The sequence below is a fragment of the Salvelinus namaycush genome, chromosome 12, assembly GCF_016432855.1.
Source record: "Salvelinus namaycush isolate Seneca chromosome 12, SaNama_1.0, whole genome shotgun sequence".
Taxonomy (NCBI): Eukaryota; Metazoa; Chordata; class Actinopteri; order Salmoniformes; family Salmonidae; genus Salvelinus; species Salvelinus namaycush.
Window position 1 is genome coordinate 22,190,847 of NC_052318.1, and position 288,358 is coordinate 22,479,204.

Below are 288,358 nucleotides of genomic sequence, written 5' to 3' on the forward strand. Positions count from 1 at the left end.
TAACCTGCCTAAATGTCTACCGACCCGTAGCACTCACGTCTGTAACCATGAAGTGCTTTGAAAGGCTGGTCATGGCTCATATCAACACCATTATCCCAGAAACCCTAGACCCACTCCAATTTGCGTACCACACCAACAGATGGTGCAATCCCTATTGCACTCCACACTGTCCTTTCACACCTGGACAGGTCTAGGTCCAAGAGGCTTCTAAACAGCCTCTAACCCCAAGACATAAGACTCCTGAACAGCTAATCAAATGGCTACCCAGACTATTTGCATTGCCCCCCCCCCCCCCACCCTCTTCTATGCTGCTGCTACTCTCTGTTATTATCTATGCATAGTCACTTTAATAACTCTACCTACATGTACATATTACCTCAATTACCTTGACACCGGTGCCCCCGCACATTGACTCTGTATCGGTATCCCCTGCATATAACCCCGCTATTGTTATTTACTGCTGCTCTTTAATTATTTGTTTTTCCTATCTCCTACTTTTTTGGGGTATTTTCTTAAAACTGCATTGTTGGTTAAGGGCTTGTTAGTAAGCATTTCACTGTAAGGTCTACCTGTTGTATTCGGTGCATGTGACAAATACAATTTGATTTAGTTTGATTTGAAACTGTGCCCACAAACTGTTAGGGTCTACATAAAGCTGTCCCAACAGCAGGGTTTTCTTTTAGCGCCATGGAAGGAATCCTTACCACCGCTTCACCTGGCTATTAGTGGAGCCTTGTCTGGCAGCGAAACAGTTCATTCAGACTCATTTACCGCCTTTAAAAAAAACATAGCTGTTATTGCTGACCTGCTTAAACAAATGTGGTTTCTAAGGACAATTGAGATGTAAAAACTATGGCATAAGGGAACGATGAACGGATGAGAGGCAATCCGTCATTTCGATTAAGACATTAATAAGCGAGCTAAGACGGACGTAGTCAATATAATTATTTGTTCAGCACTTTTGAAATGTACAGCTACAGAATTCAGAACATGGGCCATTCTTACAGTATTCTCCCGGTACATCAAGTCAGAACCGTAGGATAAATAAAGGGTTCATATATGCAGACAATGAAAGCTCTTACAATATTCAATGATTACATTTCTCTAAAACAGGCTATAGGCTACATGTGCACCACCAAGTCAGAACAGCAGGCTAAGTTATGAGGGGGAAAGGGAAAGGGTGAGGCACATGGACTACTAACATACTGTACACTTAGTATTACTTTCTTAGCTACAATATACATATCTCCCTGGCATATTACATACGTTTTTGGACTCACTGTTGTGCTGTGCTCACTTGAATAGGAAGGTGGTGCGTCGGTCCTTCTTGTGGACAAATTTTGTCATAAAACTTTGTCATCAAAGTCTGGCATTTTCTGGATTTATGGGGCTTCCAAGACAACAGGGAACTCAGAAAAAACAAGGTTGAATCATGACGTCAGTGGTTTTTAAGGTCGGAGCTCTAGAAAGAAGCCCAACTTGGAATTCCGAGTTGGATGACCGTTAAAAACGTATTTTCACAGTCGGAAATCAATTTTTTCTGAGTTCCCAGTTGTCCTGAACTCATTGAAGTCTGAGATTTCCCAGTTCCGAGTTTCCAGATGTTTTGAAGGTGGCAGAAGTCATGCTGGATTGACAGCATGGCCAATGTATACAACCTTTTCTGGCCCATGGTGTTTCATGTGAATGTTTATCATTTTAAGCTCGGATAAAAGCCCCTTAAACCAGACTTGGACCACCCACCCTCTCCACCAAATAGCAGGGGAAGCAAAATAGTGATTGCTTTGCAACGTTTGCAGTTAGCCACTGATTCCTTTCCAAACCACTCATTGATGAATTTGCGATTTCCAACGTGTTTATGTTTATGTCCAATGCAATGGCCGATGAGCACCGATTTGTTTTATCTATAATTTATCTACTTTTATTTTTCACCTTAATTTAACCAGTTAGGCCAATTGAGAACAAGTTCTCATTTACAACTGCCACCTGGCCAAGATAAAGCAAAGCAGTGTGACACAAACAACACAGTTACACATGGAATAAACAAACGTACACTCAATAACACAATACAAAAGTTTATATACAGTGTGTGCAAATGAAGCAAAATTAGGGAGGTAAAGCAATAAATAGGCCATAGTGGCGAAATAATTGCAATTTAGCAATTAAACACTGGAGTGACAGATGTGCAGAAGACGAATGTGCAAGTAGAGATACTGGGGTGCAAAGGAGTAGAACAAAAATAACAATATGGGGATGAGGTAGTTGTGTGGGCTAATTACAGATGGGCTATGTACAGGTGCAATGATCTGTAAGCTGCTCTGACAGCTGATGCTTAAAGTTAGTGAGGGAGATATGAGTCTCCAGCTTCAGTGATTTTTGCAATACGTTCCAGTCATTGACAGCAGAGAACTGGAAGGAAAGGCGGCCAAAGGAGGAGTTGGCTTTGGGGGTGACCGGTGAAATATACCTGCTAGAGCGCGTGCTACGGGTGGGTGCTGCTATGGTGACCAGTGAGCTGAGATAAGGCTGGGCTTGACCTAGCAAAGACTTATAGATGACCTGGAGCCAGTGGGTTTGGCGACAAATATGAAGCGAGGGCCAGCCAACGAGACCATACAGGTCACAGTGGTGGGTAGTATATGGGGCTTTGGTGACAAAACGGATGGCGCTGTGATAGACTGCATCCAATTTGCTGAGTAGAGTGTTGGAGGCTATTTTGTAAATGACATCGCCGAAGTCAAGGATCGGTAGGATAGTCAGTTTTACGAGGGTATGTTTGGCAGCATGAGTGAAGGATGCTTAGTTGCGAAATAGGAAGCCAATTCTAGATGTAATTTTGGATTGGAGATGCTTAATGTGAGTCTGGAAGGAGAGTTTACAGTCTAACCAGACACCTAGGTATTTGTAGTTGCCACATATTCTTGTCACGTTCTGACCATAGTTCTTGTGTGTTTTACTTATTTTAGTGTTTGTCAGGATGTGAGCTGGGTGGGCATTCTATGTTGTGTGTCTAGTTTGTCTGTTTCTATGTTTGGCCTAATATGGTTCTCAATCAGAGGCAGGTGTTTTGTGTTGTCTCTGATTGGGAATCATATTTAGGTGGCTTGTTTTGTGTTGGGATTTTGTGGGTGGTTGTTTCCTGTCTTTGTGTTTTCTCTGCACCAGATAGGGCTGTATCGGTTTGCCACATTTTGTTATTTTGTATTGTTGTAAGTGTTCACGTTATTCGTAATTAAACATGTTGAGCACTGGCTACGCTGCGTGTTGGTCCGATCCCTGCTACACCTTCTCTTCTCTTGAAGAGGAGGAAGGCTGCCGTTACAATTCTAAGTCAGAACCGTCCAGAGTAGTAATGCTAGACGGGCGGGCAGGTGTGTGCAGCGATCGGTTGAAGAGCATGTATTTAGTTTTACTAAGAGCAGTTGGAGGCCAAGGAAGGAGAGTTGTATGGCATTGAAGCTCATCTGGAGGTTTGTTAACACAGTGTCTTAAGAAGGGCCAGAAGTATACAGAATGGTGTCTCTGTGTAGAGGTGGATCAGAGAATCCCCAGCAGCAAGAGCGACATCATTGATGTATAGAGAAAAGAGTAGGCCCGAGAATTGAACCCTGTGGCACCCCCATAGAGACTGCCAGAGGTCCGGACAACAGGCCCTCCGATTTGACACACTGAACTCTGTCTGAGAAGTAGTTGGTGAACCAGGCGAGGCAGTCATTTGAGAGATCTTCACATTACAAGGATTGAAAAGGATTTGCCAGTAGATTGTTGACGTGATTCATGAAGATGACTGCTTGTCTAGCTTGCTAGCCACTTCACATCCGTTACATTAGCTATCTAGTTAGCGGTGGTGCGTGCTAATAACCTTTCAATCAGTGACGTCACTTGCTCTGAGACCTTGAAGTAGTGGTTCCCCTTGCTCTGCAATGGCCGCAGGCCTTTGTGGAGCGATGGGTAACGATGCTTCGTGGGTGACTGTTGTTAATGTGTGCAGAGGGTCCCTGGTTCGCGCCCGGGGCGAGGGGACGGACGTAAAGTTTAAACTGATACATTGATGCTGTTGACCCGGATCACTGGTTGCTGCGGAAAAGGAGGAGGTCGAAAGGGGGGTGAATGTAACCGATGTGAAATGGCTAGCTAGTTAGCGGTGGTGCGCGCTAATAGCCTTTCAGTCGGTGACGTCACTTGCTCTGAGACCTTGAAGTAGTGGTTCCCCTTGCTCTGCAAGAGCTGTGGATTTTGTGGAGCGATGGGTAACGATGCTTCGTGGGAGACTGTTGTTGATGTGTGCAGAGGGTCCCTGGTTCGTGCCAGGCGAGGGGACGGACTAAAGTTAAAACTGTTACACTAAGATTTTGAAAGTATGATCAGTCCAATCAAAGCTACGGTAGATATAATGATTTGATGTCATCTTACCTGTGGCCAATGACCTTGAGCATTCTCGGATGGACACTTCTAATGTAAATTTATGGCAGCACCCAAGGGGGCTTAAACTTTATAGCTCTCGCTGTAGATTTTGCGGTGACGTAGTTCCCCATAAATGACAGAACACTGAGCCAATCACTGCACAACTAGAGAAGATTACTAACCCCTATGCTCTTTATTATCCACTGGCTGCCCCTCCACGACAGAAAGCACTGAGCTAAGCTGAAACACCTGCAATTTGGAGCTGCCTTACTCAAGAAAGCAATAAAAGAGACCATATTTGTATGCGGCTTTATTAACTCAATAAAAAATAATCTTGACATTGTTTGCAAACCGATATTGGACACGTATTAATGCCAAAATAACATGCAAAACAGGCAACAACAAAAAATAACAGGTCGCCACTGCGCCAGCGCATAGCTGGATGATGGCTGTAGATGGCTAGTTAGGCTATCTAACTGCTGATTGATTTACTAAACTTGAGTTTTTAATCATGATGCTGAGCTAGTGTGTAGCAGCTAATTAATTGCTGTATGACCTGTTGGTAGGCTGTTATGTCCCATGTTGACTGATGTAAATGAAGCTACAGCAGCCACGATGATAATGTCTGGAGTAATTTTTCTTGTTTTTGCTATTCTCCAAATAGCATTTTAGCGTTTTAAAATTGTGTAAAAATGCAATAAATGAGCTTCAGCTTTCAAAAAATATTTTGGGGAGGAAACCCTCACTCAATCCCCCCACCGTCCGGTCACTTTGCCATATCCTAGATTTAGCTGAAATGATGCCCCTGCAGTTTGCCTATAGGTGAACATACTTCATAACAGTTCATCCTTGTACTGATATACTGTATCAGACGTAACCGCGCGCACACACGTCGCTTGCACGCGCCCGTTTTTTGGACAGGCAAGGACACCACTCTTCTTTGCTTGTGTGTGGCTCTTTTGACAGATGGAGTTGGTTTGACTCCGAAGTAGGGCTGAAGGCATTTGTGGAAATAAACAAGAAATTCGGGTTTTGCTGCCATGAGAGTTGAACAACAGAGTGAACATGGGGAAAACTCAACGAATTCGGTGAGCACTAAGTAACAGAGTGGAATGACAAGTGACATTTCAAAAGCTCTAACCTTGCATGAGATTGTTAACAACTAACGCAACCAGAACACATAACGTTACAGCCTACATTTTCTGTGTGGACAGACACTATATTATATATCACGACACGACCTTATTCCTCAGTGAAACAGTCAATGACACGGTTGCTTCAATTACCTCGTGTGGGGAATTCTGTGTTTCTAAACTGTTGTCACTACGTATCCTGTCCTGCAAAGATGTTTGACATTTTGTCTCGTTCAACGTATCACGACAAACAGTTGGCAAAATAGTTGTGTTATTGTCTATCAATCTTTGCAATAACAACAGTAATCAGAGAAAGGTCATCTGTCAAAACCACTACAACAACATGCATACCCACAGTTTTCTGTCATATACACCAGTGTCTTAACTGGACACAAACCCATCAGCTTTTATTTTTTTAATAGTTAATCTTAAACAACATGTCTTGATCCCATTTTATAGCATGACGATAACTGTATTTTTGTCCACAATTAATGTCTATCTACATTCATCTGTGTCCAGGGTCTGTGGTGGCTTTTTGTGTATGTCAGAGCCACTGCCTTTGTCACTCAAACCCTGGTGGCATGGTGAGTGGAATGATAAACAGAGGTGCTAGCTATCCATGTCAGGGCCCAAAATAGAGGCTGACCAAGAGGCTAAGATAGACCCCAGCTCTCCATATAAGTCTGCATGGTCCCAGGTCTGTGTGTCTGGCTGCCTTCACACTGTTACCCTGACATGTCCACCTGCTGTTATGGGGGTGAGGGCTTTATATAGCCTCACTCCTCTTAGCTGGCCCATATTCTTTTAACTGTTTAGCCACTATTGATCTGGTGTATCACTTCAAAGCCTCAGCTACGGCTGGTTAGGAATACTTTTAGTTGCATTGTATTAGGTATACATGGATGATGACTCATGTACACTTTGAATGAGTGTGTAGAACATTAAGAACACCTTCCTAATATTGCATGTTTGGGGCAAGGACAGGGACGCTGGCCCATGTTGACTCCAATCCTTCCCACAGTTGTGTCAAGTTGACTGGATCTCTTTTGAGGGTGGACCATTCTTAATACCAATGGGAAACTGTTGAGTTTGAAAAACCCAGCAGCGTTGCAGTTCCTGACAGAAACTGGTGCGCCTGGCACGTACCACCGTGCACGTTCAAAGGACGTAAATCTTTTGTCTTGCCGATTCACCCTCTGAATGGCACACATACACAATCCATGTCTCAAGGCTTAAAAATCTTTCTTTAAACTGTCTCCTCCCCTTCATCTACACTGATTGAAGTGGATTTAACAAGTGACATCAGTAAGGGTTCATAGCTTTCACCTGGATTCACCTGGACAGTCTATATCATGGAAAGAGCAGATGTGCTTAATGTTTTGTACACTTAGGGTATTTACCAGTCTGCAGACTTAGGTGAGACTTAACTGATCTCGCAAATTGGCAGACAGGTAGCAATGGGCATAGCTTTGGGGGAATGTTTCAGTTGGTCCCATCCCATTAATGTGGCACGTTTGTAATTGGTTAAGGCAGTGTTTCCCAAACTGGTCCTTGTGACCCTCAGCCATTCCACATATTTTATTGCACACCTGATTCAACTAGACAACTAATCAGGTGTGTTAGAATAGATCAAATACAGGACTGGGACCAGTTCGGGAAACATTGGGTTAGAGTACCCACGTGGTGGTGGAACATATCGCCTCAGACTCATATGGCCTCACAGACGCTACTCCAGTTAAAAATGGACCTAGAAATGTGGACTGGAGGTGACATATGCACAAATAATTTTGGAATGCTCTCTCTCTCTCGTTCTCAACCCAACCTGCACTCGGGGGTAGACATAACATAGAAAACGTAAATCCGGGACACTCCAATTAGTATGATATGTAAAGTTTCATATGGTATGTGTTCATTTGTGGATGTCCATCATCGATTTCAAATGATATGTTACAAATTGCAATTTGTTCAATATGTTATGAATTTGAAAAACGTATAATATTTTAGGAATTTTAATTTACAGTGGCTAACGTTAGCTAGGCTAGCTAGGCGGCCCAAGTCGTTTGAGGTTTCTCTAAAGCGGAAAGGTGGAGTAAACGAGTCAGGAGCAGGTTCTTAATTGAATAAAGTTCTCTATTGAGGTATTTCTTTATTCCCAAACCCTCCAACACAATCAAAGATGACCTCACAATGAAAACACATCTTCTTTACAAGAACAAGGAACACACGGCGAGTATCTTCAAACTATAACATAAATCACAGGTGTGTCACAGCCTTAATGATCTGTCTGTGGAGAGCTCCCTTAGGGTAGTGGTCCGGATCCGTGGCGGCCATTCCCAAGAGGTGGTTTGTCCTCTTCTTCCCCCTTCCAAAAGGTACAGTTGAAGTCGGAAGTTTACATACACTTAGGTTGGAGGCATTAAAACTCGTTTTTCAACCACTTCACAAATTTCTTGTTAACAAACTATAGTTTTGGCAAGTCGGTTAGGACATCTTCTTTGTGCATGACAAGTAATTTTTCCAAAAATTGTTTACAGACAGATTATTTCACTTATAATTCACTGTATCACAATTCCAGTGGGTCAGAAGTTTACATACACTACACTAAGTTGACTATGCCTTTAAACAGCTTGGAATATTCCAGAAAATGATGTCATGGCTTTAGAAGCTTCTGATAGGCTAATTGACACAATTTGAGTCAATTGGAGGTGTACCTGTGGATGTATTTCAAGGCCTACCTTCAAACTCAGTGCCTCTTTGCTTGACATCATGGGAAAATCAAAAGAAATCAGTCAAGACCTCAGAAAAAAGAATTGTAGACCTCCACAAGTCTGGTTCATCCTTGGGAGCAATTTCCAAACACCTGAAGGTACCACATTCATCTGTACAAACAATAGTACGCAAGTATAATCACCATGGGACCACGCAGCTGTCATACCGCTCAGGAAGGAGACGCGTTCTGTCTCCTAGAGATGAACGTACTTTGGTGCGAAAAGTGCAAATCAATCCCAGAACAACAACAAAGGACCTTGTGAAGATGCTGGAGGAAACGGGTACAAAAGTATCTATTTCCACAGTAAAGCGAGTCCCATATCGACATAACCTGAAAGGCCGCTCCGTAAGGAAGAAGCCACTGCTCCAAAACCCCCATATAAAAAGCCAGACTAAGGTTTTCAACTGAACATTTGGACAAATATCATACTTTTTGGAGGAATATCCCCTGGTCTGATGAAACACAAATAGAACTGTTTGGCCATAATGACCATCGTTATGTTTGGAGGAAAAAGGGGGAGGCTTGCAAGCCGAAAAACACCATCCCAACCATGAAGCACGGGGGTGGCAGCATCATGTTGTGGGGGTGCTTTGCTGCAGGAGGGACTGGTGCACTTCACAAAATAGATAACATCATGAGGAGGAAAATTATGTGGATATATTGAAGCAACAGCTCAAGACGTCAGTCAGGAAGTTAAAGCTTGGTCGCAAATGGGTCTTCCAAATGGACAATGACCCCAAGCATACTTCCAAAGTTGTGGCAAAATGGCTTAAGGACAACAAAGTCAAGGTATTGGAGTGGCCATCACAAAGCCCTGACCTCAATCCCATATAATATTTGTGGGCAGAACTGAAAAACTGTGTGCGAGCAAGGAGGCCTACAAACCTGACTCCGTTACACCAGCTCTGTCAGGAGGAATGGGACAACATTCACCCAACTTATTGTGGGAAGCTTGTTAAACAATTTAAAGGCAATGCTACCAAATACTAATTGAGTGTATGTGAACTTCTGACCCACTGGGAATGTGATGAAAGAAATAGAAGCTGAAATATATCATTCTCTCTACTATTATTCTGACATTTCACATTCTTAAAATGAAGTGGTGATCCTAACTGACCTAAGACAGGGAATTTTTACTACGATTAAATGTCAGGAATTGTGAAAAACTGAGTTTAAATGTATTTGGCTAAGGTGTATGTAAACTTCCGACTTCCGACAACTTCTACTCCTTTGTAGAAGCAAACACTCTTTTCTTCCTCCAGTCTCTCCTACTGCCGGTTCCCTCCTCTCTCTTGTAGGGGAAAGAGAATAAGTCATTAGTGCCGTAAGCTTTGCTTAATTGCCTCTGATCACCTTGACTCACATGCCGGGCTGGGCTACTATCCGTGGGACCAGCCTGCCCTCTGGTGGTCCTTCCACATAGGTTAAAGGGTTAAAGTTAGGGGAAGGGTTAGCTAACATGCTAAGTAGTTGCGAAGTAGATATTTAGCTAAAATGCTAAAGTTGTCCATGATGAGATTCGAACACTCAACCTTTAGGTTGCTAGACGTTTGCGTTATACACCCGATCAACCACCCTGATTTTTGCTTTTGCCTTAAGTAACCTTCTGTCTTATGTAACCATACCAAACCTAACATATCATACTTATTTGAGTGTCCCGGATTTACTATTTTACGTCTAGTCTATGAGACTAGCCTGCTCAACCTAGCCCCGGAGAGAAAAAAGTCTAAATGTAATAAAAGGGCTCCAAAGCTCATCTAAGTAATTATTACTCAGCAATACTCTGTCACGCTAATCAGTTTAAAGTAAAGGACTGGAAAAATAACCTCTAGAACGTGTACTCTTTCCAATCTTGCCAGGAAGGTCATATGAATAATTGCATACCTTCGTTGTAGAGACTATTTTCACCCAAGCAACAGGTTAATGGAAAGCCTTGTTCTTCATTGACATTTTTCGCTCCTCAGAGCCTGATGCTGATCAACCAGCTGAGGGAGATCACTGGCATCCAAGACCCACAGATCCTCCTCAAGGCCCTGAATGTGAGTACCAAACACTGTGGACAGACAGGCAGATAGGCTTCGGTTCTGCCTGCTTAATCGGTATAACGTTGTCATATTGTGGATAGATAGACAGTAACTTAAGCCCTCTCAAAGTTTATTGATTCCTTCTTGGTGGTCCAGGCCTACCATATACCCAGAATCATAAAACACGGGACGAGATGTTAAAACTGTCCATTGTGCCAATAGATGTATGCACTCACATGAGATTTGCTGTGATATTGACAGTGGCATGGGAGATTTATTTCTTAGACTGGGTTAAGATGTCAATTTTGGGACACATCCTCAGTAGTGTGCCTTCGAATCAGTGGGTGTTTCGGCCTTTAATCACTAAACACCCTCATCAAAGGTGGCCAGCTAAAGGGTGATCAAGCCTTAGCTTGTGTCCCATGCCCAATTAAGATTTCCCACGGGACTATGCAAGGCAGGGGCGTCCTCTTCCCTGAGCCAGCCCTACAGCTGACCGCAAACCTCAGATCTGAATTGGGTTCTCAGGTGGGGGTGGGGGGTCATGAAGTTATAGCCCAGCAAGGGTCCTTCCGTTTGATCCAGATCCACTGGCTGCCTCTTTCAGCTGCTTGAGAAACTGCTCTGACGGTCTGCCGCAGAGCCTGTCCATGGATTCCAAGTTCTTTCACCAACCTGATGGTTGAAGAAGCCACGAATCCTCTGCATCCCACTTCAACTGGCCAGACTTTTGCATTCCAGCCACGCTGAGTTGCGTCTGCTGCCAACTCTGTGTAACGCAGTTTCTTACGCTCGTAGGCCTCTTCAACAGAGTTTTCCCACGGGACTGTGAGCTCTATGATGTACACAGCCTTTCGTGAAGGGGACCAGAGTACCATGTCTGGCCTAAGGTTGGTAGAAGCAATTTCTCAGCTAAATGATTGGACTGTCTCAATGACACTATGAGAGGACTTCAAGGTAGGTCCTGAAGACACTTAGGGAACAAATGTTTTTATTACCACATGTCTACTTGATTTGACATTTGATTAATTGTGTTGTGACATGACATTAGCTGTAGGCCATGTCAGAGACCAATGATGTAGTGTCTAAGAAGGAAACAGTGAGATGATGTCATGCCAACACCATTTGTCAATGAGCATGAACTAGATGGAGGGAAACCCTCATATTGTACATTTGAGCGATGAAGATTTCAGGTCGTTGTTGCAAAAGAGTTTTCAGCGACTTACGTACTTAAAAAGGCAAAATAAATTATATTGTTAGACATATTTGTCAGCCGGCTCTTTCATGGGCTTAGTCCCCGGGAACAAATCCATTAGAAGGACTCTATCACGTAGAGGTCAAACTTAAGGTTAGGGGTAGCCACTTGCCTCTGTGCCAGTTTATCTCTGCTTTAGCTGCTCTGTCCTTTGTCAGAGTTATCATCAAATTCAGAAACAGACTGGCACCGGGCCAGGGAGTTCTTGGAAAGGACACATTGTAATGCCTACTCTTATATCTCTGATACCAGGCCAGTCAGGGGGACATTAGCCATGCTGTTGGGCTGCTGACCACACAGCCGCCAGAGGAGGGCCAGGGGACTGAGGACACACCAGCCACAGAAGTCAACAGGGAGGCCTGGGGGGCCCAGAAAGGTAGGCCGGAAGTTGGGAAGGAAAGTCTAAGGAAAGGAGCAAAATACTGAGGGTCTTGTGATGAACATAAAATATAATTTGTTTCCCAATGTTTGTCCTCAGGTGCTCCTCCTAAAGATGACCTTCAGACAGCCATTGAGCTCAGCTTGCAAGAATCCCAGGCAGAGGAGAGAGAGCTCAACAGGTATAGTCATCCAGTACCTCACCATTTCCCCTTTGCTTGCTGTTTTCTTGCTGAAAGAAGTAACCAATTGAGAGTCATCTCTCAATTAAAAGGTTATAATATCTGAAGTGAACACAGAAGTACAGTATGAGAAATAGATAACATCAACAAAAAAGGAAAACCAGGGTCTTGTTCATAAGAGCAAGCAACAGAAAATGTTTTGAAACAGAAAACAAAAATTTGCATTTCTTATTGGATTCCCTCCCCATTTTTGTCAGTTTTCTTCCATTTGGTGCCTAATGAACACAACCCAGGTGAAACTATCAATCAGACCATTGTCTACAGTTGAGGAGTGGCATGTTTTGGTGTGTTCCAGGGCACTGGAGGCCAGTGTGGAGGACAGCGCTGCACGGGTGAAGAGGAAGCGCTGCGAGGCCCAAGGAGAGAGCTGCAGCCCTGCAGACTGGATCCGTAAGGAGGAGTGGCCCGTGGGCATCCGCAATGTGGGCAACACCTGCTGGTTCAGTGCTGTCATACAGGTGAGGTACACACAATATACACACTAATGCACAGTTATTAACAGTGTCTGCTCTGGAGCTTGATCTTTAAAATATAAAAAAGTATGCACAGAAAAAGAGAATTGTGCCAGTGAGATGAACAGGATAAAAAGATAAGTATAACATTTGCGGTTTGTACTGTGGACCTTGTTAATGCTTTGTCATTTAAGACCACCTGTTGTATCACCAGTCAGGTCCTGGCTGTTACTAAGGTTGATGTCGTACAGTAAAGGTTGTATTTGTATTGCAGAATCTGCAGAATCACTTGGACTCCTTTGGTCTCTATAATACGGCCTTGACTTTCTGCACCACCTCCTAATTTGTGTATATGTGATGACCATGTTTAGAACCTCTCCCAGTTTTCCAAAACCTTTCAAGACTTCTGGTGTGAATCGGTTCAAAATATTACCACTAGGCGAGAAGGCTCCAAACACATGTTTGTTTTTCCGTCCAATTTGCTGAACGATGTTGACTTCTGGCAAATAGAGGGAGAAGATTTATTTTCAACCTGTTACCACACAATCAAGCCATATTGTGTTAATTGAGTTGTCGGTAATACCAGGAGGATGGGGAAAGATGAGGGGCAGTGGTGGGATAAGGGTTTTTACTTTCCAAACGCAAAAGCTTCTTGGTGCAATAATTCTATTAAGAGTCCATTCCAGACTAAATTTAGCTGGGCCTATCAGGTGGCTCTGCTGAAATTCAAGCCTTCATTGATATTGATAGACTGCAAGGGTAATTAAATAGTGCAGTGTTGTGATGATAGAGCAAGCGATGAACTCTGCCGCCTGGACTGAAATGAGTTTATATCGGTAGATTAGGCCAAATGGGAATGCTCATTTGTCTTAATTTCGTTAAGATATGCGCCACATCGATTTAAAGCACTAAAACCCAAAGGAAATATCATCAGTGGATAGCAATGCATGCACACATTTTGAGTGGCTGAGAAGTCATTTGAAGTTGTTCCATTTTAAATCCATCATTTTATTTTACTCTTTCCATCACAATTTACCCATAGAAAGTAGTTATCTGATTGAGACTCACTGTATGAATGCATGTGGCTGTGTACTCATATTTCTATGGTATCTGGTGTGGTACGCTTTACAGTAAGATTGTGATCATCTGTAATTAAGTTTCAGGGAAACGAGAAAGTTGAGAAGACACATAGGCCTAATGCGATCAAAAACGTGGGTATATTGTTGTCTCTTCAAAACTGCACAAAAGGCTCCATTGTGTTGTATATGTTACAGAGTTAGCAATAAAACACACTATGGCTCACCAGCATCGATGAAGTGTCTTGTCACTAATATAAAGAGAAGATTATCTCATTTATTCGTCTTGTTATGAGAGGAAAATTACCATCACCCTTATCTCAATGGTATTTTCTTTTGTTTGCTTAACTGTGACTCTCGTGTGTTAAAACCTCCATAAGTATCCTCGACAATGACATTTTTACACACGAAAAGACAGGTCACCTTTCCGTCACTCTATCATCTTTGTCTCTTATTTCAGTCGCTGTTCCACCTGCCCGTGTTCCGCAGATTGGTACTTAACTACTGCCTGTCTGAGCGAATCCTGGAGAAGTGTAAGAGCCACTCGGTGAGTGTCCAATGGAGAGCCAGGAGCCCTGAGGAACAGAGACTGGACCTTTGTGTCCCAGAGGCTGAAGAGTCAGGGGATGTCTGGCTGATGTTAGAGGGGAAACTAGACTACAGAGTTATACATTGTGCATAAAGATAGTGGTTAACACTTAATAGTAACTTCCATGAAGAAGCATTGATAAACAATTTATAAACAGTGTAGGCTACATGTTATAATCAAATGTTATAAAAATGTATATACGTTTATAAGAAAGGCTCATGAATGTTATTATTAAGTGTAAGTACAAAGTTAAATGGACTCCTCTGCATATGAAGATATATTGTTGAAAACAGTAAAGTGTTGCCCAGGTTTTCCAGTGCAGCTCTGTGAAGTAAGAGAAGCCTAACGTATGCATGTGTTCTCAGGACAAGAGGAACATAGCCTTCATGCAGGAGCTGCGCTGTCTCTTTGCTCTCATGGTGGGCTCCACTCGCAGGTTTGTGGACCCGTCTGCTGCCGTAGAGCTTTTGAGAGATGCTTTCCGATCCAGTGAGGCCCAACAGGTACACACTGAGGTCCAACAGGTATACGCACATACACACTTGCCAATACACACACACACACACACACACACACACACACACACACACACACACACCAGGGTCATGGCCACCCCTTTACATCAACTGCTTTGCATACAAAGATGTTCATTTCAGATGTGTTCATTCTAGGATGTGAGTGAGTTCACCCACAAACTCCTTGACTGGCTTGAAGATGCCTTTCAGCTGGCTGCTAATGGAAAGTAAGTCAAGGATTTTATCCCAACAGTCAGTTCTGTACGAAAACACATTTATCGTCATAGCTAACCAGGGGCGCAAATTTCACTGGGGACAGGGGGGACATCACCCCCACATTCTGAAATTACATATTTGTCCCCCCCAGTTTAATAATTGGAATGTGATACAAAATGAGGCACCTGTGTGCTTTAGGACCATGTATGCGCCTCTGAGCGGTTGGGTAGGCTGTTTGGAGTGTTTATCAGACTGGATTTAAAATGGAAGAGTGTGGTAACATCTCACAGCAAGAACTGGCAAATCTGGTGCAGTCCATGAGGAGGAGATGCACTGCAGTACTTAATGCAGCTGGTGGCCACACCAGATACTGACTGTTACTTTTGATTTTGACCCCCCCTTTGTTCAGGGACACATTATTCCATTTCTGTCAGTCACATGCCTGTGGAACTTGTTCAGTTTATGTCTGTTGAATCTTGTTATGTTCATACAAATATTTACACATGTTAAGTTTGCTGAAAATAAGCGCAGTTGACAGTGCAAGGACGTTTCTTTTTTTGCTGAGTTTTATTTATATATATATCCATATGTGTGTCCAAACTTTTGACTGGTACTGTATGTATATACAGTACCATACAGTACCAGTCAAAAGTTTGGACACACCTACTCATTCATGGGTTTTTCTTTATTTTTACTGTTTTCTACATTGTAGAAATGAATGAAATTAAGTAACACATGCATTTCAATGAACAGGTGTGTTTTGTTAATTTGTGGAATTGCTTTCCTTCTTAATGCGTTTGAGGCAATCAGTTGTTTTGTGACAAGGTAGGGTTGGTATACAGAAGATAGCCCTATTTGGTAAAATACCATGTCCATATTATGGCAAGAACAGCTCAAATAAGCAAAGAGAAATGACGGTCCATCATTACTTTAACTTCTTATGGCTGGAGGCAGTATTGAGTAGCTTGGATGAATAAGGTGCCCAGAGTAAATTGCCTGCTACTCAGTCCCAGTTGCTAATATATGCATATTATTAGTATATTTGGATAGAAAACACTCAGAAGTTTCTAAAACTGTTTGAATGATGTCTGTGAGTATAGCAGAACTCATATGGCAGGCAAAAACCTGAGAAAAAAGCCAACCAGGAAGTGGGAAATCTGAGGTTGGTCGTTTTTCAACTCATTCCCTATTGAAGATACAGTGGGATATTTGTCATGTTGCACTTCCTAAGGCTTCCACTAGATGTCAACAGTCTTTAGAACCTTGTTTGATGCTTCTACTGTGAAGTGGGGCCAAATGAGAGGGGATTGAGTAAGGTCTGCCATGAGCTGAACATGCGCTGACCATGCGCGTTCACGTGAGAGCGAGCTCTGTTCCATCGCATTTCTGAAGACAAAGGAATTCTCCGGTTGGAACATTATTGAAGATTTATGTTAAAAACATCCTAAAGATTGATTCTATACTTCGTTTGACATGTTTCTACGGACTGTAATATGACTTTTCGTCTGAACTTTTGCCTGGACCTGCCCCCGCTTCGTGAGTTTAGATTGTGTACTGAACGCGTGAAGAAAACTGATTTATTTGGACATAAATGATGGACATTATCGAACAAAATAAACCTTTATTGTGGAACTGGGATTCTTGGGAGTGCATTCTGATGATCATCAAAGGTAAGTGAATGTTTATAATGTTATTTCTGACTTCTGTTGATTGCACAATATGGCGGATATTTTTTTTTATTGTTTGGGCTCTGAGCGCCGTACTCAGATTATTCCATGGTTTGCTTTTTCCGTAAAGCTTTTTTGAAATCTGACACAGCGGTTGCATTAAGGAGAAGTGTATCTAAAGTTCCATGCATAACACTTGCATTTTCATCAACATTTATGAGTATTTCTGTAAATTGATGTGGCTCTCTGCAAAATCACCGGATGTTTTTGGAACTACTGAACATAACGCACCAATGTATACTGAGATTTTTTTATATAAATACGAACTTTATCGAACAAAACATACATGTATTGTGTAACATGAAGTCCTATGAGTGTCATCTGATGAAGATCATCAAAGGTTAGTGATTAATTCTATCTCTATTTCTGCTTTTTGTGACTCCTCTTTTTGGCTGGAAAAATGGCTGTGTTTTTCTGTGACTTGGCTCTGACCTAACATAATCGTTTGTGGTGCATTCGCCGAAAAGCCTATTTGAAATCGGACACTGTGGTGGGATTAACAAGACGTGTATCTTTAAAATGGTGTGAAATACTTGTATGCTTGAGGAATTTTAATTATGAGATTTCTGTTTGAATTTGGCGCCCTGCACTTTCACTGGCTGTTGTCATATCGATCCCGTTAGCGGGATCTCAGCCATAAGAAGTTTAAGACATGAAGGTCAGTCAATCCGGACCATTTCAAGAACTTTGAACGTTTCTTCAAGTGCAGTCGCAAAAACCATCAAGCGCTATGATGAAACTGGCTCTCATGAGGACCGCCACAGGAAAGGAAGACCCAGAGTTACCTCTGCTACAGAGGATAATAGTTCACTAGAGTCGAATTGCAACCTAAAAAATTATTATTATTATTCACGGACAGACACATTTCAACATCTCAACTGTTCAGAGGAAGCTGTGTGAGTCAGGCCTTCATGGTCGACTTGCCGCAAAGAAACCACTACTAAAGGACACCAATAAGAAGAAGAGACTTGCTTGGGCCAAGAAACATGAGCAATGGACATTAGACTGGTGGAAATCTGTCCTTTGGTCAGATTTTTTTTATTTTTGGTTCCAACCGCCGTGTCTTTGTGAGTTGCAGAGTAGGTGAACGTGTAGATCCCACCTTGAAGCATGGAGGAGGTGTGATGGTGTGGGGGTGCTTTGCTGGTGACACTGTAGGTGATTTATTTAGAATTCAAGACACACTTAACTAGCATAGCTACCACAACATTCTGCAGCGATACGCCATCCTATCTGGTTTGCGCTTAGTGGGACTATCATTTGTTTTTCAGCAGGACAATGACCCAACACCTCCAGGCTGTGTAAGGGTTATTTGACCAAGAAGGAGAGTGATGGAGTGTTGCGTCAGATGACCTGGCCTCCACAATCACCCGACCTCAACCCAATTGAGATGGTTTGGGATGAGTTGGGTCACAGAGTGAAGGAAAAGCAGCCAACAAGTGCTCAGCATATGTGGGAACTACTTTAAGACTGTTGGAAAAGCTTTCCATGTGAAGCTGGTTGAGTGAATGCCAAGAGTGTGCAAAGCTGTCATCAAGGCAAAGGGTGGCTACTTTGAAAAATCTCATCTCAAATATATTTCGATTTAAAAAAAATAAAACTTTTTGGTTTACTACATTGTGTTATACATTGTTATTATTTCCATATGTGTTATTTCATAGTTTTGATGTCTTCACTGTTATTTTACAATGTAGAAAAAGCCTTGAATGAGTAGGTGTGTTCAAACTTTTGGCTGGTACTAAAACCAAAGTTGCTCCCCTGTTGCTAACTAAGATATCATAGCTATGGTAATTTGTTAAGCTATTTGACATTCCAGTACTGAACATATAATACGTATTCTTATTACTGTACCAGTATTATTTGTCTTGAAGTACAGGAAATCAGATATTGAATTGCTCGAGGTATAAATGTGATCTTATCTTTAGCAGCCCGGAAGATAAAAAAGAAAACCCAATGGTTCAGCTGTTCTATGGGACATTTGTGGCAGAGAGAACTCATGCGGGTAAGTATAGAATGGACATTTCATTTTGGTTATACATACTGTAGGGCCTCAAGTATTTCCTGATCACCTGACATGACCAAGAAAAGCTTGTTTTTAGGCTATGACCGTAGTCACTATCATATCATACTTGGCTATGACCCTATATGACTAGTCGTAATCTGATATAGCCTTTAAGTAGGCGCCATAGTTTTTCCTGCTGAGGTCACATGGTGAAGAAAAACTCCTGACCCTTATGCAATCCTTATTTTTTCTGTCAATTCACATCGATGTTTGACAATGTGTAGGCAAGACCTTATCCAACATCGAGCAGTTTGGCCAGTACCCCTTACAAGTGAACGGTTTCAACAACTTGGATGAATGTCTTGAAGGCGCCATGATAGAGGGGGAGATTGAAGCCCTACATTTGGATCAAACCATTTCGTCTGGCAGCGAGGTGAGCATACCAAACTCCTAGCTTTATGTTTACTCTGAAAGTTGATGTGAATGTTAAGCCAAATACATATGAATGTAAATGTAATATAGATAGAAATTGAAATGTTAATGTGAATTCTGTTGTGTTCCAGAGGTGGTTCTCAAAGTTACCACCAGTGTTGACCTTTGAACTGTCCAGGTTTGAGTTCAACCAGTCTTTAGGACGCCCAGAAAAGATTCATAAGAAACTGGAATTCCCACAAATCATATATATGGACAGGTGAGCTGTTTGATATTAATTTGAGAAAAAACAAAAACTAATATATATATATATATATATATATATATATATATATATATATATATGCCCCCTTTGAAATGTTCTCAACTTTTGCATATTTTTTTATACTGAACAAATAACACAACAATTACATACTTATTTCATTTATTACATTAACAACGTTATGCAACACCCAGTGCTCCTTTGTGAACAAGTAATTGCCCCCTTACTCTCAATAACTGCTTGTGCCACATTTAGCTGCAATGACTCCAACCAAACGCTTCCTGTAGTTGTTGATCAGTCTCTCAGGTCGCTGTGGAGGTAGTGTGATGGTTTATATTTAAGCAATAAGGCCCGAGGAGATGTGGTATATGGCCAAAATACCATGGCTAAGGGATGTTCTTATGCATGACACAATGTGGAATGCCTGGATACAGCCCTTAGCCGTGGTATATTGGCAATATACTGTACCAATACCCCCAGAGGTGCCTTATTGCTATTATAAACTGGTGACCATGGTAATTAGAGCAGCAAAAATAAATGTTTTGTTATATCCGTGGTATACGGTCTGATATACCATGGCTGTCAGCCAGTCAGTAATCAGGGCTTGAATCACCCAGTTTATAATCAATGAAAGTCAGAAGTTTACATACAACTTCTCAAAATAGATTTAAACTCAGTTTCTCACAATTCCTGACATTTAATCCTAGTAAAAAAAATCCCTGTCTTAGGTCAGTTAGGATCACCACTTTATTTTAAGAATGTGAAATGTCAGAATAAAAGTAGAGAGATTTATTTCAGCTTTTTATTTATTTCATCACATTCCCAGTGGGTCAGAAGTTTACATACACTCAATTAGTATATGGTAGCATTGCCTTAAACAATTTAAACTTGGGTCAAATGTTTCAGGTAGCCTTCCACAAGCTTCCCACAATAAGTTGGGTGAATTTTGTCCCATTCCTCCTGACAGAGCTGGTGTAACTGAGTCAGGTTTGTAGGCCTCCTTGCTCGCACCCACTTTTTCAGTTCTGCACACACATTTTCTATAGGATTGAGGTCAGGGCTTTGTGATGGCCACTCCAATACCTTGACTTTGTTGTCCTTAAGCCATGTTGCCGCAACTTTGAAAGTATGCTTGGGGTCATTGTCTATTTGGAAGACCCATTTGTGACCAAGCTTTAACTTCCTGACTGATGTCTTGAGATGTTGCTTCAATATATCCACATAATTTTCCTTCTCATGACGCCATCTATTTTGTGAAGTGCACCAGTCCCTCCTGCAGCAAAGCACCCCCACAACATGATGCTGCCACCCCCGTGCTTCACAGTTGGGATGGTGTTCTTCGGCTTGCAAGCCTCCCCCTTTTTCCTCCAAACATAACGATGATTATTATGGCTAAACAGTTCTATTTTTGTTTCATCAGACCAGAGGACATTTAAAAAATATATATATGATCTTTGTCCCCACGTGCAGTTGCAAACCGTAGTCTGGCTTTTTTGTGGCGATTTTGGAGCAGTGGCTTCTTCCTTGCTGAGCGGCCTTTCAGGTTATGTCGATATAGGACTTGTTTTACTGTGGATATAGATACTTTTGTGCCTGTTTTCTCCAGCATCTTCACAAGGTCCTTTGCTGTTGTTCTGGGATTGATTTGCACTTTTCGCACCAAAGTACGTTCATCACTAGGAGACAGAATGAGTCTCCTTCCTGAGCGGTATAACGACTGTCTGGTCCCATGGTGTTTATACTTGCGTACTATTATTTGTACAGATGAACGTGGTGCCTTCAGGCCTTTGGAAATTGCTCCCAAGGATGAACCAGACTTGTGGAGGTCTACAATTCTTTTTTCTGAGGTCTTGGCTGATTTCTTTTGATTTTCCCATGATGTCAAGCAAAGAGGCACTGAGTTTGAAGGTAGGCCTTGAAATACATCCACAGGTACACCTCCAATTGACTCAAATTATGTCAATTAGCCTATCAGAAGCTTCTAAAGCCATGACATAATTTTCTGGAATTTCCCAAGCTGTTAAAAGGCACAGTCAACTTAGTGTATGTAAACTTCTGACCCACTGGAATTGTGATACAGTGAATTATAAGTGAAATAATCTGTCTGTAAACAATTGTTAGAGAAATGTCATGCACAAAGTAGATTTCATAAACAACTTGCCAATACTATAGTTTGTTAACAAGAAATTTGTGAAGTGGTTGAAACACTTAGGTTGGAGTCATTAAAACTCGTTTTTGTAAACTTCCGACTTCAACTATCGGCATTCACTTAGACTGAGCATTGTATTGCATTGTAATGTTGATACTGTAAGTGGGGAACCAGAGTCAAATAAACTTTTGTTGTGGTAAACTAAGTTTACTGTATGCGAACAGATACCTTCACAAGAACAATGAGCAGACCCACAACAGGAGAGAAGAAGTGAAGAGACTGAAGGAGCAGCTCATAGTCCTGCAGCAGAAACTGGAGTGGTGAGTTTACTATTGAGGTTACTGTTTGTAAAGCAGTGTGACACATCAGGTTTGTTCACGTGTTATTTTAGTTAATACTTTTTCATTAAAAAAGTCAGTGATGACTGCAACAGGATGGATACCTCCAAATGTGTCCATTGAGAGTGAATTAATCATGAGTTAGTATAAAACTGTCATACACATAGTGGTCCCATAATATTAGTTGTTTGATTCAGGTAGGAAATGTCCTACTCATGAGTCATGACTGACAATGTTATTGATGAAACCTGCTTGTAATTGTTTGGGTACAGTCAGTTCAACCTCTGTCTCCTTCTGTTTCCAGCTACAGAAACTATGGCTCAGGGCCGACAAAGTATCCACTGGCGGACATGTTACAGTACGTGTTGGAGTTCGCCTGCACCAAGCCCACCAGTGTGTCCCCAGCTGAAGATGTGAGGCTGGCTGCCTCTTCCCCCACTCCCTCCGGGAGCAACACCAAGCACACAGAGGGCAACCCTGATGACACCAGGCAAGGACCTCTGGGACAACTGCGTCTCACTAGTCAAGGCTATGAGTGAATTTCTAGTTTCATGTGCTTACACAATATCTAGTCTTGCATTACTTACCGGTACTCCATGTTACTCAATATGACTGCAGTGCAGCTGCTGAAGAGAGCTGAACACTTTGATGTTTTCCTACCTAGAATGTCAATGTGAATCAGTCAATTCAGGAGATTATTGAAAATCAGTTCATACATTTGAAATGTAGTAAAAAATGATGGGTAATATGAAATACTGTAGATTTCTATTTATTCCATTTCATTTCTGAAATGAAATTGACCAAAACCCTATAATGTTTTACCTGTTAGCCTGTGTATAGCACATCAATCACTGTATTTACTGTATTTTTGTTGATATCCTGCTTTTCCTCTGTGGGTCTCCTCAGTCAGTGCCAGGAGCCAGGAGACACAGGCCTGTCCGACAGCCCCACCTGCCAGCAGCAGCCCCCCTCGGGCCAGAGGACACCTATCTACAAGCCCTTTACCCAGTGTAGAGCCCCCATGGACACCCCACCTCACCCAGCCCCCCACAGTGTGACCGAGGAGGAGCTGCGCTTTGTCAAGACCTGCCTGCAGCGCTGGAGGACAGAGGTGGAGATCAACATGAACGGTACAGTGACTTACACCTGGATTCACTAATGATAACCTCTCTGTATTTGGGTTCAAGTTTATTTATTTTTATTGTACATTAAAGACACACTGTAAGATATGCATAGCACCAACATTTTAACAATGGATACATCCCATGACAATTTGACATGCGAATAGCACTTGATTTATATGGTATATCTGTAGTGATTGAGAAATTACATTCACTGAGGCAAGTTAACTTTTTAAAGATGATTTGAAGCTATATTTGATCATGCTCATTTACTGTACATTTCATGAGCTGACAGCCTATCCTGGTCCCAGGTGCACTGCATTGATCTGTGTGTCTGTGTCTTGGTGCTCAGAGCTAAAGGCCAGCATCGACAGGGTCAGCCAAGCACTGGAGGGCATGTACTCGGATAACAGCCTGTGTCAGGTAAGATCCCTCGTACTCATCCATCTGACAGTCCCTGTCAGGTTAAAGCATGAGATGCACTAATATCACTTTGTCAGGTTGAACATGTGTAACAAACATTGCATAATGATTAATCTAGGAACCAAGTCCCAAATCTTGTCAGGTACTTGATTTGGCATTATGTTAATGTTCGGTCACAAGAGACTATACTGATTAACAGTATCCCACACACTGAAAAACGTTATTACATGTTACCTTTGGCAATGAGTTTGATATTGTTGCCTTAGTATTTGTACATTATCACAATGCAGCACAATTGTGGGTGGGAACAGAGAATACATGGGGGTTGAATGTCATGAGAAGTTAACAAGAATGGATTGAGTTCAGTATATGTAATGAGATGGATGTCATGGCATACTATGCTAGTAACAAAGCAGAAGTTATTAAAAGCTTTTGGTTGATGTGTGCAGAAGCAACTATAGAATGTTTGTGCCAAAACATTTTTTTGTCCTAATCCTTTGTTTAATGTGTAATGTGTCAATACCAAAGATTTCTGCTGAAAATTGAATTTTCGGGACCTAAAATTCTTGTTTGAATATGCACCGGCCAATACAGAAAGATTCTGCTGAAACTTTACTTTTCTGGTCCTAACCTTGTTTGACGTGTGAAGGTGCCGTATAGGCTTCACGCCGTCCTCGTCCACGAGGGACAAGCCTCGGCCGGCCACTACTGGGCTTATATCTACGACCACGCCAACCAGCGCTGGATGAAGTACAACGATGTCATCGTCAGCGAGTCCTCCTGGGAGGAGCTGGTCAGGGACTCGTACGGAGGCATGACCAACGCCAGTGCTTATTGTCTCATGTACATTGACGACAGGCTGCCTCACCTCATCACAGGTACCCATTTCCCTCCTCCCCATTCCACTGAGAAACTAGCTATGGTTCTTTACTGGTTCTAACAGCAGACCTATCAGCTTGCTGCCAGTATCTTGCTCTTCATTGTAATCAGAGGGCTAATATTAATACTATGCATGCCAGTCAGTCTGGCTAAGAGTTGAGGTAAGACTGACTGCATCTCTTTTTTTATAAGACACATTAATATGTTGGAAATTCCAAATTGTTTGCATAGTCAACATACACACAGCTCTGACACACACACTTACCCCACCAGACGCAGGGTCTTTTCACAGTCCCCAGGTCCAGAACAATTCAAGGAAACGTACAGTATTATACAGAGCCATGAGTGCATGGAACTCCCTTCCATCTCATAGAGTGCAAGTGAACAGCAAACCTAGTTTCAAAAAACAAATAAAGCAACACCTCGTGGCACGCCTCTCCCCCATGTGACATACTTGATGTGTGTATGTACTGACATGTATGTTTAACTGATAGATGCACACACACACACTACATGTTCATGTTTTTAAATGTATGTAAATTGTAAAGTATTTTGTTTGTAATGTCTTTTTCGTTATGTTGGACCCCGGTCGCTACTGGCGTCGGCTAATGGGGATCCTAATAAATCAAATCAAATGTGTTCCAGGGATCGAGCCCAGGCTCTGCCGCAGCCGGCCGTGACCGGGAGGCCCATGGGGCGGCGCACAATTGGCCCAGCGTCGTCTGGGTTAGGGAGGGTTTGGCCTGCAGGGATATCCTTGTCTCATCACGCACTAGCGACGCCTGTGGCGGGCCGGGCGCAGTGCACGCTGACCAGGTCGCTAGGTGTACGGTGTTTCCTCCGACACATTGGTGCGGCTGGCTTCCGGGTTGGATGTGCGTTGTGTCAAGAAGCAGTGCGGCTTGGTTGGGTTGTGTTTCGGAGGACGCATGGCTCTCGACCTTCGCCTCTCCCGAGTCCGTACGGGAGTTGCAGCGATGAGACAAGACAGTAGACACTACCAATTGGATACCACGAAATTGGGGAGAAAAAGGATAAACATTTTTTTTTATTCCATGGACCAAAAACACATCAGCTAAATTAATTTGGACTGCCTGCTGGCACTGTCCAGCGAGCAGAGCTCCATGTCTCTTTGAGCACACAGATGCCACCGCAGGTACTCTTGGCCCCTGGGCAAGTATCAAGCCCCAGCCCAGCGCCAATTAGAAGGCTCAAGTTGACATGTCACAGTGCTGTTTACATATACAGTATCTAACCATACCTATACTGTATGTACACTATATATACAAAAGTATGTGAACACTCCTTCAAATGAGTGGATTCGGCTATTTCAGCCACACCCGTTGCTGACAGGTGTATAAAATTGAGGCACACAGCCATGCAATCTCCATTGACAAACATTGGCAGTAGAATGGCCTTACTGAACAGCTCAGTGACTTTCAAAGTGGCACCGTCATAGGATGCCAACTTTCCAATAAGTCAGTTCGTCAAATGTATGCACTGCTAGAGCTGCCCCCGGTCAACTGTAAGTGCTGTTATGAAGAGGAAACATCTAGGAGAAAAAACGGCTCAGCTGAGAAGTGGTAGGCCACACAAGCTCACAGAACGGGACCGCCGAGTGCTGAAGTGCGTATCACGTATAAATAGTATGTCCTCGGTTGCGACACTCACTACCGAGTTCCAAACTGCCTCTGGAAACAACGTCAGCACAAGAACTGTTCGTCGGGAGCTTCATGAAATGGGTTTCCATGGCCGGGCAACCGCACACAAGCCTAAGATCACCATGCGCAATGCCAAGCATCAGCTGGAGTGGTGTAAAGCTCGCAGCCATTGGACTCTGGAGCAGTGGAAACGCATTCTCTGGAGTGAGGAATTACGCTTCACTATCTGGTAGTCCAACGGACGAATCTGGGTTTGGCGGATGCCAGGAGACCTCTACCTGTCCCAATGGATAGTGCCAACTGTAAAGTTTGGTGGAGGAGGTATAATGGTCTGGGGCTGTTTGTCATGGTTCTTGCTAGGCCCCTTAGGCATACAATGACATTCTAGACAATTCTGTACTTCCAACTTTCTGGAAACAGTTTGGGGAAGGCCCTTTCCTGTTTCAGGATGACAATCTCCCCGTGCACAAAGCGAGGTCCATACAGAAATGGTTTGTCAAGATCGGTGTGGAAGAACTTGACTGGCCTGCACAAAGCCATGACCTCAACCCCATCAAACACTTTGGGATGAATTGGAACGCCAACTGCGAGCCAGGCCTCATCGCCCAACATCAGTGCCTGACCTCACAAATGCTCTTGTGGCTGAATGGAAGCAAGTCCACGCAGCAATGTTCCAACATCTAGTGGAAAGCCTTCCCAGAAGAGTGGAGGCTGTTATAGTAGCAAAGGGGGGACCAACTCCATATTAATGCCCGTGATTTTGGAATGAGATGTTCGACGAGCAGGTGTCCACATACTTTTGGTCATATTGTGTATACCTGCTATATCTGTCAACACTGTAACTGCTTCTCTTGATCTATACATAAATAGATTAATATATTCATGGCCTGACCAGGTGTTAGTTTTTTTTAGACCTGACAGGTTTATCTACATAATGTTTTTCACTGTTTGCTGCTTAGCAGTTTAGGTTACTATTGACTGTTATCAGTTAGCGCATTGTGATTTGTTATATTTATGATATTTATGTCAACAGAGGACACAGATGACGAGACAGGCCAGGTCATGCGGGCCATGGACTCCCTGCCACCCATCCTCAGGCAATACGTGCGCGAGGACAACCGCTGGTTCCAGCAGGAGCTCAAGGAGTGGGAAGACCAGTTCTGCCAGCAGCCACAGGAGGAGCCGGTCTCTCCCACAGCAGCCGTCACCTCCACTCGTGCTCCCAGTAAAGACGACCCAGCAAAACCAGTCCCCCAATCTGGCGCAGCCCAGGAACCGACTGGAGAACAGGAACATGTGGCAGAATCGGTTGTTATACCAGCTGTGGAATCTGGAGGTTGGTCTGGACATGAATGTATATGTCGGGGTTACACCATTCTGGTCTTTGAGGGTGGCTGTGTATACTGGTTTTCATCCTTGTCTTTTAGTCGGATACTAAGTTATACGGTCACCACATTTGGCTAAGCACTATTGTCTCTGTCTGTCTGCCGATGGTGAGGAATCAGTTTCCCTCTCCATAAAATTGATCAAGTTAATTAAATTGTTAAATTAGCACTAGTGAAAAATGTTAACCAGCAGGACTGCAGGATCCTTAATGACTGGAGTTATACCACCTGCTCTATACAGTCTCTAAGATCTGAGTTCTGACTATAGTTGCTTGTTCAACTCATGGTCCTTGTCCTGTTTCAGAGCCAGTCCCAACAAGCCAGCCCCAGTCCCCAGTCCATGTGTCACCGGAGAGTGCTGGCAGCAGCCCAGAGGAGAGCGACCACCAGGCTGTCTCTGTCACGCCAGAGCCCTGCCAACATACCAGTGAGGACGAGGAGGAGCAACAACACTGTCAGGTGGGCAGGGTGAATAGAGGGGTCTGGGGTTGTCATATGAGCACCCATTGAATAAATGTAATATACTCTATCTAGGCCACATACACAAATATACCTAGGCCTATATCTCTTACTTCCCTGTTGCATAGTGATAGCTGCTGCTACTGAATGTTTTGGGTGTGACATTAGGGTGACCCATGGGTTCAGTGTGAGGTAAACAACATATAAAAAAGAAAAGGGTAGGCCTCCCGAGTGGAGCAGTGGTCTAAGACACTGCATCACAGTTGCTACAGTAGCTGTGCTACTAGAGATCCTGGTTTGAGTCCAGGCTCTGTTGCAGCCGTCCGCGACCGGGATACCCATTGGGCGACACACAATTGGCCCAGCATCGTCCGGGTTAGGGGAGGGTTTGGCCGGCAGGGATGTCCTTGTCCCATCGCACTCTAGCGACTCCTGTGGCGGGCCGGGTACATGCATGCTGACACGGTCACCAGGTGTACAGTGTTTCCTCCGACACATTGGTGTGGCTGACTTCCTGGGTTAAGCAGGCATTCTGTCAAGAAGCAGTGTGGCTTGGTTAGGGCATGTTTCGGAGGACGCACGGCTCTCGACCTTCGCCTCTCCTGAGTCCGTATGGGAGTTGCAGCGAAGAGACAAAACTGTAATTACCAATTGGATACCACGAAATTGGGGAGAAAAAGGGGTTTATTTGTTGTCTTTATTTTAGACAGTGGCTATGTGTAGTCCAAAGGCAACTGTGTTTACCACTCGGCCAACCAAGTTTTAACGTGAGATTTCACGTGTGAGCTTAATTTTTGTTTTAATATGTCATTTCATACTAGTTGTGTTTGGACAAAGCTACTCTTGTTAATATACTAGTATTTTTTGTATTTTTTCAACTATTTAGCCAAAGCCCCTTTCCCCACATACCACACCCCCCTCCCTGGAGGCGATAAGGCCCTAACAGCCAGTCACTGGACACCCTCCCCCCGCCATCCCAGCAGCATTCCGCATAGTCAGTCCTCAGCTAACTGGTTTATCACTGGGGGATGTTGGGGTGACTCTGTCAAGAGGTTCAGGAGCTGTGACCAGTGACAGGCCTGGTTTTAAATAGAACATGAGCTTTTTATATCCCTTACTGTACTTTATGGTTGGTTAGTTGGAGAGAGTTCTGGTGTGTTCCAGCGACAAGTCGTAGGTTAGTTGCTTGCTCGAACTGATGCTTGTTTTCAGGCCTGTGTAATGTTTTGACAATGCTTCTGTGAATGCTGATGACGTGGCTTTTGACAACATTGAGTGATGAAAGAATATTGTGAATGTGCATGAAACGTAGGCATATTACCTGTTGACAAGGTTCCGTTGTGATATATCAGTTACTCTTTGTTGTCAGTCTGATAGTAGTATCTGACTGTTAGGTCTAGATTTGACATGCCTTACTCTTAATTTAACTGTAATCGGGTTTGTGTCACATATTCCATTGCTTGCTGGACAGACTACCGTGCCTGGGGAAACGGCAAACTTTAATCATAAATGGTGTACATGCGACCTCTAGTGGTCAATGCATATAGTCCTGAATGAATCCCAATGTAGTGAATCGTTTTGTTTATGGACCTTCATGCACAGTAAATGTACATTTTACAACTCAGTTTATCAATTGAAAGAGGATCCAGTTAGATTTTTTTTTTTTTCAATTATACACTGCTCAAAAAAATAAAGGGAACACTTAAACAACACAATGTAACTCCAAGTCAATCACACTTCTGTGAAATCAAACTGTCCACTTAGGAAGCAACACTGATTGACAATAAATTTCACATGCTGTTGTGCAAATGGAATAGACAAAAGGTGGAAATTATAGGCAATTAGCAAGACACCCCCAAAAAAGGAGTGATTCTGCAGGTGGTGATCACAGACCACTTCTCAGTTCCTATGCTTCCTGGCTGATGTTTTGGTCACTTTTGAATGCTGGCGGTGCTCTAATTCTAGTGGTAGCATGAAACGGAGTATACAACCCACACAAGTGGCTCAGGTAGTGCAGTTCATCCAGGATGGCACATCAATGCGAGCTGTGGCAAAAAGGTTTGCTGTGTCTGTCAGCGTAGTGTCCAGAGCATGGAGGCGCTACCAGGAGACAGGCCAGTACATCAGGAGACGTGGAGGAGGCCGTAGGAGGGCAACAACCCAGCAGCAGGACCGCTACCTCCGCCTTTGTGCAAGGAGGAGCAGGCGGAGCACTGCCAGAGCCCTGCAAAATGACCTCCAGCAGGCCACAAATGTGCATGTGTCAGCATATGGTCTCACGCTACCACTAGAGTGAAAGCACCGCCAGCATTCAAAAGTGACCAAAACATCAGCCAGGAAGCATAGGAACTGAGAAGTGGTCTGTGGTCACCACCTGCAGAACCACTCCTTTATTGGGGGTGTCTTGCTAATTGCCTATAATTTCCACCTTTTGTCTATTCCATTTGCACAACAGCATGTGAAATTTATTGTCAATCAGTGTTGCTTCCTAAGTGGACAGTTTGATTTCACAGAAGTGTGATTGACTTGGAGTTACATTGTGTTGTTTAAGTGTTCCCTTTATTTTTTTGAGCAGTGTATATGCTGTAATTAAGAGTGTGCAACGCTGCCATCAAGGCAAAGGGTGGCTACTTTGAAGAATCTCAAATATAAAATATATTTTGATTTGTTTAACACTTTTTTGGTTACTACATGTTTCCATATGTGTTATTTCATAGTTATGATGTCTTCACTAGTATTCTACTGTACAATGTAGAAAATAGTAAAAATAAAGAAAAACCCATGAATGAGTCGGTGTTCTAAAACCTTTGACTGGTTGTGTGTGTGTGTGTGTGTGTGTGTGTGTGTATATATACTTTCCTGAACCAATACTTGCACTTGACTCCCCCCCCCCCCCCCCCCCCCCCCCCTTCTAGCTTTATTGACAAAAAATGCCCTTTCTATGCCTGTGATTGTTCCCTCCTAGCCATCTTAAGATTAATGCACTAACTGTAAATTGCTCTGGATAAGAGCGTCTGCTAAATGACTAAAACGTTCATGTCAACTTCATATCCCCAGCAGCTCCCCCCACCTCAGTCTCCGAGCCCTGCAGCAGAGATGAGTGGCCAGGCCCAGACTGCAGCTGTGACCCCTGACCCCTCCACAGACGTCACCACTGAGACAGACAGCGAGACTGGGTTCAGAGAGGCAGTGGCGGAAGCTGCAGCAACGCCTGACACCCAGGCAGACGACGAGGATGATCAGGACGCCCCGGCGGCGACCAGAAGCAGGCAGCAGCAACCAGAGAATGTGGTGTCGGAGGTGGAGATCCCCAACGTGGGCAGGATCCTGGTCCGGGCCGACACTGACGGCTACAATGAAGAGGTAGAGAGCCGCTACTAACTTTATTTAACTTACATGAATAAATACAAATTAATAATAATAAATTGAGAGCATGCTGTTCCATGTTACATGGACTTCTATTGGTTTTTGGTTAGAAAATCGTTTAGATACATTTTGGGCAATGACAGTCTTTGGCTGTTGCTTCAAATATGACTATTATAGCTTGCATATATTCAATGAATGGAGACCGCATACATGGATCGCTGAAAGGTGCGTTGCTGCTATAGGAGTTTGTTTGTGTGTGGACTTGCTCTAATTCTTTGTCCTTCTCTGTGGTGTTTAAGATGATGCTAACTCCTGCCATGCAGGGCATCATTATGGCCATAGCCAAAGCCAGACAGGTGTTCGACAAGGACGGCCCTGAGGCTGGCCTCATCAAGGTAAAGTAGGCTGTATCCTTAGTACTCGCTCATTATCATCTCGCTAGTCTATGTCCTTCTACAATGTTATACATGTAAACATTTTGTCTTTCTCCTCTTGTTGAGGTATATGCACATACATAAATGGGAGAGGTAGAGTCTTGGCAGACTTGCGCCATAGGTATTGTTTTCCATAACCGCTCACACTCAGCCGGCTACTTTTTTTCACTTCATAACTTAACTAGGCTTCTTTAATTTAAAAGTTTAAATTCGCTAGTCAGAAAAGTCTGTTTAGCCCTCTCCCTCTAGAAAGAACAATATGCATCTTCTAGTCATCTATTGAGTCACCCAAGTCATAGACTGTTCTCTCTGCTACCGCACGGGAAGCGGTACCCGGAGCGCCAAGTCTAGGACCAAAAGGCTCCTTAACAGCTTCTACCCCCAAGCCATAAGACTGCTGAACAATTAATCAAATGGCCACCAGGACTGAAACCCTACCAACTGTGTGACTCAAACATTCTGCCCCCTCCCCTGACAATCCCACCCACAGTGATTGATTGATTGACAGGCCAAACTGTTAAAGGGATAGTTCACCCATTACAAAATGACACATTGGTTTCCTTTCCCTAAGTGTCCACAGCATCGGAGTCAATAAAATACATAATTTGAAGAACAAACATCGTTGTGGCAATTCATATCTTGCAGTAAAGCTGTCAATCTCAAGAGAAGACCGGTTTAATGTTAAAGGGTATCTAACTTGGAAAATTGTCCTGATTATATAGGCCTAGGCCTAGACGATATCCACAACAAGTAGCAGCACACTGAATTCATACATTTTAAGTCATTTTTATTGTAAAGTCATAGAAAGCTACTCAGGTTGTTAAAGTAAATTCACGCGTGGCGTGCTCCCCCGGACTCCACCTGCCCGGAATTCCCTGGCTGGCTACTTTTTCTAATTGTCTGGCTACTCCATGTACTTATTAAAACCACTTGTTAGAAAAAGTATACTGTTGGGACCTCACACTCCAATCAAGGAGGAGGAAATTAAGATATCATTCACTCTTGTACAGTTTTTTGTAGGATGTTATTTGTACCACACACCTCAGTACCCGACAAAGAACACACAGACACACATACTTACACACACCTCTAACATCCCTCACACCCCTCTCCCCAGGCGTTCCAGGAGGAGTACTCCCGTCTGTTTGAGTTGTCTCAGGAGGAGACCACTCCCCAGCAGGACCCGCGCCTGCACCATGCCCTGGTCTACTTCTTCCAGAACCAGGCGCCCAGTCGCGTCATAGAGAGGACCCTGCTGGAGGGCTTCACCGACCGCAACCTCAGCTTCGACGACAGGTCAGTCAGCACAACTTTCTGACATACATTGAAATGTATATTTAAAAACTTCAAATGTGTTCATGTTTTGTCATTTCATTGTAAATGTACTTGCTGCTTTTCTTACAATGATTTGTTGAATAATTAAAAATAATTGATCATCAACATTGTCATCAAGTTGACAGTATTATTCATAGGTATATTGCTGTGGAGCAAATCATCCCTTCCTGTGTCATCACTTCCTGTGTAGGTCCATTAGTATCATGAGAGAGGCCCGTGCCAAACTACGCCTCATCAAGCCAGAGGATATGGATATGGAGGAATATATGGTATGTGTCAATAGTTACGTTTCCCTTAGCCAATCCAGAATCAACCGACAGCGGCATAACTAAGCTAGCTTGTACTGAAGGTTGATCTGATGGTCTAATGAAAGCATAGTAAACTTATTTTCAAACAACCTTTACTGCCAATCCTTTCTTTATTCTCGATTTGGAAGGCACCTGTGTCTTCTAAACGCCTGTTTCCAGTTGCAGGTGGAACTCGGATAACGACACTCTTAGAAATAAGGGTTCCAAAACGGTTCTTTGGCTGTCCCCAAAGGAGAACCCTTTTGGGTTCCATGCAGAACCCTTTTTGGTTCCATGCAGAACCCGTTTTGGTTCCATGCAGAACCCTTTTTTGGTTCCATGCAGAACCCTTTTTGGTTCCATGTAGAATCCTCTATAGAAAAGGCTCTGCATGGAACCCAAAAGGGTTCTACCTGGAACCAAAAGGGTTCTTCAAATGGTTCTCCTATGGGGACAGCCGAAGAACCCTTTTAGGTTCTATATAACAGCTTTTCTTCTAAGAGTGTAGAGGAATATATATTGTACCAAGTGAGAAATGCCTCTGGCATGTGTGTAGATCTTTGTTTGCGTTGTTGGAATCGCACTGTGTGGTGCGCTGTCATCTTCTATGGCCGCGGCGCTTAGAAATGACTACTTTCAGCAAAGATAATGGGAAATGTCGGTCAGCTAAAATGGCGAAGGAACTCCTCACTCTGTGCAAAAAGTGGATTTAATATTTTTTTTATCTGGTTATTGGAGTTCATAATTATTTGCCAATTGGCAGCCAGGCACCGATCATGTCACCAGCATACAAACTTTTACTCACATAAAAATTGTTGGATGGAAACATGGTTACAGAGTATGAATGATTATTACCTCTAAACTCTGATTTTCCACCATTTTGGCCTCACTGACAAGCAGTTTGTTCCACCAATCATAAAGAATCCAAGACAATCAGTGATTAATGGTGCCCTTGTGTCATTTCATATGAGGACAATTTGAGGAAAACTGAATAAAAATGCTTATTTATATTGAACACAAATATAAACGTAACATGTAAAGTGTTGGTCCCATATTTCATGAGCTGAAATAAACGATTCCAGAAATTGTCCATACACACAAAAAGCTTATTTCTCTCAAATTTTGAGCGCAAATGTGTTTAGATCACGGTTAGTGAGCATTTCTCCTTTGCCAAGATAATCCATCCACCTAACAGGTGTGGCATATCAAGAAGCTAATTAAACAGCATGAACATTACACAGGTGCACCTTGTCCTGGGAACAATAAAAGGCCACTCTAAAATGTGTAGTTTTGTCACACAACACAATACCACAGATGTGATGCTGACTGCAGGAATATCCACCAGAGCTGTTGCCAGATAATTTATTAATTTCTCTACCATAAGTCGCCTCCAACGTCATTTTAGAGAATTTGGCAGTACTTCCAACTCTTCACAACCACAGACCACTTGCAACCACGCCAGCCCAGGTTCTCCACATCCGGCTTCTTCACCTGAGGGGGTGCTGAGGCATATTTCTGTCTGTAATAAAGCCCTTTTGTGTGGAAAACCTCATTCTGATTGGCTGGGCCTAGCTCCCCCGTGGGTGGTCCTATGCCCTCCCAGGCCCACCCATGGCTGCACCCTTGCCCAATCATGTGAAATCCATAGATTAGGGACTAATTCATTTATTTCAATTGATCGATTTCCTTATATGAACTGTAACTCAGTAAAATCTTAGAATTTGTTGCATTACACAAGCATTGATGACTGATGGAAGGAGCCAGGTACTGTATATTATCTACACCGAAACTCTAGGTAGACATTTTTCTCCATTGGAAACCAGCCCAAACTTGAATTGAATGTGTCTGTGTGCTCTCCTCAGCAATGGCATGATGACTACAGCCTATTCCGGACAGTGTTTGTCTACCTGCTGACGGGCCTGGAACAGTACCAGCATGGAAAGTAAGTGTTGTCATGGCAACTGGGGCCCTGCCCCTACATGATCAGCCTATATGGTGGTTTGAGTGAGTGGGCTGACTGTCTTATGTGATGTCATCAGTGGGCTGACGTGTCATGACGTAATATCATCATTGTGTTCCACCAGGGTGCGCGAGGCGCTGAATTACCTCAACCACGCCTACAAAGACAACGCCATGCTACTGAGGAGAGGGGAGAAGAGAGGGATGGAGCAGTCGCTTATTGCATTTTACAGGAGGAGGTGTCTCAAAGTGAGTGCTACTGATGATACAGATGCTGACTTTGAAAGTTTAAAAAAGATTTTGGACATGAGACTGATGTTGTCAGTTGGGAATATAGAATTAAATGTATATTAAATGTTAATAATATAGGGAATAATAAGCTAAACTTCAGTGTGAGTAAAAAAATTCATAGGGCTGGAGTTAAATAGCCCTGCTATATAGTATAATAAAACTTTATGCGTGTATAGACTACTTATCTCTATCTCTTATCTCTCTAATTCACATTTCCTGTTCTGCAGGGTTATTTCCCTTCTGTAGCAAACTGGCTCAAATTAAGATCCTACATCTGTATGCAGATGACACCATCTATAGCACTGCTCCCACACTAGATGAGGCATTTCTCAAATTGCAGGAAGCGTTTGTTGTCCAACATAACCTCTTTCAGTTAAAATTGATCTTAAATGCAGAGAACTAATGGAATTCTCCAGATCAAGAAAGCAACCCCCTTCTCTGCCTCAGTCACTTTGCAAAAGGAACCAATAGAGGTGGTGTCATTATACAAGTACTTGGGATTTCACCTTGATGAAGCTCTGTATTTTAAGCCCCACATTCAACAGCTCACTAAAATTGTTTCATTTATTTAGGAACAAGTCTTGTTTTTCATTTCAAGCTAGAAAAGACCTGGTTGCAGCCACTTTTTTGTGTTTGTTATGGGGTTAATTTGTACATGAATTCCCCAGGATCTTAACCGGAAAACACAAACTATCCAAAGAGACTCCATAGTGACACCGCACCTGCATATCCCCTGTTCTCCCCCTTCTGCCCCCTTCCTAGGAGATGAATGACAACGCGGCCACCCTGTTCAGGAGCGGCGAGGTGAGCGACATGGAGGAGGGCATGATCATCATGAACGAGGCGGTCATCCCCTGCATGCACCTGATGAGCCGGCCGGACATGGTCAGCCAGGAAGACCTGGACACCATGGAGGCTGTACGCAGCCACTGGTGCTCTTACCTGGGAGTAGACCTGGATGGTGAGGACAGGTGAAGGGGAAGAGGTTTTTACTGGGCTTTATCCAAGCTGTGTTAAATATATGCAAAGGTATGTGGACATCCCTTCAAATTAGTGGATTCGGCTATTTCAGCCACACCCGTTGCTGACAGGTGTATAAAATCGAGCACAAAGCCATGCAATCGCCATAGACAAACATTGGCAGTAGAATGGCCTTACTGAAGAGCTCAATGACTTTCAACGTGGCACCATCATAGGATGCCATCTCTCCAACAAGTAAGTTTGTCACATTTCTGCCCTGCAAGAGCTGACCCAGTCAACTGTAAGTGCTGTTATTGGGAAATGGAAACGTCTAGGAGCAACAACGTCTCAGTCGCAAAGTGGTAGGCCACACAAGCTCACAGAACGGGACCGCCAAGTCCTGAAGAGGGTAGCGAGTGAAAGTCTGTCCTCGGTTACAACACTCACTACCGAGTTCAAAAACTGCCTCTGGAAGCAACGTCAGCACAAGAACTGTTCGTTGGGGGGTTCATGAAATGGGTTTCCATGGCCGAGCAGCCGCACACATGCCTAGATCACCATGCGCAATGGCCAGCATCGGCAGGAGTGGTGTTAAAGCTTGCCACCATTGGACTCTGGAGCAGTGGAAACACATTCTCTGGAGTGATGAATCGAGCTTCACAATCTGGCAGTCCGACAGACGAATCTGGGTTTCGCGGATGCCAGGAGAACTCTATCTGCCCCAATGCATAGTGCCAGTTTGGTGGTGGAAGAATAATGGTCTGGACCTGTTTTTGATGGTTCGGGCTAGGCCCCTTAGTTCCAGTGAAGGGAACTCTTAACACTATTGCATACAATGACATTCTAGACGATTCTGTGCTTCCAACTTTGTGGCAACAGTTTGGGGAAGGCCCTTGCCTGTTTCAGCATGCCAATGCCCTAGTGCACAATGAGGTCCATACAGAATTAGTTTGTCGAGATCGGTGTGGAAGAACTTGACTGGCCTGCACAGATCCCTGACCTAAACCAATGTGTTAGTATGTACAGTTGAAGTCGGAAGTTTACATACACTTAGGTTGGAGTCATTATAACTCGTTTTCAACCACCACACAAATTTCTTGTTAACAAACTATAGTTTTGGCAAGTCGGTTAGGACATCTACTTTGTGCATGACACAAGTAATTTTTCCAACAATTGTTTACAGACAGATTATTTCACTGATAATTCACTGTATCACAATTCCAGTGCGTCAGAAGTTTACATACACTAAGTTGACTGCCTTTAAACAGCTTGGAAAATTCCAGAAAATTATGTCATGGCTTTAAGAAGCTTCTGATAAGCTAATTGACATAATTTGAGTCAATTGGAGGTGGACCTGTGGATGTATTTCAAGGCTTACCTTCAAACTCATTGCCTCTTTGCTTGACATCATGGGAAAATCAAAAGAAATCAGCCAAGACCTCAGAAAAAAGAATTGTAGACCTCCACAAGTCTGGTTCATCCTTGGGAGCAATTTCCAAACACCTGAAGGTACCACATTCATCTGTACAAACAATAGTACGCAAGTATAAACACCATGGGACCATGCAGCCGTCATACCGCTCAGGAAGAAGACACGTTCTGTCTCCTAGAGATGAACGTACTTTGGTGCGAAAAGTGCAAATCAATCCCAGAACAACAGCAAAGGACCTTGTGAAGATGCTGGAGAAAACAGGTGCAAAAGTATCTATTTCCACAGTAAAACGAGTCCTATATCGACATAACCTGAAAGGCCGCTCAGCAAGGAAGAAGCCACTGCTCCAAAACCGCCATAAAAAAAGCCAAACTACAGTTTGCAACTGCACATGGGGACAAAGTTCGTACTTTTGGAGAAATGTCCTCTGGTCTGATGAAACAAAAATAGAACTGTTTGGCCATAATGACCATCGTTATGTTTGGAGGAAAAAGGGGGAGGCTCACAAGCGGAAGAACACCATACCAACCGTGAAGCAAGGGGGTGGCAGCATCATGTTGTGGGGGTGCTTTGCTGCAGGAGGGACTGGTGCACTTCACAAAATAGATGGCGTCATGAGGGAAGAAAATGATGTGGATATATTGAAACAACATCAGTCAGGAAGTTAAAGCTTGGTCGCAAATGGGTCTTCCAAATGGACAATGACCCCAAGCATACTTCCAAAGTTGTGGCAACATGGCTTAAGGACAACAAAGTCAAGGTATTGGAGTGGCCATCACAAAGCCCTGACCTCAATCCAATAGAATATTTGTGTGCAGAACTGAAAAGCGTGTGCGAGCAAGGGTGCCTAAACCTGACTCAGTTACACCAGCTCTGTCAGGAGGAATGTGCCAAAATTCACCCAACTTATTGTGGGAAGCTTGTGGAAGGCTACCTGAAACGTTTGACCCAAGTTAAACAATATAAAGGCAATGCTACCAAATACTAATTGAGTGTATGTAAACTTCTGACCCACTGGGAATGTGATGAAAGAAATAAAAGCTGAAATAAATCATTCTCTCTACTACTATTATTCTGACATTTCACATTCTTAAAATAAAGTGGTGATCCTAACTGACCTAAGACAGGGAATTTTTAATAGGATGAAATGTCAGGAATTGTGAACTGAGTTTAATGTATTTGGCTAAAGTGTATGTAAACGTTCGACTTCAACTGTATGTCTTGTTCACCTGGCAGTCTTAACTGTATTTTACTCCTCTCATGGAAGCTCTAAGTCTTTCTCTCCCTCTCACCCCTTCCACTCCTTTTCAGACTCCCTACAGGAGAAGCTGGGTGAGTTTCTGCCCAGGGTTCTGGACTGCTCAACAGAGATGGTGGTTCTAAAAGATCCACCAACAGTGCTCTCCAAAGTGCCCCATGACCTGTGCAGCCGCCTGGCCGCCATCATGGAGTCTATCACCAACACCTCTGTGGTCGCCGTCAAGTAAGGTCAAGGGGTCAGAGGTCAGCTTCTGAGAATAAGTGTCAAGGCCCGTACGCCAGCCAACGGCCGCTAACGTTTTTATCCTGATGTAGAGTTGACAAACACTGGATTTTTGCCTAGTATTGCAAAGCAGTTTTTTATATTACTTTTTAATGTGCTTTTACCATATTTTTCTAAACTGGAAAATGTTGTAGATTCTGAGTGACTTGAGGCAGAGCGTATACGCTCATATGATACTCACAGAGACATCAAGGAGAGTTGGAGAGATTTCTTTATTATGCATTATTAAGGTATTAGTGCTTTGAACCTATGCAGGTATGTTTTAAGAAAGTGAAAACACAGAAAGAGTATTTTTATAGTTTCTTAGATATTTTACATGTATCATGATGAATTAGGATTGCCGTGAGCGTAGAAATTCAGTTTCCTTTGTCCAAACCTATCTTGTTTTCTATTCTCTTGTTTATATATGTAAGCCTTTCCTTCCACTCCTCTGATTTCCACTTGTTGAAACCTGTATTGACGCTCAATAAACTTTCAAACTTTCTGTTATTTCTGTTGTTCTTTTCTCCTTGCTTTGCTCTCTAGTCTTCTTTTGTGTCTGTCCCCTTTTTTCAATCTATATTTCTGATATATTATGCAAACCTTTTTTCAATCTATATTTCTGATATATTATGCAAACCTTTTTTCAATCTATATTTCTGTCTTTCACCTTACAACACCCCTTGTCTCTCTCACACACACACACACACACACACACACACACACACACACACAGAGAAAACAATATTGATTGTCCAACGACCAACTTAACATTTCTGTACTGTGCATTGTGTTCGTTGTTTATTTGTCACTTCCCATGGTGCCGTACTACTTCCTATACAGCTCGCCAGCCCTGCTGACCCCATGAGAAGATAAACAGCTGACCTCCCTATGTGAGCAGACGGAGGTGAGGGGGGAGTGTGGGACAGCCCCCTCTGGTCCGCAGCTGGACAGCAGGCATCCTGCCAGTTCGCCTTGACATCACTGGGAGAGAAACCACAGCACCAGCTTTACCACAAAAAGCCATCCCGCTTGTATTTATTTTTGATAGCTGCTTGTTATCTCTCCAGTGGAAGATGATCCCAAACTGAGAACAACTACTGGCATCTCTATTCAGGTATGGTTTAGTTTGTTGTCTTTCTTTTGGCAGTTAGTTATGATGACTCTCCTTAATGTACAGACATACATACCTCCATCCCTTACTTTCCCTCTCTGTTTGTGTTTGTATAGTTTCCCAGGTTGTTCTAGCACATTTCTTCTGGTGTTGGTCTGGTTATAAGGATGTTGTTTTAAGGTTGCAACTGAAAAAAGCAAAGAGTGAATTGTTTTACAGTATTATGTAACTTTTAGGAATGGGCTACACATCTCAGAATTGGTGAAGCCCATCTGTGTAAAATCAACACATTTACAAAGAAGATGTTGTTCAATATTAGCTGCACATCAAACATGTATTATCACAACTATTCTACAGATAAGGTGTAATGAGATCTCAAATTTTTCCTGTACAGAAAAAAATTTGGAGTGCAATTAGTACTGTTGATTACAATGCCTTGGGCAGTTCATGGTCTGCTGCACTCTGGAGTCAGAGTCGATATTGATGTGGTCCTGAAATCCTGCACGCAGCGCAGCACGTCTGCCGCTACGAGCTGTTTTTGCGGTCCAGTAGGGGAGATAGTGAGTGACAACACGAACAGAAACAGTGACAACAAGAAATCGAGATTTGCCCGGGGTTTATTTGGCCACATCTGGGCAAATCAATTATCTAAGCCCTCGTAAGTAAGAGTAAAACCGTAATCTCCTCAAATCCATCACCATGCGCCTTGGTTGTTACCAGATTAATTTAGAGGATCAATCTTAATCCCTATAGTTTAATTATATCCAGCAGAGACCGATATCACACGACGTAAGTCAGATTGGTACGATCTGAAAGTTGTTGGGGGCAGGGGAGGAGAGGGGGAGGAATGATATAAGAATGTACCCTGAGGAGAGGGAACCATCTGTTGAAAGAACACCCTCAGCGTATCAGAGATCTGGCATACACCCACTGCTGGATTTAGCCTACTAACAATCCCTGAACTATGAAATATGACTGTCCATAATCAGAATATAAGGAGTTAAGTTCCACCAGTATTACTTGGTGGAAGAGTTTCATTTAGTCTCTTTCCTCTGTAGTGGTGGTTGATAATTGTGTGTCAACTCTCAATCGGATTCTATTGCTTCAACAGGAACAAGAAATGAACTTTCTGGGCCCTCGGTTGTTCAACTGCCACACAGAGCACAGGAATCTACAGTAGTCTTGTTGATGGCTTTCACCATGATGTGCAGCAGGGTGACATTACACGAGCCCCATAACGGTGACTACAGGAGTCCTACGAGAATTGACCCCCGCAGGAACTCAATTCCACCAGCACAGACTCTCACAGCCAAACACCTCCCTAGACCACCCCCAGAATCAACATGCTTCACCCCATATCCAAAGAGGGTACCTATTGCAGAGTCAATTTTGTTCATTTGTGTTTTGGGATATTGTTCAGTGGGTTGTGTTGACACTGGATACTGTTTCCAACACAAATACATTGTAGATCATGTATGTAATGTATGAGTCAGTCAATTAATTGTTCTAACATATTTTTTTCAGGTTGCAGCAAAAACCAACATGGCTTTGACAATGCTCCACTCCACAAGGATCTCTCTCATCCCCAGCTCAAATAACAACAACCATGACAACTTCCCAGTTCTCTCACCCCAGCCAGCCCCCTCTGCATCCCCCCAGCCACAACCCCAGAGCCCTGGCCCCCATCAGGTTGTTGCAGGATTGATCAGCCAGGAGGTAGACACCTGCCAGTACATCATCCCAACTGAGGAGCCAGAGGAGCCAGCCACTTCTCACCGTGGACGCCACCTCAAGCGTTTCAGCTCCAGGTGGTACTCAGGCGCTCCCTTTGGTGGCCCCTTTGGTAGCACCCGTAGCTCCGCCCATGGCACAAGTGGTGAGAACAAGCCCCACAAGCCACACTGCAAACTCCTAGGTGACGAGAGGCCAAGTTATGGCACAGCCAACAAGCAGCGTCAGCGCTACGTCACCAAAGACGGGAAGTGTCGGGTCAACCTGGGCCCTATCGAGGACAAGAGCCGTTTCCTCTTGGACATCTTCACCACTCTGGTGGACTTGAAGTACCGTTGGTTCCTCTTTGTTTTCACCATGTGCTACGTTGTCACATGGGTGGCCTTTGCCGAGATCTACTTCCTAGACGCCTGGCTGCGGGATGACGTGGCCCACGTCCACGACCCTCAATGGCAGCCGTGCTTCGAGAATGTGGACAGTTTCATCTCCGCCCTGCTTCTGTCGGTGGAGAGCCAGAGGACCATTGGCTATGGCTCCAGATTGGTGACGGCCAACTGCATGGAGGGTGTGGTTCTCCTCATGGCCCAGTCTATCATTGGCTCCATCATCGATGCCCTCATGGTTGGCTGCATGTTCGTCAAGATCTCCCGGCCTCAGAAAAGAGCCCAGACTCTGATCTTCAGCAAGCACTGTGTCATATCGGAGCGCGACGAGAAACTCTGCCTCCTCTTCCGCATTGGAGACCTGAGGGCGAGTCACATGGTGGACGCCAAGATACGAGCCAAGTTGATCAAGTCCAGACAGACCAAGGAAGGGGAGTTCATACCACTGGAGCAGTCAGAGATCAACTTGGGCTACGATACCGGAGGAGACAGGCTCCTGTTGGTCGAGCCACAGACCATCACACATGTCATCAACGAGAGCAGCCCCTTCTGGGAAATAGGGGCTGAGCGTCTGACAAGGGAGAGATTTGAGATCATCATCATTCTGGAGGGAATCGTGGAGGCGTCAGGTTGGTTAGCTTTGAATGTTAGAATGTGACCTCAAATTATATCTAAAATCATTAGAAAAAAATTTAATGCCATCATGTCTGTGACTGTAGCATAAGAGATAGATATGTAAAGATTAAATGTCTCATAAATGCTTTCCTGTGCAAAATGTGGGGGAAAATGTGGTCTCTTCTGTGTTGTAGGTATGATATGCCAAGCCAGAACCTCCTACACTGAGGACGAGATTCTGTGGGGCCACCGATTTGAATCCTGCATGTCTCTGGAAAAGGGGTCTTACCGGGTGGACCGTGGTGCATTTGACAAAACCTTCACAGTACAAACTCCCACCCTTAGTGCTAAAGAGAAAAGTGATGAAAAAGAAGAGGTCCTCTTTTAGATAATAGAACTGTACTATTCACACTGAGCAAACAGCCCTTGTATTAATAGAATTTAAAGGCCAAGTTCCCTGTGAATGCCCTTAGTTCCCTGCCCTCCCTGAGACAAACTTTCCTGTTGTCTCTAATATTGTGGACAAACATTCTTCAAAAGAGTAAGACTTATACATTCGCATGATAATCTACACCCTCAACCAGAATTTGAACTGTGTTTACAGGGACAGCATTCATGTGGGTGATTTACACAGAAGTTAGTGTAGTAATGAGTATGCAGCCATGACTCCGTGCTTTGTTAGATTACAATACTGTTTATGTGTCTGTGTCTAGTTTATAGTTCATAATGGATAGTTGTAGTTCATTATGCATACATTTGTAAACTGCTACCTCCCAAATCATAGAAATATGGAGCCAATCATTATAGGTGTTGAAACTGCTTCCCTCTTGTTTTTGTCAAGATTTTTGTTGTTTTGAAAGGTTAAATCTGTAGTCTGTTTTAAATCACAATGTCACATGTATTTCATAGTGATTGTGAATTCATGATGATGTAGTGATAAGGCCATAATGTTTCAAAATGTGATACATTTGAATGATGTCAGTGTTGTTCAGCTGTTACATTTACATCAGGGACAGAGTAAATATATTACACATATCCGTCCTCTACAGTGCCTTAAAGTGTCCTCCACCAGTTTTCTAATATGGTTGCCTTTTGACATATTAAACTTTGATTTTTTTTCCTGACAAGTCATGACATTTGTCCCTCAAAAAGGGAATAATTATTTATAGGTTCCCCCCCAGTCTATCCAATATTTTTGGGGGGAAATACATCAAACACTGATTTAATCACATAAATGGTCCTCTCATTGACAGACTACAACTCTACTGCTAATATATACTGCAGTTGCTGATTTGTTAATAGAATAGACGATAATAGATTATTTATTGTCCATTTGGTTCGAAGGTAAAGTCGTCTTCTGCCTATTCCCCAACACTCCCAGACATACACAGTTGAGAGGCTGTAGGGAGAAGGCAGACTGCAAGATATTTAGTCCTTTCAGTATTACTTATTTTTATTGCTTCTGTTTTGTTCAGTATTTCTCACTTTTAAATCGCAAATCTGGCCTAGGCGTGGACAGAGTCTTGGGCATAGTGGAACTTTGCTTTTGATTGGTTTATGTGAGTTGGCTTCTTCAGCCTGCACAGTGCCTGAAGGGTTTTGGTGCTGCTAGCTAGTTAGTCAGATGTTCTCAAAATCAAACATGGCGTCTTTCGTGACAGAAGTCCTTGCTAGTTCTGGTAAACTTGAAAAAGAAGACCTCAAAAGCTGCTAAAATTAGCAAGCGATCACGGAAAGTAGAGGAAACTAAGGTAAACAGGCGAGTTTAGCTAGCTCACACTAACTAGACAGCGAAATAACTAATGTAAACTAGCCCGCGAAATAAACAAAACAATTGGGCTAACTTTTATCACAAAGCAAACAAAATCTTGGGTTTTATCGTTCGAAACCGTCTTGCTAGGCTGACTAGCCCAATCTAACTAGCTAGCGAACAGAAACCCCGAGGATGACTGGACTAACTAGCTAAATTAGCGAGCGAACATTATCCCGATTATGACACGATTTGCTTTCTAGCTAGCTACACAGAACAGAAATATAAACGCAACATGTAAAGTGTTCGTCTCATGACCTGAAATAAAAGATCCCCTAAATTTTACATACGCACAAAAATCTTTCTCTCCAATTGAGTGCACAAATTTGTTTACATCCCTGTTGGTGAGTATTTGTCCTTTGCCAAGATAATCCATCCACCTGATAGGTGTTGTGTATGAAGAAGCTGATTCAACAGCATGGTCATTACACAGGTGCACCTTGTGCTGGGGACAATAAAAGACCTCTAAAATATGCAGTTTTGTCACAACACAATGCCACAGAGGGAGCAGGCAATTGGCATGCTGACTGCAAGAATATCCACCAGAGCTGTTGTCAGAGAATTTAATGTTAATTTCTCTACCATAAGCCACCTCCAATGTCGTTTTAGTGATTTTGGCAGTACGTCCACCTGGCCCCACAACTGCAGACCACGTGTAACCACGCCAGTTCAGGACCACCACATCCGGCGGCTTCACCTACAGGATTGTCTGAAACCAGCCACCAGGACAGCTGATGAAACTGAGGAGTATTTCTGTCTGTAATAAAGACCTTTTTTTTTTTTTACCACAATTTGGTGATATCCAATTGGTAGTTACAGTCTTGACCCATCGCTGCAACTCCCCTACAGACTCACTTAAGGTCGAGAGGCATGCATCCTCCGAAACACGACCCTGCCAAGCCACACTGCTTCTTGACACACTGCTCGCTTAACCTGGAAGCCAGACGCACCAATGTGTTGGAGGAAACACTGTACAGTTGGCGACCGAAGTCAGCTTGCAGGCGCCCAGCCCTCCACAAGTAGTTGCTAGAGCGCGATGGGACAAGGAAATCCCGGCCGGCCAAACCCTCTCCTAACCCATACAACGCTGGGCCTATTGTGCGCCCCCTCATTGGTCTCCCGGTCACGGCCGGCTGTCACACAGCCTGGGATCTAACCCAGGGCTGTAGTGACGCGATGCAGTGCCTTAGACTGCTGCACCACTCGGGAGGCTGTAATAATGCCCTTTTGTGGGGAAAATCTAATTCCGATAGGCAGGGCCTTGCTCCCCAGTGGGTGGGCCTATACCCTCCAAGGCCCACCCATGGCTACACCCCTGCCCAGTCTTGAAATCCATAGATTAGGGTCTAATGACTTGATTTAAATTGACTGATTTCCTTACATGAACTGTAACTCTGTCAAATTGTTGCATGTTGCGTTTATTTTTTTGTTTGGTATAAATATTAGCTGTAAATCTAATGTTAGCTTTCTAGCCACAAGGAGTCGCTGTTAGCCAATTGCTTGCTATCTAATGTTACCTTGGTGCCAATGCCACAGCTTTGTCTGTGGAAGCTTAGCAAGCTGACCACAGGCCAAGGATCATGCCAAAGTAGCTGTAGCAACCTAGCTTCTTGACAAGGTTATCTAGCAACGTGTTCTGAACAAGTTAGTAAGAAGCATGGTAGTTAGGTTACTCGTGGCCATTCCACACAGAAACAGCTGTTCAGTGTTGAATGATGTGTCATGGTTGTCTTACCTACTCTGCCCACATTGAAAAATAATATATCTTGCTTTTTTATCAGGGGTATTTATGCAATGTGGTATAGCTTTCAGACTCTTCTCATCATTGCCTTACACTTTGATTATTTCCCTCTGATTATTTGCCTCAATCTCACTATCTGTGTTTCTCTCTATCTCCCCATAGGAAGAGGTATGTGACATGATCAACAAGAGATACAATGAGTTTCTACCCAGCATGCAGGGGGCAGAGGTACTCATGGGACAGGCTGAAGAGGTTTCTAAAGAAATTGATGTCCTCAAAAGCTGCATTGAGACAGAGGTAAGCGTCATGAACTGTTCATGAGTCATTGGCAATCTCCTTGTGTTTTTGGGAGGTGTTACCGAACTGACACAGTTGGCAGAGACATACTATTAAAAATAAGTGTATGTGTGTTTACAGGTGCAGCAGAATCTACATACAGCCGTGACAGAATATGCCAAGCTAAAGCAGCAGCTGGAGAGAAACACTACTGTCATTGCCATGCTCAGGCACCTAGAAGAGGTAGCTCACAGCTGTAGCCCTACAGGCTCACAGTCATGTACAGTTAAATTCTGTCTTGGGGCATACCATTGGAGAGGCATGCAAGATACTTTTGTGTATATAAAGTGTATGTGAACACCCCTTCAAATTAGTGTATTCGGCTGTTTCAGCCACACCCGTTGCTCACAGGTGTATAAAATCGAGCACACAGCCATGCAATCTTCATAGACAAACATTGGCCTTACTGAAGAGCTCAGTGACTTTCAACGTGGCACCGTCATAGGATGCCACCTTTCCAACAATTCAGTTCGTCAAATTTATGCACTTCTAGAGCTGCCCCAGTCAACTGTAAGTGCTGTTATTGTGAAGTGGAAACACTTAGGAGAAACAACGGCTCAGACGCGAAGTGGTAGGCCACACAAGCTCACAGATCATGACCACCAAGTTATGAAGCGCGTACCGCGTAAAAGTCTGTCCTCGGTTACAACACTCACTACAACATTCAATACCGAGTTCCAAACTGCCTCTGGAAGCAACGTCAGCACAAGAACTGTTCATCGGGAACTTCATGTAATGGGTTTCCATGGCCAAGCAGCCGCACACAAGCCTAAGATCACCATGCGCAATGCCAAGCGTCGTCTGAAGTGGTGTAAAGTGGTGTTCCACTGCTCCACCATTGGACTCTGGAGCAGTGGAAACACGTCCTCTGGAGTGATGAATCACACTTCACCATCTGGCAGACCGACGGACGAATCTGGGTTTGGCGGATGCCAGGAGAACGCTACCTGTCCCAATGCATAGTGCCAACTGTAAAGTTGAGGAGGAATAATGGTCTGCACAGAGCTCTGACCTCAACCCCATCGAACACCTTTGGGATTAATTGAAATGCTGACTGTAAGCCAGGCCTAATCGCCTAACATCAGTGCCTGACCTCCCTAATGCTCTTGTGGCTGAATGGAAGCAAGTCCCTGCAGCCATGTTCCAACATCTAGTGGAAAGCCTTCCCAGAAGAGTAGCAGCAAAGGGGGGACCAACTCCATATGAATGCCCATGATGCTGGAGTGAGATGTTTGACAATCAGGTGTCCACATACTTTTGGTCATGTAGTGTATTTGTTTGGAGACGCTTTTCCCACGTCGGAGAGTATATCCGTGGTCGGTGGACGGCTTGGATGAGGAAATCATTGTTTGCATTGCCCAGGAATTAATTAAATTGTTAGATGCTACCACCCTCCCCTCCAAATCAAATGGATGTCAGTGTTTGCGCGCATACGTTAATTAACAATTGGATGTAATTCTTTTGTGGGTGACGCAAACAACGATTTCTTTATCAGTATCATCCACCGACTACGGATGGTACTCTTTGACTTGGGAAAAGCATCGCCAAACAGGCACAGGTACGGGTTGGCAAATATCTCGCAAGTTGGCTATATGTTATGGGCTACTCCCCACTGTAGCCCTAACCTGTTCCCCACTGATATCTACACATGGCCCTGTTAAACTGAATGGTGTTATTTATCATAATGCACAAATGTAAATGTCAATGCATTTTTACATGTCATACATTTTCTTGTTAATTTTTCTGTTCAATTTAGTTTCACATTGCAATGGAGGAGTTTCACAAAGCCCTACTGGAGAAGAAGTATGTAATTGCGGCCAAACAGTTAGAAAATGCCCGGCACAGTGCAGACTCTCTGAAGGCGTGGAAAGGCTCTGAGCTGCCTCTGCTGAGAGGACTCAGCTCAGAGCTCACTGTCCAGAGAGAGAACCTCATCTACCATCTGGGGGACGAGTGGAAGAGACTGGCCGTCTGGAAACTGCCTCCTTCCAAAGGTAAAAAGGCTACCAGGCATCATATAGATTAGGGTAGACCCTGGGCTGATGCTTGGCCTCATAAGTAGTGTCATTCTATGGCAATTGTGTTGAGGATAAGTAGGTTGCCTGAGGTGTGTCAGCTGCACTCCAAAGGGTACAACATGGAATCCTCCGATATAAATATATTATTTAAAATGTGTTTTGTACATTTTTATTTTAAAGGCGGTAAATTGCACTTCATTCATGCCACCACAGACACTGGTTGTGTGTGTCCATCCATCCTCTCAGAGCCGACGGGGATGAAGTCGTTCCTGAAGACTGAGCTCCAGCTGACCCTGGGCGGGACCAAGGAGCCCCAACAGAGCCCTCCGCCTCTGCTCTCCTGTGTCCTCCAGGCCCTGACCATCCAGGGGGAACTCCAACACAAGATCAAACTCTTCAGTAAGACCCAGTGTCCAGTCAGTCAATGTTTTTCTTACTGTAAAGCTGACAGAATCAAATTATTTGAATACAGATCATTTTCTGTTTGAATTAGTCTGACTATTGAGTTTTAATAATCTGGAATGCCTCTCTGTTCTGTACATACACTGTGAGGCTGCTTCCATAGCATCCTGTTAGTCCATCATGAGACAGCCAGCCTCTCCCCGCTCTAGGCCAGGTGCTGCTGAAGTACCTGCTGAAGCCGCTGATCACGTACCCCTCTTGAACGTGGAGGTATCGGAGCAGCAAGGTGAGGGCACCCTGCTCTCTCTCCAGTTTGCCGAGACCCCCGATGAGCACCCCAGCCCCTCACAGGTCTACACCAAGGTCCTGATGGTACTCAAGACCTTACACACACACCTGCTAGGTAGGCACCCTTGCTAATACTCCTAATTGTTGGTCATTTAGCGCTGGTCGAGATCCTTTAGTCATAGAAAATATGAAACCAGTTGCTATGCCAGCCACCATTTCAGAGCACTACCATTGGCCCTATAACGACATGTATCTTTTGCTTTGCAGACGTATCAGTTGGTGAGAGAAAAGTGTCTGTGATACTCGGAGACCTGGTATGGCAGGAGATGTCTCATTGCATCATCCATGAGTGCCTCCTGTACTCCATCCCAACCAATAGCTGCCAGCTTGAACAGTACAGTGCAGTATGTATCAAAGGCTAACCAAGTACTCCAAATACACCTCTATACACTCAATATGCACAAACAATTCATTTTAAAGGCAATACAGTCGGTTTTATCAAAGAGATACAAATCCCTATATTTTTGGAACTAGTGACTTGATATAGAACAAGGAGACTTCTTATTCTGTCATTCATTAATACCACTATGTTTGTTCTCACCCCTAGGTGATCAAAGAGACGGAGGAGTTTGAGAAGTCCTTGAAGGAGATGCAGTACCTCCGAGGAGACTCCACCGAGCTGCTCAAGTATGCCCAGGACGTCAACTGCCACTTTGCCAGCAAGAAATGCAAAGACGTGATCGTGGCGGCACGCAAGCTGATGACCTCCGAGATGCACAACACCGTCAAAGTGTGTTATGTTCTCCTGCAGTCTATCCATGGTCTTATCTTTGTGGTTTCTAATTATTAAGTACACTGACAATAGCCATGCAGCTGACACCTGATGTACACAGTATGTGGTTTGCTTGCCACTGCAACATGTGAATGCATGTTCTAAATCAGAACATACAGATACCCAGAGAAGAAAATAAATGCAGCTGGGACAGGTGAACTGCTTTGCATCTTGCACTGCAGGTAAATGCACAGAGGTTATACTCGAATGTACTTCTAACATAATTTCCTGCCAACAGATCGCCCCAGATTCTAAGCTTTCCGTCCCCATGCTGCCCAGCCCTGGCTCTGGAGACATCAAGGGCAAGCAGGGGGCCAAGAAGCTTGAGGCGTCCAGGTTGGAGAACGAGAAGCAGCTGGGTGCGCGGACGCTGTGCCTGCCTGTGTGTCGCATCAGTGAGTCGGTGCAGCAGCTGATGGAGCTGGCCTTGCACACACTGTCCGAGGCTGTGGGAAGCTCCAGCCAATGGTACGCTCTCATGTTACGCAGCACCATGTTACCCACTGTCACTGCACATGATGACATGATATTAACTCTTCAGATTTAGCCCAGTGTTTCACTAAAGTTGTTTGTGTTGCAAAAATTACAAATGATTTCCTTCTCTAATATTTGTCCCTCAAAGTGCTACCCAACTGTTCTTCACAGTGCGGAATATATTCCAGCTATTCTATGATGTTGTGCCTACATACCATAAGTGAGTATATTCAGTTTTCTTCTTCTTTTTTAATGCTGTTTATGTATAATCAATTTCAGAATGAGCATTTCCTCCTCTCTGTCTCACTGACTTCTCTCTGTCTCTCTGCTCTCCAGAGAGAACCTGCTCAAGTTCCCACATCTGGCGGCCATCCAGCACAACAACTGCATGTACATCGCCCACCACCTGCTCACCCTGGGCCACCAGTTCAGTCCACGCCTGCCTGACCCCCTCAGTGAGGGTGCTGCCACCTTTGTGGACCTGGTGCCCGGCTTCAGGAAACTGGGTAAGGGAAGGAGCGTGTCCCATGGCTCGCCCAGCATTAGCATGGCTACACACTTGATGGGCTTTTGTGGAGGTTGAGCTGTTTTTTTTATTTCCAAAAAGGATAATGAGACCAGGGAGATATGAGTCAATCATGTTCTAGCGACATCTCAACGCCAAAGTAGATGAAAAGCGAATGTACACTTCTAGCTCTGACTAGCAATATTCCCCAGGCGCTCATTGCTTCCTGGCCCATCTGAACGTCCAGAGAACAGAGATGCTGGAGCGTCTCTCCACCGCACGCAACTTCTCCAACCTGGATGACGAGGACAATTACTCTGCAGCCAGCAAGGCCGTCAGGCAGGTCAGTGTTCAAGTAAACCGGCAATATCGCTGGAAGAGATCTACAATTGTGAGTATGATAACTGTAGCCACAAATATGGAATTATATCTGCAGTATTTTAAAATAAGTTGTCTCAAAGGGCAACTATCAGCCAGACATTCTAAAATGGTGAGTTAAGCATCAGTTAAAGGCATTGTTCAACGAATTTTTTTAAGTAAGCATGATTAGCATAGCAGGAGGCCATTAATTTTTGGGACAATGCTAATTATGCTAACTCCTGGCTGTGGCAAAAGTAAACGAAAGATTATTGTGGATGCTGTCACTACTGGCCTACAGACACAACCCAAGGTAAGAGGAATTTGACAAAAACATAAATGTTGGCTGAACTATCCCTTTACGATTCAGATCAAAAGTTAGCAATGCTTGGCTTGTATCAAATGCACTAACAATTCTTATAGGAGGGGGTCACTGTTCCATTACTGAAAATTGATTGTTTCATTTGCAGGTCATCCATCAGCTGAAAAGGCTGGGCACCGTCTGGCAAGACGTTCTACCAGTCAACATATACTGTAAAGCCATGGGGATTCTCCTCAACACTGCCATCTCAGAGCTGATTGCCAAAATCATGATGCTGGAGGTGAGAGCAGGCTCTTATTTGACAATGTAGCTTGTGTTACTGCAATGATTTTACAGGGAGCAAATATAATTCATCTTGGTTGAATGAGTGGGCTTCCTCATCCCATGGTTTCTATCCTATTTGGCTCTTTAGGATATCTCCACTGAAGATGGGGAGCACCTACAAATCCTCTGTCAGACCATTATCGAGGAAGGACCCCTGGTGTTCATTCCACTGCCTGAGGAGAACAAGAACAAGAAGTACCAGGAGGAGGTACCCATTTACGTGAAGAAGTGGATCACCTTCAAGGAGCTGGTCATAGTGCTGCGAGCTAACCTGCAGGAGATAGTCGACAGGTACAAAAATGAACTTCTCAACTTGTCAAATCACCATTAAAGCTATTCATTTTCATAACAACAAATTATGACAACCACAATTCCAAAAGTGAACGCGGCTAATCTATATAATTTACTGTTTCTTATTTGGATTACTTGTGTGTACACTTTTAGAATTGTGGTTGATGTTTGATTGGTATACCACTGAGTCCTCTAATTGGTTGATTTGTCCTTGTTTCCTGTCTGAAGGTGGGCGGAGGGGAAAGGGCCACTGGCGCTGGAGTTCTCTAGTTCCGATATGAAGAGCCTAATCCGAGTTTTGTTCCAGAACACTGAGAGGCGGGCGGTGGCTCTCACCAAAATCAAATAGACTCCTTTGCTCTCTTGCAACAAACGACCCCAATAAGCTGTACCACTTTCCTTCACTGCTGTAGAAAACAGTGTTCATTAATGTCTTTGTTCAAGCCTAGTTGTGAATTTAAATGCAATATATGCCATTGTATATGATAAAACAGCATTTCAAATACAATGTTGTGTCCAGCTTCTTTTCAAAAATATTTTAAGGTGCAATATGCAGAAATCACTGCCATTCCTGGTTGCTAAAATTCTAATAGTTAACCTAATTTCAGTTTGAGACAAAAATATCAAGTATACTGTAAAGAATCATTGTACCATCTTACCCGCTGTGAAATATATCAACACCGTTATCCCAGAAACCCTAGACCCACTAATTTGCATACCACCCTAACAGATCCACATTTGCACTCCACACTGCCATTACACACCTGGACAAAAGGAACACCTTTGAGAGAATGCTATTTATTGACTACAGACCCTGGGACTAAACACCTCCCTCTGCTACTGGATGCTGGACTTCCTGATGGGCTGCCCCCAGGCAGTGAGGGTATGTAACAACATCCGCCACGCTGATCCTCAACACGGAGGCACCTCGGGTGCGTGTTCAGTCCCACCCTGTACTCCCTGTTCACTCATGACTGCACGGCCAGGCACGACTCCAATACCATCATTAAGTTTGCCAATGTCACAACAGTGGTAGGCCTGATCACTGACGAGACAGCCTATAGGGAGGTCAGAGACCTGGCCGTGTGGTGCCAGGACAACAACCTCTCCCTCAATGTGATCAAGACAAAGGAGATGATTGTGGACTACAGGAAAAGGAGGACTGAGCATGCCCCCATTCTCATTGATGGGGCTGTAGTGGAGCAGGTTGAGAGCTTCAAGTTCCTTGGTGTCCACATCACCAACAAACTAACATGGTCCAAGCACACCAAGACAGTCATGAAGAGGGCACAACAAAACCTATTCCCCCTCAGGTGACTGAAAAGATTTGGCATGGGTCCTCAGATCCTCAAAAGGTTCTACAGCTGCACCATAGAGAACATCCTGACTGGTTACATCACTGCCCTGTACATCACTGGGGCCAAGCTTCCTGGCATCCAGGTCCTCTATACTAGTCGGTGTCAGAGGAAGGCCCTAAAAATTGTCAGACTCCAGCCACCCTGGTCATAGACTGTTCTCTCTGCTATCGCACGATAAGCGGTACCGGACCGCCAAGTCTAGGTCCAAGAGGCTTCTAAATAGATTTTACCTCCAAGCCATAAGACTCCTGAACATTTAATCAAATGGCTACCCAGACTATTTGCATTGACTTTAATTACCTACATGTACATATTACCTCAACTAACCGGTGCCTCTGCGCATTGACTCTGTACTGGTTCCCCCAGTATATAGCCTCGCATTTGTTATCTACTGCTGCTCTTTAATTATTTGTTACAATTAATATTTTGGGGGGTATTTTTCTGAACAGCATTGCTGGTTAAGGTTAAGGGCTTGTAAGTAAGTGTTTCACTGTTGTATTCGGCTCATGTGACAAATAAAATGTGTTTTGATTTGATATATTTTTAATAAGCAAAAATGTTGTATTTTCAGCTGTTTGAAGTTGGTGTACAAAACCGAAAGTAAAAGATACAAAAAATGAAGCTTAAAAATGGGAAACATAAAAATAGCATTCAGAACAGATCTACCAACGGCTTCTTGACTTGCTTTCAATGAGAATAACCGATCAATTACTTGATCAAGTTGCCCAAAAATATATATATTGCAGCTTTAATACAATTATTTGTATCTGAAACTGCTTTCTGAATGAGCACTATGGTTGTGTTTACACAGGCAGCCCAACTATGATATTTTGCCTAATTATTGGCAAAAGAGCTGATCTGAAAAGTTCAGATGGGACATTTATACACCTTTCTTCAAGCATGATCCATATGGTGCGTTCAAGACAACTTAATTTTGGTTAACCCAAAACTAAAGTCTTGCATAATTGGTCAGCTGCTCCATTAAGTTCTGGGTCCATAGATGGACGAAGAGATGCAACACGTTTTCGTTGCAAAAAGCTTTGCAACAGACCGAACGTTTTGCAATGAATCTGACTAATGAATCTGACTAATGACCTACATCTCCCATATCCCTCTTGCGGTTTCATTAACGTCAGATTTATGCGTCTACGTGCATGTCTGCTTCAGCGTTTTTATGCCATATGGCTGAATTACCAAACATTTATTTTTCAAACATTGAATTCTCCTCCCAAAAATGTTTACCATGGAGAAGGGCAGACGACCAAACCTGTCCCCTAAGAAAAAGATGGGGAAGAAAAACCCAACCGACACCACTGACCCTGTGAAGAACTTCGAGCGATGGAAGAAGAAATACAATATGACAAAAACAAGAGTCAAACAGGAGAAAATACAGAAAAGGAAACCTGAATGGCAGGTGGAGAAAGAAGGTATTCAACGGCTTGTCAACAAATATAACGAGGTTAACAACGTGTTTGTTTTTATCCTACGAGGTAGGGCGAGGCTAGCTAGCTAACGTTAGCTGGCGTAGATGGCTAGGGCCGCATTCTGCAGAATTGAGATCAAACACCTCTCATGTAGAATAAGGAATCACATCGGCTCTATTTATGGCATGTCTACCTGCAACGTTGGAGAACGTCTGGCAACTGAACATGTCCTAGGACTGTAAATGAGATATCTAGCTAGCTATCACATCTTCAGTCTTATCAAAGCAATCTCCTGTCCCATAAGTCATTTTAGGAAGTCCTAGGTTGCTTAACGATAGCTAAAGTATTGCTGTTGACAATGATTTGTATCATATCATTACTTCTGGGGCAGTGTAGATACACTTGAACACTTTTGTCTTCTAGATAAATGCCAAGGATGCTGAGAGGTTTTCAGATTTCCCCATCTCCAAGAATACTCTGTGAGGTAAACGTAAATTGGTTATGAAATGGCATTGACTGCTTTTGCCATTAATGCAATGTGAACCAACGGCAAACATATTATACCATTGACAGTATCTTGTTTGGGATTGACAGTTTTGTTGTTTACCCCAGGTCTAATGGAAGCACAGTATCGTCAGCCCACAGAAATACAGAGACAGACAATTAGCTTTGCATTGCAAGGTAAAGATGTTCTGGGTGCTGCAAAGACTGGTTCTGGAAAAACACTGGCCTTTCTCATTCCTGTGAGTAGCCAATTGTGTTCTATATCAATGCAATATTGCAAGCTGATATGAATGCAGATGCAATGTGCATCCATTATTTCAAGCTATTGATGGCATGTCATTGCCTTTCACACGTCTTGGTTTCATTTCCAGGTATTGGAATGTTTGTATCATCAGCAGTGGACAGCAATGGATGGCCTGGGGGCCCTCATCATCTCCCCCACACGAGAGCTGGCCTGTCAGACTTTCTAGGTGCTTCGTAAAGTGGGCAAGAACCATGAGTTATCTGCCGGCCTCATCATTGGCGGAAAGGTACACTATTTACTTTCAAGTACCTGTATTTGTTGATCATTTCATGTTGGTTTTGACACCACTGTTGGTGGTGTTTGAAAGGAAACGTTTTGTGCCCTGTTATTCCGTTGGATTCTGCAACCGATCATTGATTAATTTAGGCAAGGTAAAAGGACCCCCCCAGACGAAATTGCCGCCACTATTTTGACATTTCTTTTCCTAGAGAGGAAATGAGAGGACATGCACATTTAGGTTACTTAGGCTACTTATATATACTTAGGCTACTTACTTATACATACACTGCTCAAAAAAATAAAGGGAACACTTAAACAACACAATGTAACTCCAAGTCAATCACACTTCTGTGAAATCAAACTGTCCACTTAGGAAGCAACACTGATTGACAATAAATTTCACATGCTGTTGTGCAAATGGAATAGACAAAAGGTGGAAATTATAGGCAATTAGCACAGCACCCCCAATAAAGGAATGGTTCTGCAGGTGGTGACCACAGACCACTTTTCAGTTCCTATGCTTCCTGGCTGATGTTTTGGTCACTTTTGAATGCTGGCGGTGCTTTCACTCTAGTGGTAGCATGAGACGGAGTCTACAACCCACACAAGTGGCTCAGGTAGTGCAGTTCATCCAGGATGGCACATCAATGCGAGCTGTGGCAAAAAGGTTTGCTGTGTCTGTCAGCGTAGTGTCCAGAGCATGGAGGCGCTACCAAGAGACAGGCCAGTACATCAGGAGACGTGGAGGAGGCCGTAGGAGGGCAACAACCCAGCAGCAGGACCGCTACCTCCGCCTTTGTGCAAGGAGGTGCACTGCCAGAGCCCTGCAAAATGACCTCCAGCAGGCCACAAATGTGCATGTGTCAGCATATTGTCTCACAAGGGGTCTGAGGATCTCATCTCGGTACCTAATGGCAGTCAGGCTACCTCTGGCGAGCACATGGAGGGCTGTGCGGCCCCACAAAGAAATGCCACCCCACACCATGACTGACCCACCGCCAAACCGGTCATGCTGGAGGATGTTGCAGGCAGCAGAACGTTCTCCACGGCGTCTCCAGACTCTGTCACGTCTGTCACATGTGCTCATGTGCTCAGTGTGAACCTGCTTTCATCTGTGAAGAGCACAGGGCGCCAGTGGCGAATTTGCCAATCTTGGTGTTCTCTGGCAAATGCCAAACGTCCTGCACGGTGTTGGGCTGTAAGCACAACCCCCACCTGTGGACGTCGGGCCCTCATACCACCCTCATGGAGTCTGTTTCTGACCGTTTGAGCAGACACATGCACATTTGTGGCCTGCTGGAGGTCATTTTGCAGGGCTCTGGCAGTGCACCTCCTTGCACAAAGGCGGAGGTAGCGGTCCTGCTGCTGGGTTGTTGCCCTCCTACGGCCTCCTCCACGTCTCCTGATGTACTGGCCTGTCTCCTGGTAGCGCCTCCATGCTCTGGACACTACGCTGACAGACACAGCAAACCTTTTTGCCACAGCTCGCATTGATGTGCCATCCTGGATGAACTGCACTACCTGAGCCACTTGTGTGGGTTGTAGACTCCGTCTCATGCTACCACTAGAGTGAGAGCACCGCCAGCATTCAAAATTGACCAAAACATCAGCCAGGAAGCATAGGAACTGAGAAGTGGTCTGTGGTCACCACCTGCAGAATCACTCCTTTTTTGGGGGTGTCTTGCTAATTGCCTATAATTTCCACCTTTTGTCTATTCCATTTGCACAACAGCATGTGAAATTTATTGTCAATCAGTGTTGCTTCCTAAGTGGACAGTTTGATTTCACAGAAGTGTGATTGACTTGGAGTTACATTGTGTTGTTTAAGTGTTCCCTTTATTTTTTTGAGCAGTGTACTTAGGCTACCTATACATATAAGGAATTTCCACATGGAGTTGATAAAAATCAACAAATAGGGCACTGATCACCGTCAGTCTAGCTAGCTAGCTACAGTATCTTGCTAACCTTATCAAGTTTTATTCGCCGTATGTACAGGGTACGCATGGTATACTTTGTCCAACAAAATGCTTAATTGCAGGTTCCTTCTTGACAATGCAACAACAAGAAGTAATGAAAGATAATACCAACATAAAGTAAATGGCAGTATAATAGAATAAACATTTTAGCATAAGAATGGTACAGGAAGGCACAATTTATAGTCCAATATTTATACATGTATTGGGGGGGAAAGTGTATAAATTTAGCAGTATAATAAGAGTCTGGTAGGAGCAGTTGTGATTGTGTGTGTGTAGCATAAATGTATATACTGAACAAAAATATACATGGAACATGTAAAGTGTCGGTCCTATGTTTTTCATGAGCTGAAATAAAAGATCCCAGAATTTTCCCATATGCACAAAAAGCTTATTTCTCTCATCCACCTGACAGGCTTGGTATATCAAGAAGCTGATTAAACAGCATGATCATTACACAGGTGCACCTACTGCTGGGGACAATAAACGGCTACTCTAAAATGTGCAGTTCTGTCACACAACACAATGACACAGATGTCTACATTTTGGGGATTGTGCAATTGGCATGCTGACTGCAGGAATGTCCACCAGAGCTGCTGTTTTGGAATTTAATGTTCATTTCTCTACCATATGCCTCCAACGTCATTTTAGAGAATTTGGCAGTACTTCCAACTGGCCTCACAACTGCAGACCGTGTGTAACCATGCCAGCTTAGGACCTCCGACTTCTTCACCTGCGGGATCGTCTGAGACCAGCAGGCCGGACAGCTGATGAAACTGAGCGGTATTTCTGTGTGTAATAAAGCCATTTTGTGGGGAAAAACTCATTCTGATTGACTGTCAGGCTCCCCACTGAGCCATGCCCTTGCCCAGTCATGTCAAATCTGTAGATTAGGGCCTAATTATTTTATTTCAATTAACTAATCTCCTTATATGAACTGTAAATCAGTAAAAATGTTGCATGTTGTGTTTTTATATTTTTGTTCAGTATATGTCTGTGCATGCCTGAGTGCATGTGTGGTAAGGTGAGGAGAATCAGAGCAGGTGGTCAGTCCAGTTCAAGTGTTCAGGAGTCTGATGGGTTTCAGATACCAACTGGCTCAGAGACCATCTGCCCGACAGTTAGGGAGAAAACGGCTCGTCTGTGGGGTCCTTTGATGCTGTGTGCCTTAATCAGGCACCATTTTGAGTAGATTACCTGGATGGGTCTGACCTATCTTTGACTTCGCCATCTATTGTTATCTCAAGTTTTGGCATCTTCCATAAATTGCAGCCGACAATCTGCCATAGAAATAGTTAGAATAAGAGGAAGCTCCGGTAATATGGATAACTATTGAAAGCAATGTTCCCTCTGGGTTTTTTTCGGCACTGAGCAAATTTCAGGTCTGCTGAGTGCAAGCTTCAACGTTGTGAAAATTCTGTGGAACTTCTGGCACCCGTTTATTGTGAACACTGAGGCTGTACCCGCTTTAAGTTACCGTTATAACAGTGGCCAAGTAGGGCACTGACTATTTTGATCATAATGTATCGCTATTAGTGGTCTACCATCTCAAAAAATGGAGAGAATGCATCCTGTAACATTTAACATGGAAATAGCTGTTCTATCATTCAGCCTACAGTAGCAGCCAATGTGTGGTGTTCAATGTAGGCCTACATTCCGTGAGACTTTTGGGAAAAAATATGCAAGGCTTGACATTAACCTGTTTACCCACTTTTCCTTCAAATAAGGAGGTTACTGAAGATGTTTGATTCAAGAAACCACTTTACAAAATAAATGTAATTATTATTCCAATACCATATTACAGAGAATCAGACAAATTATGCTACCCTCTGCCTATTGTCTACTTAGCTTATTCAAACCTCTCCCAAAATACAACACTGTCCCTTTAAGACATAAAAAAATTAACTCTTTACCTGACTTGCTTTTCAAAGATGGCTAGAAATGTACACGTTTTATGCTTTTGTAGGAAGCAACCCCTCCCTCATAGCTGACTAGAATTTAGCTATAACTGGTCTAATAACTCACTAGCAAAGAATATGAACAAATATGCACACGTGGCTACATGCAGCTCTCGCTTTGATCTCAAAACAAGCACATCTACTCGCAACCACTGGTGCGCCTAAATAAAAATTGCAGGTTGCACAGCAAAATATTTGGGTGCATATGTGAGTAAAATGGTCACACTGTAGAGCCCTGCAATGACTTTGTTATAAACTCAGCAAATGAAAAACAGTCTGAATTGAAAATACTTGTGGAAGGTGATGTTTGAATTCAGTCGGGATTTCAATGAGTCTCCGGAGCTACTCGTAGATCATGTGAATGTTATTACTCGGCGATTGCAGGGTGCTTACATTGATTGCTTATATCGGGACAAACTGACATCCAGTATTTGGTATGAATACGGGAAAGGCAAAAGTGGTCCGGTACATGCAACAAATACGAGTGTTGTCATGGATGCTCTGTGAAGTGCCTAGCCCTTCTAAAGAATGACGTGTCACTGTGCAGCCAGGTGCTGATTGATAGTGGGAAAGAAACCACACTAACATAGAATGTTTTATCGGAATGTCAGCAAATTCAATCCAGTCTTACACTTTGATCATACAGCGCTTGCTTTATGCTCTTCTGTAGCTTTTTCGATGAGCCTTTGCTGATAAGCTGGTTTAGTGTTTATGCTGCTGTAATGGCTTTGTCCTCGATGTTGAAGCTCATTTTAAGGAAGGACAGGCTACTGCAGCAGAGGAAGAGATGAAAGAGGACTCTGTCAGCCTTGTCAGGGCTCCTCGGGCAGTGCACGTCAGTGTTTAAACTGCATTTTACCTGAGACCTGTTAGGAGTGAAGCTGGTATGGCTTCAAATAGCCTACTATTTGAAAAATTTGTAAAATCACTAAAGTTTTGAAAATTATTTCAAATTGTTGCTTTTTTTAACCCAGGTCTGCTGCACAATGAAATGCAACCCCAGCTTTAAATGTTAAGGCACACACCACCTTAGTTCTTTATCCTCTGTAGCAACAAGACAAACACAAACATAAACGACCTGAAAGAGGCCAATCTAAAAATGTCATGTTTGTGTGTCCATGTAGCACGCCGGCCACACTGGAGCAGAACTACGTGGTGTGTGAGCTGCACCAGAAGGTCAACATGCTCTTCTCCTTCATCAGGAGCCACCTGCAGAAGAAAGTAATAGTCTTCTTTGCCTGCTGCAAAGAGGTGAGGCACTGCTAGTTCGTGTAAACGCTCCTCCATTTGGCTTATTTTGGCTTCATGGTCTAGTTGTAGTCTGAGCTGCAAACATGAAGTCTCTTTCTCTCGCTATCCATAGGTGCAATACCTGTTCCGGGTCTTCTGCCGGCTGCGTCCGGGCATGCCCATCCTGGCCCTGCATGGGAGGCAACAGCAGATGAAGAGGGTGGAGTTCTACAACGACTTCATCAAGAAGAAGAACGCTGTGCTTTTCGCCTACAGACATTGCAGCCAGAGGCCTAGGTAGCAGTCTAGTCTACAGACTGGCTCAATGTCTTTAGTCAGTAGGTACAGAGATACCGTTTTGGGGCACAGCTCAAACGCTGCCCCTAAAATGAAAAATATTTACTGTTCTGATACGAGGCAGCAGGTTCTTCACGGCTGGTGGTGAATAATTGTTACGTCCCCCCCACTTTGCAGACTTCCCTGCTGTGAACTGAGTGTTGCAGTTTGACTGTCCAGAGGACGCCAACACATACATCCACAGAGTGGGACAAACCGCCAGGTAATAACCCCTCTCTAGCCTTACCTGGAATAAAAGGAAAGACATTGACTGTGCAGTCTATGCACCATCTCCTTGAAGGGCATGTTTTCATTGTATATGGAGAATGAATGAAAATGTACATACTAGGGATTAACATGGGTAACTGGGGTCCTGGGCAGACTCTTTACATTTTCTGAAAAATGTTTGACAAGACCTGTGAAATTACAACATTTTACCACAATGTCGGCACTAATGCAATTCTATAAAATGCACATGTGCAGCATCAGATTAGCAAATAAAAATATTCTGCCACATTATCTAATCAGGTTGTTGCATAGAAGCCTTTAGCCTAAAGTATTTACTTCACACAAAGTAAAAGCACACGCACAATTGACACTTCTGTACTGCACACGCAACACAAATGCAGTTCAGAAACCCTACAGGAAACTCCTACAGTATAGCCGATAAAAGATGTGCCTCTTTGACCTGTAATTGACTCTTCAAACAGTCACATTTGATAGGCCTATAAATTGTGCCTTCCTGTATTGTACATCTGCTAAAATATGTATTCTGTTCTACTGTCATTGACTTTATGTTCATATTATTTTTTTACTATTTCTTATTGTTGCATTGTCGAGAAGGAACCTGCAAGTAAGTATTTCATTGGATGATGTACAGTGCATTCGGAAAGTTTTCAGACCCCTTGACTTTTTCCACATGTTGCGTTACAGCCTTATTCTAAAATTGTTTTTTTCCCCCTCCTTACTTCGGCGCTCAGATACAATCCTGTGAGAAGAACCTGATCACGTGAAGGGCATTGGCTAGTTTTTGGCTAATAAGAATTGAGATATCTGAGATTAATCTTGGTTTCATCAGACCACAGAATCTTGTTTCTCTTTGTTTCTCAGAGTCCTTTAGGTGCCATTTGGCAAACTCCAAGCGGGCTTACATGTGCCTTTTATTGAGGAATAGGTTTTGTCTGGCCACTACCATAAAGGCTTGATTGGTGGAGTGCTACAGAGATGGTTTTCCTTCTGGAAGGTTCTTCCATCTCCACAGAGGAACTCTAGATCTCTGTCAGAGTGACAATCGGGTTGTTGGTCACCTCCCTGACCAAGGCCCTTCTCCCCCGATTGCTCAGTTTGGCCGGGCGGCCAATCTTGGTGGTTCCAAACTTCTTCCATTTAAGAACAATGGAGGCCACTGTGTTCTTGGGGACCTTCAATGCTGCAGAAATGTTTTTGTACCCTTCACCAGATCTGTGCCTCGACACAATCCTGTCATGGAGCTCTAAGGACAATTCCTTTGAACTCGTGGCTTGGTTTTTGCCCCGACATGCACTGTCAACTGTGGGACCTTTATATAGACAGGTGTGTGCCTTTCCAAGTCATGTCCAATCAATTGAATTTACCACAGGTAGACTCTAATCAAGTTGTAGAAACATCTCAAGAATGATCAATGTAAACAAGATGCACTTGAGTTCAATATTGGGTCTCATAGCAAAGGGTCTGAATACATTTTTTTCTACAGTTGCAAAAATGTCTAAACACCTGTTTATGCTTTTTCATTATGGGGTATTAATGAGGAAATAAAATAATTTCATCCATTTTAGAATAAGGCTGTAACGCAACAAAATGTGGAAAAGGGGAAGGGGTCCATATACTTCCCGAATGCACTGAATATGCGTATACCGTACATACGACTAAAACTTGAAACGATGCACAATTCACTACATAGGCATCTCTGTCACAGACATGAAGGTCATTTACAATTCAGTGGCATAATGGAAAATTCTATCTTCTCCTCTACTAGAGCCTCGGCTATTTTCCTATCCAGTCCCAATCCCACTGAAACCCAAAATGACTCCTGTCTCGCATTCAAATTGCTAAGTTTATTCTGTACTTCATAGGTTGCATAATCAAAGCAGGTCTCTTGCTTTGCATGTCAAAATACTGCTATAACATTTCCCCTGCTTCTCTGTGCTGTCTTGTTCTTGCTGCCCAAACGAGAGCTTCGGTAGAGAATGTGACATCAACAAACTGTGTGAGAGTAGATATGCATATATTTTTTAAATGTTGGTCCCGTTAAGAGGCCTTTTATTTAAACTATATCTCCCAGTCATCTATGAGCTGATCTGCCATCTGTATAATCATAAACTCGAATTTGCCAAATATAGGACATAACCTAGAACTAATGACAGAATATCTAACAAGCTTAGCATATTTGGTTATTTGACTTTTGTGTTTGACCACCGTTACAAAGTTTGCTGTTTTCAGGTTGCGTTCTTAGCTCTCTGTGTTGAGAGCCTACTGGTGAATTGAGGAACATAACACTCAGAATTTATGAACGGCCTGTTTCGCAGTTCACAACAACATCATTGGCGATCAAAGATAGTTACTCTTATCATTACTAAATATCAGTTTCATTTGCTCTGAAATCTTTACATAGTTGCGCAGCACCCATCTTATTTGCGGAGAACCCTGGCATCGTGACCCTATCTTGGTTTAAAATGCTTTAAATTGGCACTTCCGATTTCTATTTCCTGATATTTCCTGGGAGTCTCGTGATAAATAAATTTTTCCTCTTTTGAAACTTGGTAGACTTTCGGAAAAATATTAATCCAACAAATTTTGTTTTTCCAACAGTAGTTTTAAAGTAAAGTTATCACAGTGAAATGCTGATTCTTACAGGGACACTGCCATTTGCACAATGTACCCACAAGACACCATTACAATTATTGTATAGAGTGCAACAGTTAAGTTCCTTCTTATAGACAATCCATTATCCTATCATCACATATCACAATAGTTGACCTACTCACTAGATGGCAGTGTTGTATGGTCCACCTCTCACACCACCTATCCCTGTGGCCTACAGTTTGCACATTTATAACCTCGAGTGTTAACACTGACTGGCTTTCAAATATGTTCCAAAGCTCCAAAATCCAGCAGTACCTACTTTACTGTAGGTGACACATGATGCTGTTCTGGTTTTGTATTGTTCTCTGTTAGTACAATGGTGAGTTGGTACCATAGCAGTTTGCCCAGCTGCAGTGCTGACTCATGGGGGTGTGTGTGTAATCACACTCCAATAGCACCTGGGAGTTGCAGCAGTATGTGTGTGAAAAAGAGTGAGTATTGGTGTAAGAGTGAGTGTGTGTCTAAGACAGACGTTACTTATTCGGAGCTCTGTGCAGCTGTGTCAGACGCACACTTAATGACAGCAACAATGTACGCACGTCTTAAACAGTCAGGATGTGCTTTGAGCCACTGCGCTGCTACAGTGTGTATTGCAGTTAGTTCAGCAGTCTGTTTAGTGAGCTGCTTAAACCTCTGGGCTCCTAATGTCACAATTTGAAGCTTCTGAGTTGCCATACCTCTTGATAAAACTCTTGCTTGTCGGTTATTTTGTGTGAACTAACAGGACTGAAGGGGAATACTTTCTAGGCTTACTGCGATCAGGCATCTGTTTGGGGTCTTTGCAGCATGCTGCTGCTGTTGGAGTAGGTGTCAGCATGATTCAGTTCGACTGGCACCTCCCTTAAAAGACCTTCACTTTTAAAACTAGAAAAAAGCGGTAATAGTACTGTTTGTCCATTTTGAGGCGCTATAGCCAGTGTACTCTTCTTCAAAATATTAAGAATTAATCTAAGATGACTCAATAAATGTCATTCATTTTGAGGTTTTTGCACAGGAGATCTTGGGCGTCCAATTTTACATCGAACTAATATGTTTGGTATAGTATTTCTCAAGTTAACAAATGTGCATGAAAAAAAAATTCTCTCGTAGAATGACAAACACTTAATTGAATCTTTACTGTTGACCAATCACCCACAAAGGGGCATAAACTTCGGACACGGACTAGAGAATGGTGCACTTGTGATCCACATTTTAGGGTGTTCCTGCATGTGGCCATTCCTGCATCTGCAGGAAGCCCTCTTTAAACTTCTAGTTGTCCTAACTTAAAAATTGACCAATAGAATTATAAACCGGGGTTCTTGCATATGCAGGAATGCCCACATCCAGGTAACCTAGTGGTTAGAGCGTTAGGCCAGGAACCGAAAGGTTTCTGGATCGAATTTCTGAACTGACAAGGTAAAAATCTGTCGTTCTGCCCCTGAACAAGGCAGTTAACCCACTGTTCCCTGGTAAGCCATCATTGTAAATAAGAATTTGTTCTTAACTGACTTGCCTAGTTAAATAGGCGGGAGCGAAGGACACTGTGTGCTAGCTTAGCCACCTACTTCTAAGGAGGACTCCGGTACACAGGAGGCTGGGACGACAGTGTGTGCTAGCTAGATAACTATCAAGCGCGCACAGTGTCCTTCGCCCCCACCTGTCTGGCACGATTTTCTCCGGTACACAGCAAGCATGAGGCGGGGGCAACGTGAGCTAGCACGTGGGAGGCGGGTACGACCGGTAGACAGTGTCCTTCGCCTTAAATGGTGGGGAACGCCTCAAATTGCGGGAACGCCTCATATTGGGGACTTCCGTTGCACACTTGACCGACTTGAGAACACCCTTGCCTAAGACCAAAATGTCATCATAATATATGCATAGACTGTTTGAGCTGGGAACACCCCACTAGCTGCCTGGTATTTTGGAGTAATGTGTACTATTGCAAATAGAGTTGTAGCAGCTGCCAATGTAGCATCAGCTCAGCCTCTACAGCTTTGTTTCAGTCTGTCTGTTTATCTCTCTTTCTGTCCTCAAAGTCTGACTCTGCATGTATTTCACAGCTCTTCTTGGTGAGCTGAAGAATGTAGCTCTCTCCCCGCCACCTTTCTGTCTTGCAACCGATCTCTCTCCCTCTGCGTCTCTGACTCTGAAACCATGACCCTCCTATAATCATAAAGGACTTCTTTATGAAAACCATGATGAAAACAAGTCCATTATGATCATAAGAGGTGTACCATTAACTGTGCAAATGTAGCAGATTGCAGAAGTTATGTATGCATTTGTGGTTGAGCAATATCCTTTTACAGCTGAAATAAAAAATCTCTCAAATATTGTGCACACATTTCCGTACAGCCTTATTAGTGAGCATTTCTTCTTTGGCAAAATAATCCATCCACCTGACAGGTGTGGCATATCAAGAAGCTGATTTAAACAGCATGATCATTACACAGGTGTAATGGGGACAGTAAAAGGCCACTTTAAAATGTGCAGTTTTGTCACACAACACAATGCTACAGATGTCTCAAGTTTTGAGGGAGTGTGCAATTGGCATGCTGACTGCAGAAATGTCCACCAGAGCTGTTACCAGAGAATATAAGTTTTATTTCTCTACCATAAGCTGCGTTGTTTTAGAGAATTTGGCAGTAAGTCTAACCGGCCTCAACCGCAGACCATGTGTAACCACGCTAGCCCAGGACCTCCACATCCGGCTTCTTCACCTGCGGGATCGTCTGAGGGGGAGGGTGGGGTGCTGAGGATTATTTCTGTCTGTAATAAAGTCCTTTTGTGGGGAAAAAATGTGTTCTGTTTGGCTGGGCCTGGCTCCCCAGTTGGTGGACCTATGGCTGCACCCCTGCCCAGTCATGTGAAATCCATGTCCAATCCTACTGAATTTATATCAATTGACTGATTTCCTTATATGAGCTGTAACTCTGTAAAATCTTGAAATTGTTCCATGTTGTGTTTATATTTTTGTTCATCATATGCTATTACACCCACTCCTCTGAGCTATTGACCAATTAACTTATTTATAAATTTAGGACATACAATTAAAAAAAGAAAATCTACTGTTTTTCGCCTTACAGATATAAGGAGGGAGGAGAGGCTCTGCTCTTCCTGCTGCCCTCAGAGGAGGAGAGCATGCTATCCCAACTCCAGGAGAAAAAAGTCCCCATCAACAGAATCCAGTGAGTTCACTTACAACCTCCTCACATATGCTTGTGCTTGCACGCGCGCACACACACACACTTGTATTTCACTGGGACTGGGCAGGCTGTTGGTTGTGGAGATCTACTGTAGGTGAGAAATTAAAACAAAACAGGTGGTGGACTGTGGTTTAGTTTTTACTGTTTTTAAGCTTTATTCTGTGTCTCCACTAGGGCAGTGACGGTACAAGTGGCGTAATATATTTTCCATGGCAACTCTTTGGTCTTTTTTAAAAAGCTGTTGTTTGTGAAATATGGTGTGCTATAGCTTAGAAAATAAATGCATGCGACTGGATGACAATGATATTTGTTTCCAACATTTGGGTCATTTTCCTAAATAAGTTAAACCCGCTCGTGTTTTGTTTCCATGCCACGATACTAACGAGTGACGCGTTACTGGTATTGTCCCGGCTCTAGTCTCCGTCTTCCCAACTGCCCTTTCACGCCCTCCCTCCAAGCAAAAAACTGAGGCCTTATGAGAATGTTTACATGATACCATATGATTCCAAAGACTATTTTCCCTCACGGAGATGCATTGGACAGATGGGGGAGACTTCACAAAGCAGGCAGAGTCAACAAGTGAGCCAGCTGACTTTCCTAAATATTCTGATTCTGAAACATCCTCATTGTGTCTAGTAGTTCAAACATGCATTTCAAATGGACATGCTATGAATGATGTGTAATATTCTGAATGACCCATATTCAACCTGTGCCCTTGTCCCTGTTGTGTGCCTGATACCACCAGTTTCATGTTGTCACAGTACGTTTTAATATTGACTTAAGGTTCTATGTGGACCTGTTTGTGAGATGGGGAGATGTAGATTTAGCTGAGGGGCTTTGAGCAGTGCAGTAAGTAGGCCAACCGTGTGAGGGAGAGAGTGAGACTGGCTCTGCCGTCACAGAGGAGGCCAGGCCTGAGCCCCTCTGGCTAAATCCTGATAGGCACAGTGTCCAGCATGATGCCCTCACAGTACAGTGTTTTCCGTACATGGAGTGGCCCGTACTGTATAATACTACTACTTTATAATTCATTTAAATAACTGAAAATGTATGAATTTAGTGTGGTGGTGGTTTTGGATATCTTCTAGGCCTATATAATCAGAACTATTTTATGTAAGAACCTTTATTTAAAATTAAACTTGTCATCTCTTGAGATTATAGTTTACTGCAAGATATGAATTGCCACAATGTTTGTTTTTCAAATTATGTATTTTATTGGCTCTGCTATGACACTTAGGGTAAGGAAATAATGTCATTTCGGTGAACTATCTTTTTAAAAGTTTGGCCTGTCAGCCAATCACTGTGGGTGGGACTTTGAGGGAAGGCGGTATATTAGACTAGTTTTTCTGACTAGATTACTAATCTACTCTTTCAATTTCATTTATTGTGGCAAACTATATCTAGTCTACTCAATTTAGTTTGTTGCAAAAACTTAAGAAAAAAGGTTGTGTTCTGTCAAGTAAACTTGGATTCTCTGTTGGGAAACAATATAGAATTGCAGGAAAATGTTTTTTAAATGCAAACATTTTCAGAGGGAGGATACCCAGTCCCCCGCCAGATTGTGCACCCCCACATTTTATACGAAGTCAGGTGCCAATGAATAGACCTAGAAGTATGATTTAAGAATGAAGCAGGTTGATCTATCTGTTAACATGGGCTTTGCAACACAGAATGCAGCAGTTGACTACTCCATTGTCAATACTTTAATCAAATCAGTAGGCATATATCCATTTCTTTAAGAATACCATATAAGTATCATGACATTAGCTTTTATAACCTTCAATCTGTTATCATATTTTGGACCAGAATGAGGCTCTCTATCCACTACCTATTGTGCCTGCAGTGAGGATTCAACATATTCATAGAATGTTTTCATAATTTGTCTGCATATAATTGTCAAAAAGCAAACAAGATCTTTGGTTTACATGTTCCGATGTGATACCATTGACATAACTACGTTGTATGACTTATGAATAGCAAAGGAATATAGGAGATTGACTTTATTCAGTCAGATGGACACCTTTTATAAACTAGTCAGCACAAGCTCTTCGGTCATCAAAACACAGTAAATAGCCTCCGTGGCTGTGTAGGCCTATGAAACACGCCAAATTAAATAATAAATTAATGTGCCACAAAACAGTAAGTGGATTTCAACTAATCGTTACCACTCGCATTACACGGGACGTGTAAATTAATTCACTGGAGACCACAGCGTACAGCAATAACACAGGTACCGAGAGGAGGGACAGTCGGCAGACTGACAAACCAGCAGTTTTCCTGTCATCGCTCACTTTGTGATTGACATGCGCCTGTCCTCTAAATAGATCACTAGGAGATGCATATTAAAGACTTTTTATAACTAACTCACTCATTGATCTGTCTGTGTGCATATCGTTCATTCTAGCGGGAGAAGGCTATATGGACTTTATTTGACTAGAGAATTACACATTTTAAATGAAAAGAAGCCTAGTTAATTTTAAAAAGTAGCTGGCTTACAATGAGTTATCGGCTATTTAGCCGACGGACGGTGCTTATGGGAAACAGTGAGCACATACACACACTGCACACACAAACTCGCGCCTCTCTCTCTTCCACATCCACAAATACATATACACAAACATCACTCTTTTTCACACATAAACAGAAATACTTAGATTTACATTTTGGCAGTGTTTATCATGCATGGGGTGCAATCTAACATCGTTCAATATTACTCACACACACAGTGAGTGTAAAAAAAACAAGACAAAGAAATATCATATTTTAGGGATTTTCACAATATAATACAAAGAATATTCCTTGGGAGTTAGGATTGTTGACCTAAAGAAATGTCCTCTCACTGTCAACTGCGTTTATTTTCAGCAAACTTAACATGTGTAAATATTTGTATGAACATAAGATTCAACAACTGAGACATAAACTGATCAAGTTTCACAGACATGTGACTAACAGAAATGGAATAATGTGTACCTGAACAAAGGGGGGGTCAAAATCAAAAGTAACAGTAACAGTCAGTATCTGGTGTGGCCACAAGCTTCATTAAGTACTGCAGTGGACTGTACCAGATTGGCTACCACTTACCAGATTGGCTACCACTTTAGCCCGAACAGGACTCACTTCACCCTGCCCAACCACCTTACCAAGGTATGTAATGGTTGTGAGGCGACCCGAAGCTAGTCGGTCGAACAAGGCTTGAGTACGGGACAGATGTTCTTCCCAAGTATCTGCATATATCACTACATCGTCCAGATAAGCAGCGCACCCGGCCAGACTGGAGACAACCCTATTCATAAGTCACTGAAAGTGGCAGGTGCATTACACAGGCCGAAACTCATAACCGAATACAAGTACAGACCAGAGGGTGTAATAAAGGCAGAGATTTCACGTGCCCTACTCATCAGTGGCACCTGCCAATAGCCCTTTAACAGGTCAAATTTGCTCACAAACTTAGCTGCGCCGACTTGATCAACGCAGTCCTCCATCCGAGGAAGAGGAAATTAATCTGGCTTAGTGACACTGTTTACCTTACGGTAGTCCGTACAAAATCTGTTTGTCCCATCCAGTTTACTGACCAGGATACAGGGAGAGAAGCCCAACTGGAGAAAGAAGGCTGTTATCTTACTCTCCAGCATGTACCCGACCTCAGCATCCAGACAACGCAGTTTCTCTGAATTTTTCAATCGAATATCCTCCTCCTCATGCACGGACCTAGCATGACAAGAACCCAGGGAAATAACGGTATTGGCCAAAAGAACAGGTTTTACCGTCCTCTGTGGACTCCCACTGTTCAGTCTCAGGAACGTGCATAATAGGGTTTTAACAAATATACATGGCACAGTTGATGTGCTTTTCTCCATTCTGGAATGGCAACTAGATGGTTTTTCTCAGTGTACTGGTGCACCACCGTATATGGACCTTGAAACTTGGCTTGAAAAGGAGAACCAACAATTGGCAGCAGAGCAAGAACCTGGTCACCTGGACTAAAGTGACGAGGCTCAGTTCGGCAATCAAATATGCCCTTCATCCTCTCCTGTGAAGATGATAGCTTCTCTTTAGCCATTTCACCAGCGGCATACAGGCGTCGCCGGAAATCACACACATAAGATAACAGGGACTGAGGGGGCTCGGGAGACTTCCAGTCATCCTGGAGAACAGATAGAAGTCCATGCAACCTATGTCCAAACACAAGGTCATTTGGACTGAAAACCGTTCTCTCCTGTGAAACCTCCCCCAGAAAAGAACTACCATGATACACCCACTTTCTCATCAGGACATCCTCTTGGAGAAAATAGCCATGGGAGACATCTCCCAACTGTTCCACAGGCACAATTTGGTCACCCAACTCTTCTAATGTGGGATCAGTCCGTTGCGCATTGATTAGATCGAAGCGGGATACAGATAACGGGATAACAGGGGAAGCAGTGACAGACTTCTTTGTGGTATTCTCGTTAGCCGGCGCAGTGACACACGCAGAGAACACCCATGGGAAACTCTGCGCGCGCTCATCAGGATTCCCTACAAATGACGGCATAGTGGAAACCACTAGAGATGGAAACACAACAGGCCACACACGCTCACCAGCCAAGTTATTCCCAAGGATAACGTCGATACCCTCAATAGGCAACGAAGGACGCACCCCCACAACAACCTCACCTTTCACCAGTCCACAATCCAACATTAGTTTATGCAATGGAACTGACAGTGTTCAAACCTATTCCCCTAATTAGAACACTATTCCCCGAACCCTTCTCTGGTGAGACTGATGACACAGACTCCAACACACATTATTCAGAGGCACCTGTGTCTCAGGATCTTCACTGGCACTAGGTCCTTACTTCCTAACATAGACACAAAACCCTCCGTAATGAAAGGTCAATAGTCTGGGTCAATATGGACTTTCACATGGCCCTAGGCATGAGACAATGTGTCAGGAGTGAACTGATGTGGAACAGGCGCAGCTAACGCCGTAGGCTTAGATTTAACGTAAGCACACGTACTGAATTTACCCCTAGCCCTGAGAACCGGACATTCGTTTTTCCAATGACCTGAACCTTGACAGTAGTGACACTCTTGACCAAAGTCAGCTTTACCACGGGAGTCGGGCTCAACCCTAGTTGAATGAAACTCTGCCCGTGAACCAAAGTATCTCGGTGAGCGAGGCCCAAATCTCTCTGAATGCCCCCACTCACTCCGAATACGGGGGTCTGTAAAGACACTTTTGTGAGTCAAAACATACTCGTCCGCCAAAACCGCAGCTTCAGCGACAGTCTACTTTTCGTTCGTTAATGTACGTGGCTATACGATCAGGGATTGTGTCCTTAAATTGCTCTAACATAATCAGATCACACAGCCCATGGAAAGTCATAACTGCGGAGGCGGAACACCAGCGATTAAACTGAAGATAATTCTAGCGCAAACTCAACATGAGTCTGTTTATCATCCCATTTTAATGTTCTAAATCGTTGGCGGTAAGCCTTAGGAACCAATTCGTAAATCTGTAACATCCGTATTTATCCTTATCATAACTGACACTGTCGGCTACACTAAGAGCTGAATATGCTTCCTGCGCTTTTACAGTCCTCACCCACTGCAACATTAAAGTGCGGTCAGAATCAGGCCAACTCCTAGCGTCAGCAACACGCTCAAACAACGAAAAGAATGTCTCAGGGTCCTTTTCATTAAATTTAGGCAACAACATCAAATATGTCCGGTGCACGACCAAAAGAGGAGCGACCCCTAGGTACATCTTGGTCACCTTCCCAGAGCAAACTCTCCCCTGAGAGCTTCCCTCCCTAGCCAGCTCTAGCCGCTCTTGTTGCAGCTTGATTTTAGCACGCTCCAAATCCTGTTTAAATATCAATTCTTTTTCATGCTTTAGCCGATCAGCACGCGCCGAATCCTGTTTAAATGCCAATTATTTTTCATATTTTACACGGTCATGCTCTAGCTTCTCATGATCATGCTCTAGCTTCTCACGATCATAACAGAAGCTGTTCTTTCTGCTGTTCAAAAAGAAGACTACTAGGACTAACAGATGGAGCGGCCATTGTAACGTTACAGGGAGACGGCGAGTCCTCAGCAGAGGCTGCCCCAGTGGGAACTTCAAGAATACCACTCTCCATCAGATTGGCCTTCAATATCAACCTAATATAATTGTTTTGACGTTTATCACTAATTTCATCCTTGTGGTGTTCAGCAACATTCAACAGCTGTTCTTTAGTACATAATTCTAACAGTTCCTCTGATGGAAAGCGAATGAACTCGTCTATGTAAGACGCCATAGTCACAAAAAAATAAAAAATAAAAATATATATATATATCTCGCTCTTCCCCTCTGCTGAGCACACCAGATCACAACCAGAGAAATGACAATCACACTGGGCACCACAGAAGAGAGATGAGAGGGATATATGGAGCTTCCCCAAAACCTACAGTAACTCAACCCTAGTCTTTGTGCGGATTTGCAGTGGGTAATTACGCACTGTAGCCCGCTGGCAAGGAAATACACCACCCAGCACGCTGGCAGATTCCCCCAAGCCACGGATGTGCCCCCAAAACAACTGCTCAGTCCACAGACACCACACAAAAATAACAAACAAAATAACCATGCCCAACGTATTCCAAAGGGAAACACGTCGCTAAGCCTAACAGAGGAAAAGGCTATAGCTCCGGGTAGCTAGTGTCAGTACCCTACCCAAATCTCCCACTGAGGTACACAGCCAATTGTACTCACCTCCTCGGACCAATGTCCCAACAGCGAGTAGAGCAAGAGTCTCCAGCCTGGGCAGGGGCCTAGAAACGAACCAATGTACTTTCTCCAACGCAGCACACAACAAACTATCCACCGCAGTGACAAGTTTACCGAACAAACAAAGGCAACCAGTACTGGGCACCAAACATTAGAACTCAAACAAGCTGTAACAAACAAAGCACCTACAGAGTGCAAACAAGTGCAAACAAAGCACCTACAGAGTTTAACATTAACTCCATGTTTTCTCCCAAACACAACACACATACTAGTAAGCCAAACGAGACTAGTATTAGTCCTTCATAATGCAAGAAAGTGCTCTACGCCAAAATGTCTAGGAACCAACCTTATTATCTCGGATGAGCCCCCACTTGTCACGAACCGGCTCAAAGTGCGTAACAAAAAAGGAGACAACGTGGAGGTAAGGAATAACAAAATATATTTATTTAACTAAAGTAAACTAAATATAATTAACAACGGTGTGTGTAGTCAGTAATCAGTAGTGTAAGTGAGTGGTTGCGTGCATAAATGTGATAATGAGGGGTGTTGAAAGGTGCCAGCGCAAACAACCACATACAGCCACAAAAATGCCACAACCAAAATCTGTGTCTGCATGGAGAGAGTCTCCTCAATGAATGGGGAAGAGGTGCATTTATCCTGGGACACACCCAAGCCCAGGTGTGTCCCATTTCGCCACCGACATCCTATTAAGGAAAACAAGAGCAAAGAGAGAGGATTCGGCAGACGGAGTGGGAGGGTCGTCACATGGGTTTGTGCCCATAGGCGACGTTGTGCCGGTGATGTCTGGTGAGGACCTGCCTTACAACAGGCCTACAAGCCCTCAGTCCAGACTCTCTCAGCCTATTGCGGACAGTCTGAGCACTGATAGAGGGATTGTGCGTTCCTGGCAAGACAGCGCTAAGACAGCGCTACAGGACGGACAGACGATCGTCCTCGCAGTGGCAGACCACCTGTAACACCTGCACAGGATCGGTACATCCGAACATCACACCCGTGGGACAGGTACAGGATGGCAACAACTCGGGCAGTTCCCCCCCCCCCCACATTCCACTGAAAAGGCAGCGCGGGAAATTCAAAAATATTTTTTAGAAATATTTCACTTTCACACATTAACAAGTCCAATACAGCAAATGAAAGATAAACATCTTGTGAATCCAGCCAACATTTCCGATTTTTTTAATGTTTTACAGCGAAAACACAACATATATTTATGTTAGCTCACCACCAAATCCAAAAAAGCACAGACATTTTTCACAGCCAACATAGCTTTCACAAAACCCACAAATAGAGATAAAATGAATCACTAACCTTTTGAAGATCTTCATCAGATGAGTCATATAACATCATGTTACACAATACATTTATGTTTTGTTCGATAATGTGCATATATATATATATAAAAAATCTGTTTACATTGGCGCGTTACGTGCAGTAATGTTTTGATTCCAAAACATCCGGTGATTTTGCATAAACTTATCCTCTATGCAACCGCTGTGTCAGATTTCAAAATAAACTTTACGGAAAAAGAATAATCTGAGAACGGCACTCAGAGCACAATCCAGCCAAAGAAATAGTCGCCATGTTGGCGTCAACAAAAGCTACAAAAACACTATAAATATGCACTTACCTTCGAATAACTTCATCAGAAGGCACTCCCAGGATTCCCAGATCGACAATAAATGACTGAAAAGTTCCATAAAGCCCATCATTTAGCCACTTGTTGTTAGCATGTTCAGCCCAAGAATCCATTTTCATGACGCACGAGCAATCCCTCCAGACAAAAACTCAAAAAGTTCCGTTACAGGTCGTAGAAACAAGTCAAATGATGTATGCAATCCATATTTAGTATGTGTTTTACATTAATCATCAATAAGGATCCAACCGGAGAATTTCATTGTCTGAAGAAGAGCATTGGAACGAGAGCACTCTCTCTCGTGAGCGCGCCAAAAGAGACTGAGAATTTCTGAAGACCACTCACTAAAATAGCTCCTATGAGCCCCTCCTTTATAGTAGAATCATATAACTAAAATCTAAAGACGGTGACATCTAGTGGAAGCCCTAGGAAGTGTTTGCTCATCCATAACTTTAAGGGGTATCATTTGGCACTGTTTTGAAAATCAAGTTCTCACTTTCTGTTTGGACTTCTTCTCAGGTTTTTGTCTGCCAAATGAGTTCTGTTATACTTACAGACATAATTAAAACAGTTTTAGAAACTTCAGAGTGTTTTCTATACAATAGTAATAATAATATGCATGTATTACCTTCTGGGGCAGAGTAGGAGGAAATTCCGTTTGGGCACGCAATTTGTTCAAAGTGGAAACGCTGCCCCCTGTCCCGATGAAGTTAAATAAAGGACGAACCGTGGCTGCCTTTCAAACAATGGGAACCTCCCCAGAAAGGAGAGACATGCTTGGCGATGATAGGGACAGAAACCTTAAGGGTCTAAACCATCTGACTCAGATGGTTTTTTGGGGTCAAGTTTAAGGATCTTTTTTAGCACCTCGGACTCAGTGACTAGCTGCAGGGAGAAACTTTGTAGTGGGGCAGGGGGAAAATAGGGAGAAGCATCGGGGATAGTCGCATTAGAAGTGGTGGAAAATGAGGAAATGTTGGACGGGCAAGGAGGCATGGCTGAGTCAAATAGGAATCCTGACTTGATGAAGTGGTGATTAAAGTGCTCAGCCATGTGCTTCTTGTCAGTAACAACCACATCATCAACATTAAGGGACATGGGCAGCTGTGAGGAGGAGGGTTTATTCTCCAGGTCTTTAACTGTTTTCCAGAACTTCTTGGGGTTAGACTGACATAGAGAGAACTGCTCCTTAAAGTAACTAACTTTGGCCTTCCGGATAGCCTGAGTGCACTTATTTCTCATTTGCCTGAACGATTGCCGGTCAGCTTGAGTATGCGTGTGCCGAGCCTTTTGCCAAATGCAATTCTTGAGGTGGAGTAACTCTGCAAGATCACTGTCGCACCAGGGACTGAACCCGTTTTTAATTCTCATTTTCTTTATGGGGGCGTGTTTATTAACAATACCACTGAAAATATCAAAAAAAGAAGGTCCAAACGTCTTCAACAGAGGGGATCAAGCTGATTCTATACCATTTTACAGAGGCCAGTTCATGAAGGAAGGCTTGCTCATTAAAGTTTTTTAGCAAGCGTCTATGACAAAATCAGGACAGGTCGTTTCACTGAGCAGCCATTACGAACACAGGCTGTAAAACAGTGATCACTAAGGTCATTACAGAAAACACTAGACTGATACCTATCAGGATTATTTGTGAGGATAACATCAAGGAGAGTAGCCTTTTCTGGGTGTTTGGAGGCATACCTTGTGGGATTGGTGATAATCTGAGAAAGATTTAGGGAGTCCCTTTGCTTTAGGACTTGGTCAGGTGGTTTAAGCATGTCCCAGTTTAGGTCACCAAGCAGGACAAATTCAGACTTGTTGTAAGGGGCCAGGAGAGAGCTCGGGGCAGGTAGAGTACAGGCCGGTGCTGATGTAGGACGATAGCACCCAGCAACAGTCAACAAAGAGCTATTTGAACGTTTAATGCTTAAAACCAGCAAATCAATTTGTTTGGGGATAGACTTGGGGGAGACAACCGAGCAGTGAAGGTGTTCCTTGTTGAAGATTGCCACTCCCCCACCTCTGGAAGATCTGTCTTGCCGAATATGGTTCTAACCAGAAAGGTTAACATCAGAATTGAAAACACTCTTCCTAAACCATGTCTCAGTAATGACCAACACATCTGTATTGGAGCTGTGAACCCACACTTTCAATTGATACATTTTATGTAATAAGATTCTAGTGTTAACGTGCAGAAAACCCAGGCTTTTACAAGAGCAGAAATCAGTGAAGCAGATATCAGAGCACAAGTCAGAATTGGGTCTAACAACAGTAGTTGGGCCAGGGTGTACATGCACATTTCAAGATATCATCAACAGTAACACAATCAAGGCATGGCATAGGACAGGGAGAGCTCTGCAGTGCTGATTTATGACATCTATGTGCATCAGATGGCAGCGATCATATTGTACAGCAATTTCATCAGGTAACATGAATACAAAGCCGGCGAGAGGTGGTTAGAATAAGATGGGAGGCCAAAAGTCTGTGTAACCAATATAGAGTCAGAGCCCCGAGTGTGGGAACAAACAGTTTGTCCCACGGTTGGGTAAAGGAAGTTTGTAGTCAACAAAGTATGCAGAGAGTCATGAGGCAAAATGCACAAGAAAGGGAAAAAAATATATATATACACTGCTCAAAAAAATAAAGGGAACACTTAAACAACACAATGTAACTCCAAGTCAAACACACTTCTGTGAAATCAAACTGTCCACTTAGGAAGCAACACTGATTGACAATAAATTTCACATGCTGTTGTGCAAATGGAATAGACAACAGGTGGAAATTATAGGCAATTAGCAAGACACCCCCAATAAAGGAGTGGTTCTGCAGGTGGTGACCACAGACCACTTCTCAGTTCCTATGCTTCCTGGCTGATGTTTTGGTCACTTTTGAATGCTGGCGGTGCTTTCACTCTAGTGGTAGCATGAGACGGAGTCTACAACCCACACAAGTGGCTCAGGTAGTGCAGCTCATCCAGGATGGCACATCAATGCGAGCTGTGGCAAGAAGGTTTGCTGTGTCTGTCAGCGTAGTGTCCAGAGCATGGAGGCGCTACCAGGAGACAGGCCAGTACATCAGGAGACGTGGAGGAGGACGTAGGAGGGCAACAACCCAGCAGCAGGACCGCTACCTCCGCCTTTGTGCAAGGAGGAGCAGGCGGAGCACTGCCAGAGCCCTGCAAAATGACCTCCAGCAGGCCACAAATGTGCATGTGTCTGCTCAAACGGTCAGAAACAGACTCCATGAAGGTGGTATGAGGGCCCGACGTCCACATGTGGGGGTTGTGCTTACAGCCCAACACCGTGCAGGACGTTTGGCATTTGCCAGAGAACACCAAGATTGGCAAATTCGCCACTGGCGCCCTGTGCTCTTCACAGATGAAAGCAGGTTCACACTGAGCACGTGACAGACGTGACAGAGTCTGGAGACGCCGTGGAGAACGTTTTGCTGCCTGCAACATCCTCCAGCATGACCGGTTTGGCGGTGGGTCAGTCATGGTGTGGGGTGGCATTTCTTTGGGGGGCCGCACAGCCCTCCATGTGCTCGCCAGAGGTAGCCTGACTGCCATTAGGTACCGAGATGAGATCCTCAGACCCCTTGTGAGACCATATGCTGGTGCTGTTGGCCCTGGGTTCCTCCTAATGCAAGACAATGCTAGACCTCATGTGGCTGGAGTGTGTCAGCAGTTCCTGCAAGAGGAAGGCATTGATGCTATGGACTGGCCCGCCCGTTCCCCAGACCTGAATCCAATTGAGCACATCTGGGACATCATGTCTCGCTCCATCCACCAACGCCACGTTGCACCACAGACTGTCCAGGAGTTGGCGGATGCTTTAGTCCAGGTCTGGGAGGAGATCCCTCAGGAGACCATCCGCCACCTCATCAGGAGCATGCCCAGGCGTTGTAGGGAGGTCATACAGGCACGTGGAGGCCACACACACTACTGAGCCTCATTTTAACTTGTTTTAAGGACATTACATCAAAGTTGGATCAGCCTGTAGTGTGGTTTTCCACTTTAATTTTGAGTGTGACTCCAAATCCAGACCCATGGGTTGATAAATTTGATTTCCATTGATAATTTTTGTGTGATTTTGTTGTCAGCACATTCAACTATGTAAAGAAAAAAGTATTTAATAAGAATATTTCATTCATTCAGATCTAGGATGTGTTATTTTAGTGTTCCCTTTATTTTTTTGAGCAGTGTATATGTATCTATCTCAAATCAAGTTTATTTTTATATAGCCCTTCGTACATCAGCTAATATCTCGAAGTGCTGTATAGAAACCCAGCCTAAAACCCCAAACAGCAAGCAATGCAGGTGTAGAAGCACGGTGGCTAGGAAAAACTCCCTAGAAAGGCCAAAACCTAGGAAGAAACCTAGAGTGGAACCAGGCTATGAGGGGTGGCCAGTCCTCTTCTGGCTGTGCCGGGTGGAGATTATAACAGAACATGGCCAAGATGTTCAAATGTTCATAAATGACCAGCATGGTCAAATAATAATAATCACAGTAGTTATCGAGGGTGTAGCAAGTCAGCACCTCAGGAGTAAATGTCAGTTGGCTTTTCATAGCCGATCATTAAGAGTATCTCTACCGCTCCTGCGGTCTATAGAGAGTTGAAAACAGCAGGTCTGGGACAGGTAGCACGTCCGGTGGACAGGTCAGGGTTCCATAGCCGCAGGCAGAACAGTTGAAACTGGAACAGCAGCAAGGCCAGGTGGACTGGGGACAGCAAGGAGTCATCATGCCCGGGAGTCCTGACGCATGGTCCTAGGGCTCAGGTCCTCCGAGAGAGAGAAAGAAAGAGAGAAGGAGAGAATTAGAGAGAGCATACTTAAATTCACACAGGACACCGGATAAGACAGGAGAAGTACTCCAGATATAACCAACTGACCCTAGCCCCCCGACACATAAACTACTGCAGCATAAATACTGGAGGCTGAGACAGGAGGGGTCAGGAGACACTGTGGCCCCATCCGATGATACCCCCGGACAGGGCCAAACAGGAAGGATATAACCCCACCCACTTTGCCAAAGCACAGCCCCCGCACCACTAGAGGGATATCTTCAACCACCAACTTACAATCCTGAGACAAGGCCGAGTATAGCCCACAAAGATCTCCACCACAGCACAAACCAAGGGGGGCGCCAACCCAGACAGGAAGATCACGTCAGTAACTCAACCCACTCAAGTGACGCACCCCTCCTAGGGACGGAATGAAAGAGCACCAGTACACCAGTGACTCAGCCCCTGTAATAGGGTTAGAGGCAGAGAATCCCAGTGGAGAGAGGGAAACCGGCCAGGCAGAGACAGCAAGGGCGGTTCGTTGCTCCAGAGCCTTTCCGTTCACCTTCACACTCCTGGGCCAGACTACACTCAATCATATGACCTACTGAAGAGATAAGTCTTCAGTAAAGACTTAAAGGTTGAGACCGAGTCTGCGTCTCTCACATGGGTAGGCAGTCCATTCCATAAAAATGGAGATCTTTTGGAGAAAGCCCTGCCTCCAGCTGTTTGCTTAGAAATTCTAGGGACAATTAAGAGGCCTGCGTCTTGTGACCGTAGCGTACGTGTAGGTATGTACGGCAGGACCAACTCGGAAAGATAGGTAGGAGCAAGCCCATGTAACGGTTTATAGGTTAACAGTAAAACCTTGAAATCAGCCCTTGCCTTAACAGGAACCCAGTGTAGGGAAGCTAGCACTGGAGTAATATGATCAAATTTCTTGGTTCTAGTCAGGATTCTAGCATCCGTATTTAGCACTAACTGAAGTTTATTTAGTGCTTTATCCGGTTAGCCGGAAAGTAAAGTATTGCAGTAGTCTAACCTAGAAGTAACAAAAGCATGGATTAATTTTTCTGCATCATTTTTGGACAGAAAATTTCTGATTTTTGCAATGTTACGTAGATGGAAAAAAGCTGTCCTTGAAACAGTCTTGATATGTTCGTCAAAAGAGAGATCAGGGTCCAGAGTAACGCCGAGGTCCTTCACAGTTTTATTTGAGACGACTTTACAACCATCAAGATTAATTGTCAGATTTAACAGAAGATCTCTTTGTTTCTTGGGACCTAGAACAAGCATCTCTGTTTTGTCCGAGTTTAAAAGTAGAACGTTTTCAGCCATCCACTTCCTTATGTCTGAAACACAGGCTTCTAGCGAGGGCAATTTTGGGGCTTCACCATGTTTCATTGAAATGTACAGCTGTGTGACATCTGCATAGCAGTGAAAGTTAACATTATGTTTTCGAATGACATCCCCAAGAGGTAAAATATATAGTGAAAACAATAGTGGTCCTAAAACGGAACCTTGAGGAACACCGAAATGTACAGTTGATTTGTCAGAGGACAAACCATTCACAGAGACAAACTGATATCTTTTCCGACAGATAAGATCTAAACCAGGCCAGAACTTGTCCGTGTAGACCAATTTGGGTTTCCAGTCTCTCCAAAAGAATGTGGTGATCGATGGTGTCAAAGGCAGCACTAAGGTCTAGTAGCACGAGGACAGATGCAGAGCCTCGGTCTGACGCCATTAAAAGGTAATTTACCACCTTCACAAGTGCAGTCTCAGCGCTATGATGGGGTCTAAAACCAGACTGAAGCATTTCGTATACATTGTTTGTCTTCAGGAAGGCAGTGAGTTGCTGCGCAACAGCTTTTTCTAAAATTTTTGAGAGGAATGGAAGATTCGATATAGGCCGATAGTTTTTTATATTTTCTGGGTCAAGGTTTGGCTTTTTCAAGAGAGGCTTTATTACTGCCACTTTTAGTGAGTTTGGTACACATCCGGTGGATAGAGAGCCGTTTATTATGTTCAACATAGGAGGGCCAAGCACATGAAGCAGCTCTTTCAGTAGTTTAGTTGGAATAGGATCCAGTATGCAGCTTGAAGGTTTAGAGGCCATGGTTATTTTCATCATTGTGTCAAGAGATATAGTACTAAAACACTTAAGTGTCTCTCTTGATCCTAGGTCCTGGCAGAGTTGTGCAGACTCAGGACAGCTAAGCTTTGGAGGAATACGCAGATTTAAAGAGGAGTCTGTAATTTTCTTTCTAATGATCATGATCTTTTCCTCAAAGAAGTTCATGAATTTATTACTGCTGTAGTGAAAGCCATCTTCACTTGGGGAATGCTGCTTTTTAGTTAGCTTTGCAACAGTATCAAAAATAAATTTTGGATTGTTCTTATTTTCCTCAATTAAGTTGGAAAAGTAGGATGATCGAGCAGCAGTGAGGGCTCTTCGATACTGCACGGTACTGTCTTTCCAAGCTAGTCGGAAGACCTCCAGTTTGGTGTGGCGCCATTTCCGTTCCAATTTTCTGGAAGCTTGCTTCAGAGCTCGGGTATTTTCTGTATACCAGGGAGCTAGTTTCTTATGACAAATGTTTTTCGTTTTTAGGGGTGCAACTGCATCTAGGGTATTGCGCAAGGTTAAATTGAGTTCCTCAGTTAGGTGGTTAACTGATTTTTGTCCTCTGACGTCCTTGGGTAGGCAGAAGGAGTCTGGAAGGGCATCAAGGAATCTTTGTGTTGTCTGAGAATTTATAACACGACTTTTGATGCTCCTTGGTTGGGGTCTGAGCAGATTATTTGTTGCGATTGCAAACGTAATAAAATGGTGGTCCGATACTCCAGGATTATGAGGAAAAACATTAAGCTCTACAACATTTATTCCATGGGACAAAACTAGGTCCAGAGTATGACTGTGGCAGTGAGTAGGTCCAGAGACATGTTGGACAAAACCCACTGAGTCGATGATGGCTCCAAAAGCCTTTTGGAGTGGGTCTGTGGACTTTTCCATATGAATGTTAAAATCACCAAAAATTAGAATATTATCTGCTATGACTACAAGGTCCGATAGGAATTCAGGGAACTCAGTGAGGAACGCTGTATATGGCCCAGGAGGCCTGTAAACAGTAGCTATAAAAAGTGATTGAGTAGGCTGCATAGATTTCATGACTAGAAGCTCAAAAGACGAAAACGTCATTTTTTTTTTGTAAATTGAAATTTGCTATCGTAAATGTTAGCAACACCTCCGCCTTTGCGGGATGCACGGGGGATATGGTCACTAGTGTAACCAGGAGGTGAGGCCTCATTTAACATAGTAAATTCATCAGGCTTAAGCCATGTTTCAGTCAGGCCAATCACATCAAGATTATGATCAGTGATTAGATATTATATAATATCTATTATATAACGACTTGGGGATAGCCATTGTAAGTTCAGAGTCACTCGTCCCAACAGTGCGTGAGAGAAAGGGATGAGTGTGGTGGGGGTACCTGTACCAGACGGGGAGACAGGCCAGGGCAGTTGGTGAATGATCGCCAGGTGGAATCCAAGCAGCAGTGCAACAGGAGTAGGTGTCACACCCACTTGGGATAAGCTTTTATTTCTGGAGGCAGATTTCTTGTAGAAAATGCCAGTGAATAATTTTTGAACAGCAGGAGGGTGCTTCAGAGGACGCTTCAAAGACTCCTGCCACTTGTTGGGCCTAAAGGCCTCGACACCTTTCACTTCACACCTTGGTGCTAATTGAATTTGTATCTGGTCTGACCTTGTCTTAAGTCTTAACTCAGTGTTCAGTCCCCATTAAAATATATCATTTATTTTTCATTTTTTTCATTTTCTTCTTGGCTTTCAAAATAGCATCAGACCAAACACTACTCACTCAGTTCCAGATTGGATGGTGTCCTCAGGTCTCTGCTGTTTGTTTGCTAGAGCACCCTCCGTATTGCTTGGGGAAAAAACCTTGGAAGCAGTAATCTCTCCGGTTTATTTTGGTCAAAATTAGGGTGTAGGTTAGGAGTTTTGATCTAGAGTGAAGGCCATGCTGTGGAGGGTAGCATCTTGCATATGTACCTACTGAAAAATCCAAGTTTATCTAACTCCAAATCTATCATTTTGTAAAAAACATGTTGAAAAATGTGAGAGTTCACATGTAGCTGTGTGTGTCTCTCTCTCTCTCTCTCTCTCTAAGGGGGGCGTGTTCAATATATTTTTTTTTTAATGTGCCAAATCAAAATGCTGTATTTTCAATGTTCATGTCTGTCTTTCAATATTCATAAATGAATGTAAAACAAATATATGTATCAAAATACTACTCATGTTACAGAGCAAGCCGTAAAGCTTCATATGACACAATTTTTGCTTTGTAGCACCTGTAGATGAAATATTATGGAGCCTTAAAGGAGGCCTGGGTAAGGCCAAAATGTCATAAATATGCCTACTTTTATTATTTCTCAATTATGCTGTTAGATACAAAATGTCAAATATGTCAACATTCCTTCCTCCAAATGAACATTCTATAGATTACATTTTGTGAAATTCCCCCCAAATCATGGTGTTTTTTTTGTCCTGGTTTCCTGAGGATTCACTCGTATACAGTCTTGCATGCTTTGCACGTGTTTTACTGACATTTTGGCTGGGGATTTAATCCATTAATATTAATGCCAATATTAAACCAGACAGATGTTTTCACACGATGAAAATGTATTATTCGCGGGAAATGAAGTCTATAATGGTTATCAAAAGAAGTTCTTCATGATGATCTCTTTCTTCCTCTTGATTGTGAAGTTGGCCTGAGGGAAGCCGCGAGCTAATACGCTGCTTGTCTAACTGAAAATCAACAGGACACAATTTCATTATAGAGAAGAGGGGTAGACCAAGAGAGTGGGAGAGTAAGATGGGGGAGGACGGGGAGTTTGGGGTTCTGGATGGAGGAGTAGGTTAGCCTGCAGCAACGTATGTTAGGGGATCTGTTTTGACTAAAAATAAGAAATGTACAGTTGACCTCACTTTGACACGCATACCTCCAGTCCTCTTGTGGTGAGAATTTTGTGTGCTGTTTTCGAGTGTGTTTGAGTGATCCGGTGTGAATTCATGCATGTTGTAGAGGTGACTGGTGGTCTTGCCTGCGTAAGATGTTTGTTGGTGCTGGTGTGTGTGAGAGCTGGGCCGACTCGGTTTTATCAGTAAGCTGCAAGGTCGTCGGCTTCTCTCTACCTGGCAGAGTGACTGCGTGAGGAGAATGGGAATTACACTGGGGGACGTTCAGGATGGATGGTGGTTAATGCGGCTTTACCCTCTCCTGTGTGTGTGTTTAGATGCATAGTGAGAGTCGTTCAGTGGAAAATCATCCCATTTCATCTCTCACTAATCTTATTTGTCCTGGCTAGTGTTGCAAAGTTTTGATCTCCCAACATCCGTAACATGCTGCTCAGTCATTCTTTCTGTTAAATCAACAACTGATTTTAGAATGAGGCGATTACTCTCTTGCTTAGGGACTTGATTTGTGCTCCTACATTACCAGTCAAAAGTTTGGACACACCTACTCATTCAAAGGTTTTTCTTTATTTTTACTATTTTCTACATTGTAGAATAATAGTGAAGACACCAACTATGAAATAACACATGGAATCATGTTGTAACCACAAAAGTGTAAAACAAATCAAAATATATTTTGTATTTGAGATTCTTCAAAGTAGCCACCCTTTGATTTGATGACAGCTTCAAGTCAGTATTTTTTCTTTTTTTGTGAACTCGTTCTGACTTGACAGCTAATATGCTGCACCATAAGGGCTCATTTCCTTTTCCCCAAAGTGCACACTCATTCACTCCCCCCTCAAAATGAATGGACTGGTGGAAGAAATATGGTGGAAACTTACTCTGGCCCTTGCTAAACCCCATCTAGGGCTGTTTTGGTGACTGTTGCCTCCCCACCGGCAGTCCTCAGTCATGACTCGGGCAGTGGTGGTCACGAAATTTTGTCAGCCGGTGATTGTCAAGCAAATAACTGTCGGTCTCACTGTAATTGACCGTTAATTAACATAAACACATTTAGCATCTGCTGGCTTCCACACATTTTAGCAAGTACAATAAATCCATGTAATATAGCCTACACCTTCACAATAAATCCATGATTTAATTTAGATGGGTCTTAAGAAGCATGATTTTAAAAACATGTCTTTCAGAAGAAAATAATAGCATACTCATAGTTGTCTTTATGTTAGGCCCTGATGTGGCTATGCCAAATGGCTGTGGGCTACACTAGTTCATTTAGCAGACAAGATTCGCCTAGAATTTCGTAGCATTATTTTATAGTATGAAGAATACAATTGAACAAAGCTGAATAAAATATAAATATTTTATCCAAGCGATTTGAGGGAGTGTGCACACTATTCTGTGTTGAGCGGTTAACTCAGAAATAGGTATTCCTATATGCTTAATTTAGAGTTATTAATGTAACTTTAGTTCTACAAACGTTGGCTATATGTTTTGATTTTTAGTATATTGTAAGGCTGCATGATGAGATTCTAATGATTTGAAAAAAGTAGTTTGAAAGGCATGAGCTCTGCTTTGTTTTTGCGCAGGCTGTACACACTACAATAGTCTGTCATTCACAATTTGACAAGCACTTGATAATGCCTCGAATTTCACGGCAGCATCCCCTTTGTGGCCGTAATGCACCCTAAAAAATCCATGCCTTTGCGGCCTGGAGTGCTGCGTTGTGTCCTTCTCCCTGAGTGCTGTGCAATCCAAAGCGCCTTCAACTAACATGGCTCTCCATCACGTGATCGGGTCTTTCTCACAGGCTACAAGTGAAGACCGACACATCGGGTACGCAACTGTGTGCGTCCTTATCCAATTCCGAGGTGCATATTGGAAGAACTGTTCACATTTACTTTTTGTCAGTCAACAAGATGAGTAGGCTTAACGAACAGCAAAAGCACTAGCATATCCTCCATAGTTCAAAAGTCGACCTATTCTGTGCAATAAATACATATTCCCAACATAGTCTGGGACACTTGTAGGGTGCAGTAGATCCCAAATTAATACTATCACTAGCATTAAAAAAAAGTTTTTACGAATTGTGGCTGACTCTACTGATCAGAACGTTTTAGCTTAAAATGTTGATAAACTATTAGGCTATTTCTTCACATAAGAGCAGCAATGTGCACATGGCAGTAGGCTATACGCGCGAATGTACCATTAGCATTATCAAAAGTGACCTTAAATGCAATTATGCATTTATGGTGAAACTTTAAACTTTAACCGTTTCACACGTACCATCACACTGGTGTGATCATTCTACAGTGGTCCCTGTAGCTACGATCACACCGGTGTGATTAGAACGCTTATTTAGAACGGCCAGTTTCGAATGAGGCAACAATCAGCATTTGAGCTTGCTACACTGTTTTTTCAGAAACATTTTGCCCAAACACAGTCCTTACAAAGTTATGTCCAGAATGTGAGCAGTTTATTTTTGGATGCAATGTACAGACATTCACAGAAGTATCTACAACATAACACAATCGTCCAAACCGGAAAAATTTAGGCTACTTTTGTCCTAGCGCTAACTGAGGAAAGATTGACGTAACACAAGCGGTCATATTTGTATAACTCAGCTGACATAAACTACAAAATAAATTAGCTATTATAAATAACTATTTATAGTTAATCACATCACGGGTGAGCTCAAACACACTAGAAATCGAAAGTAATCAGACGATGGGTAGTTTCTGCGGGCTGCCATGCTTTTCTTTTCTCACAGAAACCAAAGATAATAAGAGAAGACAAGATGAGTTTGGTCTGTTTATAGTATGCGTGTTGAAGGGGGTGTGTCATCTACCATCGTTCCCATCCCATTTCCGTAAGTTCTCAAAGAATGAGTGAACCCTTACTCACCAAATTTTGTTATAACATATTTGGTCCGACCCAGAATGCATTGTATGTCAACAAACATGGCTCCACACACAGCTGGAATTAGCACATCATAATCAGTACAACCTTCAATAAAGTATTTTACACACATAATATGTGCCCATTACAATCTATGCAAGAATCGGAATGTATGATTTGTCACCAGTAATTGAAAACAGTAAATGTATAAATAATTACTACACAAAACATTTTCTGATAGGGATTTATTGATACAAGTGGCGTGTGTCGGCAGTCAATTACGTAACCTCTCACTCCCACTCTGAGCCATTCAGTGTTGTTGTTTATGTATGTAGCTAGTGAGCTAAGCTGTAGCATTAGAAATGTCTTTCAAAGGAGACAACTCACAAATGCGGAAATTCTGGAGATTAAAAAAAAAAGATTCTGACAATGAGTCTGAAAGTCAGGAATCAGATTCGGACAGTAAGGAGCTGCCCCCCAACATTGTAGCAATTGAGAACCCTGAATCTGAGGACTCCTTGTCCATTGACGAAGTCCCAGGTCCCTTTTGAAGATGCTGGTGGTGATGGAGGCAGACCGACAGTGGATGAAGTACAGGATTTCTGTGGTAGCTGGAAGGCCGCCAGTCATTTCACCCCTCCTGCCCTGCTGTTTGCTTTGAGTCCCAGTCTGGAGTGCAACGCCCATTTCCATCTGAGGCAGAGTGCTTTAAGTTGTTTCTGACAGAGGAGCTGATGGGAGACGTAGTAGAGGAGACCAATCGCTATGCCTTAGAGCAACAAGAGAAGAGGGAGCCAGGAGTGAGGGGGAAACTTGCTAAATGAGTGACAACCACAATTAGTGAAATGTATACCTTCCTGGTGACGACAGTCTTTCTCATGGGGATAGTAAAGAAAAACTCCCTAAGAGAATACTGAAGCACAGATCCTATGTTTGCAACTCTCTTCTTTGCCACCCTCTTTTCTCAAGACCGCTTCCTAGGTCATTTTGCAGGGCTCTGGCAGTTCTCCTCCTTGCACAAAGGCGGAGGTAGCGGTCCTGCTGCTGGGTTGTTGCCCTCCTACGGCCTCCTCCACGTCTCCTGATGTACTGGCCTGTCTCCTGGTAGCGCCTCCATGCTCTGGACACTACGCTGACAGACACAGCAAACCTTCTTGCCACAGCTCGCATTGATGTGCCATCCTGGATGAGCTGCACTACCTGAGCCACTTGTGTAGGTTGTAGACTCCGTCTCATGCTACCACTAGAGTGAAAGCACCGCCAGCATTCAAAAGTGACCAAAACATCAGCCAGGAAGCATAGGAACTGAGAAGTGGTCTGTGGTCACCACCTGCAGAACCACTCCTTTATTGGGGGTGTCTTGCTAATTGCCTATAATTTCCACCTTTTGTCTATTCCATTTGCACAACAGCATGTGAAATTTATTGTCAATCAGTGTTGCTTCCTAAGTGGACAGTTTGATTTCACACTAGTGTGATTGACTTGGAGTTACATTGTGTTGTTTAAGTGTTCCCTTTATTTTTTTGAGCAGTGTATATGCCTATGGGCTACATGAGGTGTGCGACTGATTCAAGAAGACACAAAAAAATGGCAGTTTCTTATGCTGGGTATAATTCACAAGTGATAGGCTAATATTGTCACCCATCAGACTATTCTTGAATTAATCTTGTCTTTACATATACTAAATAATATATGTGTGAATTTTGTTTTGATTTAGAATGTACAATTCTCATCCACCTGTCTAGAAATAGGGGCAGCAGGAAAAAATACATGTCATCTATGCACTTAAATAGTGAATAGAGGACACTTTTCCTGTGGTTTATTTTCATGCCAGCCAGGTAGGCTATACTCCTGTTGTAAAGATAAACAATGTGCTTAATATTAGGAAAGTTGAGAAATAAATAAATATAGTATGCCTAGCCTCTAGAAAGCTGATGGGATCCTATTTTTATTCGTGGCCATCACTCTGTTTTCTTATGCAATTGCATAACCTAGAAATGTAGCACAACATGAGCAATATGAGCTCTCATGAAGTGTTTGATTAGATTTTCGTATACATTTGCATTGATGTCAGAGTGATTAGAGTGCCGAGTAGCAGGCAGTTAGCAAGTTTGGTAGGCTACTAATGACCATCAGCAACATCAGAGCTTGGAGAAGCTTAATTGCTGTGACTAAATGGTCATGTGGAATTTGACTGCCTTCATGACTCGTGACCGCCGGTGTGGCAGTAATCCGGTCACCACAACAGCCCTAGTCATGACAGCAGTACATTTCTATGTGACTGCTGAGTCATGGTTATCTCCTCCTATGCACCATGGACATTCATTAGTAGTACCCAACTCGCTAACGATCATTAGGTCGCTAATGACCTGGTACTCGGGGCTTTATTGTCTCTCTAACCACTCTGAAATCAATGCAAATGCTATCGAAAATCACAAACACTTATCGAAACAGTATGTGCTTTTAACTCACCTCAATGTGATTGATTAATCAATTTGAAGAAAGAAGTTCAACAACCGTTTGAAACTGAATGGAAAACATGGTTGTGGATGTTGTTTCAAAGCCTAACGCAATGAAATGGACAGTGCTTTCAAAGGTGATTAATTCAAAACATCTATTTGCATATTAGAACTTATGCATAAGCTTAGGCCTATATATGATCCTAAGCCTCCCCCAAAATAGAAATATTAACTGAATTAAAATGATTGTGCCGTTGTACAATACATAGCCTACTACATTACACATGGCAGAAAAACATTTAAAAACATACTGGTTTAAGATATCTTTGGTACATAGCCTAAATTAAACAAATTGAGTTAGCCTACAATTATAGTGAATTTGTATTTGATGTTGAATAGCGTAGTAGTAGGGAATATTTAGTATTTTCATAATTGGGCTGACACATTACCTTTTAGCTACATAGTATCTCACCACTGCGTTTCCATCTCCTCCCCTCTCTCCTTCATTCCTTTCTCCTTCGCGCATTGAGATGGGCTCTCAGCAGTTTATATTAAAGGTATCTTTGTGGAAACACGTTACTGTCAATGTTCCTGAACAGATTCCACTTGGTTTCCCAAATTAAGCACTGGGTAGCTGCAGGAACAGGGTTGGAGAGTCCATAGCATACAGGGTTTGGCCAGAATATCACCTGTCGCGCGGTGAAGTAACCGCCGACATGAGCGAAAAACGAACCGCGTGTAAGTCGCCTCCATTCGCTATTCAAGTGCATATAGATGATATTTTCTCTTGTTCCTGCTCATTTGATAATGGGCCATTCTAAATCAAAAGAAATGTTGCATATTAGTAAAGACCAGATTATATTTAGAATAGTCTAATGGATGGACACTCGATAAGAAAACAGCGTGTGCAGCCAGAGGCATGGAACAGAGCACAAGCTTTTTTGCGACTTTCTCAAATCATCAGTAGTAGGGATGCACGATTTATCGGTGAACATATTGGAATCAGCCGATTATTAGCTAAAAATGCCAACATCGGTATCGGCCGATGTCTAGGTTAACGCCGATGTCAAAGCTGACATACCTACAGTGGGGCAAAAAAGTATTTAGTCAGCCACCAATTGTGCAAGTTCTCCCACTTAAAAAGATGAGAGAGGCCTGTAATTTTCATCATAGGTACACTTCAACTATGACAGACAAAATGAGAAAAAAAAATCCAGAAAATAACATTGTAGGATTTTTTATGAATTTATTTGCAAATTATGGTGGAAAATAAGTATTTGGTCAATAACAAAAGTTTATCTCAATACTTTGTTATATACCCTTTGTTGGCAATGACAGAGGTCAAACGTTTTCTGTAAGTCTTCACAAGGTTTTCACACACTGTTGCTGGTATTTTGGCCCATTCCTCCATCCTCTAGAGCAGTGATGTTTTGGGGCTGTTGCTGGGCAACACGGACTTTCAACTCCCTCCAAAGATTTTCTATGGGGTTGAGATCTGGAGACTGGCTAGGCCACTCCAGGACCTTGAAATGCTTCTTACGAAGCCACTCCTTCGTTGCCCGGGCGGTGTGTTTGGGATCATTGTCATGCTGAAAGACCCAGCCACGTTTCATCTTCAATGCCCTTGCTGATGGTAGGCTTTGTTACTTTGGTCCCAGCTCTTTGCAGGTCATTCACTAGGTCCCCCCGTGTGGTTCTGGGATTTTTGCTCACCGTTCTTGTGATCATTTTGACCCCACGGGGTGAGATCTTGCATGGAGCCCCAGATCGAGGGAGATTATCAGTGGTCTTGTATGTCTTCCATTTCCTAATAATTGCTCCCACAGTTGATTTCTTCAAACCACGCTGCTTAACTATTGCAGATTCAGTCTTCCCAGCCTGGTGCAGGTCTACAATTTTGTTTCTGGTGTCCTTTGACAGCTCTTTGGTCTTGGCCATAGTGGAGTTTGGAGTGTGACTGTTTGAGGTTGTGGACAGGTGTCTTATACTGATAACAAGTTCAAACAGGTGCCATTAATACAGGTAACGAGTGGAGGACAGAGGAGCCTCTTAAAGAAGAAGTTACAGGTCTGTGAGAGCCAGAAATCTTGCTTGTTTGTAGGTGACCAAATACTTATTTTCCACCATAATTTGCAAATAAATTAATTAAAAATCCTACAATGTGATTTTCTGGGGGAAAAAATCTGATTTTGTCTGTCATAGTTGAAGTGTACCTATGATGAAAATTACAGGCCTCTCTCATATTTTTAAGTGGGAGAACTTGCACAATTGGTGGCTGACTAAATACTTTTTTGCCCCACTGTATATAACATAGGTACGTGAGGTGACGCACGTAAAATTTTGCGCTATACGTGCTACACAGCATTCCTAAACTAGCCCACAATGTCTGCTGTGTGGATTGAGCAATCAACAAGTAGAGCAGTCATTTGAAACAGTAACAAAATTTCAGCCAGACAACTCAAAGGCGAAATCCATTAACGCCAAGATAATGGAATTCATTGCACTTGACAATCAACCGTTCTCTGTCGTGGGTGATGTTGGCTTTCGCCGACTGGTCGAGCACCGGTGCACACTATGAAGTGCGCTATATTTCAGATGTTGCCCTGCTGGAGTTACACAATAAGTAATAGTGTCACTGCTATTAGCTTCATGACATGCCTACTATGGAATGCCGTTTGGGTCTTTGCGTGTCAAAAAAGATAGTCGCACTGCCAAAGCTGTACAAAAAAGTCTGCAAACACCGGCCACAAACGATGTGTTTACAATACCAATACCGCAACTTCTGGGGTAGCAAGCTTTAGCTTAAGTCATATTCAGGTCCTGATTTGTCAACAAGCTTATTTGACACGTGTTAAATAGTATATTTTTTGACACGCAAAGACCCTAACGGCATTCCATAGAAATCCTGGTTGAGAATGAAACGACTGAACAAATGAACAATGAAACAGCACAGCAAGTAAGTGAAAGAAATAGGTTTTGATTATGTTACTGGTAATGGGGACATACGTAAATGCTAACAAAATAACTTTTTGGTCAGTGTGGTGTGTGTGTAACCTTTATTTAACTAGGCAAGTAAGTTAACTTCTTATGGTTGCATCCCGCTACCGGGATCGATATGACAGCAGCCAGATAAAGTGCAGGGCGCCAAGTTCAAAAAACAAATCTCATAATTAAAATTCCTCAAACATACATGTGTCTTATATCATTTTAAAGGTAATCTTGTTGTTAATCCCACCAAAGTGTCCGATTTCAAATATGCTTTTCAGCGAAAGCACTACAAACGATTATGTTAGGTCACCATCAAACCACAATAAGCACAGCCATTTTTCCAGCGAAAGATAGCAGTCAGAAAAAGCAGAAATAGATATAAAATGAATCACTAACCTTTGATTATCTTCATCAGATGACACTCATAGGACTTCATGTTACACAATACATGCATGTTTTGTTTGATAAAGTTCATATTTATAACAAAAAATCTGAGTTTACATTGGCGCGTTAGATTCACTAGTTCCAAAAACATCCAGTGATAGTGCATAGCCTCATCGTTTCAACAGAAATACTCATCATAAATGTAGATGATAATACAAGTTATACACATGGAATTATAGATATACCTCTCCTTAATGCAACCGCTGTGTCAGATTTCAAAAAAACTTTACGGAAAAAGCAAGTCATGCAATAATCTGAGACGGAGCTCAGAACAATAGCCAAATTAGCCGCCATGTTGGACTCAACAGAAACCAGAAAATACATGATAAATGTTTCCTTACCTTTGATGAACTTCATCAGAATGCAGTCCTAGGAATCCCAGGTCCACAATAAATGCTTGATTTGTTCGATAATGTCCGTTATTTATGTCCAATTAGCTACTTTGGTTCACGCCTTCGGTAAATAATTCCGAAGTCAGAAAGCGCCTCCACTATAACGTGACGAAATGTCCAAAAGTTCCGTAACAGTCAGTAGAAACATGTCAAACGATGTACTGAATCAATCTTTAGAATGTTGTTAACATACATCTTGAATAACGTTCCAACCGGAAAATTTAATTGACTTCAGAAGAGCGATGGAACGGACGTCCTACTCATGTGAAGGCGCATGGTGAATGCGTGATCAGCCCGTGGAAGTGATTACTCATTCCTGTCACCTTCAGCCCCCCTTCACAGTAGAGTCATCAGACAAAGTTCTGTTGACTGTTGACATCTAGTGGAAGCCGTAGGAAGTGAAAACGCATCTCTCTGTCATTTCAATTAAGAGCATGGTTGAAAATCTGACACCTCAGAAACAATTCAAACAGGAAGTGGAACTTCTCAGGTTTTTGCCTGCCATATGAGTTCTGTTATACTCACAGACATAATTCAAACAGTTTTAGAAACTTCAGAGTGTTTTCTATCCAATATGAATGATAATATGCATTTATTAGCAACTGGGACTAAGGAGCAGGCCGTTTAATATGGGCACCTCTGTGCACCTTTCATCCAAGCTACTCAATACTGCCCCTGCAGCCATAAGAAGTTATTCATTTAACCATATCTTGTCTAAGTCATTCGCCATTATTTTATATTATTTTCTAGAAAGAATATAATTTTACTTAGCTGAATAAAATAAAGGATATTTTCACATTCCTGATCACATATGAAGTGGCTATGTTGAGCATAAAAGAGATAATTTGAAACCGGTCCTATATGCTAGATTGAGATATTTGACAACTTTAGTTATGAATGATACAAACCTTACATGCTGACCACACCGCGTGCGCCATCGCGCTCATGTTGATTTTGTCCACCCACACCAGACGCGAGTAGAACATGCAGGTTGAAATATCAAAACGAACTCTGAACCAACTATATTAATTTGGGGACAGGTCGAAAAGCACTAAACATTTATGGCAATTTATCTAGCTAGCTTGATGTTGCCAGCTACTTTGTCCTGGGATATAAACATTGGGTTGTTATTTTACCTGAAATGCACAAGGTCCTCTACGCCGACAATTAATTCACTGATAAAAGGGTAAACCGAGTTTGTTTCCAGTAATCTCTCCTCCTTCAGGCTTCTTCGGACTTGATATGGCGGTTGGCAAAGAACTTTAAGGTGCATTACCACCACCAACTGGACTGGAGTGTGGACCTCAGTTCAAGCAATCACTCACGTGGGTATATGTTCCTAAAAACCAAATGAGGAGATGGGAGAGGCGGGACTTGCATCGTGTCAAGCATCACAAATAAAACCAAGTTCTATTTTAGCTGCTGGCTACGCAGACGCTCGTTGATGTACGCAAACAGTTTGGATGAAATGGTTGAATAACATGTGTAAATGTATTTTGCAACGCGAGTGGTGTGGTCAGCATGTTAGAATGCCTTAGAAATCAAAAGATATATGGGCTGCATGATGTGACTATAGGCTACTGATTAGTGATGCACCGATATGACATTTTTGGCCCATACCGATATCCGATATTTTCCTTGCCAAATAAAACGATACCGATAACTGATATTTACAATTTTAGCGGCCTTTTAATCATTCTAGTACAGTTAAATAGATAACACACACACACATATGGACACAGCGGACTAAGGCACTGCATCTCAATGCAAAAGGAGTCACTACATCCCTGGTTCGAATCCAGGCTGTATCACATCCGGCCGTGATTGGGAGTTCCATAGGGCGGCGCACAACTGGCCCAGCATCGTCCGGGTTAGGCCGGGGTAGGCAGTCATTGTAAATAAGAACTTGTTCATAAGCCTATGGCCATGGCGCATAGCCAGATAACATTCAGTTGGCCAACTCGTTTTCTGTTCTTCTGAAATACATTTTCTTCATATCATGTTTCTTTAGACCTGCCTAAAAAACCTGAGCTGGCGCACACCCAGAATTTTTTTTTGTGTGGAGGTGCTGCCTAACGGCGAATAAACTATCAAAATAAAGAGTCGCACAATCCATATATAATCTCCCAGTAATTTATTGGTTATTTACCAACATTTCGGCATCACTGTGCCTTCTTCAGGCACCCTGAAGACCTTAGACCTGCCTAAAATAAATAATGGATTTATTGTGACGGTGTATATTCAATTGATTTATTCAACTTTTTAAAATGATGTTCCAAAGGCACACATCAGTGGCCTGTATGCGTGGAGGCCTGGAGATGCTAAACATGTTTAATTAATGATCAATTACCGTGAGACCGACAGTCTTTTGCTTGACAATAACCGGCTGACAATTTTAATGACTGCCACGCCCTACACCCATGCAGTGGCTTTTATATCCATTTGCGGAGGGAGCAAGTTCACTGAGCGGAGGGGTAGGGAATTGGAATGCAGCCCTTGTACCTACTTCAAAACAAACACCTTGGCTGGTGGTTGTTAATGTTGTCATTGGACAGATAGAGGGGACAGTTACTAATTTCCGTCATCCCCACTATATTATCCCCCTTCAGTCTCCTTTGGCGTCTGTGACACTGAGGCGGGCAATGGAGAGGAAAGTTGACCTTTTGATGTTCCCACTCTCTCCTGCGGAGTTGCAAGGCACAGAGAGCTGTGTTGCCAGTCAGAGGTGCTCACTAGACCCTTGGAGAAGTCCATCCATTACAGTGCTATAAATGGACTTAGCGGGATAGCTTTTTCAAAGAAGATTATAGTGCTAAGTCTATGTTTTCGATATAATGACATGCTGTGACTTAAATAGCATTGACTTTGGGGTTTGTTGCTGAATTAATTTTTTGTCCAATGTGATAATAATAATGATGATGATAAACCATTATGGGATAAGTTTTGTTACCGACCATGTCCACTCTAATAACCTTTGTGTCAGTGTGTTTCCATCCATGAAGGTGTCCATGCATCTGTGACCTTTTCACTGTTTTAATACATTTTACAAATGTAATGCTATGTCGATTCACAAAATATTTAAATGTTTTATTTTCTTATTTTGTCAGGGTGAACCCAGAGAAGCTGACAAGCGTGCAGCAGAAGCTGGAGGCCTTCCTGGCCCAAGAGAAGGAACAGAAGGAGCGAGCGCAGAGGGTCAGTGTCCTAGAGGGGGCGGTGAGGGCAGGGGGTTGAGATGAATTAGCGGACAAGTCAGTTCCAGGACAGAAGTTGTTAATTTCACCTATAGTGCTTACACCCATAAAATTGAGATTTGGCACCTGCATTTACATTCTCCATTATTTACATTTTTGACTAAATGACTAAAATGCGATGGAAAATCGAAATTGCCTCTTATGCACCAACAGTGTGTTTTTGGCTTTGTCACTAACAACCTCGCCTTCTAGATGGTACGATTTGTTATTCCCATTTCTTTTGAACTCAAAACAATGTGATTTTACACCATTTTGTGAGGCATCAGGTTGTTTCATCTTCAGCCTCTAATCATAATTTGAGACTGGCTTCACATTTCTCCTGAGGAGAGAGCCCACTCAAAGAGAAAAGAGGGGCCCTTATCACCATCTTGCACCATCCAGTGTGATTCATCGCCTCCCTCGGCTGGCTGTTATTGTTAGAGAAGATGGCTGGCGTCAATATATCGCTCACCTTTCCATCTCCCTCTCTCTCGCTTTCTTTCTCTGTGTAATGTTTTGTCTCCTACCTGCGCTCCGTCTACCTCATGACGAACAAAGAAGTCTTTGATGTGTTCCAGCTCAAGCTCCAGGAGTACGCAGCGTGAGTAAAATGGAGACAGGCCATTTTGAGCTCTTAGCTGTCGACCGGTGCAGGAGCATTTTCTTCATATGTTGTAATTGTTCACGTCTTCCCAGTTCCCAATACTGACAGACTGTAAGCCAGGCCACAATATGCCTGTTATTTGTGCATGTGATGGTACTCAGACAGTACATCATTATGTAGGATGTCCGCTAGGGCTGTGGCGGTCATGAAATTTCGTCAGCTGGTGATTGTCAAGCAAATACAGTGGGGCAAAAAAGAGAGAGAGGCCTGTAATTTTCATCATAGGTACACTTCAACTATGACAGACAAAATGAGAAAAAAAATCCAGAAAATCACATTGTAGGATTTTTTATGAATTTATTTGCAAATTATGGTGGAAAATAAGTATTTGGTCAATAACAAAAGTTTATCTCAATACTTTGTTATATACCCTTTGTTGGCAATGACAGAGGTCAAACGTTTTCTGTAAGTCTTCACAAGGTTTTCACACACTGTTGCTGGTATTTTGGCCCATTCCTCCATGCAGATCTCCTCTAGAGCAGTGATGTTTTGGGGCTGTTGCTGGGCAACACGGACTTTCAACTCCCTCCAAAGGTTTTCTATGGGGTTGAGATCTGGAGACTGGCTAGGCCACTCCAGGACCTTGAAATGCTTCTTACGAAGCCACTCCTTCGTTGCCCGGGCGGTGTGTTTGGGATCATTGTCATGCTGAAAGACCCAGCCACGTTTCATCTTCAATGCCCTTGCTGATGGAAGGAGGTTTTCACTCAAAATCTCACGATACATGGCCCCATTCGTTCTTTCCTTTACACGGATCAGTCGTCCTGGTCCCTTTGCAGAAAAACAGCCCCAAAGCATGATGTTTCCACCCCCATGCTTCACAGTAGGTATGGTGTTCTTTGGATGCAACTCAGCATTCTTTGTCCTCCAAACACGACGAGTTGAGTTTTTACCAAAAAGTTATATTTTGGTTTCATCTGACCATATGACATTCTCCCAATCTTCTTCTGGATCATCCAAATGCTCTCTAGCAAACTTCAGACGGGCCTGGACATGTACTGTCTTAAGCAAGGGGACACGTCTGGCACTGCAGGATTTGAGTCCCTGGCGGCGTAGTGTGTTACTGATGGTAGGCTTTGTTACTTTGGTCCCAGCTCTCTGCAGGTCATTCACTAGATCCCCCCGTATGGTTCTGGGATTTTTGCTCACCGTTCTTGTGATCATTTTGACCCCACGGGGTGAGATCTTGTGTGGAGCCCCAGATCGAGGGAGATTATCAGTGGTCTTGTATGTCTTCCATTTCCTAATAATTGCTCCCACAGTTGATTTCTTCAAACCAAGCTGCTTACCTATTGCAGATTCAGTCTTCCCAGCCTGGTGCAGGTCTACAATTTTGTTTCTGGTGTCCTTTGACAGCTCTTTGGTCTTGGCCATAGTGGAGTTTGGAGTGTGACTGTTTGAGGTTGTGGACAGGTGTCTTTTATACTGATAACAAGTTCAAACAGGTGCCATTAATACAGGTAACGAGTGGAGGACAGAGGACCCTCTTAAAGAAAAAGTTACAGGTCTGTGAGAGCCAGAAATCTTGCTTGTTTGTAGGTGACCAAATACTTATTTTCCACCATAATTTGCAAATAAATTCATTAAAAATCCTACAATGTGATTTTCTGGATTTTTTTTTCTCATTTTGTCTGTCATAGTTGAAGTGTACCTATGATGAAAATTACAGGCCTCTCTCATCTTTTTAAGTGGGAGAACTTGCACAATTGGTGGCTGACTAAATACTTTTTTGCCCCACTGTAACTGCCAGTCTCACGTTAATTGACCGTTAAATAATATAAACACATTTATCTCTTGGCTTCCACGCGTAGCCTACGAGCCACTGATGCAGACCTTTGGGACATCTACATTTTAATAAGTCTAGTAAATCCGTTTAATATAACCAACACCATCATAATAAATCAATTAATTATTTTAGACCGATCTAAAGAAACATGATATGAAGAAAATGTAGTATATTTCAGACAAACACAATAGCATACTCTGAGTTGCCCTGATCTGGCTATGCCATATGGCTGTGGGCTACATTAGTTCATTTAGCAGACATGATTTGCTTAGAATTCTGTGGCATTATTTTATAGTATGAAGAATACAATTGAACAAAGCTGAATAAAATAGAAAGGATGTTTTCTCCAAATGATTTCTGAGGGAGTGCGCACATGCGGCTATTCTGTGTTCAGCGGTTAATTTCTTGCCGCACGGATCCCTTTAGCAGGATCATTTTTGTAAACAACCACTGAATTGCAGAGCGCCAAATTCAAAAATAATACTAAAAATATTTATAATCATGGAATCACAAGTGAAATATACCAAAACACAGCTTAGCTTGTTGTTAATCCACCTATCGTGTCAGACTTTGAAAATATGCTTACAGCGAAAGCAATCCAAGCGTTTGTGAGTTTATCAATCACTAGACAAAACAGTAAGAACAGCTAGCCTTAAATTAGCTTAGTCACGAAAGTCAGAAAAGCAATAAAATTAATCGCTTACCTTTTGATAATCTTCGGATGTTTGCACTCACGAGACTCCCAGTTACACAATAAATGTTATTTTTGTTCGATAAAGATTAGTTTTATAACCAAAAACTGCCATTTGGTTTGCGCGTTATGTTCAGAAAACCACAGGCTCGTTCCGGTCCTGAAGGGCAGACGAAAATTCCAAAAAGTATCCGTAATGTTCGTAGAAACATGTCAAAGGTTTTTTATAATCAATCCTCAGGTTGTTTTTAACATACATAATCGATCATATTTCAACCGGACGGTAAACTGTTCAATACTACAGAGAAAGAAAATGTCTAGCTACATCTCTCCTGCGCAGGAACCAATCAAAGGACACCTGGTCATTCACTGACGCGTTTTGATAAATCTCGCTCATTTTTCAAAATAGAAGCCTGAAACTATGTCTAAAGCCTGGTCACAGCCTGAGGAAGTCATTGGAAAAGGAAAAAGGAATCTGGTTGATACCCCTTTAAATGGAGGAGGGGCAGTCAATGGAACAGGGATTTTTCCAAATAAAAGGCACTTCCGGGTTGGAGTTCCTCAGGTTTTCGCCTGCAAAATCAGTTCTGTTATACTCACAGACAATATTTTGACCGTTTTGGAAACTTTAGAGTGTTTTCTATCCTAATCTGTCAATTATATGCATATTCTAATATCTGGGCCTGAGAAATAGTCCGTTTACCTTGGGAACGTTATTTTTTCTAACATAAAAATTCTGCCCCCTAGCTGAAAGAGGTTAACAAAGAAACAGGTCCTCCTATATGCTTTATTTAGTTATTTATGCAACTTTAGTTGTGATACAAATGTTGGGCTATACAGTGCATTCGGAAAGTATTTAGACCCCTTGACTTTTTCCACATTTTGTTACTTTACAGCCTTATTCTAAAATTGTATTTTTAAATTGTTTATCAATCTACACACAATACCCCATAATGACAAAGTGAAACAGGTTTTTAGAAATGTTGGTAAATTTATTAACAATAAATACGTAAGTATTCAGACAGTAAGTATTCAGACCCTTTGCTTTGAGACTCAAAGTTGAGCTCTGGTGCGTCCTGTTTCCATTGATCATCCTTGAGATGTTTCTACAACTTGATTGGAGTCCACCTGTTGTAAATTCAATTGATTGGACATGATTTGGAAAGGCACACACCTGTCTGTATAAGGTCACACAGTTGACAGTGCATGTCAGAGCAAAAACCAAGCCATGAGGTTGAAGGAATTGTCCGTAGTGCTCCGAGACAGGATTGTGTCGAGGCACAGATCTGGGGAAGGGTACCAAAACATTTCTGCAGCATTGAAGGTCCCCAAGAACACCATGGTCTCCATCATTCTTAAATGGAGGAAGTTTGGAACCACCGAGACTCTTCCTAGAGCTGGCCGCCCAGCCAAACTGAGCAATTGGCGGAGATGGGCCTTGTTGGTCAGGGAGGTGACCAAGAACCTGATGGTCACTCTGACAGAGCTCTAGAGTTCCTCTGTGGAGATGGGAGAACCTTTGTCAGAACAGAAATTACAAGATTATGTTCTAATACTGGTATGGCGTCAAATGGTGGAACAGAATAGGGGGTTCTTAGAACACTTTCATCTGTGTGTGTTCTACTGAGGATGGGCCTCAGATTTAATGCTGACAGAAGCTTTACTCTGTCTTTGGGTGATAAGCCTAACAAGACCGCATTCCATAGCATGAGTTAATGTTTCTGTACTGGGGTACAAGGGGGAGATGGCTCCAGTATTGAGTTGGGGGCCAGACTCTGGTTTCTACAAAATTAGATCCGTTTTTACAGCAGATACTGTTTGCTGTGAATTATTACTATCTTTCATGCGAATCTTAACCTTGTGACCCATTCTATACATCTGTTTGTCATGAACATCCAGGAGGATGGACTTTGCTATAAACTGCTGTGGCTTAGTCCTTCTGGTTGGGCTCTCAACAAATCACCTACGAGGGGCTTGTTGACAAGCTCCATTACTGCAGTAATTAAATAATAAAGTTTACTTGTTTTGAAGAAATGTAATCTCTCCTTTTGATTAGAATAATTCCATGACATCTTCCAGAAGGACAACCATCTCTGCAGCACTCCACCAATCAGGCCTTTTATGGTAGTGGCCAGAATGAAGCCACTTCTCAGTAAAAGGCACATGACAGCCCACTTGGACTTTGCCAAAAGCTACCTAAAGAAACAAGATTCTCTGGTCTGATAAAGCCAAGAATGAACTCTTTTGCCTGAATGCCAAGCGTCAAATCTGGAGGAAACCTTGCACCATCCCTATGGTGGCAGCATCATGCTGTTGGGGATGTTTCTCAGTGGCAGGGACTGATAAACTAGTCAGGATTGAGTGAAAGATGAACGGCGCAAAGTACAGTGAGATCGTTGATTAAAATCTGCTCCAGAGCGCTCAGGACCTCTGACTGGGGTGAAGGTTCACCTTCCAACAGGACAATGACCCTAAGCACACAGCCAAGACAACACAGGAGTGGCTTTGGGATAAGTCTCTGAATGTCCTTGAGTGGCCCAGCCAGAGCTAGACTTGAACCCGATCGAGCATCCCTGGAGAGACCTGAAAGTAGCTGTGCAACAATGCTCCCCATCCAGCCTGACAGAGCTTGAGAGGATCTGCAGAGAAGAATGGGAGAAACTCCCCAAATACAGGTGTGGCAAGCTGGTAGCGTCATACCCAAGAAGACTCAAGGCTGTAATCACTGCCAAAGGTGCTTCAAAGTACTGAGTAAAGGGTCTGAATACTTATGTAAATGTGATTGTATTTTTTGTGCAAATGTATTTTTAAAAAACGGGGTATTGTGGGTAGATTGAGGAAGAAAAACAATTAATCCATTTTAGAACAAAATTTGGACAATGTCAAGAGGTCTGAATACTTTCTGAATGCCATGTATGTTTGGATTTTTTTTATACATTCGCATAATGCGACTCTAATGATTTGAACAAGTTGCATGAAAGGCATGAGCTCTGCTTTGTTTCTTGCACAGAATGCACACACTTCATCAGTCTCTCAATCACAACTTGACAAGCCCTTAGTGTGGCCTCTGCTCCCTAAAAAAATCCATGCCTTTTGCTACCATTGGCTGCAATGATAATAATTATAAATCCCTTCTCTGTACTGCGTGTTCCAAAGCACCTCTCACTTACATGGCTCTCTCAGATATCTAATTTCTTATTAGCCAATGCCCATCACGTGATCGGGTTTTCTCACAGGCTTCTATCTCAGCGCTGGAGTAGGCTACAAGTGAAGACCCAATTGCCCGTGTCCTTTTCGAATTCGGATGCGCATATTACAGATTTTAGAACTGTCTACGTTTACTTTTCGTTAGCCAACAAGATGAGTAGGCCTGACGAACAGCAAAAGCACTAGCTTATGTCAATCTACTTTCCCCTATAGTACAAAAGTTGACCTATTCTATTGTCCTTCTGTGTGAGGAAATAAATAAATATTCCAAACAGTCTGGGACAGTTGTGGGATGTGATAGATCCCAAATGTAATACAACAACTCGCATCATAAAACATTTTAAAAGCAATGAGGCTGATGCAGCAGATCAGAAAGTTTAGCTTACAATATTTATAAACTATTCAGCCATTTCCTCACATTATAACCGCAGCAATGCACACACTGCATGCAGTAGGCTATATTACACTTCCTTGTCTTACAAAATACATTTTACCAAGACAAATTTTATTCTTCATGTTCTGAATCATACATGTGGTGGAGGTCTTAAAAGTTGTTTCGCGGGTTACATAAAGCTAAATTAGCATGACACAAGCTGAATTAAATGCTTTGAAAATAAGACGCTCGCAGTACGCCCAGTGCTCTGTTGACATGTCAAAGAGACGCTTGTTTTCCTGAGAAATCTTTTAAAAAGAACAGGAATTTCGTATTAATATGAAAAACATGTACTAAAATATGTAAATACTACATGTTATGTCTAAAAATCACTGTCTTGCCTCTATTGTTTTATGTCCTCCGGATTCAAGAAGATGACGATTTTAAACGGTGCGCCTGTCAGGTAGCCTTAATTCTTGCACAGCATCCAGCCTAGCTGACGCTATGCTACAGACGAGTTAAAGTAGTAGCACTAATATTTCATTGGTGATATAAACTTAGTCACCTATAGGTGTAGTACATTTAATTGCTATTAATGATTTAAGAAACATGGGCTGGATTCAATTTTAAACGTTTTTCATGGTCTGCCCTAAAATATATGCAGTAGGTTACTTCATACAGTAGATATTTCTATGTCCTGCTACTGTGATATTCTATAAAACGTTCCATTAATATTTTTTCTCTGACCTCTATTGATTTAGTCACCCAAATAATTGTTATGAGGGTAAAAACTCTTCTGAAAAGATTATGATAGAGACATGATGTTTGGACCATTGGTTTTCTTAGAGGATTAACTACACAATTATCATATTATTTTACCCATTGGTCAAAATATGCATTTATGATTGGAAACCCTACATTATGCACACTGTTGTTTACAGATCATACATAAAACAAAAATGATATGATCTGGGGCATCATTAGAAGAAGCTGTGTCATCCCCCTCATACTAGCTTAGCTTGAGCTGAATTGGCCATCGCTAGCTATTTTAAGCCTTTTTGGACCATGACATGCTGAAATCATCGTCAATCATTATCACCTATCAATAGCAATTATGACTAAATCCCTAAATTAACCAAACATTTCAGAAAATATGTCTCTTGTCATCGTCCTTCCCTTGTGGCACTCTTGATAGTTCTCTGGGCCTCGCTGTTGCTCCAAGGGTGCGTTTCCTCAACAAAGCCCAAAAGCAGAGAGCAGACCCTGGGCAGAACAGCGGGCAGGGAAAGGTGGCTGAGTCTGAGGAGGAGGACGAGAAAGAACTGAAGAGCTTCGAGGCTCAGCTCAGAGGAGATGGGCCCAGTGCTGAAGTTCGTGAGTCCCAAAGCTCGGAGGAGGAGGAGGTTGCGGGTGGGGAAAAGTTACAGCTTGGGCCTAAGGGTCTGATCTTTGGTCCAGATGAAGAGGAGGATGAAGATCTGAGGGACTTGGACCTGCTGACAGTGAAGAGAAAAGATGTCTTCAGTCTGGAGGAGGTAGACCAGGATGATGAGGTGAGGTGGTCTGGGCTGTTGTGGTGCCAGTTTTTTGTACACCAGTGTTTCTTAATCCTGGGGCCGCAAAGGGGTGCACCTTTTTGCCTTAGCACTATGCACCTGATTCCACTAATCAACTCATCAAACTTTTAGTTTGTGGAATCAGGTGTGTAGTGAGTGCTAAGGCAAAAACTAAAATGTGCATCCCTTTGGATCCCCAGAACCATGATTAAGGAAAAAAAATACTCACGTTGCATTTAAGTTACTGAACATGTTATACTTGACACAATTACTTCATGTTATTCTCCACAGCAACATGTAATAGTTTACAGTAAGAAAAAACTAAAAGTTTATTAGGAAAATGGTACGAAAGGTAAGAAAATAGTTCAGAAAAATGTTGCTAAAATGACCAGGTTGTGGAAACTCAAATGGCTATAGTATATGCAGTACATTTCCTTCAAAAAGTATACACACTACTTGGCTTTTTCCCTTATTTTGCTGTTTTACATAGTGGGATTAAAATGTATATAATAAATAACTACTGTTTACACAAAATGGAAGAAACAGTCGAACCTTTGTTTAAAAAAATATATATGAAAAGTAAAACACTATCTTGATTTATACAAGTATTCAACCCCCTGAGTCAGTACATTTGAAGTCGGAAGTTTACATACACTTAGGTTGGAGTCATTAAAACTCGTTTTTCAACCACTCCACAAATTTCTTGGCAAGTCGGTTAGGACATCTACTTTGTGCATGACACAAGTAATTTTTCCAACAATTGTTTACAGACAGATTATTTCACTTATAATTCACTGTATCATAATTACAGTGGGTCAGAAGTGTACATACACTTGACTGTGCCTTTAAACAGCTGGGAGAATTCCAGAAAATTATGTCATGGCTTTAGAAGCTTCTGATAGGCTAATTGACATAATTTGAGTCAATTGGAGGTGTGCATGTGGATGTATTTCAAGGCCTACCTTCTAACTCAGTGCCTCTTTGCTTGACATCATGGGAAAATCAAAAGAAATCAGCCAAGACCTCAGAAGTAAAATTGTAGACCTCCATAAGTCTGGTTCATCCTTGCGAGCAATTTTCAAACGCCTGAAGGTATCACGTTCATCTGTACAAACAATAGTACGCAAGTATAAACACCCTGGGACAACGCAGCCGTCATACCGCTCAGGAAGGAGATGCGTTCTGTCTCCTAGAGATGAGCGTACTTCGGTGCTAAAAGTGCAAATCAATCCCAGAACAACATCAAAGGACCTTGTGAAGATGCTGGAGGAAACGGGTACAAAAGTATCTATATCCACAGTAAAACGAGTCCTATATCGACATAACCTGAAAAGCTGCTCAGCAGGGAATAAGCTACTGCTCCAAAACCGCCATATAAAAAGCCAGACTACGGTTTGCAACTGCACATGGGGACAAAGATCGAACTTTTTGGAGAAATGTCCTCTGGTCTGATGAAACAAAAATAGAACAGTTTGGCCATAATGACCATTGTTATGTTTGGAGGATAAAGGGGGAGGCTTGCAAGCCAAAGAACACCATCCCAATCGTGAAGCACGGGGGTGGCAGCATCATGTTGTGGGGGTGCTTTGCTGCAGGAGGGACCGGTGCACTTCACAAAATAGATGGCATTGTGAGGAAGGAAAATTATGTGGGTATAATGAAGCAACATCTCAAGATATATTGACCCACTGGGAATGTGATGAAAGAAAAAAAAGATGAAATGAATCATTCTCTATTATTATTCTGACATTTCACATTCTTAAAATAAAGTGGTGATCCTAACTGACCTAAAACAGATAATTTTTTACTAGGATTAAATTTCAGGAATTGTGAAATACTGAGTTTAAATGTATTTGGCTAAGGTGTATGTAAACTTCCGACTTCAACTGTACATGTTTAAATCATCTTTGGCAAAGATTACAGCTGTGAGTCTTTCTGGGTAAATCAATTAGATGATTGTGAAACACCTGGATTGTGCAACAATCAAAAGTCAAAACTGTAACTAGGCCACTCATGAACATTCACAGTCTTCTTGGTAAGCATCTCCAGTGTAGATTTGGCCTTGTGTTTTTAGGTTATTGTCCTTCTGAAAGATTAATCTCCCAGTGTCTGGTGGAAAGCAGACTGAACCATGTTTTCCTCTAGGATTTTTGTCTGCGCTTAGCTCTGTTCTGTTTATTTTTTTTTATTCTGAAAAACTCCCCAATCCTTAATGATTACAAGCATACCCATAACATGATGCAGACACCACCATGCTTGAAAATATGGAGAGTGGTACTCAGTAATGTGTTTTATTGGATTTTCCCCAACATAACACTTTGTATTCAGTACAAAAAATGTATTGCTTTGCCAAATGTTTTGCAGTATTACTTTAGTGCCTTGTTGCAAACAGGATGCATGTATTTTATTCTGTGCAGGCTTCCTCCTTTTCACTCTGTCAATTTAGGTTAATATTGTGAAATATCTACATTGTTGTTGATCCATCCTCAGTTTTCTCCCATCTCAGCTATTAAACTCTGTTTTAAAGTCACCATTGGCCTCCTGGCGAAATCTCTGCGCTGTTGCCTTTCTCTCCAGCAACTGATTTAGGAAGGACGCCTGTATATTTGTAGTGACTGAGTGTATCGATACACCTTCCAAAGTGTAATTAATAACTTCAGCAATCTCAGAGGGATATTCAATGTCTGCTTTTTATTTTTACCGATCTACCAATAGGTGCCCTTCTTTACGAGCCATTGTAAAACCTCTCTGGTCTTTGTGGTTGAATCTGTTTGAAATTCACTGCTCAACTGAGGGACCTTACACATAATTATATGTTATAATTATGTGTGTGGTGCAAAGATGAGCAAGTCATTCAAAAATCATGTTAATTATTATTGTACAGCATCCCGAGTGGCACAGCGGTCCTAAGGCACTGCATCGCAGTGTTGCGGCATCACTTCAGCCTGGGGTTCGATCCCCTCCCGGCCATGACCGGGAATCCCATAGGGCGCGACACAATTGACCCAGCGTCGTCCGGGTTAGGGGAGGGTTTGGCCGGGGGGCTTTACTTGGCTTATCGCCGTCAGTTGAACGGTGTTTCCTCCGACACATTGGTGCGGCTGGCTTCTGGGTTAAACGAGCAGGTGTTTAGAAGCATGGCTTGGTGGGTCATGTTTTGTAAGACGCATGACTCGACCTTGGGGGGAAAAAAGGTAAACATTTATTTATTTATTTGTATTATTATTTTTTCAACAACATTATTGACGAGTGAGTTCATGCGACTTATGTGACTTGTTAAGCACATTTTTACTCCTGAACTTTTTTATTCTGGCCATAGCAAAGGTGTTGAATACTTATTGACTCAAGACATTTTTAGCTTTACATTTTTAATTAATTTGTAAAAAATAAATTAAAAAAATGTAAAAATGTAATCACACTTTGACATTTTGGGGTATTGTGTGTAGATCAGTCAAAAAAAATCTAAATGTCATCCATTTTAAATACAGACTGTAACAACAAAATGTGGAAAAAGTCAAGGGGTGTGAATACTTTTTGAAGGCACTGTTATGTGCCAGATGAAAGTCTAAACACCCCTTGCACAGAATATAATATATTTTTTGATAGGGGGGTGGTAATTTTCCCAACTTTGAAAAATAAAACTCTACCGCAGGGTTAGGTATTAAAGACTGGGCTTCCTCTAACTTCTCATCTGGGCTTTGGTCCTTTGATGTTTCTTTTGACCCTGACAAACTCCCCAGTCCCTGCCGGTGACAAGCATACCAATAACATGATGCTGCCACCACAATACTTGAAAATGCAGATGGTCAACAACATTGCAGTCCCTCCACATTACTGGCCTGTATGACAAAGTGAAAAGAGTTAAGCCTATGTTTAAAAAAATCCACTCCAAATGATCCATTCTGTTTGCAAACGAGGCCGTTAAATAATACTGCAAGACGACATGGCAAAGAAATTAACTTTTTGGTCTAAATTAAAAACTCCAGGCTTGGGTCAAATCCAATACTACACGTGAAACCTAATGTATTTTGGAGTATTGTTGTGGAGGCATCATGTTATGGGTTTGCTTGTCACCGGCAGGGACTGGTTGGAGTTTGTCAGGATCAAAATAAATATGAAAGGAGCAAATCCCAGGTAACAAGTTAGAGGAAACCCTAACCCTGGGTTATAGTTATATTTTTCAAAGTTGTAATGGCTGCCAAAGGTGCTTCCACCAAGTATTAACTCTGAGCTGTGAAGACATACACAATCAAGACATCTTAGTTAGAAAACCTTAAATCTATATATTTTTTATCATTTTTCTTAGACTTGTGGACTAGTTTGTGTAGATTGGTACGAAATAAATACAATGTATTTCCTTTTGAGGTAAAAATTTAATGCAGCAAAATGTGAACTTGGCTAGGGATTGTGGACTTTCACTTGCGACTAGCTAGGTGCGCTTTTTTTTGTTGCATGCGTCTGTATTCTCCAGTTTGACAAGCGGTTCAATTTTTGCCCATCTCCAACCATCTGTTTTCTACGGAGTTGCCAACTTGCAATGTCGTTGTCTCATATGCGATGCCCTGAGTCATTGGCGCTTGGTGTGCTTCAGCCTGGCTTTGCCTTGCATTTCTGTAGAGTTCCGTTGTTTATTAAACTTCCATCAAAGTTAGGTACAACATGTTCCAGAAGGCTTAATGACTCCACTCTACACACACCTGGCAGTGGATGGATACTAGTTAATGTCAGATTTAATTTTGGCCAGATGGTTCCTCTCTGCTAGAGAACCGGTAAATCACTGTTTGCGCTGAGTGCCCACCTAGCAGGGGATGTAGATGCTGAAGTGGTGACCTCATCACAGTAATCACTCTGGTTTAGGTGATGAACTTATAACATAATTCAATGTCTGAGACTAAACTGTTAAGTGAGGTGTAGGTAGCTATAGCTCTTAAACCCCTACACAAGTGCACACTTGTGTAACTCATCTTATTACCTTTTTGCCCTTTTTTCAGGAATTGGAGTGGGCTGATTGAAATGCTCAGTTTTTCCTGGAGAAAAATGGGTTGTTCCAAGCTATTTGTTGCTTAAATTTAGAGTTGCTGTGCACCTTGAGGCAAACAATTTGGGCTAGCTCCCATGTGAAGTTAGGAATATAACATCCTGGTTTTCCCGCAAAAAAATGACAGCCGTACGATAGAAACGGTTTGGAGAAGAAGAGTGTTTGAATAGAGGTCAGGGTGAGATTAGCCATCTCCGGCTATCTCTTTCATTGACTCCTCTGCAGTGGGATAATAATATGTTGTAGGTGGCAGGGTCACAGCTGCTGTAGTGTGCCTTCAGCTAGAGTGTGGGAGGCTGCGGAGTGGTGGTTTTCTTGTCAGACATGATTCACTGTCTTCAAATGGGGGAAGAAGATTTTATTTTTTGCTCTTCATCACTATAGATTCAGTGAAATAATCTAGATAAATGTGGCTATCTACAGTCTCATGAGAGGCTTATGAGAGGCCGTGGGTCAGTTAAGGGTCTTTTGGGGCCATTGTATATGAAATCATTAAAAAAGAACATGTCTTTGTTTGCCTAGGGGAGAAATGGTTTATAATATGGAGGAATTTCTTGACCTGAATAAGTTAACTGTCCACATGAGTTATAATGAGTATCCCAAAAAAACTTGCCAACTGTCAGTTTACACAGACTCCTAGAGAAGCTTTTTCTCCCTGAAATACCTGTCGACTCTTCAGACCATATACTTCACCTCCAGCATGTGACAATAATTAGGCTGATTTGTGCCACTGTCACTATCGCGGTCTGGACGCTATGGCTGGGGATGCTTTCATCTCCTCTATCGAGATCCGGGTGACTTCACACCTGTCACCCCATCTTTTCAATACAGCTGGCAGGGTCTGTTCAGCTCAATTACCTCTGAAAGTGTCATTGTACCAGGAGAAACAGAAAGCCCCCAAAAGTTCTACTGTCGCTGGCCTTATCCTGCCCTAGAGGGGCTTAGAAGCTCCTTCAGATAGTGTTTCAAGAATTATGGGTGGTATTGACGTTGTGGGTGGTATTGATGTTTTAAAATATCAATCATGTCAATGACTGCTATCTTCTGGTACAAGGTATCGAGCATATTCATACCATTCTACTAATTTCATGGTTTAACCAAAAACGTTAGGGTCAATCAGGGTTTTTGTATACTCCATCATTGGATAACGTAAAATAAACTAATTATTTTCTTCACACGTGGATGCCATCATTCATTTTTGGTCTTTGAGGTGGTGATAGCCTAACATAATAACACATCCTTCATTGTGTCCTTTTAAATGTAGCTTTGTGAGTATGAGATTGATTGAGGCAATCTTGTGAGAGCAGCCCCCTCAGCCTGCAATAACAATCTCAGGGAAGGACATAAGTCCGTTGACAGTCCTTTTTGTCAAATGACACCTTTCATTGGGAACGAACCGCATGGCAATTCCATTATGCTAATTGCATCCTTGTCGTCCTCTCACACCCTTACTTTGAGAAGAAACCGTCTCCTGCCAAACCCAAATCCCCTTGGGCATCGCGTTGTAGGTCTCTCCCAAATTGAGAAGGTTTAGGCCTAGCCTTATCGTAGAGATGGTATTCTATAGGCTTATATAGTATTTTTATTTTATTTATTTATTAAACAAAATGTTAAAGTAAAAAATCTTTCAAAATGAACTGGTATTCACAAACAAACACAATGCAAGACAAAAAAAGAAACATCAATCATACAACACATACAGGCCTCCCGAGCGGCACAGCGGTCTAAATCTTGCAATTTCCACGACATGTTTCTATCCACATTCATTTTCTCTGGTTCACTTACTATTGGTAAAATGGCCTTAGGAAATTGTCTCTATCCTCCTTTGAACTTTTGTTTTCCGATTGATACCGTTTGTGATCAAATGTTTTAAAGACTGAGGTAATTCCAGAAGGGTACATTGTTATGCTACCATCTGGGGTTCTCTCTGCTCTGTTTTCAGTCTATTGGTGTTTTTTCAGAAGTTATAGAGTTTTTGATGTAACTTAATAACTACCTGCCTTAACTGCCTGGTGTATGGTCTGTTTTGTTTCCCAAACAAGTACTTTAGAGAACTATTACTGTCAATCTGGCATTTAGCTAATGTGATGAAACAGTTTGACACTGAGCCTCAGGACTTTTCTTCTCAGTCGTGTTAGTTAATTTCTCTCTTCCTCTCCTTTACTTTATAATTACTAAGAGCGAAAAGAAAGAATGCTCAAACTCTGACTATAAAGACTCACCTATTGCATAATGCTAAGTCCTCTGAGGATGTGTTGACTCCCCCATTCCCCCCTATTGACAGTGGTGTTTGGTCTGGCCCATTTATTGAAGGATTGATTGTTTCACTGATTGACTGAGCATCTGATTCTCACTCTAATCCATTAATTGGCCCTCAGCCATTCATATCAGGACCGGCATGAATGTCAGCACCGGTGTTGAGGAATGCTTTACTTACCCTCTACTATGATGTGTCTAAGCATCACATTTCATTATGAGTACATTCTGGTCTTAACCTGAATCCATATTGAAGTTTGTTTGCTGTCCTTGCCTAACTAAAAGTGCTAAATACATTTTTAAAAGGCTTATAATGATATCTTAACTATAAGAATTTGTTCAATGTCCCTCCCATTCAAAAAGCCAACCCGCCAGGTACCAAACCTTGAGAACATTTGAACTCGCAAGAAAAGAGCAACATGCATTGGAATACTGGGCTTTTGCTTATTCCGAAGGTGAGGTAGAGCACGTGCTCTTAAATCGGGATCAAACATTTCTCACAGTCCTTTTTTTCCTAAGCTGATGAAATAAAGAAGGGGGTTAAGATTTGACTTTGTGGCTCCTATCTCCTTATCTTTTCAAATGCATACAGAAAGCCATGCCCCTTTGTGGAAACTGCTGATATTGGATTTCTAATCAAGTTGTTTTTTCCTCTTTTCGACGGGGCCCATAATTTTGCCATAGAAATGCAGTGCAATAACTTCACACCCAAAGAGATTGAATTGACTCATTCAGAATAGCGGCGAGACTCTGCGCCTCCAGTGGGAAAGCGCTTATTAAAACTGGGAGGGCTAGGTAAGTCCTAACTCCAACTCCCAATTTAGATTCTCAGTGGAGAGATAGAAACTGCGGCAGGAGGGGGAGTAACATTTACTGATTCGTTTTGACAAGGGAGCTGGGACAGAGCGGAGCTGTTGTTGTCATTTATCACTAATTATGTGCTCACCTCACTAGGTTTATGAAGTGACTTTTGCCACAGGTTGTTTCATTTGCTGGCGGAATTAATCAAATGCCCCCCCCCCCCACACACACAGACGTCCTTGCCTCTGCCTCACATTCTTGTATTGCTCCGGTAGCCTGCTAGTGTCCATTGTTGTGCAGAGCAGTTAATTTTGTTCCTTAATGTATTCCGACTGGTTGTTGTGGCTTTGAATAGGGCTCTCGAAATGGATGGCACTACCTTCTGTTGGCTGAGTCTATGTTTGTCAGCAGAACAAACTGTATAGAAATGCAATGGAAGTTTTCTGAGATTACCTTCAATACATGTATGGTGAGAGAATTAACAATTATTTCTTGGTTTGGGGGAAGTTGAATATCTTTCAGTATGACAACATTCCCAGCATGATGGCCATTATTTCATATTTATGCCACATCCTTTTGAATCACATTTTTCTCTCTAGCAAAAGCTCACATCGGTTATTTCTAATTGAATATGGTGATCAATGTCCCCAAGGGAGGGATGACGTCAGTTATTAAACCATAAAATGCACAACCTCGCCAATTGAGACCAAATACGTCAATATATGGTTGAGCGAGCACACCGACATAAATTGTGTAGTGGGTCATTCTGATGTGAAAAACATAATCAGGCATGCAGTATTTATTAGGGCTGGGAATTGCCAAGTACCCCACGATACAATATTATCAAGATAGTTAAGTGCCGATAATGTGATTTTATTCGATTCGATGTTCCGAACATATTGTTCACCATATGTCTGCTGCAGGGGGAAAAGAGAGTCATGAGAAAACAATGAGCTGAAAACAAATTTGCTCCCTATTTAAAAAGATGGAGAACAAAAAAAATACTGCCCTTTTGGTGCAGGTAACTAGCCAACTAGCGCAAAAATATAGAGATATTGTCGATCTGATAAATCGTCAAGAACAATATCCCCATATGTAACTATATATATTTTTTGTCTCGTCACTAATATTATGCCTCCTTCCAAGTGCCGACTCAGCAGAGTCTACTGCTCGTTAAACTTAAGTCATATTCCAAGGGCTTGTTTTATTAACACCCTAGGCAAGAGCGCTCTCTCTATCACTCTGGATACGAGAGAATATATGCTGGAATGTGCCAAGGAAAGTTGATTTACCCTCTGCTTTGACTACAACAACAAAATGGGTTTGTTTATGTTATGTCTAGTGTCCTTGTCAACTGCTTAACCAGAGATGATCTGTTATCTGGGCAAACATTGGAATGTTGTTTGATGTTGCAGCACTGTAAAGCCTGCAGGTTGGATTAGGCCCTGATCCTAATTAGAGGAGCAATGGAAAATTCATACATTTCTTGAATCAATGTTCCAGAATGCAGAGTTCTTATTATAACTATAGTGTACCACTGACCTTAGTCTTGATTTTTACCTCAGAGGACAGGCCAGCTGCCCTGTAAGTAAATAGTTTTGACACAATTTGATAATTCTATTCTTTACTACCAAAATAGATGGCTAAACTACCCTCTGTCAGGGGCTGGGAATTTCATTTTGTTGCACAGTTAATTTGCTGAAGCAATCAATGAGTGGACAGTACTGTTCGTTCTCTGTGAACTTGTCTTTGTCAGCATTCCTGAGTCTCCAGTCTTTACCTGCTGACCTACTAGCAGAATTGTCTAGCTACCTCTAGCCGAGATCAGCAGGGACAGACCGTTTCAACATGATCAATGTTATGAGGTGTTACATTAGCAGTGAAATTGTGTTAGGTTGATATGTACATATATGCAGTGTTCTGATCATTTCCCCTCTCATCACAGGAAAGTGACAGCAACACCATGAAGAAGACTGAAAAAGAGATGGGCCAAGTATTCCCAAGTTCAAAGAGGCCAAGAAAGTCCTGAAGAGAAACTTCCAAGTCAACACCAAATTAGTCTTCACGGAAGAGGGACAGGTCTGTACAAACATTTTTCTTCCTGACGACAAATTTTTCTTTTGAGTCAGATCCAATAATAACCAGTTTTGGTGGCTTCAGGCTCAGCTAAATGAGAAGACCACTTATTGTCAAAACCAGTTTGTTTACCTCACTAACAGCCTTTTCACTCAGAGAAAATGAGATGGCACGTGATGTTTTGTAAATTGATGCTCAGCCAGCTGAAAATTAAATTAAGGACACTAAATTGTGTGTGTGTGTGTGTGTGTGTGTGTGTGTGTGTGTGTGTGTGTGTGTGTGTGTGTGTGTGTGTGTGTGTGTGTGTGTGTGTGTGTGTGTGTGTGTGTGTGTGTGTGTGTGTACTCGCATTTGTGTGTGGGTAAACGTGTTTGTGTGTGTGCATGTGTTGATTCCCATCCAGCTGAAAAATTAGATGGCAAAGTTGCAGTGTTGTAATTTAACTGTGTGTTGATCAATGCCCCTCTCTCCAGATGGTGCAGCAGCGGCCACCGCTCCAGAGGACGGCTGTGCCAGCCACAGAAGGGGAGGAGGATGATGGCACAACTGGCATCAATGTGGAGGAGGCCAGAGAGAGGCTGCGCCGAGAGGACCTGGAGTTTGACAAGCTGGAGTACAGACGTAAAGTCAAAGAGAAACACAGGGTAAGACTGTAGTACATCCGTCAAGTTAAACAAACTCACAGGTTAAGACTGCAGCACAGCTGTAAAGATCAGTCAAAAACACATAACGTTGAGCAGAAAAAGCAGGCCGCAAAAACCCAGGGTAAGACAGTACAGGGCACTACACTGCGACCAGAAACAAATCACTCGGATAATAATAGTTGTAATTATGACTTCGCTGTGCCATAGAGAATAAGCTGATTAGTGACCATTATGCTTGCATCATTACTACAGAGAAAACATCTTATTTCTAGCCCAAACCAAGCAAATGTTTTTCTATCGCAGATTTGCAATACCGCATTTTACATTCATGAACCATGTTGCGGGTCGTTCTAAAACTATTCGCAAGCTAACAACCTGGTAACCACAGATGATGGTAACTTATCGAGTTACCATCATTAATACCTTGAATATTTTTTTTCTTCCATTGGGCTCTTCCATTTCTTTGTGTGCTCCTTATAAAAAATGGCAGTGTAGAGCCCTGCTGTAGTGCAGTCACATCGTAAAACAGTTGCTCCACTAGCCCATACAGCAGCTTCAGGGTGCAGAGAGAGCATTTTATACTAATGGTTATCTGCAGATACGTACAGGAGATACATGCTGCTAACAGACTGCGTAAATAAATAAATACAAGTATTGAAAATGAAGTACGAACTGCATAATAATAACATCCATGACTTAATGTATTCCTGAATTGTAACTGCTGCAAGGTCCCTTAAGGTACCTCAACCTGGTTGGATGTTTCGATGTATCACTGTCAATGGAGCCAGTTAAAGGCTTTAACTTAATCTCCCCACTCTGCAACCAGCAGGTATGAAAAATAAATGTCACAGCTGTGACACGTGCACACACGTGCACACATACGCACAGATACACAGACACAAATACACACACATTCACAGATACACATTCAAAGACGCATACAAACTCATAGACGCACACATTCTCACACACGCCCGCCTGCCAGCCCGGAGGTTATTACCTCAGTGATTGAGGGGAGAGGCATGGGCCAGATGGGGCTCTGGAATGACTTGAAGCAGCTGTTGTAGCTGTACGATATCAATGGAAACCAGATGAAAGCGATAGCAAGGCCAAGCGTTCAATAAGCTTCAAAATGGGCTCTGCACATTAAATTCAATAACCCGTCAGACAGGGGGACTTAATAGTTATCAGCCTCTAGGTGGTCTTTATGGGCCTTGTATTGGGCTTATACAGTGGGGTCCGAAATGATTGACACCCTTGATAAAAAATGAGCAAAAATGACTGTATAAAATAAATAACAAAAATACTAAGCTATATTGTATGGTTGTTTTTTTTAAAGTAGGAAATGATTTTATACTAATACAATTGCTCAGAAAAATAGATATTGTTGAAAGGTGCAATGTGCAGATATTGCTCCCTAATTTCCTGCTTGCTAAAATTGTAATAGTTTGCCTAATTTCAGATTGTGACACCGTAGGGATGGTGCCAGGTTTCTTCCAGACGTGACGCTTGGCATTTAGGCCAACGAGTTCAATCTCGGTTTCATCAGACCACAGAATCTTGTTTCTCATGGTCACGGTCTTTAGGTGCCTTTTTGGCAAACTCCAAGCGGGCACTCGTGCCTTTTACTGAGGAGTGGCTTCTGTCTGGCCACTAGTATAAAGGCCTGATTGGTGGAGCGCTGCAGAGATGGTTATCCTTCTGGAAGGTTCTCCCATCGCCACAGAGGAACTCTAGAGCTCTGTCAGAGTGACCATTAGGTTCTTGGTCATCTCCCTGACCAAGGCCCTTCTCCGATTGCTCAGTTTGGCCGGGTGGCCAGCTCTAGGAAAAGTCTTGGTGTTTCCAAGCATCTTCCATTAAAGAATGATGGAGGCCACTGTGTTCTTGGGGACCTTGAATGCTGCAGACATTTTTTGGTACCCTGATCTACGGACAATTTCTTCACCTCATGGCTTGGTTTTTGCTCTGACATGCACTGTCAACTGTGGGACCTTATATAGACAGGTGTGTTCCTTTCCAAGTCATGTCCAATCAATTGAATTTACCACCGGTGGAAGTTGTAGAAACATCTCAAGGATGATCAATGCACCTGAGCTCAATTTCGAGTCTCATAGCAAAGGGGCTGAATACTTATGTAAATAAGGTATTTTTGTTTTTTTAATACATTTGCTAAAATTTCAAAACCTGTTTTTGCTTTGTCATTATGTGGTATTGTGTATAGATTGCTGAGTAAAAAAAATATTTAAATAATTTTAGAATAAGGCTGTAAAGTAACAAAATGTGGAAAAAGTCAAGGGCTCTGAATACTTTCTGAAGGCACTGTATTTTTGTCTGTGCTTATGGACTGCCCTCTTAAATTCACATCACATGTTTTCAATGGGTTTGAAGTCTGGAGACTGAGATGGCTATTGTGAAATTTAGATTTTGTGGCAAATATAACTATTTCTTTGTGGATTTTGATGTGTGCTTGGGGTCATTGTCTTGCTGGAGGATCCACTCAGCCTCCAAGCAGAGGCAACCAGATTTTTGGCTAAAATATCCTGGCACTGGGTAAAGTTTATGATGCTGTAGACCTTAACTAGGGCCTCAGGAGTAGTGGAACAAAATAGCCCCATAACATCAAAGATCCAGCACCATATTTTATGGAGTAATTTTCTGTTCATGGATTCTCATTTTGATGCGTAACGCTCTATTTTCATGTCATCCAACAAATGTAAACGCCTGGAGTTGGCTAAACAGCATTGCCACTTGGATTGGAACTGGTGCTTTGGTCAGATGACATGAAAATAGAGCTCTTTGTCCACACACCGGTGGTGGGTTTGGCATTAAAATGATAATGCATGAGCAGAAAAGAAAATAACCCCATACCTACTGTAAAATATCGTGGTGGATATCAAGGATATGGAAGAATTCTGTATGGAGGAATGGTCTAAGATCCCTCCCAATGTTGTTCTCCAACTCGTATAACATTTTAGAAAAAGGCTCAGTGCTGTTATCCTTGCTAGGTGAGGTATTGAAAAGAGGTTTGTCAATCATTTTTTATATTTTTATCTGAGAAATTGTATTAGTATAAAACAATATATTTTTTTGAGCATACAATATAGCTCAGTATTTTAATTGATTTGATAGTCATATTTCCCCATCTTTGTCAAAGTAGTCAATAATTTCGGAGTTCACTGTATATGCCAAAAACATGAAGGATCGATAATTGATATCGATTTGCCCATTTTAGCCATTATGAATAACGTAGTCAAAATGTAAGTGATTTCTAAACAGTTTTCAATGTGTCTAAACACAAAAGTGTTGTTTCAAAAGGCTCAGTGGTACTGCAGTATAAGCTGTAACATTTGCGCTAGTATAGTACTGGGGCACAAACTCTATTTGGATACGAGTGTTCTAGATTTGCCCAGAGGAGAAGTCAAAGCCTGTCCTGCTGCACCCGTCCCTCCCACTCACTCCAGGTTATATTTATAAGCCGAGATATATCGCAGGTTGGAACCCAAATGAAAATAACTGACATAGCTGAGTCTGGCACACAGCTTGGGAGCCCGCAGGCAGACGTCGGGAGATTGGGCTGGGGAGTTCAGTTAATATTTTCAAGTGTGAGCTTCGTTTCTCTCCACTAAAAGTCCTAAAATAACTTCAGAAAGTTTGCTCAGCTTATCTAACTGCTGGATTCTATTTTCTCCCCATGCTCGTTGCTACCTTATTTAGCTTTTATGAAGGGATTATCTTATGACTTGGAGGCAGTAACGACTAGCCTTTGGAAGACAGGTGTGTTGTGGTGAATATTGATGAGGGTAAACATTGCACAATGTGTAGAAAACTTGTATAGAATGGAATGGAGTCAATTTAGCAGAGTAGTCTATGTCATTGTTTTGGGGGGGACTCTATGCTATACAATTACCTTTTAACTCAAGATTACCGCAACGCTAAATACCCTACTAGTGTTTCACTTTAGTGGTATAGGTTACAGTACATCAAAATCTAGATCTGTTCTTTAGACCTAGGAAATGCTTTTAAGTTGCCATTGTCTCATTGTTTAGAAAATTAAGTTATGCCTCAGGTACTCCCCCGCACGTCTATTAGGCTTACCTGTTGTGTTTAACATCTTGTCCCGCTCATTTGTCATGCTTGCCGAGCATTGCCAAGAAGGGGTGTTGTGATGACGGCTGATGTGTAAAGGAGAAAACATGCTTTAAAATTCCATTTTCATTTCTGTGCAGCGAGCTGCCACTGACAATCTGAGACCCGGGCCCAGAAATCAATTAGCAACATGCTCCAGCACATGAATCATTCTTGCCTGGCTTGCTGGCTGGCGTTCTAAATATCCCCCCTCATGTAGCTACCACTCTGTTTCTGGCTGTTCCGCTAGGGCCCCACTCAAACGCTGTTGTCATCATTTGACTTCAGTGACAAGGGGATCATTCTAATTCCAAGCTCTAACTTAACTTTTTTGGCCCATACTTCTACAGTAGAGAGCCAACTCACCTCTCTGGACCACTGTAGCTACTGTAACTGCACACAGCATGCTGACAGTGACTGGAGGCATACTGACAACTAGATGGGCAGGCAGTTACTAGTATGGTGGCCGTGGCCCATGTTAATGGAGGGCAGCTCAGTGGGGAAATGGTATTACTCTCCCCAGACCGTCTTAATGGATCCCTAACTTATTGGTTTGTCACGACTCCCTCTGGTGTTCTCTCTCCCACTCCCTTTCTTATGCACTTGCTATCTCTCACCCTCTCCCGCTCTCTCTTCCCCTCAACCCTTTTCTGCACCGTTTGGAGGCCGGGCCAGGGTAGAAATCCATATTTTGATTCGGTCACGGCTAGGGTTGCACATTTTGTGGAATATTCAGAGGTGGAACTTTCCATGGGAATTAACGGAAATATATGAAAATTAATATTAATACCATTTAAATGTTGATGATTTTTGCATTGAATATATTTACCATATCATATGGAGACCTTTTACCTTATCATAAGAAGACATAATTGCAAATTATTAAATCCTTCCAATAGACATAAAAAAAACAATTGTTAGGAATTGAACTTTAATTAAATGAGTTGACTCTTCACATGGGATGATTTCACTGAACAACAAAAGAAAGGGAATATTGAATTATCCCCAATGATCCATCGCATCTCCCAAAAACATTTTCAACATACATCTGTAAAATGATAGTCTAGAAACGAAAGCTTTGGTTGTCTTCCTCTCAGGCTTCCATGTCTTCTCCCTGGACCTCCTCAATGTCCACCTCTTGAACATCAGACTCTGGGGCCTCATCTTCACTGTCACTTTCCAACCTTGTTGAGGATGGCTCATTGTCAGGCTCAAAAAGCCTTAAATGGCCACCAATTTTTCAACCATTGTATTGGCCAGCCTGTTGCGTGCTTTGGTGTGTGTGTTCCCAAACAAGGACCAGTTGCGCTCTGAAGCGGCTGATGTTGGTAGGATTTTGAGGATGATTGAGGCAACCGGGGAAAGAGCCTCAGATCCACAAAGTCCCTTCCACCAGGTGGCTGATGAGATATGTAGGCACGACTGCCATATTGCATCTCCATCCCAAAGCCCTTGCTTCGAAGTGTACTTCGCCAGACTGCCAAGAATCTTGCCCTCATCCAGGCCAAGGTGGCGAGACACGGTAGTGATGACACCATAGGCCTTGTTGATCTGTGCACCAGACAGGATGCTCTTGCCAGCATACTTGGGGTCCAACACGCTGCGGCGTGTATTTGCTTCAGGCAGAAGTCTTCACACTTTTTTGTTGTATTTCAGAACTGCAGTTTCCTCTGCTTGGAGCAACAGTGAAGTGGGCAGGACAGTACGGATTTCTTCTCTTACATCTGCAAGCAGAGTCTGAACATCAGACAGGATGGCATTGTCTCCCTCAATCTGTGCAATGGCTACTGCTATAGGTTAAAGGAGTTTCAGGCTGCTTACCACTCTCTCCCAAAATACAGTTGGAAGTTTACATACACTTAGGTTGGAGTCATTAAAACTAGTTTTTCAACCACTCCACAAATTTCTTGTTAACAAACTATAGTTTTGGCAAGAGACAGATTATTTCACTTATAATTCACTGTATCACAATTCCAGTAGGTCAGAAGTTTACATACACTAAGTTAACTGTGCCTTTAAACAGCTTGAAAAATTCCAGAAAATTATGTCATGGCTTTAGAAGCTTCTGATAGGCTAATTGCAATAATTTGAATCAATTGGAGGTGTACCTGTGGATGTATTTCAAGGCCTACCTTCAAACTCAGTGCCTCTTTGCTTGACATCATGGGAAAGTCATAAGAAATCAGCCAAGACCTCAGAAAAAAAATTGTACTTGGGAGCAATTTCTAAATACCTGAAGGTACCACGTTCATCTGTACAAACAATAATACGCAAGTATAAACACCATGGGACCACGCAGCCATCATACCGCTCAGGAAGGAGACGCGTTCTGTCTCCTAGAGATGAACATACTTTGGTGTGAAAACTGCAAATCAATCCCAGAACAACAGCAAATGACTTTGTGAAGATGCTGGAGGAAACAGGTACAAAAGTATCAATATCCACAGTAAAATGAGTCCTATATCGACATAACCTGAAAGGCCGCTCAGCAAGGAAGAAGCCACTGCTCCAAAACCGCCATATAAAAAGCCAGACTACGGTTTGCAACTGCACATGGGGACAAAGATTGTACTTTTTGGAGAAATGTCCTCTGGTCTGATGAAACAAAAATAGAACTGTTTGACCATAATGACCATCGTTATGTTTGGAGGAAAAAGGGGGACGCTTGCAAGCCGAAGAACACCAACCCAACCGTGAAGCACGTGGGTGGCAGCATCATGTTGTGGGGGTGCTTTGCTGCAGGAGGGACTGGGGCACTTCACAAAATAGATGGCATCATGAGGGAGGAAAATTATGTAAATATATTGAAGAAACTCAAGACATCAGTCAGGAAGTTGAAGCTTGGTCACAAATGGGTCTTCCAAATGGACAATGGACCCCAGGCATACTTCCAAAGTTGTCAAAATTGCTTAAGGACAACAAAGTCAAGGTATTGGAGTGGCCATCACAAAGCCTGACCTCAATCCTATAGAAAATGTGTGGGCAGAACTGAAGGTGTGTCCGAGCAAGGATGCCTACAAACCTGACTCAGTTGCACCAGCTCTGTCAGGAGGAATGGGCCAAAATTCACCCAACTTATTGTGGGAAGCTTGTGGAAGGCTACCCAAAAAGTTTGACCCAAGTTAAACAATTTCAAGGCAATGCTACCAAATACTAATTGAGTGGATGTAAACTTCTGACCCACTGGGAATGTGATGAAAGAAATAAAAGCTGAAATAAATCATTCACTCTACTATTATTCTGGCATTTCACATTCTTAAAATAAAGTGGTGATCCTAACTGACCTAAGACAGGGAATTTTTACTAGGATTAAATGTCAGGAATTGTGAAAAACTGAGTTTAAATGTATTTGGCTAAGGTGTATGTAAACTTCCGACTTCAATTGTACATCATCCAGGAGGATCCTCTTGATGGGCCTGTCCATATTGGCAGACTGTGATATGGCCATTTCTTGTAGAGACTCCTCTTCCAGGAGACTGTCAAACATGATGACAACACTACCCCAACGGGTGTTGCTGGGCAGCTTCAATGTGGCGCTCTTATTCTTCTCACTTTGCTTGGTGAGGTAGATTGCTGCTATAACTTGATGACACTTCACATACCTAACCTTTTCCTTGGCTCTCTTGTAGATCCATTGTTTTCATTGCCATGGTGTCCTTTAGGAGCAGATTCAATGCATGAACAGCACAGCCAATGGGTGTGATGTGAGGGTAGGACTCCTCCACTTTAGACCAAGAAGACGTCATGTTTGCAGCATTGTCTGTCACCAGTGCAAATACATTCTGTGGTACAAGGTCATTGATGACTGCCTTCAGCTCATCTGCAATGTAGAGACCGGTGTGTCTGTTGTCCCTTCTGTCTGTGCTCTTGTAGAATAATGGTTGAGGGGTGGAGATGTAGTTAATTATTTTTTGCCCATAAACATTTGGCCACTGATCAGGGATGATGATTCTCTATGATTTGCTTGACTTTCACTTGAACTCTGTTGAACTCTGCATCCCGCAAATTAGTAGATAAAGCATGTCTGGTTGGAGGGGTGTATGCTGGGCGAAGAACTTTCAGAAATCTCTTCCAATACACATTGCCTGTGAGCATCAGAGGTGAACCAGTTGCATCCACAGCTCCAGCAAGATATTCATCAGCATTTCTCTGACTATCTTCCTCCATTGAGTCAAAAACACTTCTGATTCCAGGAGGACCATGAGCTGTTGCTATCGATAAGGTGTCTGATTCATAATTTTCACCTCGAATAGAAGTAGAGGGACTTTTGTCAAAGGTTGCTTGATGTGAGCTCTGAGGGAACTTTATGCACTTGGCCAGAGGATTCTGCATCTTTGTTTTATTAACATTTTATTTCACCTTTATTTAACCAGGTAGGCTAGTTGAGAACAAGTTCTCATTTACAACTGCGACCTGGCCAAGATAAAGCAAAGCAGTTTGACACATACATCAACACAGAATTACACATGGAATAAACAAACATACAGTCAATAATACAGTAGAAAAAGTATATTAACAGTGTGTGCAAATGAGGTAGGATAAGGGAGGTAAGGCAATAAATAGGCCATGGTGGCAAAGTAATTGCAATATAGCAATTAAACACTGGAATGATAGATGTGCAGAATATTAATATGCAAGTAAAGATACTGGGGTGCAAAGGAGCAAGATAAATAAATAAATACAGGATGAGGATGAGGTAGTTGGGTGGGCTATTTACACATGGGCTATGTACAGGTCCAGTGATCTGTGAGCTGCTCTGACAGCTGGTGCTTAAAGCTAGTGAGCGATACAGTGGGGCAAAAAAGTATTTAGTCAGCCACCAATTGTGCAAGTTCTCCCACTTAAAAAGATGAGAGAGGCCTGTAATTTTCATCATAGGTACACTTCAACTATGACAGACAAAATGAGAAAAAAAAATCCAGAAAATCACATTGTAGGATTTTTTATGAATTTATTTGCAAATTATGGTGGAAAATAAGTATTTATTCCAACCTTAGAATTCCATTGTGTGTAGAAAAGCAATGGAACGAGAGCTACCTCTTATGTGAAATGCGCATGACTGAGAACGAGGCTGCTGGCAGACCCCTTAGTCAAACAGCTCCCATCCGGCCCCCCTTCACATGAGAAGCATGAAACAACGTTCTAAAGACGGTTGACATCTAGTGGAAGCCTTAGGAAGTGCAACATAACCCATATCCCACTGTGAATTCGATAGGGGCTGAGTTCAAAAACTACAAATGTCAGATTTCCCAGTTCCTGTTTGGATTTTTTCTCAGGTTTTTGCCTGCCATATGAGTTCTGTTATACTCACAGACATCATTCAAATAGTTTTAGAAACTTCAGAGTGTTTTCTATCCAATATTAATAATACTATGCATATATTAGCATCTGGGACTGAGTAGGAGGCAGTTCACTCTGGGCACGCTATTCATCCAAAACTGAAAATGCTGCCCCCTATCACAAAGAAGAGCCAGAAGTATACAGAATGGTGTCGTCTGCGTAGAGGTGGATCAGAGAATCACCAGCAGCAAGAGCGACATCATTGATGTATACACAGAAGAGAGTCGGCCCGATAATTGAACCCTGTGGCACCCCCATAGAGACTGCCAGAGGTCCGGACAACAGGCCCTCCGATTTGACACACTGAACTCTATCAGAGAAGTAGTTGGTGAACTAGGCGAGGCAATCATTTGAGAAAACAAGGCTGTTTAGTCTGCCAATAAGAATGTGGTGATTGACAGTCGAAAGCCTTGGCCAGGTCGATGAATACGGCTGCACAGTAATGTCTCTTATCGATGGTGGTTATGATGTCGTTTAGGACCTTGAGCGTGGCTGAGGTGCACCCATGACCAGCTCTGAAACCAGATTGCATAGCGGAGAAGGTACGGTGGGATTCGAAATGGTCGGTAATCTGTTTGTTAACTTGGCTTTCGAAGACCTTAGAAAGGCAGGGTAGGATAGATATAGGTCTATATCAGTTTGGGTCTAGAGTGTCTCCCCCTTTGAAGAGGGGGATGACCGCGGCAGCTTTCCAGTCTTTGGGAATCTCAGACGATACGAAAGAGAGGTTGAACAGGCTAGTAATAGGGGTTGCAACAATTTCGGCAGATCATTTTAGAGAGGGTCCAGATTGTCTAACCCGGCTGATTTGTAGGGGTCCAGATTTAGCAGGTCTTTCAGAACATCAGCTATCTGGATTTGGGTGAAGGAGAAATGGGGGAGGCTTGGGCGAGTTGCTGAGGGGGGTGCAGGGCTGTTGATCAGAGTTGGGGTAGCCAGGTGGAAAGCATGGCCAGCTGTAGAAAAATGCTTATTGAAATTCTCAATTATAGTGGATTTATCGGTGGTGACAATGTTTCCTAGCCTCGGTGCAGTGGGCAGCTGGGAGGAGGTGCTCTTATTCTCCATGGACTTTACACTGTCCCAGAACTTTTTTGAGTTTGTGCTACAGGATGCAAATTTCTGTTTGAAAAAGCTAGCCTTAGCTTTCCTAACTGCCTGTGTATATTGGTTCCTAACTTCCCTGAAAAGTTGCATATCGCGGGGGCTATTCGATGCTAATGCAGTACGCCACAGGATGTTTTTGTGCTGGTCAAGGGCAGTCAGGTCTGGAGTGAACCAAGGGCTATATCTGTTCCTGGTTCTACATTTTTTGAATGGAGCATGCTTATTTAAGATGGTGAGGAAGGCACTTTTAAAGAATAACCAGGCATCCTCTACTGACGGGATGAGGTCAATATCCTTCCAGGATACACGGGCCAGGTCGATTAGAATGGCCTGCTCGCTTAAGTGTTTTAGGGAGCGTTTGACAGTGATGAGGGGTGGTCGTTTGAGCGCAGACCCATTACGGATGCAGGCAATGAGGCAGTGATTCCTGAGATCTTGGTTGAAAACAGCGGAGGTGTATTTGGAGGGCAAGTTGGTTAGGATGATATCTATGAGGGTGCCCATGTTTACGGATTTGGGGTTGTACCTGGTGGGTTCATTGATAATTTGTGTGAGATTGAGGGCATCAAGCTTAGATTGTAGGATGGCTGGGGTGTTAAGCATGTCCCAGTTTAGGTCACCTAGCAGCACGAGCTCAGAAGATAGATGGGGGGCAATCAATTCACATATGGTGTCCAGGGCACAGCTGGGGGCAGAGGGTGGTCTATAGCAAGCGGCAACGGTGAGAGACTTGTTTCTGGAAAGGTGGATTTTTAAAAGTAGAAGCTCAAATTGTTTGGGTACAGACCTGGATAGTAAGACAGAACTCTGCAGGCTATCTCTCTGTAGATTGCAACACCGCCCCCTTTGGCAGTTCTATCTTGTCAGAAAATGTTGTAGTTAGGGATGGAAATTTCAGGGTTGTTGCATTCTTCACATATGATTTGGCACAGTATTTGCAAATGTACACAGCTTTTCCTTCTACATTAGCTGCAGTGAAATGTCTCCACACATCAGATGGTGCCCTTGGCATTATCCTATAAAGATTAGAAAATAAATAGTAAAAAAACAACAAATACAATTCAATGTACAGATAAATAGTTAAGCAGTTAGATTAAACAACTCCTTTGTAAGATAAATGTTTTAAAATGAAACATGTATGGAAACAGGTGAATTAACACTCCTCAGATAGCAGGCTCAAGCAAGCTAAAACCCACATGGTAGCAAAAACTAACTAGCAGAAATTGTTAACAAGTTAGAAATGATTTAAAACACACTTTGCTGTCGGCTACTATTTACTAGTTAACAAAAAATCTTCTATGTCATATAAAATATATTCACCCCACCCAGTATTGTAATCAAAACCAGAAACCATGTAGTCCTTGGCTCAGACAGTGTGGTAGTGTGGGCTCAATAGTATCTCATTAGTGTGCAAGATCTTGAGAATCAGCTGTACGTTTGATGGAAGAATGTACTGTACATGCAGAGGGTTGCAATTCCATTGAATTGGGGATAGTTTAACCAAAATATGCCACAAGACCTAGAATTGCCTTATGTGTATCCCACAAAAAATGTTCACTGTTATAAGCTTTCTTTTTTTAATGAATTTAAGCAAAATTCCCCAAATTCCTATGGAAAATTTCCAGAAAATGTTGGTTAATTTACCGGAAAGTTTACGAACCTTTGCAACCCTAGTCATGGCCTAGTGCTCCTCGCTAGCTCTGTAAAATGCTTTAGACACCCACAAGACACCTTTCCCCCACCGCTCATATCTAGTGGGCCTGAAAACCAATGAGAGCCAGGAGCTAGCTCTCCTCCCATATTGTCGGGGCCTATATAAAATCTGCGTGTGCGGAGAACGCAGACGGCATAACGGAATTCAGCAATATTAAAACATTTTGGGAATCAACTAAATGTATTAAACTTGGGCAAATGAATACATTTTCATCAAAAGACATTAACAAAATGCATCAGTGACTTGTATTTCCTGCAACTTTCTGAAGAGGCAATGGCACGAGAATTTAGCTTCTGTGTGTGTGTGCGCTGTACGCGTGTCTTCCAATTTGTGTAGCCGTTAGTGAGGATTCTAATGAAAACAGTCTTCTGGTAGATGGAAAGGATTTCCCCAAAAAACTCAATTAGTTAATTACAAAGTAACCCATGCTTACCTTGCAGAATGATATGATTATTTGCGTCAATCGAGGATATTTGTTTAGAAAAATCTACCATCACGTGCTCTACAGAAGCACAGCTAAATAACAGCCTCCTGCTAGATGTGTACTTAGCTACACACCAAAATCAATATTTTCATACATTTTTTTCAGACCTCAAATGGTCTCCTGATGTAGTTTAAGCATTGAACATCATTTAGTTTTTGTTATAAAAAAAAAAAGTGTCAGAGAGCAAAAACCTGAAAAAATTGACATTTCAGAAGTCTGGAAAAAACAGAATTTAGGGGGAAAACTAAACGTAATAAGACGAAAAATGTAACATATTTTATAGGGCCCTATATCAGGGACAAATGAAGAGGGATGGCTGGAGGACATCGGCTGTCCTCCCCATTCCACCACACACACATAATGCAAACTGTGGTTTTCACAGGGTGACATTTGGAGCAGAAATGAAAAACACATGAATCAGCTTCTGAATTTCCTAAAGCAGTCTCCCCACGCATCTAATTAGGCTTCTGTTTTAACACACTATCCTTATTTCCCCCTCCAGTGGGGGGTTTCACTCCAGTGTCAAGTTGTTCACTGTGATCAGTTGTTCTCCCTGAAAAGTGCCGTTTTGGCCTAATGATGGCAGAGGTTTGCTTTATTTTGAACTGTGTTTTGCATGTCAGCTTGTTTAGTGTTTGGTTTCCCACCTGAAGGACGTGACTACCTCTCGATACTCTGATTGCGACCTGTCTAACCACTCCTCTGTCGCTCTGCTCTCTTTCCATCCTCTCGCTCACTCTCTCTCCTCTGACCCATGGCCAATTTATCAGAGAATGTAACTCATCATAAAATGAAAAGCTACATGGAACATAAAAGTTAAAGCATATCCTCTCATGGAATCTCTGACAATCAAATGAATTACATCCATTTCACCAAAAAACAACTTGCCCTGAAAGGCATGGATTAAACTGCTCTATACGACACCAAAGTCTGGTAAGATTGACATTGCTCTTAACTCATTCTCTCCTTTCTCACAGGAGAAGAGACTGAAGGAGAAGGCTGCCAGAAGAGAAGCCAGCAAGCAGCACACTGAGGTAAGTCTCCCCCTCCTCCATTTTACAGCACAATTTCTTCTCTCCCACCCTGAAAAGCATATCCATCACAACGTGAATGGTTTTGATTCCAGGCACTAGCTCCTCTTCACTCACGCTACATTCAACCTTGGCTGTTTAGTTATATATCTGTCAGGAGGGTGCAATTGAACTCCAGTCTAGCTCCAACAGGGGAGGCAGTCTTTAAAGGTCTTTGTAACAAAGGCAGAAGAACATTCTCTCCTCTTCACCCTACTGTATGTCAGACATGGAATGCTGAGTCCCCTGTCGCCGATGTAGCACTTAGCTTTCAGATTGGAACAGAATACATTGAGAGAATGGGTTGAGCACAATGGTACAGTACTTTACATTGTCTTCAATGTCAGCCCCTCTAGTGAGTTATGTGAATTGTTATATCTTCACAAAAGGGGACATGTTTTTCTGCAGACAAATGCCAAACGCTTTAGAGAGTATCTCCAGCTGAGTCACAGCTCCACTTATGCCACCTACAAGGGAGGATGAGAGAGAAGTGCCTTGTCTTATGTAAAACCCCTGTCACAAAGCATCCGGGGTGTCTTCAGCAGAGAAGAGTGCCCCTCTTCCTCTCAGTGTAATATTAAATCCCCCTCTTCTCAGCCTGTCAGTCTGCTCGCCTGCTGGATTCGTATTGCGTAATGTGAAATTAAAACTGTGTTCATCCTCAGCAGGATTACCAAGCTCTCTTCATTTCTCTCCTTCTCGCTTTCTCTCCCTCTGTGTCAATCAACACACCCGATGCCATTGCATTAATGTTGGTTTACGGCGATAGATACTCTGTAGGTGTTAGGGCAGCATTTCTCTAATCCTGCTTCCGGTAGCTCAAGTCTTCTGTTGCCTCCTGTTACTCTGGTGTATAGCCTACCTCACGTCTCTTGCTCTTTTTAGCCCTCCTATTTGGCCTTGCCAGAGACGTGGGAGACAAATCCACCAGATAACTGGACAGGAGGAATATGCAACATCTGAATGCGGCATGATGTATGGGACTATTTTTCGACTCAGTGGAGTCTCCCCCACATAAAAACCTCCTATTGGTTAAATCAGACATTTATTGACATTTTCCAGTTATCCTCCCTTTCATTGGGTTCAGAAGCCACATTTCCCATCTTTCTTTAAATCAGGCAATTTTTTAAAAGTAGCTTTCTTCTCCATTCCAAGTCTGATCTCATGTTTTACCAGCTGTACGTTAAACCAGGCCGGTTCTTCCTGGTATAAATGGGGGCTGTGTGTATTGACCCATGCTCCGCCATGCCGAACACTTCTCCCGCTGCCGTCCTCCCACTCGCACACAGAGACAATTTGAGTATTACAGGCTGTCTCCACTGGGCAAAGGGCCTTCAACTCTCCACCGTCCTCTAATTTATCATCCCTAACACTGTTCCTGAAGCCTGCGAGCGCAACAATGGTGGCCTCAATAAGGCAGCAGGCCAGACTTATCCAGGCTAAAGCAGATCAAATTGTTGGCGGCGTTATTGCTTTATAGGTTTGTTAAGGATTTGGAGGGAATTGGGAATATCTTGGGTCAGATATAGAATGTTAACAACAATTAGTGCCTTCTACCATGCCGTTGAGGGAGTTAAAAAAAATGTAATTTGAAGTTTTATGTAGTTGTGTGGTCCCTTAGTTTTTTCAGTTCTTACATATTTCATTTAAGATGTTCTCTGGGCAGGATTTAAAAAACATATAAGATACACCATCTTGTTTCTAAGGGTGCTATTATTGATTATTTAGGCACAATGCTCAGTAGTTGGATAACTTAAGGATATTATACACATTTTTATGTAAGATCTGACTCTGACAAATGACTGGGCTCATGTTTTCTCACAGGAATATGTTGAATCCAGAGGATTGATGCAGAATGAATCGTGTTTGGTATCAGCTACCTGTGCCATCCAGTCTGTCACTGAGGCCCAACCAGACACAGAGAAGCTCTGCTGCATTCATATCTGCAGCTTGTTTGCCTGTGTCCAAACAATAATTAATCTCACTGTTAACTGAAAGTAAATGAAGGACTTGTCACAGCTTGAGGTGGAAGCCATTAACTCATTTATTTACCCAACTGAAAGTGAAGCAATTAATTTTTTCTGGTTCCCATTAATTCCAGAAGCACAAAAGTAAAATCTTGTGTAATTGCTTCAGATGTTTAAGTTCTAGGGGGAGACATGTTAGTAAAGATCCTAAAAAGAGGAGCGGAAGCAGGAGGTAGTTCTACCTGTCCTCTTTTTGCAAGTTACGAGCAAGTCTATGGGCCAAATGTCCCCTTCCGAAATTCGAAAGATGCGAACACCTGCAAAGTCGTGTTTTGTCCAAATGATCAGTGACAAGAAATCTGTGCACCGGAACAAAGTTAATTGTTAGTTGTCGCATCCCGCAGTCTGACAGATTCAAAGATACCGGTTATGTTAAATGGGTTTGTCCACGAGAGATTACGTTCCAAGTGACACCTATCTGATTTTATTTTCGTAACATATTTAATTTATAGGCTCTATGTTGGTAAAAGTCCTGATGAGTTCTCACTCAAACCCTACTGTCTCTAGTCGTGTCTACACTTGACAATTACATGCGACTTCTGCTATCAGAATACGAAGCTCGCATTGAAAAGATGAGTCTCAACGCACAAATGTTGCTTTGTGGTCTGATTGTGTTCATATCTGTCTGACCACTTCAGGAGGTGGCCAGGGATGCGTTGTGTGCAGATTTCTCCTCAGTCTGTACGCAATCAGGCTACCGAAAGCACATACAGTGGGCGACATCATCAGCACTCCTCCCACAAGTCTCCAAAAATAGTGTGTTTTTGGACAGAGGGGCACCTTTTCATTATAATGTTGGATGAAATACATTCCTAGAGTGTGGGGAACGCGTTTGCTGCCCTCATAAATGCTAGTTAATGTTTAGAAGGGGGGAAAATTATGTTTGGCAAGAGTTATAGGGCGTCGCACAATTTTCCCAGCGTCGTCCTGGTTAGGGTTTTGCCGGGGTAGGCCGTCATTGTAAATAAGACGTTATTAACTGACTTGCCTAGTTAAATAAAGCTTTTTAAAAAATGCTCGTTTGCAATCCCTTTAGCGTTGCTTGTTACCTTGCTGGCTAGCAACAGAGGTTAGCTGGCTACTTAGCTACAGTAGTTAGCTACTGCCATCAGCTGTTGTTATTATTGTTATTATCAATAGATACTGGCATTTGAATATAGCGCGGGAACGGACACCATGTGGACGAATGACATGTTCGGAATTCTATGATCAGAACTCCGTTATCAGAATACAAAAGCTGCATGTACTGTCAAGTCTAGAAACGGCCTCTGACATTGTCATAACTACAATCAGAATCTTTAATGTCCACAATAGCATTGGGAGTCAACTCCATTTAAATTTAGTCAATTGAAGGGAGTTTAAATTCCACTTTAAGAGTTAAAAATAAATGTCACACTCACCAGGTTTCCAGCCAACCTTTTTATGGGAGTAAGGTACATGTCAGATGAATATAAATCACAACAGGCCTAATAGAAAGAGCTAATTTGTCGGTAAACTTAAATGTTGACAAAACAAAATACACTAGACAAAGTGATCTTTTTTTGTTTGTAAAATTAATTATGCGATAAATGGCGGTGGAAACGCAGTTTATTAGGCTACACATGAGTTATGATCATCTTCACAGGGTGGTGAAAGTGCATGGTGATGAGCCTGATGTTCCTTTCCAATAAATATTGAGGGTCTTATTCTGGTGAGATGATGATCCACACTTGACTGCTGTTTGACAAATAATAATTATCTCATATACAGTTGAAGTCGGAAGTTTACATACACCTTGGCCAAATACATTAAAACTCAGTTTTTCACATTTCCTGACATTTAATCCCAGTAAAAATTCCCTGTTTTAGGTCAGTTAGGATCACCACTTTATTTTAAGAATGTGAAATGTCAGAATAATAGTAGAGAGAATGATTTATTTCAGCTTTTATTTCCTTCATCACATTCCCAGTGGGTCAGAAGTTTACATCCACTCAATTAGTATTTGGTAGCATTGCCTTTAAATTGTTTAACCTGGGTCAAACGTTTTGGGTAGCCTTCCACAAGCTTCCTACAATAAGTTGGGTGAATTTTGGCCCATTCCTCCTGACAGAGCTGGTGAACTGAGTCAGGTTTGTAGGGCTCCATGCTCGAACACGCTTTTTCAGTTCTGCCCACAAATTTTCTATAGGATTAAGGTCAGGGCTTTGTGATGGCCACTCCAATACCTTGACTTTGTTGTTCTTAAGCCATTTTGCCACAACTTTGCTTGGTGTCATTGTCCATTTGGAAGACCCATTTGCGACCAAGCTTTAACTTCCTGACTGATGTCTTGAGATGTTGCTTCAACATATCCACATAATTGTCCTTCCTCATGATTCTATCAATTTTGTGAAGTGCATCAGTCCCTCCTGCAGCAAAGCACCCCACAACATGATGCTGCCACCCCGTGCTTCACGGTTGGGATGGTGTTCTTTGGCTTGCAAGCATACCCCTTTTTCCTCCAAACATAACGATCTTCATTATGACCAAACAGTTCTATTTTTGTTTCATCCGCCCAGAGGACATTACTCCAAAAAGTACGATCTTTGTCCCCATGTGCAATTGCAAACCGTAGTCTGGCTTTTTTATGGCGGTTTTGGAGCAGTGGCTTCTTCCTTGCTGAGCAGCCTTTCAGGTTATGTCGATATAGGACTTGTTTTACTGTGGATATAGATACTTTTGTACCTGTTTCCTCTAGCATCTTCACAAGGTCCTTTGCTGTTCTGGGATTGATTTGCACTTTTCTTACCAAAGTACGTTCATCTCTAGGAGACAGAACGCGTCTCCTTCCTGAGTGGTATTATGGCAGCGTGGTCCCATGGTGTTTATACTTGCGTATTATTGTTTGTACAGATGAATGCGGTACCTTCAGGCATTTGGAAATTGCTCCCAAGGATGAACCAGACTTGTGGAGGTCTACAATTCTTTTTTCTGAGGTCTTGGCTGATTTCTTTTGATTTTCCCATGATGTCAAGCAAAGAGGCACTGAGTTTGAAGGTAGGCCTTGAAATACATCCACAGGTACACCTCCAATTGACTCAAATTATGTCAATTAGCCTATCAGAAGCTTCTAAAGCCATGACATTTTCTGTAATTTCCCAAGATGTTTAAAGGTACAGTCAACTTAGTGTATGTAAACTTCTGACCCACTGGAATTGTGATACAGTTTATTATAAGTGAAATACTCTGTCTGTAAACAATTGTTGGAAAAATTACTTGTCATGCACCAAGTAGATGTCCTAACCGACTTGCCAAAACTATAGTTTGTTAACAAGAAATTTGTGGAGTGGTTGAAAAACTAGTTTTAATGACTCCATCCTAAGTGTATGTAAACTTCCGACTTCAACTGTAGGTAGCCTACTCGCACTGTACTGTGAGCTGTTGGCTGGTGCATGCGTGCCAAGACCAGTGTGGGCACATTTTGTTATTTAACTGCCCAATTGGGATGAAACCCATTTAATAGGGCTGGGAATTCCCAGGGACCTTATGATACGTTATCGCAATACTTAGGTGCTGATATATGTATTGCGATTCTCACAATTTAAAATCCTTCTTTAAACTGTCTACTCCCCTTCTTCTACTCTGATTGAAGTGTATTTATAAGGGATCATAGCTTTCATCTGGTCAGTCTGTCATGTTTTGTACACTCAGTGTATGTCTGCTGCAGAGCAACAAGAGCGTTTGAAAATTAGATTTGATCAGTCAGGGAAATAAGTTCTGAAAACACGTTGGCTCACTATTTAAAAAGAAGTTGGAGGACAAGCACAGCCGACTAGCGCTACCTACAGTAGTGTTATTTTTATTTTAACACATCGATATCTGGAGTCAAATATCAATATAATATCATCCAAAGATTATATCGCTAACTAGATGTTTGTTTTTCATGAAAATCTGTCACCAATTGGTTGGAAACCTATCTACCAACACACTTTTGAATTGTCATTTTAGTTCACCTCCAAAAACTGATTTAATTTCAAATTAAATTGAGCTCAGTCTTGGTCCACAAAATGAATTATAAATCTGTTCCTTCCATGTAGAATGACCCGTCGTCATCCATTGAGGATTGTTTCTTTGACAAGTCACATTGCTAGTCTCTTTTCCCTAGCGCTGTTGGGTCATTCCATGAGAAAAGTGCCATATAATGGACAAAGGTTTCATAGGTTTCAAAATCTTTCATATATATGAGTAGTGAGTCACAAACAAAATGTTTTTTTGTGAATATGCCCATAGTTTTTCAAACCTACAATGCATTCGGAAAGAATTCAGTCCCCTTGACTTTTTCCATGTTTTGTTACGTTAAAGCATTTTCCTACATTTGATTAAATGATTTTTTCCCCTCATCAATCTACACACAATACCATATAATGACAAAACGAAAACAGGTTTAAAAATACAAAACTGAAATACCTTATTCACATAAGTATTCAGACCCTTTGCTATGAGACTCAAAATTGAGCTCCGGTGCATCCTGTTTCCATTGATCATCCTTGAGATGTTTCTACAACTTGATTGTAGTCCAACTGTGGTACATTCAATTGATAGACATGATTTGGAAAGGCACACACCTGTCTATATAAGGTCCCACAGTTGGCAGTGCACGTTAAAGCAAAAACCAAGCCATGAGATTGACGGAATTGACAGAAAAATCTCTGCAGCATTGAAGGTCCCCAAGAACACAGTGGCCTTCATTCTTAAATGGAAGAAGTTTGGAACCACCAAGACTCTTCTTAGAGCTGGCCGCCTGGCCAAACTGAGCAATCGGGGGATATTTGCGTTGGTCAGGGAGGTGACCAAGAACTCGATGGTCACTCTGACAGAGCTCTAGAGTTCCTCTGTGGAGATGGAAGAACCTATCAGAAGGAAAACCATCTCTGCAGCACTCCACCTATCAGGCCTTTATGGTAGAGTGGCCAGACGGAAGCCACTCCTCAGTAAAAGGCACATGACAGCCCGCTTGGAGTTTGCCAAAAGGCACTTAAAGGACTATCGGACCATGAGAAACAAGATTCTCTGGTCTGATGAAACCAAGATTGAACGCTTTGGCCTGAATGCCAAGCTTCATGTCGGGAGGAAACCTGGCACCATCCCTACCATGAAGCATGGTGGTGGCAGCATCATGCTGTGGGGATGTTTTTCAGCTCAAGGACTGGGAGACTAGTCAGGGTCAAGGGAAAGATGAACGGAGCAAAGTACGAGAGATCCTTGATGTAAACCTGCTCCAGAGCGCTCAGGACCTCTGACTGGGGTGAAGGTTCACGTTCCAACAGGACAACGACCCTAAGCACACAGCCAAGACAACACAGGAGTGGCTTCGGGACAAGTCTCTGAATGTCCTTGAGTGGCCCAGCCAGAGCCTGGACTTGAACCCGATCGACCATCTCTGGAGAGATGAAAATAGCTGTGCAACATTGCTCCCCATCCACCCTGACAGAGCTTGAGAGGATCTGCAGAGAAGAATGGGAGAAACTCCCCAAATACAGGTGTGGCAAGCTTGTAACATCATAAGCAAGAAAACTTGATGCTGCCAAAAGTGGTTCAACAAAGTACTGAGATAAGGGTCTGAATACTTACGTAAATCTGATATTTCATTTTTTTTAAATAAATGAGCAAAAAAAATTAAAAACCTGTTTTAATCTTAATCAATTTTAGAATAAGGCTGTAGCATACCAACATGTGGAAAAAGTCAAGGGGTTTGTATACTTTCCAAACGCACTGCATGTCATGATCCGAAAACAAATCAGTCATTGTTAACAAAACCAAATGATTAGCAAATTAATGCAAGACAGGTTTTTTCAGATTAACACAGAACATTTTACAAACAGATTTGTTGCTTTGCAAGCACAAGTGGTCACATATGTTTTTGTGAGTGTGACAACATTTGTGACACTACGGATTACATTTGTGACCTGCATTTTACACATCTGTGACTTGTCTTACGTAAGTTGCTCCACATATTTGTGTGGCCTCATATACTTATGAGTTGTGTTTTAATGGTCATTTTGTGCAGATATAAAATACAGGACATCCTAAAGTGTCATTAGATAAAATGTTATATATCACAATTACTTTTAGAAATTCATGCTTTTGGTATGCTTGCTTCCTTTTCTCATTTCCTATATTAATTTCCTCCTATCCTAGCTTCCTTTCCTTGATCCCTTTCCTTTTTTCCCCTCTTTTGCTTTCCTAGCTCTTTAATCCCAACTCCTTTCCTTATATTTTATCCTAGCTTCTTTCCTCCATACCTTGCTCCCTTTCCTTACATGGTTTCCTCCCCTCCTTTCCTAGTTCTGTTTCTTCCTTTCCTAGCGTACTTTCCTTGCCCCCTTCCCATTCTCCCCTCCTTTGTTTTCCTATTTCCCTTTCCTCCTATCCTTTCCATCTCCCTTTCTTTTCCTCCTTTCCTATCTTAATTTCCTTGATCTGTTCCTTCCTTTCCTCACCTCTTTAGCTTTCCTAGATCTTTCTTCTTATCCTTTCCTTATTACTTTTCTTTCCCAAGCTTCCTTTACCAGCCCTTTCTTAGATCCCTTTACTGCTTTCCAAGCTTCCTTTCCTTGCTCTCTTTCCTGTGAGTTATGAATGGAAAGAAGTAAAGGGAGCTCCCATCTGGCTCAGTTGGTAGAGCGTGGCGCTTGCAACGCCAGGGTTGTGGGTTTTGATTCCCACAGGGGACCAGTATGAAAATGTATGCACACACTACTTACTGTAAGTCGCTCTGGATAAGATCATCTGCTAAATGACATAAATGTAAATGAGCGAGGGAAGGAGGAAAGGATAGGAGGATAGGGTCTAGGAAAGGGAGTTGTTTGCAAATGTGCAGTGTTAATCTGGAAAAAAGTAGCATTCTGTATTTTCAAAACACATCTTTTGTTTGTGACTTACTGCTCATATATATTAAACATTTTGAAAGAAATCTCCATACACAATTTCTACTTAAGCATTTTGATATTTAACCAATATTGAATTTTAAAAGCCTGTTATATTAAATTAAGTTGCCTTTAATTTAGTCCACACGGAGAATTCAATAAATGCATTTTTTTGTATGAATAAAGACTTCAGCACCCTCTGACTTCTAGGAAGGTTTTTACCGCAAAATGTCTCCCAAGTTTTCACTATTGTAAAGCGCTAATTATTTCTGAAGATTATTATTTATTTCATATGATTAGTGAATCATGTAATGTGAACTGAACTTTCGTTTTAATATGATATTCCTTTAAAAATGTTTTCAAAAGAAACATTGAACATCATAGTATAAAAGCAGATGAGCTAGTTCTACTATTTTTCAAATCAAATTTAATTTGTCACGTGCCGCATACAACAGGTGTAGATCTTACAGTGAAATGCTTACTTATAAGCCCTAAACCAACAATACAGTTTTAAGAAAATCCCCAAAAAAGTAAGAGATAATAATAAATAATTAAAGAGCAGCAGTAAATGACAGTAGCGAGGCTATATATAGGGGGTACCGGTAGAGTCAATGTGCGGGGGCACCGGTGTCGAGGTAATTATGTACATGTCGGTAGAGTTAACGTGACTATGCATAGATAATAACAGAGTAGCAGCAGCGTAGAAGAGGGTGGGGGGGAAATGCAAATAGTCTGGGTAACCATTTGATTAGCTGTTCAGGAGTAAGCTGTTTAGAAGCCTCTTGGACGTAGACTTGGTGCTCCGATACTGCTTGCCATGCGGTAGCAGAGAGAACAGTCTATGACAAGGGTGGCTGGAGTGTTTGACAATTTTTAGGGCCTTCCTCTGACACCGCCTGGTATATAGGTTCTGGATGGCAGGAAGCTTGACCCCGGTGATATACTAGGCCATACGCACTACCCTCTTTAGTGACTTGCAGTTGCCATACCAGGCAGGGATGCAACCCGTCAGGATGCTCTCGATGGTGCAGTTGTAGAACCTTTTGAGGATCTGAGGACCCATGCCAAATCTTTTCAGTCTCCTGAGGGGAATAGGTTTTGTCATGCCCTCTTCACAACTGTCTTGGTGTGTTTGGACCATTCTAGTTTGTTGGTGATGTGGACACCAAGGAACTTGAAGCTCTCAACCTGCTCCACTACAGCCCCATCGATGAGAATGGGGGCGTGCTCGGTCCTCCTTTTCCTGTACTCCACAATCATCTCCTTTTGTCTTAATCATGTTGAGGGAGAGGTTGTTGTCCTTGCACCACACAGTCAGGTCTCTGACCTCCCTATAGGCTGTCTCATCGTTGTTGGTGATCAGGCCTACCACTATTTTTGTCAATTTTCTGGTGTTTTGAGGTGGGGAAACTGAGCGGGTTGAGCATAACATGTCAACCCTATTACCCATAGACAGGCTAGAATTGTTTTAACAAGAGAAAAACATTTGAAGCTTGCATTCAATTGCCACTCTCTGTTGCACACAAACTTCCATTCCCCGGTCACGAGGGGATTTATGGCTGATTTAAGAAATCGTCAACCTTTTTACTTTATTTGGCACTTAATAGGCACATACTATAGTCATTTTTGTATTTAACCTCTTGATGAGAACCTGTTTTTCATAAATGTCAATGTGCTCTTAGACAGAATATTAAAATTAGGTGAAATCAAATGTTTTTTTGACGGAGTTGCACTTCTCAAAAGGCACCAAATTGATGGAACAACCCTGTTATTTTTTGTTAGTAGCGGGAGACTGCTTAAATTCTTCTCACCCCTCCAGCCCCCTTAAACTATCTTCAAGGGGATAAGACTCTTATGAACTCCACTGCTGCAGACTCTGCTGGTCTTCAGAAGCAAGGGATTTGAAAGATTTCTTACAAAAGAGCTTTGGTGTCTTGAAAGGAGGAGGTTGACTTTCAAAGCAATAGATTGTAACAGTTCATTTAACGGCCTCTCTCATGTAGGCTTTGTCCCAGTGATAACATTGCCATTGAATCCTGTCATGGACATAATCTATGTGCTTCTGTCAACTGAGGTGACTTCAAACAAACTAAAATGCTAATGCTTACCATGGAGTTATTTCAGTAGCCATGTGTTTGAAGTTGGTTGATGATTTTATACATATACTTTGTTGATTTTATGTACTTCACGTGAAGTGCTTCCCAATATGTTGCACGGTGCAGTCGTGTAAAGAATATTTCATATACAAATCTGTTAGGCTTTGGAGACCCTTATCATCGTCACACAGACCAGTGCACAAACATGAACATTTTGATACTGGCCCTACTGAGGCCAGTTAGCTCACTTAGCTCACTGACATTTGAGTAAATCTGATTAAAACACCAATGGGAGCAGATGGACCCCCACTCCCATGCTTTTAAATAGAGATCTCTTAAGACCAAGATTTATCAAACAAAGCCCTCACTTCGGACAGATGACATTTTGCTCGATTCACTTCCACCCAAGAGAAGTGTATTACTGTGATGTCATGCCAAGAAAGCCACAATGCCCGGACTCTACATCAGAAGTTGAAGTTGGAAGGGATAACCGCTCTTTGTTGCCATTTTAAAAGTCAGCTTTGCAGAGAATTTGGCAGCAGCCCAGTGATGGCCAATCCAAAGTGTTTCTCTGCTCCCCTTGGAATGGTTATATCCGACTGAGTCAGAGATGCCTGGAAAGCAGCTGTTGTCATCCATTTCAGGAGGCTGTCCACAGGTTCAGGATGGCAGCTGTCATGTCCATTCTTTTCTCAGTCTCACTTGGGGATACCTCGCATAGCAAGCATATGCAAATGCAGGTGTGTGGATGCAGCGATTAATCATCCAATCGATGCCTCGGCACTGGTGTAGGGAAGAGGTATCCATCCCACCCCTTGACAGCCTGTTTTCAATGGACCTGGTGGTGCTTTATGTGCTCAGTTATCACATCTATTTGGTACCTGAACCGAAGCTACTATTTAATGTCGTCTCATGACTGTCTTTCAATAGATACCCAAAAGCCCATCTCTTAAGTTTTTTTTAAGCACAGTAAATGAAGTATTGTTTATTACTTTGCTTGTCCGACCAAGGAACAGATTCTCGTTTTGTATATTGTTTTGCTGTCCAGATGGATACGAATTTTATCTAATGAGCTGTATCAATGTAAACTCAATGATTTTCAGATGTGTTCACTATCTAGTCTCATAACCTTCACAATATTATCTATAAACCCTCTTATATTTAGCTTTAAAAAAATAAATAATAATAATTCCCGGAAAGTCTTTTTAGGTCTTTCTTTCTTTGATTATAATACCAATTACAAATGCAGGGGGGAGATCTGCATGCACCAATGATTGCAGACAGCCTAATGTCTGACAGGTTAGTAATAAATGTTCCCTCCCTGCTGCCTGAGACTGCTTTACAGATTTTCCGGAGTTAGACTTTCAGAGATGAAGCTCTAAATGAGAATCCTTCACCCAGGGGCCTGAAGAGATTTGATAAAAGTCCATCAGGGAGTGAGCTGTGGTGTCATGCCAGAGTGTCTCCTAAAATACTAACTTGCTCTCGTCTCATCAATCTGTCCACCGGTCTCTCTTATTACTCCCACATTGGGATTTAAATCTGATGTGGCCACACTTAGGTTTGTGTTTTGTGCATACGTTGTTGGCCCAATGTTGATACAGAGTCCATACATTAATCAGCAAATTCCTTCATTGATTGGAATATGGTCCTACCTCAACCCTGTGTAGCTCTGAACTACCCATGAACAGATTTTTAATCAATATTTTTTTCTTTCAACACAATCAGACCCTGTTCCACCTTCAATAATAATTCCTTGTCCTACGTCTTTAAAGGGTAGAAAGCATCATATCAAATGTATTTATAAAGCCCATTTTACAGATGCAGATGTCTCACCAAGTGTTTATTCAGAAACCCAGCCTAAAACCCCAGACAGCAAGCAATGCAGATGTAGAAGCATGAGTTTTTACTTACCAATGTAACAACACAGTGTGGTCAAAGACGTAATGTAGTTGTAGTCCCGATGTGGTAACCTTTTCTTCTTTTTTTTTCACCTTTATTTAACCAGGTAGGCTAGTTTAGAACAAGTTCTCAATTACAACTGCGACCTGGCCAAAATAAAGCAAAGCTGTTTTGACACATACAACAACACAGTTAAACATGGAATAAACAAACATACAGTCAATAATACAGAAGAAAAAAAGTCTATATACAGTGTGTGCAAATGAGGCAAGATAAGGGAGGTAAGGCAATAAATAGGCCATGGTGGTGAAGTAATTACAATATACCAATTAAACACTGGAGTGATAGATGTGCAGAAGATGAATGTGCAAGTAGAGATACTTGGGTGCAAAGGAGCAAGATAAATAAATACAGTATGGGGATGAGGTAGTTGGATGGGCTATTTACAGATGGGCTATGTACAGGTGCAGTGATCTGTGAGCTGCTCTGACAGCTGGTGCTTAAAGCTAGTGAGGGAGATATGAGTCTCCAGCTTCAGTGATTTTTGGAGTTCATTCCAGTCATTGGCAGCAGAGGACAGGAAGGAAAGGAGGAATTGGCTTTGGGGGTGAACAGTGAGATATACCTGCTGGAGCACGTGCTACGGGTGGGTGCTGCTATGGTGACCAGTGAGCTGAGATAAGGCAGGGCTTTACCTAGCCGAGACTTGTAGATGACCTGGAGCCAGTGGGTTTGGCGACGAGTATGAAGCGAGGGCCAGCCAACGAGAGCATACAGGTCGCAGTGGTAGGTAGTATATGGGAGTTTTGTGACAAAACAGATGGCACTGTGATAGACTGCATCCAATTTGTTGAGTAGAGTGTTGAAGGCTATTTTGTAGATGACATCGCCGAAGTCGAGGATCGGTAGGATGGTCAGTTTTACAAGGGTATGTTTGGCAGCATGAGTGAAGGATGCTTTGTTTGCGAAATAGGAAGCTGATTCTAATTTTGGATTCGAGATGCTTAATGTGAGTCTGGAAGGAGAGTTTACAGTCTAGCCAGACACCTAGGTATTTGTAGTTGTCCACATATTCTAAGTCAGAACCGTCCAGAGTAGTGATGCTGGATGGGCGGGCAGGTGCAGGCAGCGATCGGTTGAAGAGCATGCATTTAGTTTTACTTGCATTTAAGAGCAGTTGGAGGCAACGGAAGGAGAGTTGTATGGCATTGAAGCTCATCTGGAAGAGGGGGATGATCGCGGCAGCTTTCCAGTCTTTGGGAATCTCAGACGATACGAAAGAGAGGTTGAACAGGCTAGTAATAGGGGTTGCAACAATTTCGGCAGATAATTTTAGAGAGGGTCCAGATTGTCTAACCCGGCTGATTTGTAGGGGTCCAGATTTAGCAGGTCTTTCAGAACATCAGCTACCTGGTTTGGGTGAAGGAGAAATGGGGGAGGCTTGGGCGAGTTGCAGTGGGGGGTGTAGGGCAGTTGACTGGGGGAGCCAGGGGGAAAGCATGGCCAGCTGTAGAAAAATGCTTATTGAAATTCTCAATTATAGTGGATTTATCGGTGGTGACAATGTTTCCTAGCCTCAGTGCAGTGGGCAGCTGGGAGGAAGTGCTCTTATTCTCCATGGACTTTACAGTGTCCCAGAACTGTTTTGAGTTTGTGCTACAGGATGCAAATTTCTGTTTGAAAAAGCTAGCCTTAGCTTTCCTAACTGCCTGTGTATATTGGTTCCTAACTTCCCTGAAAAGTTACATATCACGGGGGCTATTCGATGCTAATGCAGTACGCCACAGGATGTTTTTGTCCTGGTCAAGGGCAGTCAGGTCTCGAGTGAACCAAGGGCTATATCTGTTCCTGGTTCAATTTTTGAATAGGGCATTCTTATTTAAGATGGTGTGGAAGGCACTTTTTAAAGAATAACCAGGCATCCTCTACTGACGGGATGAGGTCAATATCCTTCCAGGATACCCGGGCCAGGTCGATTAGAAAGGCCTGCTCGCTTAAGTGTTTTAGGGAGCGTTTGACAGTGATGAGGGGTGGTCGTTTGAGCGCAGACCCATTACGGATGCAGGCAATGAGGCAGTGATTGCTGAGATCTTGGTTGAAAACAGCAGAGGTGTATTTGGTCAGAAGTTTACATACACTAAGTTGACTGTGCCTTTAAACAGCTTGGGAAATTCCAGAAAATGTCATGGCTTTAGAAGCTTCTGATAGGCTAATTGACATCATTTGAGTCAATTGGAGGTGTACCTGTGGATGTATTTCAAGGCCTACCTTCAAACTCAGTGCCTCTTTGCTTGACATCATAGGAAAATCATAAGAAATCAGCCAAGACCTCAGAAAAAAAATCCTTGGGAGCAATTTCCAAACGCCTGAAGGTATCACGTTCATCTGTACAAACAATAGTACGCAAGTATAAACACCATGGGACCACGCAGTCGCCATACCGCTCAGGAAGGAGACTCGTTCTGTCTCTTTGAGATGAACGTACTTTGGTGCGAAAAGTGCAAATCAATCGCAGAACAACAGCAAAGGACCTTGTGAAGATGCTGGAGGGAACAGGTATAAAAGTATCTATATTCATAGTGAAACGAGTCCTATATCGACATAACCTGAAAGGCCGCTCAGCAAGGAAGAAGCCACTGCTCCAAAACAGCCATGAAAAAGCCGGTTATCTAGATCTCTGGCGCCCTCTTGAGGCATCAAACATAAGCTTAACGCATCAGACAAGCTCAATGCATATAGTTGATTTTACTAAAACACGTAGTGTGTGTGTATATATATGGAAAAATGCATGTAAAAAAAAAAAAAAAAAATCTAATTTGGGCAATCGATTGGTTGAAAGAACAGACAACTTTCGGGCAACCAATATTTTTGGGGGTCGGGGACAGTCCTAGTTTTGTTATTTGTGTTCTAGCTGGGGTCCAGTAGTTGGGGTCCAGTAGTTGGGCTCTAGCTTAGCGACCATAACCGTGGTGGTTGGCTAGGCTAATAACTAGTTCGCTAACGTTACCTGGTTGACTAGCTTGCTGGAAAGAAGTAGAAGGTGCTCAACCAACGTGAGTAGAGGTGGAAACTAAAAATGTGTAGACATCATTGGACAGGAAGAGGCGCAATGCTCGCTCACTATATGTGTTTCCAAAACGTTGATTTACTTTAATGTAGTTGTAAGCTACTGTAGGTGTTGATAGCAACTGGCTGACTCGTCGTGCTAACGTAACGTTAGCAGACTGGTAGGGCTGACGTTAGCAGGCTAGTTGGCTAGCAACCTTGCAAGTTGATTTGTAACAATACATTTGTAAGTATTTACTTTTAAGTTGGCTGGAAATTAAATTGAAACCAATAGACATGGGTGCAAGTGATTTGTTTTAATTTGAAGTTGTACATTTTGAAGTTATTTCTGTTGGAGTTTACATTTATAAGGAACAGGCTGGCTTGCCGGGTTCTCCATATTACATTACACCACCCCTCCCCCATTGAAAAGTAAGGGAACTTTGCATTGGGACTTTTAATGTGTATTCTAATGCAAATCCATGTGTTACATGTGGTTACGTTTATGTTACCTACCCTTTAATAAAGGTTGACATAACGTGCTCCAGCAGCGTAGCCGTAACGGACTATACTATGAAAAATTGATACACTGAAATTAGGATCCCTGGATGATGAACTGACTGTAGGTTAGCGTGCCTTTAATGTATGCCCAGTTCACCTGCATTTTAAAGCGTCACATACATTTGATGGTCTCCTTAATGTTAAGTGATTGCAGCATTTATTTAAATATTTATAGGCAATAGCTCTTGCTGGAGCCATTCTAAACTGGCACCATGCATGGATTCTGCGCGTGCGTGCGTACACTGTCAGACATTTTCAACGATCGTGACATCCCAGGGGGTGCCTCTGAAGATGAGTGTGTGTGTGTGTAATAAAACAGCAGACGCAGTAAAGGCTTGTACAAGAAGGCTGAGTGCACACACTTTCACACAAACACTTGGGAAATAAACATTGCATGATGTTGAATGTCAGCTTTTTACTTTGACCTTAACCAGTTAAATGTAATCTACGTAGTTTCCAACGTAATTATTTATCATGAGGTTCATAAACAATAGCTAGTAATATTATGTATTTCCTATTCAACAAAACTGTATAAGGCTTGAAATGACTGGTTTCTAAATATTGTATAATCAAATTATAAAATGACTATGATTTCACCTTATAACTGTAAAATACATATTTGTGGGTTTAGTGTTGGAAAAAATGTGCATATTTTCTAATGGTCTCTCTCGATCAAACATCTGCCACCACCACTGTGAACGTCAAACAGAGCTCTAGCTTCGCTTCCTGAACTCGTTAGGAACTCTCCTTTCATCTCATACTAATATTGTCAGTCTGAGTGTTTTTTTGTTTCAAATCTCTGAATTATTTTAGGTAATATTATAGTGTTGTCTAAATGTGCTAGATTGACGAAACCACACTCTCCTGCTTTGCTACGATGTCAGGATTGCAGGCATGTGCTTTGTTAGGGGGTAACGTAGGGTTCACCCAGGAGTTGGACGGTCAGAGAGTGAAGGAAATGGTAGGAGAGACATCCCATATTCAAGTGGTGTCAGATTTCACATCCTACATCACACAGGCGGGGCTACTGCTCAATGCAAGCTATCTAAGACCGATAGCTAAGCGCAAAATGTCAGTCGGAACGGAGTTAGTTGAAGTCGGAAGTTTACATACACCTTAGCCAAATACATTTAAACTCAGTTTTTCACAATTCCTGACATTTAATCCTTGTAAAAATTCCCTGTCTTAGGTCAGTTAGGATCACCACTTTATTTTAAGAATGTGAAATGTCAGAAAAATAGTAGAGTGATTTATTTCAGCTTTTATTTCTTTCATCATATTCGCATTGGGTCAGAAGTTTACATACACTCAATTAGTATTTGGTAGCATTGCCTTTTAAATTGTTTAACTTGGGTAAAATGTTTTGGGTAGCCTTCCACAAGCTTTCCACAATAAGTTGGGTGAATTTTGGCCCATTCCTCCTGACAGAGCTGGTGTAACTGAGTCAGGTTTGTAGGCCTCCTTGCTCGCACACACTTTTTGCGACCAAGCTTTAACTTCCTGACTGATGTCTTCAGATGTTGCTTCAATATATCCACATCATTTTCCTTCCTCATAATGCAATCTATTTTGTGAAGTACACCAGTCCCTCCTGCAGCAAAGCACCCCCACAACATGATGCTGCCACCCCCGTGCTTCACGGTTGGGATGGTGTTCTTTGGCTTGCAAGCATCCCCCTTTTTCCTCCAAACATAACAATGGTCATTATGGCCAAACAGTTCTATTTTTGTTTCATCAGACCAGAGGACATTTCTCCAAAAGTACGATCTTTGTCCCCATGTGCAGTTGCAAACCGTAGTCTGGCTTTTTTTAGGGAAGGTTTGGAGCAGTAGCTTCTTCCTTGCTGAGCAGCCTTTCAGGTTATGTCGATACAGGACTTGTTTTACTGTGGATATAGATACTTTTGTACCTGTTTCCTCCAGCATCTTCACACGGTCCTTTGCTGCTGTTCTGGGATCTGGGATTGATTTGCACTTTTTGCACCAAAGTACGTTCATCTCAAGGAGACAGAACGAGTCTCCTTCCTGAGCGGTATGGCGACTGCGTGGTCCCATGGTGTTTATACTTGCGTACTATTGTTTGTACAGATGAACGTGGTACCTTCAGGCGTTTGGAAATTGCTCCCACGGATGAACCAGACTCGTGGAGGTCTACAACCTTTTTTTCTGAGGTCTTGGCTGATTTCTTTTGATTTTCCTATGATGTCAAGCAAAGAGGCACTTAATTTGAAGGTAGGCCTTGAAATACATCCACAGGTACACCTCCAATTGACTCAAATGATGTCAATTAGCCTATCAGAAGCTTCTAACGCCATGAGATAATTTTCTGGAATTTTCCAAGCTGTTTAAAGGCACAGTCAACTTAGTGTATGTAAACTTCTGACCCACTGGAATTGTGATACAGTGAAATAATCTGTCTGTAAACAATTGTTGGAAAAATGACTTGTGTCATGCACAAAGTAGATGTCCTAACTGACTTGCCAAAACTATAGTTTGTTAACAATACATTTTTTAAGTGGTTGAAAACTAGTTTTAATGGCTCCAACCTAATTGTATGTAAACTTCCGACTTCAACTGTAAGTATTCAGGCCCTTTGCTTTGAGACTCAAAATTGAGGTCAGGTGCATCCTGTTTCCATTGATCATCCTGGATTGGAGTCCACCTGTGTTAAATTCTATTTATTGGACATGATTTAGAAAGGCACACACCTGTCTATATAAGGTCCCACAGTTGACAGTGCATGTCAGAGCGAAAACCAAGCCATGAGGTCGAAGGAATTGTCAGATAGCTCCGTGACAGGATTGTGTCGAGGCACAGATCTGGGGAAGGGTTCCAAAAAATGTCTGCAGCATTAAAGGTCCCCAAGAACACGGTTGCCTCCATCATTCTTAAATGGCAGAAGTTTGGAACCACAGAGACTCTTCCTAGAGCTTTCCACCCGGCCAAACTGAGCAATCGGGGGAAAAGGGCCTTGGTCAGGGAGGTGACCAAGAACCCAATGGTCATGCTGACAGAGCTCCAATTCCTCTGTGGAGATGGTTGTCCTTCTGGAAGGTTCTCCCATCTCTGCAGCACTCTACCAATCAGGCCTTTATGGTAGAGTGGCCAGACGGAAGCCACTCCTCAGTAAAAGGCACATGACAGCCCACTTGGAGTTTGCCAAAAGGCACATAAAGGACTCTCAGACCATGAGAAACAAGATTCTCTGGTCTGATGAAACCAAGATTGATCTCTTTGGCCTGAATGCCAAGTGTCACATCTGGAGGAAACCTGGCAACATCCCTACGGTGAAGCAAGGTGGTGGCAGCATCATGCTGTGGGGATGTTTTGCAGGGACTGGGAGACTAGTCAGGATCGAGCGAAAGATGAATGGAGCAAGTACAGAGAGAGATCCTTGATGAAAACCTGCTCCAGAGCGTTCAGGACCTCAGACTGAGGCGAAGGATCACCTTCCAACAGGACAATGACCCTAAGCACACAGCCAAGAGAAAGCAGGAGTGGCTACGGGACAAGTCTCTAAATGTCCTTGTGGCCCAGCCAAAGTCCGGACTTGAACCCGATCGAGCATCTCTGGAGAGACCTGAAAGTAGCTGTGCAGCAACGCTCCCCATCCAACCTGACAGAGCTTGAAAGGATCTGCAGAGAAGAATGGGAGAAACTCCCCAGATACAGGTGTGCCAAGCTTGTAGCGTCCTACCCAAGACGACTCGAGGCTGTAATTGCTGCCAAAGGTGCTTCAACAAAGTACTGAGTAAAGGGTCTGAATACTTATGGAAATGTGATATTTCAGTGTTTAGATATTTTTGCAAATTTATTAAACTGTTTTTATATAAATCTTTATTTTAACAGGGAAAACAGACTGAGACCTAGATCTCTTTTACGGCTGTGCCCTGTGTAAACATGTTGACATGTACAGTTTTAGACATACAGACATTTTTGCATTTTTGCATTGTCATTATGGGGTATTGTGTGTAGATTGATGAGGGGGGGGAAACAATTTAATCAACTTTAGAATAACGCTGTAGCGTAACAAAATGTGGAAAACATCAAGAGGTCTGAATACTTTCCAAATGCACTCTATAATATTATATATCCTGTTTCCATCCATATGCATGGCATGCCATATACTGTCGAATGTTAACACATTTCCAAGTAAAGGTGCTCTAAGTATTTCATTGAACATATTGTCAGTTGTTTTCCACACAGTGGAATATGCCTAAAAGGGTTTTCAGTTTCTAAGGAAACACTGACTCCTCGCTCAGCTAAATAAGGCATTCTTGTTATGATGAGTCCAGAAGTCTCCCTAGCGGGGGCTGAGATTGCACTGTGGCTGTATTGAACATCTGAGACTATACTGAAGATAATGATATGAAACCACGCGCAGGCCTGCTTGGTGGTGTGGCGTTATGCTGCCAGTTCATCAGTAGATTTAGTTTATGATACTGTCAGCTTTGTTTTTTTGTAATTACTTATCTATTGAGCAAAGTGAATGAAACGATGCGTGTTTGCTGTTAATCTGTATATTCTGATCAGGTTAGGAAAAAAATACAGTACTCACCTGATTTCAAGAACTAGTGTTGGGACACAGTGTGAGTCTCATTGAGTTCTCCCTGCTTTCTGTCAGGGGTTGGATTTCTTTCAGTCTCCCTGTCGTCAGCATGAGGCAGGGCCAACTCTTGTTTTTATTCTGTTCACATGGACAGGACTGTTCTTACCGCAAGTCTCTGTCAGCAGAATTTCAAATGAATCGCACGAAGCCAGGTTTCCAGACAGGATTGGTTTACAGCACATACAGACATTGAATCTGTCTCCCTGCCCAGCAAGACTTGTGGCGGGAAACAGCAGCTAATTCTAACGTATTCTAATATTAGATAAAGCAAAGATTAGATTTCCTCCCTAGATTCAAGAATTACTACAATAAAGTACCCGCCTCTTCCATTACCTCCCCCATTTTGTCGTCTCTGGGTAGAAAATGGGTTTAGGAGTCGATAGGATATAGGAGTAGATAGTAGAACAAGTAAGCTAAAATGAAAATGATCGACACCAGTCACTTATCGCAGGCAGTTTGATATCGTTCATAACGATAAGTAGCCTATACTAGAGAAATTTGCCATTTTTAAATGAAATAAGTTTGCTTATATGGGTGACTGTTAATGAGACAATTGATGGCTACAACCATCAAACTAGTAGTAGAAGTTTAAAGGATAAAAATAAAAATGCAATGTTATAAACTTCTATTTATCGTTATCGCATCAATTCAGGCACGTTATCGCAATATGGATTTTGGTCCATATCGCCCAAATCTGTAGGAAGAGTGAAATACTATGGCATAATGTGTCTGTCTAAGCCTACATATGCGGTATGGCTATTGCTTCAATGTCATCCACTAAGCTTAGAACTCTGGCTTTCATTCTACTTCATGTGAATATCACTTGATTAAATCAGCGAAGTACATTGAACTATTTACTTAGCTGCGCATACCTTCCTAATATTGAGTTTTTACCAGCCTCATGTTGACCCAGCAGCATTGCTGTTCTTGACACAAACCGATGTGCTTGGCACCTACTACCATACCCTGTTCAAAGGCACTTAAATCTTATGTCTTGCCCATTCACACTCTGGCACATATACACAATCCTTGTCTAAATTGTATCAAGGCTTAAAAATCTTTCTTTAACCAGTCTCCTCTAGAGGTCGACCGATTAATCGGAATGGCCGATTAATCGGGGCCGATTTCAAGTTTTCATAACAATCGGAAATCGGTATTTTTGGGCGCCGATTTTGTATTTTTATTATTATTATTTTTTTTTATTTTATTTTTTTTTACACCTTTATTTAATCTTTATTTAACTAGGCAAGTCAGTTAAGAACACATTCTTATTTTCAATGACGGCCTAGGAACGAGGCAGAACGACAGATTTTTAACCTTGTCAGCTCGGGGGATTCAATCTTGCAACCTTACAGTTAACTAGTCCAATGCTCTAACACTGATTACATTGCACTCCACGAGGAGCCTGCCTGTGCCGCGAATGCAGTAAGCTAAGGTAAATTGCTAGCTAGCATTAAACTTATCTTATAAAAAACAATCAATCAATGACTGTCATTGCTCCAATGTGTACTTAACCATAAACATCAATGCCTTTCTTAAAATCAATACACAAGTATATATTTTTAAACCTGCATATTTAGCTAAAAGAAATCCAGGTTAGCAGGCAATATTAACCAGGTGGAATTGTGTCATTTCTCTTGCGTTCATTGCACGCAGTGTCAGGGTATATGCAACAGTTTGGGCCGCCTGGCTCTTTGCGAACTAATTTGCCAGAAATTTACGTAATTATGACATAACATTGAAGGTTGTGCAATGTAACAGGAATATTTAGACTCATGGATGCCACCCGTTAGATAAAATACGGAACGGAATAAACGTTTTGTTTTCGAGGTGATAGTTTCCGGATTAGTCAAAGGTATATGGTTTAGAGAGAAATAGTCGACGCGTTATAATTCCTGTAATAACTTGCGGCTGAACTTGAAAGGGGTTCCTTCGTTATTTTACCGTTCATGTCTTCCATAGAGAATGTCTTGATCTACTTCAAATAAGGTCTGTGTTTCGTGCAGGCTTAAACCGCCTCGACGTTTTGATACCCGTGTAAATCTCACTAGGATAAGGTAACGTTTGTCAACATATTTTCATAAATCCACTCTACAAAAAAAATGATCTTCGCTTATATTTAGCCAATATTGATCAGAGTTACCTTGTCCTATGGATATCAACACAGTTATAACATTGGCACGGTGGTGTAAGCCTACACGAAACACAGACCTTATTTTAAGTGAATCTAAAAATATCCTATGGAATAAATGAAGGAACCGCTTTTCAGATTTTGCTAGAAGGTGTCATGGGAATTATGACTCGCACTTTGGTCGTCAATTCTTACCATGCCCATTATTAAAATAGGATTTGCTGCATATAGAAATGACAGTTTTTGTTTTCAACATTCATCACAGGTAACTTAAACTCTATTTTTATTCAAACAGTTGAGAGTATTTGTCTCCTAAGCAGACTCTTCAGTATCATTGTCACTTCAGAGCTGTGTGTGTGTGTGTGTGTGTATTTATGTATTATATTAAGTTAAAATAAAAGTGTTCATTGTTCATTCAGTATTGTTGCAATTGTCATTATTACAAAAATGTGTGTGTGTATGATATATATATATATATAAAACATTATTTTAATTTTTTTATAAATCGGCCGTTTAATCGGTATCGGCTTTTTTTTCCCTCCAATAATCGGTATCGGTATCGGCGTTGAAAAATCATAATCGGTCGACCTCTAGTCTCCTCCCCTTCATCTACACTGATTTGAAGTGGATTTAACAAGTGATATCAAAAGGGATCATAGCTTTCACCTGGTCAGTCTGTCATGGAAAGAACAGGTGTCCTTGTTTTGTACATTGTGTATAACCACCAGAATGTAGGAAAATCCATACTGCAGGTTCTGTTTGGAAAGCTACAGCAATGCACTCCAGCCCTAACTCTTTCATCTGAAACGTTTCGTGCTCATGACCCTCTGTTTTCTGCGGTAGCCTCTGGAGTGACGCCGTTTACCCGATTTGAAGTAACAGTCATGATACCTTTGACCTTTTTCATTTTCAAACATTTTGTGGGTCGGTCTCATTCTCACATCACACGGTTTGAGAAAGTCCATCGACTTTTGTTAAAAACAGCAATGTTCTCCTCTCTTTCTTCATGGTTTTCTGGAAGCCATTAAGTCTGACTTGTCCGTGTGGGGCGAATAAGGCTCGTTGAACACTGAGATTAGAGACATGGACTCAGATATGTGGAACAAACAGCACCCTCTCATTATAACTGTCCATAGAGAAATCTACCACAGCCGTGTTTGTCGCAGATTCTTTCATAAGATGGGGGCTCTGTGTGTCTGAGAACCCGAGCTCATTAACAAGTGCGTTCCACTGGGCAGTTTCATCCATTTTAAGTAGATCAATTATTTCTCTCTCTGTACCTCCCCTCTCATTCCCCACTTGCATTAAAGAGCACACAGTAAAATTCCCTAGAACTTCCACTTGTTTTATTTGTAGCTTTTATCGTCCTCCATTTATGCATATACAATGGGGCAAAAAAGTATTTAGTCAGCCACCAATTGTGCAAGTTCTCCCACTTAAAAAGATGAGAGAGGCCTGTAATTTTCATCATAGGTACACTTCAACTATGACAGACAAAATGAGAAAGAAAAATCCAGAAAATCACATTGTAGGATCTTTTATGAATTTATTTGCAAATTATGGTGGAAAATAAGTATTGATTACAGGCCTCTCTCATCTTTTTAAGTGGGAGAACTTGCACAATTGGTGGCTGACTAAATACTTTTTTGCCCCACTGTAGGTTACATTGTGTGAGGGAGATCCACAGGTTATTAGTGACACACACACGAGCAGAGTTGTTTGGTGCTCCCGATTCGGTCTTTACGATGCTCACATTACTAGGGTTACCTTTCTGCCGGTCTCTGTAAACCTCTATCGAGCTGCGTTTATCTTTCTCCATCTTCTTTTAACCTACTCCTGCACCAGGCAGTTGGAGTTTATTATCTTATACTGCTTTATATCCCTCTGGCTTTCGCTGTGAATACATTTTCATGCTATTATTTCTGTCCGCCCTGCAGTATTGCTACTTGCCAGCTTCAGACTTAGTATTATTGCTGAGTTCATATAGGGGTGTGATTTTAGTGTGGTTTGGCAAGCTTTCACCTTGTGAAAGATAGCTTCCAGTAATTGGGTACACTGACATCGGTACCAATACATTACTCTGTATGGGGAATTTGTTTCTCCTCCTTGCCATGTTAATTCATCTATTCATTGATTGTATTGCCAATGCCAAGTGAAGCTGTTGACATCGCATGCGACTTGTGATTTTCCCACTCACCATTTACATCAGTACCTTTTGATGTGTAAATTATTCGGTCAGTAAGAGCTTTTTCAAGACATCTGGCGCAACATTCATCGGGTTTCATATAGTCTTAGCACAATTGGTTGATTTCCTTATTGAATCCAACAACTGAGGTATTTGAAGTAACTGTATTTTGTCCCGTTTGTCCCAGGAGCAGAAGTCCGGTGAGGAAGATGAAGAGGAGGTGGTAGCGTACCTGGACGGTGCCGATGGAGAGGAGTTTGACCCCAGCACGCTTCCCGACCCGGACAAACTATGCTCTGACTCAGAGGAAGATGATGACCAGAGCAGGTAAAAACTATAGGCTACTGCTACTACCGGCTAGTTTTTAGGCTGAAACTGAATGTATGATAGACTAAAATCTCCAGCCCGGGCATTTAAAATCACTTGACAATGCAGCCCCTACCCATAAGGATTTTGTGACTAGAAGATCTGAAAGAGCAGGCATCAATTCGACCAAGCCTAGATGTTTGGATATCACTGTTACATGTCCAATCCTTTAAAAACTACCAGACAGACTCGAGAAGCCATGGGCTTGTGATCCAGCAATGGTCTGACATTTCTCAAGAAATCCATATTGGAAAACAATGAGCTGCTCAGCATTATTGGACCAGCAGTGTGTTGTAGCGAGGGTTGTTTCCTTCGAGCATTCCTAGAATCATTAGATTTTCAATGTTGTATCACTGCTCGTCTGCCTAGGGTTATTAGGATTTGGGGTGTAATTCTCTCAGGAGCAGAACTATACCCTTTCCGGGAGGGAGGACTCCCTTGTAGCCCGCTGGCCGAGGCATTGATCGCGGGGCGTGCGGCAGCTAGGCTATAAAGTGTGTAATTAGAGACAGATTAAAAGTGGCAGCCGAGGGTGAAGGGCAACGCGGCCTCTCGCTACAGGGCAATGCACCAAGGATTTAAAGGCAGAGATGCAGGCAGTACGAGGCTTCTGGTTTTCTGCTCCACGTCTTCCTCTCTTTTCTCAGTGTCTTAGGTATCTATTCCGGTGTATTGTCTTTGTGCTCTCGCTCTCTGACTTGATTCTACTTAGCTTTCTCTGGCCCTTTTCCGTTGGCTTCCTCACATACACTTCTTTCTCTCTCTGCCTCTCTCCCCTGTGTGTGGAGGAGTGTGGAGGAGCAGGTGATGTTCATTCCATCTCCTCCTCCTCCGTAAGCCCACTAGTCCATAGGGCTGGGGGCGAGAACAGATTTATGCTCCCCCGGCGTTCACTGCATGACTACGCTTGCCCGTTACCACGGAGATCTACCACTAGCCTGCCTGCCTCTCTCACCGGGATGCTGGTTTATACCAAGGAGGGGTGTCTCAGAACACCACCACTTATTTATCACCCTCACATTGACACCTTCTACTACACCCCCCTCCTCTCTCTCCCCCTCCCTCCGTCTCTTTCCTCCAGTGTATATTAACACCACCTCCTAGTGCCTTCCCCTGGCAGATTTCCACACACCACTACTATCTGTAAGAGTACCCCCCCGTGCTGCTGGTTTATGGCCTGACCATTGTTACAGCGCACCAAGGATGTACTGTATCCATTCCATATCCCTGCTCAGTCCATCCATTCCTGTATTGGCCTATTCCTCTGACTCACTCCACTGATCATATCCTGTGGTGATGATGAATGACAGTGTAATTGACAGTCTCCCTGGCTGACGTAATCACTGAGTCATTTGATCGTGATCTCCAGGGCAACAGCCGGTGACATGAGTAGCAGCACCGTCAAGTATTTGGATGGATGGATGTCCCCAGGACAGCTCTAAGGCCAATTGGCTGTACCTGGATATAGACGATCATTAGCATGCTGCTCGCTAACCATAGGGGTGCAATTGATTGATGCTCAGCCTTTAGCAGCACATATTACCCTCGTTTCTGACACTGTGTTAACTATGTATCACCACCACCAAAATCAGAATCACGTTATTCGCCAAGTATAAAAATCAACTGTACTAGTTTCAGACTCTGGTCTTGTCCGGTCTTGATTACAGTCTGGTAATATGGTAAAGTGCAGAAAAGAAAGACCTATCAAAGCTGCAGCTAGCTCAAAACAGAGCAGCACGTCTAGCTCTTAACTGCACATACAGAACTAACATCAACAACATGCATGCCAGTTTCTCCTGGTTGAGGGTTGATGAGAGTAACTGCTTCTCTCCTACAGTAGTTTTTATGAGAAATATTACTGAAGAAAATTAATTGTTTGCATAATCAAATAACATTCAGCTCAGACACCCATACATACCCCATAAGACATGCACCAGGGGTCTCTTCACAGTCCCCAAGTCCAAAACGAATTCAAGGCACATTTTTATACAGAGTCATGATGACATGGACCTCCCTTCCATCTCCATTTACTCAAGCAAACAGCTAAATTACCTTTAAAAAACTGATTAAACAACATCTCATGGAACGGTGGGAACTGTGAAATGACAAAAACACACACACAGGCACTCTAACACACACAATCTACACCCACATTATTCTTTAGATGTATTATTTGTACAGTGCCCTCCTGATTTATTGGCACCCTAGGTAAATACTGTATGAACAAAGAAGGCTGTGAGGTTATTTATCAACTTGATTTACTCAAAATATCATATGAATCTAACCTTTTAATTGAGTTAAAATTGTTAAAAGAAAAACCTTCGTCATCAATAAATCATTATTTTATTCAAAAACATACATGTCACTATTATTGGCACCACAGCATTTAGTATTTTGTGCACCCACCCTTTGCCAAGATAACAGATCTGAGTCATCTGCTATAATGTTTGATGAGGTTGGAGGACACAAAGGAAGGGATTTTTCACATCCTGACCATAGAGAGCCCTTATTTTCTATGGTAGAGTAGGTCAGGGCGTGACTGGGGGTAAGTCTAGTTTATTATTTCTATGTGTGGTTCTAGTTTTGTTTTTCTATGTTGGTGATTTTGTATGATTCCCAATTAGAGGCAGCTGGTAATCGTTGTCTCTAATTGGGGATCATATTTAGGTAGCCTTTTTTCCACCTGTGGTTTGTGGGATATTGTTTATGTGAGGTTGCATGTTAGCACTCCGTTGTCGTCACGTTTCGTTTAGTCTTTATTGTTTTGTTGTGTGGTTCATTTATTTCTAATAAAAGATGTGGAACCGAGATCACGCTGCACGTTGGTCCGAGTACGCTTCCAACGATCGTGACAGGATTTGAGATCATTCCTCCATACCGAAACTAGGGCTAGGCGGTATACTGTATTTTGCGATATACCGGTATTGATACACGGACCGGTTTGGGTTTTTACTTGACCTTCTGTAACGGTATTTGAATGTTTAGTTTGTTAAATGTGATATGCCGTGTGTAACATCCATTTTTATAGTTTACTTCGCTACTTGAGTCATCTCTTCTCTCTCCATGCTGCTTTCCACACAGACCTAGCCGCCCCCTGTCACTCAAGGAGCGCATTTGTTGTTCCTCGACCAGGAGACACTTGCGTTCAGTCTGCATGGTAAATGCCGCACATGCAACAATGTTGATGACAATGGTGTTGTTTTCACTTCACTTCTTAATAAATCCACTAGCATTCTATAATTACGCTTAGTTTGTAAGAAACACTTCTGCAGACAGCTAGTTTGTCTTTTCTTAGCAAGTTGAGCCTAAATCTTGTTAGCTGCTAATGATATTAGCTAGTTAGTTAGCTATACATGTCAGAGCAAACGTAATTAGCTATACAGCCTGATAAAACCATTGATGGTGTAGACCTAAATCAGCATGTTGTTTGTGTAACAGTATTTAATACATCAAACAGGAATATGCAAAGCATGAATAGGTTAGCTACATGAAGTAGTTAAGAGAGAGAAGAACTTTCAATGTAGCCAAAGATTATAGGGTCCCCTAGGAAACACTTATTAACACTGTGGTTCCTAAAAAAAGAGAAAAAAAATAACACTTTGGTTCCTACCCTGTCACAATAACTCCTCCCTGGCATTTTCATTCGTTGTCATGTCAAACAACACTGTATTCTAACTATTTAATTAGAATAATCATCCTATTTCCATGATTCCAACTAGTGATGCACCGATATTACATTTTTGGCCGATACTGATATCCGATGTTTTCCTTGCCAAAAAAAATGTATACCGATAACTGATATTTACAATTTTAGCGGCCTTTTAAGCATTCTAGTGCAGTTAAATAGTTAGACGACTGCGTCCATGTGTGTGTGTGTTAAGGCACTGCATCTCAGTGCAAGAGGCGTCACTACAGTTCCTGATTCGAATCCAGGCTGTATCACATCCGGCTGTGATTGGGAGTACCATAGGGCGGTGCACAATTGGCCCAGTGTCGTCCGGGTTTGGCCAGGGTAGGCCGTCATTGTAAATAAGAATCTGTTCTTAACTGACTTGCCTAGTTAAATAAAGGTTACACACACCACGCTGACCAAAAAGGGATTTTGTTGGCATTTACATATGTCCCCATTACCAGTAAAACGTAATCAAAACGTATTTATTTCACTTACTTGCTGTGCTGTTTCGTTGTTCATTTGTTCAGTCGTTTCATTCTCAACCAGGATTTCTATGGAACGTCGTTTGGGTCTTTCCGTGTCAAAAAATATACATTTAACGTGTTACTTAATTTTTTGCGTAGTTATTACACATTGATTACACTATCACTCGTATTTCATGTCACAATGATTCATCGATACGTATGCTATGATGCTGGTAAAGTTGTCTCGAGCACCTACAGTGCTGGTCATAAAAAAAGCTAGCTAGGTCATGGATGCAAACAATGTTCTTCCCCAAAAACATAGCAAAACAACATAATATGTTTCAGTAGCTATAGTTAGCTACCTAACTATATAGCTAGGTGTCATAATGTAAAATAACCTTAATTTATAAGACAGTTATTTGATTTAATGGTGGTCGGAACCATTTATGTGAAGCTAGCCACAATAAGGATTAGCAACAATAGTGGACTTTGCGGTTAGCCTTCAGAATACAAGTATGTCATTGACAGTAACGCAAATGAATACAAATAGTATAATTATTCCATAATTGAATAGATCATGCTAAACGAGGTTGGAATGTTATATAAAATCAACAAAAGACAATATTTTGTTAATTTGACAAAAATCTGTTGAAATCACACTGGATGTATTATACTTTAGAATTGTATTGGGGGCATACTTACTTCACTGTACAGCCTTACCTATGGATTTTGTATCAATGACATGGGGTATCAGTCTACTCAGTGACACCCAGATAACATTAGCATTGTAGCTCTTATTGCGGGACTGTGAATTGAGCCACATTTATTGTCAACCTATGTGTATTGAACACTATTCCCGAGGAAAAACAATACTGAGTGGATGTTTTGGAGTCTGATAACTCTGAGGATGACTTTGGGGGGAAAATATCTAGGGTATTGAGTAGACTGATACCCCATTTCATTGATACCCAATCTGTAGGTAAAGCTGTACAGTGAAATATGAATGTCAATACACACAACAGGCTGACTGGGGAGGTGATTTCACACACTGTCACAGTCCTACGATAAGCTCTACAACACTAATATTTGCGTAAACTCTTCACAGTTGTGTTCTGTGGGTGTCATTGATACCCCCATTTCATTGCTTCACATTATCTAGTCTAAATATGGCATGATTCCACCAATTGTAACCTTCTGCATCACTTTCAGGGGTACTTTTATTTTGAAGGCAAACCGCAAATTCCACTATTGTGCCTAATCCTTATTGTGGCTAGCTTCACAACATAACACGGTCAGGTTGAGCTTCACTAGCCAGATGAAGCTTGCTGGCTGCTTATAACGTTAGCTTTGGGCAACAGGGTTAAGTAGCTGGATAGCTATTTATCTTCATGAACTGAAGTTAAATTTCAATAGGTGAACAACAAGTGGCTACCTAGCTAATACTTACAAGGATTCCTAAATCATTGCTAAGAATAGTGAAAATGACTGCAGTTTCTACTGGTCATTGTTTTCAGGCTGGTTGTATTTGTGCTTGCTAGGTACCAAGCTAAAGCTAGCTAGCTACCCAGAAGTTGCAGACAAACAAATAATGCTTTATTACCAACGCAGTATTGTAAATACATTGTTCGTGGCTGGTGTTTGATTGTTTACAGACTTTTTTGTACAGCTTTAACAGTGCTACTGGTAGTGGTGGTGGTGCTTGGCTTGCACGTGCAAATTCAGAACACACAATATTCTATAATAAAACGGTGTTATTTAACGCGTCAAGTCGTGTTATTGTCAAATAGTTATTTGACGTGTATCTTTTTTGACACGCAAAGACCCAAGCAGCGTTCCATAGTATGTCATGAAGCTAATAGCAGTGACGCTGTTACTGTGTAACTCCGGTACGGCAACATCTGAACAATAGCGCACTTGGTAAAGTCAGTGTGTACCGGTGCTCGACCAGTCGCGAAAGCCAACATCACCCACAACAGAGAACAGTTGATTGTTAAGGGCAATGAATTCCATTATCTTGGCTTTAATGGATTTCGCCTTTTGAGTTGTCTCGCTGAAATGTTCTTACTCTTTCAAATGACTGTTCGACATGTTGACTGCTCGATCCACACAGCAGACATTGTGGGCTAGAAATGCTGTGTTGCGCAACATTTTACGTGGCGTCATTGCGTCATGTACCTACCTTTATATAGGTATGCACGTCAGCTTTGACATCGGTATTAAACTAGACATCGGGCCGTTACCCATGTTGGCATTTTTAGCTAATATCGTCCGATTCCAGTATGTTCACCGATATATCGTGCATCCCTAATTCCAACAGTTCACCCAAGTGTTTTGCTCTAAATCACATGTCAAATCGCAATTGCAACATTTGGTTAAAAATAAGGCCTAGATTGTTTCCCCATATTGTGCAGCCCTACGTGGCAGTGTGGAAATTCTCAAATGAGTGCAGGAAATGCAGAAATTTATAAAATTGATAAATTATTTTTGGTTGAATTGAACAGCTGCTGCTTTGGCAAAAGCTACTGGGGATCCGAATAAACCAACCAATACACATACCCGGAATTTGACTTGGTGAATAGTTGCTACCATCGATAGACAATGTACAAACAGAATACAGAAACTTAATCAACATACGGAATATACAATATAAATACAGAAAACATACAACTCTGGAGTATAAGCTGATAAGCTGTGAGGATATAAGGTGAGGCGAGTTACTTTTAACAGTAACCTTGCCAACCACAAACATATAGACAAGTGAACTCTCTTGACAGTCTTTCTGCACTCTCTTGACAGTCTTTCTGCTAACAAGAAAGAGGAGTAATTTCACCCAAAGTAAAAAAGGAAGGGGAAAACCAGTGGTACATTTGTCTTGCTTTGCTGTTTGTTAGTGCTGACAGGGTGGTTCTCTCTAACCTTAGCCCATGGTGAACACAACCTGAGCCCAAATTAAGAACTTAGTTTGTAGAAAATCTGTTTGGTGCAGATAGTAAGAACATTAGATGTTGGGGAATCGTCCCACCTGATCGGAATAAATTATGTTTGCAACCCAACTTAAGCCATGACTGACGTGAGGGCCATAACATATGAAACATTCCCTCTAATCAGTTGTTAACCCCATTCCAGTCTATACATTATATACCACCATATACAGTTATGTGTGCATCCACTGGAGAAAAGCCTTAAATGATTCAACAGACTTAAGCCTTGTTCACACTGCAAGACAAATCTGTTTTGGAGTACTGACAGTCCAAACAGCAAGTTACAAGTGACCAAATCAAATTTGTGTGTGTTCAGACAGCAGTTCAGACAGCATTTGTTGACATGGCTATGCTAGTTGTCATAGTAACGACGGGTGTGTGCACAATGGTGTAGGCTGATTGGTGGTGGTGTGCTCGTGCTTCCCATCACTCAGAAGTTTATGTAGCAAACGAAGGTGACGACAACGCCTGCATGAACATTTCTCAATGTTCAAAATCATAGTGTAAAAACACTTTTTTTTAAACCTCAAAGGATATGATTATCCAACCTTCAAAACAAGTCCTTTTTGGCTAGCCAAGGCAGTCAACTAGCTAGCCAAGGCAGTCAACTAGCTAGCCAAGGCAGTCAACTAGCTAGCCAAGGCAGTCAACTAGCTAGCCAAGGCAGTCAACTAGCTAGCTGGGTAGCTGTTTAGCTTTCTAGCACATCCACTCATTTGTTTGTAAACAATTAACTAGCTAATTAGCTACCACATGTTCTTGTCAAACTGTCAACAGAATAGCTACGAAGGTGGTGTGAAATGTGTGTTGAAATATCTGATTCCATGTGATTTTTGGCTGTTCAGACTGCAGGACAAATAAGATAGACATTATTTTAAATACATGGGAACTGGTTAATAATATCCTTTTATGTTCCGAGGCCATCAAAGTGCCTATGTAAGGCACTGTCACTCAAACTTCTCCTTCCAGTGTCGTCCTGCCATCTAGTTTTCTAGGGTTGTTAAGGATGCTATAGTTATTATTGTATGTTTCACATTGGATTTATTAATAACAAAAAGTTAAGACATGTTTTGAAGTCTGGTGCCACTCCACACACAAGCTTGTTAGCAAGCTCTGGTCCAGGGTGTTGAGCTAGCCTCGGCGTTGAGCCAACTCTCGGATGTTTAAAGTTACTCTATATTAGCCGCTCCTCCGTAGCTACACTGAACAAAAATATAAACGCAACATGAAAAGTGTTGGTCACATGTTTCATGAGCTCAAATGAAAGATTCCCAAAATGTACCTTCCTCTCAAATCTTTTTTCTCTAAAATGTTGTTCTCAAATTTGTTTACATCCCTGTTAGTGAGCATTACTTTACTTCTTTCGAGATTACTTCTTTCGAGATAATCCAGCCACCTGACAGGTGTGGCATATCAACAAGCTTATTAAACAGCATGATCATTACACAGGCGCACCTCGTGCTGGAAACAAAAGGTGGTAGATGGCAGACGCGTGTATGGCATTGTGTGGTCGAGCAGTTTGCTCATGTCAACGTTGTGAACAGAGTGCCTCATGGGGAGGTGGGGTTATGGTATGGGCAGGCATAAGCTGCGGACAATGAACACAATTACATTTTATGGATGGCAATTTGAATGCACAGAGATACCGTGACGAGATCCTAAGGCCCATTATTGTGCCATTCATTCGCCGCTATCACCTCATGTTCCAGCATGATAACGTACCCCCATGTCGGAAGGATCTGTACATAATTCCTGGAAGCTGAAAATGTTCCAGGTCTTCCATGGCCTGCATACTCATTAGACATATCACTCATTGATCATATTTGGGATGCTCTGGATCGACGTGTACAATGGCGTGTTCCGGTTCCCGACAATATCCAGGAACTAAGCACAGCCATTGAAGAAGAGTTGGACAACATTCCACAGGCCACAATCAATAGCCTGATCAACTCAATGCAAAGGAGATGTCTAGCTGCATGAGGCAAATGGTGGTCACACCAAATAGTGACTGGTTTTCTGATCCACGCCCCTATTTGTTTTTTTGAAGTTATCTATGACCAACAGATGCACATCTGTATTCCCAGTCACGTGAAATCCATAGATTAGAGCCTGATGAATTTATTTCAATTGACTGATTTCCTGATATGAACTGTAACTCAGTAAGATCTTTGAAATTGTTTCATGTTGCGTTTATATTTTTGTTCAGTGTAGTTATCTAGCTAGCATATAATTATGCAATTCAGTAAAGTAATTATACGCCTACTAATATCCTAAGCACTTTATAATGCATGTCATATCATGATGTTCAGAGCTTTAAGCCAAGCCTCCATGTCCACCCCCATCTCGCACTCACCCCGCAAAATTTCAATCGCATCTCACACCCTACACTTGTCCATCAAGCATGTAAACAAATAGCTTGCCTGGTCCATAGAAAGCTGCTCAATCTGCGTTGACTGGTGGAATCATTTAATAAGCTAAATGAGCTAATTGTAAAAACTGTTGACTTAACAAGTTAAAAAAGGAATAGAAAGGAACAATATAAACCAGTACTTTTTCTGGTTTTAACCGGTTCACAACTTTATTATACAGGTCAGAACAGTGGAATGGAATGAAAATAAGGATGAGGAATATTTCTGTCTCTAAAGCCCTTTTGTGGGGGAAAACTCATTCTTATTGGCTGGGCATATGCCCTCCCAGGCCCTGCCCAGTCATGTGAAATCCATAGATTAGGGCCTAATGAATTGATTTAAATTGACTGATTTCCTTATATGAACTGTAACTCAGCAAAGTCGAAGAAATGTTTTATGTTGCGTTTTATATTTTTGTTCAGTATAGATTAAAATTGCAAACAATTTACTCTGATCAGGTGGGACCATTCCCCAAATTCTCATGTTTTCACTATGTGCACCAAAAAGATTTTCTACAAACTAAGTTCTTAATTTGGGCTCAGGTTGTGTTCACCATGGGCTAAGGTTAGAGAGAACCACCCTGTTAGCACTAACAAACAGCAAAGCAAGACAAATGTACCACTGGTTTTCCCCTTTTTACTTTGGGTGAAATTACTCCTCTTTATGGCTAGCGGAAAGACTGTGTCAAGAAAATGCACTTGCCTGCATGTTTGTGGTTGGCAAGGTTACTTTAAAAGTAACGCATTATATATTAATTGGAAGAAACAGGCGGTACCATCCAACAAAAGAATGCTTGTTTTATATTTCCGTTGCGAACCGTTTTCCTACAGTGTGCCCTAATGAATTGACCCCCAATGGGGTTCTGCATGCATGGTAGCCATTTTGTATTCCTAGTGCTCACCACCCAGCCCCTGAGCTGTGGAGTGTCAAGAATCAGAGGTGCAGATAATAGGAGAGACAGCTCTATCAGCAATAACTGTGTTTCACTCTGCTTCCTGTTCACATGATAAATCATTCCCCACTCCCTTGATCCACACCAATTGACTTAATCAAAGTTAAGTTGTGTTCCCCAAGTTTTAGACTTTTTTTTTTCGGCTTATTTTTTCAATTAATCCAATTACGCCATTGCTGGTGTCTGATCATCCCGACACTGAGAGTCCTGGAGATTTCTTTAGAACTGCTTATTTCCAAGCCATCTCACAACTTTGAATAAAGAGAGCCAGCTATCTCCCCTATCAGATGAATATGAGACGGGTGCCTCTTTCCATCCCTCTCAATTACAAAGAATCTTGAGCAGCCTCATGCAATCAAATAGCTAGCAACATTGGAAGAATTTTAACCAAGGTACCTCCCAGGGTTGCAATCCTCTACCTCTGTCTTACACAGATCCCCATGAACCATGGTATGTCTCATAACACCTTTCTTTCAAAGCCATCTCCATAGACCGACCCTCAATATAAACTGCACTCCCATTGATGTGAGCTAAACTGATTGTTGAAACCTTTCTCCTCTCTTTGTTTAAAGCCCTGCTGCTGGGATGAGGAAGCGCAGCCTCAGTGACTGCAGCGATGACTCTGGTGAGGAAGAGACCAAGGCAACAGGCAGCTGCCAAGCCCCTGGACACTGGCCTCTCTCTGGCTGAGGACGAAGAGCTGGTCCTGCATCTGCTAGGGAACCGGCGCTAGGGCTCGCGAAAGAGAGGACATTTACCGAACACTCTGTGTTATGGAGGATCCTCTTCAATGTCTTGTCGTCATTATTTGGATGTTCCCCACTATTTTGGGAAGATTAGAGATTTCCCAAACTGTCAAATAAAACATACAATTTACTGTTACATGTGATTGTTTTACTGTAGTTACCTGTGCTTGTTTGGTAAAAAAAAAAAAAAGCTATTTAACATGGAAAAAAATTGACAAGTGCTTTAGTTAGTACCTATCCACATACTGTTTTACTTTTCTGCTCAAGTGTTTCTCTTTGTTCTAAAATAACCTTTCAAGTACCCATCCATTTTATGACAAAGTAATATCACACAACCATTTCCTTGGCGTACGTGTTTCTCTGCATCTCGTTCCAAGTGATGTCTATTGTAATATAATGGCATGGAACATACTGCACCTTGTCTGGAATGATTTGATTCTAGCTCGATGCAGGGGCCACCATTCACTTGGTTAAAGCCTGAAGCCCACTTTTATGTTTTTTTTTTCACAGATGTAAATGACTTTGACACATTCTAGAAGGAAATTAATGTATAATTCCTTCTAGCCCCTGTGGTCTCACCAGAGACATGCTCCACACACTACGGGGGGGGACTGGCAGGCTGACAGATGTACAGTACAAGTCAGAAGTTTGAACACACCTACTCATTCCAGAGTTTTTCTTTATTTGTGCTATTTTCTACATTGTAGAATAATAGTGAAGACATCAAAACTATGAAATAACACATGGAATGATGTAGTAACCAAAAACGTGTTAAACAAATCAAAATATATTTGAGATTCTTCAAAGTAGCCACCCTTTGTCTTGACAGCTTTGCACACTTGGCATTCTCTCAACCAGCTTCATAAGGTAGTCACCTGGAATGCATTTCAATTAACAGGTGTGCCATGTTAATTAGTGGAATTTATTTCGTTAATGCGTTTGAGCTAATCAGTTGTGTTGTGACAAGGTAGGGGTGGTATACAGAAGATAGCCATATTTGGTAAAAGACCAAGTCCATATTATGGCAGAACAGCTCAAATAAGCAGAGAGAAATGACAGTCCATCATTACTTTAAGATATGAAGGTCAGTCAATCCGAAAAATTAAGAACTTTGACATTTTCTTCAAGTGCAGTGCAAAAACCATCAAGCGCTATGATGAAACTGTCTCTCATGAGGACCGCTACAGGAAAGGAAGACCCAGAGTTACCTCTGCTGCAGAGGATAAGTTCATTAGAGTTACCAGCCTTAGAAATTGCAGCCCAAATAAATGCTTCACAGAGTTCAATTAACAGACACATAACATCAACTGTTCAGAAGAGACTGTGTGAATCAGGCTTTCATGGTCGAATTGCTGCAAAGAAACCAATACTAAAGGACACCAATAAGAAAAAGAGACATGCTTGGGCCAAGAGACCCGAGCAATGGACATTAGACCGGTCGGAAATCTGTCCTTTGCTCTAATGAGTCCAAATTTGAGATTTTTGGTTCCAACCGCCATGTCTTTGTGAGACGCAGAATAGGTGAACAGATGATCTCCGCATGTGTGGTTCCCACCATGAAGCATGGAGGAGGAGGTGTGGGGGTGCTTTGCTGGTGACACTGTTGGGGATTTATTTACAATTCAAGGCACACTTAACCATCATGGCTACCACAGCAGCGATACGCCATCCCATCTGGTTTGCGCTTAGTGGTACTATCATTTGTTTTTCAACAGGACAATGACCCAACACACCTCCAGGCTGTGTAAGGGCTATTTGGCCAAGAAGGAAAGTGATGGTGTGCTGCATCAGATGACCTGGCCTCCACAATCACCCGACCTCAACCCAATTGAGATGGTTTGGGATGAGTTGGACCGCAGAGTGAAGTAAAAGCAGTCAACGAGTGCTCAGAGTATATGGGAACTCATTCAAAACTGTTGGTAAAGCTTTCCAGGTGAAGCTGGTTGAGAGAATGCCAAGAGTGTGCAAAGCTGTCATCAGGGCAAAGGGTTGATACTTTGAAGAATCTGAAATCTAAAATATATTTTGATTTGTTTAACACTTTTTTGGTTACAACGTGATTCCGTATGTGTTGTTTCATAGTTTTGATGTTTTCACTGTTATTCTACAATGTAGAAAATAGTAAAAAGAAAAACCCTGGAATGAGTAGGTGTGTCCAAAGTTTTGACTGGCAGTGTACATTATGCAGACATGCTTGTCCCAGATCACAAAACCACTCTCTATTTTCTGACCCTTTAACTTTTTGTGTTAAATGTTCTCTTGCTGTCCCGTTGGTACTCTTTTTCACTCTTGTTGCTCTCCATCACACTGTTTCCCCCCATTACATCTTACTCCTCTCTCGGTTTTGTTCTCTAGCTCTCACTGGCTTTTTCATTATGTTTTTTTTTTCTGTCTCCACTTGTCCTATTCCCCCTTTCCCCTCACTGCAGTTCCAGCTTTGAAAGCTGCCCTTTCTCTGGCTTTAAGCCAATGCAGGGTCAGATTACTTCAAACCACTGCCTTCTCTGTGTGAAGCATAAATTGCTGCATCACTGGACCAAAAGAAACAACAGTAATGTAATACCTTCAAGTCCCAGTCACCATCTGTGTCCCATTACCGGTTATTGCTTTATCCCACTTTTTTGGGGGGCTTATTCGTTAATTTTTTTATGCTCGGCTGTAGCGCCACTTGACTTGATAGAAATGAAAGATCCATGTCATTGACGGTAATATCAAAATAGGTGTGACTAGAGTTGCAAAATTCCCTTAACTTTCTGGTAAGATTCTTAGGTTTTCCAGAAGTTCTGGATGAAGGATTCCCAGATGTCCTGCTTATTCTTGATGACAGGAATATTCTAACCAGGATTTCTGGACATTTTTTGGTAAAGTTACGGTCATTTTGTAATCCTAGGTATGACAAAACCCAATGCAAATTGTGGGACATCACAAAATTAGACTTCTGTGTGACATGTCATAATAGTATAGTGCACTTAGTCCCAATATCTCTAGAGATACCCCAGGCGTTTGCTCAGAATAATGGGGCACAGTTGGTGACAGGGACTTCAAGGTATTCCATTACTTTTATTGGCATCGGTGGTGCAGCTTGTTATGCCTTTCACAGAGAAGAAAGTGCTTTCATGTCTGAGGCTCGCCTGGGGCAGCTTTCAGACCTCCAGCTCCCAGCACATGTTCATGTTCAAAGATTACATGGGCGTAGGCCTTGCCTATGACTCCCTTGTGATTGACATAACTTACGCTGGGGAAAAAAATAGAAAAGCAACATGCAACAATATTCAAAGACTTGACTGAGTTACAGTTCATATAAGGAAATCAGTCCTAATCTATGGATTTCACATGACTGAGAATACAGATATGCATTTGTTGGTCACAGATACCTTAAAGAAAGAGGCGTGGATCAGAGAACTAGTCAGTATCTGGTATGACTACCACTTGCCTCATGCAGCGTGTGACATCTCCTTCGTATAGAGTTGATCAGACTGTTGATTTGTGTCCTGTGGAATGTTGTCCCACACCTCTTCAATGGCTGTGCAAAGTTTCTGGAACTGGAACACGCTGTCGTTCACGTTGATCTAGAGCATCCCAAGCTGCTCAATGGGTGACATGTTTGGTGAGTGTGCAGGCCATGGAAGAACTGGGACATTTTCAGCTTCCAGGAATTGTGTACAGATCCTTGCGATATGGGGCTGTGCATTATGCTGAAACGTGATGCCGGTTACACGTAGTCTGCGGTTGTGAGACCAGTTGGACGTACTGCCAAATTCTCTAATATTACGGAGGCAGCTTATGATAAATAAACATCCAATTCTCTGGCAACAGCTCTGATGGACATTCCTGTAGTCAGCATGCCAATGGCACACTCCCTCAACTTGAGACATCTGTGGCATTGTGTTGTGTGACACAAATGCATATTTTAGAGTGGCCTTTTATTGTCCACAGCACAAGGTGCACCTGTGTAATGATCAAGTTAGTCTTTTGTGCATATGGAACATTTTTGGGATCTTTTATTTCATCTCATGAAACATGGGACCAACACTTTACATGTTGCATTTTTATTTTTGTTCAGTGTAATTTAGCAGATCCCGAATGCTGTAGAATGCCAGGATGGGCTTTTTCATAATCTGCCACCCCAGAGTGTATTTTAGTGTTTTTGACATTTGTTGTCTCCTCCTGTTACAGAACTGATCACTTGAAAATATTTGGGACAGAGATTTAACTTCCTGAAATCCAATAGTTTTTCATTTATTTCTATGAGTAGTTATGTATGAAAGATGTCTTAAACCCACTTAGTGTGCTTGAGAGGTCACCTTCCTCTGCAGTACTTTGTTTTTCCTTTCTGTAAAGCCCATAGGCACTCGTCTTACTCTCCCTTTAACATGTCAGTGGTCAGTGGTTAACCAGGGGAGCTGCATTATCTTCACAGCTATTTTACAGTAATGTACTCTCAAAATAGAAAGTCAGCACATCTCTATTGTTGCTTCCGTACTGAAAATGGCCTCCTTTTGTCATTGTATCATTTTTGTGGAAAAGCTATTGAAAGATATATGGTAATATCTACTTATAACAAGTGTGGAACAATGTTGAGTTTTATTTGAATATACCTCTTAAGAGACCTGAAAGTTGCACAGCCGTAAATCCCCTTTTCAATGCAGTCTGGGTTTTTATACAGTAAAAGACTAAAGGTGTAATGTTTAGATGCTACCCACTTATTAGAAGCGTATCTGGCTTTTGCCATTTGTATAATATATGGCCTTTAAATCGGTCCCCAATTTTGGGAATGAAGCAGATGGCCTTTTTGTGGTGTTGACTCCCCCTTTTGCTGTGCTTTGAGAGAGTGAGTAATCCAGGGAAGGCTGGATTACTGGGTTTTAGCGCAGTCCTCTGCCTGTCCTTTCCAACTAAATCTACATAATTAGAGAGGGGGAAAATATAGACTGCAGAAGACGGAGCAGCAAAGTGAGTTTCTCCCACAATGACCTTATCAAACTTAGCCGGAGCAGCAAACAGTCAGGCCCTGCTCACGGCAGTGACAAATGGAGCTGATGAAGTTGTGTGTGATGGGTGCGGATGGAGGCAGTTCCTTAAGTTTTAAGCTGTCTGTGTCCACAGTCATCCATCAGGGCTGTGTGCCCTCCACTCGCCTCGCCATCCACTTTGCCCCAATTTTTCCAACCTTATCTTCCTTCCTTTCTTTATGCGCAGAGGACAAGCTTGACCCACTCCAATCCACTCATATGGCCAAAAGACCATAGCCCTCAAGCTCCTCTTTGGTCACTTATTATCAACATCTTTGTCTCAGTATTACCAATGCTTCTCAGAACTGGCCCTTGTAATAGTGTAGAGGGGTAGAAAATAACCCTGCCCCTATATACCATTGCCATAGTATAGCATTGAGTAGATGGTTCCATTTGTAGACTTTTATTTTCCTCGTTTCCTTGTTGATGTTATAAGGTCTAGTTTGTCATCTTGAGTGTGTGCAGTATGTTGATATTCCATGCACATCTCATGGTGATGTTTGCTGTGGCTCCTCGGGATTGTTTGATGGAGTAAAGATTGCTGTAATGCAGTGTGACTCAAATATCAGTCACATTTCACTGTGAGTGATGAGTTCAATTCAGGCATTTTTGTGGGGGAAAGAAAATCTCCCTATCTTTGTAAATAGTGTGTCATTTTCCTAGTCATTATCAGTCACAGCAATGAGAAACAATGATTCTATCTGTGTTTGTCTAACGAGTTCACCTTGTTAACGATTGAACACAGTGGAGAGAGAACCTCTGCCAGGCCCCAAGATGCAACAATAATTTATGTATGTGTGTATTGACTCAGGAGTGTTTGCTTCTACTATCCTCTAGTTTGGGGTTCCCAACCAGGAGTTTTGACCCCAAAATGGGATTGCCAAAAGTTTCCGTTGGATTGCAGGCACTTCCTTGATTTGAGGTTTAAAAAAACAAAATTATGTTTTCTATTTTAACTTCTCCCATGATCTTGAAACTGAGGGGTATACTGCAAAGCAGGATCAATGAGTTAGCCAGCTAACTTTAATAAACAACCAAAAATAACTATTGATTTTCTGATTTATTATGGAAGCTAAACATGTGTTTTTGTTTGTTGAATCAATTAGACCATGCATATTTCAAGCTTATCTTTATTAAAAATAAGAAGTTATTTCAGAATATTTAGCTGGCTAACTCATTGATCCTGCTTTATACTATACTTCTGGAATCCATAGCAGTGAAACTGCAACGTCCGTTTGCGATATTGCAACAACAAAGACGTTACTTAAAACTAAAAATGTTCCCCCTCGGACATCATTGCACTTGAAAAGGATGTCACGATGCTTTCTTAGCGAGTACCACTTCCTCCCAATTCTGCCCATACCTGGCACCAACGCGGGACCTCTGCCCTCAAACACACGTGACCACCGCCCTCAAGCATCTTATGCCGATCGCGCCACCTCAAAGCTAAATAATGAGGCTTAAGTTTCACACAACCCCATGTGCTACACACGCGTAGTAGTACATACACTACTGTTCTATTTATTTTTTACTACGATGCAAGATGCTCCTCTGCTCTGTTTAAAAAACAATAACAAATGTGCCTGGGGCATTCAGTGCTGCTACTTCACCTTACATGCTGACCAGACCGCATGCGTGTGTCTGCTATTGCGCGCATGTTGATTTTGTCCATCCACACCAAACACGATCAGGACATGCAGGTTGAAATATCAAAACAAACTCTGAACCAACTATATTAATTTGTTGACAGGTCAAAAAGCATTAAACATTTATGGCAATTTAGTTGGCTAGCATGCTGTTACAACTTAATTTGTCCTGGGATATAAACATTGGGTTGTTATTTTATCTGAAATGCACAAGGTCCTCTACTCCGACAATTGATCAGTTTCTAGTAATATCTCCTCCTTCAGGCTTCCTTCTTCGGACTTTATATGGCGGTTGGCAACCAACTTTAAGATGCATTACCACAACCGAATGGAGTGTGGACCCCAGTTCATCTTTCAATCACCCACGTGGGTATATGCTCCTAAAAAACAATGAGGAGATGGGAGAGGCAGGACTTGCAGCGCGTCGAACGTCAACGCACACGAAAGCAGTGTGGGTGCAATGATTGAATAACATGATTGTGTACATTTATTTTGCGATGCTCGCGCACGTAACGCAAGTGGTGTGGTCAGCATGTTATGCGGAGCTCAGCTTTAACCTTCCCTTTCCTTATCTGACCCTGACAGGGGTCCATACTTGCAAACATTTAAAAAATTAAATTAAATCAGATCAAAATGTGCATCTGCCAATTACAATCGTCAACGTAGTTGCAGGTGATAGAACGCTACATTGTAGCTGGTCCCATCAAATAACCTGGCATACGTTAGCCCTACGCTAACCTCACCAGCTGACAGTGATTTTTTCCTGTCACAAATTCTGCATCAGCCAATCAAATATTTCAGACTTTATATCCACCAACCAATGGCATTACTTAAAATAGGTCAACTTGGCCACCAGAGGGATATTTTAAATCTCTAAATTCAAGGTTTACTATTGTCCCGCTCATCTGTCTCAAGTGTAGAGTGCCAATATTGCATGATGATGCATCCTTGACTAGGCTATTAGCTACTAACTTTAGACAAATTCACGTATGACAAAATACCACAATTTTCCTAAAAAAAAGATAAAGGAGGTCTATAACATTTTAAGTTTGTAATACATCGTTAAAAAAATTAAAGAGCCTTATGGACTTCAAATAGCTGTCATGTACAATCTTAATCATTGCTTCCTGGTGGTACGCACTACTAAAGCGGTTGACTCTAAAACAATAGTGCACGTTAACTGTTAATTCTAGCCCCCCTTGCATCAAGCATTTTTGTTACAGTGAAAACACTGTTCACTGCTGCTCCTCGACGCTTCATTAAAATAATGCATATGTGACAGTGGATGATTATAATAATCCATATGAAATGTTGTACATGTAAGTGTAGCATACACGTCTATGTAATATAGCCTATAGTAGGGACGATTATTTATGTAGCAGTGCCAGTAGCCTGTGTCTTGGTCTGCAAGACGGACTCTAACAAGAAGCTCCTCATTAAATGCATTCGTAATCTTCATTTACAAGGGGGGGAACTAAAGTGGGATTCGAACCCTTTCACCATCTACGACAAATATGAGGAGTTCTAGGCGCTCTACAGTGTGAAGCCAGCTATATGACCTGTCAGACAAATATGAGGAGTTCTAGGCGCTCTACAGTGTGAAGCCAGCTATATGACCTGTCAGACAAATATGAGGAGTTCTAGGCGCTCTACAGTGTGAAGCCAGCTATATGACCTGTCAGACAAATATGAGGAGTTCTAGGCGCTCTACAGTGTGAAGCCAGCTATATGACCTGTCAGACAAATATGAGGAGTTCTAGGCGCTCTACAGTGTGAAGCCAGCTATATGACCTGTCAGACAAATGCATGTGGTCTAGTGCTTTGATTTTCAGAACGTGCCATTGGACTGCTGTTAAGTGCGCTTTCATGAACAGGTGTTGGATCACGTCCAACGAAAGCAACGATTTTAATTGGCTAATAAGGTATTTCAACCGGATATAATCCTGACAAGCTCGCAGTTTAGCACAGGGCTAAGTCTGTCAGGTTATCTGATGGGAACAGCTAACAGTGTTTGACCACGTGCAACTACGTCAACGATTTTAAGAGACAGAGGTCCAGGTTAAACTTCAACTTTTTCTAATGTATGGCCCTCAAGGTTCTTGCATCCTCAAAGTCATAATTTGGACATGGGTAATGTCATAATTTTCAGGAGCGAATGAGCCCTGCATATTGGTCGGGAATTTGGGCAACCTGGTTGCACATTTGAAAACATTTAGCTTACATTATATCTTGCTGGAGCCTCGCAGTGTGATGTTTGCATCTTTTGGCTAAACATCAGTTTTACAGTGAGTTCGTGAGATCATGTTGCATGGATTTATCCTTTACCACAGGAAATGGGGTAATTTGATTTACCAGCTCCCCTTCGGTAGACTCAAACCATTTTTATAAGATCCTGACTGTAAACTGTGGCATTGGCAGCTCTAAGATCTGCCTTTACTGTTGGCCAAGTCAAGCATTTTTTTTTTTACAATGGGCCACTTAGGCATACCCTACTAATGAAACTTGCTGTGTAAAAGTGGGCCCACTAGCCTCTCTTGACAAGGAAATGCTGCTTTAGCCTACTACAAATACAGTCCAGTGATACTTCAAGTTTACTTATGTGAAGTGATTGATTTAGAGTTATTTCTGCTCCCATCCTCATGAATGCCAGTAATCTCTATCAATTCCGTTTGACACCAGCTTTCCTTTTAAACAACCTGCATCACCATGGCAGTCCCAATGCATCAGGGTCGAAAGCTAAGTTGGTTTGACCAAGCATATGACCATGTGAGAAGTAAAAGTGAGTGAAATGCAATGTCGATAGTCTTAGGTAGACTGACTGTAGTCGTGATGCTGTGCAGATGATTTCAGCACCAGTGTCGTGGGGAACAGCTCCACACTATGTTGCATGCTTTTGCTGAAGTGCGTGCATGTGACCAATATAATGTACGTTGGGGTTCAAGGCGTTTTTTCAGTTTATTGATCGCGTATCTGTAGGTCGTATAGGCTACGCTTGATGTTCTACTGTATACGTTTCCTCTAAGCTTTTCAGAAGGCAGAGGAGCCTGCAGAGGAGCCTGCAATGTAGACTCAAGTGATGAATGTGGAACACAGATGTGCATCCACTGTGGGTGTGTGTGGACAGAGTACAGCTTTCGCATTGTGGGATACGTCATTGCGATCCATGATAATTCTCTCTGCTCCACATATCGCCACTCCGGCCGGTCCTCGACTCTGAAACGGCTTCGACTAGACAGTTTCACCAGGTAAGAGATTAAAACATCTATTTTTCCCTCAAACATAAACGAACAGACTGAAATATTCCAAGTGTTTTTTTGAATTTCTGACTCTTGAAAATAGCCTAGCTTAAATCATGGTGACCACGTATTGTTTCATGTAAGTACATTCGTTTCATTGTAATTGTAGTAGCCTGGATGCTGCAGATGCAAGTCTCAAGTGCATCTTTTCCCTATTCACATAGGAACTTTTGCAGTAAACTGATTGGAATTGTATGGAATTTAATTATGGCTCTGTCGTCCAAATAGAATTATGATTTTTGTTCTGGAGCCATACATTTGTTGTAATCTCTTAACTGACGCGCAATTATGCACGCCTAATAGTCCTCTCAATTATTTAAATAATTTAATCGGGCGTGCCGTGAATGGTGAGCCTATACACTGATGGCATATGCATACCACTGTAGTCTCGCTACACAATGTTATTGGCTTATTGTATTCTTAACATGTTGCCACTGATCTCAACGGCGTTTTAATTTCCATTTAGGTCAATCTAATGGGACAGTCAAGGCCTTTGATTCCATTTGCCTCGTCGCGCTGAGGTTGGAGAGGACATATTACTACCCCGAAGTGGAAATCAAAGCCCAACGAAATGACAAACAAGGAGTCCGAGGGTTTGGGTCTCTCCATACCACTGTGCATCTACAACGGAGCTTCGCAAACCAATGGTACCTGCATGGACCAAATTGGCCGCTTCTTCCAACCGTTCTCCTCGACCTTTGCGCTCATGGTACTGGTGGCCATGATAATTGGGATAATATTGGTTTCCCTGGCAGCATTTCACTTTAACAAGAGGAGAATGAAGAAGAGGAAGATCCAACGTGCCCAGGAGGAATACGAGCGTGACAACCTCAGCCCGTCCACCAAGGCGAAGAGAGAGCCTACGAGACCATGTATTATTGTCCGACCATCGCCTCGAGATGGCGAACACCGGCCACACTCCGCTGTCCAAAATACCAGTTGTCACATTCAGGAGGACGTCGGTACCTTACCCATTACAAATAATGCGTCAGAATTGGATATGGCACACATTGAGCAAGGAGACGGACAAGTGCTGGAAACGGTCGTCTTGTCTTGATAACGTTGCAATTGAAAGTGTTGGGACTTTGTAAATAAACAACATCCACGTTATAGTTCAGGTGTAATTGACAAAAAACATCAATTTGGGATTAACTGGGAAAGCAATATGGCACAAAAACAAACAATATGACCTCAAGGAACTATGTTTGCCATTTTCATCATAAATCACACCGAGTGGATTGATATGTGCCACGTTTGTAAATCGTGTATAAAAGTAGAGTCCGTCAGTATATTGGAATACATTTGTGGAATAATTTCAGCAAAGGACCATTTGGTAGAGTATTGTAAATTGAAGACAGGCCACAAGAAAGAGCGCTGTCCGTGGTTATGAAATCCCTGGCCCACTAGAAAGAGCGCTGTCCATGGTGCTGAAATGTAGATACATTCATGTGCCCCTAGCACAATTTCGTTGTGTAGATGTAAATTGCTACTTGTCCAAGTATTCTAAAGTATTTATTTCTGCGACTATTTCTACTACTGGACTTGCAAATGGTAGAATTAGATTTTTACCTAAAGAAATATTGCCCCAAAAGTTCACTCAAACTTCTTAAAACCAGTTCCACAGAACAAGCTTCACTTTATAAATCATTCAGTTGCTATATTGGCAGGCTTGAAATGGGTGACATAGCACATTTCATGTAATATGCTCTGGCGACCTTGCATTCCTCTTAGTCTCAATCCATTTGATTTTATTTGTACAACGCTTTCAAACGAAGAGCAAGTAGATGTAGGAAGATACCTTAAGAGGAACCAGACTCTCTGATTGGCATGTGCTTTGGCACCCTTTCAAAACGTTTTGTAGGAGCTATCAAATAAAGCTTTTATGTCATGTTTGACAAGGTCTCACAAACCTACTTAGGGCTTTTGGCTTTGTTAAAAGTGTGGCAAGCGGTTTAAGTTGCCATTTGTTGCGGTTAGGCAGTGCAGACTGTATTTAGAAATGGCCTCAAATAATTATTTTCAGAGATACATAGTTTAATTAAAATTATGCATTTTTATTGGTTGTTGATATAAAGGACATCAATCTTTTCTTTAATGTCTTTAAGATGACTGTAGGTTCTAGCATGTGTGACTTCTTGTAGGGCACAATGCGTTTGGTTTGTAATAATGCACTATTCCAGATTTAATTATTTCATGTGCCAGATAGCTGTGAGTCCTAATAGCCTATAGCAGTCCAGTATTTATAATGTACCCTCTGAAATGTAATAAATGGGGCATCATAAATATTTCTTCATGCTTATTTTCTTTGTCATGAAAGTCACATTTTGTCTTCTTTTCTACCTTGAGCCACGTTACGTCAAACAGAATACTGGTGTAACAAAACATTTCCAGGTGAACAAAAAGGAGAGCAGTCATTGATAATACCAATCAAAGATCAATAGAGTTTAATACAATAATTCAGGGAGACGCCTCCAGAACAGAAGCATAGAAAATGTCTAACGGGTCTCTTGGAGACAGGCCCTTTCTAATCAGACAGTAGGCTACCAAAAGGTATCTACACATCAGCGCAAGACGCTTGTACAAAGTCAGTCAAAACCAAAGACAGTGGCCTTGTCCAAAATCTGGCTTGCCTAGGCTACTACTTACTGAATACTATGTACCAGAGGAGGCTGGTGGGAGGAGCTATAGGAGCACGGGCTCATTGTATTGGCTGGAATGGAATAAATGAAAATGTATCAAACACATGAAAACCACGTTTGACTCATTTCATATTCCATTCCAGCCAATACAATGAGCCCGTGCTCCTATAGCTCCTCCCAGCAGCAGCAGCCTCTGATGTGTACTAATCGTACTACATACGATTTAGAACGTACTGAGGGCTCTGCTACTTTGATGAGCAACCAGAAATAACTATTGATAACGAACTCCTTGATCCTGCTTTGTAGTCTACCCTTCTGTTAACGAATGCATTAAGCAACAAATATCAGCATGCTAGGCTATAGCCGCAGTAAGATGTTTGGGCTGCACTCGGCTCATATTACTGAGAATGTGTCATCTAATGCGCCATTGCGTTGATTCCAGCCATTTCATCAGTTTGGTACAGCACGTCCCCTCAGCTGATTATCACCTGTTGTTAGACACTTAAATCTCGAAAAGACGATAATCGTCCTCAATAGTGTGCAGCAAATTCTAAAACTAGAGGAGAAGCCAAAATAAGTATGACATCCCAGCATTTAAAGCATGCTGAATTTGACATTTCACATTGGCTTACTATACAGCTTTTTGTCACATAGGTCTACCTAAAATGCTGACTATTTAAAACGCAAGTAGGCCTTTGGGTATTCGGACATGACCATTGACTTTGCAACAGAATCACACAGTGTTCATAATGTCGTCAATACAATAATAATCAGTGTCATCGGTCCTTGTACCTTCAGTAACTCTGCTGTCAATCACTATCAAACGATATGAGAACATTCCATATCAAGTCTAGTGACCATCAACCCGGCATACACAAATGAGTAACAAATAGAACAATGGAAATCATTAATATTACAGAAACGGAAAACAAATATGCTAAGCATTGTGTTAATTACTCTAAACTGAATATTAACTTTATTCATCTTAAATATTACCATTACAGGTAGTTTGTAATATTAATGGAACATTGTGATGTTGGAAAACTCTTGTGCATTCTGAGCCTCACTTTCAGGGTAGAGTGGATGATCCTCTCAAAGAAAGGGGATGCCTAGTCAGTTGCACAAGTGAACATATTCAACCAAAATGTGTCTTAAATCGACCTTGGCTCCATCAGTAACCCAAGGGGTTCCTTGATCTTATTGAATCTAAAGTCACACCTACCTCTCCTGATTGGATCATTGGGTATTTGAGTGCTTTGACAGGTTCTCTAACAGGAGTCTATGGCAGTGGGTTTCCACTGGATAACACAGCCAGTCAAAATTGGCTATCATAAAAATTCCTGAAAACAAATGTGCTATTTGGTTTTAATTTAAGGTTAGGCATAAGGTTGGCAGTATGGTTAATGTTAGGGTTAGAATACAATTTTAATAATACATTGTAGAAATTGGCAGTTTAATGACCTTGTGGTAACTAGTGAGGCTGTGGCCCTTGGCCAGGTGCCAGAAGAGCATGTTCCTAATTGTTTCCTAAAAAAACAGCCCCGGGGCCGTCATTGTAAATAAGAATTTGTTCTTAATTGACTCGCCTGGATAAATAAAGGTTAAATAAAATAAATACCTGGCTGGAATTCAGCTCCTATAGGACACACTACTGTTGGGAGTCTCTCACCGGATCTGTCCACAGACTAATCTCATTGGCGACTGTGGGGACAAATAGATCCCTGCTATTTACTCTTTGTAATTGGATTTGCATTACAAAGTTATAAGGAAGCAAAAACTCAACACGAGCTGCATGTTTACTTTTTCGCCATTAGGGCTGATATGTGTATGGACAAGTTTGAGCCTAGTGGATTGGAGAAAGGAGATGATCTAGAACTGAACTCGGTCCAATCAAAAGGATGATGGATTTGGAATGCACTTTTCTAGATGTTAAAAAGCGTTTTTACTGTATATTGTGGAAACCCGCACATCCGTTCCCACCCTCCTAGTGGGTAGAATGCTGAAGCTCCTATAGTCTGTTGCAGCATGTTGCATACCATATACCTCTGTCAAAGGCCCTGCTGCTCATCCTTAGGGGATGCTAATCCAAGAATGTGCAGTGATCCCTGTGAATGATTTATGAGCGACGCCTTCAGTGAAGCGGTACAATCTCCAAAAACGACAGCTTGATAGCATGACACTGGAAGATAAAACGGAGATCAGTCGTTGCCAGGCAATTAAACGGCTTTAGTGAAAGAGCCAAAGTAAGTGCACCCTTATTGTCGAGAAAAACATCCATCCAGTGCCAAGGCAACACGAGTTAGAGAGGCTGAGCTTCTGGAAAGACATCAGTCCCTGGTTGCCTGGGGGGCAGCAGTATCTCTCCCGACATCTGTGGGATTAGATGGCCTGTCGGGCAGACGCTGGCCTGTCTGTGAGCTCAGCTACCTGCAGTGACGTGAGCCGCCTCCCCAGCAAATGGGCAGCCCTAGTGTATATAAACTCCTGGGAGGCTGGCAGTACGTCTGTCTATGACTAGGGAACTCATCTTGGACACCCCAGCTTTGAGGCTGCTAACATGGCGGAGACTAACCTGAGAATCAGTGGGGGGTGGTGAGGTTTGGGGTTCACCTATGGGGGCAACAGGCTCTTCTCTGGGGGCAGGAGCGGTGGAGGTGGTGGCGGAGGGGCCGGACTGGCCCTCTCCAGATCTTTTGGAATTGGGGGGGTGGAGCAGCGGGGCTCGGCATAAGAGGAGGGCTCGGATATGGGGCTGGGAATGGGGGGAGGCCTGGGTATGGGGCTGGGAATGGGAGGTGGAGGAGGTGGTCTTGGGATGGGAATGGGTGGACATGCCCTGGCTCTAGGAGGAGGTGGTGGCGGGGCAGCAGGGTTCAGGGCTGGAGTGGCCCCACTCAGGGCTCACTTGGGTGGCCGCGTCTTCAAGATCAGAGGCAACCCGTCCTTTCTGAGCTCCACCACCGCAGTGGGTGGTGACGTGGGTGGTCTCAGCCCCGTGCCCAGCATCGACCCCTCGCTGCCCTCCCTCGACACAGTCCAGGTGACCCGCCTAAAGGAAAAGGAGGAGCTGAAGGTTTGCCACCTTTATTGACAAGGTATGTCACATAAACATTACACGTCATACAGACATTATGTTTTAATGACTATAATCAATAATCAGTGAAAGTTGATGTTGGTATTTAGCCACTTTCAGACTTTTAATGCAATTGTATACATTTTTCTATCACAGTAATATTTTAAGTGCATTTGTACTCGAACAACCAAATTAAACTCAATATTTGTATTTCTGCTTGAACAAACACAATGATTAGCATTATGTTGATCAGTATTCCATCTACCCATCAACATCCTCCACATCCCAATCCTGTGAGTATTTTTCATACATTGACCTACCATAATTAATGTCTGTGCTTCAATCGAAACCCAATTGAGGATAGTATCAGATTGTCCTTGTTATGGAATTGATAGCAATTCTCATGTATGCATTCAACATTGTTAACATGCTAAAACATATTACGCATGTATTTTTTGTATATTGTGCATGTGATTTGGTCTGGCAAAATAAAACGGGCCCGTTGGAATGTCCTGAACATCAATGTCCAAAATCATTCAAGCTCATTGAAATTCAGACCCATTCATGGAGAGGAACATCACCAGAGAGGAACATCACCAGACTGTATGTCTGTGTGTTAACCTAATAGAAATCTATGTGTGTACAGTATTCATCGATCTGGCCTCTCTCACTCTCTGTGGTCCCCAGGCTCGATCTCTGGAGCAGACCAACGCTGTGCTGAGGGCCAATATCTCCATGTTCACCAGCCCGGGGGAGGGCGGCCCTACCTACAAGACCCAAATCGATGGCCTGTCCACCACCAAGGAGGCCATTATCACCGAGATCGAGCACTACAAGAGCCTCATCGACGACGTCCAGAGCAGGTGGAGTGGGGTTAGGGTCGATTACCTCACAATACAGTGGGGCCATAATGAAATAATCTGTGACCCCATAATACACAGTACAGTATATACAGTTTGGTCTACTAGTCTGTAATGTTCAATACATGAATAATCTGCTGGCCGCACCAGGTCTGAAGATTTTGTATTTATTTATTGAACCTTTATTTAACTAGACAAGTCAGTTAAGAACAAATTCTTATTTATAATGACGGCCTAACAGTGGATTAACTGCCTTGTTCAGGGGCATGACGACAGAGTTTTACCTTGTCAACTCGGGAATTCGATCCAGCAACCTTTCGGTTACTGGCCCAACGCTCTAACCACTAGGCTACCTGCCGCCCGAAGTCTCTCAGCCTCATGTAGGTGTTGTGACTTTTCTTTATAATTACCTCGGCAGATCAATGCTTTTAATGCTCAGTTGGAGCAAAATCTAATAATAGCCTTCATTGTTCTCCAGCAGCAGAGTCTTGAGACTTTTGTTCTGAAGAGAATCTGTATCCAATCATCACAGAGCTTGAGATTCAATTGATACTGCGAAAATGATAACAAATACCCACATTTTGTTTCAGCCGAGTACACAATATATTATCCTTTAAACTCATGAAGCAGAATTGTAGACATTGATAATATATTAAACTTAATGCATAAATGTGACTGAAAGTTCATTGATATAAAACCTTATATTGGTTTTATGTTAAGATTTGAGGAGACTGCCCAAACCAAGTCATTAGAGATGGACTGGACCACATTAAAAGAGGTATGGATACATCATGGTGTTGTCATCAAACTATGGAAAGATTAGTCAAACAGAGGCTGGTGGGAGGTGCTATTGGACAGGCTCATTGTAATAGCTGGAAGGGAATACTATCAAACATATGGAGACCACGCTTGACTCTGTTCCCTTCAGTCCATTCCTGCCGTTACAATGAGCACATCCTCCAATCACTCCTTCCACCAGCCTCTGCTGATTCAAACAATTGAAATAATGAATGACATTCTGTTATGGCTATGAAAACCACTATTCCCATGCTTTAACAGGAGGTGAACAACCTCTACCTGAGCATTTTCGAGCTTCAAACCAACATTGGTGGACTGGAAGATCAGATCGGTCTCTCAAAGCAGGTGTATGATGCTGTGAGTACATGATGACATAACTATTTTACTGAAACATTCCAACATTCTCGCTAAACTTGCAAGGCGGGTGGTTCAGTGCACATTTAGGCTCTCAAAAATTAGCAAACATGAAAACATTGAAGCATGTTTTCCACTTGGTATACTTTCCCAGCAATAGTTTTATTCAAATTCTACATATGCACCGTTCCTTATCTGCTCCTGTACTCAACCAGTAAAAGCATTACTTCCCGAGTCTTCTGAAGATGGTCCCCTGCCCAGGCGCTGCATTAAAATGTCTCCCCATCAATTATGGAGATTTAGACAAGCTGAGAGCCAGCACTCAGCACCGCTGCTGGTCTCTCTCTCACTAAATCACCACTGCAGAACCTGACCTTCCATAAGTGTTCACAACATTAAGAATTTACATTACAGATCCTGTGTGACTCTCTCTGTACACTTTCTGCATCCTTAAAAACAGCTTCATTTTGGTACACAGGAGGGACAATATGGGTCGGTAAGTGCAACAAAAACAACACTGTTACAGTATTAATGGGGATCAACAAAGAGCAGGGAACATTTACCAAAGTCATATTGAACCGTGTTCAAATAAAGGCTACATGCCCAATGTGTTTCCAGAGTTCAGTTGTGACTGTAAATCACTGCTCAGATAATGGTATGAACATTAAACAATAGCTTTATTATATGTTGTCATATCCACAAGGTTAAAACAATTGCACAGACATTACACATTTCCTGTTGCGCTTTGTGTTGTAGAAAGTGAAGGAGGTGAGGAACATTGTGACAGGTAGTGTGAGGTCAGCCTTCTCCATTGCCGTGGACAACGCAGACCAGGCCCAGGACATGACCTATGCCCTAATGGACATCAAGGCCCACTACAAAGCCCTGGCCCAGCAAGCAGGATAGTGTATTTACCCTGCAGTGACCTACAGTAGTATATTTTCTCAATTGATCAAGCTAGTATTATGTTAACGCAATATAAAGTTATCTGAAGTCTGCCAGGCAGTATCTACCTATAACTGATTGCAAACACCAGTACATCCATTATGTCATTCTTATACCTGATTCGTTCCCCCTCAAGTGGATGTTCTTAGTATTGCACTCAGAATATGCTGTATGTTTTACCCTACACGGGACTGTTTCTGTTAAAACATTGTCATCCAACCCCAAATGTTACACTAAGACTGGTGATGGCACATCTCCTTTTTCTCATTTCCAACCCCAGCTCTCCATGACATCCCAGACCAAAGAGGATCTGCGTGTGTGCAGATTGAGAGGCTCAAGACCCTGGTTATCTTGAAGATAATCTGAGCTGTTGATTTCATTAAGTATCCCAGTAGTATCTCGTGGAGCAGCTAACCAAATTCCGCACAATTTTAGTTCTGGGTTAACCAGAACCTGATAAATGCTCACCACAGTGTTAAATAATCAGACCTCTCCCGTTGTAGAACATCCAGTTGGATGAGGCTGAGTCCCACTCCAGCTCCCACAGACCTATCAGGAGCAGATGCTGACCCTCAAGTCGGGTACACAGCTGTTAGAAAACAGACTGATTTCAACCCTGATATGAGGCACTTTCATGTGCAGCATAACCCATGAATCATGCTCTTCTTACAGCAAATAACACACTATAGTCAAGAGTACCAGGAACTCCTGTCTAGTAAAATGTCTCAAGATCACCACATACAAGAAGCTCCCATACATCACCCACAACCATTTAAGCATTGATTGAAGTTCTACATCTATTTGTGATGTGTATCATTTCAGACTGAAGTCCGACACGGTCACGCCGCAGCAGCTACATGTCCTCCAGCCTGAGCACAGCTCCCATCTCTATGAACTAGTATTGTGTATCCTGAAAAATTATTTTAATAGGTAATCAAAATGTCAAGATATTGTGGAAAAACATGTTATTTCTAGATTTGCTGTACTATGTTCTTTCTATTTGGGGTTGAGTATTTTACCTTTGAGGTGCAACGCAGACCGTTCCTCATTGCACCACTTTCTCTTCCAGTCTCAATATACTGAGGACAGAACAGAGAATCTGCCTACAGCGACCCAGCTCCATAGGGTTGAGATGGAACCTTGTTTTGGCAGAATTACTAACAACCCAATAAAGTGAACACTGTCCCAAATTCTGTTCTGTAACTTACTGTATGAAATGTTTCATATCAATTAAAGCACTATAGGGTACCACATCCAATGGGCTTGAGGTCAGGATTCATGCAATGTTCCCTCGTTTGGGGAGCTCATTCAAGGTAAACTTTGATGTCCTAATTGAATCCTGGCCAATGACTTGGTAATACTATGTCAAAGGCTTGAACACTCCAGAGAACCGACGGTGTAAGAGGAATCAAAGATTACAGAGACAATCTAGCACTGTCCACAAACCTCTCAACATTACTTTATGAAAAGTTACAAAACCAGAGCGTCAGGCCCCATCTCCACATCAGGTTATACAACACATTTAACATATCAATTAAAGCACTAGCATAATGCCAAAAGGTCAGGATTCACACCATGTATCTTTTCAAGGTAAACGTTGCATATGTCTTTTAAAATGTGCATAACCTGATTGAATCCTGGCCAATGACATCTTGTTAGTTCATAGACGAGAAGGTTACAGAGACAATCTAGCACAGGCCACAAACCTCTCTCTCTCACCCTGACCTTATGAAAAATATATCAACAGAAAAGTTACAAAACCAGAGTACAGAGTACACACATATACAGTCTAGATAGTCTGCTTCTTTTTCTTCTGTTTGATTGCAGACTGTGTCATCTTGGCCTTCTTGGCCAGTCCCTGTCCAGGTGTCTCTTCTCCTGGCTGTTTCTTATTTTTGTTCCTTTTCTTCTTTCCTTCCTCTGGTTTCCCCAAGGGGACTGTGTTGGCATCTGTTGCCCCCTGCTCAGAGACAGGCAATTGCTTCTTGCGGTTCTTTCTCTTTTTGGTCTCGGGCAGGAATCCTTTCTTCTTCTTGGGAGCGGTCGGCTCAGCCTGGTCCTCCTTGGTTTTCCTGATCCTGTCCCGTTTGGGCTTTCTGTTAAAGATGGAGCCACAAAAACATGGTATTAGAGCAGAGGTTCTCAGTGGGTCCGCAGGCCAGATCTCAAAATAAATGTTAGGAATATTCATATATATTTTTTTTAATAATGTAGTTTACAATGTATGTTCCTGGGCAACATGGGATATTGGTATCCACAAACTGCAGTTTTAAAGCTTAAATTAGTCAAAGTTCTCTCTGCCTCATGGCAAAATCTTCTCTCCGATGCCAAGAGGCAGGCATTTACAATATTCCTTCCCAGGGCCCGAGACTAGGTTCGCCTGCCGAAGTCATAGTAAAACTCCTTGTATCTCACTCGAGTTGTTCTGAATATGACGGGGTTCCTGATGAATTCGCTATCACAAATTGGTGGCAGGTAGCCTAGCGGTTAAGAACGTTGGGTCAGTAACCAAAAGGTCGCTGCTTCGAAGCCACGAGCCGACTAGGTAAAAAGAATATGTACACTTGAGCAAGGCACTTAACCCTAATTGCTCCTGTAAGACTTTGGATGTGTGTAAAAAGGGGTCCCCTGCCCCAAAAAGTTGGAGAAACCCTTGAAGGACAACTAACCAACCTGCTCTATGGGTATACTGCCACTGCAGCTCTTACCAATTATCTGAACTAGTGGAAAGTATCAACATTGCTCACATCCAACAACAAAAAAACCTGTCAAGTAGGTCTCAATAATTATATGTTACTATGAGTATTGTTGGTACATTTCATTCCCTATGACATGACAGTGATAATGTGGCAGAGTTACTCACATGACTCCAAAGTGTTTCATGACAGCCCAGTAGGTGTCCTCCATCTGCCCCGTCTTTCTGAAGCCCAGAACCTCTCTCATGGACTGAAGAACCTTCTTGAGGGGCTCCAGAGCCACAGACAGTTTCTGTAAAACACAGGAGACAAAGGTAGGTCAAAGAACCTACAAAAATCCTCCCATGTTAGTAGGACAGGGAAATGTGGTGAAATTAGAGTTGGTTTACCTGCTGGTTGACATTTTTGACCAGGAACAGGCCAAGCTCCAGGGCTTTGACCAACTTCTCCTGGACCACCTTGTTCTTAGCGGTCTCAACTACAGTCTCCAGACTCTGAGGAGAACAACATCCACAATCATATCAGTAACGTCTAAAATCGACAGCCAAGGGAGAGAGAGATGATTTATCATTTAAGACAAACCTATAGATTGAACTGCATGAAAAACAATTGTTAGTTGAGCAGAGTTTTTTAATGTGATGTGATCTAGAGATTGATTCCTATGGTTTGCAGTTTCACACAGTGACATGTTCTCTAATGTCTAAGCTTGGGTGAGGTGTTTGATGCCTACCGCTGCCACCTGGCCCACCGCCTTCTGAAGCAGCCCTGCCCAGGGGTCGCCCGCCAACAGCTGCTGTACCTCCCTGCTCTGCAGCCCCCGCAGCACCATGGCACTAGCCTGGCTCTGTGGAACACAAAGTCAAACCCTCAATGTGCAGATGTTATTCTGCAGATCAGTGGTAGTTACCATCAGGCTGAAAGGATTATTGGCTGGTAAGAGTTAGGTTAGTCATTATTGTATTAAAAGTGGAGTTGGTAGAAGTTGACCCATGGTTAGATGCTTATTTTTACTCCTAATTGTTGAGGTGAGGAGCCTGCTAGTCTTACTTGTTGGTGTTCTCTGATTCCTGTTGTGATGTGTTCCACTGCAGTCTCCAATAGGTTCACACACAGAACCTACACACAAACAGAAGATAATCACAGTTACATCAGCCACAAGAGGAAAAGAATGATGCATCTTCAAGTGTTTATACAGTCCCTTGAGGGCAGTGTAGATAGAATAAGAGTGTTGTTGCCGTTGTCTCACAGGGAAGCGGGTGAAGAGGTCGATGAACATCAGGCCTGACAGAGGGCTCTTCCTGCGTGTCATGAAGGAGCGCAGAGCCCCTTTAAAGATGTCAGACACCCTCTCCACGTCCACGTTACCCATGAACCTCAACTGCAGCACAAGGAGATTTCAGCATATCAACAGGTTGGTTTTACACAAAAGACACAATAATAGTAAATACTCAGCGTACATTCAGATTCAATCTAGTGGTTGGTTAAGGACCAACTTCTGTCACTGTAGTGAAATCTGAAAGGTAAAGAGACTTACCTCCTCAGTTGATAGAATTGTCTTGCTGTCTGCGGAGGCCCCGGGCACCCCCCCTCTCAGCACCTTGACCAGGTACAGAGATGCACTGAAGAAGTAGAGTGACACTGAGGAGTCCGAGAGCTTCTGGGCTTTGGTCATGAGTTTCTCCAGCAGGTCGTGGAGCTCCCCCTGTCTGTCACCTACGGTCTTACAGTACTGCTTGGCCCGGCATAGCTGGTTCCTGGGGGAGTAGAGGATAACGTTACTGACTGATCAGTATAGCAGAATAATACTGGAAAACTTGACATGACAATCTGTCTACTCAGACAGGAATAGATCAGTCTTCAATGCAGCTGCATCTGACAAGCTGTTCTATATAAGTAAAACAAATCCTGTCTTACATCTAATACATAGCTTGGTACTTTGTGTTAATATGTTTTAATACCGTTAACACTATTATACATGGCTCTAATGCACCGACATTTGGGAACACAATAAAAGTATTTGATGAGTGTTTGTTTTAATGACAAGAAATCACTAAAAGTTCATGAATAAACGGTTTGAGGGTTCCATGCTCAAATCAGGCACAATGTACTCATATGAGTCACTTGTGAGAGAAATGTTCAGCTGCCCCTTTAAGTTAGTTAGAGGTAGTAGTCGTGACCAAAGGTTTTGAGAATGACAAATATTAATTTTCAAAGTCTGCTGCCTCCGTTTGTATGATGGCAATTTGCATATACTCCAGAATGTTATGAAGAGTGATCAGATGAATTGCAATTAATTGCAAAGTCCCTCTTTGCCATGCAAATGAACTGAATACCCAAAAAACATTTCCACTGCCACAAAAGGACCAGCTGACATCATGTCAGTGATTCTCTCGTTAACATAGGTGTGAGTGTTGACGAGGAGAAGGCTGGAGATCTTGCTGTCATGCTGAGTGAGTTTGAATAACAGACTGGAAGCTTCAAAAGGAGAGTGGTGCTTGGAATCATTGTTCTTCCTCTGTCAACCATGGTTTCCTGCAAGGAAACACGTGCCTTCATCATTGCTTTGCACAAAAAGGGCTTCACAGGCAAGGATATTGCTGCCAGTAAGATTGCACATAAATCAACCATTTATCGGATCATCAAGAACTTCAAGGAGAGCGGTTCAATTGTTGTGAAGAAGGCTTCAAGGCGCCCAAGAAAGTCCAGCAAGCGCCAGGACCGTCTCCTAAAGTTGATTCAGCTGCGGGATCGGCGCACCACCAGTACAGAGCTTGCTCGGGAATGGCAGCAGGCAGGTGTGAGTGCATCTGCATGCACAGTGAGGCGAAGACTTTTGGAGGATGGCCTGGTGTCAAGAAGGGCAGCAAAGAAGGCACTTCTCTCCAGGAAAAACATCAGGGACAGACTGATATTCTGCAAAAGGTACAGCGATTGGACTGCTGAGGACTGGGGTAAAGTCATTTTCTCTGATGAATCCCCTTTCCGATTGTTTGGGGCATCCGGAAAAAAGCTTGTCCGGAGAAGACAAGGTGAGCGCTACCATTAGTCCTGTGTCATGCCAACAGTAAAGCATCCTGAGACCATTCATGTGTGGGGTTGCTTCTCAGCCAAGGGAGTAGGCTCACTCACAATTTTGCCTAAGAACACAGCCATGAATAAAGAATGGCACCAACACATCCTCCGAGAGCAACTTCTCCAAACCATCCAGGAACAGTTTGGTGACGAACAATGCCTTCTACAGCATGATGGAGCACCTTGCCATAAGGCAAAAGTGATAACTAAGTGGCTCGGGGAACAAAATATCGATATTTTGGGTCCATGGCCAGGAAACTCCAGACCTTAATTCCATTGAGAACTTGTGGTCAATCCTCAAGAGGCGGGTGGACAAACAAAAAAAACACAAATTCTGACAAACTCCAAGCATTGATTATGCAAGAATGGGCTGCCATCAGTCAGGATGTGAACCAGAAGTTAATTGACAGCATGCCAGGGCGGATTGCAGAGGTCTTGAAAAAGGTCAACACTGCATATATTGACTCTTTGCATCAACTTCATGTAATTGTCAATAAAAGCCTTTGACACGTATGAAATGTTTGTAATTATACTTCAGTATTCCATAGTAACATCTGACAAGCAGCAAACTTGGCGGAAATTAATATTTGTGTCATTCTCAAAACTTTTGGCCACGACTGTATATAGGGATGCGGTGCCATTTGGGACAAGAGGAGTGATTGGAAGCTATGGATCCACTTGCATTGTTCTCTAGCGTATGTTCCTGTATCTGTAGCCTTTCAGTCATTGTGCTAACACTAGTTTGCATTGGCTCGCAAAACTACCTTTAACTTGCTGATAGGACATATCTAACATCACACTCTGAACTCTTGTTTGATATCATTTTTTGTATGACGAGTAGGGATGCATTCTGTACTCAGTCAATGATTTTGATATGCAGGATTCATACACATTATGACTTAACCAAATTTCCACGATCAACAATTGGCGGCATCTCCATGTACATATTGTTGTTTTGGCACTGTACTCCAGCACTTTGGATGTGAAATGATACAAGTGCAGACTCTCAGCTTTAATTCGAGGGTATTTTAATCCATATCAGGTGAACCGTTTAGAAATTACAGCACTTTTTGTACATAGTATTGGGCCAATTTCATTTGTGTATTAAAGTAGTCTGAAGTGTAATATTCAGTCACATTCCTAGCAAGCAATGATTACATCAAGCTTGTGACTCTACAAACTTGTTGGATGCATTTGTTTTGGTTGTGGTAGACTATTTTGTGCACAATAGAAATGAATGGTAAATAATGTATTGTCATTGGAGTCACTTCAATTGTAAATAAGAATATGATTGTAAACACTTCTATATTAAATGCACATGCTACCATGACTGCGGATAGTCCTGAAAGAAACGTGAATAAGGATGAGTGAGAAAGTTAGACGCACAAATATCATACCCCCTCAAAAATCCTAACCACCCGTTGTTGCAATGGTGAGACGTTAGCATGTCTGGGGGGGTGACATGTGCGCGTCTAACGTTCTCACTTATTGTATCATTTCAAATCCAAAGTGCTGGAGTACAGAGCCAAAAAAATATATATTCACTGTCCCAACAATTACGGAGGGCACTGTATAAAAAAAGTATGAGTTATGTGGTATCGACACTGGGAGGCTGCTCTCTGATCCCATGTACCATCTCCTGTCATTGAGCAATGCACTTAACCCCCCACAAAGTAGAACACCTGCTAGGCAACTGTATGAAAAACATGTGGTCAGCCCTCAGTGTGGAGAGCTACTGGGTGTTCAGGCTCTTGATCAAGCGCTTTAATAAGGTCTGGTTGAGCAGTTCATTTCTAAACTGTGATTTGTTAGAGGGGGACAGGAATAAAAAGCTGCACAACCATTAGTTCTCCTGGAGGATTGACCACCCTTGATGTAAAACATTGCAACATTACAAATAAGTTGCCTTTTGAAATAATTTGCTCATTCAAAATATCAAAAGATTAAATGGCTATGGTAGGCCCACACATCTTCAGGAAATTAACCTTTTCTAGTTCAGTCATTTATCTTAGCTACATTAGAAGTGTTTACTTTGCAGGCTGATTGTGTTACAATGTCTCATACATTGGATGCTCAAATCAACTGGATCTATAAAACAAGTTTTGAAGCCACATAATCAAAAGGCAACATCTAATATTTGTTTCTACAATTAAATGTTCATGATTAGATTCACAGCGATTGAACCCAATCCCAACTAATACCATGGTAACGTGAAGTTAGTTTCATCAAAAATAATAATTTAAATTAGTCATATGAAATGTTTAAAAAAGTAAATCTACTTTGTATGGCCTTATTCGCGAGAGTCGGTGGAACGTTTTTTGTAACATCAATACATGCTAAAAATAGCTTAACAGTTAACTAGAGGGTACAATATGTTTTGAATTGGCTACCTAGTTAATCTGTTCTCTATCATAGTTTATAGGCCTACCTGCTAACGCAATGTCCGACTGTCTCTCTGTCCTTGAGCAACGGCCCACTCGTCTTGCACTATGCAGGTGATGTGCGCAAACACAGATGCGCTTGTGACATTCCGATCCTGGCTGATATGCTGATTTTATTTGATAAAATATTTTTAAACTGCCTATAGAAATTACATGAAAAAAAAATGATCGTAGTGGCTGTGTGTCTAATGGCACTAGCATGCCGTACTTGAAGATGTCTGCGGCCTTGCGGAGGAAGTCCTGCTCCTGCTGGTCGCTCTCAGAGCTCATGCCGCTCTCGATGACGCTGAGCAGGGGCTCCACCATGCCCAGCACCAGGGGGCTGCTGCCCTGCCTGGCCAGGAACACCTCCACCAGGTCCAGCACCTGGAACACAGCAAAGAACCAGGGGCAGCGCTCCATGAACATAGGGGGGACCAGCACCAGAAGAACAAGAGGCAGTGTTAGAAATAGCACTGCTCGTAGCTAGTGTAACAGTCATTAGTATGTGCCCTGAAGCCAGCAACTAGATGGAGCATTGGAAACATCACACCATCCACTCATAGAACTCATCTCTCTATCCAAACAGATGAGACAGAAATAGACCTTGATCTTGAAGTCTCTGACGAGGGTATTTTCCTTTTTTAGCTTGTCCTTCTCATCCTTCTTAGCCTGCATCTTCTTCTTCTGTTCAAGGAACAGCGCTGCGATGCTGCCGTCCAGCTTCATCATGGCTTCATCGTCCAGTTCGTCGTCATCGCTGCCATCCTCTTCTGTGGCCTGTGACGGGCAAGAAGAAAGACCCAATCCAGTTAATGTCTAGAATACCCCGGCGCTGTGTATCAATGTCCTTTCTTTTGAATCCTCCACTTTACTGAATGAGAGTTTCAACCTTGAAACCTCTAGAAACGTATCCAGAGACTTACTACAAAATGCATTTAAAAAAAAATGAAGGCTAATAACAACCACTTCTTGAGCACTACAAGTGATACCTTAGAGTTACCAGTAAATACAAACCCAGAGGTAGAACAGAATATCAATCACAGGAATGACACCTACCAGAGCACCTTGGTTCTGTAGGACCTTCATCAGCTCAATGCGGAAGTTCTGATCCACCTCGCCCCCTTCCTCCATGGCCTCATCTTCACCCTCAGAGTCGTCGTCTGATGCATCCGAGTGTTCCTCCTTCTGAGGAAGCAAGTAATACATATATTTAGGATATAAAATATAAGCAATCATGGTATATTGACCATATACTACAAACCCCCGAGGTGTCTTATTGCTTAAATATATCCTTCATTTAAAATACATTCATAAACTAGTCTAGAGGTCGACCGATTAATCGGCCCTAATTTTTCATAACAATCAGTAATCAGCATTGTTGGACGCCGATTACATTGCAATCCACAAGGAGACTGCGTGGCAAGCTGACCACCTGTTACGTGAGTGCAGCATCAAAAGGACCTGGTGGCTGCAAGGAGCCAAGGTAAGTTGCTAGCTAGCATTAAACTTAGGGAAAAAAAATCCATCGACCATGTGTAGTTAACGAGTGATTATGTTATTACTAGCGTGTCCTGCGTTGCATATAATAAATGCGGTGCCTGTTAATTTATCATCGAATCACAGCCTACTTCGCAAACGGGTGATTTAACAAAAAGCGCATTCACGAAAAAAGCACAGTCGTTGCACCAATGTACCTAACCATAAACATCAATGCCTTTCTTAAAATCAATATACAAGTATATATTTTTTTAAACCTGCATATTTAGTTAAAAGAAATTCATGTTAGCAGGCAATATTAACTAGGGAAATTGTGTCACTTCTCTTGCGTTCAGTGCAAGCAATTTGGGCCGCCTGGCTTGTTGTGAACTGTGTGAAGACCATTTCTTCCTAACATTTGCATTATTTAAACCAAATTGAACATGTTTCATTATTTATTTGAGACTAAATTGATTTTATATTAAGTTAAAATAAGTGTTCATTCAGTATTGTTGTAATTGTCAGTATTACAACAAAAAATGTTTTCATTTTATTTATTATATATATTTTTAAGTCGGACGATTAATTGGTATCGGCTTTCTTTGGTCCTCCAATAAATCGGTATCGGTGTTGAAAAATCAGTCGACATCTAAACTAGTCACCAACGTAATTAGAACAGTAAACAAGTCATGTGTCATACCACAGCTTTCAACCAATCAGCATTCAGGGCTCAAACTACCCGGTTCATAATAATATTTAGAATACACTTTTGTGGACCTGATCAGGTGTGAAACTACTGATCTGACCTCGATCTCTCCTTCATCCTCCTCTCCTTTCTTTTTAATGTCCTTCTTCTTTATTTTGTCTGAGTCTTGATCATCCGTTACCACGACGGCACTGTCCTCCTCATCTTTATCTGGGTCCAGAACCTAAATACACAATGCCTCTAATTAATGGACATTCCTGTAATATATCCACAAGCACTTTTACAAATCAACTAAAGTTTTACCATCAGTGAACACAATGTATTATTTGAATGTAACATATCAAAACTACAGCTCTGCAACAGTAAAGTATTCTTTAGTCTACACTTACATCCAAGATGGCGGTGAGGGCTCTGGCGGTGACGTGGGGACAGATGTTGGCGAAGACAGTCCTGCAGACGTGGCGAATGTGTCTACTGGGCTGGGACAGGAGTGAGAGCAGGATGTCCACTACAACCTCAGCCCAGTGGGGCTCCTCCTCTCCTCCTGCAGAACCTGGATCAATGGAGGACATGTGGTTAAAGAGACATCACACCCAGGGCTACCATATTAAACATAGAGGGCGGTATTTATCAAACCTTACGGTCACTGTAAACCTGTGAAAGAGTATGGAGGGGAACTAGATAAATAGATTGTTCAATTTATGAGAGTACTTCCTTCCCTGTCACAGATGAAGACCGGGGTGGATTGTAAAGTTTGTTGGCTCTGACACATGGCATATGGATGGATGTGGTCTTACCTGTTGCCTTCTTCTTGGACTTCTTTTCGTGGGCTTTCTCCATGCAGTTCTGCAGATCCTGCATCAGGTCCACCAAATCCTCTGGAGCCTTTACGGTACAAGCAAACACGTATACAGAAATGTGTGGGGAAAGAACAAGGTACAATTATGTATCTACATTTTTTTTTTTTTATCTACAATATCCATAATACTTTAACAATTATTTTTCTTCCCTCATTTGTTAGTTAATTGCTTACCTTGAACAGGTGAATGCCAACCAGCAGGAAGAGTTGTTGGAATGCAGAGGTCTCTGGAGTCTGGCCTTTCTTAGATTTCTTCATTAGAGTCCTTACTGACGCCAGCATACTAGATATCATAACAACAGATTCACTACTGGCTTACATTTCTTACACCAACCTTTAAATCCCCCATCTCTACATGGTCCATACCTGTCCCAGGTCTGTCTCTGCTCAGGGCTGAAGGGCTGGGTGCTCTGGGCATACTTTGGCTGGTTGAGCAGGGTGTCGGCATACTGCACGAGACAGTAGATCCACATGGAGCCGTCACCCGTCACACCCTGCACATGCCTCTGGTTGCGGGCCGCCGCCTCGGGGGAGTCACCCAGCAAAGGCAGGTGGTTCATGTGCTGCAGGAGTCTGAAGGAGTTGGGAGGTTAGAGACGTGTTGATAGGGTGTGCAGAGTAACATAAATTAACTCATGCTGTGGCTTTTCATGTAATTTCCCCTTTAAAACCATACATGTTTAAAAGTTAAGTGACTATTCCAGCCATGCTCTTCATATTTTACCCCACAGCTTGTGTTTGGTAAAGTGATAGTGTAATGTGTTATTTCACCCAAAGAAGGAGTTGATGACAACGACTCTGGTCTTCTCATCCAGGGGCACTGACAGAGTGGCTTCTGTCTCAGGTATGTCTGGGGTAGCTTTCTTAGCATTAAAGAATGCGTGGAAAAAGACAAACCTGGTGCAATAGAGGATAAAATAATGGCTTAGCATCTATTAGGGATGTGCATCTTTCCCTTTCAAGACGATTTGATAAATGGGCTCCGATACGTTTTAGTTTGAAACAATTCAATGCACCAACATTTGTTGCATAAACACATTCATTTTTCAATCTGATGCTGATGGAGCTGGGCCTCTCTAAGCCCAATCTGCCTGAGCTGTGTGTGTATATGGTGTCTGTACTATGTAGGCACCTGAGCTGAGTCATAAGGGAGACTAGGTATCTACCACCCCACTACCAGATTGGGGGAGGGATGTAGCCTGTGTTTTGTCTCCGCACTTTAGTTCTGAAATCACCATCACCCACAAATTAGCTTGTCATTTTTGCAGATTACAGTAAGTGTTTGCGTTAGTAATGTATCAATATGTATTGTTTACAAATTAGCTATGAACAATGAATATATAGAACAATCTTGGATTTGTGTTGAGATAATTCAGCAGTAGGCTGAATTAATTGAGGAAAACTCAATTTATGAACGGCCTTTTTCGCAATTCACAACAACATCATTGGCGATCAAAGATTGTTACTCTTATCATTACTAAATATCAGTTTCATTTGCTGTGAAATCTTTACATAGTGAGGCAGCCAAGCCAACGTGGTGGTGCAGCACCCCTCTTGTTTGAGGAGAACCCTGGCATAGTGACCATACTACATTTGGATCCGGTTGGGGTCCGCAGACCAATGCACTTGTCTTAAACATTTGAATCGGGAAACGGTGAGTATCGGCGAATCGCTACATTACGAATATAAACTGCCCTTAAGAATAAATTGGTTGTAGTGATATAAATGTTAAGATTATTACGTACATCCAACTTGGCACAGGAAAAAGATAACCCTTTGCTGCTCTCACAAGTGATACCACCAAGGCATTATTTAAAATCACTTGGAAGAGCAGCAAACAGTCAGTGACATGATGTTTTCCCTGCAGTGAGATCTCTCACCTAGCTACATCCATCACTAGATCCTCCTCTCTCTTCAGCTGGTTGTTCTCCACGATGGAGGTGAGGCGCGGAATGATCCATTTCCTCAGACGGAATATACAGTTCTCTCTCCTAAGGATAGAGACAGTCAGCAATTCATTGGAAAGGCATATATTAATAGTTCTATGACATGCTATAAGGGTTCTACTCACTGGACTCCGCCCTCCTGGTTCTCCTTCTGCCTGCGGGTGCTGAAGTCCAGGCAGCTGTCCAGCTGGGGGTTGAGGAACATGTCTTTGAGCCAGTCCACGTAGCTCTGCAGGGCGGTGGGCCGCAGGTGCTGCACAACCCTCCAAAAGGAGGGCACCACGGGGTAGCCCTGGTTGGTGAGCAGGGAGAAGGCCACCACCACCGCCAGCTGCTTCTCCGGTTCATCGCAGCCCTGCAGGAAGTCGCCCACGTACGTCTCCATCTCGGGGGCAAACTTGAAGCGGTCTGGGAGCTGAGGGGGCGAGGTGAGCGCATACTTGTAAGTCATTATATTAAAAACTAACTTTTTGGATAAGTGAGCATCTTGCTACACATGTTCTGTGACTAAGACGCCTGCAGCATTACTATGTATTTCTATGACCTGGTGCAGTCGTGAGTCAGACATTTGTCGTGAGTCAGACATTTGTCGTGAGTCAGACATTTGACGGAAGTCAGACATTTGACGGGAGTCAGACATTTGACGGGAGTCAGACATTTGACGGGAGTCAGACATTTGACGGGAGTCAGACATTTGACGGGAGTCAGACATTTGATGGGAGACTGACCTGAGCAGAGACCACGTGTTCCCCGTAGGCCCTCATCACCTCTCCATTTAGCACCTGTTTCAGCTGGACCAGGGTCAGCAAGGGCAGGGCACTGCCCAGCAGCCGGTAGCTCAGGTAACTGTGGCACAGAGAGAAGACTGCATGTTGGCACAGCTACGGACATTTGCAACAAAGGAAGGAAAACAGGAACATACATGTACATGGGGGGCAGGGGGGGGTGCTTGCAATAAATTTGAAAAATGACAGGGGTCTTGACTACAGAACATATTTCAATCATCTAATACTCAGGTTCAGGGTCCAAATGTAAGTGGGGAGCAATAGTCTTTTAACCACAGTACTGTGCTTACTGTGTGGGCCCTGGCTGGTCTTTCAACATTCCCTTGATTATTGTCTCCCTCCAGAAGAGCTCAAAGTTGTCCTCCTTCAGAGAGATCTGCAGCAGGTCCAGAGCCACCGCAGGCAGCAGGCGGTCCTTTTTGACAGAGCGGGCCGCCATCTTCAGTACCTCTGTTAACCTAGGGAACACAGGTTTTGATTGTACATTTAGTCAAAGTGTGTGTGTGTGTGTCACCATGACCATGGAAGAAGAAACCTAGACATAGTGGTAAAAAGCTGCTCACTTAGGGATATTGTCCACAGTAATGATTGTGGAGGTGCCCAGCAGCTTCTTCAGCTTCTTGGGCTTGAGCACCTGGGGGAACTTCTGCATGGCCACCAGGAGGAGCTGCAGCTGCTCGGGGGTGCTGAAGGCGGAGGACAGGTCTGTCTGCAGAGCTCCCAACAGCACCTCCTCAAACACCTCCTCTGACGTCTGGAGAAACACAAACAACACCAAACACAGGTCATATTGACTGCACCCTTCCACACCAGGATTTATCACATTGGGACCCCATGAGAAGCAGGGTCCGACATTAAAGATGGCCCGTGGCGGGTAAAATCATGTTTAAGGGCCAGTGGATCTTGTCAGGGCCAGTAACTTCTCAGCATGTTCCAGCTCAACATTTACCTGCTATGTCGTAGTCCACCATTTTAAACCATTGAAGACTACACGCAGAAAAGTCATGCTATTTGTATTTGAACAATATGATTGGCCATTCATTCAAGCGCCACGACGCTTCCGCTAGTCACAACTTGTTGAGCACTCGAGCAGTACATGAGTTGATGCCTTTACACACAGCACACGCAAGCTGTCCAGAGAAAAAACAAGCGCCCATCAATATTTTGTTTATTTAACTAGGCAAGTCAGTTAAGAACTAATTCTTATTTCCAATGACGGCTTACACTGGCCAAACCCGGATGATGCTGGGCCAATTGTGTGCTGCCCTATGGGACTTCCAATCAGGGCTGGTTGTGATACAGTCTGGATTCTAACCAGGGTGTCTGTAGTGACGCCTCTAGCACTGAGATGCAGTGTCTTAGACCGCTGCGCCACTTGGGAGCCCCAATCTACTGGCTGAGCTTATATATTTTAGAGAAATAGTGAACAGACTAGCAGTATGCTGGCTATTGTTGATAGTCTGCACAAAGAAAGCTACAAAAAGACACCTGGCATTCATCTTGGCTAGCCTACTGTAGCCATGACGATATCTCTTTTGGAATGCAGAACGTCTTAAAAGGGGCAGCGTCCTATTTTGGAAAGTAGGAAAAAATTATCTTAATGACATTTTTTAGAATAAAAAATGTATGCAATTAATATAATTCTAAAGAATGGAGTAACAACTTAGATTGCTAAAGAATATTACACAACTTCAATACCATAATAACCAGATATAGCTTATTAATAGCTGAATACAGCGAGAAAGCATGCCAACCTATAGGCCCTGCATGGTCCCAATGCATTTAAAAACTACACCATGTTCGGGCCAGCAGATTTTTTTCCCAACCGGGCCAATGAGAAAAAAAGTTAACGTTGAACCATAAAGAGTGATACGGTATGAAGTAGAGCTGGCTGAGTCACTCACCTCAGACAAGATGTCCACCATGGCCTTCCTGGGAAGGTCCCGCAGGTGTTCTCTGTGAAGCGAGAGGCTCTGGAGGAGCTGGACACACTCCAGCACCACCTGTGGCTCCTGTCACACACACAGGTAAGTAAGCATACCAAACACACTGAAGTCTGAAAATTAGAGACAAGTTAGGTTCCGCAGTAACAATAGAGCGACATATAGACTGGGTTGGCTGACTTCACGAAAATGATGCAAGCATTGACGAGGCCGGAAGGCGTGCGTTGCTATGATTCTGAACGGTCAGATAGCTAGCAACAATGACAATAAGCTGCAATGTGGGGAATCAAAGGTGGCTCATTTCAGCTCATTGTATCTTGCTATTGATATGTCTTGTTTTTAGTTTTTGACTGATGTCATGTCTATGCTATTATGGCTAGAATAAAACATTGAGACTAAATATATATTGAACTAAAATAAAACGCAACATGCAACATTTAACTATTTTACCGAGTTAGAATTCATATAAGGAAATCAGTCAATTGAAATCAATTCATTAGGCCCTAATCTATGGATTTCATATGACAGGGAATACAGATATAACATATGTTGGTAACAGATACCTTTAAAATGGTAGCGGCGTGGATCAGAAAACTAGATCTGGTGTGACCACCATTTGCCTGATTTTTGGGCGGCAGGTTGCCTAGTGGTTAGTGTGTCAGGCCAGTAACAGAAAGGTTGCTGGATCGAATCCCCGAGCTAGGTAAAAATATGTTGTTCTGCCCCTGAACAAGGCAGGGCAAGCACACCCACTGTTCCCCGGTAGGCCCTCATTGTAAAGAAGAATTTGGTCTTAACTGACTTGTCTAGTTAAATAAAAAAATGAAATGCTGTGCGACATCTCCCATTCACATAGAGTTGATCATGCTCTTGATTGTGGCCATTGGAATGTTGTCCCACTCCTCAATGGCTGTGAGAATTTGCTGGATATTGCCTTTAACTAGGACACGCTGTCGATCCATCGCATTCCAAACATGCTGAATGGGTGACATGTCTGAGTATTGTGGTGGGCCGTGCGCATGCCAGGTGACACGTAGCCAGTTGTACTTTTTCTGTTGTACATTGGTGCGGCTGGCTTCCGGGTTAAGCGAGTGTGTTAAGAAGTAGTACAGCTTGGCAGGGTGGTGTTTTGGAGGACACATGGCTCACGACCTTCGCCTCTCCCTAGCCCGTACGGGAGTTGCGATGGGACAAGACTAACTACCAATTGGATATCACAAAATTAGGAAGAAAAAGGGTTAAGTAAATAAATAAAAATAAAATGTCTGGTGAGGATGCAGGCCATGAATAACTGGGACATTTTCAACTTCCAGAAATAGTACAGATCATTGCGACATGGGGCCGTGCATTATCATGCTGAAACCTGAGGTGACGGCTGAGGATGAATGGCACAACAATGGGCCTCAGGATCTCGTCACGGTATCTCTGTGCATTTAAATTGCCATCAATAAAATGCAATTGTGTTTGTTGTCCGTAGCTTACGCCTGCCCATGGAATAACCCCACCGTGGGGCACACTGTTCGCATCAGCAAACCGCTCGCCCCCACGACGTCATACATGTGGTCTGCGATTGTAAGGCCAGTTGGACGCATTGCCATATTCTCTAAAACAACGTTAGAGGCGGCTTATGATAAATTAACATTAAATTATCTGGCAACAGCTCTGGTGGACAGTCCTGCAGTCAGCATGGCAAATGCACACTCCCTCAAAACTTAAGACATCCGTGGCTTTGTGTTATATGATAAAACTGCACATTTTACAGTGACCTTTTATTGTCCCCAGCACAGGTGTGCTTCTTGATATGCCAAACCCGTCAGGTGGATGGATTATCTTGGCAAAGTAGAAATGCTCACTAACAGGGATGTAAACAAATGTGTGCACAACAGAGAGAAATAAGCTTTTTATGCAAATGGGACATTTCTGGCATCTTTTATTTCAGCTCATGAAACATGGGACCAACACTTCACATGTTGCGTTTATATTTTTGTTCAGTGTAGTTTACATGTTGTAAACAGTCTAAGCCAACCCCGTCTGTTTTGCCCCATAGTTCCGCACCCGTCAGTTTTGTTGCTAAACAACCAACCCGTCTATGTGCTCCTTCATTATCTGCACCAAACATGGTATACTAATCTTCTCTGCCAAGCCCTTGGGTTACCTGGTGTCATTCTTACCTTTGGAAGGCGTGTGGACTGAGACAAGGCAAGCACACCAAAGAAGTTCCCAAAAGCAGCATTTCTGATGAGTTTCTGTCAACACAAGATACAGTATAAAATGGAGATCTTCATTGGCCGATTAAATTAAGTATATGGATGTTAGTTAAATGACTAATAAATATTTACCATGGTACACAGCATCTAACTTTAGTCATATCACATGCTCACCTTTTTCACTGTCGCCAAGTTGTGCTTCTCTTTGATTTGATCAAATGCGGTACGCAGAGATACCTCCTCAAACACGCTCAGGACCTGACAACCAAAACAATGAAAGAGAAATTATACATGTCACATCTTACGTGTTATGTAGTAACACCTTAATAACTCATTCGTTAGACATGTACAAAGAGACGCAGGATTTTGCTGAGCCATTAGATGCAAGGTAGGGTGGCCACCAACTGCCATGAGTGGGTGAAAACGCACTTTGGTGATGAAATTTCACTTCCTTATGTTATAAATAGTTTACCAAGACAAATATGATTTTTCCTGTTCTGAATTGTTCAGGGGGTCTTTTAATTAACCGTATAGATCCACAGTCGGATTTTGTAACCTAATACATCCGATAAGCACAGAACTATGTTGACAGAGCAGTGCAGCTTTCTCACTGCAACTTGAGGTTTTTACATGTCGTCGTCTTCAATGTTTCCATAGGTTGCAAAAAATCTAACTTAGCATGACACTAGCTGAATTAAATGTAAAAGGATTTGAGAACTTGAGCTTGCTGTATGCTCAGTGCTCCATTGACATTTCACAGATACGCTTGTTTTGTGCAAAATCTTTGAACAGGAAATTTGCATCAATATGAAAACGGTATACTAAAATACTACATGTCACGTCTCAAAAGCAACATTTATCTTACCTCTATATTGTTTTATGTCCTGTGGATTCTAGAAGAATGATGAGATCAACAGGTCAGCCTGTCAGGTAGCCTTCATTCTCACACAGCATCCAGCCTAGCTGACATGATGCTGTGCAATTTTTCATATTTTTTCCTCCTTTGGCCTTCATTGATTTAGTCACCCTAATTTTGGCCATCTTACAAGGGTAACAACTCCAGTGGAGTAAAGTACTTTAGTTAAAAATACTTGAAAGTACTACTTAAGTAGTTTTTTGGGGTATCTGTAATTTATTTATATTTTTGACAACTTTTACATTCCTAAAGGAAATAATCTACTTTTTACTCCATACATTTTCCCTGACACCCAAAAGTACTTGATACATTTTGAATGATTTGCAGGACAGAAAATTGTCCTATTCCCACACTTATCAAAAGAACATCCCTGGTCATCCCTACTGCCTCTGATCTGGCGGACTCACCAAACACAAATGTTTTGTTTTTAAATGATGTTGACCCTGGCTATCCATAAATAAAAATTAATAAAACGACAAAATTGTGCAGCCTGGTTTGCTTAATATAAGGAATTTGAAATGATTTATACTTTTACTTTTGATAGTTAAGTACATTTTATCAATTACATTTACTTTTGATACTTAAGTATTTTTTTAAACTAAATACTTTTAGACTTTTACTCCTGTTGTATTTTACTGGGTGACTTTCACTTGAGGCATTTTCTATTAATAACATATCTTTACTTTTACTCAAGTATGACAATTTGGTACTTTTTCCACAACTGAAAAACATCAATAACTTTGAACGGATTATGATAGCAACATGAGGTTTGGACCATTGGTTTTCTTATAGGACTATCTACACAATTAACATTGTTTTACCCGTTTGTCAAAATATGCATTTTTGATTGCATTACCTGTCCCAAAGCCAAACTGAAGCCTGGCCGGGCAGCTTCTCTGGTGTGTGCCAAGCCATCCACCAGTCTCTTCAGAGTGTACTTCAGCTCATCTGGCTAGAAAGGAAAGACAAGACCTTAAGGCTAAATGTCAAGAACTGGATGGCTCCACAAAGTTAACATAAAATGTACGTGTGGTAGCACCTACCCCTTCTAAAGAGAGTTTAACAACTCAAATTGATAGAATTAGAGTAAGACGCATGCCAGCAATAAAAGCTCACAATTCAACCCACGTGGCCATGTGTGAAATAATATTCATGGCCATCTCCAGTAGTTAGCAACGTTAGCCTAACTAGCTAGCCATACTGCTCAGCGTTTTACAGCTGTACTAAACTGGAAATTGATAACGTTATGGGTTGCTCTAAAGTGCAACACCCACCAATAGCATAATGTGACAATGTGCCTAGCTAACTACGGTCGATAGCCTACTTATTTTGCTAAACTATGTTAGCTAGCTAGCAACTGAGAGCAGACCGAAACACACCAACCTTTTCACTCTTCTTCAGATATTGTATAAGATTTTCAATGGCCTTCAGCCGTATATCTTGTTCAGGTTTAGCGATATCCCAGAAGAAGTCCAGGAACTCGCGGTTCTGTTGGAGAATACCCTTTGCATCCTTCATTTTTGGTCGCACTGGTTCATTTTCTATCTCTCCCATATCTAAATGCATCGTAGTGGCCATGCATGCCATGTGACAATTTAGAGAAAAGCGTGTATGACCCCAGCACCTAAAAAAACGGGTTCATGTTCTTCCCGGTTCAAAGGAAGTCCTTTTTCTTCACGAGCCATCCAGCTTTTGTTAGCTCTTTGCTGGTTTACACAGGCAGCCCAATTCTGACCGTTTAGCCAATTATTGGCAAAATAACTGAGCTGACTGGTCAAAAAGACACATTAGTGGAAATAGATAAGAATTGGGCTGCCTGTGTAAACACAGCCGCTGTAGCCTACACTGTGGTGTATGGTGATAATGGCTGCTCAGCATAACATCTTTGAACTCATGCTTCTGTAGCCTAATCTGTAACATTTGTCATATGAAGCAAAATATACAGTACCAGTCAAAAGTTTGGACACACCTACTCATTCAAGGGGTTTTCTTTATTTTTACTATTTTCTACATTGTAGAATAATAGTGAAGACATCAAAACTATGAAATAGCACTTATGGAATCACGTAGTAACCAAAAAAGTGTTAAACAAATCAAAATATATTTTCTGTTTTAGAGTCTTTAAAGTAGCCACCCTTTGCCTTGATGACAGCTTTGCACACGCTTGTCATTCTCTCAACCAGCTTCACTCCCAACCAGCTTCACATATGCTGAGCACTTGTTGCCTGCTTTTCCTTCACTCTGTGGTCCAACTCATCCCAAACCATCTCAATTGGGTTGAGGTCGGATGATTGTGGAGGCCAGGTCATCTGATGCAACACTCCATCACTCCCCTTTTTGGTCAAATAGCCCTTACACAGCCTGGAGGTGTGTTTTGGGTCATTGTCCTGTTGAAAAACAAATGATAGTCCCACTAAGCGCAAACCAGATGGGATGGTGTATCGCTGCAGAATGCTATGGTAGCCATGCTGGTTAAGTGTGCCTTGAATTCTAAATAAATCACAGACAGTGTCACTAGCAAAGCACCCCCACACCATCACACCTCCTCCTCCATGCTTCACGGAGGGAACCACACATGCAAAGATCATCTGTTCACCTTTAAGTCTCACAAAGACACGGCGGTTGAAACCTAAAAATCTCAAATTTGGACTCATCAGACCATAGGACAGATTTCCACCGGTCTAATGTAAATTGCTAGTTTTTCTTGGTCCAAGCATGTCTCTTCCTATTATTGGTGTCCTTTAGTAGTGATTTCTTTGCAGCAATTCGACCATGAAGGCCTGATTCACGCAGTCTCCTTTGAACAGTCTATGTTGAGATATGTCTGTTACGGGAACTCTTGTGAAGCATTTATTTGGACTGCAATCTGAGGTGCAGTTAACTCTAATGAACTTATCCTCTGTAGCAGAGGTAACTCTGGGTCTTCCTTTCCTGTGGCAGTCCTCATGAGAGCCAGTTTCATCATAGCGTATGATGCTTTTTGCAACTACACTTGAAGAAACTTTTAAAGTTCTTGAACTTTTCCAGATTGACTGGCCTTCATGTCTAAAAGTAATGATGGACTGTTGTTTCTCTTTGCTTATTTGAGCTGTTCTTTTACCAAATAGGTATTTTACCAAATAGGGCTATCTTCTGTATTCCATCCCACCTTGTCACAACACAACTGATTGGCTCAAACGCATTAAGAATTAAATAAATTCCACAAATTAACTTTTAAGAAGGCACACCTGTTAATTGAAATGCATTCCAGGCGAATACCTCATGAAGCTGATTGATAGAATGCCAAGAGTATGCAAAGCTGTCATCAAGGCAAAGGGTGGCTACTTTGAAGAATCTCGAATATAAAATATATTTTGATTTGTTTAACACTTTTTTGGTTACTACATCATTCCATATGTGGTATTTCCTAGTTTTGATGTTTTCACTATTATTCTACAATGCAGAAAATAGTAAAATAAGGAAAAACCATGGAATGAGTAGGTGTGTCCCAACTTTTGACTGGTACTGTACATTTGGTCATATTCGCAGATTCACAGACTATTTAGCCATTTTCTAAAATATAATTTAAGAATATATAGACTTAATTCAGAAGAGCCAGGGTAGAATTTCCCAACTACTACTAATGGCATCTTTTTGTAGACACCAGCCTATGAAATAAATGGAATATTTGTAGGGTTTTTGGATAAACACTGAAAATAAGGTATGTGGTAAACCCAGGCTTAGAATTTTTTATATGTTTTGTTCTATGAGATAATCTTCCTCAGCTAACGTCAACTTTTTGTGAATTTTGAATTATTTATATAGGCCGAGTAAAGAAAAAGCACAAAGGCTTCATAATTCATAAAGGTCATGTTAATTGACTGATATTATATCATAGAGCAAAACTTAGCTTGTTTTAACCTCAGACCTTATTTTCGGCGTTTATCCCAAAACCTTATTCTTTACCTATTAATTTTCTCCAAAGGAATGGCTGAATGAATCATATGTAAGTAAATCAGTTCCAGTTTCTAGGACTACAAACAGGCGGTAGGTTATGCCAGCTGGTTTACACCTCTGTAATAACCAATGATGTCAATGTACCCTAGATGACTGCCAGGGGGCGCTGTTTTGGAGCCACTGCGCAGCCACTTTTCTACTCAGATTACATTGTACATACAATAAGTGTATTGTCATGTTGTACACAATAAATGTGTTGTGTATTGTACACAAAGTACATTGAAAAATGCATTTATTTAACATTCTAGCTATTTAACAGAAGCTCTTAGAGCGACTTACTGTTTTTTGTGCGCCTGTAAACCCCTACATTAATCTGGCCCTGAATGTTACTGTCCCCACTACAACAAAGAAAAAGTTAATTACATGTAATTTTGTCCTTGAAACATTTTATTGAAATACTGTAGAATTACATTCATTCCTATTGAGGACTGCTCCTTCTGAGTAGTACCAATATGGCGACTAGTGGCTTCAAAGCTTCTCATTGGCCAATACATATAATCAGCAATCCAGGGTTTATATACATCATTGGTAATAACCTAATCACATAATAAGGGCATCTGTTTGGAAACATTTCTCTTTATAACTGGATGTTTTCTCCACAGACGTCTTCATAAACTACAGCGACAAGTGTTTTTCTGCCACAGTCATTAGCATTGTTTTCCATGAAGAACATACTTTTTACTTCAAGCTGTATTGCATTGCATAGTGTTTTTCATCCCTGGTCCCAGAGGGCACACTACAGCACCTGCAATGTGAGGACCCCTAGGACCAGTAGTGAAGAGCACTGAAATATTTCTACAGTTACGACAAAGCAAATTCCAAAGTCCATTTAAAAACCATGTTCTATGTGCATCAGGGCACTGTCACTAAAGCACCTCGCTGAACGGTGTCATTTCTCGCACCTTCATTGAACTACAGTGATGTAGGGCACCCTTCAGAGGTTGTCCACCAGACTCTCTGTCCAGCCTGCTGATCAGGACGGATGTGGTGTGGAGTTCAGTTAGAAACAGGAAGCTTGTTCTACTCTCCCCCTTAACAGCTCTGTCACAGCAGCCTGTCTATAAGTGGAGCTGTCAGTGAAATGGAGGTGGCCTGAAGAGGCTTTACTGAAGGTGAGAACAACACAATACATGTACTTCTATTGTCTCATGTTTAAGACTGTAGGAGCAGCTTGGTTGGGGAAAGATAGACTATTTGAAAGGGTTCAATTTCAGAGAGACACATCATGTTGTCATGTTCTGACCTTAGTTTATTTTTAAGTCTTTGTGTTAGGTTGGTCAGGGCGTGAGTTTGGGTGGGTAGTCTATGTTCTGTTTTCTATGTTGTATTTCTATGTCTGGCCTGATATGGTTCTCAATCAGAGGCAGCTGTCGATCGTTGTCTCTGATTGAGAATCATATTTAGGTAGCCTGTTTTCCCACTATGGGTTGTGGGTGTTTATTTTCTGTCTAGTGTCTGTTCACCTTACAGAACTGTTTCGTTTTTCTTATCGTTGTTATTTTGTGTAGTGTTCAGTTTGAAATTAAAATATGACGAACACTTACCATGTTGCATTTTGGTCCTCCTCTCCTTCCACCAACGAGAATCGTTACAGAAACACCCACCAACACCGGACCAAGCAGCGTGGTAAACTGGAGCAGTGCAATCTGGACTCATGGACATGGGAGGAGATACTAGACGGCAAGGGACCCTGGGCACAGGCTGGGGAATATCGCCGCCCCAAGGAAGAGCTGGAGGCAGCGAAAGCTGTGCGGCGGTGATATGAGGAGGTAGCACGGCAGCGCGACAGGCACGAGAGGCAGCCCCAAAACATTTTTTGGGGGGGCACACGGGGAGTGTGGCAGAGTCAGGTTGGAGACCTGAGCCCACTCCTCGTGCTTATCGTAAGCAGCGTGTTACTGGTCAGGCACCGTGTTATGCGGTTAAGCGCACGGTGTCGCCAGTACGCGTTCATAGCCCGGAGCGCTATAGGCCAGCCCCCCGCAAGTGCCATGCGAAAGTGGGCATCCAGCCAGGGCGTGTTGTGCCGGCTCAGCGTGTCTGGTCTCCGGTACGCCGTTTCGGCCCAGGGTATCCTGCGCCGGCTCTGCGTGCTGTGTCTCCGGGGCGCTGGGAGGGTGCAGTGCGTCCTATGCCTGCGCTCAGATCGTGCCGGGCGAATGTGGGCATTGAGCCTATGGGAGAGGTGCGAGTGGTATGCACCAGATCTCCAGTGCTCACTCACAGCCCGGTTCAACCTGTGCCTGCACTCTGGAGGGTCCGGGTTAAAATGGACATCGAGCCTGGAGGAGTGGTGCCAAGGCTGCGCACCAGAGCTCCAGTGCTCCCCCACAGCCCGGTCCATCCGGTGCCTCCTGTAGGTCTCCCCAGCCTGGTGGGTCCTGTGGCAGCCCCACGCACCAGGCTGTCTCTCCGTCTCCTCCCTCCAGGTTCTCTCTCCAGGCCAGAGCCGCCCGTCTGTCCTGAGCTGCCGGAGCCGCCCGTCTGTCCTGAGCAGCCGGAGCCGCCCGTCTGTCCTGAGCTGCCGGAGCCGCCCGTCTGTCCTGAGCTGCCGGAGCCGCCCGTCTGTCCTGAGCTGCCGTAGCCGCCCGTCTGTCCGCCCGTTGTCCTGAACCGGTGACCCTAAACAACGACGCCGAAAAAGGGGCAAACGAGGCGGTCTCCTGGTCAGGCTTCGGAGACGGGCACATCGCGCTCCACTCCCTAGCATACTACTCGCCAATGTCCAGTCTCTTGACAATAAGGTTGATGAAATCCGAGCACGGGTAACATTCCAGAGAGACATCAGGGATTGTAACGTTCTTTGCTTCACGGAAACATGGCTCACTCGAGAGACGCTAACAGAGTCGGTGCAGCCAGCTGGTTTCTTCACGCATCGCGCCGACAGAAACAAACATCTTTCTGGTAAGAAGAGGAGCGGGGGTGTATGCCTTATGATCAACGAGACGTGGTGTGATCATAACAACATACAGGAACTCAAGTCATTCTGTTCACCAGATTTAGAATTCCTCACAATCAAATGTCGACCGCATTATCTACCAAGGGAATTCTCTTCGATTATAATCACAGCCGTATATATTCCCCCCCAAGCAGACACATCGATGGCCCTGAACGAACTTTATCTGACTCTTTGTAAACTGGAAACCACACACCCTGAGGCTGCATTCATCGTAGCTGGGGATTTTAACAAGGCTAATCTGAAAACAAAACTCCCTAAATTCTATCAGCATATCGATTGTGCTACCAGGGCTGGTAAAACCTTGGATCATTGTTTACCTAACTTCCGCGACGCATATAAGGCCCTCCCCCGCCCTCCTTTCGGAAAAGCTGACCACGACTCCATTTTGTTGCTTCCAGCCTACAAACAGAAACTTAAACAGCAAGCTCCCGCGCTCAGGTCTGTTCAACGCTGGTCCGACCAATCTGATTCCACGCTTCAAGACTGCTTCAATCACGTGGATTGGGATATGTTCCGCATTGCGTCCAACAACAACATTGACGAATATGCTGATTCGGTGAGCGAGTTCATTAGAAAGTGCATTGACGATGTCGTACCCACAGCAACATTCCCAAACCAGAAACCGTGGATTGATGGCAGCATTCGCGTGGAACTGAAAGCGCGAACCACTGCTTTTAACCAGGGCAAGGTGACCGGAAACATGACCGAATACAAACAGTGTAGCTATTCCCTCCGCAAGGCAATCAAACAAGCTAAGTCCCAGTATAGAGACAAAGTAGAGTCGCAATTCAACAGCTCAGGCACAAGAGGTATGTGGCAGGGTCTACAGTCAATCACGGATTACAAAAAGAAAACCAGCCCTGTCGCGGACACCGATGTCTTGCTCCCAGACAGACTAAATAACTTTTTTGCTCGCTTTGAGGACAATACAGTGCCACTGACACGGCCCGCTACCAAAACCTGCGGGCTCTCCTTCACTGCAGCCGAGGTGAGTAAAACATTTAAACGTGTTAACCCTCGCAAGGCTGCAGGCCCAGACGGCATTCCCAGCCGCGTCCTCAGAGCATGCGCAGACCAGCTAGCTGGTGTGTTTAAGGACATATTCAATCAATCCTTATCCCAGTCTGCTGTTCCCACATGCTTCAAGAGGGCCACCATTGTTCCTGTTCCCAAGAAAGCTAAGGTAACTGAGCTAAACGACTACCGCCCCGTAGCACTCACTTCCGTCATCATGAAGTGCTTTGAGAGACTAGTCAAGGACCATATCACCTCCACCCTACCTGACACCCTAGACCCACTCCAATTTGCTTACCGACCCAATAGGTCCACAGACGACGCAATCGCAACCACACTGCACACTGCCCTAACCCATCTGGACAAGAGGAATACCTATGTGAGAATGCTGTTCATCGACTACAGCTCAGCATTTAACACCATAGTACCCTCCAAACTCGTCATCAAGCTCGAGACCCTGGGTCTCGACCCCGCCCTGTGCAACTGGGTCCTGGACTTCCTGACGGGCCGCCCCCAGGTGGTGAGGGTAGGTAACAACATCTCCACCCTGCTGATCCTCAACACTGGGGCCCCACAAGGGTGCGTTCTGAGCCCTCTCCTGTACTCCCTGTTCACCCACGACTGCGTGGCCATGCACGCCTCCAACTCAATCATCAAGTTTGCGGACGACACTACAGTGGTAGGCTTGGGGAGGAGGTGAGGGCCCTCGGAGTGTGGTGTCAGGAAAATAACCTCACACTCAACGTCAACAAAACAAAGGAGATGATTGTGGACTTCAGGAAACAGCAGAGGGAGCACCCCCCTATCCACATCGACGGGACAGTAGTGGAGAAGGTGGAAAGTTTTAAGTTCCTCGGTGTACACATCACGGACAAACTGAATTGGTCCACCCACACAGACAGCGTTGTGAAGAAGGCGCAGCAGCGCCTCTTCAACCTCAGGAGGCTGAAGAAATTCGGCTTGTCACCAAAAGCACTCACAAACTTCTACAGATGCACAATCGAGAGCATCCTGTCGGGCTGTATCACCGCCGGGTACGGCAACTGCTCCGCCCACAACCGTAACGCTCTCCAGAGGGTAGTGAGGTCTGCACAACGCATCACCGGGGGCAAACTACCTGCCCTCCAGGACACCTACACCACCCGATGTCACAGGAAGGCCATAAAGATCATCAAGGACAACAACCACCCGAGCCACTGCCTGTTCACCCCGCTATCATCCAGTAGGCGAGGTCAGTACAGGTGCATCAAAGCAGGGACCGAGAGACTGAAAAACAGCTTCTATCTCAAGGCCATCAGACTGTTAAACAGCCACCACTAACATTTAGTGGCCGCTGCCAACATACTGACTCAACTCCAGCCACTTTAATAATGGGAATTGATGGAATTATGTAAAAATGAGAATCGTTACACATGTCATGTTGTCATCCTCACACCAGGGTGAAGACTTGACTTTATTTGGTATGATGAAGTAAAGCTGAGTGTGTAAAAAAAATAAAAGAATTACATTACAAAAATACTTTGATGGTAAGGTTTTGTACAATTAAGACAATGTAACTAATTATGTTTACCTGTATAGTCATAGCCTATATGTGTCAAATACTGTATCTTCTCTTTGGAATAAAAATTATAGACCAGTCATAAATACTTTATTCATTTTTATTAGTAATGTAGATCATAGTAACTATTATGCTCAAGGTAGTTAAACATACTAAATGTATTCCTAAGTTTGATCAATACCAAATGTACATATGCCTCTTCCCTATCTCTATAAATGTGGCTTGTATACCTTATCACAAAATCTGCTATAATTTCCCCTAACTGAACCAATGTCTTTCATCAAAGCTGAAAGTGTTCTTATCTTCTGATGCAGATACTGTATCACTGAACCAACAGGGATGTATTGAATACAATACCATCATCATTCTTCCTTAAACACAATGGCATGAGGCTATAGCTCTGTGATGACAACACACATCTTGTTATCTGTAGACGTAGGTTGTTTACAGGAACACATTAGCAATTTAGTGTGGGGTTTTCTACCATTTCACTTAGTTTGGGTGCCTATAGAAATGCGATGGAAGCAATCATTAAACCCTTGGTCAGTATCTGATTAACTTGAGATCTTTTTAAGACAACATTGGGTGAGCAGGAGATTTGTGCCGTTACAGCTGAATAAGGAACAAGTTTGGCCATCACCTGTTGAAGAGAGAAAGCTGTAATACATTCTAATAGTGATACCAAACAAATATTCTAAGTTCTTTTTTAGTAAAGTGAAAAACAGCAGTAAGCAACTGTTCTTGGTGAATTACTTATACAGATGAAAACTATTGTGATGGCATATTTCTGCTTTACCAAATGAGAGTTACAAACTACACACCAGTCAGAGTTATACTTAAACTACATCTTTAATAATAATAAGCTTTGCAATAGCATTTGACTTTCAACAATTCACTATTTCTAATGAACCGTTGAGAGTGACTACAGAAAAGTACAAAGATCTTTTATAGCCAAGTGTCACGACTCCCACCGAAGGTGGCTCCCCTGCCTGCTCGGGCGGCACTCGGCGGTCGTCGTTGCTGGTCTACTAGCCGCCACTGATCCCTTTTTCCTTTTCTGTTTGTTTGGTCTTATTGGTTGCACCTGTCTCTTATTTTGTTTCTTGATTTATGTCTATTTAAGCCTGTTAGGCCCGCCTATGTTTGTGCGGGATTGTTTTCTGTTAGTCAGGGTGTGCGTGTTTGTGTTCCTGTCCGTTTGTGCCCTGTGTTGGGTCGGACTATTTTTCTGTCTATTTTTCGCCTATGGTTTTGGGCGTTCGTTTGGGGAATCTAAATAAAGACGATTTTCCCCAGTATCCTCTGCTCTCTGCAATTGACTCTGCACCCACCACTCCAGGCGATTGTGACACCAAGATACACCCCTCTCAACTTACATGACGAATCATAGATCTTAGGAACAGTTCACAAAGGTTAAGATTTGTATGAAAGATAACTATAAAACATAGCAGACAGTTACTGCTGTGTCAACGGTTTTCATTGTAAAGACCAGTGTCTGGCCCCCTTACTCCAAAAGGGAACCGTCTCTCCCCGGTACGGCATAGAACAGAACCATTAGCTCATGTTCTCTGGAATGCTCTTTAGGTTTTATCACCCAAAGACATCGTAAATCTCCTTTGTCAGTGCTATCTCATAGAGGCCCATCCTCAGTGGAACACACACACAATACTCTATTCTGTCGAATAAAACAACCATTATAATGCAATACAAGCATTATAATATAATCTTACAAGCATTATAACATAATCTTGCAATTTTCCACGACACTGGAGGAAATAAATTTGATTATTCCAAAGAAAAATGCATTGTTGTGCTACTTTTCCCCTTTAGGTATGATAGCCATCTTCAGCCTACAAGGATCTGTCCTCACCGTTGTGTCTGTGGCATCGCTCAGTGTTTTCTCCGCTTTCTGCCTGTGGTGCAGGAGGAAAACCAGTGAGTAGCACTGTATTAAATATTATGAAATGTATTACATATGTATTACATGTTACACTAATCAACCTGTACAATGCCATGAAATCAATTTGTCATGTAGCACTAAAGCTAAATCAATGTACCTAACTTACTTAATTTGCCACTTTGACTTGTTATGAAATAATTGTACCGAATCAGTCAGTGTAGTGTAAAAGAAACATTAGGAACGCCTTCCTTATATTAAGTTGCACCACATTTTGCCCTCAGAACAGCCTCATTTCGTCGGGGCATGGAAAGCGTTCCACAGGGATGCTGGCCCATGTTGACTCCAATGATGGTTGGATGTCCTTTGGGTGGTGGACTGCTCTTGATACACACGGGAAACTGTTGAGCGTGAAAAACCCAGCAACGTTGCAGTTCTTGACACACTCAAACCGGTGTGCCTGGCACCTACTACCATACCCCGTTTCAAGGCACTTCAATATTTTGTCTTACCCATTCACCCTCTGAATGGCACACATTAACAATCCATGTCTCAATTGCCTCAAGGCGTAAAAATCCTTCTTTGACTTGTCTCCTCCCGTTCACATACACTGATTTGAAATGGATTTAACAGGTGACATCAATAAGGGATCATAGCTTTCACCTGGTCATGTCATGGAAAGAGCACATGTTCCTAATGTTTTGTACACTCAGTGTAAGTGCCATTAAATACAATTGTCACCCATTTCTGTAGAAATAATACATGAAGAGAATCAAATTTATGACCCTCAAATATTGTTAGTATAACATAAACATAGATATGAAATAATTGATGCACTGTAAGACCGATTGTGATCTTATGTATATGGCGAATATTACATAGATGAATAGGAAAAGTAGTGTATGTATTTTCTAATGTGAAATTCATAAAATAGGAATTTTCTATCATTCATAAAAAAGCTGTTTCTATTCTAACATTACAGTTTAATTACATGTTGTAAAACAATTTAACCTCATTATTGGCTAATATATTACAATATGATTTTAGCTTACATAACTCTGCCCACTCCACAGCAAACACAAAGGTAGAAGATTTGCAGTAATGCGATCTCAAACAGGTAAGCTGACATTGTGATTCATCATGCCATTTGGTGCGGTTTCACAAGCAGGACCAGTCTTATTCTACTTAAATTAATCCAGATTAATAATGGATCTCTTCTCACATTGAATGATTGAATAAATCTAATTAATATGCTATGGCTCTCTTGTGCTGATCAACAGTAAATTATATGTTCTCACCATTGAATCATTGTCAATTACATTTTTTGAGGGGGGTTTCTAGTCACATGACCCAACCAGATTATAAGAGACCTGCCTCCAACACCAGTGTAACAACCTGGTCTCTGAGGATTTCGTATTGTTCTGTATCTATATCCGAGACACTCCATTTAGTATGATATGTTATGTTTCGTATGGTGTGTATTAATTTGTGGATGTCCAACACCGATTCGTATGATATGTTATAAATTATAATTTGTATTATATGTTATGATTTTGCAAAATGTGCAATATGTTCCGAATTTGTAAAACGTATGATACAGTATGTTACGAATTCTAGCTAGCTGACTAACCTTAGCTAGGCTAGGGATTCGGGTTAGGGGTTAGGGTTAGATGTTCATGTTAGGCACCTACTAATCCACCCCGACCAGCCACACTACTTTTGTTTTTGCCTTCAGTAACCATCTGTCTTACGTAAAAATACCAAACGCAACATACAGTTGAAGTCGGAAGCTTACATGCACCTTAGCCAAATACATTTAAACTGAGTTTTTCACAACTCCTGACATTTAATCCTAGTAAATAATCCCTGTCTTAGGTCAGTTAGGATCACCACCTTATTTTAAGAATGTGAAATGTCAGAATAATAGTAGAGAGAATGATTTATTTCAGCTTTTATTTCTTTCATCACATTCCCAGTGGGTCAGAAGTTTACATACACTCAATTAGTATTTGGTAGCATTGCCTTTAAATTGTTTAACCTGGGTCAAACTTTTTTTGCATAGCCTTCCACAAGCTTCCCACAATAAGTTGGGTGAATTTTGGCCCATTCCTCCTAACAGAGCTGGTGTAACTGAGTCAGGTTAGTAGGACTCCATGCTCGCAGACACTTTTTCAGTTCTGCCCACACATTTTCTATAGGATTGAGGTCAGGGCTTTGTGATGGCCACTCCAATACCTTAACTTTGTTGTCCTTAAGCTATTTTTCAACAACTTTGGAAGTATGCTTGGGGTCATTGTCCATTTGGAAGACCCATTTGCGACCAAGCTTTAACTCCCTGACTGATGTCTTGAGATGTCGCTTCAATATATCCACTTAATTTTCCTCCCTCATGATACCATCTATTTTGTGAAGTGCACCAGTCCCTCCTGCAGCAAAGCACCCCCACAACATGATGCTGGCACTCCCGTGCTTCACAGTTGGGAGGGTGTTCTTCGGCTTGCAAGCCTCCCCCTTTATCCTCCAAACATAATGATGGTCATTATGGCCAAACAGTTCAACATTTTTTCATCAGACCAGAGGACATTTCTCCAAAAGTACGATCTCCGTCCCCACGTGCAGTTGCAAACCATAGTCTGGCTTTTTTATGGCGGTTTTGGAGCAGTGGCTTCTTCCTTGCTGAGGAACCTATCAGGTTATGACGATATGGGACTCGTTTTACTGTGGATATAGATACCTTTGTACCTGTTTCCTCCAGCATCTTCACAAGGTCCTTTGCTGTTGTTCTGGGATTGATTTGCACTTTTCGCACCAAAGTACGTTCATCTCTAGGAGACAGAACTCGTCTCCTTCCTGAGCAGTATGACGGCTGCATGGTCCCATGATGTTAATACTTGCGTACTATTGTTTGTACAGATGAACGTGGTACCTTCAGGCGTTTGGAAATTGCTCCCAAGGATGAACCAGACTTGTGGAGGTCTACAATTTTTTCTGAGGTCTTGGCTGAATTATTTTGATTTCCCATGATGTCAAGCAAAGAGGCACTTAGTTTGAAGGTAGGCCTTGAAATACATCCACAGGTACACCTCCAATTGACTCAAATGAAGTCAGTTAGCCTATCAGAAGCTTCTAAAGCCATGACATCATTTTCTGGAATTTTCCAAGCTGTTTAAGGGCACAGTCAACTTAGTGAATGTAAACTTCTGACCCACTGGAATTAGTCTGTCTGTAAACAATTGCTGGAAAAATTACTTGTGTCATGCACAAAGTAGATGTCCTAACCGACTTGCCAAGACTATAGTTTGTTAACAAGAAATTTGTGGAGTGGTTGAAAAACAAGTTTTAATGACTCCAACCTAAGTGTATGTAAACTTCCGACTTCAACTGTATCATACTAAATTGAGTTTCCCGGATATAAATTTACTATGTTACGTCTAGTCTATGACACCAGGCTGCGACCACAGACCAACGTTTACTATGTTATGTCTAGTCTATGACATTAGGCCTTGACCACAGACTTACTTCTGACCACATATTAGCTATGGTCTGTTTTACCTTTGGTAGCCCCTCAGCACTTTATCATTGTCACCAGATACGCTAGTAACAGACAACAGATACTCTACACTCACAAAAAAACACTTTAAATGTATTTAATTTGATAGGGAACAAACACCACAGACCATGTTTTATTTATTTGTTAATGTAGAGTAAAGACCTTTCCTTTGACTTCCATGGTGTCAGTGTCTAAAGAGTCTGTAGACAAAGCTTGTAGACAAAACTGAAACAACTGGACCCAGAATATGAACAATCATTCAAGATTACTACCATTACAGATGTTTCAACATGGTATGTGTGCAATACAGTGCATTCAGAATATATTCAGACCCCTTCACTTTTTCCAAGTTTTGTTACATTACAGTGTTTTTCTAAAATGGATTAAATATTTTTTTCCCCCAATCTACACACAATACCCCATAATGACAAAGCGAAAACATGTTTTAAAAATGCTTGCTAATTTATTAAAAATAAAAAAACAGAAATATCTTATTTACATTAGTATTTGAACTCTTTGCTATGAGACTCAAAATTGAACTCCTCCCGGGTGGCGCAGTGGTCTAAGGCACTGCATCGCAGTGCTAGCTGTGCCACCAGAGACTCTGGGTTCGAGCCCAGGCTCTGTCGCAGCCGGCCGTGACCGGGATCAGCAGACCAGGGTCGTTGTCGTGTTGGAAAGTGAACCTGAGGTCCTGAGCGCTCTGGAGCAGATTTTCATCAAGGAGCTCTCATCTTTGCCTTGATCCTGACTAATCTCCCTGCCACTGAAAAATATCCTCCATGGGGCGACGCACAATTGGCCTAGCGTCGTCCGGGTTAGGGAGGGTTTGGCCGGGTAGGGATATCCTTGTCTCATCGTGCACTAGCGACTCCTGTGGCGGGCCGGGCGCAGTGCACGCTGACCAGGTCGCTAGGTGTACGGTGTTTCCTCCGACACATTGGTGCGGCTGGCTTCCGGGTTGGATGCGCGCTGTGTTAAGAAGCAGTGCGGCTTGTTTAGGTTGTGTTTCGGAGGACGCATGACTCTTGACCTTCGTCTCTCCCGAGCCCGTACGGGAGTTGTAGCGATGAGACAAGACAGTAACTACTAACAATTGGATACCACGAAATTGGGAAGAAAAAGGGGGTAAAAAAAGAAAGCAGACACCTGCATGTCAGAGCAAAAACCAAGTCATGAGGTCAAAGGAATTGTCCGTAGAGCTCCGAGACAGGATTGTGGTGAGGCACAGATATGGGGAAGGGTACCAAAACATTTCTGCAGCATTAGGAAGAGTCTTGATGTTTAAGAACATCATTCTTAAATGAAAGAAGTTTGGAACCATCAAGACTCTTCCTAGAGCTGGGCGCAGAGGGAGCAATCGAAGGAGAAGGGCCTTGGTCAGGGAGGTGACCAAGAACCCGATGGTCACTCTGACAGAGCTCCAGAGTTCCTCTGTGAAGATGGGAGAACCTTCCAGAAGGACAACCATCTCTGCAGCCAGCACTCCATCAATCAGGCCTTTATTGTAGAGTGGTAGGTTATGGTACGTTCCCCAGTTTCTGTGTTGTGGTTTGTTATGTGTGTGTTTCAGGATGGCTTCCTGAAATCCCCCAAGCAGCTGATTGGTCGACTCCATGGCTAATTGGAGAGCTGACCCCGCCCCCTCGTCAGGACGCAGCTGTCTCCAATTACCAATGCCTTCTGAAGCTATTTAAAAACCAGTGTTCTGTTGCTCAGAAAAAAGATCATTGCAGACAGATCATTGCTGGGAGATCATTTGCTGGGAGATCATTGCTGAGAGAGGAGGTTGATGGCTGAGGGTCATTATGTTGGTTATTGCTAACAGAGATGGTTATGTTCTGTGGTTGTTGCTGAGAGAGAGCTGATTTGATGTCCTGTCTTGGTTGTGGCTCAGAGACAGGTTTTGTTAATTATTTTTGTAGCCGCTGATTTGAGGTATGTGTGTGCTAATAGAACTGTGTTTTTGATTCTTGAAATTGTTTAATTATATTTGGATAATTCTGTTTCATTTGTTCCTAGGGGGGAAGGGGAAGGCACCTAGGGAGTGCTTAGGCAAGAGGCCCGCGGGCATACATATACCCGTAGTATATTCACTGTCTAGGCACACTAGGAAAGACCTGGGCGGACCACCCCTGTATTTTGGTTAGCGCACCAGGTGATGCTAAGTTAGGTAAGTAGTGGGTAGGCAGGTAAGGTAGGAGGGGGGGCTTTGATATTTACTTTCTTTGCTTTGGTTCCGTCCAGCCCCTTTTCCCCCAAATTACCGCGTGACGGAATAAATTCCTTGTAAACGGTACTATTCTCTGCCTTTTGTCATCCTTACTCGCACCTACAGTCCATACCTCTTTCACTTCACGGAGAGTTTAGTTGTAGCAGGGTGTTGCATTCCCTCTTCATAGAGGCGTGCGTAACAGACAGAAGCCACTCTTCAGTAAAAGGCACATACAGAACTCTCAGACCATGAGAAACAAGATTCTCTGGTCTGCTGAAACCAAGATTGAACTCTTTGGCCTGAATGCCAAGCGAGGAGGAAACCTGGCACCATTCCTTCGGTGAAGCATGTTGGTGGCAGCATCATGCTGTGAGGATATTTTTCAGTGGCAGGGACTGGGAGATTAGTCAGGATCAAGGCAAAGATGAGAGCTCCTTGATGAAAACCTGCTCCAGAGCGCTCAGGACCTCAGACTGAGGCAAAGGTTCACTTTCCAATACGACAACGACCCTAAGTACACAGCCAAGATAACTCAGGAGTTGCTTCGGGACAAGTCTCTGAATGTCCTTGAGTGGCCCAGCCAGAGCCCGGACTTGAACGCCATCAAACATCTATGGAGAGACCTGGAAATAGCTGTGCAGCGACGCTCCCCATCCAACCTGACAGAGCTTGAGAGGATCTGCAGAGAAGAATGGGAGAAACTCCCCAAATGCAGGTGTGCCAAGCTTGTAGCGTCATACCAAGGAAAATTCGAGTCTGTAATCGCTGCCACGAGGTGCTTCAACAAAGTACTGAGTAAAAGGTCTGAATACTTATGTAAATGTGATATTTCAGTTTATAAAAAACTGTTTTTGCTTCATCATTTTGGGGAATTTTGTGTATATTGATGAGGAAAAAATATAATTTAATCAATTTTAGAATAAGGCTGTAATGTAACAAAATTTAGAAAAAGTTAAGGGGTCTGAATGCTTCCCGAATGCACTGTATGTATCTTGTAATATGTACAGCTGTGAATGAGGAGCAACCCAAGTATCAAAATGTTGCAACAGGTAAACACGATCTGTTAGTAGTTGTATTAGGTATATATGAATGTTAAACTTTTTTTAAATTAAACACTAGCTAGGTTTCCTCCAATTGGCGACATATTTTAATGCAAATATTCTAAAATCCACATAAAAACAATATGCCTGAATTTTCCCACCAGAGGTGTTTCCATCAAATGTACTAGTTGCTGATAAAAGGTTGTGCGTGATGATGTAGTGCACATAAAATAGCTTTTGCGGTTAAATTCCCATGTACCGAATAAAAAAGTTAAATGGGTTTCCATTGCATTGTCGACTATACTAATGGTTTTCTCACGAAAAATGTGGTGTTACATAGCAATTGTGCCCACTCTGGTATTGGCTCGTACTCTGGTGCCCACTCTAGCCAACAGCTCGCAGATTGTCACGTCCTGACCATAGTTCTTGTGTGTTTTGCTTGTTTAGTGTTGGTCAGGACGTGAGCTGGGTGGGCATTCTATGTTGTGTGTCTAGTTTGTCTGTTTCTGTGTTCAGCCTAATATGGTTCTCAATCAGAGGCAGCTGTCAATCGTTGTCCCTGATTGAGAATCATATATAGGTGGCTTGTTTTGTGTTGGGGATTGTGGGTGGTTGTCTTCTGTCTTTGTGTTCTGCACCAGATAGGACTGTATCGGTTTTCACATTTGTTATTTTGTAGTTTGTATAGTGTTCACGTTATTGTCTCTTTTTTATTGAATCATGTTGAACACTAGCCGCGCTGCATTTTGGTCCTCTCCTTCATCCCAGGAAGAAAGCCGTTACAGAACCACCCACCAAACTCAGACCAAGCAGCGTGGCTACGGGAAGCAGCGGCAGCAGCAGCAGCAGCAGGAGCTAGCAAGGCAGAGTGGCTGGAAGCCCGAGAGGCTCCCCCCAAAATTTATTGGGGGGGGGGGCACACGGGGAGTGTGGCTGGGTCAAGTGGGAGACTTGAGCCAGTTCCCCGTGCTTACCATAAGGAGCAGTTGGCTAAATTGAGGTACGAGTCGGAGAATGTGGAGGAGTTATTGGAAAGATTGGAGGAAAGTGAAAGGATGGGAGATTATGAGACATTTGATGAGTTGTTGGTGATATTGGAGGAGAGCGAAGAGAGAGAGATGTTGGTTTGGCGTAGTATACACGGTACTCGCCCTGAGGTGTGTGATTACCGTGGAGAGCGGGAGTACGGGCAGACACCGTGTTATGCGGAAGAGCGCACTGTGTCTCCTGTACGTGTGCTTAGCCCGGTGCGGGTTATTCCACCTCCCCGCACTGGTAGGGTTAGATTGGGCATTGAGCCAGGTGCCATGAAGCCGGCTCAACGCGTCTGGTCTCCAGTGCGTCTCCTCGGGCCGGCATACATGGTACCAGCCTTACGCATGGTGTCCCCAGTTCGCCAACACAGCCCAGTGCGGGTTATTCCACCTCCCCGCACTGGTCGGGCTACGGGGAGCATACAACCAGGTAAGGTTGGACAGGCTCGGTGCTCAAGGGAGCCAGTACGCCTGCACGGTCCGGTATATCCGGCGCCACCTTCCCGCCCCAGCCCAGTACCTCCAGTTCCGGCACCACGCACCAAGCCTCCAGTGCGTCTCCAGAGCCCTGTTCCTCCTCCACGCACTCTCCCTGTGGTGCGTGTCTCCAGCCCAGTACCATCAGTGCCTACACCACGCACCAGGCTTCCAGTGTGTCTCCAGAGCCCTGTTCCTCCTCCACGCACTCTCCCTGTGGTGCGTGTCTCCAGCCCAGTACCTCCAGTTCCGGCACCACGCATCAAGCCTCCTGTGCGTCTCCAGAGTCCTGTACAAACTGTTCCTTCTCCCCGCACTCGCCCTGAGGTGCGTGCCCTCAGCCCGGTACCACCAGTTCCGGTACCACGCACCAGGCCTATAGTGCGCTTCGAGATTCCAGTGTGCCCTGTTCCTGCTCCCCGCACTAGCCTTGAGGTGCGTGTCTCCAGTCCGGTACCACCAGTTCCGGCACCACGCACCAGGCCTACTGTGCGCCTCAGCAGGTCAGAGTCGGTCGTCTGCCCAGCGCCATCTGAGCCATCCGTCTGCCCAGCGCCATCTGAGCCATCCGTCTGCCCAGCGCCATCTGAGCCATCCGTCTGCCCAGCGCCATCTGAGCCATCCGTCTGCCCAGCGCCATCTGAGCCATCCGTCTGCCCAGCGCCATCTGAGCCATCCGTCTGCCCCGAGCCGTTAGAGCCGCCCGTCTGTCCTGAGCCGTCAGAGCCGTTCGTCAGTCAGGAGCCGTTAGAGCCGTTCGTCAGTCAGGAGCCGCTCGAGCCATTCGTCAGTCAGGAGCCGCTAGAGCCGCCAGCCAGTCAGGAGCTGCCAGAGCCGCCAGCCAGTCAGGAGCTGCCAGAGCCGCCAGCCAGTCAGGAGCTGCCAGAGCCGCCAGCCAGTCAGGAGCTGCCCTCCAGTCATGAGCTGCCCTCCAGTCATGAGCTGCCCTCCAGTCATGAGCTGCCCTTCAGTCATGAGCTGCCCTCCAGTCATGAGCTGCCCTCCAGTCATGAGCTGCCCTCCAGTCATGAGCTGCCCTCCAGTCATGAGCTGCCCCTCAGCCCGGAGCTGCCCTTCAGTCCAGAGCTGCCCTTCAGTCCGGAGTTGCCCCTCTGTCCTGAGCTACCTCTGTCCTGAGCTACCTCTCTGTCCTGAGCTACCTCTCTGTCCTGAGCTACCTCTCTGTCCTGAGCTGTCTCCTCTATCTAGGGGGGACCTTTGTGAAGGTTCCTAGACCAGGGTCGGGGGCGAGGGTCGCCACTCAAAGGACGCTAAGGAGGGGGACAAAGACAATGGTGGAGTGGTGTCCTCGTCCTGCGCCGGAGCCGCCACCGCGGATAGATGCCCACCCAGACCCTCCCCTGGAGTTTTAGGGGTGCGTCCGGAGTCCGCACCTCAGGAGGGGGGTACTGTCACGTCCTGACCATAGTTCTTGTGTGTTTTGCTTGTTTAGTGTTGGTCAGGACGTGAGCTGGGTGGGCATTCTATGTTGTGTGTCTAGTTTGTCTGTTTCTGTGTTCAGCCTAATATGGTTCTCAATCAGAGGCAGCTGTCAATCGTTGTCCCTGATTGAGAATCATATATAGGTGGCTTGTTTTGTGTTGGGGATTGTGGGTGGTTGTCTTCTGTCTTTGTGTTCTGCACCAGATAGGACTGTATCGGTTTTCACATTTGTTATTTTGTAGTTTGTATAGTGTTCACGTTATTGTCTCTTCTTTATTAAATCATGTTGAACACTAGCCGCGCTGCATTTTGGTCCTCTCCTTCATCCCAGGAAGAAAGCCGTTACACAGATACAGTGCGGGTATAGCCTACTACATTATGAGATTACTTTGGACAAAAAAATCTAGATTATTTGTCAAACCGCAGCCAAGCATCGATTATCATGTCACCAGAATATTAATTAGAAATTAGCATTAATTAGAAAGGAGCATTAAACTCATCACCTTTCACTTCCACCACCCTGTGAAGTTCACCTGTAGCCTAATAAACTGTATGCGGCGCAACAAATAATCCCCCCTCCAAAAAACATCAACAACATGCATTGATGAAATAGCGCGGTGCAGCTGCCTTCACTTCACAAGTAAGCAGGTGTGTTCTGAGGGACCTCACTTTTTTCAATTTGAGAATACAAAGAACATAAATTCTAAATACATGATATTTAATTCTTCTCAATAGGGGGTGCTGTTTGCACTTTGTAATAATTTCGTTCCCAAATTAAACTGCCTCGTACTCAATTCTTGCTCGTACAATATGCATATTATTATTACTATTGGATAGAAAACACTCTCTAGTTTCTAAAACCGTTTGAATGATATCTGTGAGTAAAACAGAACTGGACTTAGAGCAATTTTCCTATGAGGATGTGAGAATGCTGAATTCTGCAAGCTGTTCTGAGATCTGTTTATAAATCTGCCTGTCTTCTATTGGTTGAGATGCACTACGTAGATGCATACGTCTTCCCCTGGGTGTCAGCGAATAGTTAGAGTTGAAATGGGGTTGCTAGGCAGAACTGAGAGGTTATAAATGGCCTGGGAACGAAGGGTCCGGTCTTTGTTCACTTCGCTCTGACGCAGGAAGGACATCTGGCTGTGGCTCTAGAACGCTCCGGTTATAGGCCTTAGATATATCCGGTCATGTTTTTATTCGTTATAGGTGTTAAAGACATCATAATGTTGTTATATTAAACCGAGTTATATCAGTTTATATCGGTATATTGCGATTTTCGGATATTTAATCGTCCTGCGTTTTAGTGAGTCGGACACGTCTTTGCCACATGGCTAATGTTTACTGCTAAATCGAACGTTGAAGAGGACAATCTACAACCAAGCAACGATTATTTTGGACTAAGGACACCTTGCCCAAGATTCTGATGGAAGCTCATCAAATAGTAAGAAGTATTTATGATGTTAAATCGTTGTTCTGTTGAAAAATGTAGAACAGATATTCTGCCAATAATCTAGGTGCGGTCTCGCTTTAACGCACGCTGTATGTTGTAGTAACGTTAATTTTAAAAATCTAACACAGCGATTGCATTAAGAACTAATGTATCTTTCATTTGCTGTCCAACCTGTATTTTTTAGTCAAGTTTATGATTAGTTATCGATTAGATTAGGTGCCTCTCCCAAGATTTCTCCCGACATATTGTTGGCAGCCTGGCTACTTTTCTCATTCTATAACCACGATTTGTGCCGCTAAATATTAACATTTTCGAACAAACTCTATATGTATTGTGTAATATGATGTTATAGGACTGTCATCTGATGAAGTTTTGAGAAGGTTAGTGAAAAAATTTATATCTTTTGCTGGTTTATTCGCTATCGCTAACGTGCATGAATCAATGCTGCTGTGTGGTTGCCTATTGTAGTAAGCTAATATAATGCTATATTGTGTTTTCGCTGTAAAACACTTAAAAAATCTGAAATATTGGCTGGATTCACAAGATCTTTGTCTTTCATTTGCTGTACGCTGTGTATTTTTCAGAAATGTTTTATTATGAGTATTTAGGTAATTCACGTTGCTCTCTGTAGTTATTCTAGTCGCTTTGGTGAGAGTTGTGATGGTGGCTGCAATGGTAAACTATGATTTATACCTGAAATATGCACATTTTTCTAACAAAACATATGCTATACAATAAATATGTTATCAGACTGTCATCTGATGAAGTTGTTTCTTGGTTAGTGGCTATTTATATCTTTATTTGGTCGATATTTAGATGCTAGTATTTACTTGTGACGCTATACTAGGCTATGCTAGTCAGCTTTTTTACTGATGGGGGTGCTCCCGGATCCGGGATTGTGTGGAAGTAGAGTTAATCACCACACAAATTCCATGAAAAACAATAGAATTACAAACCAAATAAATATCTAGGCTCTCTGGCGAATGATCAAGAACTGTGAGCTACATGTGTGCACTGCAGAGGCCCATTGGAGGCTTGCCAACTTCAGAATGTTGAAAAAAATGTAATCACCGTGAATGCTTTGAGGTTCATAAAACTCCACCGACCTTCTGTTGTGCAGTGGAACCCAGAACAGACCACTTGGATACAGCGACACTTCTGCCGAGGACACCCAAACCAGTGGTCACGGCAAAGTCCTAGAGCCTGACCCTCTCTGGAAGTTGCTGTAGCCCTGCTTGGGATATTTAGCCTATATTGGCTATTGTTTATGATGCAATTGCCCGTTCTATCTTGGTAGGCTATGTCAGGGTAGGAAATTGGAAATGTGAATTGGGCCACGTTGAAGGTAATAACGCATTTAGGTTATAGTTTATTGAGATGCATGAATATCCCACACCAAAATCTTGATTTTATGGCTGTTTTAAAACGAATTTCCTGCAATCCTATGTAGTTATGATTTATGTTCACTACTTGGTCAATTGTTTTGATGATTAAATCTATGAAAATAAATTATATGAATTGATAATTCACCCCTCTGTATTATTTTATCTGTAATAGGTTATATTGTAACCATGTGCTCAAGCTTATTATTACAAATAGAAGATGATCACTTCTCACAATGGCGCTTGTTAGTTCAGTTAGATCAATGTCTTGCAAAATCACATAACGACATAACGATTCATTAGTATTTTACAGAACACAACCGAATATAATAGCATAGCACAGTAGGCCTATAAAGTTACTGTTACAACACAAAATATTTCAGGATGGTTAGCTGTGCTGAATAGCCCCCCCCCCCCCCAAAAAAATAAACAAAATACAAAAAAATCTAATAGTTTGTTAACTTAATCTGCTCTAATTGGCTCACAAAACAGTAACTCAAGAAGATTGAATTGCATAGCCTATTGCCATTAACTGACTGAGATCAATCAAATTATTGGCATGCAGATGCAGTTTCACCAGTAAAACCTGAATACTTGTAATTCATGATTGACAGTGATGATGGCCTATAGGTATGCCTAACTTGGTGTTTGAGGGTATTAAAAATATAACATTTTCTTGAGGCAATATGTGTGGGCATAGGGAGACGTTGCAAATGGAGGATGCATTTTATGCATATTTTATAACCGGGATCTCCAACCCTGTTCCTGGAGAGCTACCATTCTGTAGGTTTTCATTCCAACCCTAATCTAGCGCACCTGATTCTAATAATTAGCTAGTTTATAAAATGAATGGGGTTAATTACAACCAATGTTCCCTCTAAACTGCGCGCGGCCGAGCACTTTCTCCAGGACTGCGGTGCGAAACAAATGCCTTGCAGCTCATAGATGCAAGAGATTGAACTTCACTGAGTTCTCCCATTAGTTTGCACTATATAGATCAGCGTTTTTTCTGAGATCAAATCAACATTATATCAGTCCCTTTTCAAAGCAACAAACCAAAATAAATCTAACTTTGCAAGACTGAGTCTGTGATTTTGTTGTATGCAGAGCCAGAGCACAGAGCACAGAGCACAATGGAGTAGAATTCTATTGGCGGGGGTCGTCCTAGAGCGGTCTTTCAATCACCGGCGAGGGAATGCGCTTTTCAGATCAGAACGCGGAACCGCGCATGTGCACATTTGTTGAAATTCTTTGCAAGTTAGCAAGTTCTGATCCCAGTTATAGATAATTATAGGTCAGCAATGGGGAGTTACTGCTTTCTACAAGAGCACAAAACGTGTAGGGTACATTTCAAGCCGTCTTTGAAAAGTCCGTTAGGAAAAAAAGCTTATGTCTAAATTAAAGGGGCAGTGTTGTGTTTTGAGACAGACTTGAATATGCAAATAAGCCAATAGGCCGAGGGGTAGCCAACATTATCTAATTCTCTGTATGGTAATAATTAATTGTATTTTGTAAAGTGGTTTCTTGCATCATACAACACAATACAATGCAATTTACAGTCACATATTTGGCCCATGGTGTTACAGACCAAGTAAAACATCATTAATGTCAAGCCCTTCATAATGTAAAAACGTTTTTAAAAGTCTAATGTAATGTAGGCCTACATTGAACACCACATATAGGCTACTGTAGGCTATATCATACAAATCAAAAGCTATTTCCATGTGAAAATGTTATGGGAATTGCTCCATTGGTTGTTGATAGGCCTACATTATGATCAAATTGCCACAATAGCCTATTGGCTATTGTCTAAAACTGTAAGTGTACAGCCTCAGTGTTCCCTGTAAACACACGCCGAAGATGCACAAAATTCTCACAATGTTCAAGTTTCCGCTCACAAGACCTAAAATTTGCTCAGTCCCCCCAAAAATGTCAGGTAACATTGGTTACAACCGGGGTAGTGCTCCAGGAACAGGGTTGGAGAGCCCTGTATTGATAGGCTTTTTAATTGGTACAAACTTTGATTGAGGAAATTATAATGTAATTTACGAATAATGCAATAAACAGAGATACAGTACCAGTCAAAAGTTTGGACACACCTACTCATTCCAGGGTTTTTCTTTATTTTTACTATTTTCTACAATGTAGAATAATAGTGAAGACATCAAAACTATGAAATAACACATATGGAATCATGTAGTAACCAAAAAAGTGTTAAACAAATCAAAATATATTTTATAATTGCGATTCTTCAAAGTAGCCACCCTTTGCCTTGATGACAGCATTGCACACTCTTGGTATTCTCTCAACCAGCTTCATGAGGTAGTCACCTGGAATGCATTTCAATTAACAGGTTTGCCTTATTCATTTCAAGAACTTTAAAAGTTTCTTCAAGTGCAGTCTCAAAAACCATCAAGTGCTATGATGAAATTGGCTCTCATGAGCACCGCCACAGGAAAGGAAGACCCAGAGTTACCTCTGCTGTAGAGAATAAGTTCATTAGAGTTAACTGGACCTCAGAAATTGCAGCTCAAATCAAATCAAATTGTATATGTCACATGCGTCGAATACAACAGGTGTAGACCTTACAGTGAAATATTTACTTACAAGCCCTTAACCAAATATAGATAAGTAAAAATAGATAAGTAAAAAATTGAAAATAAAAGTAACAAATAATTAAACAGCAGTAGTAAAATAACAATAGCGAGGCTATATACAGGGGATACCGGTACAGGGTCAATGTGCGGGGGCACCAGTTAGTCAGTGTAAAAGAGGGGTCTGGGTAGCCCTTTGATTAGCTGTTCGGGAGTCTTATGCCTTGGGGGTAGAAGCTGTTAAGAAGCCTTTTGGACCTAGACTTGGTGCTCCGGTACCGCTTGCCGTGCGGTAGCAGAGAGATTAGTCTATGACTAGGGTGGCTGGAGTCTTTGACAATTTTTGGGGCCTATGTCTGCTCCACTACAGCCTCGTCAATGAGAATGCCCGGTCCTCCTTTTCCTGTAGTCCACAATCATCTCCTTTGTCTTGATCATGTTGAGGGAGAGGTTGTTGTCCTGGCACCACACGGCCAGGTTTCTGACCTCCTCCCTATAGGTTGTCTCATCGTTGTTGGTGATCAGGCCTACCACTGTTGATTCATTGGCAAACTTGATGATGGTGTTGGAGTCGTGCCTGGCCATGCAGTCATGAGTGAACAGTGAGTACAGGAGGGGACCGAGCACACTCCCCTGAGGGGCCCCCATATTGAGGATCAGCATGGCAGATGTGTTGTTACCTACCCTACCTCCTGGGGGTAGCCAGTCAGGAAGTCCAGGATCCAGTTGCAGAGGGAGGTGTTTAGTCCCAGGGTCCTTAGCTTAGTGATGAGCTTTGAGGGCACTATGGTGTTGAACGCTGAGCTGTAGCCAATGAATAGCATTCTCACATACAGTAGGTGTTCCTTCCCAATTGAGATGGTTTGGGATGAGTTGGATCGCAGAGTGAAGTAAAAGCAGCCAACAAGTGCTCAGCATATGTGGGAACTCTTTCAAGACTGTTGGAAAAGCATTCCTCATGAAGCTGGTTGAGAGAATGCCAAGCGTGTACAAAGCTGTCATCAAGGCAAAGGGTGGCTACTTTGAAGAATCTAAAATCTAAAAATATATTTTGATTTGTTTAACACTTTTTTGGTTACTACACGATTCCATATGTATTAATTCATAGTTTTAATGTTTTATTTTGATTTATTTTACCTTTATTTAACTAGGCAAGTCAGTTAAGAACAAATTCTTATTTACAATGATGGCCTAGGAACAGCTCTAACCACTAGGCTACCTGCCGCCCCAAATACATTCTACAATGTAGAAAATAGTAAAAATAAAGAAAAACCCTTGAATGAGTAGGTGTGTCCAAACATTTGACTGGCACTGTATATTGCGGTACTATATTTTTTGGGAGGGCCGCGCAACAGAAGGCTCTATCAGTCTGCTAATTAGGACTTGTAAAGGCCCAGTGCACTACTTCTGTGAGAGAGAAAAATGTTTTTGCCCGCGCTAAAGACTGCTATATCGGTCCGCTAATACAGAGCTAGTAAATCCCAATTAACTACTTTTGTGAAAAAATAATATATTAATAAAATATATATTTTTATTAATATATCTTTTTTATTCAGATTTTTCAGGGGTGATGCAGAACCCTCAGAACCCCTACTTCCGCAGCTATGGACAGTGCCATTTGCTCAATTTACAATTGATCATACCATTTTTAAAGATCTGCGTGCCAGTTATGATTTTCATATAAGCATTGTAGGCTACTCAACTGTGCCCAGAAAATGTGTAACTGCCCACAAACTGAATTGCCTAATTCTAGCTGGCTACTATACAGAGACGTTGCCACACCCCACGGAGCTCCACTATGCGTACCTGTACCGAGGCTGTGTCCATTCAGCGGTTCTGAATCACAGGCTCGGCTTTAATTTGGAGATTCCTTGGTCGAGTTTGTTTGTCTTTATGCGTCCTTGTCGATTGTAGGCCTAAGTAATTCCTTTAATGTATGCCTTTTATTTAAATGCATGTGTAGAATTTATCTGGCATAGTTTGCATTCGCAGTCAGCTGTTTTATATACTGTATAAAAAAATGTTAACCCTTATTTAACTAGACAAGCCAGTTAAGAACAAATTCTTATTTACAATGACAGCCTACACCGGCCAAACCCAAACCAGGACGACGCTGATTCTCCGGTTACTTTCACATTGATGTCGGTATATGAAGTTGGCCTTGATAGTGTGTATTATGAATCTATTTCCTGTTGCACTGTATGCAGTGTTCCACAAGAAGGCTAAATCGGTCAATGTAGCCTATATATGATGAAGTTGAGTAGTACATTTTACACGCCATTCCACATACCTTTAAACCTAATATAAACGTATGATGTCTGGGGGACATCTTTGTTTGTTATTTCATTTTAGAGTTTTAAAATTGTGTAGAAGTACAGTAAATTAGTTTCAACTGGTGGGTGTATTTACACACCCCATGTGGTCATGCACACCTTTTTATTAATCCAAAACATTTTACTGTGAAAAATAATACACTCGCCAATTGTTTTTACAGTGATCCAATCCCAGTGTTAGTGTACCAGAATGTTGATGAGAGTACAAATGTAGAGACCAGACATTCTGAAACTGGTAAGTATGATTTATCCAATGACATGAATACAATTTGTATGCCTATGGTTTTATCAGATGGAACCAGATGGAATGAGGGGAAAAAAACACTCAAAAGAAACAAATAAACAACCCCCTACCCCTCGCCCACTCCCTGGGCCTTTTTATGAATCCAAAACATAATGAAAAGAAAGATGGGCGGCCCACCATTTATGCATTTTGATCATTAGAACCATTTATTGTAAGGCTAATGGAAAGAACATGTAACACCTAAAGGAGGGGAGGCAAGTGGGTGGGTCAGGTGATATCCTCTCAGATAATGTAGTCTGCTGCAGTTAAAAGTAATGTCAAGCTTCAGTAGAAACCACATCAAAAGGTACAGGCAACAATACATCTACATACACTAACACAATGTAACACATCCTCTCAAGACAAGCATGGTAACTTCTTCGTATGTGCTCTGATGCGCTCAGATGCAGGCAGTACAGGAGCATCATGGCAAAAATTGACAGACTGGCCAATAGCTTTTACCAGCAGACCATCAGGCTGCTGAATAGCCCCTGTACCCTTCCTGCCCCCCCCCCCCCCCCCCCCCCCCCAGACTTCCTGTCCCATGTTGACTCCAATGCTTCCCACAGTTGTGTCAAGTTGGCTGGATGTCTTTTGGGTGGTGGACTATTCTTAATACACACCGGAAACTGCTGAGTGTGAAAACCCCAGCAGTGTTGCAGTTCTTGACAAACTGCTGCGTCTGGCACCTAGTACCATACCACGTTCAAAGGCACTTAAATATTTAGTCTTTCCCATTAACCCTCTGAATGGCACACAAGGCCACAATTGTCTCAAGGCTTAAAAATCGCTCTTTAACCTGTCTCCCGTCCGTCTACACTGATTGAAATGGATTTAACAAGTGACATCAATATATTTTCCTCTTAGGCCCCTTACGGGCCAGGGCCCAGGGGCTTTAGCCCTGAATGTTACTGTCCCCGCTACAACAAAGAAAAACTTGATTACATGTAATTTTGTCCTTTAAACATTTTATTGAAATACTGTAGAATTACATTCATTCCTATTGAGGACTGCTCCTTCTGAGTAGTACCAATATGGCGACGAGTGGCTTCAAAGCCTCTCATTGGCCAATACATACAATCAGTAATCCAGGGTTTATATACATCATTGGTAATAACCTAATCACATAATAATGGCATCTGTTTGGAAACATTTCTCTTTATAACTGGATGTTTTCTCCACAGACGTCTTCATAAACTACAGCGACAAGTGTTTTTCTGCCACAGTCATTAGCATTGTTTTCCATGAAGAACATACTTTTTACTTCAAGCTGTATTGCATTGCATAGTGTTTTTCATCCCTGGTCCCAGAGGGCCACACTACAGCACCTGCAATGTGAGGACCCCTAGGACCAGTAGTGAAGAGCACTGAAATATTTCTACAGTTACGACAAAGCAAATTCCAAAGTCCATTTAAAAACCATGTTCTATGTGCATCAGGGCACTGTCACTAAAGCACCTCGCTGAACGGTGTCATTTCTCGCACCTTCATTGAACTACAGTGATGTAGGGCACCCTTCAGAGGTTGTCCACCAGACTCTCTGTCCAGCCTGCTGATCAGGACGGATGTGGTGTGGAGTTCAGTTAGAAACAGGAAGCTCGTTCTACTCTCCCCCTTAACAGCTCTGTCACAGCAGCCTGTCTATAAGTGGAGCTGTCAGTGAAATGGAGGTGGCCTGAAGAGGCTTTACTGAAGGTGAGAACAACACAATACATGTACTTCTATTGTCACATGTTTAAGACTGTAGGAGCAGCTCGGTTGGGGAAAGATAGACTATTTGAAGTGGTTCAATTTTAGACGTATTATTTTGTGTTATTTTCATCCTCACACTAAGGTGAAGATTGATTTAATTATATTCATAGCTTTCAATAATGTACCACTTTGTACCACTTCAGAAGTCTGTTTTGAAATGTCAAAAAGATTAACCAGCAATCATGGATGATGTTCAGCTGAATGTGTGAAAAAGAGTATGATGTTAAAGTTTAGTGCAATTAAAACAATGTAACTATTTCTGTTTAACTGTATACATAAGCCTAAATGTTTTAAAGCTGATAGTGTTCTTATCTTCTGATGCAGATACTGTATCACTGAACTAACAGGGGTGTGTATTGAATATAATACCATCATAATTTTTTCTTGAAAACTGTCAAGACTTGACACAATGGCATTTGGCTATAGTGCTGTGGTTATCTGTAGGCTTAGGTTCTTTACAGGAACACAAGGAACACAGCAATTTATACCATGTGATTGGTTTTCTACATTCTTTTTAAGACAACATTGGGAGAGCAGGAGATTTGTGCCGTTACAGCTGAATAAAGAACAAGTTTGGCCAACACCTGTGGAACAGAGAAAGCAGTAATACATTCTAATAGTGATACCAAACAAATATTCTAAGTTCTTTTTAGTAAAGTGAAAAACAGCAGTAAGCAACTGTTCTTGGTGAATTACTTATACAGAAGAAAACTATGGAGGAAATTAGATTCTTCAACAGAAAAAATGCATTGTTGTGCTACTTTTCCCCTTTAGGTATGATAGCCATCTTCAGCCTACAAGGATCTGTCCTCACCGTTGTGTCTGTGGCATCGCTCAGTGTTTTCTCCGCTTTCTGCCTGTGGTGCAGGAGGAAAACCAGTGAGTAGCACTGTATTAAATATTATGAAATGTATTACATATATATTACATGTTACACTAATCAACCTGTACAATGTCATAAAATTAATTTGTCATGTAGCACTAAAGCTAAATCAATATACTTAATTCCTTAGTTTGCCACTTTGATTTGTGAAATAATTGTACAGAATCAGTCAGTGTAGTGTATGTGCCATTAAATACAATTGTCCCGCTTTTCCTCATCTGTAGAAATAATACATGAAGAGAATCAAATTTATGACCCTCAAATATTGTAAGTATAACATAAACATAGATATGAAATAATTGATGCACTGTAAGACCGATTGTGATCTTATGTATATGGCGAATATTACATAGATGAATAGGAAAAGTAGTGTATGTATTTTCTAATGTGAAATTCATAAAATAGGAATTTTCTATCATTCATAAAAGAGCTGTTTCTATTCTAACATTACAGTTTAATTACATGTTGTAAAACAATTTAACCTCATTATTGGCTAATATATTACAATATGATTTTACTTCCCCTAACTCTACCCACTCCACAGCCAAGGCGAAGGTAACAGATTTGCAGTAATGCGATCTCAAACAGGTAAACTGACATTTTGATTCATCATACCCTTTGAGGCGGTTTCACCTGCAGGAGTAGCCTTATTCTACTTAAAATAATCCAGAATAAAAAAGAAAATGCATTTCACAATTGTCCTCAATTAGTGTGATATCTCGTCTCATATTGAATGATTGAATGAATCTAATTCATATATGTGGCTTTTGTGCTGATCAACAGTAAATTACATGTTCTCACTACTGAATCGTTCTCTATTGAATCTCTTGGTTTTTTCTAGTCACACGATCCAACCAGATTATTAGAGAGCTGCTGCCAACACCAGTGTAAGTAACGCTACTCATACATGAAGGTCTTATGCCCACCCTGCTTTTGTCTTGTTTCAACATGACAATTGAAATGTTCCTTAAAACTGGATGGGTGGCAAAATATATACTTGTACAAATATGAATACAAGCAAACAATAGCTTCAAATAAATGAGAAAATCTAAAAGAAGATTGGAGTACAGTTTTTCACCTTCCAGCTCACCCCTTTTGGTTCTTACATGTAATGACCACGGATTTACTTCTGACCACATATTAGCTATGGTCTGTTTTACCTTCGGTGACCTCTCAGCACTTTATCATTGTCACCAGATATGCTAGTAACAAACAGATACTCTACACTCACAATAAATACTTTAAATGTATTTTATTTTACAGGGAACCAATACCACAAGGTACGTTGTATGTATTTGTTAATGTACAATAAAGACCTTTCCATTGACTTCCATGGTGTCAGTGTGTCACGGCCGTCGAATGAAGAGGACCAAAGCGCAGCGTGGTGAGCGTACATATTCCTTTTATTTAGAAATGACACCGACAAAAACAATCGTGAATCTTAAGGGCTATATGCCACAAACAAAGTTAACTTCCCACAAAGAAAGGAGGGAAATGGCTACCTAAATATTGTTACCAATCAGAGACAACGATAGACAGCTGTCCCTGATTGAGAACCATACCCGGCCAAAACATAGAAATACAAAATCATAGAAAAACAAAACATAGAATGCCCACCCCAAATCACACCCGGACCAAACCAAATAGAGACATAAAAAGGCTCTCTAAGGTCAGGGCGTGACACAGTGTCTAAAGAGTCTGTAGACAAAGCTTGTTGACACAACTGAAACAACTGGACCCAGAATATGAACAATCATTCAAGATTACTACCATTACAGATGTTTCAACATGGTATGTGTGTAATACTATCTTGTAATATGTACAGCTGTGAATGAGGAGCAAAACAAGTATCAAAACATTGCAAATGATAAACACTATCTGTTAGTAGTTGTATTAGGTATATATGAATGCAAACATTTCCATTTAGGAAACACAAGCTGGTTTCCATACAATTGGAGACAGATTTTCATGCAAATATTCAAAATTCTACATACAAACATATGCTGTGCGTAAAAGGCTGTGCCTGATGACATAGTGCACATAAAAATACCTTTTCCTGTTAAATTCCTATGTACCAAATAAAAAATACAAGTTATATGGGCTTCCATTTTCAACTCGACTGATGGTTTTCTCACAAAATAAATGTTGCTTTATATAGCGAGTGCTCCCACTGTGATGTTGGCACATGCGCTCTAGCCAGCAGCTCGCAGATCCAGTGCGGGTATAGCCAACATGACGATATTATTATGGACAAAAGAGCGAGATTATTTTTCTTAGTCAACAGTAGTCAAGCATCTATAATCATGTCACCAGAATAAGACCTCGATATTTATTGGAAAGAAGCATCAAGCTCATCACTTTGCATTTTAAACAACCTGTGAAGTTCATCATAATTTATTTAATCTGTAGCCTAATAAACTGCATGCTTTACCGACGAGTCGTAGTGGGAGTCATCGCGTGACTCCAAGTTTACTTCTATATGATTGTTTTTATATCAATATTTCCTCATAAAAGCGTTTCCACCGACATTTCTTGCATAGATCATTTTATGACACAAAAATATCCCACCTTTGTAAAGTTGACTGATTCTTCAAAGTAGCCACCCTTTGCCTTGATGATACTTTGCACTCTTGGCATTCTCAACCAGCATCATGAGGAATGCTTTTCCAACAGTCTTGAAGAAGTTCCCACATATGCTGAAAGTTCTCAAAGTTTTTGACACTTTCTGGATTGACTGACCTTCATATCTTAAAGTAACGATGGACTGTCGTTTCTCCCCCACCTTGTCACAACACAACTGATTGGCTCAAACGGATTAAGAAGGAAAGAAGGAAAGAAATTCCACAAATGAACTTTTAACAAGGCACACCTGTTTATTGAAATGCATTCTACCTCATGAAGCTGGTTGAGAGAATGCCAAGAGTGTGCAAAACTGTCATCAAGGCAAAGGGTGGTGACTTTGTAGAATCTCAAATATAAAGTATATTTTGATTTGTTTAACCCTTTTTTGGTTACTACATGATTCCATATGTGTTATTTCATAGTTTTGATGTCTTCACTATTATTCTACAATGTAGAAAATAGTAAAAATAATGAAAAACCCTTGCATGAGTAGGTGTCCAAACTTTTGACTGGTACTGTATATATATACAAAAGTGTGTGGACACCCGATAAAATTAGTCGATTACCTATTTCAGCCACACCCGTTGCTGACAGGTGTATAAAATGGAGACACAGCCATGCAATCTCAATAGACAAAAATTGGCAGTAGAATGGCTTTACTGAAGAGCTCAGCTCGCCGACATTGGACTCTGGAGGAGTGGAAACGCGTTCTCTGGAGTGATGAATCACGCTTCACCATCTTGCAGTCCAACTGACAAGTCAGGGTTTGGCGGATGCCAGGATAATATTTCCTGACCCAATGCATAATGTCGACTGTAAAGTTTGGTGGAGGAGGAATAATGGTCTGGGGCTGTGTTTCATGGTTCGGGCTAGGCCCCTTAGTTCCAATGAAGGGACATCTTAACACTACAGCATACAATGACATTCTATATGATTCTGTGCTTCCAACTCTGTGGCAACAGTTTGGGGAAGACCCTTTACTGTTTCAGCATGACAATGCCCGCATGCACAAAGCGAGGTCCATACAGAAATGGTTTGTCGAGATCGGTGTGGAAGAGCTTGACTGGCCTGCACAGAGCCCTGACCTCAACTCCATCGAACACCTTTGGGATCAATTAGAAGGCAGACTGCGAGCCAGGTCTAATTGCCCAACATCAGTGCCTGACCTCACTAATGCTCTTGTGGCTGATTGGAAGCAAGTCTCTGCAGCAATGTTCCAACATCTAATGGAAAGCCTTCCCAGAAGAGTGGAGGCTGTTATAGCAGAAAAGGGGGACCAACTCCATAATTATAATTTTTTAAGTGGTAGTGAAGCTTTCCACAGTAGTAAAGAGGACCACACACCATATCGTCTCGTGACTCCAAGTTTACCTCGATATGATGGTTGTTATATCAATATTTGCGCATAAAAGTGTTTCCACCACCATTTCTCGCGTATTGCATTTTACCAACACAAGATCTCAATGATCTGTTGGCATTCATAAAATTGTACTGAAACTTCCTGTTTCCATCACAGCTGTCGTGATTTTTTTGTATATACATTATGACTTTACATCTCATAAAAACTGTGGATGGAAACGTGGTTAGTGTGGAAACACTATCAATAGGCTAATTCACACTACCAAATTCCTCAGCACTAACTGACTTTTCAATTGTGTCATTTTAGCTCCGATGGGAAACTTTGAACCAACATATGTGTAAGTATCTATCTGCTAATGTTTTGATTTCTATGTAAAACGTTATAGTCTACTTACAATTAATCTGTATTTTTTTCTGTGAATAATATTGTTTACAGTGATCCAATCCCAGTGTTAGTGTACCAGAATGTTGATGAGAGTACAAATGTAGAGACCAGACATTCTGAAACTGGTAAGTATGATTTATCCAATGACATGAATACAATTTGTATGCCTATGGTTTTATCAGATGGAACCAGATGGAATGAGGGGAAAAAAACACTCAAAAGAAACAAATAAACAACCCCCTACCCCTCGCCCACTCCCTGGGCCTTTTTATGAATCCAAAACATAATGAAAAGAAAGATGGGCGGCCCACCATTTATGCATTTTGATCATTAGAACCATTTATTGTAAGGCTAATGGAAAGAACATGTAACACCTAAAGGAGGGGAGGCAAGTGGGTGGGTCAGGTGATATCCTCTCAGATAATGTAGTCTGCTGCAGTTAAAAGTAATGTCAAGCTTCAGTAAAAACCACATCAAAAGGTACAGGCAACAATACATGGCGGTCTACCTACACTGGACTAACACATCCTCGATAACTTCTTTGTATGCGCTCTGATGTGCTCAGAGCACAGCATAGGAGCATCAGGGCAAAAACTGACAGACTGGCCAATAGCTTCTTCCCCCCCACCCCCCAAAGGATATTTATCCTTGTTGCTCACTCATCACTCTATGGACAGGTATCCTTGTTTACATACTTCGCCACTTAACTGCAGCAAACTTGTTGAAAATATGTATATATACACTGCGCATACAAAACATTAAGGACACCTGCTTTATCCATGACAGACTGACCAGGTGAAAGCTATGATCCCTTATTGATGTCACCTGTTAAATCCACTTCAATCAGTGAAGAAGGATTTTTAAGCCTTGACACAATTGAGACATGGACATGCAAGGCGCACCGGTTTGTGTCAAGAACTGCAACACTGCTTGGTTTTTCACGCTCAACATTTTCTTGTGTATCAAAAAATGGTCCACCACCCAAAGGACATCCAGCACAAATGACACAACTGTGGCAAGCATTGGAGTCAGCGTGGGCCAGCATCCCTGTGGAATGCTTTCTACATCTTGTAGAGTCCATGCCATGATGAATTTAGGCTGTTCTGAGGGCAAAAGGGGCTGCAACTCAATAGTTAGAAAATTTTCTTAATGTTTTGTACACTCCGTATATTTATATATATATAAATATATATATGCCGCCTTGTGATCTTTTTCTATTCTTAGTATTTTATTTTTGTTTCACTCACTGTTTTCTGCCCAATTCCGTGATATCCAATTAGTAGTTGCCACTCACTTCTCTTTGACCTACATTGTTGGAGCTGAGCATAAAAATGTCACTGTTCCCTGCAATTACATCTGCGACCCTGTGCATGTGACTAACACACCCATTTGATTGTCACAGTATAATTTGAGAGAAATGTAATTTGATTAAAACATGTCTTCTTTCTTTCTAGATGATGATCAATGTTCATATGAGAATGTTTTTCCATCTAGTGATACAATCAGCCGTGACTCTGGTAAGCACTTTAAAAGGAGTAAATCTAGGCCTATCCATCCTTTGAAATAAGTCATATTTATGAAGATTGTTTTTGGAAAAGTTTAGTTTTGAACTTGGAGTCAATTTCTTACATTTGATATTTAACTAAGATTATTCTCCCCACACCTCACTAACAGATGGATCAGATTACGAGAACTCTGAATTCCTGGAGGAAATGAAAATGGGGTCAGGGGACGGTAAGTCACCATAGTGCTTTATAACAAAGAGAACACTTTTGCCATGAACGTAGGATGAATGCACTAATTGTAAGTCACTTTGGGTAAGATCGTCGGCTAAATCCGCATTTCCAAACTCCGGTCCTCCAGTACCCCCAAAAGTACATATATTTGTTGTGGCCCCAGACAAGCACACATGATTCTACTTTTTATATCAAGTGTTTTTGGCTGGGGCAACAACAAAAATGTGTACTGTTGGAGATACTCAAGGACTGGAGTTGGGAAACACTGTGCTAAATGATTGCTCAAATGTAAATGTAATTAACTACGAATTTACTTTTACTCGTCACAGATGAACCAGTTTATGTGAACAAAACGGCATGATATGGAAACTACATGCTCAACGAGTAGACTATGGGAATGGATTTTTCTTACGATCTTTGTTGAGATGCTTGGATAAATGCTAGGTGATACAAATTTCAATGTGCTATACCAGAGCAATGCCATAAGGGTAAACGCCCAAACAGTGTTACTACTTCATAATAAATTCCCTTGAGTCTAAAAATGTAGGGGAACCATGTACAGTACTTTTGATTGTTGGAGTGTTACATAGTAACTGTCACCATCTAGTGGTACAAAATGAATAAAAGAGCTCAGAAACAGTTAAAATAGAGATAACGTATGTCAGTCTGTAATAATAAATCCTTAATTCAAAACTTAAGTTTACAACCTCTTTATATACCAATGTTCTATAAGTCATAATTACAAACACACAATTATTACAGAAGTGACTTACAATAGTATTTACATTAACTTGTATAAAATACAAAATGTATTTCATCCAGAAATGTTTAAACAGAAAACTCCCCAGGACTCTTAGTCAGCGTTGAAGCAAAGTCGTGTACATTATGAACGAAACAGAAGAAACCAGCCAAACAGGGAAGGACAATCTACGAAACACAAATTTACATTTTTCGTTTAAGTGTTTTGTTTCCTCTAATGAACACAACCCTGGAGAGACAGACAGGTCGGAGGAGAGACAGTGCTGAGATGGGTGGCAGCATGGGTGGGGTGTTAGCTGGTATCCGGGGTGGCCGTCTTGCTACACAGTCGACCCAGGAGGCCTGCCATCTGCAGCAGGGAGTTCACGCCCTCCGCCACCTTCATGTGAGTGTAGCCTATCTCCTGAGAAAAGGGACAGTAGAAAGGGAGCGAAATTAAGAGGTGATATGGCTTACATTTTGGCACTTTTCAGCCATTCTGTTTCACCCAACTAAATCCTCTCAGAAACAAAGAACACAGGAAAGGATCTGACATAATCAGAGACATAACAATATACAACTGCAGACTTGTTTTATGTCTCTTACCTTTATGAACTCCAGCTTGAGATACTCCGGCATCTGGAAAGTCTTACACACTCTGAAGATGTTACCGATGATGTCCTCAGGGGAGTAACCCAGGGCCCACAGCTGCTCAATAATCTAAACAAGCAATTGCATATCAACAGATTATTTTGACCATCTGTAAATCTATAGGTGACTATCCAAATAAAGTGTGACTAATATATATCACACACACAAAAGTTTGGGGTCACTTAGAAATGTCCTTGTTTTTGAAAGAAAACCACTTTTTTGTCCATTAAAAGGCCAGCATCCCGGAGTCGCCTCTTCACTGTTGACGATGAGACTGGTGTTTTGCGGGTATTATTTAATGAAACTGCCAGTTGAGGACTTGTGAGGCATCTGTTTCTCAAACTAGACACTAATGTACTTGTCCTCTTGCTCAGTTGTGCACCGGGGCCTCCCACTCTTTCTATTCTGGTTAAAGCCAGTTTGCGCTGTTCTGTGATGGGAGTAGTACACAGCGTTGTACGAGATCTTCAGTTTCTTGGCAATTTCTCGCATGGAATAGCCTTCAATTCTCAGAACAAGAATAGACTGACGAGTTTCAGTTCTTTGTTTCTGGCCATTTTGAGCCTGTAATCGAACCCACAAATGCTGATGCTCCAGATACTCAACAAGTCTAAAGAAGGCCAGTTTTATTGCTTCTTTATTCAGAGCAACAGTTTTCAGCTGTGCTAACATAATTGCAAAAGGGTTTTCTAATGATCAATTAGCCTTTTAAATTATAAACTTGGATTAGCTAACAACGTGCCATTGGAACACAGGAGTGATGGTTGCTGATAAATGGGCCTCTGTAGGTATTATATATTTTTTTAATCAGCCGTGTCCAGCTACAATAGTCATTTACAACATTAACAATATCTAACACTGTATTTCTGATCAATTTGATGTTATTTTAATGGACATTTTTTTATTTTTAAGAAAAGCACAAGGACTTTTCTAAGTGACCCCAAGCTTTTGAACGGTAGTGTACACGGTACCAGTCAAGTTTGGACTCATTCAAGGGTTTTTCTTTATTTTTTACATTGTAGAATAGTTAAGACGTCAAAACTATGAAATAACACATGGAATCATGTAACCAAAAAAAAAGTGGTCGGGCCGTGCTGGTTAAGCGTGCTTCAAATTCTAAATGAAAATTAAAAAAAACTAAATAGCAAAAACCATCAAGCGCTATGATGAACCTGGCTCTTATGAAGACCGCCACAGGAAATGAAGAACCAGAGTTACCTCTGCTGCAGAGGATAAGTTCCTTAGCGTTAACTGCACCTCCGATTGCAGCCCAAATTTCCCACCGTATTACATGGAGGTGCCTTGCTGGTGATTTTTGTATTTTTTTCTCTCATTTAGAATTCAAGGCACACTTAACCAGCATGGCTACCACAGCATTCTGCAGCGATACGCCATCCCATCTGGTTTGCGCTTAGTGGGACTATCATTTGTTTTTCAACAGGACAATGACCCAACACACACCTCCAGGCTGTGTAAGGGCTATTTGACCAAGAAGGAGAGTGATAGAATGCTGCATCAGATGACCTGGCCTCCACAATTTCCCGACCTCAACCCAATTGAGATGGTTTGGGATGAGTTGGACCGCAGAGTGAAGGAAAAGCAGCCAACAAGTGGGAACGCCTTCAAGACTGTTGGAAAAGCATTCCAGGTGAAGCTGGTTGAGAGAATGCCAAGAGTGTGCAAAGCCGTCAAGGTTTGGCTACTTTGAAGAATATAAAATCTATTTTGATTTGTTTAACAGTTTTTTGGTTACATGATTGATTCCATGTGTTATCTGTCTTCACTATTATTCCACAATGTAGAAAATAGTAAAAATAAAGAAAACCCCTTGAGTGAGTAGTTGTTCAAACTTTTGACTGGTACTGTGTATGTGTATATATATGATCATACTATATTCTAATCAGTTATTGGTCACTTCAAGAACCATGCTTAAAGGCTACAGAAATAAGGATTATTCATTGAGAGCCATATGATTATATTTATGTCTACTGTTATTGAATGTGGATTGCAATACCTTGTAAGCCTCATCAATGTTTGCATTGACACAGTGTTCGAGCATGCTTTTCACCAACAGGGGGTGTGGCTCATCACACACCTGAGAAAAACAAACAATTCTTTACTTTTCTTTCCTTCAAACAGAGCTAGGCATTTTGTCAACTTTGCATTCTAAAATGACTGAAAAAGACAGGTTTGGTAACAGAACTGTACCTTGAACACATTCTCACTGTTAATGTAGCCAAACCCAGAATTTGTGGACTGTAGGTTATTCAGTGCCTGATGATGCAAAAAAGACAGCTTAAGTTATGATATAGTTTTACACGTCTCAGCCAAACTAGGCCCAAAAGTACAAGGCACTATGAGGAGCCATGGATATACATTGTTCAACAAACTTCAGATTTTTAAAGGGTGCCATGTTTACACCCATACCGCCTAAGACATTCCCAATCTAGTCAATGGTAACAAGAATGCTATTCTCATGGAACCCTTAGTGCCAACATGGAGGTTGAGGACAGTTGGCCCTTTTCCCCACCTGTCTCATGTCTCCCTGGGCGGTGAAGATGATGGCCTCCAGGCCGTCGTTGCTGGTGACCAGGTTCTCCCTCTCCACCACCTCCAGCAGACGCATCATGATCTGCTCGTCCCTCAGCTTGGTGTAGCGCAGGACTGCACAACGTGACTGGATGGGCTCTGTGGAGGAGGGGGCACAGCAACATGGAAGACCATCACAACAGTGAAAAGCCAGGTTGGTTTTGTAATGTGACTGTCGCTTACACTAGGGTCTCTATTCAATACGACAGCATCAGTGTTGAACTGTTAAATCAAATGTTATTTGTCACCTTACTGTGAAATGCTTACTTACAAGTCCTTAACCAACAATGCAGAAATGTTAAATATTTGCAAAAAAAAAAGTTAGGACAGTCACCGATGATCTTGTCGGAGGCGTTGCATGCCAGAGCGAAGCGTGTGGTTTTAGAGTATATCTCCATGGTCCTCCTCAAGGCCTGCTGGGCTCCGTCTGTCATACTGGTGGCAGAAGCACAGCCGTTACAGACACAGCCGTTATAGGTACAGGTACACTAGATCAGCTGTCAGCTTAGATGTCGTGACCCTCAGTTGACTTACCTGTCAGCCTCATCCAGGATGATGATCTTGTGTCTCCCTTTAGGGAGGGTGACTTTCTGCTGGGCAAACATCTTGATCTTGTTTCGAACTACATCGATGCCCCTGAGGAAGATGGATGACAATGTGTTAGTGTAGGCTTCACTTTCTAAAGAAACACAACGTGATTTTAACTCAAAATGCAGCTCCTGGACTCACAGGTTGTGCACTTAAGTGTTCCAGTGTGACATTTTTCATGGTAGACTTCACTTACTCACCTGTCATTGGAGGCATTCAGTTCCAGGACAGCATCTTTCATGGCTGGGCCTAGAAGAGCTCGCGCCAAACACAGAATACTGGTGGTCTTTCCTGTACCGGGGGGACCCTATAATATTGATACTTGTGTTTAAAAAGAGATGGCATATGAAAGATGGCATAACTTGCATACTATTACTATTAACTTGCTGCACCAACATCTCTGTATGTAATATCAAATAGTTATGATTTAAGAATGAATAATTTCAGTCACTCACTGCAATAATGATGTTCGGCACATTTCCCTCTCTGGCAAACACCTGTAAGAAAGAATGGAACAAGAATTCATACAGGTAGCTATTATTTAGCATCAAATGTATTGAAACTGTCAAACTATTGTAACAAAATATTGAGGATACTTTACCTCCAATCTACTAACAGTCTCCTCGTTGCCTACTATTTCATTCAACTTCAAGGGTCTGTATTTTTCAACCCTGTGAGATATTCAGAACATGCATAACTATCAGCAACAAGCAATTCATAGTGATTCACATAATATATTGATATATATGGATGGTAGATATGGGCGGCAGGTAGCTTAGTGGTTGGATCGTTGGGCCAGTACTGAAAGGTTGCCCTTTCAAATCACCGAGACGACAAGGTGACAATCTGTCATTGTGCCCTTTAGCAAGCCCGGGCTGTGACCGCACTCTCCGCGAGGGTGTCAGGGAGGTTTGGGATATGCAATAAAAACACAAATTTCCAATTCACGTATGTGTATAAAACACACGTGTACATGTGCAAAACAGAACAAATTAGCACACACCAAATTATTATTGCTATAATTTGCACTAGTAGTTAGCTAGCTAGCTGTTGCTCTATGAGATGCTTAAAACATAGCTAGTTACCAGTACGTTATATTTGACATAACATTACATAGCAAGCTATCTACTTACTTTTTGAGAGGCATGCAGAATGGGTTTGTTTTCATAGCTAATAGTATGCCTTGCATAGTTAAGTACAATGCTAGCATCTGTACTCATGCTTGTGGTGGCTAGCTAACGTTAGCTAGCTAAATTAGCCATTAGCACTACTAGCTGTGATGAGCGATTTCAGTCCGCTAAGAAATACAAAAATACTGCAATTAGCCAACTAATCTAGCTAGTAAACCTTACCATGGCAGCTCATATCCACTACTAGACAACTTCGCAGGGGCCTCATCTTTCTTCGGTTGAACTTCTGTTTGAATTTGCTCAGAATCTACCTCATTCATCGCCACGTCCATGTTTTCGGGTGCACAAAATTCCCGCCAAGACAGGAACCAAACAGCTGGCGCTAAACTGACGTCATTTCCTTGAAGATGCGAACAGTCTTCCAATAGTAGATTTTCATACCAGGCAGTTGGTTGTATGGCCAGACATTGAACAACACAGTGGACCAAGTTTATGCTTACGACAAAATCCTGGCTTTGAGACCTTGCATGTGTGTGATTGATTCAGCAATCCGAGATGGCCGTTACAAAGAGGATTTGCTCCGGGTCACCCAGGTAAGGTCGCTTGCGCATCAGTGTGATCAGACAAGCCGGCGGGTCTAAGAAATTAGAGTGAGGTAGCTTATGTCCAAATCTCAGTTAGTAGTTGCATGATGTCAAATAATTACAAAATGGAGGCATACCCCCTTTATTGTTCGAAGATGCCATCCTTAATTTTTTCCTATCCTCTTGGCAAGGATCTGGGATATCCCATTCGAAATGGGTGGGTGGAATGAAACATCATGCAGCATCAAGGCCATTCGATCACACGCCCTTGCGTCAATCACAGGGATAGTTTAATGTAGGCTAAATATCTCTGTATTGTGCATGCCTTGATTTATTTATCCATTCTTTTGGAATCCAAAAATCAACTGATGATGGTTTGATTTGCATTTTGCAATGTGCCCATCCCATGCACTGTCCAAGTTATTCTAGGCGTGACCACCACAGAGGCACGTTGTGGGCTAATTAAAACAGCAATTAGTATCGATTGTATTACACCAAGCACCCGCTGTTGGCCTAGACAAGACATACAGTCATTCATTGCTGTGTTTTTATAATATTTAATTTGAGCTTCTCTCAATAAGATGCCGTGTGCACCAGACACCGGTAGGCACCTGTATAGAAAACAGTCAGAATGACCCCCTGTATTAGCCTAATCATTAGATTAATCTAGGCTATGAACATTTCAATGCAAAGTAGCCTAATTACGCATTAATTTCCTTAACATAATTAGTGTTCAAACCATTAATTTATTTTTAGCAAAAAAAATATCAATTTAATGTATTTATTATTTATGCCCTGATCCACCATTCCACAATCAGAGATCACAATTTAACAATTCGTAAGCACTTGACAGTTTGTTATTCACAGGTACTTTTTTATTGGTGCGCTGAAGACCAATGCTGTAGACTTGATGGGGGCAATTTCAAAGACGGCGTGTGTGTCTTGCGAGACAGGCGATGAGAGGCAGAGCTTGGGAGGGTTTGTTGTGTCTGGTTCTTTCTGGAGCTCTCTGTTACCGAAAAGTCCCTTGGTTCCAGCATTTCTCGTAGACTTTTCTAAATAGGCCACAGTACAATTTTCTGTGACCAATCACAGTTGGTAGGCTGCGTACCTGTCGACGGGTAAGAATATTCACAAAATAAACTTGTCGACATGTTTCTATTAGAGAGCCACAGAGTTGATACATTGTTACAGTTCAGTTAGCAAGCAGCTTGGTCCTATGACAGAAACAAACTGCAGGTGCATCACCTGTCAGCATTGAAATCACAAGTACAGGTAGTTAGGGATGTAAATAAAATCCAGGAAGAGGGATTCAATTTCATTAACACAAGAGAAAGAGTAACATCCATGATAGAGGAAAACTGGACCAAATCTATTTGAATATGACAACAACATAGGCCTACTGTAGTAGGCTACCATAGATGTTGAACAGCAGCCTACATACAGTATAACATTGACTTGTCAGCATTCACTCTCCTCTCACACAACAGAGAGAGAGTATCTGTCATTTTCCTACATAATTCTAGCTCTGAGAACAATGACACACAGCACTCTCATTGTTCCTGAACTCAGTTGGGCACAGATCTGATCATATGTTTGTTCCCATTTGCGCCTACTGTGTTTCAGTTAGAGCGTAGGAGAAAATTAAAGTCCATTATGGAAACGGCTCTGAATGTAACTAAGAGTTGTGTTGAAATTGTGAGGTTTCCAGTGAATTCTGAAATGATGGTGGAAGGTTTCTTTTACCTTTATTTAACTAGGCAAGTCAGTTAAGAACTAATTCTTATTTTCAATTACGGCCTAGGAACAGTGGGTTAACTGCCTTGTTCAGGGGCAGATTTGTTTTACATTGTTAGCTCGGGGATTCAAACTTGCAACCTTTCAGTTACTAGTCCAACGCTCTAACCACTAGGCTACCTGCCACCCAAATTGGATCTGTCCTATTTGATTACAATCATTCCCTTGCACACTACTTATAGAATCGGAGGAAGTTTATTGCAACAATAGGAATGTAATACAAAGTCTTTAATATCTTGGGTTTAGTTAGTTGATTATACACTGAGTGTACAAAACATTAAGAACACCTGCTCTTTCCATGACATAGACTGAGCAGGTGAATCCAGATGAAAGCTATGATCCCTATTGATGTCACTTGTTAAATCCACTTCAATCCGTGTAGATGAAGGGGGGAGACAGGTTAAAGAAGGATTTTTAATCCTTGAGACAGTTGAGACAGGGATTGTGTATGTGTGCCATTCAGAGGGTGAATGGGCAGGACAAAATATTTAAGTGCCTTGGAACAGGGTATGGTAGGAGGTGCCAGGCGCACCGGTTTAAGAACTGCAATGCTGCTGGGTTTTTCAAGCTCAACAGTTTCATGTGTGTATCAAGAATGGTCCACCACCCAAAGAATATCCAGCCAACTTTACTGTGGGAAGCATTGGAGTCATCCCTGTGGAACGCTTTCAACACCTTTTAGAGTCTATGCCCCAATGCATTCAGGCTGTTCTGAGGGCAAAAGGGGGGGGGGGGGGGCAACTCAATATTAGGAAGGTGTTCCTTATGTTTGATATACTCAGTGTATTACTTCTTTAGAGAATGAAATATTGCCCTTTCAATGTTGCTTGTTCCCCAAAAACTTTCAGGTGATTCAGGATTTCATTACATGCATACAGTTGAAGTCGGAAGTTTACATACACTTAGGTTGGAGTCATTAACTTGTTTTTCAACCACTCCACAAATTTCTTGTTAACAAGCTATAGTTTTGGCAAGTCGGTTAGGACATCTACTTTGTGCATGACACAAGTAATATTTCCAACAATTGTTTATAGACAGATTATTTCACTTATAATTCACTGTATCACAATTCCAATGGGTCAGAAGTTTACATTCACTAAGTTGACTGTGCCTTTAAACAGCTTGGAAAATTCCAGAAAATGATGTCATGGCTTTAGAAGCTTCTTATAGGCTAATTGACATAATTTGAGTCAATTGGAGGTGTACCTGTGAATGTATTTCAAGGCCTACCTTCAAACTCAGTGCCTCTTTGCTTGACATCATGGGAAAATCAAAAGAAATCAGCAAAGACCTCAGAAAAAAAATTGTAGACCTCCACAAGTCTGGTTCATCCTTGGGAGCAATTTCCAAATGCCTGAAGGTACAACGTTCATCTGTACAAACAATAGTACGCAACTATAAACACCATGGGACCACGCAGCCGTCATACCGCTCAGGAAGGAGATGCGTTCTGTCTCCTAGAGATGAACGTACTTTGGTGTGAAAAGTGCAAATCAATCCCAGAACAACAGCAAAGGAGCTTGTGAAGATTCTGGAGGAAACAGGTACAAAATTATCTATATCCACAGTAAAACGAGTCCTATATCAACATAACCTGAAAGGCTGCTCAGCAAGGAAGAAGCCACTGCTCCAAAACCGCCATAAAAAAAGCCAGACTACGGTTTGCAACTGCACATGGGGACAAAGATTGTACTTTTTGGAGAAATGTCCTCTGGTCTGATGACACAAAAATAGAACTGTTTGGCCATAATGACCATTGTTATGTTTGGAGGAAAAAGGGGGAGGCTTGCAAGCCGAAGAACACCATCCCAACTGTGAAGCACGGGGGTGGCAGCATCATGTTGTGGGGGTGCTTTGCTGCAGGAGGGACTGGTGCACTTCACAAAATAGATGGAATCGTGAGGAAGGAAAATTATTTGAATATATTGAAGTAACATCTCAAGACATCAGTCAGGAAGTTAAAGCTTGGTCGCAAATGGGTTTTCCAAATGGACAATGACCCCAAGCATACTTGCAAGAAAAGTTGTGGCAAAATAGCTTAAGGACAACAAAGTCAAGGTATTGGAGTGGCCATCACAAAGCCCTGACCTCAATCCTATAGAAAATTTGTGGGCAGAACTGAAAAAGCGTGTGCGAGCAAGGAGGCCTACAAACCTGACTCAGTTACACCAGCTCTGTTAGGAGTAATGGGCCAAAATTCACCCAACTTATTGTGGGAAGCTTGTGGAAGGCTACCTGAAACGTTTGACCCAAGTTAAACAATTTAAAGGCAATGCTGCCAAATACTAATTGAGTGTATGTTAACTTCTGACCCACTGGGAATGTGATGAAAGAAATAAAAGCTGAAATAAATCACTCTACTATTATTCTGACATTTCACATTCTTAAAATAAGTGGTGATCCTAACTGACCTAAGACAGGGAATTTTTACTTGGTTTAAATGTCAGGAATTGTGAAAAACTGAGTTTAAATGTATTTGGCTAAGGTGTATGTAAACTTCCGACTTCAACTGTATCTACAAGGGCTGGGAATTGCCAGGGAACTCGCAATACGATATTATCACAATACTTAGGTGCCGATACGATATGTTTTGCGATTCTCGCTATTCTATATGTATTGCGATTCGATACTGTGATTTTATTGCGTTTCGATGATCCAAACATATTGCTCACTATATGTCTGCTGCCGAGGGACAAGGGAGAGCTATGAGAAAATTAGCTTTGATCAGTCAGGGAAATAAAGGTGCTGAAAACAAATTGGCTCCCTATTTAAAGAGAACAAGCTATGAAGGAAAAGTACTGGAGTTTTGGGTCAGGTACAGCCAACTAGTGAAAAAATAATATTGCGATATTGTCAATACGATACAATATATTGTCAAAAATAATATCCCGATATGTAACTGTTTCGATTCGCCCCCCCCATCACTAATATCTATACAATTCATCTGAAAGCCATGCTTCACTATTCTGCAATTACATTTCCTTACTAGGCAACTCTGTTCTTCTATGCACCTTTGTGATGTAAGTCCATAGAACTAGAATTAAGATTCTAATTCCATGTGCAAGTCTTTCCATGAGAAAGTGATGTAATTTCCTGTGTATGTATTTTGTGTGAACAGGCAGGAGCATGTGGACATCCTGTTGTAGCTGGTTTTGCTTAGAACCCACCGCCACAGTGGAAGAAAACGTCAGCTCCTGGCGCCAGGCCTACACAAACTTGGGCTACAGCCAATCCTTGACCTCTCCCGAACATATGTGCAAGGCCTGCGGAGGCCAATTCGACACCATCGCTAGGAAGGTAAGAGGAACTTGGTAATACCTTGATAAATATTGTAAAGGAGGGCTGGCTGGCCAGCTCTCATCTGAAATTTGGGTAACAGAGTGTGACTTGAAAGTCTGGAACAGCATAGACCCAAGAGGATTTGATACAGATGAGCTGCTACAGATTCCAATGTAACAGATTTGATTGTCAACAGAGTTACTAGAATTTAGACTTATATGATTCACTACAATTCTTAGATTCATTATGTCAGTAAGTAATTAATCAGTAGCTGACAGTAACTGTCCTTGTACTAGTCAGTCTTACAACACAGAGATACTCATGTTCTGGAAAATCCAATACAGTAGGCTACACCTCTAGAATATTGACTATATTTTTGAGAAGGCTGTTTAAATCACTAGCAAATGTAGGTAATTTATTTCTCCTCCAACAGGCCTTGTCCTCCTGACATGTTTGCCTGCCAGTTGCCACACACAATCTCACCTGCAAAGTAAACAGCAACTTTTTAATTGCATTTTATATAAGTTATTACTGTACGTGCATCACCAGTTTACATGGAAGTAAGATCTTATAATCTTTTCTATAAATGTGCCAACAGCTGTTGGCCAGAGGTTACAGTTATTTCTGTGAGAAAAGTTGTTTAAGTTTTTTTTACAGTATGGCTATCATACTTGATTCAACTTCTCAACTACTCATCAATAAGGTTCTAGTCTAGAGCTCAGGTAGCCTGCGCATTCCACACGCACTGTTATTCTTTCACACCCCTTACTGTGACCGTTCATTCCTTGGTAAGAGTTTCACCCTCACTGTGTCATGTCCTCCTCTCTCACTACCCCAGCATGTCTGCGTGGACTGCAAGAAGAACTTCTGCGGCCACTGCTCGGTGCAGCTGGAGCCGCCACGCCCGCGCCTCTGCCACACATGTCAGCACTTTCACGGAACCCTATTCGACCGTGCCCAGTTGATGCGGCTCAAGGTGTGCCGCTGCTCTTTTAAAAAAAAAAATATTTTTTATTTTTTTTATTTTTACAATTGATGGCAAATAAACATGGACAAATGCATTAGGTTAAGATACATGTCTAACTATATATACTGTAGCTAAGTCAAGTGAAAGCTAAAGCAATAACACTTTTCATTCTGTTATTCGTATATCTGTGTAATAACACTAATTACATTAGTTAGACATTTTATTAAGCTGTCAAGATGACATGATGTTTAGTAACTGCATTATAAGTGAGTAGTAATGGAGTTGAGCGATTTTTTTTGTAATTACACAGACGAATAGGGAATATCTAAATAGTGTTATAAATAACCCCAAAAACTAGGTGCGGGAGCTGCGCGACTACCTCCACCTGCATGAGGTGCCCACCCAGACGTGTCGGGAAAAGGAGGAGCTGGTTGAGCTGGTCTTGGGCCAGCAGACCCCTAGCACCAGCACCAGCAGTGAGACCGTGTCCTCCCAGCCCAGGGCTCACAACAACGTCCCTTCCCCAGGCACACCATCCCCTCCCCAGACACAGGGCCCTATCAGCCCCGACACATTGAGCCCAGAGCAGCCAGAACAATCAGCCCCCGAGGCAGAGTCAGAGTCAGAGCAGATATCTGATGAGGAGGAGGAGGAGGAGGATGAAGAAGAGGAGGACGAAGGTGAAGAGGTAACTGCTAAGTTCAAGGTTTTGGGATTGATTAATCAGTAGCTGTTAGATAAATGGATACCTATTACCACCAAGGGGATAATCAATGTCAGACAGCAGCAGAGACAGACTCAAAGACCAGACAAAATAAACGTAGACCAGACAAAATACAATTCAAAAAGGTTGTTGTTTTTTGTTTAGCAAACCACTGTTGTTGACAAACCCAAAGACGAGACAAAATACATACTGGCCAGACCAAAAAAAACAGACCAGACAAAATATACATTATTATTTTTACCCATCTCCATGGTTGTCCTGTTGCTGCAGTCATCCGACAACAAGGAGACCCTGATCCCCGGCCGCAGGGCCTCTCTGTCTGACCTGAGCTGCGTTGAGGACATCGAGGGCCTGAGTGTGCGCCAGCTGAAGGAGATCTTGGCCCGCAACTTTGTCAACTACAAGGGCTGCTGCGAGAAGTGGGAGCTGATGGAGAGGGTCACCCGCCTCTACAACAACCAGAAGGACCTCCAGAACCAAGGTGAGCATTTCCAGTGTGTGGTCCTGTGAGGCTAAGTTGGTAATAGCGTGGCGCTAGCAATCCCAGGGAAGTGGTTGCGATTTTCGCTGGGGTCACATATATGAAAATGTATGCACTCACTGTGTCTGCTAAATGGCATATATTACATCTGAGGATGACTGGTGTGGAATTTAGCCTGTTAAAAAATTTATATATATATATTGATATCAGTTCAATTCTTTGTTTCTTTTTTCCAGTTTCAAATACAACAAGTAAAGAAGGTAAGGGTATTGTATCAAGTTCTAAAGACAAGAGAAGCATGATCAAAAGCATTTTGAGAAGCACTTGAAGATCACCTAAATCATCTACTGATCCAAATGGAAATATTTGTTCCCACTGCTTAAATGTATCCTTTTATGGGCAACCTGCCAAATATGAAACAATGAAAGATGACCCAAGTAGTTATTTAGAATACACTAAATAGAGACCTCTCTTCTCTCCTCTTTCCCCTGTCGTTGTACCATAGACCCTGCGGCTCCCAAGAGCCAGGAGGAGAACCTCTGTCGGATCTGCATGGACTCACCCATTGACTGTGTTCTGCTGGAGTGCGGCCACATGGTCACCTGCAGCAAGTGCAGCAAACGCATGAGCGAGTGCCCCATCTGTAGGCAGTACGTGGTACGGGCGGTGCATGTCTTCAGGTCCTGATGCATTGCCACAGGGAGGGACACGACACAATGGACAAAATGGCATTGCTGCCACCACTGCTCAGTGATAGCATAGCTTACAAGAATACACTATATAATGCACACTCTCACTCATCATTCAAACAGTCTTCTTCATACTGGTGTTCCAGAAAAATAACCTGACTCCACTTTTCTGATTTCTCAGTTTTTCTACTCCACCTGAACCTATTGTTTCTGATCTTTCAGCGTCTTACAAGAACTCAAGATTTCAGTACAATAACTTTGTTATTCAAATAGTTTTACTCTGTTGTTCATATCAATAGCAAAACAGAGAGAGTGCCCAGAATGGTGCTATTTGACCAATGGTGAACAACACTCAGGGCCCCATTTTGACAATGCGAATAAGCGGCGGTAATGTAAGAGACCAAAATTTGGAAAACCTCAAAACAGTTTATTTCCAACCTTATCGCCTCAAGCAAGGCTTGGAAAAAGCAGGCTTGGATATGACGGTGTGGATATTTAATGCAGGCAATGCAGTAGTTGTGTAATTGGTTCATTAAGTGGCGCACAGAATATTTGAAGTGCTAAGGTCTGTTTTGCGCCCTCCAAATGTCACTCTCTGACTTCAGTACCTGCAACCCAGCAGATCTGTTAATTGGTTTTGTGGTCCAGAGCTATCTTTAGGTTGAAGTGCACTTGCTAAGCATAGAACCCAGGCCTTATTTGTCTTATTGGCGATCCTTCAGACACAGAGATGTGTGGTGGTTGAACATAGCATCCTAGGAGTGGAAAATCCCTTTAAATGCAATTGTCTGCATGTAGCTCACCGAAAGTACTTGAGGAGGGTCAAGGAGGCATACGGCTTGGTTTCATTTTCCCTTTTATGGTCAAAATACCCTTTAACTTGTAGATATTTGATCAAAACTGGAAAAGAACACACATTGACTTGACAGTTAATATACAGTTCTGTAAATGAGCCACAATGGGAACATTTTCTGAAATGTAAACCATGCACAGTAGATATGCATTTATAAAAATTCTCTGGATGTTGTCAATTGTTTGCTGTTGTTTGAGGTTGGTTCTGTGACCTTACCCCAAATTAGGTTTGAGGTAAAGAGAACTGACCTCGTTTGGCAGCATGTCTACATTCTAAGGCTCTCACCATTCCCCTCTTATCAGCAAGTGCCCCAGAATGGAATGCTCATTGACTACGCAGTGCTGTATGCACTCGTTTCCTAATGACAAGTTGATGTATTATGTTAACTTCTAGTTTATCAAAACATCACAACGTTTTCTGCAAATTTACTTTTGTTTGTGTTGAGTTTTTTAGGAGGGGTTCATTCTATTCCAACTGTAGGCAATTCAGTAAATTTATTGAGATTGAATTTATGAAATTAGGGGCAATTTTCGATAATTAATGTGAATTGGAATGCATTTGTAAAATTTCCTGTAATTGAAATGGTTTGCCAGCCCTCTCTACAACTAAATGGTCTTTCTACTGTACATCTTGTTTTATAGGTAATGAATGTACCATAAAACTGCTCATATAAGGAAAATTCACTTATACTAATTCATGTCTATTTTAGTGAATACATATCCGCTGCGATAGACTCTGTTCATCCCAGATACCCAGTCTGTCTGAAATGAATGTACTGGTTTTAAGTTGTTTAGCTACAATAACAGAACCATGTCTTACTGTGACTGCCAATATCGCAAATAGATTTTTACACTAGTCTGTTTGATATGTCTGTTGTCAATAACTATGATAATATCATGCAACAATATTAATAATCTCATGTGTATTTTGCAGAGAGCAGGTGAAATAAGATATGTCAGTGTCATGAGACAACTGGATCTATTTTTTTTAATATTTTTTTTACAAACTTCTCGTTTTTATCCTTGGCATCAGTTTATTTATACAAGCCAGGTTGTCAGTCAAGTCACTCCTTCTTTCAGAGGAGTGTTTTCTGCACAAATGATAACATACAGTGCCTTGGAAAAGTATTCATCCCCCTTGGTGTTTTTCCTATTTTGTTGCATTACAACCTGGAATTTAAATGGATTTTTATTTGGATTTCATGTAATGGACATACACAAAATAGTCCAAATTGGTGAAGTGAAATTAAAAAAATAACTTGTTTGGGAAAAAAAAAAAAAAAAAAGTAAAACGGAAAAGTGGTGCATGCATGCAGTTGAAGTCGGAAGTTTACATACGCTTATGTTAGAGTCAATAAAACTAGTTTTTCAACCACTCCACAAATTTCTTGTTAACAAACTATAGTTTTGGCAAGTCGGTTAGGACATCTACTTTGTGCATGACACAAGTAATTTTTCCAACAATTGTTTACAGACAGATTATTTCACTTATAATTCAATGTATCACAATTCCAGTGGGTCAGAAGTGCCTTTAAACAGCTTGGAAAATTCCAGAAAATGATGTCATGGCTTTAGAAGCTTCTGATAGGCTAATTGACATCATTTGAGTCAATTGGTGTACCTGTGGATGTATTTCAAGGCCTACCTTCAAACTCAGTGCCTCTTTGCTTGACATCATGGGAAAATCATAAGAAATCAGCCAAGACCTCAGAAGAAAAATTGTAGACCTCCACAAGTCTGGTTCATCCTTGGGAGCAATTTCCAAATGCCTGAAGGTACCACGTTCATCTGTACAAACAATAGTACGCAAGTATTAACACCATGGGACCATGCAGCCGTCATACCGCTCAGGAAGGAGACGCGTTCTGTCTCCTAGAGATGAACGTACTTTGGTGCGAAAAGTGCCAATCAATCCCAGAACAACAGCAAGGACCTTGTGAAGATGCTGGAGGAAACGTACAAAAGTATCTATATCCACAACGAGTCCTATATCGACATAACCTGAAAGGCTGCTCAGCAAGGAAGACGCCACTGCTCCAAAACTGCCATAAAAAAGCCAGACTACGGTTTGCAACTGCACATGGGGATGAAGATCGTACTTTTGGAGAAATGTCCTCTAGTCTGATGAGAGAAAAAAATAGAACTGTTTAGCAATAATGACCATCATGTTTGGAGGAAAAAGGGGGAGGCTTGCAAGCCGAAGAACACCATCCCAACTGTGAAGCACGGGGGTGCCAGCATCATGTTGTGGGGGTGCTTTGCTGCAGGAGGGATTGGTGCACTTCACAAAATAGATGGCATCCCTAGGAAGGATATATTGAAGCAAAATTTCAAGACATCAGTCAGGAAGTTAAAGCTTGGTTGCAAATGGATCTTCCAAATGGAGTGACCCCAAGCATACTTCCAAAGTTGTGGCAAAATGGCTTAAGGACAGCAAAGTCAAGGTATTGAAGTGGCCATCACAAAGCCCTGACCTCAATCCTATAGAAAATGTGTGGGCAGAACTGAAAAAGTGTCTGCGAGCAAGGAGGCCTACAAACCGGACTCAGTTAAAGCAGCCCTGTCAGGAGGAATGGGCCAAAATTCACCCACCTTATTGTGGGAAGCTTATGGAAGGCTACCCGAAACGTTTGACCCAAGTTAAACAATTTAAAGGCAATGCTACCAAATACTTATTGAGTGTATGTAAACTTCTGACCCACTGGGAATGTGTTGGGGAAAAAAAGCTGAAATAAATAATTCTCTACAATTATTCTGACATTTCATATTCTTAAAATACAGTGGTGATCCTAACTGACCTAAGACACAGAATTTTTACTCGGATTAAATGTCAGGAATTGTGAAACTGAGTTTAAATATATTTGACTAAGGTGTATGTAAACTTCCGACTTCAACTGTATGTATTCACCCCCTTTGCTATGAAGCCCCTAAATAAGATCGAGTGCAACCAATTACCTTCAGAAGTCACATAATTGGAAAGATTGCACACGGGTGGACTATTTAAGTGTCACATGATCTGTCACCTGATCTCAGTATATATACACCTGCTCTGAAAGGCCCCGGAGTCTACAATGCCACTAAGCAAGGGGCACCACCAAGCAAGTGGCACCATGAAGACCAAGGAGCTCTCCAAACAAGTCAGGGACAACATTGTGGAGAAGTACAGATCAGTGTTGGGTTTTAAAAAATATCAGAAACTTGGAACATCCCACGGAGCACCATTAAATCCATTATTTAAACAATTGAAAGAATATGGCACCACAATAAACCTGCCAAGAGAGGGCTGTCCACCAAAACTCACAGATCAGGCAAGGAGGGCATTAATCAGAGCGGCAACAAAGAGGCCAAAGATAACCCTGAAGGAGCTGTGAAGCTCCACAGCGGAGATAGGAGTATCTGTCCATAGGACCACTTTAAGCCGTACACTCCACAGAGCTGGGCTTTACGGAAGAGTGGTCAGAAAAAAGCCATTGCTTAAAGATGTTCGCCAAAAGGCTTGTGGGAGACTCCCAAAACATATGCAAGAAGGTACTCAGTACGTAGTCTCAGCTGAGACTAAAATTGAGTTTTTTGGCCATCAAGGAAAACGCTATGTCTGGCGCAAACCCAACACCTCTCATCACCCTGAGAACACCATCATGTTTTTAATCGTCAGGGACAGGGAAACTGGTCAGAATTGAAGGAATGATGGATGGCGCTAAATACAGGGAAGTTCTTGAGGGAAACCTGTTTCAGTCTTCCAGAGATTTGAGGCTGGGACAGAGGTTCACCTTCCAGCAGGAGAATGACCCTAAGCATACTGCTAAAGCAACACTCGAGTGGTTTAAGGGGAAACATTTAAATGTCTTGGAATGGCCTAGTCAAAGCCCAGACCTCAATCCAATTGAGAATCTGTGGTATGACTTAAAGATTGCTGTACACCAGCGGAACCCATCCAACTTGAAGGAGCTGGAGAAGTTTTGCCGTGAAGAATGGGCAAAAATCCCAGTGGCTAGATGTGCCAAGCTTATAGAGACATACCCCAAGAGACTTGCAGCTGAAAAAGGTGGCTCTACAAAGTATTGATTTTGGGGGGGTGAATAGTTATGCACGCTCAAGTTTTCAGTTTTTTGGTCTTATTTCTTGTTTGTTTCACAAAAAAAAATATTTTGCATCTTCAAAGTTTTGCATGTTGTGTAAATCAAATGATACAAACCCCCCAAAAACCAATTTTAATTCCAGGTTGTAAGGCAACAAAATAGGGAAAATGCCAAGGGGGGTGAATACTTTTGCAAGCCACTGTAATATGTGTGCATACATTTACTTAAACCCAACACAATATCTAAACATTCCAAACAACATAATTTACCCTTACAGAACACTCTTCAACAAAGAAAGCTCATATTTGCCACATACAGTATAGCCTGGCACACAATGTAGGTAGTACTGCTGCTGCTTGAGTACCTGATTTACTTGCAAGGCAAGGTCTGTTGATATATCCCCTTAACAGTATATCAAATGTGTGACATAGACTACTAATTACAGTATTTAAAGCAAAGCCTTCTATATAATGCCTTCTTTCTGATGGGATTTCAATGTGAACTTGAACTTTGGCCTCAAAAGGCATAAAATATAACCTTAATGTAATGCATGTATGGGATGTTGGTGTCCCTATTCTGCCCAGAGAGTCCTATAGTTATTGCTTTCTGACGACCTACACTCTTAGAAAAAGGTACTATCTAGAACCTAAAAGGGTTCTTCGGCTGACCCCATAGGATAACCCTTTGAAGAAGCCTTATTGGTTCCAGGTAGAACCCTTTTGGTTCCAAGTAGAACCGGTTTGTGTTCCATGTAGAACCCTTTCCACAGAGGGTTCTACATGGAACCAAAAAGGATTTTACCTTGAACCAAAAAGGGTTTACCTATGGGGATAGTTGAAGAACCCTTTTGTAATCCTTTTTTCTAAGAGTGTAGATATCCATGTGAATTTGTGATTGGTGACTTTAAAATGGAGGTGTTTTTGAATTTAAGACAAATCAACGTACTATTCTTAAATGATGGACGTATTTTGAATACTATCAGACAAAAATTATCGTATATTTGATGCTCTAACAGTCAACAATTTTGCAAATGTCTTGCTATGGAGTGTTGTGCTAAAAGCTTAACACCCCCACCGGTAAATAGATTAGAACAGGTAAATTAGTCTGCACTATCCCACCCTGGGGGAAAAATATTAATTATTAGCATATGAAGTAAAACTTTGATGGAGAGATTTGCATGCATTCTTTTGAAAAGAAAGGAAGACTGCTCTTGCAAAAGTCTGTTTGAAAACACTTGGAATGACTCATATACAGTATAACCGTATGTGTGAAATTCTTTGTTTGTGTTTGGTATACGCTGAGGATGTAACTTTATCTTAAACAACTGTGAAATTGTATAAAATAGTCCCATGCCACAGTATAATTTTAAATATGTTTGAGTGTGTTGTGCATTTGTCAAATTACTAGCATGGACTATTGCCTTTGTTGTAGTTTAAACATGTGTTCAGTGGTATTGGCTAAATTAGCTAAATGCTGGATCAGTTCTTAAAACTACAACGGAAGCTAATAGCATTTATTTTTCAGAAAAACATATATTTTTGAAAATGTATTATATGCTATTGATGTTCTTGTGCACATATTTTGTTTATTATATTTTTATCAATATAAAAATGACAAAGTACTCCAACAGACTTACAAACTAAATTTGTACAGTATGCTTATCTATGTCCATAGACTGTTATGCCAATGACAAACATGAAAAATAAGAATTGTGCAAAAGGGGAAATGGTATGTTGTTTTTTATGTTAACCATTAGTGGATTTCCAGTTTTGATTGAATAATGTCAAAACGGTCAGTGCACCTCACGTGGTGTACTGTGACCTAATGACCATACCTGCGTTCAATACGAAAACACGTAATGCAACCACACAGTTTCTAAAGGTTCAATTAAAAGGGAACGGTGCTGTTCTGAAGGACCACTTTGGTTGGGTTGTGGGTTCTAAAATGCACCGCTGCCCTTTCAAACGTCACTCATTGCTAAAAGGACACACCCGCCAAACGTAGAGAACGTACCTCGAAGTATGTTCAAGAACGTTGAACGTTTTGGGGAAACGTGTAAAAGTCGTTACGCAAAGTAGCAAACGTTCGATCGAACTGAACGCACCCCTGGCTACGTTCTTCGCGGGAAATCTGCAAGCTAACTAGCAACCCACATTATTCATAGACTTTTATATTATCATAGCTAGCTAGTGCAATTGAAATTTGCAACCATCTTTCGACAACATTATGTCAGGAAACGGACTGTCGACCAGAATTCAGCAGTTTTTGGATCCCCACGAGCGGCTAATGGCAGGTACTCAGGTAAAGAGATGGATGGGAGGCTGCCTATTGCCAGCAGCGAGTTAACGTTCGCTAGTTAACCTAACGTTACATGTGATGTCAACATTTTAACACAACTATTATTTGCTCAACTTTACACCATCATATTAATAGGGATTTTTCATGAACCAAAATGTATTGCTAACTGGTTACAATGTATACACATGTTTGTGCATAATTTGCTAGATAGCTAGCTAGCTAACTAGCCAAGACACTATGCTGCAGCCTCTCGAGCTTGATCCTGTCACGCAAAATTATTTTAGCTTCTCGTCCCACCTTGCAGAATTTCGTTTCAACTTACTAGCTATCTAACTAACTAAGATATAAAACGGTGTTTTGGCAAGACTGTTTCTTTGTGCCCCACTGCAAACACATTTAAAAAGGTTTGAAAAAAATTAGGTAAGTGTTATCAATGTTGTTAACTTTTCTATATCCTTGTCAGAGCCCTTTCCACCGCCTGGGCCAGCAGATGCAGGACCTCTTGGGCGATGGCGGGATCAAGAAGGAAGTGGTCCAACCTGGAGAAGGCCCACCAGTGCCAAGAGATTCATCTGTGTCAAGTACCCTCTAAAAATACTCCTATCTTTAGGATGCCTTACAATGTAATCGATTATATGTATCAACATTAAACCATAGTGGGACACCACCATTTTTTCTTATAGCATTGCCCATTTGTACACCTGCTAATATTCCTTCAAAGTTAATTTCTCAGGATTTCTGGAGTACTCTGACCGACCGTTTGAGACCACCAGCTACCTGAAGTACCCTCGAATGATGAAGCTTGGAAGAGGTAAGGTATAGCCTACTCTTTAGGTAACTGGTTTTCATATGTGGCTTCATAAACAACTAATACACACACCTTACAGACGTGACTCTATGTGGCCTGGAGCTGGGTATTCTGACCATGAGGAAGGGAGAGTTCTCTCGTTTTCTCTTCCTGCCTGCGTATGCATATGGAGAGATGGGCTGCCCTCCACTCATCCCTCCTGTAGCCACTGTGCTCTACGAGGTGCAGGTCCTCGATTTCCTTGACTCAGCCCAAGTGGATGAGTTCTTCGCAATGAGTTCGGTGAGGAGACTAGGGGCCTTATTCAGTCAGGGCTGTATCTAGGGATGGGCAATATGGCCAATTTTATAAAAAATGTTTCTAATTTATGGGTGATTCACCATATACCTAGATATTTAAAAATGTTTCTCTTAATAAGCTTTGTTGTACAATTAAAGGTCAAATACCAAATTTAAACCAAGGCTAAATTGAAGCCTTCCACAACCATAACACTCACTAATAATGTAATTATTTTTTCAAAATGTAATCTGCTTTTTTGCAATAATCACTGATCTGGCATTCAAGTTTCTCTGATGAAAATGCCCTTTTTGTTACAAATTTAACCAGAACAATGTGTAATGCACATTCACTAATAATAACTAACTTCTTGTAACAGTAATTATTGAAAATTAACACATGTCTCATAAACAGTCTCGCGAACACAAGCCCACATGCAGGGATGCAAACTAGTCACCTTTCTGCGAAATTCACAGTTTTGAATCAAAAATAGGTGACCTATGTGATTCGTGTAGATCCGATGAGAAATGTTTGGGAGGGAGGGGAGCTTTGGATCACACTACTGGCTGTAAGCGAACGAGTGATGCGCGTTTGGAGCAATACTGGCTGTATCCAAGGCTCAGCCAATTGTTCACATAACAGCAGAATGCAGCACGCAACTGAAGAGAGAAGAGCCAACCAATTTGCTAGTTACAGCATCAGTGCGTGCTCTGGAAAGACAGCAGAGAGTAGAAAGGCAGTTTGCCATTTACAGCAGCGAGTCTCCTGAACGATAACGAAGAGGTAGGTGAAAAGCCTGCCCACGGAGACGGGGGTGAGAAGGTGATGAAGCGTAGTTCATGAGCTGTAACCGAAAAACAACTGCCATTTGGACAGTTTGAGGTGAGGGAGAAAGTGTGGTGGAATAAGTACTAGTATTGTTAGCATTGTTAAGTAACGCTATCTTGCTAGCTGGATCAAATTCTCCGTTAGCTAGCCAGAGAAAGGTTGATCGATGTCTACTATAGTGGCCACTATAATAGAGCAAAAATGTAATGCCTGTTTGTTTCATTCTATTTCTACTTTAAGATGTTTTTTTCCCATGTGCAATATTTAGATGTGTGTGGTCACAAGCGTTCTAATATAAAGGCTGTCATGGCTAACTGCAATATTAGTGTATTGTTTTTTCTCAAGACTTGTGTCATTTGCAGTAAAGTCTAGGCAACAAATAACATTGGATTGCGTTCTTTACATTTTTTAGCTGTGAGTTAGGTTCACATTAACCACTTTTTTTTTTTTTTTTTACACAGACTGAGCATGTAGATCATATATTCTTTGTTGTTTAGTTAAAACCTGCATTTCCCCCTAGCAGGGATTTTTTGCATGTTTCGGTGCAAATAAAAAAAAGTGTCACCTTTTTGGGCCCTCACCAGTTTGCATCATGCTAGTGAGTAGCCAGTTAATCTTTATTTCAAGTTTAGCATACTTGGATCCATTTGCTAGCTAACAAGTTAGCTATACAGTTTCATTATTATGAACACACCCTTCTGTCTGTCTCCAATTGTTTGAACAGCATGTTAGCCGGTCTACTTTGTTCAGATGTTGAAATCAAGTACCCTACCTTATTTCTCAAAATGAGAACAAGTTGCCAATTCCTTATATAATTGTGTTTTAGGCTCATTGCACATTTATAAAACACAGACTAGACAGCTAGTATAACAGTCTGGCTAAAATGCTATGCCGCGCACAACAAACTGAGCATTCATTTACCAGAATCTATGTTTATTGATACTCCTGTTTTAGTAGTGTCTGCTCTGCACACAATTTGAGGAGTTGAGACATGAAAAATGATATTGTTAGAAAGGTTATCTTCTCCTCTATTACAGTAAAATAATGTCTCAATGTGTTTCAGTGTCCATATGACCCATTCTGTTGGACCAAACCAGAAATGCAAATATTGAGTTGAAAACACTTGTCAGAGAGCTAGAAGTGATCTTAGGAAAAGAGACAAGACTAAAAGACAACATGAGAACAAGTGGACATAAACGCTCATAAAAAAAAATATATATATATATCGCCGAGCCCTAGCTGTATCTCACGACTCGACTCAGACAAAACTAGTCAGAGTTCCCTCAAGGTTGATGTTGATAACCTCCAGGACCAGGGTGTTGTTGTAACAGAGAATGTCAACCAACCTTATTAAATACAGTGGAAGGAGCTGAGATATGTTATGGGGTTGAATAAAGCCATTTTCTACTTGGACTGAAGTGACTAGTTTTGGTCATGCTTCTCACTACTATCTGGGGATTAGTTGTAATTTTGTTGGCTCCCTTTCCCCAGTTTTTACCTTTCCCAAACCCCTCTCTCCCTCCAGGAGGAGCAGAACACTGTTCCTCTGTCCACGCTCTTCAATGTGGTCGACACAGAGCGCAGCTTTGGCAACCGCTGCTTCAACCAGAGTCGCTTCGAGGATGCCAAAGATCGCTACAAACAGGTAGTATCAGAAAAACATGTTTTATGTTCTAAATGTTATGTCGTCAAATGAGCCCCTTGATTTTAGTTTCAGCATTATTTTATGATGAAGGATTACTTCAAGTGAATGTGAATGAATGAGAGGAATGATTGTGATGTTATGCTGGTTCCCTCATAAGTATTGAGTTTTTTGTAGATTTTATTTTATTGTCATAAGCTCACTGTCATGTGTAATATTTGACAAGCACACTGTTGTGCGTGTAGTGTGTGCACGCCCTACTGTGTCCGCACGCAAGTGTGCATGTGATATAAATAAATACATCAAATAACTCTTTCTACGTATAACCTCTCCATGTGTCTGGCCAGGCGGTGACTCTGCTGGGGAATCGGGAGATGGAGGACAAGGAGGAGAAGAGGAGCATCGCAGCGGTGCAGCTGCCCATCTACCTCAACCTGTCCCTGACCCAGCTCCGCCTGGACAGGCCCCTGAAAGCCCTGGAGTACGGCCACAAGGCCATGGAGATTGACCCCACCAACACCAAGGCCCTGTTCCGCTGTGGTCAGGTCAGACCCTCAGGCTGGGGGAAGTCATATTCTTGTCAATAAGCTGGGTTCATGTGTGTGTGCCTACAATATATGTAATTGTTTTTGGCATCATAGTTTGTGCTATGGATATTAAATATAGGTGAGCAGACAGGGATCTGACTCCAGACATAAATGTTCTTAAAAAAAACTTTTACAGGTTGTGCTTTTGCTAGGACCATATGTTTTATGAAGATTTACCCATTTACTAGCATCTTAAAATAATTCTAAAGCGTACATCTTCCCATTTTCATACATTTGAGATTTGCATGTTTGGTGATGGCTCACTTGTTGAAAGAATCACAGTCACAGATGTTTTAACCAGAGGGTTTTCCTCAGGCCTATTTGGAGTTGTTTGACTATGAGAAAGCCCAGGATTACCTCACGATGGCTCAGGCCAACAAACCATTCGACATCGACATCAACAATCTCTTGAGGAAGCTTGCCATGTAAGATAATATTTCTGACATTCATAGTTTATTAATTGACGTTCATTGTTTATTTCCCTAGTGACACATTGTTTCAACTACATTATTGTTATTTGTGCAGATGCTACAAGGACTATTTGGACAAAGAGAAAGAGCTGTGCTTCAAGATGTGTGCAGACTTTGTGAAGAAGTGATGGTAAGGCTATACAAAGTTGAGGCAAGCGAATAAAATATATACTGAACAAAAATATAAACGCAACATGAAACAATTTAAATGTTTTTACTGAGTTACAGTTCATATAAGGAAATAAGTCTGTTGAAATAAATAAATACATCTCTAATCTATGGATTTCACATGACTGAGCAGGGGTGCAGGCATGGGTGGGCCTTGAAGGGCATAGGCCCACCTACTTGGCAGCCAGGCCCACCCACTGGGGAACAAGGCCCAGCCAATCAGAATGATTTCCCCCACAGAAAAGGGCTTTATTAAAGACAGAAATAATCCTCATGCTGTTTAATCAGCTTCTTGATATGCCACACCTGTCAGGTGGATGGATTATCTTGGCAAAGGAGAAATGTTCACTAACAGAGAGAAATCAAAGTAGATATATTTTGAGAGAAATAAGCTTTTTATGCGTATGGAACATATCTGGGATTTTTTATTTCAGTTTATGAAACATGGGACCAACACTTTGCGTTGATATTTTTGTTCAGTGTATAAAGAAATAGAATTTGAACCCCTTATAAAAAATACTGAACAGCCTTACAACCAGTGGGGTAGTGGAGGGTATATGCCACATATCTACTTATTTTTCATTGAGAATTGCGTATATTGACTTCTTAATCCCCATGATGCGTATTAAAGTAGTGGAGGTATACGCCCTATCACAAGGCAGTTAACCCACTGTTCCTAGGCCATCATTGAAAATAAGAATTTGTTCTTAACTGACTTGCCTAGTTAAGTAAAGGTAAAATAAAAATAATTGTAATAAGGCTGATGGAACAGATCAGAATGTTTAGTTTAAAATATTGATAAACTATTATTTCTTCACATTTTAGGCATAACAATGTGCACACTGCAGTAGGCCTATGCCTGAATGTTCCAAAATGCAAATTGCAGTAAAACACCTTTATAGAATGTGGTGCACATGCGAGCGGTTTCATGGACAGAGATGGAAATATCTGTTAGAAATTTAGAAAGAGGGGAGATCTAAACATGCAACAACTATCATAGGTTGATAATATGACTAGGATAATGTATTTTGCTGCTAGACAATGAAAGAAAGAAAACAAATAGAAAAGGAGAAAGCATATGAGGAAGTCTTTGTAAAATAATTTCCTCCACGTTTCTATGGTGGGATTTTGGCAATAGGCTACTTTGAAGCAAGATAAGATATGCCTCATAATAGGAAGTAAAACGTCCAGGTTTCAAACAATTCAGGAACAGGAAAAATATAGCGATGTTAATGATAGGCCTAACTACTCTGGTAGATGGAAAGGCTTTCCCAATAACCTTCTCAGTTAAATGTTAACTAGCAAAGTAGCATATGGCTACCTGGCAGAATGACATCATGATTATTTGCTTCAATCCAGTAGCCATTTGTTTTGCAAACTCCATCTCATGTGCTACAGAAACACCACTAACCAAACAGTGCTAGGTGTCTGTGCACTTGAATTAAAGGGTAACTACACTCAAATAAAAATGTCTTAGATTTTTCCAGACCTCAAAAGTGGTCTCCTGTTGTGGTTTAAGCATTGTTATGGACTTATAATGTACAATTTGGTTTTTTTTTCTTTAAAAAAGTGACTTTGAGAACAAAAACCTGATTTCTGACTCAGTTGACAGAATCATTTATCTGTTTCAATAGTAGGCCTACTATTAGCTTACTTACACAGTACAGCTTGGGTTGGCCTGACTGTGAAAGACCAATATGGGATTCATATTTTTAGGTCATTCAGAGTGTATGCCACTGTTTCTCATATCATTTTTCACACAGGTCGCCTTTCCTTTGCCGAGTGGGCCGTTTGGGACATTTCTGGCAAAATTAGAGTATACCCACTTCTCTAGGCACCACTACACCACTGCTTACAACACCTAGCGACCTTACCAAGAGATTTTAGCCTTTTGTTGTAATGGTTTTAGAATGACAGTCACAGGGACCACAGTTTGAAAGCCTGTCCCAGCGGAGTTTTAGGCACAGTTAATTGCCTAAAACTTTGCTAGCTGAAATACACTCAGTGGCTGTTTATTAGGTACACCACCCTGTTCACGAAAATGGTTCGCCCCTACAGACTGTGTTATGTGGCCGTGGCTTGCTATATAAAGCAGGCGACAGGCATCGAGGCATTCTGTTACTATTCGATTAAACGTTAGAATAGGAAAAATTAGTGACCTAAGCAACTTTGAGTGTGGTGGGCAAAAACAACTCATTGATGAGAGGTCGAAGGAGAATGGCAAGAATCGTGCAAGCTAATAGGCGGGCCACAAACAGGCAAATAACGGCGCAGTACAACAGTGGTGTGCAGAATGGCATTTTGGAACGCACAACTCGCCAGTCCTTGTCACGGATGGGCTATTGCAGCAGATGACCACACCGGGTTCTACTCCTCTCATCTAAAAACAAGAAGCGGCTTCAGCGTGCACGCGATCACCAACATTGGACAATTTACGAGTGGAAAAACTTTACCTGGTCCGACGAATCCCGGTTCCTGTTGCGTCCCGGTTCCAGCATTACAGGCTTATGTCATGCTGATGGCAGAGTCAGGATTTGGCATAAGCAGCATGAGTCCATGGCCCCACCCTGCCTGGTTCAGCGGTACAGGCTGGTGGCGGTGGTGTAATGGTGTGGGGAATGTTTTCCTGGCACATGTTAGGTTTCCATGCCCCAAAGAATTTCCAACTGTTCTGGAGGCAAAGGGTGTGCAACTTAGTACTAGTCTGTTGTACCTAATAAACTGGCCACCGAGTGTATATGCTTAAGTAATCAGACCTATTCTTACTATGACGAACTGCTTCACTTTCTATTCAGCTTGAATTCTACATTTTAACAAATATTTTTAGACACCCAAGCACACAGATTTTCTTTGGGAAATGTACCTTTTCTAGTTTAGTCATATTTATCTTACCTTAGAAGTTACTTTGCAGGCTGACTAGCATCTATTGAGTTGCAATGTCACATAAATGAAATGCCCAAATCAATTTGAAGTATCTACAAAACAAGTTTTGCAGCCACATAATCCCAAAGGAAGTCTATGAAAATCACTGTTTGTTTCACAAATGATCATTTTGATTCACATGATTTGATTCACCATGATTTAATCAAATCCCAACTACACTCAACGCAACAATTTAAAAGATTTTACTGAGTTACAGTTCATATATGGAAGTCCGTCAATTGAAATAAATTCATTAGGCCCTAATCTATGGATTTCACATAACTGGGAATACAGATATGCGTCTGTTGGTCACAGATACCTTAAAATGGTAGGGGCGTGGATCAGAAAACCAGTCAGTGTCTGGTGTGAGCACGATATGCCTCATGCAGCGCAACACATTTCCTTCGCATACAGGTGATCGGGCTGTTGATTGTGGCCTGTGGAATGTTGTCCCACTCGTCTTCAATGGCCGTGTGAAGTTGCTGGATATTGGCTGGAACTGGAACACGCTGTTGTACACGTTGATCCAGAGCATCCCAAACATGCTCAATGGGTGACATGTCTGAGTATGCAGGCCATGTAAGAGCTGGGACATTTTCAGTTTCCAGGAATTGTGTACAGATCCTTGCGTACATTATCATGCTGAAACATGAGATGATGGTGGCAGATGAGTGGCATGACAATGGGCCTCAGGATCTCGTCACGGTATCTCTGTATATTCAAATAGCCATCGATAAAATGCAATTGTGTTCGTTGTCCATAGCTTATGTCTGCCCATACCATAACCCCACCGCCACCATGGGGCACTCTGTTCACAACGGTAACATCAGCAAACCGCTTGCCCACACGACGCCATACACACTACACTGTCTGCCATCTGTCCGGTACAGTTGAAACCGAGATTAATCTGTGAAGAGCACACTTCTCCAGCGTGCCAGTGGCCGTCGAAGGTGAACATTTGCCCACAGAAGTCCATTGCGCATCAAGGCATTTCCACCACCATTTGAAAAATTCTCGCATAATTCATTTTGCCAACACTGAGAGCCCACCTTGTCTAGTGTATTTTGTTTTGTCGACATTTGGAACGTTTACGGACACATTTTCTGTTTCCATCAGGCCTGTCGTGACTTTTTTATTCAACATGTACTTTACTCACATTAAAAGGCTGGATGGTAACCTTGTATTTCTGGGCTAGCCACAGGAGGGTGCCGTATGAACAGATTCAAAGCATTGATTGATGTTTGCCACATACATTGCTAACTATCTGTATCCAGTTCACATAGTTGCCCCTTTTCACTTTGTTTTAATAAGAGATGCAGTGCCATCAGTGCCCATCTAAGACAATTCAATCATCTACCATATTTGTATAGTCATGTTTTCATGTGGAATTGGAAGATGCAACATTATATCCACTGGCAGCTCACAGAGATATTGCAGTCATCTGTTCCAAAATGGTTGACCGACCGAAACTTGAGTGTGAATTGTCAGAACCTGTTTTTTTCCAGAGGTACATAAATATTTGCCTATGCAAGGGTCCAAACTCCAGACTCTCATCTTCAAGTGGCAGCGTTCTCTCAAGATCAAAGGCTTCTGAGTGTAATTTGGGAATCATGTTGCCTACATGTTCTGGGTGTTCTACAGAGCTTTAGGACACTCCAGTTCTGCTGAGGTATCCTCCCTGTATCACAAGGTGGGATCTGCCCTATTTGCCTGCCAGGAGAGAGAGAGAGAGAGCGAGAGAGAGAGAGAGGAGCAATGTCTGGAGCTAAATTTTGGACTCCCATTCTGTTGTAGGTGATGGTGTAAGGAGAACTTAAAGTCAACACCGAAGACTCACACAAGCCTTACTACATTATGTAAATATATTCACTTTGATTTCAAGAGTTTCTGTTCATTATGTACCAACATTTACAAAGCTATTCTGTACACTAAATCCAACTGCAGTTGGGACACAGTGAAATGTCTTAATAATGAAAAATGTGTTTGTGTTCATCTTGTTACAATATTTTCAAGGGCCATTGTTGTTTATTGAGATATATTCACGAAGTAAAGCCTCTCCAAAACATACCATTGTCTTGTCTGAATAAACATATTCTCCAGTGATTCAAGCAAGTTTCAGATAAAGCATTCCTGGGGAAACCTGTATTGAAGAACATTTCATGGAAGCCAGTTGGAATACCATAACATGCTGGTTTTACAAGGCAGAGTTGATATACTTCTCTTTGTTTAAATCTCTTGATACCATTGACAAACTCTTTAACTAGCAACGGACATCGAAATTGTTAAGGCTTTAAAAACAACTCAAATAAATGCAGCAGTTGGAAACTGGACGTAGATACTCCAAACTTTTAGAATTGTTGTAATCCATCAGATATTGGCTGAAATATTGCACAAAAAAACACCGGGTGTATTTGCATATATTAATACATTAACATAAAAGGGTGGAACAGGGCTGCAACCACCAAACACCTGCTATGTCTACCCTACCTGCACTCATCTGCTCTGTCTACCCTACCAGCACTCACCTGCTATGTCTACCCTACCTGTACTCACCTGCTCTGTCTACCCTACCAACACTCACTTGCTCTGTCTACCCTACCAGCACTCACTTTCTCTGTCTACCCTACCAGCACTCACCTTGCTCTGTCTACCCTACCAGCACTCACCTGCTCTGTCTACCCTACCAGCACTCACTTGCTCTGTCTACTCTACCAGCACTCACCTGCTCTGTCTACCCTACCAGCACTCACCTTTCTCTGTCTACCCTACCAGCACTCACCTGCTCTGTCTACCCTGACAGAACTCACCTTTCTCTGTCTACCCTGCCAGCACTCACCTGCTCTGTCTACCCTGCCAGCACTCACCTGCTCTGTCTACCCTGACAGAACTCACCTGCTCTGTCTACCCTACCAGAACTCACTTTTTCTGTCTACCCTACCAGAACTCACCTTGCTCTGTCTACCCTACCAGCACTCACTTTCTCTATCTACCCTACCAGAACTCACCTTTCTCTGTCTACCCTACCAGCACTCACCTGCTCTGTCTACCCTGACAGAACTCACCTGCTCTGTCTACCCTACCAGCACTCACCTGCTCTGTCTACCCTGACAGAACTCACCTGCTCTGTCTACCCTACCAGCACTCACCTGCTATGTCTACCCTACCTGTACTCACCTGCTCTGTCTACCCTACCAACACTCACTTGCTCTGTCTACCCTACCAGCACTCACTTTCTCTGTCTACCCTACCAGCACTCACCTTGCTCTGTCTACCCTACCAGCACTCACCTGCTCTGTCTACCCTACCAGCACTCACTTGCTCTGTCTACTCTACCAGCACTCACCTGCTCTGTCTACCCTACCAGCACTCACCTTTCTCTGTCTACCCTACCAGCACTCACCTGCTCTGTCTACCCTGACAGAACTCACCTTTCTCTGTCTACCCTGCCAGCACTCACCTGCTCTGTCTACCCTGCCAGCACTCACCTGCTCTGTCTACCCTGACAGAACTCACCTGCTCTGTCTACCCTAACAGAACTCACTTTTTCTGTCTACCCTACCAGAACTCACCTTGCTCTGTCTACCCTACCAGCACTCACTTTCTCTATCTACCCTACCAGAACTCACCTTTCTCTGTCTACCCTACCAGCACTCACCTGCTCTGTCTACCCTGACAGAACTCACCTGCTCTGTCTACCCTACCAGCACTCACCTGCTCTGTCTACCCTGACAGAACTCACCTGCTCTGTCTACCCTACCAGCACTCACCTGCTATGTCTACCCTACCTGTACTCACCTGCTCTGTCTACCCTACCAACACTCACTTGCTCTGTCTACCCTACCAGCACTCACTTTCTCTGTCTACCCTACCAGCACTCACCTTGCTCTGTCTACCCTACCAGCACTCACCTGCTCTGTCTACCCTACCAGCACTCACTTGCTCTGTCTACTCTACCAGCACTCACCTGCTCTGTCTACCCTACCAGAACTCACCTTTCTCTGTCTACCCTACCAGAACTCACCTTTCTCTGTCTACCCTACCAGAACTCACCTTTCTCTGTCTACCCTACCAGCACTCACCTTTCTCTGTCTACCCTACCAGCACTCACCTTTCTCTGTCTACCCTGCCAGCACTCACCTGCTCTGTCTACCCTGCCAGCACTCATCTGCTCTGTCTACCCTACCAGCACTCACCTTGCTCTGTCTACCCTACCAGCACTCACCTGCTCTGTCTACCCTACCAGCACTCACCTGCTCTGTCTACCCTACCAGCACTCACCTTGCTCTGTCTACCCTACCAGCACTCACTTGCTCTGTCTACCCTACCAGAACTCACCTTGCTCTGTCTACCCTACCAGCACTCACCTGCTCTGTCTACCCTACCAGCACTCACTTGCTCTGTCTACTCTACCAGCACTCACCTGCTCTGTCTACCCTACCAGCACTCACCTTTCTCTGTCTACCCTACCAGCACTCACCTTTCTCTGTCTACCCTACCAGCACTCACCTGCTCTGTCTACCCTGACAGAACTCACCTTTCTCTGTCTACCCTGCCAGCACTCACCTGCTCTGTCTACCCTGCCAGCACTCACCTGCTCTGTCTACCCTGACAGAACTCACCTGCTCTGTCTACCCTACCAGCACTCACCTGCTATGTCTACCCTACCTGTACTCACCTGCTCTGTCTACCCTACCAACACTCACTTGCTCTGTCTACCCTACCAGCACTCACTTTCTCTGTCTACCCTACCAGCACTCACCTTGCTCTGTCTACCCTACCAGCACTCACCTGCTCTGTCTACCCTACCAGCACTCACTTGCTCTGTCTACTCTACCAGCACTCACCTGCTCTGTCTACCCTACCAGAACTCACCTTTCTCTGTCTACCCTACCAGAACTCACCTTTCTCTGTCTACCCTACCAGAACTCACCTTTCTCTGTCTACCCTACCAGCACTCACCTTTCTCTGTCTACCCTACCAGCACTCACCTTTCTCTGTCTACCCTGCCAGCACTCACCTGCTCTGTCTACCCTGCCAGCACTCATCTGCTCTGTCTACCCTACCAGCACTCACCTTGCTCTGTCTACCCTACCAGCACTCACCTGCTCTGTCTACCCTACCAGCACTCACCTGCTCTGTCTACCCTACCAGCACTCACCTTGCTCTGTCTACCCTACCAGCACTCACTTGCTCTGTCTACCCTACCAGCACTCACCTTTCTCTGTCTACCCTACCAGCACTCACCTGCTCTGTCTACCCTGACAGAACTCACCTGCTCTGTCTACCCTGACAGAACTCACCTGCTCTGCCTACCCTGCCAGCACTCACCTGCTCTGTCTACCCTGCCAGCACTCACCTGCTCTGTCTACCCTACCAGAACTCACTTTTTCTGTCTACCCTACCAGAACTCACCTTGCTCTGTCTACCCTACCAGCACTCACTTTCTCTATCTACCCTACCAGAACTCACCTTTCTCTGTCTACCCTACCAGCACTCACCTGCTCTGTCTACCCTGACAGAACTCACCTGCTCTGTCTACCCTACCAGCACTCACCTGCTCTGTCTACCCTGACAGAACTCACCTGCTCTGTCTACCCTACCAGCACTCACCTGCTATGTCTACCCTACCTGTACTCACCTGCTCTGTCTACCCTACCAACACTCACTTGCTCTGTCTACCCTACCAGCACTCACTTTCTCTGTCTACCCTACCAGCACTCACCTTGCTCTGTCTACCCTACCAGCACTCACCTGCTCTGTCTACCCTACCAGCACTCACTTGCTCTGTCTACTCTACCAGCACTCACCTGCTCTGTCTACCCTACCAGCACTCACCTTTCTCTGTCTACCCTACCAGCACTCACCTGCTCTGTCTACCCTGACAGAACTCACCTTTCTCTGTCTACCCTGCCAGCACTCACCTGCTCTGTCTACCCTGCCAGCACTCACCTGCTCTGTCTACCCTGACAGAACTCACCTGCTCTGTCTACCCTAACAGAACTCACTTTTTCTGTCTACCCTACCAGAACTCACCTTGCTCTGTCTACCCTACCAGCACTCACTTTCTCTATCTACCCTACCAGAACTCACCTTTCTCTGTCTACCCTACCAGCACTCACCTGCTCTGTCTACCCTGACAGAACTCACCTGCTCTGTCTACCCTACCAGCACTCACCTGCTCTGTCTACCCTGACAGAACTCACCTGCTCTGTCTACCCTACCAGCACTCACCTGCTATGTCTACCCTACCTGTACTCACCTGCTCTGTCTACCCTACCAGCACTCACTTGCTCTGTCTACCCTACCAGCACTCACTTTCTCTGTCTACCCTACCAGCACTCACCTTGCTCTGTCTACCCTACCAGCACTCACCTGCTCTGTCTACCCTACCAGCACTCACTTGCTCTGTCTACTCTACCAGCACTCACCTGCTCTGTCTACCCTACCAGAACTCACCTTTCTCTGTCTACCCTACCAGAACTCACCTTTCTCTGTCTACCCTACCAGAACTCACCTTTCTCTGTCTACCCTACCAGCACTCACCTTTCTCTGTCTACCCTACCAGCACTCACCTTTCTCTGTCTACCCTGCCAGCACTCACCTGCTCTGTCTACCCTGCCAGCACTCATCTGCTCTGTCTACCCTACCAGCACTCACCTTGCTCTGTCTACCCTACCAGCACTCACCTGCTCTGTCTACCCTACCAGCACTCACCTGCTCTGTCTACCCTACCAGCACTCACCTTGCTCTGTCTACCCTACCAGCACTCACTTGCTCTGTCTACCCTACCAGAACTCACCTTGCTCTGTCTACCCTACCAGCACTCACCTGCTCTGTCTACCCTACCAGCACTCACTTGCTCTGTCTACTCTACCAGCACTCACCTGCTCTGTCTACCCTACCAGCACTCACCTTTCTCTGTCTACCCTACCAGCACTCACCTTTCTCTGTCTACCCTACCAGCACTCACCTGCTCTGTCTACCCTGACAGAACTCACCTTTCTCTGTCTACCCTGCCAGCACTCACCTGCTCTGTCTACCCTGCCAGCACTCACCTGCTCTGTCTACCCTGACAGAACTCACCTGCTCTGTCTACCCTACCAGAACTCACCTGCTCTGTCTACCCTACCAGAACTCACCTTCTCTGTCTACCCTACCAGAACTCACCTGCTCTGTCTACCCTACCAGCACTCACCTGCGCTGTCTACCCTGCCAGCACTCACCTGCGCTGTCTACCCTGCCAGCACCCACTTTCTCTGTCTACCCTACCAGCACTCACTTGCTCTATCTACCCTACCAGCACTCACCTGCTCTGTCTACCCTACCAGCACTCACCTGCTCTGTCTACCCTACCAGCACTCACCTGCTCTGTCTACCCTACCAGCACTCACCTGCTCTGTCTACCCTACCAGCACTCACCTGCTCTGTCTACCCTACCAGCACTCACCTGCTCTGTCTACCCTACCAGCACTCACCTTTCTCTGTCTACCCTACCAGCACTCACCTGCTCTGTCTACCCTGACAGAACTCACCTGCTCTGTCTACCCTGACAGAACTCACCTGCTCTGCCTACCCTGCCAGCACTCACCTGCTCTGTCTACCCTGCCAGCACTCACCTGCTCTGTCTACCCTGCCAGCACTCACCTGCTCTGTCTACCCTGCCAGCACTCACCTGCTCTGTCTACCCTGCCAGAACTCACCTGCTCTGTCTACCCTGACAGAACTCACCTGCTCTGTCTACCCTGACAGAACTCACTTGCTCTGCCTACCCTGCCAGCACTCACCTGCTCTGTCTACCCTGCCAGCACTCACCTGCTCTGTCTACCCTGCCAGCACTCACCTGCTCTGTCTACCCTACCAGCACTCACCTTTCTCTGTCTACCCTACCAGCACTCACCTGCTCTGTCTACCCTGACAGAACTCACCTGCTCTGTCTACCCTGACAGAACTCACCTGCTCTGCCTACCCTGCCAGCACTCACCTGCTCTGTCTACCCTGCCAGCACTCACCTGCTCTGTCTACCCTGCCAGCACTCACCTGCTCTGTCTACCCTGCCAGCACTCACCTGCTCTGTCTACCCTGCCAGAACTCACCTGCTCTGTCTACCCTGACAGAACTCACCTGCTCTGTCTACCCTGACAGAACTCACTTGCTCTGCCTACCCTGCCAGCACTCACCTGCTCTGTCTACCCTGCCAGCACTCACCTGCTCTGTCTACCCTGCCAGCACTCACCTGCTCTGTCTACCCTGCCAGCACTCACCTGCTCTGTCTACCCTACCAGCACTCACCTGCTCTGTCTACCCTACCAGAACTCACCTGCTCTGTCTACCCTACCAGAACTCACCTGCTCTGTCTACCCTACCAGAACTCACCTGCTCTGTCTACCCTACCAGCACTCACCTGCTCTGTCTACCCTACCAGCACTCACCTGCTCTGTCTACCCTACCAGCACTCACCTGCTCTGTCTACCCTACCAGCACTCACCTGCTCTGTCTACCCTGCCAGCACTCATCTGCTCTGTCTACCCTGCCAGCACCCACTTTCTCTGTCTACCCTACCAGAACTCACCTTTCTCTGTCTACCCTACCAGAACTCACCTTTCTCTGTCTACCCTACCAGAACTCACCTTTCTCTGTCTACCCTACCAGCACTCACCTTTCTCTGTCTACCCTACCAGCACTCACCTTTCTCTGTCTACCCTGCCAGCACTCACCTGCTCTGTCTACCCTGCCAGCACTCATCTGCTCTGTCTACCCTACCAGCACTCACCTTGTCTACCCTACCAGCACTCACCTGCTCTGTCTATACTGCTTAATTTTTTACTGTTGTCACATTTCTCTTGCATAATTCAACAAGTGTGTCAATAGCAGATACCCTCGATTAAAAATCAACACGTTTGTACATCAAAATAAAGTTATTTCTTCTCTTTCTTGTGATATGTGTCAAGAGTGTGTTAAATCCCTTATGAAGCTTTACCGTTCTTAGAAATGCAACAGGAAAGACGATGTATTCCATTGAGCCCATTTCAGCAATTACCGGGTTCATGACAGTTCATTGCAAACATTTCCGTGGTCGTAACGTTAACGGGAAAAAACGACAGGCAAAAGCAAGAGTATAAAAGAGTCAAATTGAAGCAGTCAATCCAGTGAGATTTAAGTGACAAGTGGATTTTCCACCCCTCAAACACAGGAAATAGATGGCTGAAAAAGACAGATCCTCAGGTGGAAGGGGCATGGGCGTTGCTGTTTCAGCTGCACCAGGAGTAGCTTTTAGGAGTTGTTCAGTAAATGAATGTTAAAATGATAGATTTTCTGTTTCATTATGCAGACAGCAATATTAAATCAATCTCTTTGGTTATGACCATATTTGGATCCGATGCCTGGCATTATGGTTTCAGAAGCCATTATCGAGGAATTGCTTCAAGCTGACTATAATTTACTTGTGGGCCTATTTCTAAGATCATATCAGGTTTTGGAAAGAGCTGTGAGTTTGATTTGACGGTGGTCCGGTGGATATTTTCTTTTAACACTGACCAACCTAAAGAGCCTAGGTGGTTCTTCGAGGTAAGATGTGCGTGCAGTGTAGAGTGGAAGCCATGTCTACGGTGATTTAGCCCTTCACCTTACCAAATCCTATAGCCTAGGGCTAGTCCTTTCACTAGGACTGCTCTTACTGCCTCCGCTTCCTGCCACACAGTTTTGCCTTGGCGGTGCCCACTCTCCAAGCACTGAGGAATTCAATGGAGGAACTTGAAAGGTGGATCTGAATAGTCTTAAGTGGCTCCCTACCTTCATCTCTTCATTTTGTTTCCTTTATTTAGACTGGCGTGAAAGAACTGGACAAGTGAAAGTCAATTCCTGTAGGGTGTCTGCTATATTGCTTTTGCCTGTGTTTGCAGATGTGTATAGATGGAGTAGGAAAGAAGGGGAAGAAGCCAAATTAGACCCGAGATCTATCCTAAATGTTCACCTGTTCTGCTTAGCTGACCGTGGGGCATGTTTGCCTGGTACTCTGCAGACAATGTGGTTTCCGCCTACCGTCATTGTCCAGGAGTGAGCCTGCCATGTGTGTTTAGCGAGTGTGCCTCACCAAAGATCTTTGTCGGAGACCCTCAGTGAAACAGTGTTTGGCTTTTAACCACAAGTGAGGCAGAAACTCTCCCACCCGGTGTTTGTTTAAAGTGGTAGATGATCACGAGATAGCTCGCTCATTATAACGGACCCAGAGCCATTCCAATTACTCTGTGTTATGATTGGAAGGGAAACCATGTTTTTACTGCTAAAGGAGTTAGTCAATTTAGTCTAATAGGCTAGAGGCACTCATTTTTCAATGTCTAGGTCTATAGTCATTGGTGCAGGTTGGAGGCAACCCATTATGTATGGATTGGCTGTGGTTCCGGATTTTCTGTAAAACCGATTTGCCGTGGCTAAAGACATTTGCAGGTTTTTTTTCACGTAGCTGCTGCCTACGTACCTGCTGCTCAGTTTTACACTGCAGCTTCCCCCTCCTTGATCAACAATGAACACTTTGTCTGGTGCAGCCTACAAACTTCATGTTGTACACAAAAGACATGGTCAACATGTTTGTACAAACTCGCAGATAGTTTTTTGCCCCAATGCAATACTCAAGTGGGGAGTTACATGCAGCTATCTAGGCACCATATCAAACACAAGCAAGAAAGCCTCGCAATCTAATTAGTAAATGAATTTTAATTTTTTTCATCATGAATTGCAAACATTGGCTAAAAACGATATGTTACTTATCCCTTTCTCTATAAAATGTCTTGCACATTTCGTTTTTAATCACTTTACAATTATTTTGGGATTCCACCCTGTAACACGTGATTGGAGTAGTCATTTCATACAAGCGCATTTTTGTCTACTTTCACACTCCTTGCCCCCTCTCCTCAATTACCTTTGACCTTTTTCAAAAAGAGGCCAGAGAGGATGGAGGAGAGAGAGGACACAGGAGTTGAGCAAATCTAATTGAGAAAAGGCCCATGCAATCAGGCGTTTGAAATAGGGTGGGAAGATCGTGTGGAGAGCAGAAACTCTCCTCTCTGACTGTTACATCCACAACAACACTAACTACAATTAGATCATTCCCAGCGGAGAACACCTGACCTGACAGAAAAACAAGCCGGGAGGTTGTGTACGCTTATCTGTTCAATTAATTTCTGTTGCAAAACGTTTTAAAACATGTTTTGATGGGATTGAATATGGCTAAAAGATCATGCTTTGCAAATCATTTTCAGGCTTTATCACATCTAGGTCTTAACTTGGTTCATTTTCTATCATTACTTGGTACTACAGTCGCCTCCTTCCTTTTAACATTTCCATTTACAGGGCACAATTAATTTGTTTTTATTGTTTTTCCATAGTATTCAATCGAGCATGTTTATATTTCGTACATTGTCAGTATCAATGACAATGTCAGTGCCTATCATAAGTATTCACCCCCTTTGATTTCTTCACATTTTGTGTTAAAGTGGGTTTCAAATGGATTTAATTGTCATTTTTTTGTCTACGATCTACACAAAATACTAATGTCAAAGTGGAATGAAAATTAATATATAATTTTTACAATTAATAAAAAGTAAAACACTAATATACCTTGATTAGATAAGTATTCACCCCCTGAGTCAATACGTGTTATACACCGCTGGCAGTGATTACAGATGTAATCAATCTACACACAATACCCCATAATGACAAAGCAAAAACAGGTTTTTAGAACTGTTTGCAAATGTATTAAAAATTTTAAAAAACGTATCACATTTACATAAGTATTCAGACCCTTTATTCAGTGCTTTGTTGAAGTACATTTGGCAGCGATTACAGCCTCAAGTCTTCTTGGGTATGACGCTACAAGCTTGGCACCCCTGTATTTGGGTAGTGGCCACTGCTGCAGACATTTTTTGGTACCCTTCCCCAGATCTGTGTCTCGACACAATCCTGTCTGAGTTCTACGGACAATTCCTTCAACCTCATGGCTTGATTTTTGCTCTGACATGTACTGTCAACTGTGGGAACTTATATAGACAGGTGTGTGCCTTTCCAAATCATGTCCAATCAATTGAATTTACCACAGGTGGACTTCAATCAGGTTGTAGAAACATCTCAAAGATGATCAATGGAAACAGGATGCACTTGCGCTCAATTTCGCGTCTCATAGCAAAGGGTCCGAATACCTATGTAAATAAGGTATTTATGTTTATTTCTTTTATTTTTTTATACATTAGCAAAAATGTCTAAAAACCTGTCTGCTTTGTCGTTATGGGGTATTGTGTGTAGATTGCTGAGGATAACATTTTTTTTTAATCCATTTTAGAATAAGGCAGTAACGTAACAAAATGTGGAAAAAGGGAAGTGTCTGAATACTTTCCGAATCAGGAGTTTCAATTAACCCTTGATATAAATTGGCAATCAACTTCTTTGGCGTAGCAGCTTCTTTCAGTATCTTTTCAAAGCTAGATGCCTTGCGTTCATCCAGATTCTTTTGAAGCGCTTGAATAAGATTTCTTAGTTTTACGAAATTAAAGAAATTGGCCTTGATAACCCACATTTTTCTTGTAATTAATTTAAAGACAGTAGAGAGCCATCAAAGTACACATGCTCAAAATGCATGCTGCCACTTTGGAACCAGGACTCAAAGGTGTTGTCATTAAACACTAGAGGTACAAATCAAATGGTTTTAGTGGTCTGATGGTTTAATTTAAGGGGAGATAAATGTTTTTTTCTCTGGTGCAAAATGCTTTAATAAAGGGGAACAAATATGCAGTTGTCCCAAATAATTTGGTGGTTCCTACATTGTCTATCCAGTCACGTTGAACGTTTCATCCCTTTTCTCTTGGCATGCGTTTTGATTTAGTTTTTTCAACCCACAATAACTGACATTATTTTATGGTCAAATACAATTAATCCAAACCAGATGCCCTTTAGAAATAGTGGTTTCGGTCAATGTTGGTCAATTGAGAAGCATCAGTCAGAGTTAGCTTTGTGAGATAAAAAAAATCTAAGTTGCGTTGAGTGGCTTTGGTTGATGCCGTTTTGCTGATGTCACCATTCCATGCTCTGGCTGTTTGAGGCTTTGCAAACTAAGTGTGTCTGGTGCTAATGCTATCGCTGGCTATTATGCTTCATATTTCAACTATTCTGGTCATGTTCAGTAGACACAAAACGGCCATCTTCATATTGCAAGTAGAAAAGACAACTACTCGTCTAACACGTCATCAAAGGCAGCAGCTCGGGCATTTGTAATTGTAGGTGTTCATTTGGAAGTTTGTGTTTGCAGGGCACGCCCGGTTTCTTTTGAGCCCCAATAAGAAAATCAGTAGCAATAATTTAAACGTGGTTGTTGCTGTGTAAATTGTGCACTTCTGGCTAAATGTGGAATGGGTGTGGGTATTTATGTATTTCCATCATACACAGATGCAAGACCGAGACTATACATATCTGTCCACAATCCTGCTCTGGTCCACAGGGATGTACTCTGCCTCTCGTTTTAGTTGTCATTCCCTCTGTGATCTTGTCCTCTTGACTTTAAATGAATGAGTGCAGGCTTATATTTGAATCAGGACATCCAAATTCCTTTTACTATGACTTTCAAAAGTCTGTCCAATTGCAAAGTTATGTTATTTTAAGATTTGTTTATGTGGGAGGGTGAGCAACCACATTTGTTTAGAATCCATGAATGCTGTTGAGTAATTATGTTTACAGTATAGTCTGTAATAAATAAAAAATGTTTTGAGCGTGATTCAGTCAGCATCTAAAGTGCAGTGGATTGCACTGAATCTACCCCCTTGAAAAAAAAATGCTATTTAGAACCTAAAAGGTTTCTTCAGCTGTCCCCATAGGAGAACCCTTTGAATAACTATTTTTGGTTGCAGGTAGAAGCCTTGCCACAGAGGGTTCTACATGGAACCCAAAAGGATTCTACCTGGAACCAAAAAGGGTTCTCCTATGGGGACAGCCAAAGAACCCTTTTGGAACCCTTTTTGCTAAGAGTGTCCATTTACCTTGTATTGAAAGTGCAATATTTGGACTTGTTATTGTTCATTTATGAAGATACAGGATGGAATCTGAAATATCACTACCAAGTAATGGGTTAGAGTAATTATTTGGTGTTGATGACTACATTCTATTTATTGAGAATATATATTGAGTAATGAATGGCGAAGGAGTGTTGTTGAGGTAGGGTTTTGGGAATTAGTTAGGATTTGGGAAGTCTAACCATTAACATTTCCTCTAAAGTATCTGAAGTGCTTGTCTTTGAGTGATAAAGACAGAACACTTGGCTTTGTACTCTCGTCTTTGGGACTTGAAAGGCTTGGATTTGGGTATTTTGTGCGTGGAGAGTTTTTAGTCTGGTGTGAATATATTTGCATCCATTACATTAGCCAGTGCGGGTGTGAAACCTCTCATTTAGGTTGCTCTACAGTCATGTATGGTTTGTGACGGTGTCCTTTCTGACACATTCAGCAAAAGGTCAGACCATATAATGCTGCCTTTATAAACTGTGGACACTCACTCTCACTCACGCAAAGCACAGCATTGGAGGTCATCGTTGTAAACCCAGTCAGACAAGCCCCTCTTCAGTTCCTTGGGGTTCCCTGAGGCTGTTT

General features: G+C 42.4%; 8 protein-coding genes, 1 long non-coding RNA gene and 2 pseudogenes across 9 annotated transcripts; 9 read left to right on the plus strand and 2 right to left on the minus strand.

The window, feature by feature from the left end:
* The first annotated feature begins 10,277 nt into the window (after nt 1-10,277).
* On the plus strand, nt 10,278-39,984 carry LOC120057431 (ubiquitin carboxyl-terminal hydrolase 28-like). The gene is made up of 25 exons (XM_039006055.1): nt 10,278-10,346; nt 11,839-11,986; nt 12,065-12,146; nt 12,502-12,664; nt 14,195-14,281; nt 14,689-14,847; nt 14,995-15,065; nt 18,707-18,783; nt 19,068-19,216; nt 19,347-19,474; nt 21,851-21,946; nt 22,269-22,477; nt 22,897-23,094; nt 23,438-23,508; nt 24,158-24,386; nt 27,082-27,384; nt 27,738-27,892; nt 30,950-31,255; nt 31,558-31,653; nt 32,810-32,988; nt 33,218-33,296; nt 35,177-35,256; nt 35,399-35,522; nt 36,327-36,525; nt 39,268-39,984. The coding sequence occupies exons 1-25, from the start codon at nt 10,278-10,280 to the stop codon at nt 39,441-39,443; spliced, it is 3,633 nt and encodes a 1,210-aa protein (XP_038861983.1). The 3' UTR covers nt 39,444-39,984.
* A 1,732-nt stretch (nt 39,985-41,716) lies between these two features.
* On the plus strand, nt 41,717-44,193 carry LOC120056491 (G protein-activated inward rectifier potassium channel 4-like). Its single transcript, XM_039004665.1, has 3 exons — nt 41,717-41,960; nt 42,117-43,335; nt 43,516-44,193. The coding sequence occupies exons 1-3, from the start codon at nt 41,781-41,783 to the stop codon at nt 43,707-43,709; spliced, it is 1,593 nt and encodes a 530-aa protein (XP_038860593.1). The 5' UTR covers nt 41,717-41,780; the 3' UTR covers nt 43,710-44,193.
* Nucleotides 43,882-53,370, plus strand: LOC120057432 (centromere/kinetochore protein zw10 homolog). Its single transcript, XM_039006056.1, is given in 16 exon segments — nt 43,882-43,938; nt 47,035-47,169; nt 47,290-47,391; nt 48,965-49,202; nt 49,473-49,625; nt 49,838-49,887; nt 49,890-50,031; nt 50,184-50,320; nt 50,524-50,706; nt 50,987-51,216; nt 51,371-51,442; nt 51,559-51,728; nt 51,940-52,070; nt 52,555-52,686; nt 52,819-53,021; nt 53,250-53,370. Coding segments are annotated over 16 exon segments (2,256 nt in total).
* A 2,252-nt stretch (nt 53,371-55,622) lies between these two features.
* LOC120057433 lies at nt 55,623-168,911 on the plus strand (annotated as a pseudogene).
* Nucleotides 168,912-179,492: 10,581 nt separating this feature from the next.
* LOC120057426 (uncharacterized protein C11orf87 homolog) lies at nt 179,493-179,978 on the plus strand. Its single transcript, XM_039006052.1, has one exon. The coding sequence runs from the start codon at nt 179,493-179,495 to the stop codon at nt 179,976-179,978; it is 486 nt and encodes a 161-aa protein (XP_038861980.1).
* A 4,139-nt stretch (nt 179,979-184,117) lies between these two features.
* Nucleotides 184,118-187,575, plus strand: LOC120056992 (annotated as a pseudogene).
* Nucleotides 187,576-189,022: 1,447 nt separating this feature from the next.
* Nucleotides 189,023-208,213, minus strand: mybbp1a (MYB binding protein (P160) 1a). Its single transcript, XM_039005322.1, has 26 exons — nt 208,003-208,213; nt 207,476-207,571; nt 205,878-205,961; nt 205,668-205,742; nt 203,458-203,565; nt 202,117-202,307; nt 201,844-202,011; nt 201,497-201,614; nt 200,894-201,183; nt 200,703-200,813; nt 199,594-199,719; nt 199,189-199,395; nt 198,997-199,105; nt 198,761-198,848; nt 198,353-198,516; nt 198,064-198,186; nt 196,838-196,966; nt 196,385-196,558; nt 196,008-196,165; nt 191,821-192,040; nt 191,533-191,664; nt 191,334-191,402; nt 191,017-191,130; nt 190,676-190,780; nt 190,454-190,578; nt 189,023-189,686 (listed from the first exon to the last, which is right to left on the minus strand). The coding sequence occupies exons 1-26, from the start codon at nt 208,204-208,206 to the stop codon at nt 189,380-189,382; spliced, it is 3,795 nt and encodes a 1,264-aa protein (XP_038861250.1). The 5' UTR covers nt 208,207-208,213; the 3' UTR covers nt 189,023-189,379.
* A 3,449-nt stretch (nt 208,214-211,662) lies between these two features.
* On the plus strand, nt 211,663-218,839 carry LOC120057425. The gene is made up of 3 exons (XR_005477927.1): nt 211,663-211,727; nt 217,977-218,081; nt 218,797-218,839. It is a non-coding gene; the product is annotated as an uncharacterized LOC120057425 (long non-coding RNA).
* Nucleotides 218,840-245,283: 26,444 nt separating this feature from the next.
* LOC120056492 (replication factor C subunit 2-like) lies at nt 245,284-250,631 on the minus strand. The gene is made up of 11 exons (XM_039004666.1): nt 250,506-250,631; nt 249,755-249,824; nt 249,609-249,650; nt 249,354-249,460; nt 249,100-249,201; nt 248,900-249,000; nt 248,507-248,664; nt 248,185-248,250; nt 247,991-248,071; nt 245,932-246,045; nt 245,284-245,749 (listed from the first exon to the last, which is right to left on the minus strand). Exons 1-11 carry the CDS (start codon nt 250,613-250,615, stop codon nt 245,639-245,641), a joined length of 1,062 nt encoding a protein of 353 aa, XP_038860594.1. The 5' UTR covers nt 250,616-250,631; the 3' UTR covers nt 245,284-245,638.
* A 5,159-nt stretch (nt 250,632-255,790) lies between these two features.
* Nucleotides 255,791-258,802, plus strand: LOC120057435 (E3 ubiquitin-protein ligase rififylin-like). Its single transcript, XM_039006057.1, has 6 exons — nt 255,791-255,961; nt 256,782-256,919; nt 257,269-257,520; nt 257,905-258,115; nt 258,352-258,381; nt 258,621-258,802. The coding sequence occupies exons 1-6, from the start codon at nt 255,791-255,793 to the stop codon at nt 258,800-258,802; spliced, it is 984 nt and encodes a 327-aa protein (XP_038861985.1).
* Nucleotides 258,803-265,961: 7,159 nt separating this feature from the next.
* On the plus strand, nt 265,962-270,772 carry LOC120057436 (inactive peptidyl-prolyl cis-trans isomerase FKBP6-like). Its single transcript, XM_039006058.1, has 8 exons — nt 265,962-266,036; nt 266,497-266,614; nt 266,755-266,844; nt 266,921-267,123; nt 269,471-269,590; nt 269,935-270,132; nt 270,490-270,599; nt 270,700-270,772. Exons 1-8 carry the CDS (start codon nt 265,962-265,964, stop codon nt 270,770-270,772), a joined length of 987 nt encoding a protein of 328 aa, XP_038861986.1.
* Nucleotides 270,773-288,358: the final 17,586 nt, after the last annotated feature.

Excerpts from the sequence above, each read along its gene's own strand:
- LOC120057431 (XM_039006055.1), top strand. The coding sequence starts at position 10,278 with ATGCTGATCAACCAGCTGAGGGAGATCACTGGCATCCAAGACCCACAG. Across the intron at positions 31,256-31,557 it reads CTGACGGCTACAATGAAGAG|ATGATGCTAACTCCTGCCAT; the intron begins GTAGAGAGCCGC and ends GTGGTGTTTAAG. Across the intron at positions 33,297-35,176 it reads TGGATATGGAGGAATATATG|CAATGGCATGATGACTACAG; the intron begins GTATGTGTCAAT and ends TGCTCTCCTCAG.
- LOC120056491 (XM_039004665.1), top strand. The coding sequence starts at position 41,781 with ATGGCTTTCACCATGATGTGCAGCAGGGTGACATTACACGAGCCCCAT. Across the intron at positions 41,961-42,116 it reads TCACCCCATATCCAAAGAGG|GTTGCAGCAAAAACCAACAT; the intron begins GTACCTATTGCA and ends TATTTTTTTCAG. Across the intron at positions 43,336-43,515 it reads GGGAATCGTGGAGGCGTCAG|GTATGATATGCCAAGCCAGA; the intron begins GTTGGTTAGCTT and ends TCTGTGTTGTAG.
- LOC120057426 (XM_039006052.1), top strand. The coding sequence starts at position 179,493 with ATGACAAACAAGGAGTCCGAGGGTTTGGGTCTCTCCATACCACTGTGC.
- mybbp1a (XM_039005322.1), bottom strand. The coding sequence starts at position 208,206 with ATGGCATGCATGGCCACTACGATGCATTTAGATATGGGAGAGATAGAA. Across the intron at positions 201,615-201,843 it reads GACCAGCCAGGGCCCACACA|TTACCTGAGCTACCGGCTGC; the intron begins GTAAGCACAGTA and ends TCTGTGCCACAG. Across the intron at positions 196,166-196,384 it reads TCAGAGACTTCAAGATCAAG|GTGCTGGACCTGGTGGAGGT; the intron begins GTCTATTTCTGT and ends GCTGTGTTCCAG.
- LOC120056492 (XM_039004666.1), bottom strand. The coding sequence starts at position 250,615 with ATGGACGTGGCGATGAATGAGGTAGATTCTGAGCAAATTCAAACAGAA. Across the intron at positions 248,665-248,899 it reads CGCCTCCGACAAGATCATCG|AGCCCATCCAGTCACGTTGT; the intron begins GTGACTGTCCTA and ends CCTCCTCCACAG. Across the intron at positions 248,072-248,184 it reads ACAGTGAGAATGTGTTCAAG|GTGTGTGATGAGCCACACCC; the intron begins GTACAGTTCTGT and ends TGTTTTTCTCAG.
- LOC120057435 (XM_039006057.1), top strand. The coding sequence starts at position 255,791 with ATGTGGACATCCTGTTGTAGCTGGTTTTGCTTAGAACCCACCGCCACA. Across the intron at positions 256,920-257,268 it reads CCCAGTTGATGCGGCTCAAG|GTGCGGGAGCTGCGCGACTA; the intron begins GTGTGCCGCTGC and ends CCCAAAAACTAG. Across the intron at positions 257,521-257,904 it reads CAGAACAATCAGCCCCCGAG|TCATCCGACAACAAGGAGAC; the intron begins GCAGAGTCAGAG and ends CTGTTGCTGCAG.
- LOC120057436 (XM_039006058.1), top strand. The coding sequence starts at position 265,962 with ATGTCAGGAAACGGACTGTCGACCAGAATTCAGCAGTTTTTGGATCCC. Across the intron at positions 266,615-266,754 it reads AAGAGATTCATCTGTGTCAA|TTAATTTCTCAGGATTTCTG; the intron begins GTACCCTCTAAA and ends ATTCCTTCAAAG. Across the intron at positions 267,124-269,470 it reads AGTTCTTCGCAATGAGTTCG|GAGGAGCAGAACACTGTTCC; the intron begins GTGAGGAGACTA and ends CTCTCCCTCCAG.